The sequence below is a fragment of the Oncorhynchus clarkii genome, chromosome 14 (genome assembly GCF_045791955.1).
Source record: "Oncorhynchus clarkii lewisi isolate Uvic-CL-2024 chromosome 14, UVic_Ocla_1.0, whole genome shotgun sequence".
NCBI classification, from domain to species: domain Eukaryota; kingdom Metazoa; phylum Chordata; class Actinopteri; order Salmoniformes; family Salmonidae; genus Oncorhynchus; species Oncorhynchus clarkii.
Window position 1 is genome coordinate 6,113,356 of NC_092160.1, and position 281,645 is coordinate 6,395,000.

The 281,645-nt window shown below is 43.8% G+C and overlaps 14 protein-coding genes and 4 long non-coding RNA genes across 27 annotated transcripts; 15 read left to right on the plus strand and 3 right to left on the minus strand.

Moving 5' to 3' along the window:
- Nucleotides 1–14,205: 14,205 nt before the first annotated feature.
- Nucleotides 14,206–21,467, minus strand: LOC139365927 (fructose-bisphosphate aldolase B-like). Its single transcript, XM_071102987.1, has 9 exons — nt 21,368–21,467; nt 18,990–19,102; nt 18,548–18,753; nt 16,245–16,299; nt 15,924–16,084; nt 15,622–15,705; nt 15,214–15,388; nt 14,812–15,011; nt 14,206–14,603 (listed from the first exon to the last, which is right to left on the minus strand). The coding sequence occupies exons 2-9, from the start codon at nt 19,099–19,101 to the stop codon at nt 14,508–14,510; spliced, it is 1,089 nt and encodes a 362-aa protein (XP_070959088.1). The 5' UTR covers nt 19,102; nt 21,368–21,467; the 3' UTR covers nt 14,206–14,507.
- A 4,342-nt stretch (nt 21,468–25,809) lies between these two features.
- LOC139366175 (E3 ubiquitin-protein ligase BRE1A-like) lies at nt 25,810–42,183 on the plus strand. Of its 3 annotated transcripts, none has more exons than XM_071103356.1 (22): nt 25,810–25,898; nt 26,629–26,815; nt 26,971–27,039; nt 27,155–27,253; nt 27,366–27,513; nt 31,242–31,427; nt 31,745–31,860; nt 31,985–32,131; nt 32,332–32,406; nt 32,562–32,807; nt 33,820–33,999; nt 34,148–34,283; nt 34,417–34,538; nt 34,688–34,844; nt 34,931–35,195; nt 35,301–35,418; nt 37,335–37,484; nt 37,829–38,038; nt 38,231–38,356; nt 38,530–38,670; nt 38,839–38,943; nt 41,491–42,183. In XM_071103356.1, the coding sequence occupies exons 2-22, from the start codon at nt 26,639–26,641 to the stop codon at nt 41,665–41,667; spliced, it is 3,150 nt and encodes a 1,049-aa protein (XP_070959457.1). In that variant the 5' UTR covers nt 25,810–25,898; nt 26,629–26,638; the 3' UTR covers nt 41,668–42,183. The 3 variants fall into 3 exon arrangements, with proteins under 3 accessions (XP_070959457.1, XP_070959455.1, XP_070959456.1); XM_071103354.1 differs by having other exon boundaries at nt 37,826–38,038; nt 41,491–41,667; XM_071103355.1 differs by lacking the exon at nt 25,810–25,898 and adding an exon at nt 26,251–26,495 and having other exon boundaries at nt 37,826–38,038; nt 41,491–41,667.
- A 402-nt stretch (nt 42,184–42,585) lies between these two features.
- LOC139366176 (uncharacterized) lies at nt 42,586–48,064 on the plus strand. 2 transcript variants are annotated; one of them, XM_071103357.1, is made up of 4 exons: nt 42,586–45,448; nt 45,972–46,031; nt 47,135–47,237; nt 47,609–48,064. In XM_071103357.1, exons 1-4 carry the CDS (start codon nt 45,215–45,217, stop codon nt 47,965–47,967), a joined length of 756 nt encoding a protein of 251 aa, XP_070959458.1. In that variant the 5' UTR covers nt 42,586–45,214; the 3' UTR covers nt 47,968–48,064. The 2 variants fall into 2 exon arrangements, with proteins under 2 accessions (XP_070959458.1, XP_070959459.1); XM_071103358.1 differs by lacking the exon at nt 45,972–46,031.
- A 12,983-nt stretch (nt 48,065–61,047) lies between these two features.
- On the plus strand, nt 61,048–63,428 carry LOC139365928 (macrophage migration inhibitory factor-like). The gene is made up of 3 exons (XM_071102988.1): nt 61,048–61,255; nt 62,843–63,012; nt 63,129–63,428. Exons 1-3 carry the CDS (start codon nt 61,148–61,150, stop codon nt 63,193–63,195), a joined length of 345 nt encoding a protein of 114 aa, XP_070959089.1. The 5' UTR covers nt 61,048–61,147; the 3' UTR covers nt 63,196–63,428.
- Nucleotides 63,429–63,605: 177 nt separating this feature from the next.
- LOC139365789 (macrophage migration inhibitory factor-like) lies at nt 63,606–65,072 on the plus strand. Its single transcript, XM_071102862.1, has 5 exons — nt 63,606–63,613; nt 63,881–64,036; nt 64,339–64,342; nt 64,619–64,788; nt 64,976–65,072. Exons 1-5 carry the CDS (start codon nt 63,606–63,608, stop codon nt 65,070–65,072), a joined length of 435 nt encoding a protein of 144 aa, XP_070958963.1.
- Nucleotides 65,073–65,746: 674 nt separating this feature from the next.
- On the plus strand, nt 65,747–68,036 carry LOC139366177 (zinc finger and SCAN domain-containing protein 2-like). Of its 2 annotated transcripts, none has more exons than XM_071103360.1 (3): nt 65,747–65,880; nt 66,432–66,890; nt 66,973–68,036. In XM_071103360.1, exons 2-3 carry the CDS (start codon nt 66,575–66,577, stop codon nt 67,902–67,904), a joined length of 1,248 nt encoding a protein of 415 aa, XP_070959461.1. In that variant the 5' UTR covers nt 65,747–65,880; nt 66,432–66,574; the 3' UTR covers nt 67,905–68,036. The 2 variants fall into 2 exon arrangements, with proteins under 2 accessions (XP_070959461.1, XP_070959460.1); XM_071103359.1 differs by having other exon boundaries at nt 65,751–65,884.
- Nucleotides 68,037–68,285: 249 nt separating this feature from the next.
- Nucleotides 68,286–80,007, plus strand: LOC139366178 (uncharacterized). Of its 2 annotated transcripts, none has more exons than XM_071103363.1 (7): nt 68,286–69,201; nt 69,374–69,878; nt 69,987–70,104; nt 70,250–70,317; nt 71,027–71,121; nt 74,257–74,366; nt 79,680–80,007. In XM_071103363.1, the coding sequence occupies exons 1-7, from the start codon at nt 68,949–68,951 to the stop codon at nt 80,004–80,006; spliced, it is 1,476 nt and encodes a 491-aa protein (XP_070959464.1). In that variant the 5' UTR covers nt 68,286–68,948; the 3' UTR covers nt 80,007. The 2 variants fall into 2 exon arrangements, with proteins under 2 accessions (XP_070959464.1, XP_070959463.1); XM_071103362.1 differs by having other exon boundaries at nt 68,301–69,201; nt 69,371–69,878.
- A 622-nt stretch (nt 80,008–80,629) lies between these two features.
- LOC139366180 (zinc finger protein 723-like) lies at nt 80,630–84,170 on the plus strand. 2 transcript variants are annotated; one of them, XM_071103364.1, is made up of 5 exons: nt 80,630–80,813; nt 81,362–81,715; nt 81,859–81,998; nt 82,185–82,245; nt 82,338–84,170. In XM_071103364.1, the coding sequence occupies exons 2-5, from the start codon at nt 81,439–81,441 to the stop codon at nt 83,609–83,611; spliced, it is 1,752 nt and encodes a 583-aa protein (XP_070959465.1). In that variant the 5' UTR covers nt 80,630–80,813; nt 81,362–81,438; the 3' UTR covers nt 83,612–84,170. The 2 variants fall into 2 exon arrangements, with proteins under 2 accessions (XP_070959465.1, XP_070959466.1); XM_071103365.1 differs by having other exon boundaries at nt 80,638–80,813; nt 82,188–82,245.
- A 4,932-nt stretch (nt 84,171–89,102) lies between these two features.
- LOC139365929 (zinc finger protein 500-like) lies at nt 89,103–92,085 on the plus strand. 2 transcript variants are annotated; one of them, XM_071102990.1, is made up of 4 exons: nt 89,103–90,091; nt 90,180–90,304; nt 90,463–90,607; nt 90,783–92,085. In XM_071102990.1, the coding sequence occupies exons 1-4, from the start codon at nt 89,794–89,796 to the stop codon at nt 91,571–91,573; spliced, it is 1,359 nt and encodes a 452-aa protein (XP_070959091.1). In that variant the 5' UTR covers nt 89,103–89,793; the 3' UTR covers nt 91,574–92,085. The 2 variants fall into 2 exon arrangements, with proteins under 2 accessions (XP_070959091.1, XP_070959092.1); XM_071102991.1 differs by having other exon boundaries at nt 90,487–90,607.
- A 7,484-nt stretch (nt 92,086–99,569) lies between these two features.
- Nucleotides 99,570–124,792, plus strand: LOC139366182 (serine/threonine-protein phosphatase 2A 55 kDa regulatory subunit B gamma isoform). 2 transcript variants are annotated; one of them, XM_071103367.1, is made up of 10 exons: nt 99,570–100,098; nt 103,658–103,818; nt 107,155–107,252; nt 107,445–107,610; nt 108,035–108,147; nt 112,396–112,573; nt 114,450–114,614; nt 115,491–115,660; nt 122,643–122,734; nt 122,899–124,792. In XM_071103367.1, the coding sequence occupies exons 2-10, from the start codon at nt 103,737–103,739 to the stop codon at nt 123,176–123,178; spliced, it is 1,344 nt and encodes a 447-aa protein (XP_070959468.1). In that variant the 5' UTR covers nt 99,570–100,098; nt 103,658–103,736; the 3' UTR covers nt 123,179–124,792. The 2 variants fall into 2 exon arrangements, with proteins under 2 accessions (XP_070959468.1, XP_070959469.1); XM_071103368.1 differs by lacking the exon at nt 103,658–103,818 and having other exon boundaries at nt 99,908–100,098; nt 122,899–124,460.
- Nucleotides 124,793–125,173: 381 nt separating this feature from the next.
- On the minus strand, nt 125,174–136,634 carry LOC139366181 (wolframin-like). The gene is made up of 11 exons (XM_071103366.1): nt 136,455–136,634; nt 135,251–135,637; nt 132,665–132,741; nt 132,316–132,460; nt 130,695–130,868; nt 130,413–130,493; nt 130,163–130,320; nt 128,891–129,127; nt 127,743–128,618; nt 126,717–127,481; nt 125,174–125,390 (listed from the first exon to the last, which is right to left on the minus strand). Exons 2-11 carry the CDS (start codon nt 135,633–135,635, stop codon nt 125,343–125,345), a joined length of 2,946 nt encoding a protein of 981 aa, XP_070959467.1. The 5' UTR covers nt 135,636–135,637; nt 136,455–136,634; the 3' UTR covers nt 125,174–125,342.
- A 411-nt stretch (nt 136,635–137,045) lies between these two features.
- LOC139366183 (uncharacterized) lies at nt 137,046–139,239 on the plus strand. Its single transcript, XR_011626725.1, has 4 exons — nt 137,046–137,274; nt 137,491–137,555; nt 137,770–137,937; nt 139,062–139,239. It is a non-coding gene; the product is annotated as an uncharacterized lncRNA (long non-coding RNA).
- Nucleotides 139,240–149,258: 10,019 nt separating this feature from the next.
- On the plus strand, nt 149,259–184,078 carry LOC139365930 (janus kinase and microtubule-interacting protein 1-like). Its single transcript, XM_071102992.1, has 23 exons — nt 149,259–149,684; nt 166,389–166,692; nt 167,134–167,466; nt 167,745–167,906; nt 168,705–168,914; nt 169,112–169,228; nt 169,417–169,563; nt 170,420–170,572; nt 171,238–171,300; nt 173,636–173,764; nt 174,399–174,527; nt 174,751–174,834; nt 175,874–175,936; nt 176,060–176,158; nt 177,124–177,225; nt 177,304–177,357; nt 177,502–177,567; nt 177,681–177,749; nt 177,898–177,975; nt 181,526–181,732; nt 183,228–183,293; nt 183,455–183,530; nt 183,618–184,078. The coding sequence occupies exons 2-22, from the start codon at nt 166,537–166,539 to the stop codon at nt 183,503–183,505; spliced, it is 2,538 nt and encodes an 845-aa protein (XP_070959093.1). The 5' UTR covers nt 149,259–149,684; nt 166,389–166,536; the 3' UTR covers nt 183,506–183,530; nt 183,618–184,078.
- A 76-nt stretch (nt 184,079–184,154) lies between these two features.
- On the plus strand, nt 184,155–186,461 carry LOC139365932 (uncharacterized). The gene is made up of 3 exons (XR_011626708.1): nt 184,155–184,261; nt 185,808–185,939; nt 186,348–186,461. It is a non-coding gene; the product is annotated as an uncharacterized lncRNA (long non-coding RNA).
- A 631-nt stretch (nt 186,462–187,092) lies between these two features.
- Nucleotides 187,093–191,471, plus strand: LOC139365931 (uncharacterized). The gene is made up of 4 exons (XR_011626707.1): nt 187,093–189,673; nt 189,794–189,907; nt 190,884–191,251; nt 191,339–191,471. It is a non-coding gene; the product is annotated as an uncharacterized lncRNA (long non-coding RNA).
- A 988-nt stretch (nt 191,472–192,459) lies between these two features.
- Nucleotides 192,460–195,459, plus strand: LOC139365933 (uncharacterized). Its single transcript, XR_011626709.1, has 2 exons — nt 192,460–192,575; nt 194,277–195,459. It is a non-coding gene; the product is annotated as an uncharacterized lncRNA (long non-coding RNA).
- A 35,325-nt stretch (nt 195,460–230,784) lies between these two features.
- On the plus strand, nt 230,785–272,385 carry LOC139366185 (A-type potassium channel modulatory protein KCNIP1-like). Of its 2 annotated transcripts, none has more exons than XM_071103371.1 (7): nt 230,785–231,057; nt 264,591–264,715; nt 264,856–264,925; nt 265,047–265,117; nt 265,258–265,365; nt 266,955–267,122; nt 270,567–272,385. In XM_071103371.1, the coding sequence occupies exons 1-7, from the start codon at nt 230,970–230,972 to the stop codon at nt 270,612–270,614; spliced, it is 678 nt and encodes a 225-aa protein (XP_070959472.1). In that variant the 5' UTR covers nt 230,785–230,969; the 3' UTR covers nt 270,615–272,385. The 2 variants fall into 2 exon arrangements, with proteins under 2 accessions (XP_070959472.1, XP_070959473.1); XM_071103372.1 differs by lacking the exon at nt 230,785–231,057 and adding an exon at nt 241,555–242,129.
- Nucleotides 272,386–273,013: 628 nt separating this feature from the next.
- LOC139366184 (T-cell leukemia homeobox protein 3-like) lies at nt 273,014–277,042 on the minus strand. The gene is made up of 3 exons (XM_071103370.1): nt 276,444–277,042; nt 274,961–275,195; nt 273,014–273,711 (listed from the first exon to the last, which is right to left on the minus strand). Exons 1-3 carry the CDS (start codon nt 276,859–276,861, stop codon nt 273,528–273,530), a joined length of 837 nt encoding a protein of 278 aa, XP_070959471.1. The 5' UTR covers nt 276,862–277,042; the 3' UTR covers nt 273,014–273,527.
- Nucleotides 277,043–281,645: the final 4,603 nt, after the last annotated feature.

A 281,645-nucleotide genomic window follows, 5' to 3' on the forward strand; every position in this document is an offset into this window, starting at 1 on the left:
TGCAGCATAAATACTGGAGGCTGAGACGAGGGGTCAGGAGACACTGTGGCCCCGTCCGACGGTACCCCCGGACAGGGCCAAACAGGCAGGATATAACCCCACCCACTGTGCCAAAGCACAGCCCCCACACCACTAGAGGGACATCTTCAACCACCGTCGTACCATCCTGAGACGAGGCCGAGTATAGCCCACAAAGATCTCCGCCACGACACAACCCAAGGGGAGGGGGGGAGGGGCGCCCCTCCGGACAGGAAGATCACGTCAGTGACTCAACCCACTCAAGTGACGCACCCCTCCTAGGGATGGCATGGAAGAGCACCAGTAAGCCAGTGACTCAGCCCCTGTAATAGGGTTCGAGGCAGAGAATCCCAGTGGAGAGATGGGAATCGGCCAGGCAGAGACAGCAAGGGCGGTTCGTTGCTCCAGTGCCGTTTCTGTTCACCTTCACACTCCTGGGCCAGACTACCCTCAATTTTCAATAAAGACTTAAAGGTTGAGACCGAGTCTGCATCTCTCACATGGGTAGGCAGACCATTCCATGAAAAATGGAGCTCTACAGGAGAAAGCCCTGCCTCCAGTTGTTTGCTGAGAAATTCTAGGGACAGTGAGGAGGCCTGCGTCTTGTGACCGTAGTGTACGTGTAGGTATGTACGGCAGGACCAAATCGGAAAGATAGGTAGGAGCAAGCCCAGGTAATGCTTTGTAGGTAAGCAGTAAAACCTTGAAATCAGCCCATGCCTTAACAGGAAGCCAGTGTAGAGAGGCTAGCACTGGAGTAATATTAAATTTTTTGGTTCTCGTCAAGATTCTAGCAGCCGTGTTTAGCACTAACTGAACTTTATTTAGTGCTCTGTCCAGGGAGCCGGAGAGTAGAGCATTGCAGTACTCTAACCTAGAAGTGGCAAAAGCGTGGATACATTTTTCTGCATCATTTTTGGACAGAAAGTTTCTTGATTTTTTTCGTCAAAAGATAGATCAGGGTCCAGAGTAACGCCGAGGTACTTCACAGTATAATTTGAGACGACTGTACAACCATCAAGATTAATTGTCAGATTCAACAGAAGATCTCTTTTGTTTCTTGGGACCTAGAACAAGCATCTCTGTTTTGTTCGAGGTTAAAAGTAGAACATTTGCAGCCATCCACTTCCTTATGTCTGAAACACAGGCTTCCAGCGAGGGCAATTTTGGGGCTTCACCATGTTTCATCGAAATGTACAGCTGTGCGTCATCCGCATAGCAGTATATAGTGGTCCTAAAACGGAACCTTGAGTAACACCGACATTTACAGTTGATTTGTCAGAGGACAAACCATCCACAGAGACAAACGGATATCTTTCCGACAGATAAGATCTAAACCAGGCCAGAACTTTTCCGTGTAGACCAATTTAGGTTTCCAATCTCTCCAAAAGAATGTGGTGATTGATGGTATCAAAAGCAGCTCTAAGGTCTAGGAGCACGAGGACAGATGCAGAGCCTCGGTCTGACACCATTAAAAGGTAATTTACCACCTTCACAAGTGCAGTCTCAGTGCTATGATGGGGTCTAAGACCAGACTGAAGCGTTTCGTATACATTGTTTGTCTTCAGGAAGGCAGTGAGTTGCTGCGCAACAGCTTTTTCTAATGTTTTAAGAGGAATGGGAGATTCATTATAGGCCGATTCGTAAAAAAAAGAAATTGTGGTCAAGGTTTGGCTTTTTCAAGAGAGGCTTTATTACTACCACTTTTAGTGAGTTTGGTACACATCCGGTGGATAGAGAGCCATTTATAATGTTCAACATAGGAGGGCCAAGCACAGGAAGCAGCTCTTTCAGTAGTTTAGTTGGAATAAGGTCCAGTATGCAGCTTGAAGTTTTAGAGGCCATGATTATTTTCATCATTGTGTCAAGAGATATAGTACTAAAACACTTGAGTTGTCTCCCTTGATCCTAGGTCCTGGCAGAGTTCTGCAGACTCAGGACAACTGAGCTTTGAAGGAATACGCAGATTTAAAGAGGAGTCCGTAATTTTCTTTCTAATGATCGTGATCTTTTCCTCAAAGAAGTTCATGAATTTATCACTGCTGAAGTGAAAGCCATCCTCTCTTGGAAAAGCTGCTTTTTAGTTAGCTTTGCTACAGTATCAAAAATTTTTTTGGGATTGTTCTTCTTTTCCTCAATTAAGTTGGAAAAATAGGATGATTGAGCAGCAGTGAGGGCTCTTCGATACTGTACGGCACTGTCTTTCCAAGATAGTCGGAAGACTTCCAGTTTGGTGTGGAGCTATTTCCATTCCTCTGGAAGCTTGCTTCAGAGCTCGGGTATTTTCTTTATACCAGGGAGCTAGTTTCTTATGACAAATGTTTTTTGTTTTTAGGGGTGTGACTGCATCTAGGGTATTGTGCAAGGTTCAATTAAGTTCCTCAGTTAGGTGGTTAACATATTTTTGTACTCTGACGTCCTTGGGTAGGCGGTGGGAGTCTGGAATGGCATCTAGGAATCGTTGGGTTGTCCGAGAATTTATAGCACACATTTTTATGCTCCTTGGTTGGGGTCTGAGCAGATTATTTGTTGCGATTGCAAATGTAATGGAATGGTGGTCCGATAGTCCAGGATTATGAGGAAAAATATTAAGATCCACAACATGTATTCCACGGGACAAAACTAGGTCCGGAGACATGTTGGACAAAACCCACTGAGTCGATGATGGCTCCGAAAGCCTTTTGGAGTGGGTCTGTGGACTTTTTCATGTGAATATTAAAGTCACCAAAAATTAGAATATTATCTGCCATGACTACAAGGTCCGATGGGAATTCAGGGAACTCAGTGAGGAACACTGTATATGACCCAGGATGCCTGTAAACAGTCGCTATAAAAAGTGATTGAGTAAGCTCAAAAGACGAAAACGTCGAGGGTGGGGTTTGTTAATTGATATTTGCTATCATTGATTTCTAACTTAAGGGGAGGACCATCCTCGTTAAATGTAATTTCAAAAAAATGTTTTTAAACATTGTAACAGTTAACCTTTTGTGAGAATTGAGAATATGTTTTGTTTGCTATGCAGGCTTTTGTTTGAGCTGAAGCTATAATACACCAGCCTGTGTGCCAACGATAGGCTGAGCAAGTTTAAACCACACTCAGCCTCTACTCTGATAGGCCAGCTCAGAAGCTGGAACTATTTCTGTCAGAGTATTTCAGAAGAACCTTGTTAGGAACAGACCAGTTCTCTGCTTGCCCTGTGTGGTGTTGCATTGAGCCCGTGTACATGAAGATTGCATTTGTTATAATTCATAAAAAGCTTGTTACTGAGAACAGTGACTTAGTCTTACATTTTGTCCTTTTTCACCAGATTTGATTCACTCGACTTAACACTTTTTAGATACAACTATTCTAAATGTCACCAAATAATTGATTACAACACATTATTCTGCAAAGGTCTACAGTAGCCTCAACAGCACTCTGTAGGGTAGCACCATGGTGTAGCCAGAAGACAGCTAGCTTCCGTCCTCTTCTGTGTACATTGACTTCAATACAAAACCTTGGAGGCTCATGGTTCTCACCCCGTTCCATTGTCTTACACAGTAAATATGACAACTTCCGGAGGATGTCCTCCAACCTATCAGAGCTCTTGCAGCATGAACTGACATGTTTTCCATCCAATCAAAGATCAGTGAATGAATCTAGTACTGAAAGCATAAGCTATAGCTAGCTAGCACTGCAGTGCATACAATGTGGTGAGTACTTGACTCCGAGAGAGAGACAAACTCGGACAAACTCTTTTAAACTCGGTGCTTGTTCAGAGGTGCTTGTTCTAGGTCCCAAGAAACTAAGAGATCTTCTGCTGAATCTGACAAGTAATCTTAATGGTTGTACAGTCGTCTCAAATAAAACTGTGAAGGACATTGGCGTTACTCTGGACGCTGATTTTTCTTTTGATGAACATATCAAGACTGTTTCAAGGACAGCTTTTTTCCTTTTTTCCAACATTGCAAAAATCAGAAACTTTCTGTCCAAAAATGATGCAGAAAAAATCCATGCTTTTGTCACTTCTAGGTTAGACTACTGCAATGCTCTACTTTCCAGCTACCCGGATAAAGCACTAAATAAACTTCAGTTAGTGCTAAATACGGCTGCTAGAATCCTGACTAGAACCAAAAAATTGGATCATATTACTGACCTATACTGGCTTCCTGTCAAGGTAAGGGCTGATTTCAAGGTTTTACTGCTAACCTACAAAGCATTACATGGGCTTGCTCCTGCCTACCTCTCTGATTTGGTCCTGCCATACAAACCTACACGAAGGCTACGGTCACAAGACGCAGGCCTCCTAATTGTCCCTAGAATTTCTAAGCAAACAGCTGGAGGCAGTGCTTTCTCCTATAGAGGTCAATTTTTATGGAATGGTCTGCCAACCCATGTGAGAGACGGAGACTCTGTCTCAACCTTTAAGTCTTTATTGAAAATTGAGGGTAGTCTGGCCCAGGAGTGTGAAGGTGAACGGAAAGGCTCTGGAGCAACGAACCGCCCTTGCTGTCTCTGCCTGGCCGATTCCCATCTCTCCACTGGGATTCTCTGCCTCTAACCCTATTACAGGGGCTGAGTCACTGGCTTATTGGTGCTCTTCCATGCCATCCCTAGGAGGGGTGCGGGATCTTCCTGTCTGGAGTGCCCCCCCCCCCCCCCCCCTCCCCTTGGGTTGTGCCGTGGCGGAGATCTTTTTGGGCTATACTCGGCCTCGTCTCGGGATGGTACGTTGGTGGTTGAAGATATCCCTCTAGTGGTGTGGGTGCTGTGTTTGGCACAGTGGGTGGGGTTATATCCTTCCTGTTTGGCCCTGTCATCGGACGGGGCCACAGTGTCTCCTGACCCCTCTCGTCTCATTCTCCAGTTTTTATGCTGCAGTAGTTTATGTGTCGGGGGGCTAGGGTCAGTTTGTTATATCTGGAGTACTTCTCCTGTGTTATGCGATGTCCTGTGTGAATTTAAGTATGCTCTCTCTAATTCTCTCTTTCTCTCTTTCAGTCCACCTGGCCGTGCTGCTGCTCCAGTTTCAACTGTTCTGCCTGCGGCTAAGGAATCCTGACCTGTTCATCGGACGTGCTACCTGTCCCAGACCTATTATTTGACCATGCTGGTCATTTATGAACATTTGAACATCTTGGCCATGTTCTGTTATAATCTCCACCCGGGACAGCCAGAAGAGGACTGGCCACCCCTCATAGCCTGGTTCCTCTCTAGGTTTCTTCCTAGGTTTTGGCCTTTCTATGGAGTTTTTCCTAGCCACCATGCTTCAACACCTGCATTGCTTGCTGTTTGGGGTTTTAGGCTGGGTTTCTGTACAGCACTTTGAGATATCAGCTGATGTACGAAGGGCTATATCAATTAATTTGATTTGATTTGAACAGTTTTAAAAAAAATATTTCTTCCAAAATGAAGGCGATGCAAGAGAGAAATAGAGAGATTTTGTATTTTTTTCAGTTTCACTTAACAAACAAATGCAGCTACAGTAGCTAGTTCAGCCTACTGAAACACCCTCCTCAAACAGGGGGATACTATGTTAGCTAGCTGGCTATGACTATCCAACACAACACTGGAACTCTTCCAAGTCAAGGTAAGCTTCTGGTTTGACTAATGTATTGTCACCGGGCCATCCCGTGTAACTGACTATTGACTGTATACTGTAAATGTACTGCATGATTGTAGTGATTTACTGACATGTTAGTTCTATTAACTATGCTGACCATGACCTTACTTTAGCAAATATGGTGACAACGATGTAGGTTGTGTGTTGCTGTTTGGCTTGGAAAGGTTTTTCCATCTGGTCACATACAGCTGATGTGTTGTGCATTGAAGTCCACAAGCAAAGAGAAGAGGTGAGAGGAGAGCCAATGCGTGAAGGAATACAACGTGGCTGATATGAAATCGAACTATAAACTCGTGATCATGGGTGTATTCATTATTCGGTTGGTAAACTTTTCTGAAACGGAAGCAAACGGATTAAAAAGGGGATAAACATATATGTGTTTACCTACTTTGATTCATAGGCTAGGTTGCAACAACCTCATGATGGATATAGGGAAAATGTTAGTATCATGTAGTAGCCTAAACCTATCGCTGTTACATTGAACTGGGTTAAACAGTCATCCCTCATCTTAAATGGCACTGACCACCACTGATGGGTTCTAACAACTCTTATCACATCCTCATCCCCTTCTGACGGGGCACTGATACCCATCATAACCACCAGGGGGCATGGGAATGGAACGTAAATTGAGCTGCAGGGCATTCTGGTTTTTGTAGTTCAGCACTTATACTCACACAGTAAGAAGAGAATCATAACGTTTTGAGTAAATATGTTTTTATTCATGTAACAAATACAGCTAAATGCTTAACTAGTTGTGCAATGTCAAATGTGTGATTTATAAACTCAGCTTTATTTCTACCAGTTTCTCATTGCAGGAATCCTCTCAATCTACACGGTTGTGTAACCCTCCAAGAAAATTGTATTATTACACTGGTATTAGCTGTCTATAAAACAACCTTAATAGCCCTCTCACCAGTCGCAATGTTTCATCTCAATCTCCGACCTTTTGCAGGTGACTGTGTTTGGCCTCCAACATAGTCTCCCTGTTGTTTGTACTGGTCTCCATTGGCTACAGAATACGGTACATTGTACATATCAGATGAGGGATGGCGCGTGGAAAGATATGTGAGTTCTAATCCTGAAGTTAAAATAAAGAATATATGGCAATCTGTTGTTATGTACAGCAGGTCAGCCACCAGGGGGAGACTCATCGAGGCTTGGTGACAGACGGAGTATACATCACAAGGTGATGGCTTCATCTGCTGGATGTGCCAGGTCTCGACGGGCTCTCCGGACAGGATTAATTGGGGCTGATTTGGGATTGGTGAGTAATCAAGGGCTGATTGCTCATCCACCGAGCCTGATATCTCGGAAAGAATTGAGCCTGGGGACAATTAAAGTGAAACCTAAAAATGTGAAGGCAATACTATTCAACCTACTCCTGATAATCTTCACTTCAGCAGGCCTATACTCACTAACCAATCAAACGTGTTCATTTGGCTCGTTTTTGTATACTACTCCCCTTAGTGTAGGACGAATAGTTATAGTCAGAAATGGTCCTATATCTGATGAATGGAAATGGTCAATAATAACATATTAATTATACTGTACTGCAGCAACTGTGTGGTGTGAGTGTGTTTTTGTTTAACTATCCTTGTGGGTAGCCTCACAAGGATAGTAACACAAGGACATTTTGCCATCCCCATGAGGAAAAATGCTATTTTAGGGTTAGAGTTACAATTACGGTTAGGAGTTACAGTTAGGTAAAGTTTTAGAGTTAAGGGTTTGGGGTTAAGGTTAGATTTAGGGTTAAGGAAAATATGATTTTGGATGGGAATCAATTATTTGGTCCCAACAAGGATAACAATACAAAACTCTGTGTGTAATGGGGTGTTTTTAATTGCACTGTATTTGTGTAGCTTGCTTTTCTTGTACCAAATGCTTTAAAAAATAGTTTTTCACTCAATACACAGCTACTCATTTGAGTGTCATGTTATTGTTTTACCCTTTGACTACCAATCATTTCTAACATTGATAAGCCACTAGCTTTAGTGGTCAACCATCAAGTCTCGAGGAGCGCTCAGCTGCCGCAGGTGAATCACACTAGCAAGTGCAAGAATTACATTTACGTCCGATTCGAGTCTAAAATGTATATTTTAGTTCTTACTATACGTAAACACTGTACATTGACAATAATCTAGCTACTTAGTCTTACAAGGCTGGAAAGTGCTTTCAGAAACTTATTGCACATTTTGTTGCATTACAGCCTGAATGAAATGTTTTTTACACATCTATACACAATACCCCATAATGAAAGTGAAAACCTTTTTCAAAAATGTTGCTAATTTATTGCAAATGAAATACAGAAATATCTCATTTACATATGTATTCACACGTTAGAATTACCTTTGATCGTGAACACAGTTGTGAGTCTTTCTGGGTAAGTCTCTAAGAGCTTTGCACACCTGGATTGTACAATATTTGCTCATTATTCTTATAAAAAGTATTCAACCTCTATCAAGCAGGCTGTTGATCATTGCTAGACAGCAATTTGTCTTGCCATATATTTTCAAGCCGGTTTAAGTGTAAACTGTAACTAGGCCACTCAGAAACATTCAAAGTCATCCCATCTATATTTGGCCTTGTGTTTTAGGTTCTTGTCCTGCTGAAAAGTTAATTTGTCTCTGTGTCTTTTGGAAAGTAGACTGAAACAGGTTTTCCTCTAGGATTTTACCTGTGCTTATTAGCTCTATTCCAATAGTTTAAAAAGTTTTTATAAATGTTTTTATCTCTTGCCGATGACAAGCATATTCAAAACATGATGCAGCTACCACCATGCTTGAAAATGTGAAGAGTGGTACTCCGTGATCTGTTATGTTAGATTGGCCCCAAACATAATGCTTTAATTATATGACGTAGTTAATTTCTTTGCCACATATTTGTTATTCTGTACCAGCTTCCTTCTTTTCACTCTGTCATTTCGGTAAGTATTGTGAAGTAACTCCAATGTTGTTGATCCGTCCTCAGTTTTCTCCTATCACAGCCATTAAACTCTAACCGTTTTAGTCACCATTGGCCTCATGGTAAAATCCCTGAGCGGTTTGCTTCCTCTCCGGCAACTGAGTTAGACCGCTGCGCCACTCGGGAGCTTCCTAAGGCAGTGCATCTCAGTGCTAGAGGCGTCACTACAGACCCTGGTTTGATTCCAGTCTATATCACAACCGGCTGTGATTGGGAGTCTCATAGGGCGGCAGACAATTGGCCCAGCATCGTCCAAGTTAGGCCGTCATTATAAATAAGAATTTGTTCTTAACTGACTTGCCTACTTTAAAAAATATATAATGAAAGGATGACTATTTTTGTAGTGACTGGGTGTATTGATACACCATCCAAAGTGTAATTAATAACTTCACCATGCTCAAAGGGACATTCAATATCTGCTTTCTTTATATTGACCCATCTTCCAATAGGTGCCCTTCTTTGCGAGGCATTGGAAAATCTCCCTGGTCTTTGTGGGTGAATCTGTTTGATATTCACTGCTCGACTGAGGGACCTTACAGAAAATTGTATGGGTGGGGTACAGAGATGAGGTAGTCACTTAAGAGAGATCTTCCATAATATTTGGAACCAAGGACTGATCACCCCAATCCACAAAATGGGAGACAAATTTGAGCCCAATAATTGTGGGATATACATCAACAGCAGACGTGTACATTTCCTCAGTGAAAATTAATTGAGAAAATGTCAAATTGTGTTTTCACCAAATTACCGTATGACAGACAACGTATTCACCCTGCACACCCTAATTAACAAACAAAAAAAGTTAGTCTTCTCATGCTTCGTTGATTTCAAAAAAGCTTTTGACTCAATTTGCATTGTAGGATAAAATCCATGTACACAAATAAATGTGGTTAAAATTGGTAAAAAATAAATTTCTTTCCACAAAGCAGTGGGGTGAGACAGTGATGCAGCTTAAACCCCACCCTCTTCAACATGTACAGTACCAGTCAACAGTTGACACACAATATTCAAGGGTTTTTTATTTTTACTACATTGTAGAATAGTGACTACATCAACTATGAAATCATGTAGTAACCACAAATGTTAAACGAATCAAATTGTGTATTCTTCAAAGTAGCCATCCTTGGCATTCTCAACCAGCTTCATGAGGTAGTTACCTGGAATGCATTTGAATTAACAGGTGTGCCTTAAGTTAATTTGTGGAATTTCTTTCAATGCATTTGAGATAATCAGTTGTGACAAGGCAGGGCTATTTCATAAAAGACCAAGTACATCAAGAAAAACCCTTGAGTAGGTGTGTCCAAACTTTTGACTGGTACATATATATATATAGTGCCTTGCGAAAGTATTCGGCCCCCTTGACCTTTGCGACCTTTTGCCACATTTCAGGCTTCAAACAAAGATATAAAACTGTATTTTTTTGTGAAGAATCAACAACAAGTGGGACACAATCATGAAGTGGAACGACATTTATTGGATATTTCAAACTTTTTTTAACAATTCAAAAACTGAAACATTGGGCGTGCAAAATTATTCAGCCCCCTTAAGTTAATACTTTGTAGCACCACCTTTTGCTGCGATTACAGCTGTAAGTCGCTTGGGGTATGTCTCTATCAGTTTTGCACATCGAGAGACTGACATTTTTTCCCATTCCTCCTTGCAAAACAGCTCGAGCTCAGTGAGGTTGGATGGAGAGCATTTGTGAACAGCAGTTTTCAGTTCTTTCCACAGATTCTCGATTGGATTCAGGTCTAGACTTTGACTTGGCCATTCTAACACCTGGATATGTTTATTTTTGAACCATTCCATTGTAGATTTTGCTTTATGTTTTGGATCATTGTCTTGTTGGAAGACAAATCTCTGTCCCAGTCTCAGGTCTTTTGCAGACTCCATCAGGTTTTCTTCCAGAATGGTCCTGTATTTGGCTCCATCCATCTTCCCATCAATTTTAACCATCTTCCCTGTCCCTGCTGAAGAAAAGCAGGCCCAAACCATGATGCTGCCACCACCATGTTTGACAGTGGGGATGGTGTGTTCAGCTGTGTTGCTTTTAAGCCAAACATAACGTTTTGCATTGTTGCCAAAAAGTTCAATTTTGGTTTCATCTGACCAGAGCACCTTCTTCCACATGTTTGGTGTGTCTCCCAGGTGGCTTGTGGCAAACTTTAGACAACACTTTTTATGGATATCTTTAAGAAATGGCTTTCTTCTTGCCACTCTTCCATAAAGGCCAGATTTGTGCAATATACGACTGATTGTTGTCCTGCAGTTCATCCAGAGTGATCATGGGCCTCTTGGCTGCATCTCTGATCAGTCTTCTCCTTGTATGAGCTGAAAGTTTAGAGGGACGGCCAGGTCTTGGTAGATTTGCAGTGGTCTGATACTCCTTCCATTTCAATATTATCACTTGCACAGTGCTCCTTGGGATGTTTAAAGCTTGGGAAATCTTTTTGTATCCAAATCCGGCTTTAAACATCTTCACAACAGTATCTCGGACCTGCCTGGTGTGTTCCTTGTTCTTCATGATGCTCTCTGCGCTTTTAACGGACCTCTGAGACTATCACAGTGCAGGTGCATTTATATGGAGACTTGATTACACACAGGTGGATTGTATTTATCATCATTAGTCATTTAGGTCAACATTGGATCATTCAGAGATCCTCACTGAACTTCTGGAGAGAGTTTGCTGCACTGAAAGTAAAGGGGCTGAATAATTTTGCACGCCCAATTTTTCAGTTTTTGATTTGTAAAAAAAGTTAGAAATATCCAATAAATGTCGTTCCACTTCATGATTGTGTCCCACTTGTTGTTGATTCTTCACAAAAAAATACAGTTTTATATCTTTATGTTTGAAGTCTGAAATGTGGCAAAAGGTCGCAAAGTTCAAGGGGGCCGAATACTTTCGCAAGGCACTGTATATATATATTTTTTTTTTTTCTTCCATTTTTTCTTCAAATGGAATGGAGTAGAACAGCAAACACACCCATGGCTACTGCGTCTGCTACTCCTCTCCATTTCCATATGAAATAGCCATTGGGTGCTGTTGGGGGGAGGGCAGGCCCACAACAATGGCCAGAGTTGAATGGAACAGCACTTCACCTTAGTGACTGTTCCCTCTGCTCTATACATATCTGTTTATTTTATGTGATGATAAAAGGCTCATACAATACAAATATTATTTTTGTTTTCTTTCACAGTGATAGCGACTCTGACTGGGAGCCCCCGGTGCCAAGCTGCCCGCTCTACCTCTTCTCCTGCCTCCAGTGGTGTTCATATGCCACAGTTCATTACAGCAGGCATGACTGTGCCTCAGGGCCAAAAGGGCACAGCATGGAGGCGTCGTTGTGTTCTGTGTCGCATGAAGTCCCCCATCACCTGCACCACTTGTTCAGTTTGCCTCTGCTTTACATCAGAAAGAGATTGCTATGGGACATGGCACAGGCAGAAAAATATTGTGTAGAGGACTTCCAAAGGGTCTACCCCTTTTTTTTCTAATATTTAAAAAAACAAATGTATAAAAAAAAAATTGTGTGTTAGGTCATTTCGCCAATTCGGCCATTTGGGCAACTTGTGTGGGACACCTGGGTGACTTCATGCTAAATGTCATGTAGCTCACCCATTCCTGAAGTTATTCGTCTGAAACTTTGCACACCTACAGTTACCCTCTTGTGTTATCCATCAAAATGATCTCCCTGTGGCTATTCTAGTACATGTGAAAGATGCTACAACAATAAAAAACAGAAAACGTATGCTCTTTCTTTCTCTTTTCTTCCACCAGATCTGTGTTATGTTCTCCTACATTCAATTAACATTTCCACAAACTTCAGAATGTTTCCATTCAAATGATACCAAGAATATGCATATACAGTGGGGCAAAAAAGTATTTAGTCAGCCACCAATTGTGCAAGTTCTCCCACTTAAAAAGATGAGAGGCCTGTAATTTTCATCATAGGTACACTTCAACTATGACAGACAAAATTAGAAAAAAAATCCAGAAAATCACATTGTAGGATTTTTAATGAATTTATTTGCAAATTATGGTGAAAAATAAGTATTTGGTCAATAACAAAAGTTATCTCAATACTTTGTTATATACCCTTTGTTGGTAATGACAGAGGTCATTCACAAGGTTTTCACACACTGTTGCTGGTATTTTGGCCCATTCCTCCATGCATATCTCCTCTAGAGCAGTGATGTTTTGGGGTTGTTGCTGGGCAACACAGACTTTCAACTCCCTCCAAATATTCTCTATGGGGTTGAGATCTGGAGACAGGCTAGGCCACTCCAGGACCTTAATGCTTCTTACGAAGTCACCGCCCGGGCGGTGTGTTTGGGATCATTGTCATGCTGAAAGACCCAGCCTCTTCAATGCCCTTGCTGATGGAAGGAGGTTTTCACTCAAAATCTCACGATACATGGCCCCATTCATTCTTTCCTTTACACGGATCAGTCGTCCTGGTCCCTTTGCAGAAAAACAGCCCCAAAGCATGATGCTTAAAACGGGCACGTTTTTTTATCCATAAATTAAAAGAGCGCCCGTATATCCAAGAAGTTAAAGAAGCAATAAAACTGGCCTTCTTTTGACTTGAGTTGAGTATCTGGAGCATCAAAATGTGTGGGTTCGATTACAGGCTTAAAATGGCCAGAAACAAAGGACTTTCTTTTGCAACTCGTCAATCTATTCTTGTTCTGAGAAATAGCCAAGAAACTGAAGATCTCGTACAATGCTGTGTGCTGTACTTGTCCTCTTGCTCAGTTGTGCACTGGGGCATCCAACTCCTTCTGGTTAGAGCCAGTTCTGTTCTATGAAGGGAGTAGTACAGTGTTGTACAAAATCTTCAGTTTGTTGGCATTTTCTCACGTGGAATAACCTTCATTTCTCAGAACAAGAATAGACTGACAAGTTTCAGAAGTTCTGTTTCTGGCCATTTTGAGCCTATAATCAAACCCACAAATACTGATGCTCCAGATACTCAACTAGTTATCACGTCATTAAAGCAGGAGAACAGTTTAGCTGTGCTAACAAGGGTTTTCTAATGATCAAGTAGCCTTTTAAAATTATAAACTTGGAATAGCTAACATGCCATTGGAACACAGGAGTGGTGGTTGCTGATAATGGGCCTATGTTAATATATATATATATATATATATATATATATATATATTTTTAATCAGCTACATAGTCACTTACAACAATCAATTTGATGTTATTTTAAATGGACAAAAAAAAAAAACTTTAAAACATGGACATTTCTTAGTGGCCCTAAACTTTTGAATGGTAGTGTATGTATATATATATATATATATATATATATATATATATTTGTTTTAAGTACCCACCTCATGAAAGTCACCCTTTTTAATCCAGCCAACAATTGTAGCCATTACAGTTCAACATGTAGGTTCTATACATTGTTAATGTCACATTTTCAGCAAATGGCATTATTGTTAAATGCTTTGGCCATTTAATTCATTTACAGACAACCCCCTAACTGTATTCCCGCCCACACACAGCATGACACATTTACAACAGCTAGTTTTTTAAAAACCTTTATTTAAGTAGGCAAGTCAGTTAAGAACAAAATCTTATCTACAATGACGGCCTACCCCAGCCAAACCCAAACCTGGACGACGATGGACCAATTGTGTGTCGCACTATGAGACTCCCAATCACAGCCGATTGTGATACAGCCTGGACTCCAACCAGGGTCTGTAGTGACGCCTCTAGCATCGCCACTCTGGAGGCCCAAGTTTAAACATTTCACATTTATTTAATTTACTCAATCTGTTTATTAGTAGTAAAATAATAACTCGTACAACTGGATTGGTCATAGGGGAATGTTGTCATTGCAGGAATGAGAAGGGACGGGACGTGTACAGGTGACATTTTCTGCATTCTTTGGTCCTTGTCTGACATGTGGTCTAGTTAGTAGACGTAGTTAGCTGTGTGCAGGGACTGCATGGAGGCCTGGTCAGCGCTGCTCACCACTGTGTACTCTCCCTTGGAGGCAAGGCCATTGCTCTGAAAATGTACATTTGTGATTCAGTAATCAAGGTATGTGGTTCCAGAAGGAAGCATTGAGAGCGAGAAAGGAGACCGCAAATGGGACACTACTTCAGGATACAAGAAAACTACACCATACAATAGCATTCCAATGATATTCATGTAGCCTGCACCTCTAAGCAAGGTGTCAACCCTACCCTAAAATAGCATAGCCCCTCCATCTTACCTTGGCTCTGGAGGTGAATGCATCCTGTGCCGCTTTCTTGTTGGCGGCCTTGCCTTTCCAGGCGGCGAGGGCGGAGGCCTGGAGTGCACGGCCGTAGGAGAAGGAGAGCTTCCAGGGCCGGTGCAGGGCCGTCTGGTTCATGGCGTTCAGGTTCTGAGTGGCCTCTTCCTCGCTCTGGCCTCCAGACAGGAAGGTGATGCCTTGGGGTGGGGTAGAATGTTTAGCAATTTGGTGATGGTTTCATTTTGGCATCATCTATCAACCAAATATACAGTTTTTACTTCAAGTTTCAAGTCTACCTTTTCACCTAACCTCACCTGTTTGGGACAATCACTGTGTTGGATCACATCCCAATACTTACATTACCATCACCACCTCGACAAACCCCCAACCCAGTCTCACCAGGCACGGCGGCAGGGACAGTGCGCCTCAGGGCAGTGACGGTGGCCATGCCGACCTCCTGGGGGGTGAACTTCTTGGGGCAGGAGTGTCCGGCGGTGACCATGTTAGGCTTCAGCAGGGTACCCTCCAAGTAGACATGGTGATCGTTCAGGGCCTTGTACGTGGCAGCCAGAACCTGGTGAGGGGAGGGTTGGGTTGGGTTTAGAGAGGCGTTTGGTTCAGGTTCAGTGATGTGAACTTAAATTGGGGCATGACTAAGAGGAGAATGAGGGATGAGTTTAATTCCATGCTGGTAAACCAGTACAGCACTGGCTTTGTGGAAGTGAGAGAAAATGACAGAAATGTGATTCACAAGTGTTTAACTGAAGGCCAACAAAGTATTTGAGAGGACAGCAAGGTTATGATCACCTTCTCGGTGACGTACTGAGTGCACAGCAGGTCATGGTCTCCATCAGGCAGAATCTCTGGCTCCACAATGGGCACCAGGCCATTCTGAGGAGAGGACAGTTATCACATGTGGACACAGTATATGGACAAATCTTGCCTTTGAGGAATTTCTCAGTTCATTTGTTAGTTTTGTGCGTAAAGTCAGGTAGTGTATACAGTAGCAGTACTGTTTGTCTAAGACAATGTCCCCCTCTGAGACATTATATTTTATCCTACCCTAAACACTACAGTTTTAAAACTAAGTTCTCATGGCATGCACACACCTGTTGGCAGATACTGGCGTATCTGGCAAGTACGTTAGCGTTCTCTGCGATGGCGAGGGCTGAGGGGCAGGCGTCTGAAATCTTGAGCACACACCTCCACTTGGCGAAGTCACAACCGTCCTTCTTGTACTGAGCACAACGCCCCGAGAGTCCATCAAGACCTGATGAAAGAGGTTTATATAATACATTGCTTCCATGGTCATGCCACCATGTCAAACTGACTAAATGTGGGCTAGGGAGATTGGAGAAGCTGGTTGATTTTAATGTATAGCTTTAATGCATTTGTTACTTAGAGTTGCAAAAGAAATGAGCTATTCTTACCCTGTGTGGTCATCTCTCCATCTGTTCCATTCAGACCAGCTGTGCCATTGTCCACCTAGAAAACAAACGGTCAAACTATAACCCCTTTCCTAGGGTTGGGTGGTATCCAGATGTTCATACAGTGGTAGCGATTTTGTACCATACCGGGGTATGTATAACCAAAAGTGCACACAGGGGGCGCTATTTCCCCAAACTTTTTTATGGGGGGGGCACAATACAATTTTAAAAATCTCATTTTATTAGTCACATACACATGGTTAGCAGATGTTATTGTGAGTGTAGCGAAATGCTTGTGCTTCTAGTTCCGACAGTGCAGCAATAGCTAACAATTCCACATGTTGGGTTCCGAGAATTAAATATGCTTATTCAGGTCACTGAGGGAGTGCTGAGGTTTAGAGGGTCTAGTCCAGAAGTTAATGGTTATAGGAGGAAGGTATATAGTGTGGGCAATTAAGGTTGGAATGTGTTGAGTGCAGGGAAGCGATTACATGTGGCAGGCATTGATAAGGGGAGAAATCCATAGATCAGTGATGAGTGGGGTTGAGGTCAGGTCACCTTTAAGGGAAAAATACAAGTTTATGGCCCGTATCACTTAGTGTCCTGCCTAGCAGTAAAGAATGATGTGTAGGAGGAGACTCAGCCTATGAGGAACGGTTAAATATCAGTGCTTGTGTGAAAATGTTTTTGTCCGATGCAGCTGTATTGACCCTCTGGGAGAATAAACTTGGTTAAGCTTTCATAGTGTCCGTTTAGTTTTTACTCTGAGAATTAGAACCTCAACTACCTAATACACACATCTAAGTAAAGACATGGAATAAGAATATATACATATATGGATGAGCAATGACAGAGCGGCATGGCAAGATGCAATTGAGGGTACAAAATACAGTATATAAACATGAGATGCAAGATGTAAACATTATTAAAGTAGCATCATTACAGTGACTAGTGATCCATTTAAAAAAAAGTGGCCAATGATTTCAAGTCTGTATGTAGGCAGCAGCCTCTGTTCGTGATGGCTGTTTAACAGTCTGATGGCCTTGAGATAAAAGCAGTTTTTCCAGTCTCTCGGTCCCAGCTTTGATGCACCTGTGCTGACCTCGCCTTGTGGATGGTAGCGGAGCGAACAGTGGTGGTTATGGTCCTTGATCTTTTTAGTCTTCCTGTGACATCGGGTGCTGTAGGTGTCCTAGAAGGCAAGTAGTTTCCCCCCGGTGATACGTTGTGCTCTGCTTTTTCCTGAAGTCCACAATCATCTTTGTTTTGTTGACGTTGAGTGAGGTTGTTTTCCTGACACCACACTCCAAGGGCCCTCACCTCCTCCCTTTAGGCTGTCTCGTGGTTGTTGGCCATCAAGCCTACTACTGTTGTCTGCAAACTTGATGATTGAGTTAGAGGTGTGCATGGCCACACAGTCATGGGTGAACAGAGAGTACAGAAGGGGGCTGAGCACGGACCCTTGTGGGGCCCCAGTGTTGAGGATCAGCAAAGTGGAGATGTTTCCTACCTTCACCACCTGGGGTGGAACGTCGGGAAGTCCAGGACAAAATTGCACAGGTCGGGGTTGAAACCCAGGGCCTCAAGCTTAATGATGAGCTTGGAGGGTACTATGGTGTTGAATGCTGAGCTATAGTCAATGAACAGCATTCTTCGATAGGTATTCCTCTTGTCCAGATGGGATAGGGCAGTGTGATGGTGATTGCATCGTCTGTGGACCAATTGGGGCGGAAAGCTAATTGAAGCGGGTCTAGGGTGACAGGTAAGGTGGTGGTGATATGATCATTTAGGCAACAGGGATCTTGATCGAGGAAGGGATTGAATGTCTCGGCTGTAACCAAGAAGCTTGAGCTTGACATTTAGACACTTAGCAAACATAAATGCATAGCTTGAGCCCTGAGCTGGAAATAATTCATTTGACACATCATAGATTTCTTCGTTATACTTAACTTAGCAATAAGTGGTGGCATAGCACACACTTTCAAAATACCCTGATATATACAGTATAGAGCCCAAGCCTACCCTTTCCCAGTAGTGTTTGATTGTTATAATGCCATTATATTACATCACACACAATCTTGATAAGTGAAACCGGTATATACTCCAGTAGTGAGTTGTTGGGCATATGATTATAACTGCCTTCACCTAACCAATCTTATCAGTAGACTATGGGAAGAGTGTGGCCATGTCCAAATACCCATACTAGCCTACTACATAATTAAACTGCATACTAATTTCAGTGTTTGATCTAGTACAATTCACTTCCCTGATCAAGGATTGAAGGATGGTATTGCTGGTCCTCTCACCTTGATGCCGACCACAATGCCCTTGTCCTTGATGACCTGGGGGAAGAGGACACCCTTGTCAGACTTCTGATACAGTGTCTCGTGAAAAAAGATGATTCCACCAATGCAGTTCGGGTCAACTGCAGAGAACAGGAGGTCGCGGAAAGTCCTACGGTTCTCCTCAGTGTTCTCTACGTTAATCTTCTGCAGGCGGTTACTCATGGTGCCTGGACGGAGAAATTGGCAGGGAAGAACATTAGTGGCATTTCAGGGGGGAGAACAATGCCTGCAAGAATGACAGATTCCTGCAACTTCTCAAATTAAGGCTACCTCCAACTCTTACCCTTCAGATGCCAAACCCATACAGGCCACCACTACTTGCTGAGAAAATACAACACCCACTTCGCCAACACCCTCTCCACCCCACTCATCCAGTCCTCCATGGCCAGTTTGGCCTACTCACCTGTGGACTCATCTGCTGCCAGAATGCCCTTCCCTGGAGCCACGATCCTCTGGGCTATGTCAGAGAGTTCCTTCTTCTGCACCGGAGAGAGGGATGGGAACTGGGTAGTCATCCTGTGTAGGTGAGAAAAGTCAGTTAACAGAAAAAAAAGCAATTTAATAAATTCAATCCAGTAACCTATATTTAGTTACGTAGGCTAATTTGTCTTGATGGTGGTTCAAGTGTAGTTTATTCTCAGACACTGACAGTACCCACCCCCGTCTGTACAGGACCTTCACCCTCCTCCCTCAGCAACTGTCAATATATGGCTTGAAGTTTGAACTTTAGTCTGAAAGCTGGGGTGTATTAATTATGTCGATTCTGTTGAAAAAACGTTTAGCTCAGTTGGGTCTATAAAAAAATAAGTGGATGGATGAAGTTTGAAGGAACCGAAGACTTTACTCCACTTTAGAACATAGAAAAATCGATGATGTATATATGTGTAGCTTGTGACAAACACGTCACCGATTTTTCAGTTTGGAATGGCAACGTGTTTAAAACATTACATTTTAACTGATACAACTTTGTTTAATAATGCTTAGCGATTAACCGACATTTATTTTTTGTCGGTTTACTAAACAACTAATTGACCGAGTTCTGTTCAATCACTTGAATTCCATTTAGTTCGGGGTTTTTTTGTGAGCCCAACGTGCATTTTCTCTAGAGAAATCAAATAATTTACGAGAGAAATCAAGTCAAGAACTATGTGGGACGCTGGGCTGAAATTAGTTTTAGTTTTCATTAAGAAAATATTCAACCTAGTTCTGCGCAGAAGAGTGGTAATTAGCTACCATAATCAGCGCCTGTTTCCGGCTCGGACAGAGACTGATCAGAGATGTATATATAATGACGAGATGCTAATGTCTCCGCCCTAAAAATGGGAGTCGTTGTCCCAAAATAACCCATAAACGCATTTTGGCAAGAGTGAAACCTCTCGCTTCAGCTCTTCCCCTCTAGACATATACTATTACGCTTGTTTACGTTCGATAGACTGCATAGACAGCATGGGAGAGGAATGTACACAACTAAATGACAGGTTGAAAGTGTGCTATATCTACTTTGAAGAACTAGTAAAATTATTGTCAATGACAGCGCTGCAGCATAGGCAGGCTAGCTACACAGGTTGGCTAAAGACAGTAAACCTGGGGAGCACAGATTACGTTAGATTTGTCTGGTTGGCTGCCAGACACTACCTGAGCAGAAATGAGATGACTGCGGAAATAAAAAATAGTCAAATAAAAACGAATATACACAAATGACATTTGATTTAATTTCCTATTATTCTATTGATGTCTACCCAACGTGGACCTGGCAGACAATGTAATAGTTTCAATGTTTTGGCAGTAAAAAAATGTGTCTTATGTCTGTGCTTTGTCGCATTTGTTTTTATCCCAGCCCCCGTCCCCACACGAGGCATTTTGCCTTTTGGTAGGCCGTCATTGTAAATAAGAATTTGTTCTTAACTGACCTAGTTAAATAATGTTTACATAAAAACATTATTGACTTTGGAATTTCCATTAAAAGCGCCAAAAATAAGTTTGTCATTATTTTATAATCCATTTAATGTTTTAAAAATAATAATTGTAATCGAAAACAGTGATTATCCTAATAGAACTGAAAACGGCCTCGAAATGCATTAATCACTCAGCACTATCGTTTATGTACCCAACAGCTTTTACTTTACCTTTAGTGTTTGGTATAAAACGTTTTGCAACAGAATCTGCGTAATGAATACACCTCTGATAAATTACCCTCTCCCTGGGACAAATAGGTTTACAGTAACCGGGTGTCAGTCGTACCATTTAAAATATAATTCAAAGAGCATTCCGGAGGACCAGAAAGGTATATTTTGCCAACACATTCGCGATAACAAGATTACCCTACATAATTAACACAAGTTAAGCCAGCCAGAACATAAGCGCAGGTAGAACGCGGATGTAAATGTACATTTTGTGGGGCATTTCAGACTACCTAAACGCTGACAATCACGCGCTGTCGAGTTACATGATTTCAATTATATACGTGTATATCTACATTTGAGATAAGCAAAAAAAAGTTATAGGCTTACACTTGCACTACAACGAGTTAGCCTACACTGTTTTGACTAGACAGAAGAGGTATCTGACGCATGGGTTGCGGAGTTTCGCATACTTCATCGAGCCTAAAAAAAATGCAAACTTCCAAAGACTTTCTTGCAACATCGGACTGAAACATTGTAACCTACTACAAATCCATTGCAACATTTCAGAGCATCTACTTTCAGCGCTGCTGTCCACCGGCAACCTTTCCCAACGTTTTAGTACGTTTAGGCTAAGCTTGAAGCTGAAAGGAAAACTTACTTAAAAATATGACAAAGTCAACACCGACAGCTGCAGAAAATGAATAGAAAAGGGGTCTCCTACTTCCAAGCAACAATTATGACTAGTTGAGAAGGCCGATTCCGGCTTACAAAGCATTATTTATTGAACGGGATGACGGAGGCGGGAGGCTGCAATTGGTCGAGAAAGTCGGACGGGGGCTTGTTAGTGTATCAATGCATATTTTGTGGACTTTGAGTTTTATCAGAAGTTGATAGTATGACTTCCAAGATAAAAGGAAGGCCATGTATACTCAGGTAACCCTTTGTTATACATTACAGCACGCGTTGAGTGCATGATGATGGTGTGTGTGCGCCTTAAAATAAATCCAGATAATATTTATTATGTTGCTTTTCAGGTTTCATACTGTCTTGTCTATCCTGCTGTTGTGTGTGTGTGTGTCTGTGTCTGTAGGCTACATCTGTACATCTGTCTGTACGTCAAATCAAAGTTAATTGGTCGCTTACACAGTTTAACAGATGATATAGCGGGTGCAGTGAAATGCGTATGTAGCTAGCTCCTTACAAAGCAGTAAAATGTCAACAACAAATACACAAATAACAAAAAAAATAAATACAAGAAATATCTGAATGAATCCAATAAACAACACGAATAGCACTGTAACAGTAATTCAAACGCAATATATACCAGTGGCGGCTGGTGGCACTTTAAATGGGGAGGAGGCTCATAGTAATGGCTGGAATGGAATTTCTGCAGATCCAGTTTCTGCTGTTTTGCCTGTGGCCATTGAACCTCCCTGACCTGTTCACCAGACGTGCTACCTTGTCGTGCTGCTGCTCCAGTTTCAACTGTCCTGCCTGCGGCTATGGAACCCTGACCTGTTTACCGGATTTGCTGCATTGTCCCGGACTTGCTGTTTTCGACCCTTTCTCTCTCTACCTACCGCACCTGCTGTCTCGACCTCTGAATGCTCGGCTATGAAAAGACAACTGACATTTACTCCTGAGGTGCTGACCTGTTGCACCCTCTACAACCACGATTATTATTATTTGACCCTACTGGTCATCTATGAACGTTTGAACACCTGGTTTCCATCATAGGAGGTTGGTGGCACCTTAATTGGGGAGGACGAGCTCGTGGTAATGGCTGGAGCAGATTTTGTGGAATGGTATCAAATACATTTTTAAAAATTATCACATTTTGTCACATGCACAACATGTGCAGACCTTACAGTGAAATGCTTACTTACAAGCCCATAACCAACAATGCTTTAAGAAGTTTGAAGGGAAAAAAATTGTTCAGTAAAAAATAAATAAAATAAATGTTTAGGGCCGTCCTCTGACATTGCCTGGTGTAGAGGTCCTGGATGTCAGGAAGCTTGGCCCCAGTGATGTACTGGGCCATGGTTTCCATGTGTTTGATACCATTCCATTCACTCCATTCCAATCATTATTATGAGCCGTCCTCCCCTCACAAGATATACTAAGAAGGACATGTACAGCAGTACATATATTAGAGCGAGCTATGTCAAGAATCCAGTATATAAACAAATGTGCAGTGTGTGTGTATAAACAGTGTTAACTAAAATGCAATGTACAGTAGAATGAGCTATGTCGAGAACACAGCATTTAAATACACAATACAAAACCAATTGGCATCTGAGACACCTGTCTCTACTTCTAGGTTTGTCGGTTTTAGAATGGAGTTATCGTCTACAATGGATTGGTGTCGAAATGACAGAAACCCCTAAAACTCAACTAATAAGTAATTTATGTCTGCATAGGTCAGCAGTATCTGATATATTGCTCTGATAAGGTTCCTTTGGAATCATGCTATACCACTTTATAACAGTTCAGGAAGACAAAGGTCGACTGATGCGTGCCAACCAAGTAAGTCATGTTTGAAAAATACTTATTTGGTGGAAATTGAATTGTGTTATGTGGTGCACACATTGTAATCATTTACTTGGGACAGATAAGTAATTACTTTAATGGCCATGGGCAGGAACAACCTACAGTGCCTTCAGAAAGTATTCACCCCTTGACTTTTTCCACATTTTGTTGTGTTACAGGCTGAATTTAAAATGGTTTAAATTGAGATTATTTTTGTCACTGACCTACACACAATACTTTATAATATCAAAGTGGAATTGTGTTTTTCTAAATGTTTACAAATAATTAAAAAATTAAAAGCTGAAATGTATTGAGTCAATAAGTATTCAAGCCCTTTGTTATGGCAAGCCTAAATAAGTTCAAGATAAAAAAATGTGCTTAACAAGTCACATAATATGTTTCATGGACTCACCTTGTGGGCAATAACAATGTTAATAATAACAGGATTGGTTAATGACTACCTCATCTCTGACCTCACACATACAATTATCTGTAAGCTCCCTCTGTCGAGCAGTGAATTTCAAAAACAAATTCACCCACAAAGACCAAGGAGGTTATCCAGTGCTTCGCAATAAGGACACCTATTGGTAGATAAAGAATTCAAATTAAAATAGTAACCTGACATTGAATATCCCTATGAGCATGGTGCAGTTATTAATTACACTTTGGATGGTGTATCAATACACCCAGTCACTACAAAGATACAGGCGTCATTCCTAACTCAGTTGCCGGAGAGGAAGGAAACCGCTCAGGGACTTCCCCATGAGGCAGATGGTGACTTTGTTGCCGGAGAGGAAAGAAACCGCCCAGGGACTTGCCCATGAGGCCGATGGTGACTTTAAAACAGTTACAGAGTTTAATGGCTGTGATAGGACAAAACTGAGGATGGATCAAAAACATTGTAGTTACTCCCCTATACTAACCAAATTGGCTGCGTGAAAAAAAGGATGCGTGTACAGAGTACAAATATTCCAAAAATTGCATCCTGTTTGCAACTAGGCTCTAAAGTAATACTGCAAAAAAAATGTGGCAAAGCAATTTACTTTTTGTCCTGAATACAAACTGTTATGTTTGGGACAAATCCAATCCAATACATTATTGAGTACCACTCTACATATTTTCAAGCATAGGGGTGGTTGCATCGTGTTATGGGTATGCTTGTAATCGTTAAGGACTGGAGTGTTTTTCAGGATAAAAAAGAAACGTAATGGAGCTAAGCACAGGCAAAATTCCAGAAAAAACCTGGTTGTCTGCTTTCCACCAGACACCACCAGACATTAATTCACCTTTCAGCAAGACCATGACCTAAAACACAATGCCAAATCTACACTGAGGTTGCTTACCAAGAAAACAGTGAAGGTTCCTGAGTGGCCGAGTTTCAGGTTTGACTTAAATCTGATTGACAATCTATGGCAAGACCTGAAAATGGTTGAATAGCAATGATCAACAACCAATTTCACAAGAGCTTGAAGAATAAAACACATGTAATGGGCAAATATTGTACAATACAGAAAGAGACTTACCCAGAAAGACTCACAGCTGTAATCGCTGCCAAAAGTGATTCTAACATGTATTGACCCAGGGTTGTGAATACTTATCGAAATGAGATATTTTTGTATTTCATTATCAATCAATTTGACATTTCTAAAAACATGTTTTCACTTTGCCATTATGGGGTATTGTGTGGGGTATGGGGTCTTTTGAATTCATGCTATAACACAACAAAATGGAGTATGAATACTTTCTGAAGGCACTGTAAATCCCTGTTCCACTACAGATACCATTCATGAAAGAAATGCTCAGATTGATCGAGATAACAGGACAAAACAACAACGTGGTGTGAGAATGACATTGGGAAGGGGTGCTCTGCTACACAACAGGGGTTGTGTGAATGACTGCATCAGACAAACGTATTTGAACTCTGGGTATGAGGTAGGCAGGGTGGGAAGCTAACGCACAACCTCTTGCAAATCAAGCTTACACAAGATGGACCATGAACCCCTGAACAATGGTCTTACAAACACTCGCGGTCAGAGTACATTCCCATCAGACTCTCATTCACTTGCGAGAGGTGTGTGCGTGTGTTAGAATGAGAGAGCCACTTCTCCATCCCCATAAAACCAAGACTGTCTTCAGCTGCCCTCACTGACCTGGTCACATTCCAGGTAGCAATATGATCTCTCTCTAGTTCTCCAGTTGCAGTCTGGGGTCTAGTCTAGTCTACACTACACTATATCTATTGCAGCTTAGCCGCTCTGTCACTGCTCATCCATATATATATATATATATTTTTTTCTCATCCCATTCCTTTACTAGATTGTGTGTATTAGGTTTTGCTGTGGGAATTTGTTAGATATTACCTGTTAGATACTGCTGTACTGTCGGATCTGGAAGCATAAGCATTTCGCTACACTCGCAATAACATCTGCTAAGCATGTGTATGCGACCAATAAAATTTTATTTGATTTGATTAGTCTGCATGATTAGCATTTAATTGATCCCACCACGTGGTGGCGTCCTTTGAAATTATGAGAGGTTCAGCCAAAGATTTTTTTCTGGTTCGGCTTTCAGTGTCAGTGGCTACTTCCGTTTTTGGAAGACAGGCGGAACATCAACATTCACAGACAGAATCAGTAACTAACACTATTTTATCAAAATTGGTAAGGAGTTGAAATCAAACCACTGAATATACATAAATAACAGATCAAATGTATTGATTGAAAGTGCCCCAGTAAAGTTTCTGCCCAGAAAGGCTATTTTATAGCGTGTGGCTATTTGAATTAGCTAGCGTACTAGCTGGCTAACATTAGCTAAACGTTACTGCAATCTAAGTTACAAAGTATTTGTGAATTAGCCAATTATCTAGCTAAACGGGTTAATTGAACATGGCCAAATAGCCGCTATGGCTTTGGCATGAATTAAAACAAATGTCTGTTCTTTTGAAATTATATAGCTAGCTAATGACTAGCTAGCTAATGTACAGTTAATAACGGCGTTATGTAGCTATGTGGGGTTTCCGAAACTAATATTTTAAGGTAGACTCCGCGATATGACGTTGGTGCAAATAGTAAGCAGCATAGCGTGTAAATGTCCATAATAACTAAGAGCGTTGAAGCCAATGATGTGTATAAACCCATCGCCTACAAGTGTGATCGGGGATTTCTATTGGAGAAGCAGTTTTAGCCTTTAATCTTCATAGCGGACTGCCTTTGCTACCACGCTCTTAACAACTTCAAGCGAACCCATGCGCAGATACCGTGCGTGACTATTAGAACGTCCTGCATCTCCTCGTTGCAATATCTGCGGTGCTGCTCGTGGCAACTTCATTTCGCTGATTCAAGCCAGGATGTTAATGTACTAATATATAATCTCTCCCTTTATCTACTGCAGTGGTGTGAGGATGTCGGGACAGAAGCGTATGTGTGACTCCAACATCCCCTCTTCATCCTCCAGTGCGCCCCCCGAGAAACGGAGGGAGCGAGAGGGAGGAGAGGATGGGGGTCCAGGGGTCAGCGCTACTGCAGGAGGGAGCACTGCTGTGGAAACAGTCATCAAACTCGGGGGGGTTTCCAACTCGGTGAGAGAGCTGAAAAGTGCCTAGCCTGTATTTCTCCTACTGTGTCTGTTTGTCAGTATGTCTGTATTTACATCTGATAGTTGTTATGACTCATCAGCCGTGTCATTGATCGTGTTGTTTCCATCATTTGATTGGTCTCTTTCTCTTGTGCTCAGGAAGAACAGGATGTCAAAGCTCTCCAGGTGAAGAACAGGAAGTTGGGAGAATCCCTCGATCAGAGACAGGTATATATAGTCGGTCTGTTTCACTCACTCACTCACTCTCTCACACATACAAACACAATCCCTCTTTTCATCCCATACATCTATAATACTCAACAAGCGGATCGATGCTTTGCAGGTGATTGAGGATGAGCTGAGAGAGAGAATCGAAAGACTGGAGACTCGTCAAGCTACTGATGACGCAAGCCTACTGATCCTGAACAGATACTGGAATCAGGTAACTAGTCAAATAATGAGCAATATGCAATTAAAACATTGCACATGGGTCAACATTTTTAAGTAAAACTATTATCTGTGTTCTTAATACCATCTACTTCCCTTTCTCTTAGTTTGATGACAATGTGTGCCTGATTGGAAGGCGCTACGATGAGTCAGGGAGCGAGTCTGTGGAAACCCCGGCTGGAGAGGGGCGGAGCCTCAAGCCTGACACCCCAGAACCCGACGGCGACTCCAACCAGGAGAGAGCCAAAGACCGAGGTACAGCGGGAGAGATAAAGATATGTAGAGATTTAGAAAGGAGGGATGGAGAGAGGAGAACACTAAGAGGAGAGGACATGAGTTTGGTCAGGAGCAAGAGACCGAGGAAGAGGGTACTCTGATGAGTTTGTGACAGGGTACCTAACACAAGAGGTAGAGCAGAAGAGTACAATGTACAGAGATTTATTAAATTAAGCCCTTTTGGTTCAGAGTAGAGAGCTGTTATCTGTTGTATGCCTATTACAGGGATGCAAACTCATTACTTTTCGGTGAATATCGCCGTGTTGATTTCAAAATAAGTAATCCACGTGAATCGTGTAGATCTGAAGAAAAACGTAAAACATTTTTGGTGGGGGGGGGTATATATCTCATGTTGAAAATGATTGACTGAGCACAGAATGCCACCCTACTTGTTCTACAATGAGAATACCAGAATGAGTGCTTCATCCAATATCATGTGTGACAGCTGATATCAGCCAGCCACTTCCCTAACCAGTCATTAGCATTAGCCCTACATTAGCCTACTCAGCCACTTCCCTAACCAGTCATTAGCATTAGCCCTACATTAGCCTACTCAGCTGCTTCTCTCAACCAGTTATTAGCATTAGCCCTACATTAGCCTACTCAGCTGCTTCTCTCAACCAGTCATTAGCATTAGCCCTACATTAGCCTACTCAGCTGCTTCTCTCAACCAGTTTTAAGATGTAATTCAGCCGTGATGTCCATCTACGGTGTGCAGATAGTGATGAGGCCTCTGTTGTTACATTTGTTTAGTTATTGGAGAGTCAAAGTGGATGCAAAGTGGATGCATTGTATCTTTTAACTTTGCCTGTAAGAACAAGAGCCAGTCTGACTAGGCTTCACTTTCACGCAGCCTCTGAGTGCTACTACCATAGAGGAGAAACAGAGCACAGTGACAGTCATGCTTGTGCCTTTACATTGCTGAAAACCACATGTCTCTAGCCTAAACCACTCAAAGGTTATGCACCGTATTACCGGAGCTATATCTTCTCCCCTTTCTACCAGCATTGGCGTACATTTGATATAATTCCAGAAACCATGTAACTGTCCCCATTTTGTCACTGATCCAAAAAATTAAGGCCGGCACTGTTTATCTGAATTAGAAATCTCTTTCTCTGGTTTTCTTTCAATTCTGCTTGGTACATAACTTTTGTCTGAGAGTGGGAGAAAGAAAGAGAGAGAGTGTGTGTGTGTGTGAGTGAGAAACTGAGTGAGTGAGAAACTGAGTGAGTGAGAAACTGAGTGAGTGAGAAACTGAGTGAGTGAGAAACTGAGTGAGCGAGCTAGAGGGTGTGTGTGTTTGAGGCATGTAGAGGGGGAGGAAGGGGAGAGAGAGTGTGTAGGCTATATGTGTAAAGTTGTCTGAAGAGTATGCTAAAGATGGTTTCATAGTGTGTTTTCCTCCTTACTACCACAAGGAAAATGCAGATCATTATACATTTCTATTCCTTAATACATTCCTCCTGCTAAATCACAGGTAGGCCTTTGGATATGAGAACAGTAGCCTATTCTATTGAGCAGTAAGCAGTGTGAAGTTAAATTCAATGGTTTGTATTGGGTAGTGGTGTGAATATCAGGGACAGGTTTTTGTGCAGAACGTATTGAAAACGCTATATTGATACTTGACCTGGTATCACATCGTTAGTAAAATGTTGGTATCGTGACAACCCCACTCTGAAAATAAGCACATTTTCTTGCAATTGACTTGTGTTTGCGCCCTCGACAGTTTGCATCCCTGCTGTTAAAAGCACCTATTTGTCCCACTATTCACATAGGCTCACATAGGCTCATCCTTTGAGTTCAGTAGCCTACCTCTCCTCTCTTTTGTTGAGCATGCGAGATCATGTATTTAATATGTATTTTAATATGTATCATGTATAGCTAATATGTATTTTCTCAATTAAATAGCCTGTAGGCTATATGCATGGGCGGCAAAGCACGGTGCAGTTGTCTTTCCATGGACATGAACTTCCTAAATATGATAGGCTATTATACAGGACTACACAAGACTAACATTTTTCCCTGGTGGCAGTAACTTTTTCAGTTGGTCGCACCAGCTCATAATTTGGTGGCACCGAGAAAGAAAGAAAAAAATGTTTTAGCAGTGTCACACAATAGAATCAAAATGAGTCATCTTATAAAGTAGTTTACAATCTTTTATTAAAGAGATACTTCTCATGCTAGCAGATGCCCATGGACTTCTAGTCATTGCGCTAACGCTAGTTAGCATTGGTATGCAGAACTACCTCTAACTTCCTTCATAGTGGGCACAGACATAAAAATGGTATCCACAAGTTAGTTTGACTATGGGGAAGTAGATAAAGGGCCTCGTTGCCAAAATCCCGAAGTTTTCCTTTCAGAAGTGTAATAGACTGCTGAGATGGTAGTCAATAATGAAGTTGTTACATCTAACATGTCCAAGCAGGAATGCATGATTCGAAATATTTTGATATGCAACCTAATCCAGTGATTGGGTTGACAATTAGGCTATTTTTATATTAACCGTACCAGTCAAAAGTTTGGACATACATACTCATTGAAGGGTTTTTCTTTATTTTTACTGAATTATACATTGTATAATAATAGTGAAGACATCAAAACTGTGAAATAACATATGGAATCATGTAGTAACCAAAAAAAGTGTTAAACAAATTAAATTAAACAAGTTAAACATATAGTTTAGATTTTAGATTCTTCAAAGTAGCCAACCTTTGCCTTGATGACAGCTTTGCACATTCTTGGCATTCTCTCAACCAGCTTCACCTGGAATACTTTTTCAGTAGTCTTGAAGGAGTTCCCACATATGCTGAGCACTTGTTGGCTGCTTTTCCTTCACTCTGCAGTTTGTGCGCTCTGTATATATCTTATCAGATATCTTCATTGTAAAACAGTGTGCTTTGAACTCAATAACAATCCTTGCAAAATAAATATCATACCTGCATTTTGAAATGATATACAATCACAAGGGAGGAGAGAGAGTGTGAGAGGCTTGCTCATTACAGTAGCCGGCCCCAGCAAAACAGGTAGGCACAGCGGCAGGGCGGACACTTTTATTTCAGGAATCATGAGGATAATGCACTTAACTGTTTTAACGTGTTCATGTTTTTATCTGCCCCAAAAAATAGGTTGTTTTGATTGAGGCGACCAGGTAGAATGTGCAGCTCGCACCAGTACGGGAAAATCAAACATTTAACTCACACAGCCAAGTTAAAGGGACGCAAAATGTGACTAAATGGTCAGTCTGGAGCCCTGCTATAATTTAGGCTCTGACATTGACTAGGAATAAATATTAATAACACATTTATTTTACTCTGCCTGCAAATCGTCCCAACCATGAAAGTTATCCCAAACATATCTCAAGTCAAGTGAAAGTGTCCGCTATGCTATTCTATTTTGCCTCAACTCTGCTCTTTCAAACTACGTCTAGCCTATTGGCTGATATAGCCCAATAATACCCATAGTCTAATATAATGGGCCACGTGAGAATCGCTGGTCTTTAAACCCGATTTCTTAGGCAATATTATTTACATTTTGGGTGGATCTTGCCTGAGCTGCGTCACTTACACCTAAAAACAACATTGTGGGACTGCGGTCGGGTTCAGGACCAGTTCTTGCAGAAGCAGGTGGGAGTTGGACAAGAAGTCAGCAGGAGACCTTTTGTTCAGAGTAGTATTAACTCCTGTCTTCACCTTGTGGCTGTCCTCCAGGCCACCAGGGGGAGACGACCACATCTTTCCTGGCGACGCTGGCCAGCAGCAGCAGTGAGGAGATGGAGGCAGAGCTGCAAGAGAGGGTGGAGTCCAGCCAGAAGCAGGCCAACCGCGTGGTGGAGATCTACGACAGCCTGAAGACCACCGTGGAGCAGCTAAAGAAGGACCAGGACTCTGGAGCAGGTGACAGGGGAGAGAGGAGCTGGGGGGAAAGGGAGGCATGGAGGGGGGAGAGGGTTGAAGACTGATGTGCGGTAGGGGTTAGAGGAGTGAGGGAATGAGATGTGAAGGAGTGTAAGCAGTGAGGATTGTGGGTAGGTGTGGAGGGTAGGGTTTTCGGGATGGTGAGAGCAACAAGGGTGTTGAGTGTCTTGTCGTTTTGGGCAGAATGTAGTATTCTCAGTGAGTGAGTTCCTTGAGTGAGTGAATGAGTTCCTTGAGGCAGTTCCTTGTTGTCAGGAGTAGTAGTAATGTCATGACATCGAGTCTTGCACTTCCAGAGGGCTCCGTGTGGCAGGTCGCTGCCCAGCTCAACACCCTCCTGTCCAGTGAGAATGACCGGCTGCGTCAGCTGACTGAGGACCTTCAGCAGAAGCACAGTCACATGACTAGCGAGGTGATTTGATGTCTTGCATCCTGGCACGTCTGTTTTATTTATCTCCCGCTACACTATGTACATTACTAATGGATCACCACCGCGATCATATTAACAGTGATTCTGTGTCCCTGTCCATCTGTAGTCTCGTTCTCTGGGCAGGGCAGTGGCGAGGGCAGACACGCGGGTCAGTGAGCTGCAGGGCCTCATCGAGGAGCTCCAGTGGGACATGGAGAAGATCCGACGCAGAGAGAACCGCCTCAACACACACCTGGGAGAAATCCTGGAGAGGGTAAGACTGCGGCTGTATGTTTTTGTGAGTCCACGTCAGACTGAGTCTCTCTCTCTTTGCAGTAATGTGTGTTTGACATCTACGGTGGTCTACCATTTTGTAATGAAGTATTTCTGTGTCATTGTGTTCATATACCACAGAACTATATTTATGTGAATGTAAAAGTGTTTATTCCATGGCCACTGTGTAATTCCTCCCAGGTAAACAGTAAAGGCTACAAGGTGTGTGGGGAGGCCAGCAGTGTGTGTGGAACCATTACCATCAACAAGAGAAAGGTACAAAAATATCCTCTTTGTTCTGCTATTTGCACTTGTCAGAAACTGCACGGACCTGGAGTTATAACTCTTTCATTCTCCTTCCCTCTTCCTCTCCTTTCCCCTTTCTCTGCCCCCTCCCTCGTCACCCCTCTCTTCTCCTCTCTCCCTGTCAGTTTGAGGAGATGAATAGTGAGTTGGAGGAGAACAGGGAGCTGGCGGAGAACCGTCTGAGTGAGCTGCAGCGGCGGCAGCAGGACCTGCAGACGTTTAACCAGGAGAACAACAACATGAAGGTGAGCCTGCAGAGCCTGACCCAGGGCCTGGGCCGCCAGAATCCTATGGCTCTCTCCCCCAACCCAGCCATTGGATTAGCTGAGGTCCCACGTCCTTATTCAGCCATCCAAACCAGTCAAATGAAGGTAAATAGATAGATGGAGATTTTTACTGCTTTCTCTGTTACTTTACTCACTACCAATCTGTGTCTCCTCTCTCTCACCTCTCTCACTCTCTTTTATGTCTCTCACTTCTATCCCTCTCTTTGATCTGTCTCTTTCTCACTTCTCTCCATCTCTTTGATCTGTCTCTTTCTCACTTCTCTCCATCTCTTTGATCTGTCTCTCTCACTTCTCTCTTTGATCTGTCTCTCACTTCTCTCCCTCTCTTTGATCTGTCTCTTTCTCACCTCTCTCCATCTCTTTGATCTCTCTTTCTCACTTCTCTCCCTCTCTTTGATCTCTCTCTCTCACTTCTCTCCCTCTCTTTGATCTCTCTTTCTCACTTCTCTCCCTCTCTTTGATCTCTCTCTCTCACTTCTATCCCTCTCTTTGATCTGTCTCTCTCACTTCTATCCCTCTCTTTGATCTCTCTCTCTCACTTCTCTCCCTCTCTTTGATCTGTCTCTCACTTCTATCCCTCTCTTTGATCTCTCTCTCTCACTTCTCTCCCTCTCTTTGATCTGTCTCTCACTTCTATCCCTCTCTTTGATCTCTCTCTCTCACTTCTCTCCCTCTCTTTGATCTGTCTCTCACTTCTATCCCTCTCTTTGATCTCTCTCTCTCACTTCTCTCCCTCTCTTTGATCTGTCTCTCACTTCTATCCCTCTCTTTGATCTGTCTCTCTCACTTCACTCCCTCTCTTTGATCTGTCTCTCTCACTTCTCTCCCTCTCTTTGATCTGTCTCTTTCTCACTTCTCTCCCTCTCTTTGATCCGTCTCTCTCACTTCTCTCCCTCTCTTTGATCCGTCTCTCTCACTTCTCTCCCTCTCTTTGATCCGTCTCTCTCACTTCTCTCACTCTTTTCAATCCCTCTCTCACTTCTCTCCCTCTCTCATGCTGTCTGTATCTCTTCACCTCTCTCTCTCACTCCATTTCATTTTTCTCTTGTCTCCCTTTCTCTCTCCTTCTTTCTCTTTCTCTGCCTCTCTCTGTCAGGTGGAGTTGTTGAGTCGTGCTGAGGGGGTGGTGAGGGAGAGCTCAGAGTACCGCTGTCTCCAGTCCCAGTTCTCTGTCCTCTACAACGAGTCTGTGGGCCTCAAGTCTCAGCTGGACGAGACGCGCACACGCCTCAACACCACCAGGACGGCACGCCTCCGACAGCTAGAACACATGGAGGTGTGTTTGTGTGCTTGCGTTAGTGCCTGTAAGCGCGCGTGTCTTGACTTTTAACGTCTTTTTAATCGAGAGGGATGTGTGTGAATTTAGCCTCTTTATTCAACAACGACGAGGCTGTGTGTGTAACCGCCTCTCGTCTGTGTTCCAGAATGACGAGGTGTCTCTCCAGAGGAAGGTGCGTACTGAGGTGTTCCAGCTAGAGGACACTCTGGCCCAGGTCAGGAAGGAGTACGAGATGCTCCGGATCGAATTTGAACAGACCCTCGCTGCCAACGAACAAGCAGGTCAGCGTCTTCACCACAAATGAAAATACATTTGGCCTCACGCTCACCGGCCAGTGTTTAGGCACAGTTTTGAGATACTCCTCGAAAACGTAATCACTTTTTTATTTTCTCTCTCTCTCTATCCCTCTCTCAGGTCCTATCAACAGGGAGATGCGTCACCTGATCAGCACCCTGCAGACACACAACCAGCATATGAAGGGAGAGGTTGTGAAATACAAACTGACACTCAGAGAGGCACAGACTGACCTCAGCCAGGTAAGGGAAGGGGGGAGAGAGCGAGAGAAAGAGGGCAAGAGGGAGATGGAGAGCACGAGAGTGTAAGAGGCATGCAGGGAGGGAAGAAGAGAGACTGTAAGGGAGTGAAGACCATAAAGATTCATCTGTGCGATTCCCTCCTCTCATAGGCTCGTACTACGAAGGGCAGTGCTATCCTTCAATCACAATCCAGTACGGAGCTGGACCTGAAGGAAGAGACCACCTCCCCCCTGATGCCCGCTGCCTCTGCTGATGTCACCATCAAGATGGAGTCTGACAATGGTTCAGCCACGCCCACCAGCACTAGTACGTGTTATTAAGTGTTAATCATTCATTACCTCTTTATTAACTCCTTATTAACTGATATTCATCCTCTCTCTCTCTCTCTGTAGGTACCTCAGTGAAGACGGAGCCTGGGACAGAAACAGAGGGAGAAATCAAAGAGGAGGAGAAAGAAAAAGAGGTGAAGAAAGAGAAGGAAAAGGAACGAGAGAGGGAGAGAGAGAGGCCAACCCGTGGAGGGGGTGGGACCGAGGAGAAGGAGAAAGCTGGGACCAGCAACCAATTGGAAGAGGTTGTTCCGGAGCGCACGTTTGTGATTGGAGGACCGAAGAGGAAGGAGGTGGAGCAACTGAAAATTGTCCGGGCGGAGCTAAAGTAAGTTTGATTGTGGTGACAGTCATGATTGGTGATTGATAATTGGGGTGATGATGATAATGAGGAGGACAGTAGTAGTGGCTGACGAAGGCTATGTCCCTGTAGGAAAGCCCAGGAGTCTCAGAGGGAGATGAAGCTACTGCTTGATATGTACCGCTCCGCGCCCAAAGAGCAGAGGGACAAAGTCCAGCTCATGGCCGCTGAGAAGAAGGCCAAGTCAGAGGTACACACTTGGCTGATGCTACTGACGCTCCTTCGCCAGCAAGCATTGTGTGCTGTTTATGGGTTTAATTGATTGGTTAGTTGTATGATAGTGATGATGGTAATACTCTGTGTATTGGATGGTTAGTATTGAGTGGTAATTGATTGATGGTATAACAGTGATGTAACCACTATGTGCTCTGCATATTGAGCTACTATTGAGTGATAATAACCCAGTGAGCACAAGATGTTGGAAAGCCATATTTTCACTGTCTTTTCAACCAAAAATACGTATTTTCAACATACATTGCTCAAAAAAATAAAGGGAACACTAAAATGACACATCCTAGATCTGAATGAATGAAATATTCTTATTAAATACTTTTTTCTTTACATAGTTGAATGTGCTGACAACAAAATCACACAAAAATTATCAATGGAAATCAAATTTATCAACCCATGGAGGTCTGGATTTAGAGTCACACACAAAATTAAAGTGGAAAACCACACTACAGGCTGATCCAACTTTGATGTAATTTCCTTAAAACAAGTCAAAATGAGGCTCAGTAGTGTGTGTGGCCTCCACGTGCCTGTATGACCTCCCTACAACGCCTGGGCATGCTCCGGATGAGGTGGCGGATGGTCTCCTGAGGGATCTCCTCCCAGACCTGGACTAAAGCATCTGCCAACTCCTGGACAGTCTGTGGTGCAACAGTTTGTTGGTGGATGGAGCGAGACATGATGTCCCAGATGTGCTCAATTGGATTCAGGTCTGGGGAACGGGCGGGCCAGTCCATAGCATCAATGCCTTCCTCTTGCAGGAACTGCTGACACACTCCAGCCACATGAGGTCTAGCATTGTCTTGCATTAGGAGGAACCCAGGGCCAACCTCACCAGCATATGGTCTCACAAGGGGTCTGAGGATCTCATCTTGGTACCTAATGGCAGTCAGGCTACCTCTGGTGAGCACATGGAGGGCTGTGCGGCCCCCCAAAGAAATGCCACCCCACACCATGACTGACCCACCGCCAAACTGGCCATGCTGGAGGATGTTGCAGGCAGCAGAACGTTCTCCACAGCGTCTCCAGACTCTGTCACGTCTGTCACATGTGCTCAGTGTGAACCTGCTTTCATCTGTGAAGAGCACAGGGCGCCAGTGGCGAATTTGCCAATCTTGGTGTTCTCTGGCAAATGCCAAACGTCCTGCACGGTGTTGGGCTGTAAGCACAACCCCCACCTGTGGACGTCCGGCCCTCATGCCACCCTCATGGAGTCTGTTGCTGACCGTTTGAGCAGACACATGCACATTTGTGGCCTGCTGGAGGTCATTTTTCAGGGCTCTGGCAGTGCTCCTCCTGCTCCTCCTTGCACAAAGGCGGAGGTAGCGGTCCTGCTGCTGGGTTGTTGCCCTCCTACGGCCTCCTCCAAGTCTCCTGACGTCTCCACGTCTCCTGGTAGGGCCTCCATGCTCTGGACACTACGCTGACAGACACGGCAAACCTTCTTGCCACAGCTTGCATTGATGTGCCATCCTGGATGAGCTGCACTACCTGAGCCACTTGTGTGGGTTGTAGTCTCATGCTACCACTAGAGTGAAAGCACCGCCAGCATTCAAAAGTGACCAAAACATCAGCCAGGAAGCATTGGAACTGAGAAGTGATCTGTGGTTTTCACCTGCAGAACCACTCCTTTCTTGGGGGTGTCTTGCTAATTGCCTATAATTTCCACCTGTTGTCTATTCCATTTGTACAACAGCATGTGAAATGTATTGTCAATCAGTGTTGCTTCCTAAGTGGACAGTTTGATTTCACAGAAGTGTGATTGACTTGGAGTTACATTGTGTTGTTTAAGTGTTCCCTTTATTTTTTTGAGCAGTGTATTTTGCTCATAGGGAAGCGATTTATTGACGGCGATAACGGCTTTGTATTCACTGTCAGGCAGAGGAGCTGAAGCAGCGTCTAAGGGATCTGGAGGAGAGGGAGAGGAGGGAGGGGAAGAAGATGGCTGATGAGGAGGCACTCCGGAAGATCTGCTCTGTCGAGGAACAAATCAACATCCTCAACAAGAAGCTCTCCCTGGCCAAGCAGGTGTGTGTCTGGGTTGTGTGTGTGCGGGTTGTGTGTATGTGTGTGTGCATGTCTTTGTGTGCATTTGAGCATCATACTTTTGACTAATTTCTCTCACCGTCATTTCCCCCCCTCTTTGCTCCTCCCTCCTTCCATCGATCCATTCTTCAACCTACTTTTCTGTCAACCTACTTCACTCCCTCTTTACCACCCCTCCATTGCTCTTCTTCTCCACCCCTCCACTACCCTCTCCATACCTCCCTATATCCTTCCACCCCTCTGCTACCCTCCCCTCGCTCTTCCTACCCTCTCTCTCTCTCCTTCCCCTCTCCCTCCCCCCTGTCTCTCCCCCTTCTCCCCAGGAGGAGGATGCGTTGCTGAGTGAGATGGACGTGACGGGCCAGGCCTTTGAGGACATGCAGGAGCAGAACATCCGGCTGATGCAGCAGCTCAGGGAGAAGGACGACGCCAACTTCAAGCTGATGTCGGAACGCATCAAGTCCAACCAGATCCACAAGCTGCTCAAGGAAGAGAAGGAGGAGCTCGCCGACCAGCTGCTTACGCTCAAAACGCAGGTGAGAGCAGGTGATTGGAACAGTGCAGGAAAGGGATTTGAACGTCTAAATGGCAGGTGCACAGTTCAGGCTGACTTTTGTGTTAGGGAAAGACAGTAGCTTGACACTAGCAAACAATGGAGCCTATGTCTGGCCATCTCTCATTATTTCTCTATCGCTCTCTCTCTCCATCTCTCTATCTGTCTTCCTCAGGTGGATGCCCAGCTGCAGGTGGTGAGGAAGCTGGAGGAGAAGGAGCGCCTCCTCCAGGGCACCATCGGTACTGCAGAGAGAGAGCTGGCTCTGAGGACACAAGCTCTGGACATGAACAAACGCAAGGTAGCAAAAACACACCTGTGGAAACTGACACGAGCGCACACACACACCATGGACACACACACAACGAGTATAGATAAGTACTTAACACAAAGAACACAAACTTCCTTGGAAAAATGGCAATGTGCATTGTATCTGCTTTCTGCACCCCCCCCCCCCCCCCCCCCCCCCCCCAGACCCAGGAGTCAACGGTGCTGTCGGAGGAGGTGCGTAGTCAGCTGGACCAGGTGCAGCAGAGACTGGGCACCGTCAGGGAGGAGGTCATTGAGAACAGCATCTCCAAAGAGAAGCAGTCCTTCAATGCACGCCGCGCACAGGTCAGGCCACAAACACATGCCACATTTTGGTAACTGTCCATGTGCATGTGTAACCACGCACACACACACAGACAATTCAAATCCACTTGAACAAAATAACAATTCAGTTTATTTACTGATTGGAGAACCCTGCCGAACTATTTTCTTCTTTCCCCTGCTGTGTTTTAGGAGGACATCTCCAAACTGCGGAGGAAGATCGAGAAGGCCAAGAAACCCGCAGAGACCGTCCGCAACGGCGATGACATCCTCAATGAGGAAATCAACGATTACAAGGTAGTCTGGATGAACACGCTTTTTACACCAGGTGTAATACAGGTCTTTAAAAGTGCCACTATACAGTTAAACTGGGCGTACACTACACGGTTTTAGCCTGATCTACATGTCCCGATCAGCTCTCAACGCTTTTTTCCAAATATGGAAGCAAATCGAAGCAAACCCGAAGTAAAACATAACACTACAGCCCGTAAAGTGAAACTCATACCCGATTTGCAGTTGATGCCTGCCACACTTTCTCGAAAATGTTAAATATATTTGGCCTCATCTGCCATTATCGCCAAGTGTGAGGAGTGCTCAAAGCAGGCATGTCCCAAGGTCAGCCAAAGAGCTACTCAGAAGTATAACGTTTCTCTTCACCTAACCCACAAGTTCATCACACACACACACACATACAGTGCCTTCGGGAAAGTATTCAGACCCCTTGCCTTATTCCACATTTTGTTACGTTACAGCCTTATTCTAAAATGGATTAAGTAAAACATTTTCCACAGCAATCTACACACAATACCCAATCTCTTCAGCACTCCACCAATCAGGCCTTTATGGTAGAGTGGCCAGATGGAAGCCACTCCTCAGTAAAAGGCACATGACAGCCCGCTTGGAGTTTGCCAAAAGGCACCTAAAAACAGACCTTTATAAACAAGATTCTCTGGTCTGACCAAGATTGAACTCTTTGGCCTGAATGCCATGCATTACATCTGGAGGAAACCTGACACCATCCCTATGGTGAAGCATGGTGGTGGCAGCATCATGTTGTGGGGATGTTTTTCAGCAGCAGGGACTGGGAGACTAGTCAGGATCGAGGCAAAGATAAACTGAGCAATGTACAGAGAGATCCTTGATGAAAACTGGCTCCAGAGCACTCAGGACCTCAGACTGGGGCGAAGGTTCACCTTCCAACGGGACACCGATCCTAAGCACACAGCCAAGACAGCTCAGAAGTGGCTTTGGGAAAAGTCTCTGAATGTCCTTGGGTGGCCCAGCCAGAGTCCGGACTTGAACCTGATTGAACATCTCTGGAGAGACCTGGAAATAGTTGTTCAGCGACGCTCCCCATCCAACCTGACAGAGCTTGAGAGGATCTGCAGAGAAGAATGGTATAAACTCCCCAAATACAGGTGTGCCAAGCTTGTAGAATCATACCCAAGAAGACTCGAGGCTGTAACCCCTGCCAAGGGTGCTTCAACGATGTACTGAGTGAAGGGTCTTAATATTTATGTAAATGTAATATTACAGTGTTTTTAGCTAAATTTGCACACAAAAAAAATCTGTTTTTCTTTGTAGTTATGCAGTATTGTGTGTAGATTGAGGGGGGAAAACTATTTAATCCATTTTAGAATAAGGCTGTAATGTAACAAAATGTGAGAAAAGTCAAGGATTCTGAATACTTTCCAAAGGCACTGTACACACAAATCAAATCAAATCAAATTGATTTATATAGCCCTTCGTACATCAGCTGATATCTCAAAGTGCTGTACAGAAACCCAGCCTAAAACCCCAAACAGCAAGCAATGCAGGTGTAGAAGCACGGTGGCTAGGAAAAACTCCCTAGAAAGGCCAAAACCTAGGAAGAAACCTAGAGAGGAACCAGGCACACACACACACACACACACACACACACACACACACACACACGAGTTAGCTGGTCTGCTGGGCTATGTTACAAGTTGCATTTAAGCCTGTTCTTTTCTCAAGCTCTTTTTGCAAAATCGACAATCCATATTGTCTTCTTCACGTTTTATGGATGAAGCGTCCATGCAGCATCTGCATGCCAACCATTAGATCCCAATCAGTTTCATGGGAATATGCATTTGTAATCTTGAATCTTCTTGAATTATGTAGGCTAAGTAACCTAACTACTGTTTAATCGGATTTTAGAGCAGAGTGAGTTAAGAAGCTACACTTCCACTTCTATATATATTTTTTCAAATCAAAGCAAATTAAGCCTAGTGGCACGCGCTGTTGAGCTCTGGCCGCATGTGATGTTTTATTTTTTTACCATTTCATCACAATCATACAAATTAAATGTCGTAAGTAGCCTAATTACGTGGTGTTTTTGGGTCTAACGTTAGAGCCTAGCATACTAATGAATCATTAAGAGATCTTGCGAGATATTGATTTGGAAAAAATCAAACCTTTTTATAAACGAGCACCATTCTGAGAAGTGGAGGAGCGTCGCGCACTAGACCCCTGTAACAATGTACATAAAGGAACGCAGCATTTTCCTCCGTTGCCATGATGTTTTCCTTACTACACATGCGTAAACCTGTCCAGCAAATACAGCCAATTCTGTCCCAATTGTCCAACCGTACTGCCGCGGCGGCGCCTTTACAGATTACTAGTTAATTTAGGATTTGGCTTGACTGAGTCGTTAAATGTGAGATGTTTTCTGATGTGTAGTGCCCGTAGACCCAGCAAAAAATAATGTGGTGTATTTTAGCCCTAACTCACCTGTTCTCTCTCGCTGCTCTCTTTCTTTCTGGCCTCCCTTTCTCTCTTTCCCCCTCTCTTTCTCCCCCCCCCCTCTCTTTCTCCCTCCCCCAGGCTCGTCTGACCTGCCCGTGCTGTAACTCCCGGGTAAAGGACGCCGTCCTGACCAAGTGTTTCCACGTCTTCTGCTTCGAGTGCGTCAAGACACGCTACGACACGCGCCAGAGGAAGTGCCCCAAGTGCAACGCCGCCTTCGGCGCCAACGACTTCCACCGCATCTACATCGAATAGAGAGGGGGGGGGGGGGGGGGGGGCTAAATGCAGGGAGCGTAGGGGGTAGGATAGTAGTGCCTGGAGGTCAGCAGTGTCCACACAGGCTTTCTCTCCAGCCGAACAAAACTGTCTTTTATCACCCCCGCTACTAGCGTGTGAGATGGAATGAGACTGGACACGTGTGGAAATCTGTGAATATCGGCTGGACATGTAATAAATATGGACACCTTGCGCTCTGATTGGCTAGGTGGAATTTCTGCCATGTTGCTGGGGGGGGGGGGGGGGGGGGGGGGGGCTGCTTAGGGTTGTTTCTGGACTGGTCCTACATTACATTGTCTTATAGAGATCATGATCATGGTTATATTTGTTGGCTGTGCTCTGCCTGGCTGGCTGGAAGGAAAGCCTTTAGGAGACACTGTGCCTGTGGTTCAGGGTTACAGTACATAGGGCCTTGTGTGGGGGGGAAGTGAAGTTTGACTTGAAGCTTTTCCATAGTTGACTGTAGCTATTGGTGTTTATAAAAAATTTAAAAAATACTATCGCCCTCTCCCTTCTTTTTGGATGGACTAGATCATTACAGACCTTTCACTGAATTCTAGTCCTGAAGGGCTGCAGTGATGCACTGAAGACCCTAATAACCTTTTTATAATAACTGATATTTTCAGCTTCTCTCTCCTCAGTACTCCTACGACTCCTGCCCCATGGAACTATACACCAGATAACCTTCTGGGGGCCCCTCTGGCTCTAGTTTTAGACTGGTGTGGTGTCTGTCCGTCGGCATGTCTGCTTACACGTGTGTGTGTGTGTGAGGGAGAAAGAAAAACGGACTAACCATTTGCTTAGATGGTTAGAAAATCAACGGTGAGTCCCTTGATCAGCATGCACCCTTGTGTGACCAGTCAATGTTTTCCTTGCATTTGTATGCTTGTATTTTTATTTGATTTGAAAGCTGCCTCTTCAGGGACACACTGACGGGCTACAAATACCATGAATTGATGCTAATGTGTAATGTTGCTGCTCCACAAGTTATTAAACTCTCATCAAAACGAGATACTTGTCTTGCGATTAGTTCTTTATCAGTCTAGTTTGTACATTTTATAAGCTACATAGCCTATTCATTATCATCAAAATCATATTTCTGTTTTAACCTTTAACATGTGTTGAGACCACAAATCTCAAAACCTTTCTTATTATACAGTGCCTTCTGAAAGTAATCACACCCCTTAACCTTTTCCACATTTTGTTGTTACAAAGTGGGATTATAATTTATTTAATTGTCATTTTTGTTGGAAAAATCTACACCAAATACTCTGAAATGTCATAGTGGGAGAAAAATTCAAACTTTTATGAAAGATTTATGAAATATTAAACTAATATATCTTGATTAGATAAGTATTCACCCCCTGAGACAATACGTTAGAAACACCTTTGGCAGCGATAACAGCTGTTTAAGTCTTGCCATGCATAGTCAAGCCGATTTAACTCAAAACAGTAACTAGGCCACTCGGGAACATTCAATGTTGTCTTGGTAAGCAACTCCAGTGTAGATTTGGCCTTGTTTTATGTTATTGTCCTGCTGAAAGGTGAATTAATGAGTGTCCCAGTGACTGTTGGAAAGAAGCCTAAACCAGGTTTTCTTCTAGTATTTTGCTAGTGCTTAGCTGTATTTTGTTTATTTTCATCCACCCAAAAAAAACTCCTTAGTCCTTGCCAAAGACAAGCATACCCATAACATGATGCAGCCACCCCTATGCTTGAAAATAAGACATGGTACTCAGTGATGTGCTTTGTATTCAAGACTAAAAGTGAATTTCTTGGCTACATTTTTGTAGTGTTACTTAAGTGTGTTGTAAGAAACAGGATGCATGTTTTGGAACATTTTTATTCAGTACAGGATTCCATCTAGGTTAGTATTGTGGAGTAGCTTATATGTTGTTGAACCATCCTCAGTTTTCTCATATCACAACCATTAAACTCAATCTGTTTTAAAATCATCATTGGCCTTATGGTAATCTCAGTTGCCCAGAAGTAAAATTCTTGCAAAGTTGTCACTTCACTTGCCGTTTACATGTGAATCTGTCCACGAGAGATTAGCCTCATGGTGAAATCCCTGAGCAGTTTCCTTCCTCTCCGGCAACTGAGTTAGGAAGGACGCCTGTATCTTTGTAGACTGGTTGTATTGATACACCATCCAAAGCCTAATTAATAAACACCATACTTAAAGGGATATTCAGCGTATGCTTTTTTATTTGTACACATCTACCAATCAGTGCCATTTGAGGCATTGAAAAACCTCCCTGGTCTTTGTGGTTGAATCCGTGCTTGAAATTCACTGCAAGATTGAGGGACCTTACAGATAATTGTAAGAGATGGGGTTAAACATTAATGTTAACCACTTATTTGTATACAAAATGAGTCCATGCAACTTGTGATTTGTTAACCACATTTTTACTCCTGAACAGAGTATTGGGCTTGTCATAACGAGGTTGAATAAATTTGACAAGACATTTAAGCTTATTTTTAATTAATTTGAAGAAAATTCGAAAAGCATTATTCCAATTTAACATTATGGGGTAACACTAAAATCAAAATGTAATCAATTTTAAATTCGGGCTGTAACAACAACATGTGGGGAAAATCTAGGGGTGTGAATACTTTCTGAAGGCACCAAAACGTCCCCTCCCCCTGTCTCCCAGACCGGTTTGAAGGAAGAGCTGTCGCATTGTACTAAACCAGAAGCCAGCATCGCTTGACGGAAAGGAGCGCCTATAGGGCAGCAGCATCTACGGCGTAGTATACCTATAAAAACAAGCTTTTATGCAAGACAATCCATCGTGGTGTTGAACTTGACGCAAACCCTGGAACAAAGGAATATATACCAACATCCGTGTGGAATACTGAAGCCCAACACGAAAAATTGAGGACCCGCGCATGGTCAAGACAACGTCATCGCGCCTGCAAAAACGTAGCTTTTTTTTTTTTTTTCGCAAACAGAAAAAGAAACTTGTAAAGTAAATCAATAACCTTGACGTTAAAATATACTGTATTCACCGCAGGGAAAGGATACATTTCTAGAAATTAACGTCACTCTATTCTTAACCCGTTCAATACCAAATATAGGCATTGTGTTAATATTAAATGTCCCTGAACGGTGCCCTGGTTTGTGGTAACATTGACAAAGTTTATAATTTAAAAAAAATTAGCCGCTGAGCTGATATTAAGTGATTTAATAACGTGCATGTTTGATCATACCACCAACGAGTAGCCTACTAGACTATAGGGCCCAGCTAATTATGTTTTCTCAAGAAGTTTGCAATATTTTAATACCCCTGCAGAGCAAGCCAATAATAGGTCTAACTAGCTACAGCTCGGTCGCTTTGTTTGAACGACTGACTGACAACAGAAGCCATTTTTAAACCTGCTTTTTAATACGCCGTTTGAAACATTTGCACATACATCGATCTGGGCTCTATAGATCAAGGCGCTGATCCTCAAGAAACCGTTTTTTAAATATAATTTCCTCTTCTATTATCACTTGAATGAGCGTACATTTTGATTTCCCAACATGACTTCCTACAACCGTGCAGATTCATCCTCAATACCCGTTTTATTATCCACGCTTGTTTTGATGCTTGGCTTGGCAGCGCGATGCGTCGTGCAGGCCATGCCTTCAGAGGAAAGCCCTCAAGCGGCCCAGGCATCAGTCAGCCTCCGGTCCCTGGTCACGGGGACCTGCAAAGATGTCCACAAATACGTGGAGTCCGTGGTGGGAACCAATGTAATCGAATCGACTGTTGAGGTAAGGAGGATAGGAAAATATGCCATAAAATGTATTATGCTACCTAATAGTTGACTATTTGAGTAAATCTAACCAGCACTTAATCCCGGGGCGTATTTATTACGCCGTTTCTTTTCTTAACGGTACGAGACGGGGAGGGACCTACCAGAATTTGTGTAATTAAAAACCCTCGTTTGGACTAATGATTACACCCCTGTTTCCTGTGTTATTCTATTCATTAATCAATTAACTATCTTCCTTTTAAGGGTGACATTTGCTACATTTAAAAGCATTGCTTAATTGTGGTTTTTTGTCAACTAAAATTATTTCTCAAATCTTACTGTATTTCTTGCTTCCTCACCACCTCCACTCACCTCCCCTCCCCATCTCCTTTTCTTCTCTGACCCATATCTCCCTCTCTTCCCTTGCCCCACTACCCGATAATCTCTCCTCTAATCTCCCCTCTACTCTGCCCTAATTTCATGTATGCTTATATCCATGCACCCTCTCCCTTGCTGCCACTACTCTGTGCGCCCTACCCCAGAGTGTGCTGTTGTATCTAGAGTCAGTACTTGGTCAAGAGAACGTCTATACCATGGCCATGGTAAGAAACCACCAGGTTCCTCATCTAACTAACCTCTCCTCTGACAATAGGCCCAAAACAAAGCTCCTTATAGCTCTGTTTGCAGGGCACATGTCAGTCACTTCATATAGCATGTGTGTTATACAGATAGGCAAATGACTGCATCACTCTTTCATTTGATGCCAATTGTGGGTATGGTTTGTGTAACTGTACATAGCCACATTAATGGCCATGTTTTAGATTTTCAGTTGGCCTTTTTAAATGTTCCATGCGGACACATTACAAGGTGACCGTGATGGACAGTTGTCTCTGGCCTGCTCTGACACACTAAACAGTGCTGCTTGTGTAGGGTAGTAACAGGTGCAGCGGAGTTAGGCTGTCCTACTATGACTACCCTTGACCTCAGCTAAGCCGTCACTGTGTGTGTGTGTGTGTGTGGGGGGTTATCGGTCCAGCCGTCAGCTGTCTTTTTTATTTTTTTAAATAACAGGACAGCTTCGATCTCACACACCACACACACACATACACGTGTTACGTCATCAACAACACCCCCATGATGCCAGCTGGGAACGCCATTTGAGCATAGGGACTCAATAATTTCGCTCAGTACAAGTGGATTGCACTTGTATGGTGACCGACTGGCCATTGGGTTTAACTAAACTAACTAACGGCATGATCAAAGACAACCTGTATTGTAGGAATCAAACATGCCTGCCTCTCGTAAAAAAGATCTAGGTCAGTGTTGAGTGGGACGATTGAATCAGTGACCCACACCTGCAGACGCCACCTGTTTTATACTGATTGACAGCTGACCTTGTAGAAACAGCTGTGGTCGTTCTAATTGGTATTACTTGTCACTGTCAGTTGTGCTGCTCTATCACTCACTACAGGATCATGGTAAGAAATACATTTTACTGTACATAAAGTAAGCTATACAGGCAGGGGAATAGTGGGCTGACTTCGTTGGCCACTTTAAAGTGAATGTATGGCCCTCTACTCTAGAATAGGACTAGAATATTTCTTTCACCGGAGTAACCGTTTTAATTCTCCCCTTACAGTACAAATATGTAAGCTGTACTGTAAGCCATGTCAAAATTCTTCTCACCCTCCCCTCCCCCTCTTAGTTCTTTGAGATGTTGATCCGGTTTCTGGCTGAAGGAGCTGCCAGCGGCCTGAATGTCATCGCGGTTTACGTCACAGAGATCCTCAGGGTCACAGGGGTTGATGGTGGGTGACCGCATGTGTGTGTAGGTTCATTCTTTCTACATCACATCTACTTTGGGTTTAGAGAGCTAAAATCATCATGTATTGCTCTCACTTGCACACATTAAATGCTCACTTTTAGTCCGTCAAACCTGTATCTGAGAAGAACTTGCATTTCCTCTCTGTAATATGGGAACTGGGAAGTGTGGGTTTGAATTCTTCCTCGTGTCTGTGATTTGATCTCTCTAATATGATCTAAACCGCACACAGGCTATTGGTTTTCAAAGAGATTGCTCTTCGAATTCACTCAAGTTCAAGAGTAAAGATAGACAAAATAATTGAATTACCCCCGGCAATATATAAACACGTGTCCTCTCTCTCCCTCCATCTCTCAGTCCAGCTGCCGTTCCCTCACTTCACACCAGAGGGCGTGGCCTCGGTAGGTCAATGGGCTCTGCTGGCTCTGATTGGCTACTGGGTGCTGTCCATTGTCCTGCGCCTATTGGTGGGCGTGGTGAGGAGGGTGTTCTGGATGCTGAAGGCGGGCACAGCGCTGTGGCTCTTCGGCCTGATCGTCAGCGACGTCAAGGCTGGTTCAGACACCACAGCTGTCCGGTTGGCAGGCCTGGTGCTCGGGTGTGCTCTTCTGGGGCTTGCCAGCTACGGATCAGAAAAGACAATCCACATGGAAGACCGCCTGAGCATCCTGGAGGGAAGGGTGAAGGCGGTGGAGAGGAGGAAGGGTGATGAGTGATGGGATGGGAGGATAGTTGGAAGGATGATGGTCTCTGTTTCTCAAGTGAAAATAAAGCAACCTCTGGGATTTTATGATTGGAAATGCATGTAAGAAAGTGGTTTCTCATTTCTTATCCCTTTAGGTGTGTTTGTTACATATAATAACATCTGAAATCTATGATACATGGAGAATACAGTTTTTTGGTTTTTTTTTAACTAAAAAACGGAACGGACAAGTATTCAAGTTGTTTAATACGTTTGTTTTACTCCAAGATATGTCACACAGTGGTTTTAAATGGTTTATATTCTCTCTTGCAAGGCTGTCAGTGTGCATTTACAGTATCTTGCCTAGATTGATTCTAAATTACTCACAGAAGACATTAAAACAGTGCAATACATGAAATCACAAAGCCAAGATACACAAGGAAAAAGTACATCTCTACAGTACATAGTATTTGTCAAATGTAAGGACACTTCCACACTGGTCTGCTCATCAGTTTTAAAGCAACATGACATGTTGGTCTTTCAGCCTGCCACAGCAAGCATACATACAGCGTGGTGCATTTTGCTGAGGTAATGCACCATAGAACATTTGCACCATTGGAACATTTAACATAATACAAATAGACAACTTTTTTAAATAGTGTATATAAATATATACACTATTAGAAACCTAGTTTGTCAAAAGGAACCTGATAACAGGTTTAATTCATGTTGAAAACAGACAAGTTCGACCTGTGTTTCGTTGTGAATTTTGAGTGGTGGTGATGAGATAATTGGGGGAGGAGTTGCCCCGAACCTCAGATCTAGGATCAGTTGGCTGAAGCATCTCTGTTACAAGTGCTTCTTTAGTCCTAGTCAAGACAATGTACAGAGTGGTAGCAGGCCTAATAAGTGTCATAGTGACATCCACTCAACCTTGCTGGTAGAGAATACACTCAGCGGGATGTTGGAAATGTATATTTTTTTCTTTACTGTATTTTTTTTTATTCTTGAAGTGCCATTTCAACTTAACAGAGAGCAAGATATAAAATATAATTTGCCTCAATACAGGAGGGCTCTACAAATTTGTAGCTTAATTTAAAACCACTGTATACTGTACCGTTTCAAACTTTCAGGGTACAGTTGAAGTCGTAAGTTTACATACACTTAGGTTAGAGTCATTAAAACCTATTTTTCAACCACTCCACAAATTTCTTGTTAACAAACTATAGTTTTGGCAAGTCGGTTAGGACATCTATTTTGTGGATGACACAAGTCATTTTTCCAACAATTGTTTACAGACAGATTATTTCACCTATAATTCACTATATCACAATTCCAGTGGGTCAGAAGTTCATACACTAAATTGACTGCCTTTAAACAGCCGGAAAATGATGTCATGGCTTTAGAAGCTTCTGATAGGCTAATTGACATCATTTGAGTCATTTGGAGGTGTACCTGTGGATGTATTTCAAGGCCTACATTCAAACTCAGTGCCTCTTTGCTTGACATCATGGGGAAATCAAAAGAAATCAGTCAAGACCTCAGAAAAAAAATATAGACCTCCACAAGTCTGGTTCATCCTTGGGAGCAATTTACAAACGCCTGAAGGTACCACGTTCATCTGTACAAACAATAGTATGCAAGTATAAACACCATGGGACCACGCAGCCGTCATACGTTCTTATTTTTCAAAGTAAATAACTCACGGACACTGGAGAAGCTTTAACCAAGTTTAATTCTTCCCAAAAGGTTCTGTACAGCTGTATTCAGACAACACAACATTTGTCCCATTCAGATATACAGTGGGGCAAAAAAGTATTTAGTCAGCCACCAATTGTGCAAGTTCTCCCACTTAAAAAGATAAGAGAGGCCTGTAATTTTCATCATAGGTACACTTCAACTATGACAGACAAAATTAGAAAAAAAATCCAGAAAATCACATTGTAGGATTTTTAATTAATTTATTTGCAAATTATGGTGGAAAATAAGAATTTGGTCACCTACAAAAAAGCAAGATTTCTGGCTCTCACAGACCTGTAACAACTTCTTTAAGAGGCTCCTCTGTCCTCCACTCGTTACCTGTATTAATGGCACCTGTTTGAACTTGTTATCAGTATAAAAGACATGTCCACAACCTCAAACAGTCACACTCCAAACTACACTATGGCCAAGACCAAAGAGCTGTCAAAGGACACCAGAAACAAAATTGTAGACCTGCACCAGGCTGGGAAGACTGAATCTGCAATAGGTAAGCAGCTTGGTTTGAAGAAATCAACTGTGGGAGCAATTATTAGGAAATGGAAGACATACAAGACCACTGATAATCTCCCTCGATCTGGGGCTCCACGCAAGATCTCACCTCGTGGGGTCAAAATTATCACAAGAACGGTGAGCAAAAATCCCAGAACCACACGGGGGGACCTAGTGAATGGCCTGCAGAGAGTTGGGACCAAAGTAACAAAGCCTACCATCAGTAACACACTATGCCGCCAGGGACTCAAATCCTGCAGTGCCAGACGTGTCCCCCTGCTTGATCCAGTACATGTCCAGGCCCGTCTGAAGTTTGCTAGAGAGCATTTGGATGATCCAGAAGAAGATTGGGAGAATGTCATATGGTCAGATGAAACCAAAATAGAACTTTTTGGTAAAAACTCAACTCGTCGTGTTTGGAGGACAAAGAATGCTGAGTTGCATCCAAAGAACACCATACCTACTGTGAAGCATGGGGGTGGAAACATCATGCTTTGGGGCTGTTTTTCTGCAAAGGGACCAGGACGACTGATTCGTGTAAAGGAAAGAATGATGTATTGTATTGTGAGATTTTGAGTGAAAACCTCCTTCCATCTGCAAGGGCATTGAAGATGAAACGGGTGGCTGGGTCTTTCAGCATGACAATGATCCCAAACACACCGCCCGGGCAACGAAGGAGTGGCTTCGTAAGAAGCATTTCAAGGTCCTGGAGTGGACTGGTCAGTCTCCAGATCTAAACCCCATAGAAAATCTTTGGAGGGAGTTGAAAGTCCGTGTTGCCCAGCAACAGCCCCAAAACATCACTGCTCTAGAGGAGATCTGCATGGAGGAATGGGCCAAAATACCAGCAACAGTGTGTGAAAACCTTGTGAAGACTTACAGAAAACATTTGACCTCTGTCATTGCCAACAAAGGGTATATAACAAAGTATTGAGATAACTTTTGTTATTGACCAAATACTTATTTTCCACCATCATTTGCAAATAAATAAATTTAAAATCCTACAATGTGATTTTCTGGATTTTTTTTCTCATTTTATCTGTCATAGTTGAAGTGTACCTATGATGAAAATTACAGGCCTCTCATCTTTTTAAGTGGGAGAACTTGCACAATTGGTGGCTGACTAAATACTTTTTTGCCCCACTGTATTTATATATCCCACTTAAGACCCTCCTCCTTCTCTCCAATGGTTACATCTTATGGTTTCACAGGAAGAGAATAAAGAGGGTAACAGGATACCAAACCTTTATTACTCCCAGATGATAATCTGTCCTCACCTCCTGACCTCAACCCTTCCTTCATCTAATCCACAGATGTCCATCTGTCTCCCCTGTATCAACACGTTGCTCTCCTCGTCATCCAACACATTCCACAGCTATCTGTCTTTCTACAGAGACCCAGTCTCTTTCATCCCTTAATATACTATGCGTCTGATCTGTCATGTCTTTAATATCTCAATGTTTAAAATGTCGAATCCAACACCGCTCAGGAAGGAGACGCGTTCTGTCTCCTAGAGACGAACGTACTTTCGTGCGAAAAGTGCAAATCAATCCCAGAACAACAGCAAAGGACCATGTTAAGATCCTGGAGGAAACGGGTACAAAATTATCTATATCCACAGTAAAACTAGTCCTTTATCGACATAACCTGAAAGGCCGCTCAGCAAGGAAGAAGCCACTGCTCCAAAACCGCCATAAAAAAGCCAGACTATGGTTTGCAACTGCACATGGAGACAAAGATTGTACTTTTTAGAGAAATGTACTCTGGTCTGATGAAACAAAAATAGAACTGTTTGGCCATAATGACCATTGTTATGTTTAGAGGAAAAAGGTTGGGGCTTGCAAGCCGAAGAACACCATCCCAACCGTGAAGCACGGGGGTGGCAGTATCATGTTGTGGGGGTGCTTTGCTGCAAGAGGTATTTGTGCGCTTCACAAAACAGATGGCATCATGAGGAAGGACAATTCTGTGGATATATTGAAGCAACATCTCAAGACATCAGTCAGGAAGTTAAAGCTTGGTCGCAAATGGGTATACCAAATGGACAATGACCCCAAGCATACTTCAAAGTTTTTGCAAAATGGCTTAAGGACAACAAAGTCAAGGTTTTGGAGTGGCCATCACAAAGCCCTGACCTCAATCCTATAGACAATTTGTGGGCAGAACTGAAAAGCATGTGCGAGCAAGGAGGCCTACAAAACTGACTCAGTTACACCAGCTCTGTCAGGAGGAATGGGCCAAAATTCACCCAATGTCACGACTCCCACCGAAGGTAGCTCCCCTGCCTGTTCGGGCGGTGCTCGGCAGTCTCTACAAGCCGCCACCGATCCCTTTTTCCTTTTCTGTTAGTTTAGTCTTATTAGTTGCACCTGTTCCTTTTGTGTTTCTTGATTTTGGTCTATTTAAGCCTTTTCGGCCCGCCTAGGTTTGTGTGGGACTATTTTGTGTTCTCTGTCGATTGTGGATGTGTTTTGTTCTCTGGGTCGTTTGCCCTGTGTTTTGGGTTGGTCAGTGTGTATGCGCCCTGTGTTTGGCGTGACCGTTTTCTCCGGAGAATTAAATCATTGAACTCTCTACGCCTGACTCCTATCTTCCACTCCTAGTAACCCGTGACACCCAACTTATTGTGGGAAGCTTGTGGAAGGCTACCCAAAACGTTTGACCCAAGTTAAACAATTTAAAGGCAACGCTAGCAAATACTAATTGAGTGTATGTAAACTTCTGACCCACTGGGAATGTGATGAAATAAATAAAAGCTGAAATAATAATAGTAGAGAGAATGATTTCTGACATTTCACATTCTTAAAATAAAGTGGTGATCCTAACTGACCTAATAGAGGGAATTTTTACTAGAATTAAATGTCAGGAGTTGTGAAAAACTGAGTTTAAATGTATTTGGCTAAGGTGTATGTAAACTTCTGACTTCAACTGTAGCTAGGACATTCAGACCAGGAAGAAATAGAAATACGTCCTGCTCTGATCTAGCTGAAGAACACTCAACTCCATTCTATCAAGGCATCTATAAGACAATTAAGCAATAAGGCATGAGGGGGTGTGGTATATGGCCAATATACCACAGCTAAGGGCTGTTCTTAGGCACAATGCAACGCAGAGGTCCTTGGTACAGCCCTTTGCTGTGGTATATTGGCCATATACCACAAACCCGAGATGCCTTATTGCTATCTTAAACTGGTTACCAACGTAATAAGAGCAGTAAAAATAAATGTTTTGTCATAACTGTAGTATACAGTCTGCTATACCATGGCTGTCAGGCAATCAGCATTCAGGGCTCAAACCACCCAGTTTATAAATAGAAGATATACACTGAGTATACCAAACATTAATAACACCTTCCTAATATTGAGTTACACCCCCTTTTGCCCTCAGAACAGGTTCAATTTGTCAAGGCCTAGACTCTACAAGGTGTCGAATGCTTTCCATAGTATTTCTGGCCTATGTTGACTCCAATGCTTCCCACAGTTGTGTCAAATTGTCTGGATGTGCTTTAGGTGGTTGACCATTCTTGATACACACTGGAAACGGTTGAGGGTGAAAAACCCAGCAGCGTTGCAGTTCTCGACACAAACTGGTGCGCCTAGCATCTACTACTACCATACCCTCTTAAAAGGCACTGAAATATTTTGTCTTGCCCAATCACCCTCTGAATGGCACACATACAAAATCCATGTCTCAATTGTCTCAAGGCTAAAAAATCCTTTAACCTGTATCCTCCACTTCATCGACACTGATTTAAGTGGATTTAACAAATTACATCAATATCATAGCTTTCACCTGAATTCACCTGGTCAGTCTATGTCAATGTTTTGTATACATACAGGTATATAAGTTTATTCGGTACACCCATCTAGTACCATGTTGGACCCCCTTTGCCTCTAGAACAGCCTGGTGTTTAAGCCAAATCCTGACTATGCCATCAGCATGAGGCAAAAGGAACCAATATTTTGTATTTATTATTATCACAAAAATGTTTCGATCCTACAGCAGGCAGATGGGCATCGTGGCATTCAGTTACTGTTCGATTGAACATTAGAATGGGCAAAATTAGTGATCTACGCCAGGGGTTCCCAAACTTTCACTCGGGCCCCTCTTCCAGCATTGGGGAACATCCCGCGCCCATCTTGTGCGCAAGCACACACCATGTCTATATCTATGGGCACAAGCACTGTTCATGACAAACTGTTCATTCCCCTCTTGTTGGTGGAGAAAAGTTTTAAAGCAAATGTTATTGCAATTCTATACATTTGGCCATGTCTAATGTGTATTCATGTGATATTTGAGTGCCCAAAAAAATTACAACAATATCTATGGGTTAAAAAACCTAAATAAATAAAAAGTTAGTGAACATAGGCTAGTTGATCGGGGCATTTCTGACAAGATATAAATAGCTCTCTAAGGTATGCAATCACTAACATGACAAGAGGAACTGATGATGCACTACCCAATTTCGAAATCGCACCTTGTGCATTCTACGATTACAACTTTCAAGAGTAAGTTTAAAGCAGGACTGAGTTCCTTTAAAAAAAATAAGAGAATGGAGGTGAGCATTCCTCAACTAGCTCCAATCAGGCGTAGCCTATCTAACTGTAAACAAAACGTTAGTACATTATGTGATTGAATATTCCAATCAACTCCAGACCAACACACAAATACAATAGATTCTGGCTCTTTGATTGGACCTTCAATGTCCCATTTATTTCCTACATTCCGTAACCAAGACCCAGTACAGAACAGATGTGCTGTAGCCTGAACAGCCACTAGTGGTTGCTGTTTACCTGTATCTTTTGAAGGTCGTACCAAAAACAGTACAGTATGAAGATAGGCCTTATTTTACTTTTACATCATAATGTAAACAACGTGTTGCATTCTGCAATCGATAGGGGGGTACATTCTGTCAAATTCAAAAGGACCCACTGTACCTGTGTGGCTGGGGCAGGTGAGAAGTGCAGTCATGTGGCTGAATTTCTGTTTGGCCTTCTGGATCCAATCAGCACCGGCATCAAACCTGCACCCCCAAGCTGCTGTTCCCAGGAGCAGAGATAGCACCAGCCCTCCAGAAAGGCCAATACAAAATTCTTAGACCTGTAAGAATAGGTAAGTGTCCTGACCTGTGTCAGTGATTTTCCTATACAGTAAATATAGTAATATTGAACACTCTTGGCATTCTCTCAACCAGCTTCACGAGGTAGTCACCTGGAATGCATTTTACTTAACAGGTGTGCCTTGTTAAAAGTTAATTTGTGGAATTTATTTCCTTCTTAATGTGTTTGAGCCAATCAGTTGTGTTGTGACAAGGTAGCGGTGGTATACAGAAGATAGCCTTATTTGGTAAAAGACCAAGTTCATATTATGGTAAGAACAGCTCAAATAAGCAAAGATAAATGGCAGTCCATCATTACTTTCAGACATGAAGGGCAGTCAATACGGAAGATGTCAGGAACTTTGAAAGTATCTTCAAGTGGAGTCCCAAAAACCATCAAGCGCTTTGATGAAACTGGCTCTCATGAGGACCGCCACAAGAAAGGAAGACCCAGTTATCTCTGCTGCAGAGGATAAGTACATGAGAGTTACCATCCTCAGAAATTGCATCCCAAATAAATGCTTCACAGAGTTCAAGTAACAGACACATCTCAACATCAACTGTTCAGAGGATATTGCGGGAATCAGACCTTCATGGTCGAATTTCTGCAAAGAAACCACTACTAAAGGACATCAATAAGAAGAAAAGACTTTCTTGGGCCAAGAAACACGAACAATGGACATTAGACCGGTGGAAATCTGTTCTTTAGTCTGACGAGTCCAAATGTGAGATTTTTGGTTCCAACTGCAGTGTCTTTGTGAAACGCAGAGTAGGTGAATGGATGATCTCAGCATGTGTGGTTCCCACCGTGAAGCATGCTGTGGGGGTGCTTTGCTGGTGACACTCTCAGTGATTCATTTAAATTTCAAGGCACACTTAACCAGCATGGCTACCACAAGATTCTGCAATGATACGCCATCCCATCTGATTTGCGCTTAGTGGGATTATAATTTATTTTTCAACAGGACAATCACCCAACACACCTTTAGGCTGTGTAAGGGATTTTTGACCAAGAAGGAGAGTGATTGAGTGCTGCATCAGATGACCTGGTCTCCACAATCACCCGACCTCAACCCAATTGAAATGATTTGGGATGAGTAGGACCGCAAAGTGAAGGAAAAGCAGCCAACAAGTGCTCAGCATATGTGGGAACTCCTTCAAAACTGTTGGAAAAGCATTCCAGGTTAAGCTGGTAGCGAGAATGCCAAGAGTGTGCAAAGCTGTCATCAAGGCAAAGGGTAGCTATTTTGAAGAATCTCAAATATAAAATATATTTTGAGGGTTACTACATGATTCTATATGTGTTATTTCATAGTTTTGATGTATTCACTATTATTCTACAATGTAGAAAGTAATAAAAATAAAAACCCTGGAATGAGTAGGTGTGTCCAAACTTTTAACTGGTACTGTATAAATGTATATAGTGTACAGAATGTTTCAGTCAATATCCAAATGTTACATTTTACATCTTCACAAGCAATATCACAGCTTTGTGAAAACAGTTAACCCTATCTGAGCAGAATAGATGCATGTATCTGTAACCTATCCTACGATAGCCGGGGAGATCCTGCATTTAAGTAAGGTTTTGATCCCCTCATCTACCACCAGGTTACTGTCTCTCCGACAACAATGATGAATTAAACTGTTCGCAGCAAAATATTGATAAACACGATTGCATGGGAGACCTTAGAGATGTGAAATCATTGTGTTTGGTTATAGCTACCTTGGGTAGGGGTATATCCAGACATGCCAGAGACTGTAGTACTGAATGACGTGAAATCATGCACACCACACCTTCAGTCTACAAAAGGAGTCCAGAATAGTATTAGCAGAGCACACAGTTAAAAGATGATGTGCTTCCAGTAAGTGAGTGGTATATGCCACCGCTTAAGCCTACCCATTAAACTGCGTACCCTTGCAATGGCCACGGACTCTACCAACTCTGGTATGCCCATTTTGCCACTGGGGTGCAGAAAATGAGATATCACAAGGCAAATGTTCTGCTTTGCAAGAACCTCCCTCACACTGAAATTTCTATCTGCCATGATGACATCATTTGCCTCAGTTTTTCTTACCAGCCCACTTTCAAACACTATTTGGTTGTCTGAGATGCTACCCTCGAAGAGGTCAGAGATTAATGTGGGTATACTGTTTGGACTCATACCAATGAGACCTTTCATTGTATTGCAGCCTTTCATAGTTTGATTATGTGGCTGTTTGAACCTGAAAGTATGAGGGTCTCTCCAGGGCTGTTTATGTACACTCAATTAGCACTCTCGCATCCTTATATAGCTGTTAAAAGACCTGAGGGCTATGTTAACTTTACCCTTGAGACATCGAAATGTATATGCTACTTAAAACACTGTTCCTGAAGTTTACCCAGGTGACAAATATCCTGGTAACTTGGGTATTGCTTATTCCAAACCTATCATAGAGGTATTGGTTTGCTGTGAACCCTGCTTCGATTTAACAAGAGTCAGAAACATCTCATCAACTCGGGGGAAACAGCGTTTTCCCCACACTTCAGTGAATCCTCTGATTTGTCCTCCTGACAGTTTTTAGATCGCCAGTAGACCGAGTTGGAAGCTTCAGACTAACATATGTGTAGAAGGTTTTCAGTGCCCCATAGCTGTAAAAGCCTGTCCAAAATCTAATATCATCAGGTCCCTGAAATCTGTCTAAAGAAAACCTGCTATCCAAGTTAAGCTCCATGACAGTGTCAAGCTGTTCTTCTACCCCCGTTAATAGCTTGGTTACCACCATCAACAGTTCTTTCGGTTTCGTAATGTCATTTAGACACTGTGGCATTCAAGGAGGTCATGATGCTGTTCAGCAGCTGGTGTTGGTCGTTGTCGACCCGTGGCTTTGTGGAGGGGTAGTAGTGTACATCAGCCTGAGAAAAAGAGCACAGATTAAGGGCCTTGATTCAACTTATTAGACCCCTTATGTGAATGTTTTTAAAACTTAAGTTTGATCCTGTCCATTTTGCATTGTATTGTCAGAAAACAATGATTAACTGCTGTTACATCGTTCTGTCAACACAGTGCTTGCGGTGCCTTCTCCCACTGTGTACAAGGATCCTGGATGAGCCTGAAAGCGACAGAAGGTATTACACTTCTTCTCCTCTCAGAAACAATAACACCAATTCTCAGTTTCTCTCTCTCTCTCACACACACACACACACACACACACACCAGTTCTGAGTGAGAACAGAAGATATTTACTTTACTTTACCGCAATTAGGGAAATACAGCCTGCAGCATACTTGTAGTATAGTACAATAATGTTTAACTGATCTTACATCATTCACTGTCTCCACAGCGCTTGAGGAGCCTTCTCCCCCTGCCTGCATGGGCCCAGGAGGAACCTGAGATATAATATTCTTGCCTCTGAGTCAATAACACTGTCACTAATATAATAAAAAACAGATGCATCTTTACACAAATGGCCCACACAGCAAGGTGTTATTATAGAGGTAAGTTATTTGGCCAATAGAAGTCTACAAGGTTTGGGCATTTTCCTATTTCTCTTTTAACGACTGTGGTAAGAATGAATGAATGAATGTGAAAGACAAGAATCTTGTCCTTGTCCCAAACCTGAGACCTGCATATCAACTCCAAACTCATGAAAGTCACATTGTCCAGCATGCTTTTTGCGGTGCGATAGGTAGCATGACTTCATGAATGCGTAGCAAAACATTTTAGTGCCCCCCTTGATAGCGGAGATGCATTTTTTTACGTTGAGTTAATTTTGTGCAATTCTCCTAATTTTACTGTGGGGCGGAGAGGAAAAATGGTTGTTTTACAGCTTATTTCCTGCAATTTTACACATTTTGCAATAGACCAGAACTAAATGTTTGCAGTTTTTAATGTGATAGCAGACTAACCCCAGGACGGTAATTCAACCATGATGTCAAGATTATATAGCTGGCCGATAAACTAATTTAGCTATCTAAAAAAATGTTAGCTGATAAAGGCTAATTGACCGACTTTCTGTGCCTGATATAACAAGAAAACTGCTAATGCACTAACTCGCAACAGTAAGTTAACCTAGAATGAACCGAGGGCCTCATCCCTCCATAGACAATGTTCTATATGGCACTATATATGACAGCCTCTCTTCGCTCACCAACTACTCTAAAAGCAAGTCACAATATTGTAACGTGTGGACTAGAATAGCCGAGTTATGCATAAATCTGTGATTTTCAGAGTATCTGGATAGTTACCTAATCATTCTCTTGCAGTTCTTGGTCATTACTCAACACCTGAGAGAAAAAAATGTGGTTTTGAACAGTCTCTCTGCTCTCTCCATTTTTCTTTTGTCGGATAGCCCAATGCTTGTTGTTTGGAGTCAGTCGGTTAAATGTAAAGTTGTGTCGTCTGGAGTCTGATCGGGAGTACGTTACACAACAATAAAACGAACATATATGCAATCTAAGCATACTTCAGTCCAACATCAAAAACATTTGGATCATTTTTAATTGACATTACATCTTTCGGACTTCAGCACATTTCTTCAGATTGTATTGAAGAAAGCTCAGGGCCCCTTTGAGAAATATGTTTTATTTAACTCTCTGTATCTCCTACCATGACATGACAAGTGGGTCCAATTGTATGAAATCAAATACTTCTTCTCAGAGGCTATTATGAGGATTCTGTGTTATGCACTATAGCCCGCTACCATATATGTGATTGAATATTATCTGCTGTTGGCTTGTGTGGATGTATGTATGTGTTTTGCAACATAGCTGACTTGAAACATTGTTAACCATTTCAGGGCCATGGGCCTTTCTCATGATGGAAAAATACAGAATAACATGAAGACAGGAACTGTGCAATGAGTTGGGGGGGCATATTCAGAACGTAGTGTTGCGAGAACAAATGGTATTTTGTTAGATAACAGGAGCCAGGTGCGAGATAACGGTATCGAGCATGAGCGCATAGATATTCTTCACAGCAAGTTACATCTATCAACTGGAGCGCCCCGGGGGCTGGTACCAGCTCGTACGACAACAATCAACGATAGGCTGGGTGAGTCTAAACCACGCCCAGTCTCTACTCTGACAGGCCGGCTCGGAAGCAGGAACTACTACTGTCATCAGGCTATATTATAATATCTTTGTCAGGAACAAGTCAGTTCTCTGTTTTGCCCTGCGAGGTGGGACAGAGAGCCCGTATATACGAAAATTGCATTTACCACTTATTGCTTAGCTAATAAAAAATACATAGCATACAATCGGTGACTCATTGTCATATTTATCCTGATACCAGATTCGAATTGACGCAACTCTAAAACTATCAAATAATTTATCCACAGCAATTATGTAAAAATGTACATCAACCAAAATGCTTCTGTTTTTCGATCAATTATTTTTATTAAAAAAACAACAACAATCATGCATGGAAACGTGTCATCGGGTCTAACTGTCGTCTCGTGCTAAACTACGCCTGTGCATGCTGTCAAATCAAAGGCATGCCTTCAGTTTGTCACCTTCACGAGGTTGAAATAATAACATGTTAAACTACTTAAGACATTTGCTAGGTTGTGCCTTTACACTTGGAGAAAATTAAGAACTATGGAAGAATATTTCACTTCTCGAACAGCAAATCACGGACTGATTCGCAAGCGCTCTTGGAAGTCCTGCGATGTTGCGCCTCTGGGTTTAGAAACTGTGGTCGTACGTTTTCACCCTTCCTTAAAGTTTCTCAGTTTTCACCCCACCCAATAGGTGGCGGCACACATTTTGTTATTGTAGTCAGTAAAATACAAACTTACAGAAGAAGAAGCTGCACTCAAGCTTGCTCCAGAGCTGTGTTGATCACGGTTATTTCCCTGCGACAGAGAGAACGTTAGCGAAGCAATCATCATGCCTATGTTTTTGGTGAATACTAATGTGGCTAAGAGTGACATTCCTCCTGCTCTGTTGTCTGAGGCAACAGATGAACTGGCCAAGGCGATGGGCAAACCTGTGCAGGTGAGTCTTCCAAAGTTGGCACAGCAAAGCCCCCCGCCCCTGTTGTAGAGAGCTAATTTTCGTTCATTTGATGCTGATGCGTTTTTCTGCGGTGAAGATTAAATTGTAGGGAACCTTTCTTGCAGTTGAGACCCATTTGGCATCCCAATACAAAACTGTTATAAAATCGGCCATCGGCCATGCGCAGATCTTATTCCTAAAATGGAACACGAGATTCTGCAGGTTGCTGCAGGTCAAATCAAATGTTATTGGTCACGTACATGGTTAGCAGATGTAATTGCGAGTGTAGCGAAACGCTTGTGCATCTAGTTCCGACAGTGCAGCAATATCTAACATGTAATCTAACAATTCCACAACAACTACCGAATACATACAAATGTAAGTAAAGGAATAAGAATACATAAATATAAATATATGGATGAGCAATGACAGAGAGGCATAGGCTAAGATGCAATAGATGGTATAAAATACAGTATATACAGTTGAGATGGGTGATGTAAGATATGTAAACATTAATAAAGTGGCATTATTAAAGTGACTAGTGATCCATTTATTAAAGTGGCCAATGATTTCAAGTCTGTATGTAGGCAGCAGCCTCTCTGTGTTAGTGATGGCTGTTTAACAGTCTGATGGCCTTGAGAGAAGCTGTTTTTCAGTCTCTCGTCCCAGCTTTGATTCACCTGTACTGACCTCGCCTTCTGGATGATAGCGGGGTGAACAGGCAGTGGCTCGGGTGGTTGTTGTCCTTGATGATCTTTTTGGCCTTCCTGTGACATCATGTGCTATTGGTGTCCTGGAGGGCAAGTAGTTTGCCCCTGATGATGCTTTGTGCAGACCACCCCACCCTCTGGAGAGCCTTGCCGTTGTGGGTGGTTGCAGTTGCCGTATCAGGCGATGATACAACCCGACAAAATGCTCTCAATTGTGGTGTTGATGTACTATGGTGTTGAATGCTGAGCTATAGTCAATGAACAGCATTCTTATATAGGTATTCCTCTTGTCCAGATGGGATAGGGCAGTGCGCAGTGTGATGGTGATCGCGTCGTCTGTGGACCTTTTGGGGCGGTAAGCAAATTGAAGTGGGTCTGGGGTATCAGGTAGGGTGGAGGTGATATGACCCTTGACTAGTCTCTCAAAGCACTTCATGATGACAGAAGTGAGTACTACGGGGCGATAGTCATTTAGTTCAATTACTTTTTCCTTCTTGAGTACAGGAACAATGGTGGCCATCTTGAAGCATGTGGGGACAGCAGACTGGGATAGGGAGAGATTGAATATGTCCGTAAACACACGAGCCAGCTGGTCTGCGCATGCTCTGAGGATGCGGCTAGGGATGCCGTCTGGGCCGGCAGCCTTGCGAGGGTTAACACGTTTTAAATGTCTTACTCACTGTGCTTGTAATAGGTCCAGGACAGGAATACTGTAAATCAAACAACTAGTTCTTATTTACTAAAGGTTTACTTGTGCAATTTCACTGTCATGGTTGGAATTTTTATCGTGCCTTTAATCACGTGATTTTTCACATGATTGTTCCAGCTCCCACTCATTGTATGCTCTGTTTTCTCTTTGTGTGTGTCTCTCTCTCAGTACCTTGCTGTGCACATCGTCCCAGACCAGTTGATGATGTTTGGGGGGAAAGGAGACCCTTGTGCCCTCTGCTCCCTTCACAGCATTGGGAAGATTGAAGGAGCTCAGAAACAGTATTCTAAACTACTGTGTGGACTGCTCAACAAACACCTGGGCATCTCCCCTGACAGGTAATGGACACACACACACACACACACACACACACACACACACACACACACACACACACACAGAGAGTAAAATCCACATGAAACGTTCATACACTAACACTCCTCTTGTGTCTCAGGATTTACGTGAACTTCTTTGACATGGAGGCAGCGAACGTGGCCTGGAACAACTCTACTTTTGGTTGAGCAAGGGATCTAAATTTCAATGGGAGCTGACCCCTCTTTTCCCCTACACCTTAATGGTATTATAGCACTAGAGTAGGCTATGGAGAGATGAGCAGAGATGCCTTGTTGCTGGGCTGATGTAGAGCGGTATTGATAAATGCACTTAAAATGGACCCTTGCTTTATAACAGACCCTTGATTTGCACTGGACCCTTGGCTTTGATATTACAATAAAGTGATTCCCCTTGATCACAACTTGTTCTGTTTTCCCGGTGTTTTTGACATTTTTTACAGACCGGATGCTTTTCACTGCCATTAATTGAGAACATGCCATAAAGCAGTCCAATTTGACCTCACACAGACAATCTATTGTGTTCAATTGCTAGGTAAAGATTGGTGTATTCACACTCCAAGTGCACTATACAAACAACCATGAACAGGCGAAGACCGCTAGCTGGGAATTTACTTTTGACACGTTTTGTCATATCTGTGATGCCATGCATCTGTTCTAGGGTTCAATCAGAGTCAATAGATACGTATCAAAATACATTGGATACTGTTCTGAATTGAGAAGCTAGTACTGATATTACACGCATAACTCCCGCTTGTGGTAGGAAGTATGTTGCCATTGGTGGATAAAAATAACTTCATCAGCCACACGCATTTCTAATGGCCACAGTTGTCTATCGTCGAGTATCATTGTGAAGGTCAACCGCCTGTGCTGAAGACCAATCGTATACCTCAGTGGGACCAATACGTCTTGCTTCAAGTAAACTTACAACCATACCGGTTTTCATGGTGAACACAAATTATGCCAAAGCTTCCGTACCAGCTGCACTTCTATCTGAAGCTACGGTGGAACTGTCCTAAACTATGGGAAAACCAGGACCTGAGGTGAGTTTCAAAATCCATTGGCGATAATTGTTACTGTAAAGAACCCATTTCAAGTACAGGGTTGCATACTGTGTCTCAACTTTTCCATAACTCACAAACATGTAATAGGGATTAATAAACTAAATGGAACTAAAATATATAGCTATAATCTGTACCTAAAACATGTAGGACCAACGCCAGCTCTTAGAATTGAGGGACATTTGAGAAAAATGCTGTGACTGAGGCCACACCCCACTCACATGCACACATAATCAAACTGTTTTAAGTGTAGCACTGTAAAGCTACATTAAATGTTTTAAGGAGTAAAATTGAAGTAACCATCCATTCCTATTTTCTTGGTGAACACAAATATAGCCAAGACTGCTGTCCCAGTGGCCCTTCTTTCAGAAGAAACAGAAGAACTGGCCAAAGCCATGGGGGAAAATGGCAGAGTTAACTTTGAAACATATAGAGAAATGACATTATAATACAACATTGCAGGGTTATACTCACAATTATCATATTAAATTACTAATATGTAATTCTATGGTTATATTGTTGTTTTATTGCAGTTCTTTGTTGCTCCCATCGTGCTAGATCAGCTGATGACATTAGGGCGAAAGACCGCCCCCTGTACATACTGCTCCCTCCACAGTATTGGAGCTATAAGTGAGGAACAAAACCTGCAGTACTCCACACTACTCTGTGGACTGCTCAACAAACACCTTGAAATTTCCCCCCTGTACAGACCAACACACTCACTCTACAGAAGTCAGCCGCTCTCTCTCTCTCTCACACTCTCACACTCACTCACTCACTCACTCACTCACTCACTCACTCACTCACTCACTCACTCACTCACTCACTCACTCACACACACACACACACACACACACACACACACCCAAGCTGATCAATCTCTGTTTCAGGATCTACATGAACTTTTTTGAAATGGTGGTGCAAAACCTGGCCTGGGACAACACAATGTTCAAAGTTTTCATTGAGGCTTATCATGCCAAGAAATGAAAGAAGAACTGAAGACGTTTGGTCAATGAATGACATAGCAAAACTGCACACAAATTAACTTTGCTTTAATGTTACAATAAATAGTAGAACCTCTATCTGAAGCCACGGAAGAACTGTCCAAGGCTATGGAAGTACCAGCTAAGGTGAGTCTGAGAATCTCTATTTCAATTCTATGTTGAGAATCTAGAAGGTCTTTGCTACAGTAAAAGCCTGTTTTATACTGTCTTAGATCTCTGTCTCTCATAGCTCTTCAGCATAGGTAGTTCATTGAAATATGAACTAGAGGGAATTAACTTTCATGGAACAATCTAGATAATAGGTCATTATTGATTATAGATGCTGCATCCAATAAAAAATAGTGTAGCTATTTGTTTTATTGCCCTACGTTGTGCGTCAACACGAGTTGATAATGATAATTTTAGAACAAAGACATAATATATGATGGATATAGTGTCAAGTCTCCCATTTTTTCTGCAATCAGTTCTGCGCAATCACCTAAGCATGATGATCCTCTTGACGGCATGTCCCATTTCTACAATTTATCTTCTTAAAATGTGATTTTAAACCTAACCCTAAAAACACAGCTAAACGTATGGCTAATCCTAACCTTAAACAAAGACCAAAGCTAATTTTTGTTTTCATAAATGTTTACGATATAGCCATTTGTAATTTGTGGCTGTGGTAAGTAGTGGAAACCAATGTAAACACTAGCTAGCTGCTACTTTGAATACAGTCAGCAAATATTACACAATTTGTGGCACTGGGATGAGAGATTGAACGTTTCCGGCTAGCATTTTGACAACGTTTGGCAAGTAATAAAATCATTTTTCTTCGAGTCAAATTAAGACGCTATCGTTATACCCCTGTGTTATAGCTATGTAGCTAGCTAGCCAAGTTAGTTGAACATTAGCTAATGCTAGCAAGGCAAGCTGGACAAAATTCACAATTTGTGGCACTGGTATGAGAGATTGAACGTTTCTGACTAGTCAATTGACAACGTTTGGCAAGTAATAAAATAAATTTTCTTCGAGTCAAATTAAGACGCTATCGTTATACCCCTGTGTTATAGCTATGCAGCTAGCTAGCTAAATTAGTTCAACATTAGCTAATGCTAGCAAGGCAAGCTGGACAAAATTCAGCCATCTAGCTAGTTAAGTACCTAACGCCAGTATCTCTGGTAGTACTTTTGGTCTACATGAAAGAGTAATAACTAACAATTACAACAATTTCCAGCGAGCTATTTAGCTGGCCTGAATGGCTATTCGTCGCTGATATTCCCTGTTTCTCTGGCAAGATGACAGTCCACACTGCAGGGTCACCCTTATCATAATGTATTTGACAGTTTGTCCCTGTTTCCAGGTGTACTCCCTGGGTACTGGTGTAATCTGGAAGCTACGCGCCAGTTTCCCAGCTTGTTGAACTCACTGGGAGGCAAGGCAACTGTGACGTTTGGAAGGGAAGTGGGGTTTATTTTCCAGTGTTGAGCTGATGCTGTTGCAGCTATGTCAGAAGCCATCCTCACCTTCCAGTACCAACTCAGTGGCGTTATGGAAACAGTCCTCAAAACCGCCATGCATGAGATCACTCGGCTGGTGAAGGAAGGCTTCCTGGAGGAAGTGACACGGAGCAAGCAGGAAGCGGACATCTTGAGGATGAAGCTGCAGCAGTGGGAGCAGAAATGGAGGGACAGAGAGGAGGAGAGGAAGAGGGAAGTTGAAGAGAAAGAGCAGAGAAAGAAGAGGGAAGCGAGAGAGCAGATGGGCATGTGTGTGAGTTGCAGTTGTACTGGAGACACTGAGAAAGGAGAGGCTCTGTCAGGTAAGTGAGGAGAGATGCACGCACACACACACACACACACCCCTGATATAGGATCTCTTACTTTGTTCTGTTCCATCCTCAGGAGCAGAGGAAGGTTGTGTTATCAAACAGGAGGAGATGTTCCAGTCAGAGGGACCCAACACTCTCCCAGAGAGAGAGGGTCCACAGGAAACGGACATGTCCAGCTCTTCCTGTGTCTCTGAAAGGATGGAAGAGAGGGAAGCCCATGTGGTCCACATCAAACAGGAGCCCAATGACTGGGGGGATCTAGTATCCCAGATGGTCACATCCACAGATACTACCATAATGAGCCTGAGTCGTCTGCAGAGATTGAGTGCCCATGCTGGGGCATGGACCAGTGAGCCTCAGCCTCAACTTCCAGCACCATGGACCAGAGAGCCTCTACCTCCAGCACCATGGGCCAGGGAGCCACCACCGCTACCTCCAGAACCAACACCATGGACCAGGGAGAAGCAGCACGTACTCCCAGGGTCAGGTATACCCACCCAGGCAACAGAGTGTGCTGTGGGAGCCCTGGAGTCCAGTCCCTATGGTCTCAGCAACAACACAACGGCACAGCTGGGGGTCAAACCCTACAGCTGCCCACACTGTGAAAAGAGCTTCCCTCAGCTACGAAACCTGAAAGACCACCAGAAGTACCACCACACAGGGAAAAAGGCCTTCACCTGCTCCCAGTGTGGTAAGGGCTTTGTGTACATGTGCCACCTCAGGGTACACATGCAGTGCCACACAGGGGAGAGGCCTTTCAGCTGCTCTCAGTGCGGTAAGAGCTTTGTCTACCTGTGCAACCTGAAGTCCCACCAGCAGTATCACACAGGAGAGAAACCGTACAGCTGCTCTCAATGTGGGAAGAGCTTCAGCCTTCAGAGTGGCTTGAAGAAACACAGGGTCATTCACTCAACAGAGAGGCCTTACCACTGCACGAACTGTGGGAATAGATTCTATTCTAGAGCAGACCTGAAAAGACACGAACATATTCATGCAGCAAGGTAGAACTTTGAGATGAAGCTGGTTGATTTAGAAAATCTGAGTGAAGAAAATAACAGCACACGTGTACTATGTTCAATGTATTTGTAGTTACTGATGCATTTCATGTTGAGAGGAATAAAACCCTTAATGAAGAAATTATTCTCATCCTTAAATGATTTGTCAAACGTGTCATTAACTGTTACATACAAAAACAGATACATTAAAAGTAAAATAGCCATGTCTGACCCAGAACGGCCCATAGATATCATACTCAGGCAAATAAATACATTTGGTACAGCGCTTCAGACAGTTGTCTCAGAGAATATGTTGAATTCCAAAGATTCTAGACGAGATTTCAACAACAAAAAATTAGGAGTTCTGCGCAATTGTATTGGCAGTATGATCACCTCGATGCCACAGATCGGGAGGTGGAGCCGCAGGACCTCTCCTCAGCTAGTTAGCTGTTAGCTTATTATGTTAGCTAGTACCTGGCTTTGTTACGTCTGTACTACAGGCTATGAGAGATTTGACGTTTGTAACTAGCTGATTTGTTGACGCACAACATTAACAACCAACGTCTAGGAAGTGGTAATAATATTTTAGATTTGAGTCAAATGGTTGGAAAGTTGTTACTACACTGTTCATATACAGTCATTGGTTATTAAGTTAGCTTAGCTAAGCAGCTAGCAAGCTTGAGAAATGCATTATTTGGTACGCCTAATCACAGGCAAAAATTGATGTATGGGTTCATTAATTTGTTAGTTACACGCATGTTGCTGGGCTAAATCATTGGTAAGTGAGCTTCCTATACTGGAAAGGTATTTGGGACATATCAAGACCACATTTGGTGTATTTGACAGCTTGCCCTTGTTTCCTGGAGGAAGATTCCTGACTCTGGGCAGTGGTGTGATCTGGAGGAGGCTAAATCCAAGTCTTTCCAGTGTAGTGACCCAAACTGGGAAACAACGGTAGGAAGCTCAGCCAAAGAAGACTGTCTGTACTCTGGGACTTATACCAATAAGGGAAGTGGGATTGATTTGCCAGTGTTGAGTTGATGTTGTTGCAGCTATGTCTGAGGCCATCCTCAACTTCCAGTACCAGCTCAGTGGCGTCATGGAAACAGTCCTCAAAACTGCCATGCATGAAATCACTCTATTGGTGAAGGATGGCTTCCTGGAGGAACTGATACGGAGCAAACAGGAAGTGGACGTCTTGAAGGAGAGGCTGCAGAGATGGAGGGACAGAGAGGAGGAGTGGAGGGGGATGTGTGTGAGATGTGGTTGTGCTGGAGACACTGAGGAGAAAGTAGAGGCTTTGTCAGGTGAGTTTTTTCACAACTGAATTTCGCCTCTGGGATTGATTAGGTATTCATCTGTCTAATTACCATGGTTATACCACGTTGATAGTTTAGACAGAGGTAACAGAGCTGTAACCTGTATAGTCTGACATGCACATCATGAATACTATCACTGGTTCTGGTATTTCCTCAGCAGCAGAGGGTTATGGTATTAAACAAGAGGAGATTCTCCAGTCAGAGGGGCTCGTTGCTCTGAGGGAGGCCCATGAGGTCCACGTCAAAGAGGAGGCCGATGCACAGGGAGACTGGGGGGATATGGTAAGCCTAACAATCCCATACACCGATGCCCCCCATAGTGACCTTGGTTTGTCTGCACCATGGGCCAGTGAGCCCCAGCCTCTATCAACACCATGGACCACTGAGGAGCAGCCTTCACACCCAGGGTCAGTAATACCAGCCCAGGGGATAGAGAGCTCTATGGGCCCCCCTGAGTCCATGTGCCACCTGAGAATCCATATGCAGTGCCACACGAGGGAGAGGCCGTACAGCTGCTCTCAGTGTGGGAAGAGCTTCAGCCATCAGAGTGTCTTGAAGAGACACAGGGCCTATCACACCGGAGAGAGGCCTTACCAGTGCACGGACTGTGGGAAAAGATTTATCGCTAGAGCGGACCTGAAAAAACATGAACAAATCCATTCAAGGTAACATTGGACAACATGTTTTGGAGTACTCGTGTACCAGGGATAATTAGTTTGCTTGCTAGTTAGCAAAGGTTAACTCACACTGTTCCTGTTTTTTATATTTTCCAGGGGCATCTGTACCATTTCCAAGGCAAAACTGACGAAGGGAGTCCAAGATAATGAAGATTACGCTGCGCCAGTTCCTGTTACATCAAGAACTGGAAGGATTATTCCACTGGCATTATTAGTGAGTTTGAAATTAGCTGAAACTTCTTACACATCGGCCAGGGTTTGTTGTAAAGCAAAGTAGCTAGCTATACACTTAGGTTTGTTAGCCTCTCCAATCTCCACTTGGTCAGTTAACTTACTGTGCATTTCTTTATTCCTAATAGGCATCAGTAAGACAGGCCCATAAGCAGCTTGGGGAGGACCTAAAATGGAGATTCGGCCAAAATGACTGGTATGCACTTTATTAACAAGGCTGTAGTGATACTGCTCTTTGAAAAGCTCCTTGGTTTCTTAGTTTGATTTATACTTACAGGGATATTTCATTCAATTTACAAAATTACATTGGTTTCCTCACCCTGTAAGCAGTCTATGGACAAGGTATGACAGCAATACATGCTTTGGTTTAGTTTCCCTGGCACTGCCTCCCATGCTAACATTTTAGCATTTGTGGCACAAATCCCATACAAGTCATGGGACCGGTATTAGTATTTTTCACGCATCATGTTCACAAACAATTTTAGATACTTTCATATGATTGGACATGTGTGAAATATGCTAATATCGTCCCATGACTTGAATGGGATTTGTGCCACAAATGCTAAAACATTAGCATGTGGAACAGTTCCAGGGAAACTTAACCAAAGCATGGATTGCTGTCATACCTTGTCTATAGACTGCTTACAGGGTAAGGAAACCAATATGTAATTTTGTATTTTGGGTGAACTATCCCTTTAAATATTCCATGGGTTGTTTTCAGTTGGTTGCACCATTGCAGACGTGGGTTCAAATTCAATTTGAAACTTTGCTTATCCTGCCTAGAGTGTCAAGTGGGTGGGGTTTGCACTTTTGGGATGTTTTGATTTCATATAGTATAGTCAAGTTTATTACATGATCATCACACTCGTATTTCTTTCAATAATCATAACATTATGGTTTTTCAGCTTCAGGTCCCCTCACAACGAGGAGGTGACCAAAGCAGTGATGCAGATTGTAAAGGATGGAGGCAAAAACTGGGGTCCCGACAGCCTCATCAGAAGTGAGTCTTAGCTTTAGTAGCAACCGTATGGTATACATTTACAGAATGTAACAATGTAAAGAATCCAAATCTCTTCAAAAATATATTGTTAGTATGTAATGTCGTCTCCTGCTGCAGCAGCCTTCCAGGCATTTCATGATTTGAAACTGAATTAATTGAATATTGCATTCCGTTTAAAATGTCAATTTAATTCAATATTCAAATTCAATAATTACACTGAACAAAAAAATATACGCAACAATTTCTAATATTTTACTGAGTTAGTTCATATAAGGAAATTAGTCAATTGAAAAATGCATTAGGCCCTCATCTATGGATCTCACAAGACTGGGGTGCAGCCATGGGTGGGCCTGGGAGGGCATAGGCCCACCCACTTGGCAGGGAGCCTGGCCCAGCCAATCAGAATTACTTTTTTCCCCACAAAGGAGCTTTATTAGAGAAAGAAATACTCCTTAGCACCCCCCCACTCAGACGATCCCACAGGGGAAAAAGCCGACTGTTGAGGTCCTGGGCTGGCGTGGTTGTGGTTGTGAGGCCGGTTGGACGTATTGCCAAATTCTGTAAAACGACGTTGGAGGCCGCTTATGGTAGAGAAATAAACATACAATTCTCAGGCAACAGCTCTGGTGGACATCCCTGCAGTCAGCATGCCAATTACACGCTCTATGAAAACTTGAGACATCCGTGGCATTGTGTTGTGGGACAAAACTGCACATTTTTAAGTGGCCTTTTTGTTGTCCCCAGCGCAAGGTGCACCTGTGTAATCATCATGCTGTTTAATCAGCTTCAGGTGGATGGATTGTATTGGCAAAGGAGAAATGCTCACCAACAGGGATATACACAAATTGTGCCCAACATTTTTGAGAAATACGCTTTTTGTTAGTATGGAACATTTCTGGTATTTTCTTTATTTCAGCTCATGAAACATGGGACAAACACTTTACATGTTGTGTTTATATTTCTGTTCAGTGTATATGTTTCAATATGATAGATTTGTAAACTTGATACACAGACAATGATTGCAAACTCTCATTTCAAGTTTATCAAAGTTTCATATATTCAACTGCATCCAAATTCAGTTATTTTTAAATTCAGATTCAAAACCAGAGACAACATCCTGGTTCTTTGCAAGGCAGGAAAAGTAGAGGAGAAAAGATAGAATGAAATGCTCACTGTGGTAAACAGAAGAGTCTGGCAGTTTCTGAAGTCAATGTGGCATGTTGAATTTATTTTCTTCCTATGAATTTGGCTCTAGTATTTGAACCGTTTTCCTGAAAGTTAAGACTCTGAAATATGGTTGTGCCTTCTGTTCCCATCTATGATGATCACATGAGTTAGAAGCGAGTGCCACAAAAACACAATTTGGTCCACATAAAAATACATTTGAATTGCCCTGTCATAGCCCTTCTAAGGATAGCCGTTCCATTCCCTGTTTAATCTTGCTCTTGTGACTGACTGGGATCGAACCAGATCTCCTTCATGTCACAAGACTGTTAGCCCACTTAACTAAACGCCTATAGGGATAAGTTTAGGAAGTTGATGTAAAGGACGACATGTTGCTTAACGAGTACTGCTTCCCCCCCGGTTCAACTCGAACTCAGGACTTCTGTCTCGCAAGCACACGTGACTTCCTACCTGAAGTGTTCCAACCCACCATATTATTGTAGAGGTCCTGAGTCATCGGATGCCACCTTTTCAACGAGTTAGTTCGTCAAATTTCTTCCCCGCTAGAACTGCCCCGGTCAACTCAAGTGCTGTTATTGTGAAATGGAAACATCTAGGAGAAACAATGGCTAGGCCGCGAAGTGGCAGACCACACAAGCTCACAGAACGGGGCAGCCGAGTGCTGAAGCTCGTAGCGCTTAAATATTGTCTGGGCTCAGTTGCAACACTCATTACCGAGTTCCAAGGTCAGCACAAAAACTGTTTGTTGGAGCTTCAAGAAATGAGTTTCCATGGCTGACCAGCCGCACACAAGCCTAACATCACCATGCACAATGCTAAGCATCGGCTGGAGTGGTGTAAAGCTTGCCGCCAGTGGAAATGCATTCTCTGGGGTGATCACGCTTCACCATCTGGCAGTCCAACGGATGAATCATGGTTTGGCGGATACCAGGAGAACACCACCTGCCCGACTGCATAGTGCCAACTGTAAAGTTTGGTGGAGGAGGAATAATGGTCTGGGGCTGTTTTACATTGTTCTAGTGAAGGGAAATCTTAACGCTACAGCATACAATAACATTCCAGACAGTTCTGTGCTTCTAACTTTGTGGCAACAGTTTGGGGAAGGCCCTTTCCTGTTTCAGCATGACAATGTCCTCGTGCAGAAAGCGAGGTCCATACAGAAATGGTTTGTCGAAATCGATGTGGAAGAACTTGACTAGCCAGCACAGAGCTCTGATCTCAACCCCATCAAACACCTTTGGGATGAATTGGAACGCTGACTGCAATGTGTTCCAACATCTAGTGGAAAGCTTTCCCAGAAGAGTGGAGGCTGTTATAGCAGCAAAGGAGGGACTAACTCCATATTAATGCCCATGATTTTGGAATGAGATGTTTGACGAGCAGATGTCCACATACATTTGGTCATGTAGTATATATCCGAAACAATTTGAGCGCTCGAGCCAAATTCATAGGACCAAAATAAATTCAACATGCCACATTGGCTTCAGAAACCGGCAGAAGCTTCCGTTTACCACAGTGAGTGTTTAATTATTTCTGTTCTCCCCTGCTTATACTGGCTGGCAAAGTACCAGGATGTTGTCTCTGGTTTTAAATCTGAATTAAAGAACCAAATTTGAAAACTGAATCTGAATGCATCTGTGAAGTTGAATATATGAAACTTTGAAATTATTGTACCATATTTAAACAAATATAAATATTGAATTTGAATACTGAATTAAGTTGAATTTGAAAACTGAACGCAATATTCACTCAATTCAGTTTCAAATCAGGAGGAAATACAAGTTCAATTTATGAATGCAATTATTGAATTTGTGCATTACAAATATTAAATTCAATTTGCAATTCAAATACAATTTATGTTGGCACTGAAATCGCTCCATAACATACAACAACTTATCACGTTGTATCACATCCACACTATTTTAATATAACCATTTTCCCTTTCCATAGAGGCGTGCAACAGGGCTTATGAGTATTGGAAGGCTCAAGGTAAGATTGAACTGGAGGGCAGTGTGGCGGTCATCAAGAAGAAGAAAATCCTCACCAGCAGGCGGAGCAGGGTATGTTATCAGTAACACACAAAACCACTCAATATCACTCAGACATAAGAACATTTTATTGTGCATTTAACTGGAATTTGAATTTTTCATGCAGGATATTATTCACGTTGAAAGCTTATATATACACAATGTCTGTACTCACAATTTCACCAATAAGTTATGTATTGTTAGTCTGAGTACCAGTCTCTTTAGCTAACTGTTGCCAGAAGCTCAGTTACAGTCACTAACACTGTAGATAACATAAAAACAGCCTAAGCAGGCTCTGCCAGGGCGAGTCAAATGGTCAGAGTGCGGTGTTCTCTCATTTGTGTCTGGAAGTAGCTAGCAAACTTTAGCCAGTTAGCTTGGGTGCTGGAATGTAAATTCAGAGTGTTGTCAGATTGTCCTAAATTCTAAATGCCACTCATTCCTTTTTTATTTTACCTTTATTTAACCAGGCAAGTCAGTTAAGAACAAATTCTTATTTTCAATGACGGCCTAGGAACAGTGGGTTAACTGCCTTGTTCAGGGGCAGAACGACAGATTTTTACCTTGTCAGTTCGGGGATTCGATCTTGCAACCTTTCGGTTACAAGTCCAACGCTCTAACCACTAGGATACCTGCCGCCCCATGTAGTGTTAAATAACACTTATGTTAACAATATTTTTTGTGAACAAATGTATCATTTTGACGCAATAATAAGGTTGGGAGCAATATGGAAAATCGTTTCAGCTCAAGTCAACTACAAAATCCACAATGCATTGCTCTCTTTGGGCTGGCTAGCTAGCTAGCTAGCTATCAAAACGTAGCTACACACAATAATACCAAAGACATATCAGCATGTGACATAGCTAGCTGTAAAATCACCTAAACAAACTGCACTATCAATTTAGAAGTCTATCATCGCACCATGTTCAACCTGCAGATCGATGAGTCTAACATTTGCAACACCGGATATTCTTTTGAGGAGATGGGAAACGTTGCCCATGCTACGTCAATGGGTGATTCTGGGACAAGGAGCGCTCTCCTTCAAGGAGTGAATGGGAATCTATTGTGCGCTAGCTCCAAAACCCAACATTAGCACGAATTTCATCAACAAGAATTACAACATTACAAATCTTTTCTGAGATTTGAGATAATTAACTTGCGACCTGTAGTACCATATAGCTTTGAAGTCGTGACATTACGTACTTTCGAGGAAAATAGGCACGTTTCTCGACATTTACACTGACTTTGAGAAGGGATTGCGTGACGCAGAATAACAACTTGAACGTGATTGGTCTGCTGGATGGGGCGTTATACGTTCCTTCATTCATTGGATTCCTATCTACTTTCTATAATATTTCTGACAATGGCACCATGCATTGCACTCTGGACTGTACATGCCTTATATACCTCCTTTGTCCCACCTCCCACACATGCGGTGACCTCACCCAGTATAACCAGCATGTCCAGAGATGCAACCTCTCTTATCATCACTCAATGCCTGGGCTTATCTCCACTGTACCCGCACTTACCATACCCCTGTCTGCACATTAAGCCCTGAATCTATTCTATCACGCCCAGAAATCTGCTCCTTTTATTCTCTGTCCCCAACGCATCAGACGACCAGTTTTGCTAGTCTTTAGCCGTACCCCATCCTACTACTCCTCTGTTTCTCGGGTGATGTGGAGGCTATCCCAGGCCCTGCGTGTCCAAAAGGCACTCTCATTTGTTGACTTCTGTAATCGAAAAAGCCTTGGTTTCATGCATGTTAAAGTTTGTTTTACTCACTGCTTTAGCACACTCCCCCAACCCCGATGTCCTTGCCGTGTCTGAATCCTGGCTTAGGAAGGCCACCAAAGATTCTGAGATTTCCATACCCAACTACAACATTTTCCGTCAAGATAGAACTGCCAAAAGGGGAGGAGTTGCAATCTACTGCAGAGAGAGCTTGCAAAGTTCTGTCATACTTTCCAGGTCTATGCCCAAACAGTTCGAGCTTCTAATTTTAAAAACTAATCTCTCCAGAAATAAGTCTCTCACTGTTGCCGCATGTTATAGACCCCCCCCCAGCTCCCAGCTGTGCCCTGGACACCATATGTGAATTGATTGCCCCCCATCTATATTCATAGTTCGTTCTGTTAGGTGACCTAAACTGGGATATGCTTAACACCCCAGCAGTCCTACAATCTAAACTAGATGCCCTCAATCTCACACAAATTATCAAGGAAACCACCAGGTACAACCCTAAATCCGTAAACATGGGCACCCTCATAGATATTATCCTGACCAACTTGCCTTCCAAATACGCCTCTGCTGTTTTCAATCAGGATCTCAGCGATCACTGCCTCATTGCCTACGTCCGCTATGGGTCCGCTATGGGTCAAACGCTCCCTAAGACACTTCTGCGAGCAGGCCTTTCTAATCGCCCTGGCCCAGGTATCCTGGAAGGATATTGACCTCATCCCGTCAGTCGAGGATGCCTGGTCGTTCTTTAAAGGTAATTTCCTCACCATCTTAAATAAGCATGCCCCTTTCAAAAAATGTAGAACTAATAACAGATATAGCCCTTGGTTCACTCCAGACCTGACTGCCCTTGACCAGCACAAAAACATCCTGTGGCGGACTGCAATAGCATCGAATAGTCCCTGCGATATGCAACTGTTCAGGAAAGCCAGGAACCAACACACAATCAGTCAGGAAAGCAACGGCTAGCTTTTTTAAACAGAAATTTGCATCCTGTAGCTCTAACTCCAAAAAGTTTTGGGACACTAAAGTCCATGGAAAAAAAGAGCACCTCCTCCCAGATGCTCACTGCACTGAGGCTAGGCGACACGGTCACCACCGATAAATCCATGATAATCGAACATTTCAATAAGCATTTCTCTACGGCTGGCCATCCTTTCCTCCTGGCTACCCCAACCCCGGCCAACAGCTCCGCACCCCTCGCAGCTACTTGCCCGAGTCTCCCCAGATTCTCCTTCACCCAAATCCAGATCACAGATGTTCTGAAAGAGCTGCAAAACCTGGACCCGTACAAATCAGCTGGGCTAGACAATCTGGACCCTCTCTTTCTAAAATGTTCCGCCGCCATTGTTGCAACCCCTATTACCAGTCTGTTCAACCTCTCATTTCGTCTGAGATCCCTAAAGTTTGGAAAGCTGCCGCGGTCATCCTCCTCTTCAAAGGGGGTGACACTCTAGACCCAAACTGTTACAGACCTATATCCATCCTGCCCTGCCTTTCTAAAGTCTTTGAAAGCCAAGTTAACATATCACTGACCATTTCGAATACCACCGTACCTTCTCCGCTGTGCAATTCGGTTTCCGAGCTGGTCACGGGTGCACCTCAGCCACGCTCAAGGTACTAAACGATATCATAACCGCCATCGATAAAAGACAGTACTGTGCAGCCGTCTTCATCGACATGGCCAAGGCTTTCGACTCTGTCAATCACTGTATTCTTATTGGCAGACTCAACAGCCTTGGTTTCTCAAATGACTGCCTCGCCTGGTTCACCAACTACTTCGCAGATAGAGTTCAATGTGTAAAATCGGAGGGCCTGTTGTCCGGACCTCTGGCAGTCTCTATGTGGGTACCACAGGGTTCAATTCTCGGGCGACTCTTTTCTCTGTATATATCAACGATGTCGCTCTTGCTGCGGGTGATTCCCTGATCCACCTTTACACAGACGACACCATTCTGTATACATCTGACCCTTCTTTGGACACTGTGTTAACTAACCTCCAAACAAGCTTCAATGCCATACAACACTCCTCCCGTGGCCTCCAACTGCTGTTAAACGCTAGCGAAACCAAATGCATGCTTTTCAAACGTTCGCTGCCCGCACTCGCCCGCCCGACTAGCATCACTAGTCTGGACGGTTCTGACCTAGAATACGTGGACAACTACAAATACCTAGGTGTCTGGCTAGACTGTAAACTCTCCTTCCAGACTCATATCAAACATTTCCAATCCAAAATCAAATCTAGAATCGGCTTTCTATTTCGCAACAAAGCCTCCTTCACTCACGTCGCCAAACTTACCCTAGTAAAACTGATCCTCGACTTCCGCGATGTCATCTACAAAATAGCTTCCAATACTCAGCAAATTGGATGCAGTCTATCACAGTGCCATCCGTTTTCTTACCAAAGCGCCTTATACCACCCACCACTGCGACCTGTATGCTCTAGTCGGCTGGCCCTCGCTACATATTCGTCGCCAGACCCACTGGCTCCAGGTCATCTACAAGTCTATGCTAGGTAAAGCTTGGCCTTATCTCAGCTCACTGGTCACGATAACAACACTCACCCGTAGCACGAGCTCCAGCAGGTATATCTCACTGGTCATCCCCAAAGCCAACACCTATGAGTATCACTCGGACTGCAAGTAGTATCACTACTTACACACCATCATCTGCTTATTTATCACTCCAGTGTTTATCTGCTAAATTGTCATTACTTTGCTACTATGGCCTATTTATTGCCATACCTCCTCATGCCATTTGCACACACTGTATATAGACGTACTTTTTTTTCCTATTGTGTTGACTCAAAAATGTGTTTATTCCATGTAACTCTGTGTTGTTGTTTCTGTCGCACTGCTTTACTTTATCTTGGCCAGGTCGCAACTAGCTTACCTGGTTAAATAAAGGTGGGGGGAAAAAAGGAGAAAAAAAAGAGGCAGACAAATAGGAAACATGTGGTAGACCCTCTGTTAAATTACAAATGTATCTTGGTATTAATATTGCAAAAATATGATCAATGCCTCATTTGAGAGAAGACATAATCCCAAGTTATGACCAGTGCATGCGGAGGAGTATTTCTGTGGGGGAAAATCTCATTCTGATTGGCTAGGCGTGGCTCCACTGTGGGTCGGCCTGGCTGCCATGGCTGCACCCCTACCCAGTCATGTAAAATCCATAGATTAGGGCCTAATTAATTTATTTCAATTGACTGATTTCCTTATATGAACTGTAACTCAGCAAAATCATTTAAATTGTTGCTCAGTATAGTTTAAGAATTTAGAGTGAGCTAGCAAACTGGTTTCTTCTGGACAAATAACTGTTGCTTCTCAACCGGATACTAAAGTGTTCTTTGAAGAAAAAAAGTTTTAGTTCCATAATTTGTATAGTCATTGTGATTGGAGGATAGCTGTGTGGGTGCTTGAGTCAGGATCAAATCCTATGTTCTTTTAGAGCTCATTAATGATAGAATGTTCATATTTGAAGATGGCGGAAAAGCCAGGCTCTTTGGCACATGACATGGAGTACAGGGAGTGGATTATCTAAAGAGACTGGTACCCAGGCAAATGTATTGCTGCTTATTCAAGTCCTTTCTCTGTAAAATTTCAGCTCTTCCAGAAGAGAGTAAAGGTGGGAGGAGAGCTCCTCGCCCCAGAAGATCTGGACTTCCTGGTTGGAGCAGACCCCAACTTCATGTCGGACGAGGAAAGTGATGCTGAAGACAAGTTCACCTATCATGTGCTCCCTCCCAGGTGGCGTTGCTCGAGGTTGACCCAGATCGTCCGACTCTGTCAGATAACCTTAGATGACAATCGCTTTAAGGGCGTTGAGCCAAAGTCGGCTCGCTCCAGAAAATTACAGGGGGGTAGATTTACCTCCCGCCATCCCCCAAAAGGAGAGGCTAAACAAGTGTATGTGAATAAAAATGATAAATGAACTGAATTGTCATTATTTCTTAAATGGATTAAGTGAATGGTCAAACATTGTTGTTGACTGTTACAAACGCACTATGAATCAAGACTTCTTACTGTTCACATTCTGGTAAATACATTTTGAAATTTCCTTCTGTTTTGTGGAGAGTCTCTAGATTTAAGTTGCCTCTATCCAGTGATTTAGGATAAACTAAACCTAACCACATCCTGAGCAGTGATTATAGGAAGTGAAAAGCAAAACTGACCCTAGATCTGTGTCACACAGGTAAAGGGCTGTCCATTTTTGGTTGTGCCAGAGCTAGGACCTATTTAGCAGGATTAATGGTTTAATGCAGACCACAATGTTGATACCTGCCATTGGACAGTGCTGGTGTTATGAGACTGATGGTTTCTTGACACAGAGGATTTGTTTACATAACGGGTTAGGATAATTCACACGGCAGGTTAGGAAAATGGTTAGGCTTAGACACAACGCTACAGTTGTCAACAACCATTATCCCCGGCAAACAAGCCACAGACCAATGGCGAGCATCAATGGGTGTCAACTTGATAACAAGAAACGCCTATATCAGAAAACGCCCCTAATTGCGGTCTGCCAACGCAACATCGAAATCCCTAGGTAAAATCGCGAGGATAGGTCGCCGACTGGAGAAAGTCCACATGGAAAAATGGTGGCTACTCGAGTAGGTTTTGCATTACAGCGGACAGTTCAACAACAGTAAATATTGATATTGCAGTCTACATACGTTGAAGATACACACAACGACAAAGTCAACGGAGTCCGTTGTTTTAGGGACCGCTGTTTTTGCAGGTTTGTGTTGTCCGTTATAGCCATCAATGTGACGAAGTCTTCGCTGCCATGTTTACTTTTCGCGCGATGATCCTCCTCTAACTGCATATACCAGCATGTTGTGTTGAACTTGCTCGTCTGTAAGCAATGCATAAAGCTTTGTGAATGATGGCAACCTTATAAACCGTATACCATGCAAGTATAGAGGTATTCTATACAGTTAACTAGATAGCTAGCGATTGTGACATGGCATCTTACATCGTTTATGCTAGTTAGCCCACTGTCTTTATCGGGGTCGAGTAAGTTACTTGAATGTTACATAAAAAGTATTAAGTTTGTAGCAAGATGACAAAACATCCCATTACTAACACCTGCTGCAAGACCGCTTTGATCACTAGTCGACTATTACTCAGCATCTGTCTTTTTTAGTTTGAAACAGCTTTATCTACCGATTTTATTTGGTTAAATAAACAACCCAAATACTTTCCCTTACCTTGGATACATTACAGTGTTGGTCTACTGCATGTAACTAACTATACCGCCTTGACATGATTCTTCTTTATTGACAGTTGAGCTTCCAGCTGGTGCAGCTGGGTGACTTCACACGGACCTGAGTCAGGTGGAGGCGGAGCCACTTAAACCAGAAATGTCGGAGAAGGTGCAGAAGGCCTTCAGGGTGCAGCTGTCCTCTGTCATGGAATCCCTGCTCACAGCTGCCGTGTGTGAGATTGCCAAGATCTTTGAGGGCAGTCTGAATGAGCAGCAGGAGGAGTTGACACAGAAAGGAGACGAGATCTCTGCATTGATGGAGAAGCTGAAGCAGACAGAGAGGAGGTTGAAGGAGGGAGCAAAAGGAGGAGAGGACCCGGACAATACCTCTGGACAAACAGCCTCTTCCGTGACGGCAATTTCTGAGATGGAAGGTAAGTTGATAATGCATAGACAAATATCAACATCATTTCAGGGCTTGTGGACTGTGTAGATATGCATGTTTTCTCTCCCAGTTGGTGTCAGCTGAGCTCTATTATGTTTCTCATTCAATTTTTACCTTTGGGTTTCTATGCAGTATCCGATTGGTGCGAGCCTCTTCAGTCAGAAGATAACTTAATTCCGCCCTCAAAGATCAAAAAGGAAAATGAGTGGTCATGTGTGGACCTGCGGCCACTGAGTGTGTCTCTATGGCGCATCCCTAACATCAAAATAGAGGTCAGTGACCGGTCCGGTGTAGGAAACCTGAATCAGTCAGAATGTAGCCAATGGGCTGAACACAATAAGTGGCTTCTGTTTAGAATTAGGTTAAATGTCTGCTTTATTAGTAGTTTGGTGGTGTAATTGGTTGCGTTCAGAGACTGATGATATTCTTATCATATTCATTATGAGTCTGTGTTTTAGCAGGCTGAAGATTTTGATAACCACCTGCTGACGGCCCTAGCCAGGAGTCCTCCACGAAAAGGTAAGAGTAAATCATCCTTGGCCCTCGTAATTGTAATTCGGCTCCTGGTGCAGGGCATCACTGACTCCACTCTTTTTGCTCCTCTTTTGCAGGGTTGGCTGCAGAGTGGTTGTTAAACAGACGGCTAAGAGACTTACCTGAACTGAGTGCGACCGGGTCAGGGTACGGTCATGTTTCAGTGGGACGCGGTCGGGGCCAGGGGCTGAGGAAGACCCATGGTCGTCTGCAGCACATGTTCGAACAAGAAAACCCGGAACCCCAGAGCAACAACGTATCAAACAACAATGTCTTAAGACAAGGAAAAGATAGTGACTTACAAAACAAACACGGTGAGGGGAGTCATGGGAAAATGAGTGACATAGTGAAGAAGGTAGGAAGGAGAAGAAAGCATTTCAAAATGGAACCCGATGCGGATGGACAAGCGGTAATCAGTGGAACTGACAAGAGTTTCAGATGCAAATACTGTGGGAAGGGCTTTGGCCGTGAGTTTGGTCTTTCTGTGCACATGAGGTCTCATAAAAAGGTGAAAATCAAGGGGACATATAAATGCCCTAAGTGTCCCAAAAAGTTTCAGTACCCAAGTGCTCTTAGTGTGCACACGCGGGACATCCACGAGAAGAGCATACCTTGCTCCAGCGTCAAAGAAATTACAGACTCAGTCCAGCACAAAGTGAAACCCCTCTCCCCCAGCAGAGCCACGCCTACTTCCTGTGACAACAAACCTCTCTCTGCCAGCAAGGATAAACCTCTCTCCCCGAAAGACAAACCTGTGTCCCCAAACAATAAAGCTGACACACCCAAAGAAAGCGGCACACATCCAAAAGTGTTTTCTTGTTACGTTTGCCAAAAGAAATACACTTCTGCACATTCCCTGCGGGACCATGTGCGTATTCACACAGGTGAGAGGCCATACCCTTGTAACCAGTGTGGACAGAGGTTCCGTGTAAAGCAGTTCCTGATATTACACTTGCGTAAAGCCCATGTGGATGTGTACGGGGGTGAGGAGAGCAGCGGAGACCTCTCCTGGACTGCACCTATTGAGGAACCCATGGCAAACGGTGCAGAGCAGCAACCTGCCATCAAGTCAAAAGGCAAAGATGATCGACAAGTAAACCTCAAACGGAAACAAATGACAGAAACAGACGGCCTGTTCCAATGCACAGTGTGTAAAATGCTGCTAAATTCACAGATTAGCCTCGTTCAACACTTCCGCATCCATACAGTTGAGAAACCACTGAGCTGCGAAGTGTGGCAAAACATTCCGCTACCATCCCGTCTTGATCAGCCACTGGAGGTCCACCCACCCGGGAAAGAAGTACTGGTGCCTGAAGTGTGTGAAGCAATTAGAGACAATGGCAGAACTTAAGACATTTGCAACAAGTTCACCAGTTCAACTTTCCACAACAGTAATTACCTTTTAGGATCAACTATGAAACTGTCCATGCCTGAGTATTCAGTAGGGCCGGGGGTCAACTCCAATTACATTCAGGAGATACATTTGTTACATTTTTGTAATCATTGACTGAGGGAAAAAGGAATTGACCCCAACCCTGGTGCCCCGTGAACTAACATGATGCTGAGAGAGGATGAAGAAAGAGAACTCAACTTGATATGGTGATCAGTCAGTTGTCTTGTGCGCAGCAGGTTCTCAGCTGATCACTTTTTTTTTTTTAAGTCCATGCTAGACGTTTATGACGATTTTTATTTTAAAAGTCTTGGGGGTTTTTGTTTTCTGTTTTTGTTCCATGTAAATGTATGTCTTGATTTATATTCTGTATTATGACAAATGTAACATTAATTGTACTGTATATTCCCCCTGTTAAGAAAGTCACAGGGCAGAGAAGACTCATGTTTATCTCTTCTGATAATATACATTTGCTCCAACTGCTTTTTTTAAAAACAAATAAAATCGGAGATTACCGGAAGTTGGCATCTTTTTAATAAGGCATTCAAAATGCATACTCCAATTACGTTTGTCAATGATTATCAAGATTCTTAGTGACCTTTTTATGAATTACAATGATTTTTTTAAAGTGGTGATTTACTTTATTTAAGTAGGCAAGTCAGTTAAGAACACATTCTTATTGACGGCCTGGCAAAAGGCCTATGGGGATGGAGGCTGGGATTCAGAATAAAAATGAATTCAATAATAAATATAGTACAAAACACACATCACGGCAGGAGTGTCCACAGTGGACTTCATCACCTTTAGAGTATATCTTACAATCAGGTTGATTGTGTGGGCAAGACATGGATGATGGGTCCATTTTAACATTTCCATGTCTTTGGTTATGTTAGCTGCATTGTTGCTAACACAACAGACCACTTTTCCATCTACTTGCCATTCTCTGACCACTCTCAACAGTTCTTCTGACAAGTTCTCTGAGGTGTGTCTGTCGCTGAACTCAAAGCAGTCCAGAAGATAACTAGAAAAATCTTCAATGAAGTGACATGTAACCAACATGTAAGAAGTGGTTGCCCTTGATGTCCAGCAGTCAGTGGTAAGGCAAACTGCAGTAGCTTTTTGGACTCTTTCCCACACTAAAGCCTGTGTGCTCTCATACAGTTGTGGAATAAGTGATTTTGAAATGGTTTTCCTGCTTGGAATTGTGTACATTGGATTTAGACTATTGCTATAATTTCTAAAACCTCTGTCCTCCACGATCGAAAATGGCTGGAAATTGGTGGCAATCATTTTAGCCAATGCAATATCAATGTGGCCTTGTTTTTCTACAGACATAGACTTTGGCATAAACTAGTCCATAAGAAGCCTGCGTTGCTGTGGGTCACGGAGGTGGCCTACTTGACTGAGTGGATACATCTCCACGTGTGGAGGTGCTGGCTCCACCACTATCACTAGCAGGCCTGCTAGTTTCTGGAAGCTCCGCTACAGCTACCTTCACAGTTGAGTGCATAGTTCGAATATGCCGGAGTAGCTTGTGAGTAGAACCAGCTTTATATGAGATTTTGTTCTGGCAAATTCTACACTGCTCTAACATTGTCTACATTATTAAAATGCATCCAAATGCTACTGTGCTTCTTACTCATTTTCCAGCTGTTGTTTTCACAGTTGTCCTTCCTCTCTCCTCGACTGCTAAGTGTGTGACTGTGAAGGGGTTGTCCTCCCTCACGCATCTTTGGTTAATTGGTTGACACTGCGTGTTGTGGTGGTTAATTTCTTTACTATCAAACTTATCACACCAGTCAGAGTTATACTTAAACAAAATCTTTAATAAGAGCTTTGCAAGAGCAATGACTTTCAACGATTCACCATTTCTAATGATCTGTTGAGAGTGATAAAACAAAAGTACAAAGGTCTTTTATAGCCAAGATACACCCCTTTCAATCTTCATGACGAACAACAGATACATAGAATGTTCACAAGGTTAAGACTCCAAACTGGAACCATCTCTTCCTGGTACGGTATAGAGCAGAAGCATTACTCATGTTCTCTGGAATGCTCTTTAGGTTTTACCACCCAAATACATCGTAAATCTCCTCTGTCAGTGTTATCTCATAGAGGCCCATCCTCAGTAGAACACACACACAATAGTTAACTCTATTCTGTTGAATAAAACAACCATTATAATGCAATACAGGCATTATAACATAATCTTGCAATTTCCCTGACAGTGTCTGATTGACAGGAACAACAGGTGAGGCTGTTAGTCTGAGCAGACAGTCTAAACGAATGTGTGAGCTTGAGCATTTAGGCCTATATTATTTTATTTATTTTTTTGTTCTTTGAATTAGTTAATTCTAGTCATTTAAATCTTTTGGTTATTCATATCTTAATTTTTTATTTATTTTAATAAATAGATTTGGCTCTTCTGATATGCGAGCCGGCTCCTAACGTTCACCTACAAGAGCTGGCTCTTAGAGCCGACTCGTTCGCAACCGACCCATCACTAGGACAGACTGTGTTTGTTCCCACACTCTCTGTTGGTTACATGGACTTTTGGACTCCCATCCTATTCTAACCACCTCTTGCTGGCTTTGTATTCATGTTACCTGATGAAATTGCTGTACAATATGATCTTGTTGTCATCTGATGCACATTCAGATGTCATAAATCAGCACTGCAGAGCTCTCCCTATCCCCTGTCGTGCCTTGATTGTATTACTGTTGATGATATCTGGAAATGTGCATGTACACCCTGGCCCATCTACTGTAGCTAGCCCCAATTCTGACTTGTGCTCTGATATCTGTTTCACTGATTTCCGCTCTTATAAAAGCCTGGGTGTTCTGCACGTTAACACTAGAAGTTTATTACCTAAAATGGATCAATTGAAAGTGTGGGTTCACAGCTTCAATCCAGATGTGTTGGTCATTACTGAGACGTGGTTAAGAAAGACTTTCTGGCTATAACCTTTTTCGTCAAGACAGATCTTCCGAAAGTGGGGGAGTGGCAGTCTTTACCAAGGATCACCTTCAGTGCTCGGTTGTCTCCACAAAGTCTGTCCCCAAACAATTTAATTTGCTGGTTTTAAGCATTAAACTTTCAAATAGATTTTCATTGACTATTGCTGGGTGTTATCGTCCTCCATCAGCACCAGCCTGTACCCTACCTGCCCTAAGCTCTCTCCTGGCTCCTTACACTATGTCTGAATTTGTCCTGCTAGGTGACCTGAATTGGGACATGTTTAAACCACCTGACCAAGTCCTAAAGCAATGGGACTCCCTAAATCTTTCTCAGATGATTACCAATTCCACAAGGTATGACTCCAAACACGCAGAAAGGACTACTCTCCTTGATGTTATCCTCATAAATAATCCTGATAGGTATCAGTCTGGTGTTTTCTTTAATGACCTTAGTGATCACTGTTTTACAGCTTATGTTCATAGTGGCTGCTCAATGAAATTACCTGTCCTGATTTGTCATAGACACTTGCTAAAAAAAACTTGAATGAGCGAGCCTTCCCTCTTGACCTGGCCTCTGTAAATTGGTACAGCATCAGCTTGATCCCATCTGTCGAAGATGTTTGAACCTTCTTTTTGATATTTTCAGTGGTATTGTTAACATGTCCCCATAAATAAAATGTAAATTAAAACAGGTTCAGCCCCTGGTTTGACCGTAATCTTGCAGAGTTACTCCATCTCAAGAATTGCATTTGGTCGAAATGCTCAGCACACGCATACTCAGGCTGACTAGCTCTCGTTCAGGCAAATGAGAAATAAGTGCACTCAGGCTATCCGGAAGGCCAAAGTTAGTTACTTTAAGGAGCAGTTCTCTCTCTGTGGGTCTAAATGTTGAAGCGGTTTCTTGAGTCAACGGATGCCATCATCTCTACCATGGCCATTGTCAATGCACCTGTTGATGTTCTGACCCAAGATTAATGGGAGGTGGTGGAGGAGGTGTGCAGAGTCCTGGAACCCTTTGAGCAGGTCACTGTGGAGATTAGTGGAGAGAGGTACAGTAAGCAGTTATTACTACATCATTATTTAATCCAGTATTATATATGTGTATGAGCAGTAGATGAGAATGTAGTATCAGTAGACAAAACATGAACCTGAACTAATAAGTTACTGTTCTCTCTTTTCAGCTATGTGACAGCCTCAAAAATGATACTCCTGTGTAAGGGCCTGCAGCGAATCACAGCCAGCCGCTAGAGAAAAGCAAATGTGACCACAGGACATGTGACAGAGTTGATGGACACCTTATGTTCATCAATGGACAGAAAGTTCCACAGAATGGAATATAATCACGTGCTATCAGAAACCGCTGCACTTGACCCCAGGTTTAAGAAGTTAGCCTTCAGTGATGCCAGAGCGATTGATGAGGCTCTTCAAAGAATAACCTCTGTCTGCAGCAGGGAGGGACAGCCCCGGCAGTCAGCTGGCTCAGGCACCAGGGCAACATGAAGAAGAGGGATCAGATGGAGCAGAAGCACCAGCAGTAGTGCCACAAAAGTCTGCTGTTTGGATGCTGTTTGACGAGCGAGCAACTGGGGATGCAGCACGAAGGAACCCCTCAGCAGATGCCATAATGGAGGTCCGATCCTATTTGGAGGTGGAAGAGCTGGTGGAAGAACAAGGCCTCTGTCTACCCACGGCTTACTAAAGTCATGACAGGGAGACTGCATAGTGGCCACATCCATTCCCTCTGAGAGGGTCTTCTCGAAAACGGGACAAATAATTACTGAGAGAAGAAACTGCATCAGCCCCTCAAGTCAGGCAGCTTGCATTTCTGAATGCAAATCTCTCATAAAAGCAAAATATGATCAGCATTGCTGTGTGCTGCTGGTTAAAACATGGCAATAAAGAAGAGAGAGAAAAGAGGGATCAGTTTAATGTTTTAAGTGAGATGCTGCAGATTTGCACATTGTTATGTTTTTGTTGTTGATATGTTGCAATATTCTATTATGTTCAGATTGTATTCGTTTTGAATTGTTAGATATATATGCACTTTGTTTATATACATTCAAAAGTTATACTTTTATAATTTTATTCGCTTTATTTAATGTAATAATTTAATTAGAATTTAACACCAATCATAGTCAAACAAATTGTTTGATTTGAAAAATACACTTTTTTTTTTAAAGAGCCGTTTGGAAGCCAAAAGAGCCGGATCTTTTTGGTGAGCTGATCCGGAATGCTCATCTGTAGTCCCACGGTTGGGTAAACAAGAAGGTTTGTGATTGCACAAACATTGACAGTAAAAACCTCAATAACAAATATGAAATGTTCCCCGTTTGCTTGGACATGAACTTTATTTTAAGCCATTGGATCTTCAGGTTGATGAGTCGTTTCTGTTTTGTCAATGTGCAGTATCGCTCCACGCTCTGGTCACATCTGGTTCCACTGCTATCCATCTCCCATCACTCGTTTAATGAACTGCGAGAAACGGAAGTCACGCTATCGCGATACTGAGAATCAACATGGCTTGCTTCCATAGATTTCGCTAGCCATTTTAGTCAATAGAAAAATTCTAAATTCTGCAAATTTGAGTTGTCCACTCAAATTCCAAATGACTCGGCTACTACAGCAAGCACTGTAGCTACATGCAGACGTTGCTCTTACATGTTTAAGACATCTCTGTTAACAAGCTAGCTAGATAACGTTAGCTGACCCTCACATCCAGAGCTTGCCTTGTTTAGCCATCCTACGTTAGCTTGATTCGCCTGGTTGCAGTCTTCACAGTGCTTGTTTTGTGGTTAGTGTCATCTTTTATTATTAGCATGTAGGCTGGATGTTAGTGGTCTAAGTTAGCTGTCTAAGGAGAAGAGATTCTGGACGGGTGTTGGCTACTTGGCTATGTAGCTAACGTTGGCTAGTTGGTTATGCTTCAGACTGGCTCAGAACGAGATTATCGTGGCGGAGAAGAGAGACAGACGCAGGTTGACTCCCACATCACTGTATGTCAGAGGGTCAAATCTTTCTAAAATACTGCTGCGTGACCACCTCTTAACCACCCGCCTGGGTAACACACCCCACCTGATTGACAGCACAGAAGTCCTCCTCTCATTGAGTCTCGGTGTAACCATCTGCCCTATCTATCTACCCCTGGCTCCTCCAGAGCAGGGGGTAAGGGACGCCACTGTCGCCACGATGCTGGACTCTGTGAGGAATGCTTTCCACGCCCAGCTAGCCACCGTCATGGACTCTCTTCTGGCGGCGGCGGTGTGTGAGATCGCCAAGATCTTCGAGAGCAGTCTGTGTGAGCAGCAGGAAGAGCTGATGCAGAGAGGAGAGGAGATCACAGCCCTGAGGGGGAGGCTGGAACGGGCAGAGAGGAGGCTGAAGAAGGAAGGAGATGGAGAAGATGGCCTACTGGATGTGATAGAAGGACCAGCAAGGAAAATAGGAGGAGATGACAGCCCAAGGGAGCAGTCTGAACCTAGACCTGGTAAGAGAATCAGATGTGTCTCTTGTACTGATTTTAGGAACATTTCTTTTGAAACTAAACTACTGTCTGTCCTGCTCCGTCTGTGTAGGTTCAAGCTGGGAGTCGGATGCCGCCTCTGAGACCCCCCCACTGGTCCAAGACAGGGGGTGTAAGGAGCCGCCCAGGATGAAAAAGGAGGAGACAGAGCTGGAGGGGACTTCCGTCAAAGAAGAGGTCAGTCACAGTCATTCTCTAACATGATAAGAATGTCTGCCTTGCAGTCTTGTTACTGAGATTGTTGAGTTGTATTTTTAAAGATGAACTAATTCAAATGCTTTTAACACTGCAATGATGCTAACCCCCACATTCACTTTTTTACTTTCTTCCTTCAGCTTAAACATTGCCCTCTTCCACAGTTTGGGGAGTCCCACCCTGCCCCTGTGGAGGGGAAGGGACAAGGGCCAGGGGGGAGCTCTGCTGCTGGGAGCCAGAGGCTGGGAGACCCCCTGTCTGACACACCAGGGACCAAGGCAAAGTGTAAGGACTTTTAACCTTTAACCTATCAATCCGCACATTTGTGCTTTAGATCAAGTGAACCTCTGTTGCATTGGGCTTGTGTCTGCAAACATAGAGTAATTATTGATTTGGTTTGTATGTTTTGTCTTCCGTTCTTGATGTTTCTCTAAATATTTCTGTTCCTATCTCTTGCTAGTATCCCATTGGGAGGGAGACCATAGACCTCTTCAAATCCAGAGCTCCACTTCCTTCTTTCAAGAACCCCGGGTTGGACATTTTTCCCCCAGACCTGACCACAGGTCTCCTGGGCTTGACCCCTGGGCGAGTGGGGTTCCTCTAGACCTTCAGGATCCTAGCTTCCTGGACCACAGCCCAGACCAGGTACTAGAGCAGAGAGAGCCCCGACAGTCACAGGACCAAACCAACCAATCCCAGAGAGGCCTGAGACCAAGAGACGACAGAGGGAGGGGCCTAGTTAATCAGAACCGCTGGTCATTGGCTTCCAAGGACCCAATCAGACCACACCCCAACACACACACACACGCTCACAAACATGCACACGGTCACGCACACACACTTGGCGGGGCAAGACCCTACACCTGCCCGTACTGCGGTAAGAGCTTCAGCTACCCATCCCACCAGCGCAGGCACCTGCTGCGCCACACAGGTGTGCGGATGTACCCCTGCTTGGTATGCGACAAGAGCTTCCTGACTCCATCGGAGCTCACAGTGCACACCCGCGTCCACACAGGAGAGAGGCCGTTTGGCTGCACCCAGTGTGGGAAGCGTTTTGCCCGCAGCGGGAATCTCCGGGCCCACCAGAGAGATGTCCACCTGGGGAAGAGACCCTTCGTCTGCCAGGAGTGTGGCAAGCGGTTCGCCCACAGGGGCAACCTGAGGGTGCACCACCAGAGGGTACACCCGGGCCTGCCATACCATGAGGATGAGTATGACCAGGATGGCATCGCTCTCCCCTCTACTGGGTAAAGGGTCAGGATTACAGGGTCAAATTCAGTAGGAGATAATGGGAGAATATATTTTAAGATGGAAAATGAGTGTTCCTATTTGGCGTTTTTGTCTTACGTGAATTAAGCCTGCCCTGGAACTCTCTTTGCATTTTGAACGAATGTGCCGTAGGAATGACTTTACCTGTCAAGAGACAATGTTGAAGAGACAGGAAATTGAGAGGCAGAGAAAGAAAAGCAGCACTCCCTACAAAGAGGAAGAGGGGGTATTTCTAAGTGTTACATCATTTCAAGGATGGCTTACCGGGGGTTGTTTTTTCCTTAGAGAAACGGTGCTTCGTTTTCCTTTTACCCTTTAGTTACTGTACATGGTTGTGTATGTTAGCAACAGTGATGCAAGTACACGCTGATTATGTATCATATGATAGCATACATAACGTTCCCTATTTTGTCTCAATGTTCATCCTCTGTGTACTGTTCATATAAAGTAATTAACCATAATAAAACAAGGTGTATTTATGGTCAATCTTAAAATGATGATACAGTATCTTATTTCTGAGTATGCTTTCTTTGGTCCTTTAAGGTCAGGATATTTGTCAAAGGGAGAGAGGAAAAGCAGGAAGAAGATACAGTATTGTTTTCTGGGTACGTGCAGTACCATTGATTGCCACCAGAGAGCATTCTTACTGCTGTATTCTCCATTGTAAATGCATAGAAATCGAATCAAAATGTATTTGTCACATGCGCTGAATACAACAGACCTTACCATGAAATGCTTACTTACGAGCCCCCAACAATGTGTTTTAAAAAAGTAAGTAAGAACAATTTGCTCAACTAAAGGAAAAATAGTAATAATAAAATAACATTAACTAGGCTGTATACAACGTGTACTGGTACTGAGTCAATGTGCAGGGGTACCGGTTAGTCAAGGCAATATGTCATATGTATGTAGGTAAGGGTAAAGTGACTATATACAAATACTGATCAGAGCGTAGCAGCAGCGTGTGTGAATGTACAGTAAAAGTCAAAAGTTTGGACACACCTTTTCATTCCAGGGTTTTTCTTTATTTTTACTTTTGTCTACATTGTAGAATTAAAGGGAAGACATCAAAACTATGAAATGACACATGGAATCATGTAGTAACCAAAAAAGTGTTAAACAAATAAAAGTAGATTTTCAATTTGAGATTCTTCAAAGTAGCCACCCTTTGCCTTGATGACAGCTTTGTCATGCACATTCTTGGCATTCTCTCAACCAGCTCCATGAGGCATTCACCAGGAATGCATTTCAATTAACAGGTATGCCTTGTTAAAAGTTAATTTGTGGAATTTCTTTCCTCCTTAATGCGTTTGAGCCAATCAGTTGTGTTGTCACAAGGTAGTAGTGGCATACAGAAGATAGCCCTATTTGGTAAAAGACCAAGTCCATATTATGGGTAGAACAGCTCAAATAAGCAAAGAGAAATGACAGTTCGTCATTACCTTCAGACATGGTCAGTCAATACGGAAGATGTCAGGAACTTTGAAAGTTTCTTCAAATGCAGTTGCAAAAACCATCAAGCGCTGTGATGAAACTGTCTCATGAGGACTGCCACAGGAAAGGAAGACCCAGAGTTACCTCTGCTGCAGAGGATAAGTTCATTAGAGTTACCAGCCTCAGAAATTGCAGCCCAAATAAATGCGTCACAGAGTTCAAGTAACAGACACATCTTAACATCAACTGTTCAGAGGAGACTGTGTTAATCAGGCCTTCATGGTCGAATTGCTGCAAAGAAACCACTACCAAAGGACACCAATAATAAGAAGAGACTTGCTTGGGCCAAGAAACACGAGCAATGGACTTTAGACCGGTGGAAATCTATCCTTTGGTCTGATGAGTCGAAATGTACGATTTTTCGTTCCAACCGCCATGTCTTTTTGAGACGGAAGTAGGTGAATGGATGATCTCCACATGTGTGATTCCCACCAGTGGTGGAAAAAGTACCCAATTTTACACTTGAGTAAAAGTAAAGATACCTTAAAAGAAAATGACTCAAGTAGAAGTCACCTAAATGTACTTAAGTATCAAAAGTTAAAGTATAAATCATTTAAAATGTATTATATTAAGCAAACCAGACAACACCATTTTCCATTTTTTTTTTTTTTTACAGATAGTCAGGGGCACAAAATTCCCAAACGAAGCATTTGTGTTTCGTGAGTCTTCCAGATCAGAGGCAGTAAGGATGACCAGGGAGGTTCTCTTGATAAGTACGTCAATTAGACCGTTTTCCTGTCTTGCTAAGCATCCAAAATGCAAAGAAAAATGTAAGGAGTAAAAAGTACATTATTTTCTTTAGGAATGTAGTGAAGTAAAAGTAGTCAAAAATATAAATAGTAAAGTACACATACACCAAAAAACAACCTAAGTAGTACTTCAAAGTATTTTTTACTTAAGTACTTTACACCACTGGTTACCACCGTGAAGCATGGAGCAGGATGTGTGATAGGATGGGGGTGCTTTGCTGCTGACACGGTCTGTGATGTATTTAAGCCTTGATTTGTTCATTGCATAGAGATCGAGGACTCTAGTGCCCAAGAGACCGTTTTTAGCATGGCCAGCACCATTGAGCACTTTCACCATTTTGAAGTAGTCAACTAGGTGGGACTTCCTATGGGTTAGGTAGGATCACATAATTCTATCCAGTTCACCAGGAGGGATCAGCCAATTAATTATACTCATGAGCAAACATTCCATATCGACAGGTGGCAGTAAATCGCCAACCTTGACTTTATACTTTTACAAACAAAACACTTCAGGTGGCAGTATGCACCCTTTCAGTTTGTTTGCCAACTTATACAAATATTAGAAGAAAATGTACTACTTTAAAATGGAGATGGCCTCAATGGTGCTATCCGTGCTCTCACAGATGCCCTAATGTCCCAGATACAATGATGCAATGTCTATCTAAGTCTATGGTTCATTGAAACATTACATTATCTGACTCCCCCGTGGAGCTCTCCCCTCGCCAAGGTCACCAGGCTCTCTCTGGGGTTGAACTTTTCCATTACAGACCTCCGACCCACTGCAATGTGTTCCATTAAAGACCACTGACCCAAGGCTTTAGTGTTGTAGTGTTATACCAATCTCAGCCCCCCAAATAGACCACATAGAGAGAAAGGGAGAGGGAACATGTAACAGGAAGCACTATCTATGGTGTGTGTATCAATGGAACGCTATCAATGAGTGTTGGATATTTGTGTACACTGGGTGTAAGTTAGGTCCACAGGTGATGTGTGTGTACACTGAGAGGGGGGATCATCTTGTCATCCGTGTTTGTGTTTGTGGGGACTAGAAAGAGTGGAATCAGACAGACACAGATAGATTTAGGGCATAAAATGTGTTAAGGGGAGGGTCGCAAAGGCTTTGCTGTGTTTTTCTGTTTGTATATTTTGGTGTATTCAATCCCCTTTCAGCCCCTGTGAGCATAAGCAGCTTTGCACCCAGGGAGAGGAAACAAATGAACATTTAATCAGACAGATTGTGTGGTTGTGTGTGTGTGTTGGGAATGACATCACCCAAGTATTATCAGACGTTTGTATGACCTAAATGTGGTGGCTCTCAGTGTCAATGAACTTCAGAATCTGGGAATGTCCTTAATTGTAAATGTAATGTCAATTTCCGTTGTTATTGATATATTTCGACGAGGAATCTAACTATAATGCCATGTTGATGTTGCATTTCATTTTCGGCCTCGGCTGCTTGTTAAATATTCCGTTGCCTCTCCTCTGCACAAGGTTCCATTCCATCACAATCTCCACTTAGGAGTAAAATGATCCACCCCTCAAAAATGTCAGATGGAAGCAATAAAAAATAAAAAAAGTTTTTCCACAAATTTATGGAATCAATCTAATTATCGCTCCTCTGATGTGTATGTGTTTGTTGGGTGTCTGTGTACCGTACACACGTTCCTGTGTGTGTGTGTGTGTGTGTGTGTCTGTACGTGCACACGTGTGGGTAATTGTACATGTGTGTGTGACTTAACAGTGGGGGTTAGGGGTTTAGTGTCGCGTAAGGCTGCTCATAATCTACTCTAACGTCTGGTCCCCAGGGGCCATATTTTCATTTAGGTTGCCATTACTGACGGTACTGAGTCCTGCTTTAGGAGATTACAGTGCTGTCTGTAGCTGAAGGCAGCGGCGTTTTCCCATCTACCAGACTATACTCAAGCACTCACTTGATGTGCTAACAGTGTTAGCGGAGGCTGGTTTAAAACGTTCATCTCTGGCCTTTATCTTGTAAGCCCCTTTGTGTCTGTGGAAATGTGGATTTTGACACTGTTTTTGAATCCCGAACCATTGGAGATCATTTGCTATCACTGCATTGTACATAGAGCATTCTAGATCTGGTCACACTTTATTTGGGTAGTCCGGGCAGTCCCCTAAAGGTGCTCTACAAATGGTGCTACGATCAACAAACTATCTGTTGATAAAGTAACTGCTTTAGGGAAGGATGGGGAGCCTGGAGGGATTAGAGGAAGAGTCAGTGAACAGACTGGTGTTGGAACCAGTCCAGAGGAACACTGGCAAAGTTCAAACCTCCACTGTCAGATGTAAACCTCAACATGAATCCACTGTTCTTACGAAATAAATAGAAGATGTGATGGGATGGGATGACTTGATGGTGAACTGTTGTTTCATGAATCACTGACGATTCATTAGAATCTCACATGGCAAAAAAAAACATTTATTTATAGACACTTAGTCTACAGATTCTGATGAACCCCAATTTGTATTATTTACAGTGCTTGCTCGACAAATTAACTTAGTCACAGAAAGCACACAGCATGATGATAGGGCTAGCACTATTATCATGGATACCAAACGATCCAATCAGAGAGCCTGATGGTTGTGAGCGACTGTCTGTTCCCGGTGACCCCGGTGCTCTTCCCTTTCCCCTCCTCCAACCCCCACTCTGGAACACTCTGCTCTGCTCAGACACATAGTTGCCTAGCAACCCGCAGAGGGAGGAGCCACTCTGAAAACATAGAAACTCGAGAACACCGGGAGAATAAACTCCCACTCCATCCCGGCATCCCTCTCCCAAAACGAAAATTGGATGCAAATTCATTGTAATTCCATCTATGTTTTTCTCAAAGGGGGAATACCAACCTCGTCAGTCCGGTCTCACCCCTTTCATACACACTGGGTCCATGTTAGACATTTTTCTAAATCGCATAGACATTCTGTAATTTATTCTATATGCAATTATATGACAAATCCACAGTTGTTTGCAGATAGTGCTAGAATGCTCAAGATATTTAGATTATAGATCTAGGGTAACATTTTATTTGGATAGTCTGTAGAGCATCTACCTATAACCTATCTAGAAACTATTAGTACAATTTCAATTAACTATCTTCTAACCCTAACCTTAACCTGTATCATAACCTTAGACTTACCCCTTACCCTAAACTTAACCCTTATTCTAAACCTAACCCTAACCTTAACCTTCGGGAGGATGTGCCCCGTAGTTTGGGACACCGTGGCTGCATCTCAATGGTCTTGCTCGGTAGGTCTATGTCCTCCTTGTGGTTTTACAGAAGTGTTTTGATACGTCTTATTTACACACTTTATTCAAATATTTATGAAATGCATATTGTTATATTTGGCGGCACTTATTTGTTTTTCCTTCTCCGCCAACCCCTTTCCATGCGTGGAACGGATGTGGGCGGGGCTAGGTCTACATGAGGGTGCTAACTTTTAAAAACTCACAAAAGCTCTGACGAAGAAGGACGTGAGGCCGATACGTTAAGCTTATTAAAGATCAGTGATACTATCAAGAGCAGTGTGAGGTTTCCTTTTCCCGTCATGGTCTAAAATGTCTGCCTAGCCCTTGTCTCCTTCCCTTAATCTGTACTAACATGAACAAACTGGACAGGTGGAAGTGAATTCCCAGTAGGTGTAGTCCCACCGTGGTGCTGTCACCTTCTCTGCCTTTGCAGATCAGTGCAGATGAAGGGGAGAGGAGGCTTGGAGAGGAAGACACATTAGACTATTGAGATACGCCCGGTGCCTTGGGTCCAACCTAGTGGCTCTGCGTTCCAGCATCGCCAAGGCAACAGGCTCAGTCTGTGGCCAAGCCTTCACGGCTGAGTGGTCGGCGGCACCGCGGGATACGAGCCCAGGGTCTGTCCCTCTCATCTGCACACATGCAGGGCCAGGGTCAGGGATGGCAGCCCGTGAAGGACACTGCGCTGGAGCGGATGATGATGGAGCAGATGATGATGGCGCTGGACTGTGGTGTGTGGGTAAGATGTAAAAAGGTGTGTTTGTGTATATGTACAATACCAGTCAAAAGTTTGGACACAGCTACTCATTCAAGGGCTTTTGTTTATTTTACTATTTTCTACAATAATAGTGAAGACATCAAAACTATGAAATAACACATATGGAATAATGTAGTAACCAAAAAAGTGTCAAACAAATCAAAATATATTTTATATTTGAGATGCTTTAAAGAAAACACCCTTTGCCTTGATGGCAGCTTTGCACACTCTTGAAATTATTTCAACCAGCTTTCCCTGGAATGCTTTTCCAACCTTTTTGAAGGAGTTCCCACATATGCTGAGCACTTGTTTTTTAAAAATAAAGAAAAATCCATGAATGAGTAGGTGTCTCCAAACTTTTGACTGGTATTGTATGTGTGTGTGTATGTTTGAGATGATAGATTATATTTTTAGGGATATGTTGAGGATGTTTAAGTGGGATGGCAAGACTATACGGTAGTGGGTTAACGCAAGATAATAGTTTCATGGGATTTGTAGGGAGCTGTGGGCGGTATTGGTTGTGGGGGTTGTAGCTGTGTTTATTGGTTGTGAAAGCTGATGAATGGGGGTTAGAGCTGATAAACAGGCCTTATATTCTCCACTGGGGATTAAAACCTGATGGCAGTCGTCCAGAAGCAGAGATGGCACCAACTGTCTCTGGCACTTTCATGCTCTCTGCCCCCTCCTCCTCTTGTCTTTCGCCCTACATCCCCATCTCACTCCCCATTTCCTCTCCTTGATCCCCATCTCTGTCTCTCACACCCCAATGAAAAAAATATATATATTGCAAGATTCTTGTTTGTAATATTGATGCATTTTGACTTGGGATCTAACTATAATGCCATGTTTTCATTGATGTTGCTTGTTAAATTTTCCAGATAACTATTCCGTTGCCTCTCCCCTGCCCAAGGTTCCATTCCATCACAATCTCCAATTAGGAGTAAAATTACCCCCCCTCTTGTCTTTCACCCTCCATCCTCATCTCACTCCCTCTTTCTTCTCCTCGATCCCCATTTCTGTCTCACACCCCAATGAAAAATATTGTCTTTTGCAAGATTTATGTGTGTTTTAGTTTGTAATATTGTGTGTGTTTGTTCATGGAAAATAGTGTAGTCAAGGCTCCAGGTGAATCCTCCAGTCACTGTTATGCTTCACTTCTGCCGTATTTCATTCACTGCTAGCTGAACTGGTACACCATACCTTCCTCTTTTCTCCTCTCTCTTCCTCCATCCCCCTCTTTTCCCCTCTGCCTCTCTCTCTCTTTCTCTCTCTCTCTCTCTCTCTCTCTCTCTCTCTCTCTCTCTCTCTCTCATCCATCCCCCACTATCTATTTTTCATCCTCTCTCTGTCTCTGTCTCTCTCTCTCCCTCTTGTCTCTAATCACCTGCAGTCAGTGGTCATGCATATCGCAGCTCGTCTCTGATTGGCTGAGCTGGTAGGAGTCTATTCTGATGTGTCACACACGTACCACAACAGCAGGATAGAACCTCCCTCTCTCCCTCCCTCCCTCCCTCCCTCTCTCTCTCTCTCTCTCTTTCTCTCTTTCTACCTCTCTTTCTCCTGCACACACACACACTCTCACACTCACACATACGCCAAAGCTGACACTGCAGCAGAAAAACAGGCCGGCAGGATTTCTCCCCGGCTGTAGCGTAGCGTCAGAGAGGGACTCTATTGGCTGAGAGAGAGAAGGACGGTCTTCGTGGTTGCTCTGTCGAGGAGTACCCGACCAGAGGCAACGGGCTGTGTGTGTGTGTGTGTTAATGTGTTAGGTCCGTGTGTGTGTGAGCACCGCAGCAGGAGCAGCAGCACTGCAGATGCTGACTGAGTCCGGGGCTCGGCTCAACGCCTCATTCTCCCCTCCCCCCTTGGAGCATCGACGTGGAAAAGAGGATCCATCGCTCTCAACCTCTGTGTGTGTGTGTCAGTGAACGTGTGTGTGTGTGTCAGTGAACGTGTGTGTGGGTGTCAGTGTAAAAGCAGAGCTGGTCTGTCATCCACTGCTCTGCCAGCGTATCCGTGTCGTCGGCCCTCTCCCTGTCCCAGAATGCTTCGCTCTGCGCTCCTGTGCTGAGGCGGCGTTGGGCAGTATGGGCGCTGCGCTGGCCGGGACCCCCCCCACGGATCTAAGCTGCCCCCCCGGGACGGGCGCACACCGCACCACTGCTGATGGGCGAGGACACTGACACCACCCGAACGCTCAACCACGGCTTCCTCCGAGACCACAACTATGTGACTGAAGGTAATTGCATTTTTTATTTTTTTTATTTATTTATTAAATTAGGCAAGTCAGTTAAGAACAAATTCTTATTTACAATGACGGCCTACCGGGGAACAGTGGGTTAACTGCCTTGTTCAGGTGCAGAACGACATATTTTTACCATGTCAGCTCAGAGATTCGATCCATTAACCTTTCGGTTACTGGCCCAACGCTCTAAGCACTAGGTTACCTGCCGTCCCAGGTAAGAGAGAGGGGAAGGGTTCAGTACGCGCGTGTATGTGTATGTATGCGTGTGATCTAAATGTTGTATGTTTTGTGTGTGTGTCTGTTTTACGACTGTTTATGTAAGTTTATGTGTGTGTGAGAGAATTATTTCTTTTTTGTTATTATAGGATGGATCTCTAATCTTTTATAAGAGGATTTATGATATTTCATACAAGTGAATGTCACTTATAGTTACTATAGTAGACCTAAACAGGGCCTGGAGCACTTCTCTCTCTGCTCTTTTCTTTTGTACTAATCTCTTTAAAATACAATATTTTCCCTCTATTCTCTCCTCCCTCTCTCCTGTCATCCCTCTCCATCCTTCAGCTCGGCTCTCTCCTTTATTTATCGTTCTCTCTCTCTCTCTCTCTCTCTCTCTCTCTCTCTCTCTCTCTCTCTCTCTCTCTCTCTCTTTCTCTCTCTCTCTCTCTATCTCTCTCTCTATCTCTCTCTCTCACTCTCTCTCTCTCGTCCCTCTGTGGCTGTGTCAGTATGTGATACTGTTCAAGGCCACACCTTTACCATCAGAGCTCTGAGTCTGTCTATGTGTGTGTGTACAGTATGTGTGTGTGCAGGTTGGTGACTATTTGTATCTGTGCATTGTACATAGAGTACATGCATATCTGCAAGTGACTCATTTGTTTTTTTGGTCAAAAATCAAAGCACACCAGACGTTTTTACTGAAATCTAACATTATTGTATTACATGCATCCAAGTCCCCTCTGACACATTTAGCTCTAAACCCCCACGCCCTCTCTCTCTCTCTCTCTCTCTCTCTCTCTCTCTCTCTCTCTCTCTCTCTCTCTCTCTCTCTTTCTCTCTTTCTCTCTTTCTCTCTCTCTCTCTCTCTCTCTCTCCCTCTCTCTCTCTCTCTCGGTCTGTCTCTCTCTCTCTCTCTCTCTCTCTCTCTTGCTCTCTCTGTCTCTCTTTCTCTCTCTCTCTTTCTCTCTCTCTCTCTCTCTCTCTCTCTCTCTCTCTCGTTGTTGTTGAGTGTGCGTGGGCGCGCGGGCACCTGACCGTCGAGTGACGTGCGTCAGAACAGAGGAGGAAGTTGTCTGTGTTTCATCATGGTATCAGAGTTCAGGATTAATCTTCCAATATCCCTCTGTACTCCTGTTAATCTGAACTATACACTGCTAATCTGGCGGGAACACTGGGCTGTTTTCACACAGCAACATTGTTCAGCAGCATGACTCTGAGAGGCAGAGATTATAATTCCAGACTGTTAAGGGGTCGTGAGCCTTGCATGTCCCCGTCTAGATAATCCCATTACATCCTGCGTTTCTTTCTGTTGCTTATATAATTTCGTTTACACAGGACTGTGTGTGTGTTAGTGTGTATGAATGAACAATGTCTCATACAGGAGTGTGTGTAATACTACTGCTTCTGAAATACTTATTTCTCTGTGTGTGAATGGATACTGAATACGGTACCTTGTCTTTAACGAGGGTGTGTGTGGAACGTGTTTTCCATTGAATGCACTCTGTCTTCCATACATCATCCATCCATCACCATGGAAACTGAACAGGAAGATAAACACGGTGGGTTTGGAGTGGCCTTGGGTGATTGACAGGTTAGCCCCGCCCTCTAATAATAGCCAAATTAATTAATCAAATCACAGCCAGTCACTGATTATTCACAGAGAATCGCTGATGAGCAGAAATACAGGCCTACGTGACTCCTATCCAGACAAAGAGGTGTAATGTATTAGCGGGACCATTCACCTAGTCCTCAAGCATACATCATAGTATTTGCGTACTATGATGGTAATATGGTATGTCTCTGAAAATCTTCAAGAGAAGAGAGTTTAATATATTATGACGTATTATATATTATGGCGTTTTAGTATCTTTGGAGTGTAGAAATGAGTGTAGAAACACAGGAATAAACAGATCCCGTAGTCCCAGGAGGATTAGGATGTTGAATGTCCCGGTATACAATATGCTTCAGCATCATCCCCCTCCTCATCCACCCGACTCCATCTCTCCACTTCCCCCGGTCTTCCTCCCATCTCACCCTCTTTCGTCTATCCCTCCACCCCCTCTCTATTCTTCTCCTAACGTTACTCATTACATAGGCTCGTGATGAACAATTAACAGAACTATATTCGTCCCTATTCAATAACTTTTTGTCTGTGTCTGTGTTTATGTGCGTGTGTGCGTGCGTGTTTGCGTGCGTGTGTGTGTGTGTGTGCAGGGCTCTACATTTTTATTGTAGTAGTGTTTGTGTTTTTCTGTCTGTCACTGTATATACAGTATGTGTTTGTGTGTATGTCTATCTTTTAGTGTGTGTGTTTGCTGTACGTGTGTGTGTATGTATGTGTGCACACACAGCAGTGTATCTGTAGCAATGTCAGGATCGAGGCCTCTCCAGTCTCCAGGGGTTTTCTGCCCTAGGCGCAAAGAGGGGAGGATATTTCACCCCCTCACACTTTCCCCCTGTCCCACTATCCCTCTCCCCCTCCTCCTGCCCTATAGTTTTTTTCTCTCCCTGTACAGCACTCTCCTCTCCTCTCCTCTCCTTTCCTTTCCTCTCCTCTCCTCTCCTCTCCTCTCCTCTCCTCTCCTCTCCTCTCCTCTCCTCTCCTCTCCTGTCCTGTCCTGTCCTCTCCTGTCCTGTCCTCTCATGTCCTCTCCTCTCCTCTCCTCTCCTCTCCTGTCCTGTCCTGTCCTGTCCTCTCATGTCCTCTCCTCTCCTCTCCTGTCCTGTCCTGTCCTGTCCTCTCATGTCCTGTCCTGTCCTCTCCTGTCCTGTCCTCTCATGTCCTCTCCTCTCCTCTCCTCTCCTCTCCTCTCCTCTCCTCTCCTCTCCTCTCCTCTCCTCTCCTCTCCTGTCCTCTCCTCTCCTGTCCTCTCCTCTCCTCTCCTCTCCTCTCCTCTCCTCTCCTCTCCTCTCCTCTCCTCTCCTCTCCTGTCCTGTCCTGCCCTGTCCTATCCTGTCCTCTCCTCTCTTCTTCTGTCCATTGGCTGTGGGTGCCAGGACAGTGGCGGTAGGATGGTGAAAAAGACATGTTAATGATAATAAAATCACCAATGATCACAAAACCATGACAACGTGCTTGATTTGTTTGAATCAGTCACTACAGTACTAACAATGTCACCATTACTTTCATAGTAGTGCAGATGAAGGAAAGTAGACACTTTAGACATTTGAGATGCACCACAAGTCAACCTCCCTCCCTCCCTCCCTCCCTCCCTCCCTCCCTCCCTCCCTCCCTCCCTCCCTCCCTCCCTCCCTCCCTCCCTCCCTCCCTTTGTAATCCCTTTGGATGGTTCTGATGCAGTGTAATGGAGACCCTACTGCCCCCCTCTTGCAGGGCTGCTCGTGGCTTTTGCCTGAAGAGCCCCGCCCCACCAGGCCCCGCCTCCTCCCCTCTCCCGGACTCCTCCCCCAGGATGTTGAACCCCATCCAGGTCCTGTGCTCCGACATCACTTCCCTCTCCCTGGAGCCCGAGCCGTTTGCCTCTTACACTGAAGGTGTGTTTATACTGTATACCGTATAAATGAATGACCAATGAATCACTTATTCAGATACATCGAGACCCAGAGCACTGTGTGTGTGTGCGTGCTTGTGTGAGTAAGTCTATATGTCCGTCTGTGTGTGTCTTTGTGTGAGTGCGTTTACGAGGGACTGTCTATTTGTCCATCTGTGTGAATATATGTGGGACTGTTTGTGTCGAGTGTGTGACTGTGTGTCTGTCTCTGTGTGCATCTGTCTCTGTGAGTGTATGTATCTCAGCGTGTGTGTGTGTGTGTGTGTGTGTGTGCGTGCGTGCGTGTCATTGATTTCCTGAAATAGAGTTTGACCAGACGAACTCCAGTCCCACAGAGGACGTGTCTTTTCCTACACTCATTATCGCTGGAGTCAGTGCTGTAGGGCAGAGGACTGTCCCTGCACACACCTATCCATCCATTCCTCATGGGGATATTAGACAATAGACAGTATATGATGGATTATGAGATGCGTATCTATGGATAATATGGATTCGGTATAGATACGGTATAGTTTTGACATAGAATCTAATCCTTGACATGTATAGGGGCTATATGAGTATATACTGTAGATATATGACATATCAGAGCTCTCCTCTCTCTCTCTCGTGCTAATAGATCGTTTCCATAACCAAGCATCTCACTCTTTATTTTGGAGGGTGATGGAGTGCATGTGGACAGACACGTACAAACACACAGCCCCGCCCACACACACATGTCCCCTGCTGGGTGTCGGGTTTGGTATTATTAGTTTGACCATGCTGTTAAGAGAGTGGTATTGGCAGTAATGTTTACCCAGACCAGAGATTGCTATAATTGGAACAGTAGGACGCCCCATCCTCCCCTCGTTCCCCCCCCCCTAAAAACGGACTACCTACCCTCCTTATCGACCCTTCAGCACTTTGTGTCCATGTTGGTGTGTGAGTCACAGTGTGTGCATTTGTGCTTATGTGTTGTTGTGTGAAAAGTATCTCATGATTTGTTTCTGGGGGCTGAGATTAGTGTGTGAAGGACACGTGTGTGCTTATGTGTTACTTTTGTGAAGGACATGTCCATTAGAGTGCGCGTTTGGATGTAACAGAGGAGGCTGGTGGGAGGAGCTTCACCACCGTTCCAATCATTCCAGCCATTACAATGACCCTGTCCTCCGACACCTCTTCCCACCAGCCCCCACTGGTATGTCTGTGTGTGTACGGGGACAATGCGTGCTTGTGTATGTGCTCAGAGTGTAGTTAGGCGACGAGTCGGTCAGCACGGCCACTGTACCAGTGTTCTGGATCTCTGGGTCGGTGGGTCCTGATGGTAATTGAATGGGAGACCAGGCCTGCTATGACACCACAGGACACATCCACTCAGCTTCCCACTGCGCCACAGAGCTGTGATATGGACTCTGCACGGGGAGGGAATCTCTGCTTGGACCAACAGTGCTGCTGCGGTGCACTTCCGTAGGGTCGGTGATGTGTGTCGCAGTGGTGAGAGAGAGAGAAAGTGCTCCATACTCCATCTAGCTACTGTATGTCTGCTCTCTGGCGATGCCTAGACGAGCTCGATGTGCGTGTGCTTGGAGAAACTGCGTGTGTGCGCGCGTGCGCGTGCCTTGATGTGTGTGCTCTGAGATATATGGGTGTGAGACCTACTGCGCATGTTCTGTGAGGTCTGGGTGTCCTGTGCGTTGTGTGTGTTTGTGTGTGTGTGTGTGTGTGTGTGTGTGTGGCGGCCCGTGCAGTGAGTTGCTGCGACGGGGCTCCAGATTTAATTTGGGCTGTTTGTGGGCTAGGTACGGCAGGCCCATTATGTCCCCCAGATTGATGATTCCTGCTTCCCCTGCTACTGTCTTCCTCTCCTACCGGGCTGCTGCTGCTAGAGCCAGAACACTTCAGCCTGTTGCCATGGCAACCCCATGCACGAGCAAACCCCCCCCCCCCCAAACCCCCACTCCTCCAGTCCTACACTCCCCTGTGCGCACACACACAAACACGCACGCACATTGCCTGACAAACAGTGGAGCAGAGAGAGAGAGGGAGCGAGCGAGAGAGACAGAGAGAGAGAGAGACAGAGAGAGAGAGGGAGGGAGCGAGAGAGACAGAGAGAGAGAGAGCGAGACAGAGAGAGGGAGAGACAGCGAGAGAGAGAGAGAGCGAGCGAGAGAGAGAGACAGAGAGAGAGGGAGGGAGCGAGAGAGAGAGACAGAGAGAGAGAGACAGAGAGAGAGAGGGAGGGAGCGAGAGAGACAGAGAGACAGAGAGAGAGAGAGCGAGAGAGAGAGACAGAGGGAGACAGAGAGAGAGAGGGAGGGAGCGAGAGAGATAGAGAGAGAGGGAGGAAGCGAGAGAGACACAGAGAGAGAGGGAGGGAGCGAGAGAGACAGAGAGAGACAGAGAGAGACAGAGAGAGAGAGACAGAGAGAGATAATTATTTTCATAACAGCAGTTCTGTTATTATTATCAGTACTGTGATTTATAGACACTTTACTAATGGTGAATGGTTTATACACCGTTTATAAGCAGACCTCCTAATTCAAAAAAATGACCTAAATCAATAGAACCAGTTAGGCTGTGTGCACCCTCAGTGGGGTCGGCTCCATCCGGATGCATCCATTTTTTTAGGGGAAATGGAACGCGAGCCTGTGACGCGACTTCCGCTTCTGGGCGTTAACAAGGCGACACTCCGTCTTAACTCCTCCTCCACATCCACTGGATTGGTTGAACAGTGTAGAAGACAACCTCTACCGACAGTTTTCTTTTCTTTCTCTCGTCAGGCCATTCAAACTGAATCAGGCTTTCCACTAACTGTGAATACCACTGTAATCTAATGTCCGATTGAATCAGTCAGCGGTAAGTAAGAGATGCTTTCTGACAGGAAGGTCCCTGTCTGCTACAGCAGGCCTTCTCAGACTGGCCTGTAGTGTCTCTGAAAGACACTGGGACGGTTAGTGGAGTTCGGAGGGTTAGGAGAGTTCACGTAGCAACATTCGCTGTTCACTGTTCAGTTTGTAGCTGGGCATCAGTGTTGTCGACAGTATGTCAGAAGCAAGCTTGGATAATAACACCTGTGTCTGATGTGAGATTGTCTGTGTGTGGGTGTGTATTTGTGTGTGGGTGGGTTTAGTTCAATTTTCATTTTTATTAATTTATGTCGCTACTTGCTGCACTGTTGGATGATGCTGCTTTACAGTGCCAGCTGATAATGAACAATTCATTATGGTGAATGTTTATCTTCGTTCCGTTTGCTTATAGCTACTCTTTCTCTCCCTTCTCCATTCTCTCTCCCTCCCATCTCTCCCCATCTCTTTCTCCCTCTCTCTCTCGTTCCCGTCTGCAGCTGATATCATCTCCACTGTAGAGTTCAACCACACTGGAGAACTCCTGGCCACAGGGGATAAGGGGGGGCGAGTGGTCATCTTCCAGAGGGAACCTGAGGTAGGTGCACACACACATACAGCCACCCACGCAGACCTGGCACTGGGTGTGTTCATTCGGGGTTCGGGTCAGTTTTAAGCAACTTTGTGAAATAACTACAGTTCAGATTGAATTGACTCCAGCACTACGCTACACACACGTGTGTGTGTGTGTTGGATCTAACTCTCTCTTTCTCTCTCTGTCTCGCTGCAGTGTAAGACAGAGCCGTACTCCCAGGGAGAGTATAATGTCTACAGCACATTCCAGAGCCACGAGCCGGAGTTTGATTACCTTAAGAGTCTGGAGATCGAGGAGAAGATCAACAAGATACGATGGCTGCCTCAGCAGAACGCCGCCCACTTCCTCCTTTCCACCAATGGTGAGGGACCTCTGCCTTAGCACCAGGAAGCTATTAGAATGTTAGTGTAACAGCATGGCAATATCATCCATACATTGTCAATGTAATTCCCATATGACCTGCTTCATACACTGGTAGAGGGTCATAGTCTACATTGAATCCGCCTATCCCTCTAGCTTTTTAACTGACTACAGATGAGATGATTTGAAACATGTAATAGTTGATTGCCGTGTCTGTCTCTCAGATGAGATGGTTTGAGGCATATGATTGGTGAATTATCCTGTGTCAGACAAGGCTGTTTGAGGCATATGCTAGGTTCATTGTGCTGTCGGTCCCTCAGATAAGACGTCTGAGGCATATGATTGGCTGATTGCCCTGTCTGTCTCTTAGATAAGGCTATTGAAGTTGTAAGATTGGTGTATTGTGCTGTCTGTCTGTCTATCAGATAAGACCATTAAGCTATGGAAGGTGAGTGAGCGGGACAAGAGGCCTGAAGGCTACAACCTGAAGGATGAGGAGGGCAGGATAAAGGACCTCTCCACTGTCACCTCACTACAGGTAGACTCATCTTATTTATCTATCCATCTATCTATCTATCTATCTATCTATCTATCTATCTATCTATCTATCTATCTATCTATCTATCTATCTATCTATCTATCTATCCATCCATCCATCCATCCATCCATCCATCCATCCATCCATCCATCCATCCAGCCATCCATCCATCCATCCATCCATCCATCCATCCATCCATCCATCCGTCTATCCGTCTGTCTGTCTATCTATCTATCTATCTATCTATCTATCTATCTATCTATCTATCTATCTATCTATCTATCTATCTATCTATCTATCTATCTATCTATCTTATCGTTATCATGTCACCATGGACCTTTCTTTCTTTCTTTCTTTCTTTCTTTCTTTCTTTCTTTCTTTCTTTCTTTCTCTTCACGTTGTATCTACAGTGCCTTGCAAAAATATTCACCCCGTTGGTGTTTTTCCTATTTTGTTGCATTACAACCTGTAATTTAAATAGATTTTTATTTTTATTTCATGTAATGGACATACACAAAATAGTCCAAATTGGTGAAGTAAAATGAACAAATGTACTTGTTTCAAAAAAATAAAATACAAATATTTAAACGGAAAAGTGGTAAGTGCATATCTATTCACCCCCTTTCCTATGAAGCCCCTAAATAAGATCTGGTGCAACCAATTACCTTCAGAAGTCACATAATTAGTTAAATGAAGTCCACCTGTGTGCAATCTAAGTGTCACATGATCTAAGTATGTACAGTGAGGGAAAAAAGTATTTGATCCCTTGCTGATTTTGTACGTTTGCCCACTGACAAAGAAATTATCAGTCTATAATTTTAATGGTAGGTTTATTTGAATAATGAAAGACAGAATAACAACAACAAAATCCAGAAAAATCCATGTAAAAAAAGTTATAAATTGATTTCCATTTAATGAGGGAAATAAATATTTAACCCCTCTCAATCCGAAAGATTTCTGGCTAGCAGGTGTCTTTTATACAGGTAACGAGCTGAGATTAGGAGCACACTCTTAAAGGGAGTGCTCCTAATCTCAGCTTGTTACCTGTATAAAAGTCACCTGTCTACAGAAGCAATCAATCAATCAGATTCCAAACTCTCCACCATGGCCAAGACCAAAGAGCTCTCCAAGGATGTCAGGGACAAGATTGTAGACCTACACAAGGCTGGAATGGGCTACAAGACCATCGCCAAGCAGCTTGGTGAGAAGGTGACAACAGTTGGTGCGATTATTCGCAAATGGAAGGAACACAAAATAACTGTCAATCTCCCTTGGCCTGGGGCTCCATGCAAGATCTCACCTTGTGGAGTTGCATTGATCATGAGAACGGTGAGGAATCAGCCCAGAACTACACGGGACAATATTGTCAATGATCTCAAGGCAGCTGGGACAATAGTCGCCAAGAAAACATTTGGTAACACACTACGCCGTGAAGGACTGAAATCCCGCAGCGCCCGCAAGGTCCACCTGCTCAAGAAAGCACATATACATGCCCGTCTGAAGTTTGCCAATGAACATCTGAATGATTCAGAGGACAACTGGGTGAAAGTGTTGTGGTCAGATGAGACCAAAATGGAGCTCTTTGGCATCAACTCAACTCGCTGTGTTTGGAGGAGGAGGAATGCTGCCTATGACCCCAAGAACACCATCCCTACCGTCAAACAAGGAAGTGGAAACATTATGCTTTGGGGGTGTTTTTCTGCTAAGGGGACAGGACAACTTCACCGCATCAAAGGGACGATGGACGGGGCCATGTACCGTCAAATCTTGGGTGAGAACCTCCTTCCCTCAGCCAGAGCATTGAAAATGGGTCATGGATGGGTATTCCAGCATGGCAATGACCCAAAACACACGGCCAAGCCAACAAAGGAGTGGCTTAAGAAGAAGCACATTAAGGTCCTGGAGTGGCCTAGTCTTCAGACCTTAATCCCATAGAAAATTTGTGGAGGGGGCTGAAAGTTCGAGTTGCCAAACGTCAGCCTCGAAACCTTAATGACTTGGAGAAGATCTGCAAAGAGGAGTGGGACAAAATCCCTCCTGAGATGTGTGCAAACCTGGGGGCCAACTACAAGAAATGTCTGACCTCTGTGATTGCCAACAAGGGTTTTGCCACCAAGTAATAAGTCATGTTTTGAATAGGGGTGAAATACTTATTTCCCACATTAAAATGAAAATCAATTTATAACATTTTTGACATTAGTTTTTCTGGATGTTGTTGTTGTTATTCTGTCTCTCACTGTTCAAATAAACCTACCATTAAAATGATAGACTGATAATTTCTTTGTCAGTGAGCAAATACTTTTTTCCCTCACTGTATACACCTGTTCTGAAAGGCCCCAGAGTTTGCAACACCGCTAAGCAAGGATCACTATGAAGACCAAGCTCTCCAAACAGATCAGGGACAAAGTTGTGGAGAAGGACAGATTAGGGTCGGGTTAAAAAAAAATATCTGAAACTTCCCACAGAGCCCCATTAAATACATTATTAAAAGATGGAAAGAATATGGCACCGCAACAAACCTGCCAAGAGAGGGCCTCCCACCAAAACTCACAGACCAGGCAAAGAGGGCATTAATCAGAGGCAACAAAGAGACCAAAGACTACCCAGAAGGAGTTGCAAAGCTCCACAGCGGAGATTGGAGTATCTGTCCATAGGACCACTTTAAGCCGCACACTCCACAGAGCTGGGTTTTACAGAAGAGTGTCCAGAAAAAAAGGCATGTGGGAGACTCTCCAAAAGGCATGTGGGAGACTCTCCAAACATATGGAAGAAGGTACTCTGGTCAGATGAGACTAAAATGTAGCTTTTTGGCCATAAAGGAAAACGCTATGTCTGGCGCGAACCCAACAACTCTCATCACCCTGAGAACACCATCCATGATGCTGCCACCACCATGCTGTGTGGATGTTTTTCATCGTCAGGGACTGGGAAACTGGTCAGAATTGAAGGAATGATGGATGGCGCTAAATACAGGGAAAATCTTGAGGGAAACCTGTTTCCAGAGATTTGAGACTGGGACGAAGGGTCACCTTTCAGCAGGACAATGACCCTAAGCATACTGCTAAAGCAACACTGAAAGTGGTTTAAGGGGAAACATTTAAATGTCTTGGAATGGCCTAGTCAAAACTCAGACCTCAATCCAATTGAGAATCTGTGGTATGACTTAAAGATTGCTGTACACCAGCAGAACCCATCCAACTTGAAGGAGCTGGAGCAGTTTTGCCTTGAAGAATGGGTAAAAATCCCAGTGGCTAGATGTGCCAAGCTTATAAAGACATACCCCAAGAGACTTGCAGCTGTAATTGCTGCAAAAGGTAGCTCTACAAACTATTGACTGGGAGATTGAATAGTTATGCATGCTCAGGCGTTCTATATTTTGTATCTTCAAAGTGGTAGACTTGTTGTGTAAATCAAATGATTCACCCCCCCAAAATCTATTTTAATTCCCGGTTGTAAGGCAACAAAATAGGAAAAAGGCCAAGGGGGTGAATACTTTCGCAAGCCACTGTATGTTCTGTATCTATGTTATGTCTGTGTTACATGCACACACACATACACACACAAACACAGACATGTATGCACACACACACACTCACTCACACACGCACGCGTTCTAGGTTGGACAGCATAAGTAGGTCAGTGGTGTGTTTATAAAAGTGGGTCATTGGCACAAGGTTTATGTATGTTTGTCTGCTTGGCAACAGTAAATACTGCCAGCTGTTATGGCCAGAGAAAATAACAGACTATCGTTTTCTCCACAAGTGATAATATTACATTTTTACAGGTATTCCTAATGGTTATATCTCTGTGGTTTTCCATTTGTGCTCTCTTTAAAGATACAATTATTTCAAAGCTCCCATTTTGGACAAATCTTGATTCTATGAATGTAAAACCTTATTTGATCTCATAATTTGAGTCTACTCACCACATAGTACATTTCTCTGTGTTTTCAGACTGTATCTTCTGTGTTGTGTTTTCTGACTGTATCTTCTGTGTTTTGTTTTCAGGCTGTATCTTCTGTGTTGTGTTTTCAGGCTGTATCTTCTGTGTTGTGTTTTCTGACTGTATCTTCTGTTTTGTGTTTTCAGACTGTATCTTCTGTGTTGTGTTTTCTGACTGTATCTTCTGTGCTGTGTTTTCAGACTGTATCTTCTGTGTTGTGTTTTCAGACTGTATCTTCTGTGTTGTGTTTTCAGACTGAATCTTCTGTGTTGTGTTTTCTGACTGTATCTTCTGTGCTCTGTCTAGGTGCCGGTGTTGAAGCCTATGGATCTGATGGTGGAGGTGAGTCCTCGGCGTGTGTTTGCCAACGCCCACACCTACCACGTCAACTCCATCTCCGTCAACTCCGACCACGAGACCTACATGTCAGCTGACGACCTGAGGATCAACCTCTGGCATCTGGGCATCACTGACCGCAGCTTCAGTATCCTTTAGATCAGACAATTGGTCAAAAAACACACACACACACACACACACACACACACACACACACACAGATTCCAACCGAACACACACAGTGATGTGGGGGAGGGGAACGGTTGCCGAGGAGTGAAAATGCAGCTTAATGAATTATTAAAACTGTTCCATGAATATTTCACTCCTTTTCTGGATTATAGTGCGGCTGAATAGAACACACACACACACACTCCTCGCCCCAGACAGGATTTGCGTTGGTACAATTCAGATACATTTGAGATTATCCTCCCACTACCTCTAGAGGTGTGTATGTGTTTAATAGTATATACATTGATATCAGTGTGTTTACGCATATCATTTTGAATATGTACTGCATGTACAGTACCAGTCTAAAGTTTTAGAACACCTACTCATTCAAGGGTTTTTCTTTATTCTTACTCTTTTCTACATTGTAGAATAATAGTGAAGACATCAAAACTATGAAATAACACATAAGGAATCATGTAGTAACCAAAGAACATGTTAAACAAATCAAAATATATTTTAGATGTTAAATTCTTCAAAGTAACCACCATTTGCCTTGATGACATCTTTGCACACTCTTGGCATTCTCTCAACCACCTTCACCTGGAATGCTTTTCCAACAACAGTCTTGAAGGAGTTCCCACATATGCTGAGCACTTGTTGGCTGCTTTTCCTTCACTCTGCAGTCTAACTCATCCCAAACCATCTCATTTGGGTTGAGGTCGGGTGATTGTGGAGGCCAGGTCATCTGATGCAGCACTCCGTCACTCTTTTTCTTGGTCAAGTAGCCCTTACACAGTCTGGAGGTGTGTTGGGTCATTGTCCTGTTGATAAACAAATTATAGTCCCACTAAGCGCAAACCAGATGGGATGGCATATCGGCGTATCGCTGCAGAATGCTGTGTAGCCATGCTGGTTAAGTGTGCCTTGATGTTTTTTACGACTGCACTTGAAGAAACTTGAAGAAAGTTCTTGAAATTTTCCGGATTGATTGACCTTCATGTCTTAAAGTAATGATGGACTGTCGTTTCTCTTTGCTTATTTGAGCTGTTCTTGCCATAATATGAACTTGGTCTTGTACCAAATAGGGCTATCTTCTGTATACCACCCCTACCTTGTCACAGCACAACAGATTGGCTCAAAAAAAAATCTGCAAATGAACTTTTAACAAGGCAGACCTGTTAATTGCAGGTGACTACCTCATTCCAGGTGACTACCTCATGAAGCTGGTTGAGAGAATGCCAAGAGTGTGCAAAGCTTTCATCAAGGCAAAGGCTGGCTACATTGAAGAATCTCAAATATAAAATATATTTAGATTTGTTGAACAATTTTTTGGTTACTTTATGATTCCATATGTGATATTTGTAGAAAAAAGTTGAAAAAAAAAAAAAAAAAAAAAACCTTGAATGATGTGTCCAAACTTTTGACGGGTACTGTATGTGTACTATGTTTTTAATCAAACACAAACACACAAAATCAAATTAGTATGTATGCTGTATTATATTGTATATTATAAACTGGGTGTTTCGAGCCCTGAATGCTGATTGGCTGACAGCCGTGGTATATCAGAACATATACCACGGGTATGACAAATCATTTATTTTACAGCTCTAAGTTGGTAGCCAGTTTATAATAGCAATAAGGCACCTTGGGGTTTTGTGGTATACGGCTAATATACCACGGCTAAGGGCCTGTATCCAGGCGAGCCACATTGCGGCATGCATAAGAACAGCCCTTAGCCGTGGTATATTGGCCATATACCACACCCCCTCATGCCTTATTGCTTAATTGTTTAATTATTATCACAATGTGTGTGTATACAGTACTCTCTGCTGTAGTCCTGAGCCCCTGTGCCCCAGACATTGTGGACATTAAGCCAGTGAACATGGAGGATCTGACAGAGGTGATAACAGCAGCAGAGTTCCACCCTCACCACTGTAACCTGTTGGTCTATAGCAGCAGTAAGGGAACTCTACGGCTCTGTGACATGAGAGAGGCCGCACTGTGTGACAAACACTCCAAACGTGAGTACTCACACACACAGACATAGACATACAGACATGGCCTACCATCAGACACACACACACACATTTTGTTTTTCTATCCTTGTGGGGACCTAAAATTGATTTCCATTCAAAATTAACTCTAACCCTAGCCCTAAACCTAACCACTAACCACTTACCCTAATTCTAACCCTAATTGTAACCCTAAACCTAACCCCTAAGCTTAAAATAGACGTTGACCTCATGGGAACATGGGAAATGTCCCCACTAGGGACAACAAGGATAGTGAATTATTTTACTATCCTTGTTGGGGCTTTTAGGTCCCCACAAAGATAGAAGAACCAACCAACACACACACACACACACACACACACACACACACACACACACACACACACACACACACACACACACACACACACACACACACACACACACACACACACACACACACACACACACACACTTCAACTACTTTATTTGAATCCACCAATCAAATTTACATTAAAAAAGGATCCAAACATTTAAAAGAATGTATGTAGTTCTGTCCTTGAGCTGTTAATGTTCTGTATTATGTCATGTTTCATGTTTTGTGTGGACCCCAGGAAGAGTACCTGCTGCTTTTGCAACAGCTAATGGGGATCCTAATAAAATACTGTACATTAAAAAAAGGTCTCGGTATGCAATGCACTCAAGAGTACAGAAAGCACCTCTTTCTCCAAACAGCTAGGCTGCCCACGACAGCTGTAACAGAGCCCTACCTAGCCAACTGCTTCGCCTTAGTTTTTGGCAGACCCGCAATCTGGAGGCCGCACGCACGCCTGCCCGCACGCACACGCACACACTACCCCCACCTCTACCCCCAAACACTCACCCCCCTCTCCTCTCCTCCTCTAGTGTTTGAGGAGCCAGAGGACCCCAGTAACCGCTCCTTCTTCTCGGAAATCATCTCGTCTGTATCGGACGTGAAGTTCAGCCACAGCGGGCGCTACCTGCTGACCAGAGACTACCTCACCGCCAAGGTGTGGGACCTCAACATGGAGAACAAGCCCCTGGAGATATATCAAGTGAGGAGCCCAACTTCACTATCAGCACAGAGACAATGACAGTATAGTATTACTATCACAGAAACAATATACTATTACTATCACAGAGATATAGACAGTATACTATTACTATCACAGAGACAGTATAATATTACTATCACAGAGACATAGACAGTATACTATTACTATCACAGAGAGAGTATACTATTACTATCACAGAGACAGTATACTATTACTATCACAGAGACAGTATACTATTACTATCACAGAGACAGAGACAGTATACTATTACTATCACAGAGACAGTATACTATTACTATCACAGAGACAGTATAATATTACTATCACAGAGACATAGACAGTATACTATTACTATCACAGAGATATAGACAGTATACTCTTACTATCACAGAGACAGTATGCTATTACTATCACAGAGATATAGACAGTATACTATTACTATCACAGAGATATAGACAGTATACTATTACTATCACAGAGACAGTATAATATTACTATCACAGAGACATAGACAGTATACTATTACTATCACAGAGAGCGTATACTATTACTATCACAGAGACAGTATACTATTACTATCACAGAGACAGTATACTATTACTATCACAGAGACAGAGACAGTATACTATTACTATCACAGAGACAGTATACTATTACTATCACAGAGACAGTATAATATTACTATCACAGAGACAGAGACAGTATACTATTACTATCACAGAGACAGTATACTATTACTATCACAGAGACAGTATAATATTACTATCACAGAGACATAGACAGTATACTATTACTATCACAGAGACAGTATACTATTACTATCACAGAGACAGTATACTATTACTATCACAGAGACATAGACAGTACACTATTACTATCACAGAGACAGTATACTATTACTATCACAGAGACATAGACAGTATACTATTACTATCACAGAGACAGTATAATATTACTATCACAGAGATATAGACAGTATACTCTTACTATCACAGAGACAGTATGCTATTACTATCACAGAGATATAGACAGTATACTATTACTATCACAGAGACATAGACAGTATACTATTACTATCACAGAGACAGTATACTATTACTATCACAGAGACATAGACAGTATACTATTACTATCACAGAGACAGTATGCTATTACTATCACAGAGATATAGACAGTATACTATTACTATCACAGAGACATAGACAGTATACTATTACTATCACAGAGACAGTATAATATTACTATCACAGAGACATAGACAGTATAATATTACTATCAGAGAGACAGTATACTATTACTATCACAGAGATATAGACAGTATGCTATTACTATCACAGAGATATAGACAGTATACTATTACTATCACAGAGACAGTATGCTATTACTATCACAGAGACATAGACAGTATACTATTACTATCACAGAGACATAGACAGTATACTATTACTATCAGAGACAGTATGCTATTACTATCACAGAGACAGTATAGTATTACTATCACAGAGATAAAGACAGTATACTATTACTATCACAGAGACATATGCAGAATACTATTACTATCACATAGACAGTATAATATTACTATCACAGAGACATAGACAGTATAATATTACTATCAGAAACAGTATACTATTACTATCACAGAGACATAGATAGTATACTATTACTATCACAGAGACAGTATGCTATTACTATCACAGAGACATAGACAGTATACTATTACTATCACAGAGACATAGACAGTATACTATTACTATCAGAGACAGTATGCTATTACTATCACAGAGACAGTATAGTATTACTATCACAGAGATATAGACAGTATACTATTACTATCACAGAGACATATGCAGTATACTATTACTATCACATAGACAGTATAATATTACTATCACAGAGACATAGACAGTATACTATTTCTATCAGAGACAGTATGCTATTACTATCACAGCGACAGTATAGTATTACTATCACAGAGATATAGACAGTATACTATTACTATCACAGAGACAGTATAGTATTACTATCACAGAGATATAGACAGTATACTATTACTATCACAGAGACATAGACAGTATACTATTACTATCACAGAGACAGTAAAATATTACTATCACAGAGACATAGACAGTATACTATTACTATCACAGAGACAGTATAATATTACTATCACAGAGATATAGACAGTATACTATTACTATCACAGAGACAGTATACTATTACTAGCACAGAGACATAGACAGTATACTATTACTATCACAGAGACAGTATAATATTACTATCACAGAGACATAGACAGTATACTATTACTATCACAGAGACAGTATAATATTACTATCACAGAGATATAGACAGTACACTATTACTATCACAGAGACAGTATAATATTACTATCACAGAGACATAGACAGTATACTATTACTATCACAGGGACAGTATAATATTACTATCACAGAGATATAGACAGTACACTATTACTATCACAGAGACAGTATAATATTACTATCACAGAGACATAGACAGTATACTATTACTATCACAGAGACAGTATAATATTACTATCACAGAGATATAGACAGTATACTATTACTATCACAGGGACAGTATAATATTACGATCACAGAGATATAGACAGTATACTATTACTATCACAGAGACCGTATACTATTACTATCACAGAGACAGTATAGTATTACTATCACAGAGACAGTATGCTATTACACTATTACTATCACAGAGACAGTATGCTATTACACTATTACTATCACAGAGACAGTATACTATTACTATCACAGAGACCGTATACTATTACTATCACAGAGACAGTATAGTATTACTATCACAGAGACAGTATAATATTACTATCACAGAGACATAGACAGTATACTATTACTATCACAGAGACATAGACAGTATACTATTACTATCACAGAGACATAGACAGTATACTATTACTATCACAGAGACAGTATAATATTACTATCACAGAGACATAGACAGTATACTATTACTATCACAGAGACAGTATACTATTACTATCACAGAGACATAGACAGTATACTATTACTATCACAGAGACAGTATGCTATTACTATCACAGAGATATAGACAGTATACTATTACTATCACAGAGACATAGACAGTATACTATTACTATCACAGAGACAGTATAATATTACTATCACAGAGACATAGACAGTATAATATCACTATCAGAGAGACAGTATACTATTACTATCACAGAGATATAGACAGTATGCTATTACTATCACAGAGATATAGACAGTATACTATTACTATCACAGAGACAGTATGCTATTACTATCACAGAGACATAGACAGTATACTATTACTATCACAGAGACATAGACAGTATACTATTACTATCAGAGACAGTATGCTATTACTATCACAGAGACAGTATAGTATTACTATCACAGAGATAAAGACAGTATACTATTACTATCACAGAGACATATGCAGAATACTATTACTATCACATAGACAGTATAATATTACTATCACAGAGACATAGACAGTATAATATTACTATCAGAAACAGTATACTATTACTATCACAGAGACATAGATAGTATACTATTACTATCACAGAGACAGTATGCTATTACTATCACAGAGACATAGACAGTATACTATTACTATCACAGAGACATAGACAGTATACTATTACTATCAGAGACAGTATGCTATTACTATCACAGAGACAGTATAGTATTACTATCACAGAGATATAGACAGTATACTATTACTATCACAGAGACATATGCAGTATACTATTACTATCACATAGACAGTATAATATTACTATCACAGAGACATAGACAGTATACTATTACTATCAGAGACAGTATGCTATTACTATCACAGCGACAGTATAGTATTACTATCACAGAGATATAGACAGTATACTATTACTATCACAGAGACAGTATAGTATTACTATCACAGAGATATAGACAGTATACTATTACTATCACAGAGACATAGACAGTATACTATTACTATCACAGAGACAGTAAAATATTACTATCACAGAGACATAGACAGTATACTATTACTATCACAGAGACAGTATAATATTACTATCACAGAGATATAGACAGTATACTATTACTATCACAGAGACAGTATACTATTACTAGCACAGAGACATAGACAGTATACTATTACTATCACAGAGACAGTATAATATTACTATCACAGAGACATAGACAGTATACTATTACTATCACAGAGACAGTATAATATTACTATCACAGAGATATAGACAGTACACTATTACTATCACAGAGACAGTATAATATTACTATCACAGAGACATAGACAGTATACTATTACTATCACAGGGACAGTATAATATTACTATCACAGAGATATAGACAGTACACTATTACTATCACAGAGACAGTATAATATTACTATCACAGAGACATAGACAGTATACTATTACTATCACAGAGACAGTATAATATTACTATCACAGAGATATAGACAGTATACTATTACTATCACAGGGACAGTATAATATTACGATCACAGAGATATAGACAGTATACTATTACTATCACAGAGACCGTATACTATTACTATCACAGAGACAGTATAGTATTACTATCACAGAGACAGTATGCTATTACACTATTACTATCACAGAGACAGTATGCTATTACACTATTACTATCACAGAGACAGTATACTATTACTATCACAGAGACCGTATACTATTACTATCACAGAGACAGTATAGTATTACTATCACAGAGACAGTATGCTATTACACTATTCCTATCACAGAGACAGTATGCTATTACACTATTACTATCACAGAGACAGTATACTATTACTATCACAGAGACCGTATACTATTACTATCACAGAGACAGTATAGTATTACTATCACAGAGACAGTATAATATTACTATCACAGAGACATAGACAGTATACTATTACTATCACAGAGACATAGACAATATACTATTACTATCACAGAGACATAGACAGTATACTATTACTATCACAGAGACAGTATAATATTACTATCACAGAGACATAGACAGTATACTATTACTATCACAGGGACAGTATAATATTACTATCACAGAGATAGACAGTACACTATTACTATCACAGAGACAGTATACTATTACTATCACAGAGACCGTGTACTATTACTATCAGAGAGACAGTATAGTATTACTATCACAGAGATATAGACAGAATACTATTACTATCACAGAGACAGTATAGTATTACTATCACAGAGATATAGACAGTATACTATTACTATCAGCACAGATACATTAACCTAACGTAGCAGGCGTAAAATAAACGGCTGAAACTAGATCCCCTACATACTAGTCTTGACGAGAAGACCAAAAACTGAGCCTGAGGGGGAGGTTCTTTTCTGACCTGTTCAACCAATCAAGTAAATGTGGAGGAGGAGTTAAGATGGAGTGCCGCCTTGTTAACGTCCAAAAGCAGAAATCACGTCACAGGCTCTCTTTCCAGAGACGTAGACAGTGTGTGTGTGTACTGTTACTATTAGCATATACAGTAAAGCTATGCGAGTGCATTGTGCGAAGCAGACGTGGGTCAAATATGTATTGACATATTATTAGGAGTGTGGAAACTGTCGAATAAGCCACGCATTGATGTCTGTCGGGGAGATCTGTCTGAAAATGGAATTGGATGTTTTCGGAAGCTCAAGTTGCTGGGCTCTCATATGCATGTGTTTCGCATGTGTGTGTAGCGTGTGCTACACATGTTTAGCCTCTGGGCCTGCATGTCAATGCCTCTATACATACATAGGGTCTACTACCACTCACGTTGCTGATTAGCAACTTCATTGAGGAAAAGTTGTACTTACTATGACTGTGATATGTGGTTGTCTCGCCTAGTTCCCTTAAGATGAATGCACTAGCTGTAGGTCAACCTGAATAAGAGTGTCTACTAAATGACTAACATTGGAAATACACTGTGTATGTAACATCTGTACATGTTGTGTATGATACACGTGTTCCTGTATGTTCAGTGTGTGTTTAGCATGATTAAGGAAATAATGAGTGCACATGATACGTGTGTAGTGTGTCTATAGGTGTGGGCGTGTTGTGTGCCCGCGTAGTGTGTGTGTGCGTGCGGGTGAGGCATGCTCTGCTGTGCAGTCAGGAGTGGGTGGTTAAGATGTGCTGGTGCTATTTATAGCCAGGAGCTCCACTCATAAACTGCACTGGGAGAGGAGGAGGGGGGGGGGTACCTTACTGAGACCTTCCCATATCTGCAATGCAGCAAGGAGACAGAGAGAGAGGTGGGAGATGGGTGGGAATGAGGGACTCTCAAACCCTGTATTTCCTAATTTGGCTGTGTTTGCTCAGGTATTCCCTCCATTGAAATTAATTGGGAAAGGGAGGGGAGGGAGAGAGAATGAGGGGGAGACAAAAATTCTAAAAGGTCCAAAAGGAAAGAAATGGGGGAGTGGAGAGGGGTGGGTTGTCAGGGGAGAGAACAGGCAATGTTCACTTTAACACAACATATTTTCATCGGTCAGCGAGAACGGTATGGAAACAAACATGTCAATATGGTTTGATTTACAACCAAACTGTGACCATGGTTTGGTCGTAGAGGGATTGACCATGAATTGACCATTGACCCTATGCAGAGAATCCATTAAGCTTAGTATGTATAAAGATATCGTTGTACATTTCAGGCCCTTGCATCACCATGCACAGAGAGACAGAGAGAGACAGAGAGAGAGTGTGTGTGTCCGTGTCCCCTAAATGGATTCGATTACAACGTGGTTCAGTAGTTCTCCACATTCTCAGAATGAATATCCTGTGTTAACATTAGTTGACAGAGCTATGTCTGTGTGAGTACTATGCCGTGGATTCTGTGTCCGGTCTGTGTGTGTGTGTCTGTGTTGGCTGTGAGCCGTGTGTTGATTAAATCTTGGCGTGTGTTCCTGCAGGTGCATGATTACCTCCGCAGCAAGCTGTGCTCCCTTTATGAGAACGACTGCATCTTCGACAAGTTTGAGTGTGCCTGGAACGGCTCAGACAGGTAGGCGAAGAGTGTGTGTGTGTGTGTTTTTATGTTTGTTGCCCTTGCCGTTTTTACTACCCCTTTAATTGTTCAGGGAGTGAATGTGTGTGCACTTTGTGTTCAGAGTGCATGAGGGCAGAATTGGGCTTCTAGAGTCTTTTCTATCCGTCCCCCTCTCCCAGTGTGATCATGACGGGGGCCTACAACAACTTCTTCCGGATGTTTGACCGGAATACCAAACGCGACGTGACCCTGGAGGCGTCCAGGGAGAGCAGTAAGCCCCGGGCCGTTCTCAAGCCTCGCCGCGTCTGCCAGGGTGGGAAACGTCGCAAGGATGACATCAGCGTGGACAGCCTGGACTTCACCAAGAAGATCCTGCACACGGCCTGGCACCCTACGGAGAACATCATCGCCATCGCTGCCACCAACAACCTGTACATCTTCCAGGACAAATTCAACTAGGAGATGCACGGCCGAGAGAGGGAAAGCGCAGGAGGCTGGAGACAGACACACACACACTCCAGACGACAGGGCGATACTGTGGAGACACACTCCAGAGTGCTCAGTCCCTGCCTCCCACACTTCCAACTAATGAAGTCCCCCCCCCCCCCCCTGAAATACTGGATGGACCCACCTCGCCCTAGGGCCAAACAGGGGGAGCTGAATTACCCAATAAGAATGATGTTGGTTTATGGTTTCTCTTAGTCTTAATCATGGATGTGTTGACCTCTGGATTGTGGCTGATCTGATTGTGTTTGTTTCGCTATTGGTCGTTTTTTCATTCCGAGGAATTGACCTCTCGACAGGAGGAGCTTTTACATGTTGTCTGTCTTTTTCTGTTCATCTGCCTCATCCTCTTCTTCTCTCCATCTGTTTCTGTACGTTTGTGCTCAGTTCAACCCCCCAGTCCCTCTCCTACACTCTTAGAAAAAAGGATTGGTTCCATGTAGAACCCTCTGTGGAAATGGTTCTGCACAAAAGCCAAAATGGCTATACCCGGAACCAAAAAAAAGGTTATTCAAAGGATTGTCCTATGGGGACAGCCAAAGAACCATTTCAGGTTCTAGAGTGTTTCTAAGAGTGTAGTCGGATTTGATCCTTGACGTTGGTGTAAAAAACCCTTTGTGGTTCCTGGTGGTGACTATCGTGGAAACAGAACGTTTGCATAACGTTGGCTGGATGTTTCAAGTTTTATTATAGTTTTTCACAGTTAAAAATCACCAATTCACATATTTTTGTAAATTCTCGTTAATGATGGTGGTAATATGGATGGTGATGATAATGACCGTTATTGGTATACGTATAACAGTGACATGTCACAGTTGGACTTGGGTTCCACTAGGCTGTCTGTCACAGGTTGGTGACATTTACTCCTTACGTTTCTGTTGATTGTGGACACTGCTGGGGATCTCGGCGGTGTCGTGTGCCACTTTGCAATGAAACCCAATCAATAAAGCAAAAACAAAGTCCAACAATCAAGCAAAAAAAAAAAATAATATGCTGCATGATGAACAAAAATGATGTGTTTATATACATTTACTGGCTGCCTTTCTAATCATAAACAGGCTGTAAAAAGGCTTCTGGAGCTCTGCCTCTACACAGCACTAGTTACCATAAACAACAACGAGCTCCTTTTGTTTGTGTTTACAAGACACAAAAAAAGCATGTTTAACAGTGTTCGGGTTTTTACGGTGTACATTTGAAATGAAGCCGAAATAAAAATCAGTTAAAAATTAAAAAGAAACTGAACCAGAGGAATTGGGATTGTTTTATCAGCGTTGTTATCTAGAGGCTGATCGGTTTGTTTCGTATCAATATGTCCCAGAGCCAATCATCTGTAATGATGATGCTGTCCATGACAATGTGAGAGAGAGATTGCACTCTTCTCTCCAGCAATTGCATTTATATATTTTTGGAAACATCACTTGTGTTTGATTCCATGTCCCGCTGCCCTGGCATTGATTCACATCTTTTTTTTTTGTTCACGTATTTTCAAGAAGAGAAAATCAAATGAACAATTATAAATATGTTAATATGCCCCCCCCCCCGAATAAAGATTTCAACAAAATTGCATCCTATGAGTTAGGGTTAGGCTGTGGTGTGTCTGTTAAACGTCTGTCACTGCAGCCAAATCAATTCTAATATGACCACTATTCAAATCGGTTTTCATTCATGTAGTGCTTAAAGTATTAACTGCTGTCTGTGTACTTCGTAGATCCAACAGTCTTCATATGGCTCAATAGATTTGAAATACATCACTAAGGATTACATGATATCACTAAAACAAATCTCTGTGCTGTAGCCTGGGGAACCACCTAGTGTTAATACACTGTCATTACATACACTAATGACGCAGAATCATGTGTGTGTGTGTGACCTCTTCTGCTGGACAAGCTGTCCATAGCCCTGGAGAGAGTAAAGATCCAGACTAAATGACAAGATCATGCTCATTAAGGTATACGGACTCTGTGTGCGCGCATGCGCGCGAGGGAAAGAGAGAGGGAGTGAGAGATTGCAATAACCTTTCAGGAAGCAGAGATTTCCATTTCCATGATTGGTTTATTAGTCACAGTAGCGTAGAGGGTTACAGTGGTGACGTCACAACCTACAAACAGTGACATCATCATTAGAGGCCTGCAGACTGGAACTGTGGGATCAGAACAGGTCCAAACCCCTGCACAGCAGGGAGAAGGAGGGAGGCGAGGGACAACAAGGCAGACAAGTTAAAGAGGAGCAAAGATCAAGTTGGATACAAGTGCACTTTGATACATGTGAACTAATGGTGTGTGGCGTCACAACGAGGAAGGTATGAAAAAGACACACAATGAGTAAAAGCATAATATTTAAAGGAGACATCAGAAACAGTTTAAGTCCATTTGTTTCTCCGACTATTCAATAACTGTAGAATACAAGTAACTAAATAGTTAAACTGAAATAAGGCCTCAAATTGTAAAAATAACAAAAGTTATGAAATTGTGGTCAACTTACAGTCTACAAATGATTTATAACTACGCTCCGACCCCCCAACCATCCACTCAAGGAATCGTCCCACAGCAGAATGTAAGTGGAGACACCTTATCTACAGTTTGCGAGGGTGCAAACAGTAGACCTATATGGTTGAATAGCATGCAAAATGTTAATAAACTTAGTAATCACATTGTTGATTGGCATTATCCCACACTTCTCTGAAATGTTGACGGACTAAAAACACTCGTCTGTGAATTAGGAGTTTGAGGCCGTGTGTGTATTTGTGTGTGTGTGTGTGTGTGTTTGCATGTATGAAAGTGGTAAGTCTGTGTAAACGGTTTCCCTCCTTTGTAATTAAGTGGTTTAGTTTAGATTCTCCATTATATTATCCTCGCACACTTTGGCTCAGCAGTTATGAAAACACTCACACACACACTTATGCCTTGTTTAGCAATACACACAATACTGCTATGTGTCTATGCTGGCTTTACTACGGTAGGGTGTAAAGAACACACAGCACTACAAGCAGTTCAATCCCAGTACTGGAACTACAGTAAAGTGGAAAAAATCATGCAGATTCATAGATTTGGGCTCTATTTAATATGCAACGCTGAATCATTACAGATTTCGCAATAGAATTTTAAAAGGTCATTTCCGATTGAGCCGACATATGCAGCGTTTACCGTGAATGCAGTCTCCCCTACAGCGGGACATTGCCTTTAATTTCAATCACGCCGGAAAGCTGAACTTCAGCGATGCGGATTGAATAGAGCCCTTACTGTAGATAGACAGAACGCATGTCTTACTGACAAAACGATTGTGTGTACATTCAGTTCTCCTAGTGTACTTGCTTCCTCCCCATAGTGTACACTCAGCCACTCCTAACAGTGGTCGACATAAGGCATTACTTACAATCCGTAGTGAAATCACTTCTCCTAGTGTACACTTATTGACTCCACAAAGTGTACACTTATTCACTTCTCTACATTGATCCATTGCTCTTGCACCACACTCATCCACAACTACCCCTCACCAGTGTTTCAGCGTCCTGCTCCAGCTGTGCAGTGAGGAAGGGGTTAAAGAAGAAGTCGAACCCAAACTGCAGAGCCCCCTGGGCCGAGCGCCTCCAGTCATGTTCTATCTTATACTGCCTGCCGCTGGGCACGCGGGCGTCTGCACACGTCAGACAGTGAATGGCCTTCAGCTCAAACACAGGCCACTTAGAGCCCAGGCGTCCCTCCAGAACCGTACTGAACTCTACCAGGCTCCCAGCGCTCAGGTGCAGCAACATGGGGCCAAACTCATTACTGGCCCTCAGGACGATGTCCTTGGTGGCGTCTTCGTCCTCTATAATGGTCCCGTTCTTACTCTTCCTCTCCAGGGGCATGCCCAAGGTCACCTCGAACTTGTAGCGGTCGAAGCGCTTCACGTGGCACTCGTGCTTCGCCAGCTTTTTCAGTTTGCATAAGGGGTCTTCTGGAGGGGGCTGGGGTGCAGGTAGGGGCTGGGGAGGGGCAGTGGGAGTGGAGGGGTCGGTGGTGTTGTCACAGAGTGGATAGGCCTCACCGTAGAGGCATCTCATCCAGTCCCCTACAAACACAGGGAGTAGGCCAATAACGGACTGGACTCCGTTCTCGATGTTGGTGACGCGGACATATTTGAAGCGTCCTGTCCAGGTGACCCGGTGGCCCTCCAGGTGAGAACACAGGATCTGGGTTTGGGCCATATTGTATTCCTTCCAGGCTTTCGGCCCACACAGGTTACTGTACTCCGGCCACGTGAGGGTGGAGTTATACACCTGTTCAAGACACTTGGTTAAACTTAAATTTGGATGTTTATTATACAGTTCATGCATTGAACACTTATCATACATTTAGGGAATCCCTTATTTAGTTACATTTGAATACTGTAAATAGTACTCTGCTGACTGCAATTTGAGCTTGTTCTGTCATTCGGTTATTTTCTATTAGGTTCCTACCTGTATTTTGTGTTAATTAGCGCTTTTGGCATAATGTAGCATAATGTAGCATAATGTAGCATAACTAGTTATTGTGATTACCTTCATGCCCTCGGAGCGGTAGACGTACATCCAGCAGAACAGCACCACAGCACTCAACCACACCAGGATGAGCTTGACTATGCTGCTCCGCGACAGAGACCTCGCCACCCCCAGCGGGTTCAGGCTGAACCGCGTCCACAACCGCAACACCACCGGGACCGCGCACACGGTCAGAGTCACCAGCATCTTGGTGATCTCCAGAGCCATGAACCACTGAAGGACCTGGAAGAGCAACATGGCCGCCAAGCCCAAGGTGAGAACAGGCAGGGCGAACAGGAAGAGGAGGTAGCCCACACAGGTCCGAATCAGACCGATGGTGGAGGAGGAGTGGAGCAGGGCCAGGCACAACTCACACCAGACGAAGCAGACCATGTAGGGTACGAGGCAGAGGTAGGTGCCCCTGAAGCCCCTCAGCTGGGCCATGCGGAACAGCAGGTAGAACAGGTGCCCGTAGAGAAGACAGGGCACGCCCACGTTCAGAGCCACCATCTCCCCTAGCGGCACCGTCACAAACGTTGTGCCTAACACCCGCAGGAACCAGGCGCTCTCCGGTAACAGTTGTGTCAGGGCACAGACCCCCGATAACACCTCTGTGAGCAGGGCGCGGCGGGCGAAGAGCTCAGCGGAGGCATGGAGGCTGAGGAAGGAGGTGACGGTGAAGAACAGAGCCACGGTGGCCAGCTCGGAGCAGGGGATCCAGGCCTTGTCAGCCACGGGGAAGGAGAAGACCACGAAGACCACCGACAGCAGGAAGTAGAGGTAGGGCTCCAGGTGGGTCCAGACAAAGTTAGTCTCAGCTTGCTCCAGGTCCAGGCCCGGCTCGAAGCGAGACAGCAGGTCTGTCAGTGCTCGGAAGTTCTCCCACGCCTTGGAGTTCTGGAAGAACACCAACAGCTCACATACTGAACAGACATTATTCTATAGCTAACTGTCATGGAATAACTTTAACATAGTAACTGTAGTTGCATAGTACTAACCATTTCCATTCGGTTTTCCAAGAAAATACCAAATGTTAGGTGGTAAGCACTCCCTAAATGAGTGTTCTTGCTAGTTTATTACAGGATAATGTAACACCTCTGTGAGCAGGGCGCGGCGACATAGGTTATCCTCTTTCAGTTCCTCTGTGAAGTGTGTGAAGTGAATCCTACCTGGAAGACGCGCAGTGTGCAGATGACCATGGAGAAGAAGGAGAGGTAGAAGACGAGTAGGGGGATGAGGAAGATGAAGAAGTCGATGGTGAGGTTGCTGATGATGAAGAAGAAGATGAGGGCATTGACGTGGTGAGTGGGGATGAGGGCGCTGAGCCACTGCATGCCCGCCCGGGATGCCCAGTCTATCAGGTGCTCCTTGATCTCCAACAGGGCGTGTAAGGGAAACTTCAACACCTAGGGAAGGAGAGGAGGGGGAGCGAAAGGGTGCAAGAGAGATTACACATATTTCAATGTACACTCAGTGGACAGTTTATTAGGTACACCACCCGGTTCGCTCCTCCAGATAGTGAGTCACATGGCCGTGGCTTGCTATATAAAGGCAGACATTGAGGAACTCAGTTACTGTTCGATTGAACGTTAGAATGGGCAAAACAACTAACCTAAGTGACTTTGAGCGCGGTATGAGGCGCGCCAGTTCCAGTATCTCAGAAACGGCCGGCCTCTTGGGCTTTTCACTCACAACCGTGTCTAGGGTTTACAGAGAATGGTGCAACAAACAAGAAACATCCAGTCAGCGGGGAAAACAGCTCGTTGAGAGGGATCGAAGGGGAATGGTAAGAATCGCGCAAGCTAACAGGCGGTCCACAAACAGGCAGATAACGTGATCCTTATCACAGATGGGCTATTGCAACAGACTGGGCTCCACTCCAATCAGTTAAAAACAAGAACAATCGGCTCAAGTGGGCACGCAATCACCAACACTGGACTATTGCGGAGTGGAGAAACATTGCGTGGTCCAATGAATCCTGATTCCTGTTGCGTCATGCTGATGGCAGAGTCAGGATTTGGCGTAAGCAGCATGAGTCCATGGCCCCATCCTGCCTGGTGTCAACGGTACAGGCTGGTGGCGGTGGTGTAATGGTGTGGGGAATGTTTTCCTGGCACACGTTAGGTCCCTTGATACCGACACCTTGTATAATCCATGCCTTGAAGAATTCAGGCTGTTCTGGAGGCAAAGGGGGGTGCGAACCGGTACTAGATGGGTGTACCTAATAAACTGGCCATTGTATATGTGTGTATGACTAAATGCAGTTGTAACATTGATGGTTTGCAAACATTTACTCAATGTTTGTCATGCCAATAAAGCAATTTGAATTTGAGAGAGCGAGAGAAAATCCATGAGCAAGATAACAAATATAAAATTGTGAATATGTGTGAAGATGTCATGAACACACGCATTCCCAGAGAGAGAAAAAAAAAAGTTGAGACCTTCTGATGAAGGGGCAAGTCATCTGGGTTCTTCACAACTTCGTCATCATCATCATCGTCACCTCCGGCCCCAGCCATAGTGGGACTAGGTGGGAAGCCCTGAGCGTACTTCTTCGTGATATCGACAAAGTCATCCAGACCCACGTCGTAGCAACTGACTGCAGAGACACAGAGAAAGAAGGAGGTAGTCTTAACTCAACAATACAATGCCTTTTCCATTTGATTCTATTTGACATAAACATACACTGACCTTTGCTGGTGACGAGACTCTCCAGAACTCTCCTCTGTTTCTGCGTGGAGCTGGATATGGGGCTCTGGGAGGCAGCGTCACCTTGGGGTGGAGGAATTACAGAGGAACAAACCGTTTAGAAACTAGCTAAATAACAACTAGGCCTCTCAGGTCTCGTCGGTGTTCATGAACACATAATACTACATTATTGTGTGACTGTTGTGTGGCCATATATGTAATGCATGAGAGTGTGTGTGTGTGTGTGTGTGTGTGTGTGTGTGTGTGAGAGACTGTTCCCTGTACCTGGTTCTGTGTTGACATGTTCCACGTTCTCCAGCAGCTCAGACACCGCCACCCTTCTCTTCTTCTCTGGGTTGAGCTTCCAATACATGACCAGGGCAGCCCTCCTCACTCCTCTCTCAAACCTCGTCTCCATACACAGCTTCTTCACCTCCTCAAAGTTCTCCGACGTGATGCCTGATGACAAAACACAACCTTGACGCATCATACTGAACACCATGCACTGAGACAGCCAATCAGTTCAACTGGTTCCACAATCCCAATGACAGTTGACTCCTGATAAGTACATATCATTTAACGGCACACTCCATTTAACTGCACGCTGTACTTTTTAAGTCCCAATTCAAAGAAGATTCTATTGAATTACTCTGGATCTCTCCATTTATACACATACTTGAAGTCAGATGTTTACATACACCTTAGCAAAATACATTTAAACTCAGTTTTTCACAATTCCTGACATTTAATCCCAGTAAAAACTCCCTGTTTTAGGTCAGTTAGGATCACCACTCTATGTTAAGAATGTGAAATGTCAGAGAATGATTTATATCAGCTTTTATTTCTTTAATCACATTCCCAGTGGGTCAGAAGTTTACATGCACTCAATTGGTATTTGCTAGCATTGCCTTTAAAATGGTTCAACTTGGGTCAAATGTTTCAGGTAGCCTTCCACAAGCTTCCCACAATAAGTTGGGTGAATTTTGGCCCATTCCTCCTGACAGAGCTGGTGTAACGGAGTCAGTTTTGTAGGCCTCCTTGCTCATACACACTTTTTCAGTTCTGCCCACAAATTGTCTATGGGATTGAGGTCAGAGCTTTGTGATGGCCAATCCAATACCTTGAATTTGTTGTCCTTAAGCCATTTTTCCACATCTTTGGAAGTATGCTTGGGGTCATTGTCCATTTGGAAGACCCATTTGCAACCAAGCTTTAACTTCCTGACTGTCTTGAGATGTTGCTTCAATATATATCCATATCATTTTCCTCCCTCATGATGCCATCTCTTTTGTGAAGTGCACCAGTCACTCCTGCAGCAAAGCACCCCCACAACATGATGCTGCCACCCCCGTGCTTCACAGTTGGGATGGTGCTCTTCGGCTTGCAAGCCTCCCCCTTTTTCCTCCAAACATAACGATGGTCATTATGGCCAAACAGTTCTATTTTTGTTTCATCAGACCAGAGGACATTTCTCCAAAAAGCACGATATTTGTCCCCATGTGCAGTTGCAAACCGTAGTCTGGCTTTTTTATGGTGGTTTTGGAGCAGTGGCTTCTTCCTTGCTGAGCGGCCTTTCAGGTTATGTCGATATAGGACTCGTTTTACTGTTTTTTCCAAACTGTTTAAAGGCACAGTCAACTTAGTGTATGTAAAATTCTGACCCACTGGAATTGTGAAACAGTGAATTATAAGTGAAATAATCTGTCTGTAAACAGTTTTTGGAAAAATGACTTGTGTCATGCACAAAGTAGATGTCCTAAACGACTTGCCAAAACTATAGTTTGTTAACAGAAATGTGCGGAGTGGATGAAAAACTAGTTTTAATGACTCCAACCTAAGTGGATGTAAACTTCCGACTTCAACTGTATATACTTCCTGTTTAGTGGATAAGGCCGTGCCCCCTCACCTTTCCTGGTTGATAGGCAGTGCTGTAGCATCTTGACGGCGTCCTTACGACCCTGTTTGGTGGCCTCTACCAGCCAGCTCACCGCTGTACAGTTATTCAGCTCCTCATCTCTCTCCTCGGCCAGGGCCAAGTAGTAACGGGCCACCTACACACAGATACAGCATATCATGTCAAATATGTGCTCATTCTTGTCAGACGCATGAAGACCCATTGTAGCTCATATATAGGACTCAGAGATCTTATTCAATTCTGAGTTCTAATATTTGATTCTATGGTAGGACTTTAAGTTTGCTATGGTGGTCAAACCAGGGTGGACCATGGGAGATGGCTAAGAGAGGTTAGTACTCACCCTAGACTGGGCTTTGGCGTCTCCAGACTTGGCGCTCTCCTCCAGCTCCTCCACACTCAGCTCCTCCTCTGGCTCCTCTACGTAGAGACAACAGTCATCTGATTGATGTATTCATTTCTTAGGAAGGTTACTGCCAAAGGGGATATTACATGGTGACTGGCAGCATTGATACACACAGACACATGTGCCGCATAGCATTTGGGAACAAGCATACACCTAATGAACTGTAGTGTTATTCATTATGAACAGGATGTTCCATCCTGTAGACAGGTGGTAACCTCTCACAACAACTGTCCATGTTCACCCCCCCCCCCCCCCCCACCAAACAGAGGGACCACTTCAGCACACAGACCAACAGTCATTCTTTCTGACCCCCACCCACCGGTCCCTCTACCCATGAGGACCACTATCTGTAAATAAAGCTATAAGTGGTATACTGTATCTGTACATCTGTAATACCTATGTAATAACCCTCTCTGTCATTTGTAATTGGTCGAGCCCTTAGTATTACTGCGTAAGTGAGGTAGTGCGCTTCATGCAGTGGCTGGCAGAGGTGGTAAATCTGTGTCACTAAAGGAGCAGGGGGAACCGTCCGTATGTGCTATGCTGATGCTTTACGTATCCCGTTTCTTTCCTCGCATGCCAGTGATTCCTGCCAGCATGGTGGACATATCCCAGCCCTGTGCCTCAGCCCTAAAAAAACAACAGTTTATTTAGCTCAGTCAACAGCGACTCCTTACCCCCATGAATCTACACACTCACGCTCCAACAAACACATTGCATGCACACACATTTATACTGAATCTACATACACATGCAATCTTCATTTATGCTGCTGCTACTCTGTCTATCATATATCCTGATGCCTAGTCACCTTATCCCTGTACATATCTACCTCTATCACTCCAGTATCCCTGCACATTGTAAATACGGTATACCTAACTGAGGAACTCAATTTAACCTTGCGCAATACCCTAGATGCAGTCGCACCCCTAAAAACAAAAAAACATTTGTCCCTCTAGTGGTGTGGGGGCTGTGCTTTGGCAAAGTAGGTGGGGTTATATCCTGCCTGTTTGGCCCTGTCCGGGAGTATCGTCGGACAGGGCCATAGTGTCTCCCGACCCCTCCCTTCTCAGCCTCCAGTATTTATGCTGCAGTAGTTTATATGTCGGGGGTTAGGGTCAGTCTGTTATATCTGGAGTATTTCTCCTGTCTTAGCCGGTGTCCTGCGTGAATGTAAGTATGTTCTCTCCAATTCTCTCGCGGAGGAGGAGGACCTGAGCCCTAGGACCATGTCTCAGGACTACCTGGCCTGATGACTCCTTGCTGTCCCCAGTCCACCTGGCCATGCTGCTGCTCCAGTTTCAACTGTTCTGCCTGCGGCTATGGAACCCTGCCCTGTTCATCGGACTTGCTACCTGTCCCAGACCTGCGGTTTTCAACCTTCTACAGACAGCAGGAGCGGGAGAGATACTCTGAATGATCGGCTATGAAAAGCCAACTGACATTTACTCCTGAGGTGCTGACCTGTTGCACCCTCGACAACCACTGTGATTATTATTATTTGACCCTGCTGGTCATCTATGAACATTTGAACATCTTGGCCATGTTCTGTTATAATCTCCACCTGGCACTTCCAGAAGAGGACTGGCCACCCCTCATAGCTTGGTTCCTCTCTAGGTTTCTTCCTAGGTTCTGGCCTTTCTAGGGATTCTTTCCTAGCCACCGTGCTTCTACACCTGCATTGCTTGCTGTTTGGGGATTCATGCTGAGTTTCTGTACAGCACTTTGTGACATCAGCTGATGTAAGAAGGGCTTTATAAATACATTTGATTGATTTGATTATTGGAACGGACCCTGTAAATCGCTTCTTACTTTCTCGTATTCTTCTTACCTTTTATTTCTTGTGTTTTTGTTCTACCTCATGTTATTTGTAATATTACATTGATATCTGCACTGTTGGGTTTAGAGCTTGCAAGAAAGTCATTTCACTGTACTTGTGCGCGTGACATAAAAATGTGAAACTTGGTCTACTCTGCTTGGTAAATTCTGTACCTTATGTGTTGTATCAGAGATACAGTACACCTGAATCAGCCATACCAAGCATTGAGAAAGGAATTAGCTTTCCATTCAGGCTTTTCCCAGTAGTACCAGAATAGCTTGGAGAGAAGTAGATGGATAGGAGGATAGGGGTAGGAGAGATGTTTTTCTGCCTTACACAGCAATCCCGGACTGACTACTTTACATGATCTGGTCAACGTCTGCTATTGTCATGGAGATTGTGGCACGTTCCACAGAGGGAGGCGCTCTGATTGGTGGGTAAGGGTGGGGCGGAGAGGATGAGGCAGGAAGTGAAATACAGAGTCACCCTTAGAGCCGTGTGCCCTACCCCAAAAGCCTTAACATAATAGGCAAACAGACAAAGCAAAGGGGTTAGATTAGGGATGTGGTATGTTTCTTTATTGTTATGTGAACTTTTGTGCGCGAAAGGAGGATGTCCTTGATTGCACTTAGTTTTAGGGTTGGAGTGATTGTGTTGGGTTGGTCAATGTGTGTGTGTGTGTGTGTGTCTTTGACTGTACTCACGTGGCTCAGCTATTGAAGTCTGTCGTACAGGGGTAGTAGGGTGCATGCCCGGGGTATCTCCAGCAGCACCAGCCCCCCTCCTCTCATCCGGAGGCCTGCTGGCTGCATTGAGCTGGGATCGTCCCGCCTGGGAGACAGGTCTGACTGGCTGCCGCAGGGGGGAGGCAGGAGGGATGGAGAGGGAGGACGCAGGGGGAGAGAGAGGGGGGCCAGGACAAAAAGGTCTGGAAGGTGAGTCCGGAGAGGTCGGGGGCGATTTAGGTAGGGGCACAGTGGGTCTAGTGCCCGGGGTAGATTTAGGGGTAGGTGGGGAAAGAGAGGAGGGTGGCGGGGAGGAAGGGGCAGGTTTCGGGGTGGTTGGGGTGTTGGCGGGTGATGGTTCCATGCCTGAAAAACAGAGGAAGATAAAACAATTTGCCGCTGTCTGGATAAATTAGTTTTAACCTTTATAGACAGAACTTTTCAGAATCATAAAAAAAAAAATCATGCCAGTACTCAATCATGGAAGCAATAGCCCGTGCATGAGGGTCACACCAGCTGCGTGGAAGCACTTGTCTGTTCACACAGCTACAGCAGAGTATGGCCAGGGGGCAGAGAGAGTGAGGAGGACGCAACAGCTGCATGGCACAATCCTCTACTGCTCCAATCACTCAACTGTCACTGCCAAAGGGAGCCCATAGCTTCCCTTCTGGACAAAGTGTTAAAAAGTGTCTCTCGACCAAACAACATGCCGCTGTGTCACTTTCAGTGCTTTTCTTGACCCCCCCCCCCCCCCCCCCAAATATGGTCCAAGTTCTTTTATCCCGAACTAACAAATGAAGAGCCTAAACCAATTCGACTTTAGGCACCAAAATAAGAAGCTACTACCACTATTATGAACAGGGTGACAGGTTGGCATGCAAGAGATGGAGGCACCATCACGTGTTCTGCTGCAATGCAGGGGATTTCCCCAAGCCAATGACTTTGATTTGACCGGTGGAAAGTATAATAAGCGAATGGACTCATTGTTTTAGACTACATTTAAAACATTTAAAAGTTGGTGACCAGTTTAAAATATAATGCGAAACACGCGCCTGACGCTTTAAAAATGACTAGCTATTCTTTAATCAATGCTAAATTGTGATATGACAGTCAACTGGCAGTTCTTCCTACGGACAGCATGTCCAAAACAAACAAAACAAACATGTCAGCGTCATTCTCTCACCTTCGCAGTCAAAGACTCGATCTGTGTTTCATCTAGTCGACAAGAAGCTATTAGAAATGTCCCCGATGAAGTTGTTCAGGGTCTCCTCTCATTCATCCCTTTCACTTTTTACAGTTCGGTGCCACAAGCGCATCTGTGATCAAACTCCACTTACAGCGAGGAGAGAACTCTTCCAGCTGTCATAATAAACGCCCACTTTATGTGTTATGATTGGACGTTTGTTTGTGACGCCTTCATCTTCTCTTAATATGATTGGCTACTGATACAGGAAGTCGACATTTCCCTAGCTTTCTCTTTCAGGCATCACCAGTATACCGTCGAAATGTTGTCGCGCAGAGAATAGGTTGATAGGATGACGTCTTTATATATTTTCATGACATGATTTATGTGCCATAGACTACATGCATCGATAAGAACTATACATCATACGTTCATGCACGCATAAAATGTAAATGCGTTAGTCACACCATGCCATAAGAATTACGCTGTAAAAACATGTCCAGAGATTCTTCCTGTGTAAACATTCCACTGAAGTTTACATAGCTTCATGCTCGATTGCTCTTCCTGGCTACTTCATCATGTGGCTGTCTCCTTGTTGGCAGGGAATTGCCAATGTCCGAGCCTTGAGCTGATGCTGAGCCCGGCGACAATCACCGAGGTCTCTCGTATCGTCTACCCCGGGTTCGCTTTCGTCCCGGTGCCCACCTCGGCCGCCGCGACATTGCACCTGGCGCTGGGCTAGCAGGTGATTCCGGGAACACCTCTACGTGTCGCCTTCGCCTGTCACCTTGTCCTTCCAGAATGTGGACAGTCAGTAGAGGTGGATCGGGGAGTGAGTGCCAACTTAAAAAAAATTAAAATATCAGTTACTGCAATGCACGTTTTAAAACAGCGTAAGGCATTCGAGTGTTGTTATTTCATTTTGCAGATTATTTATTAATGTGTTAACAGTCAGCATACGGAGCTTAGTTGTGTCAGTTCTCAGAACCGTTTAGTTGTGTCAGTTCTCAGCATGTTATTTTGTTTTGCTTCTCAGAATTGTATGCGTGTCCTACCTGGGTCAGTTCACCTCAGAGGCAGGGATTGAACTGCAGTCAGATGGTAAGAGCAACCTGTGTCACATCATATTGATGACAATGATGATGAGAATAATATTGTGTGTATTTTGTATTTTATTAGGATCCCCATTAACTGTTGCAAAAGCAGCAGCTACACTTCCTGGGGTCCACATGAAGCATGACATAATACAGAACATCAATAGACAACAGCTCAAGTACAGAACTACATAAACTGTTAATCTGCATATTCACAACAGCACATCCACAACCCCTTCTGCTGGAGAATGACACGTCATCCCTACATGCCAATGTGGAGCTCCCCTGTCTCCCCTCCCTCCCCAGGGCCTGAGGGTGCCCCTGCCCCCTGTCTGCTACTGGAGGAGGACCAGGAACCACTGGAGTCTCATACACAGATTGAGCCAAAGGTGGAGAGAAAGCAATAACACTCTTCTCCATTCACACAGGCAAATCATACTCACAAAAGCTGATGCAATTCAAATCAAGTCAAATTTTATTTGTCACATACACATGTTTAGCAGATGTTATTGCAGATGTAGCGAAATGCTTGTGTTTCTATCTCCAACAGTGCAGTAATATCTAACACTTCACAACAATACAAACAACAATTCAAGTCTATGTATATGGGGCAGCAGCCTCAAAGGTGCAGGGATACATAACAGGGTGGAAGCCGCCTAGTGATGGCTATATAACAGTCTGATGGCCTTGAGATAGAAGCTGTTTTTCAGTCTCTTGGGCCCAGCTTTGATGCACCTATATTGACCTCGCCTTCTGGATGATAGTGGGGTGAACAGGCAGTGGCTTGGGTGGTTGTTGTCCTTGATGATCTTCCTGTGATATCGGGTGCTGTAGGTGTCCTGGGGGGCAGGTAGTTTGCCCCCAATGATGCGTTGGATAGACTGCACCACCCTCTGGAGAGCCCTACGGTTGCTGGCGGTGCAGTTGCCGTACCAGGCAGTGATACAGCTCGACAGAATGCTCTCAGTTGTGCATCTGTAAAAGTGTGTGATGGTTTTAGGTGCCAAGCCAAATTTCCTCAGGATCCTGAGGTTGAAGAGGTGCTGTTGCGCCTTCTTCATCATACTGTCTGTGTGGGTGGACCATTTCAGATCGTCAGTGATGTGTTCGGCGAGGAACTTGAAGCTTTCCAACTGCTCCACCGCGGTCCCATAGGGGCGTGCTCCCTCCATGATGTGATCCTTTGTTTTGTCTACATTGAGTGAGAGGTTATTTTCCTGGCACCACACTCCCAGGGCTCTCATTTCCTGTCTGTAGGCTGTCTCGTCATTGTTGGTAATCGGGCCTACTATTGTTGTGTCTTGATTGATTTGGAGGCGTGCGTGGCAACGCAGTCATGGGTGAACAGGGAGTACAGGAGGGGGCTGAGCACGCACCCTTGTGGGGCCCCTGTGTTGAGGATCAGCGAAGTGGAGGTGTTGTTTCCTACCTTCACCACCTGGGGGCGGCCTGTCAGGAAGTTCAGGACTACTGCAACAACGTTTTTTTTTATGGATGTTGTTTTTTGCCATAGAAACGTAAAGGTGGATGGCCAAAGGGAAAGAAGAGGCAACCTCCGAGAGAGTTAACTGCCCCCAGAGTTCCAACAACAGGGTGAGAGATGCACACACACACATCCACACATAAACACACTTGTTTATTGGGAGAGTAGATGTTACTCTCAATGCGAAGAGCACTATTATGTGTGTGTGTGTGTGTGCAATGCCCGTGTAGTGTGTTACATAGTGTCTAGACTCTAGGGTGTAGTAGTTATGTCATTAGACGTGCTCTAAAATGATTGCTGTTGGTGGTTGTTGTTGTCAGGAGGACTCATGGGAGGCTCTTGGGAGGCCCTCACAGGTCTGTATGTGTGTACGTGCCTGCGTGTGTGTACGTATGTTCCTGTGTGTGTGCACATGTGCATGCGAAGGGGTGGTACATATGCAATATTGTTCTCTGCAAGTGTTTTTTTTTTGTAAGCTGATGCAATAGCAGTGTTTCACCAGTAAGTGGCTGTATAGGGTTCAAGTCAGTTGTGTTCTCTTTTCAAAGTGCTGTTGAGAATGCTTATTGTGTTCTATGTTTTTTTGAAAGCTTTGTGTGTGTTTCTGCTCAGAGGAGTTTGAGAAGGACAGAGGCAGCCGGCAGCAGGCTCCAGGGATGGAGAGAAGCCCTGTGGGTGAGGAAGAGGAGGCAGAGTTGGCTCGTACGTTGGGTCTGTCCTCGCTGGACATCAGTGTGCTGCAGGAGCTGCTGCTCAGACACATACTGACCAACACTGACCACTATTTGCCATGACCACATTTATGACTTGGACAAAGCCAATTTCTAAAATGGCTGAAGCTGCGGATCTATAGCTAACCTCCCCGTCCCGCCTGCCTGGATCCGTTTTCCCCAGAGCTGAAGAGCCGAATCACGTTCTGCGCATGTTTCCTTACCTAAATTTAGATCTTCTTGAGTTATACAGTGTTGTTTTGAATTATGGACAGTGAGCGAACTTTAGAGCAGTTGGTGGAAACAATCTGTCGCATAGTCTACCTGTGTTTAGTTTCTATCACAGCACATATTTTGCCTAGTGGCGCGGGCTATTGAGTTTTTGCCAAAAATGTGACCATTTGCACAAACATCCTAAAGTTCTTAAGAAATGTGATTGTTTTCTGTCTTACAGTAACCTTATACTATGCTATTATGTTTGCTTATGTTACATGGAATCAATAAGTGAGTACGGCCCATTACATCACTGGGGCAAAGCTTCCTGCCATCCAGGACTTCTATACCAGGAGGTGTTACAGGAAGGCCCCAAAAAATTGTCAAAGACTCCAGCCACCCTAGTCATAGACTGTTCTCTCTGCTACAGCACAGCAAGCGGTAACGGAGCATCAAGTCTAGGTCCAAGAGGCTTCTAAACAGCTTCTACCACCAAGCCATAAGACTCCTGAACATCTAATCAAATGGCTACCTAGACTATTTGCATTGCCCCCCCCCCCACCCCCTCTTTTACGCCGCTGCTACTCTTTGTTGTTATCATCTATGCATAGTCACTTTAATAACTCTACCTACATGTACATATTACCTCAATTACCTCGATTAACCGGTGCCTCTGCACATTGACTCTATACCGGTACCCATCTGTATATAGTCTTGCTTTTGTTATTTTACTGCTGCTCTTTAATTACTTGTTAATTTTATTTCTTATTCTTATTTTTGTATTATTATATATATATTTATTTTTTAACTGCATTGTTGGTTAGGAGCTTGTAAGTAAGCATTTCACTGTAAGGTCTACCTACACCTGTTGTATTTGGCTGATGTGACGAATACAATTTGATTTGAAGCTTCAGGAACTTTAGTGTTGGAAAGAGGGGTCCAGGAAAGTTGGATCTGCAGCCACTCCGTTCTAACAACCACACTGAAACACTGTCTTTATTTCTACACCTCTCTCTCAGTGAGGGACTTTGAGTTGCAGCTCTTGGGAGTGTTTCTGGCCCAGGAGAGGCGGAGCCAAGATCAGCTGAGGGCGGAGCTAAACAACCTGCAGCTGGGGTTGTGCTCAGGTCACGGACCAGCTTTCCCATGACTCCTCACCACTCAAACAACAGTGAATTAAAGTGTTACTGTGTACTGTCTCCCATTGTAGAATCCTTATGCTCAGCAGGCAGTGTTCAAATTCATTTTAGGTTGGCCTTTTTTCTCTCACTTTCCTCCTCTCTCTCGCCATCTGTAGGAGTGTTTTGAGTTTGAGCTCCAGGTTCTCAGGGCCTCCAGGGAGAGCCTGGACTCTCAGCTCCCCACCCTCACCATCGAACTATTACTTTTTCACACAGTTAAAAACAAATTCTTATTTTCAATGATGGCCTAGGAACAGTGCCTTGTTCAGGGGCAGATCTACAGATTTGTACCTTGTCAGCTCAGGGATTCGATCTTGCAACCTTTTGGTTACTAGTCCAACGCTCTAACCACTAGGCTACACTGCCGCACCAAATGTGGACGAATGAGAGAGATGGAAAAAGAGAGTCAGAAAGAAGGGAAGATAGGGGGATTCATTTCTTAACAGTTCTATTGAGGTAGTTATAAATTAAACCTTATTACTAGATTAGTGCAATCTAGTTGGAGGGGATGAGGGTATTTCCTGCTGTGGCACTTTCCATTCAAACTGTTAAACACACCCACATACACATTTTTCCATGTATTGGGTAATAATCTCAAGCCCGAGGTTTAGAATAATTTGCTTCTTATGAGGCCAATCCCTTTCATTGTGCTAATCTCCATCAGGGTGTTATTTGCGGGACAGCAGTGCTGGAGTTGGCATCAAGTTAATGGCTCATGGTAGAGATCACAGTCGTGTTTAAGGCCAGACAAAAGAGCTCATAGAAGGGTAAGAGAGTCTCATCCTTTCCTTATCCCTGTCGGGTGGTGACTGATTTAAGATGATAGGACAGGATCAAGCCTCATGTTAGGCAATCACCGTATTGATGTCATCTATTATAGAGTTCATTAAGTTCAGTGGTCAGGGAGGACTGGAGGTGAAGAAAAAGATCAGACTATGATAACAGAAATATTACCTTTTTGTTTATATATACAGTACCAGTCAAAAGTTTGGGGACACTTACTCATACAAGGGTTTTTCTTTATTTGTACTATTTTCTACATTGTAGAATAATAGTGAATAGATCAAAACTATGAAATAACACATTAAATAATGTAGTAACCAAAAAGGTGTTAAACAAATCAAAATATATTTTACATTTGAAATTCTTCAAAGTAGCCTTGATGATAGTTTTGCACACTCTTGGCATTCTCTCAACCAGCTTCATGAGGAATACTTTTCCAATATTCTTGAAGGAGTTCCCACATATGCTGAGTACTTGTTGGCTGCTTTTCCTTCACACATACCATCTCAATTGGGTTGAGGTCAGGTGATTGTGGAGGCCAGGTCATCAGATACAGTACCACCACTCTGCTTATTGATCAAACTACCCAGCCTGAAGGTGTGTTTTACCTTTATTTAACTAGGCAAGTCAGTTCAGAACAAATTCTTACTTTACAATGATTACCTACCCCGGCCAAACCCTCCGCTAACCCGGACAACACTGGGCCAATTGTGCACCGCTCTATGGGACTATGATGCAGCCCGGAATAAAACCAGGGTCTGTAGGGTCTAGCACTGAGATGCAGTGCCTTAGACCACTGCGCCACTCGGGAGGTCATTGTCCTGTTCGGGGAAAAAATGATAGTCCCACTAAGCGCAAACCAGACGGGATGGCATATCCCTGAAGAATGCTGTGGTAGCCATGCTGGTGCCTTGAATTCCAAATAAATAACTGACAGTATCACCAGCAAAGCACCATCACACCTCTTCCTCCATGCTTCACGGTGGGAACCACACATGCGGAGTTCATCCGTTCACCTACTCTGCTTCTCACAGAAACACAGCGGTTGGAACCACAAATCTCACATTTAGACATATTTCCAACAGTCTAATGTCTATTTCCAATGTTTCTTGGCCCAAGCAAGTCTCTTCTTCTTATTGGTGTCCTTTAGTAGTGGGTTCTTTGCAGCAATTTGACCATGAAGGCCTGATTCACGCAGCCTCCTCTGAACAGTTGATGTTGAGATGTGTCTGTTACTTGAACTCTGAAGCATTTATTTGGGCTGCAATTTCTGAGGTGCAGTTAACCCTAATGAACTTATCTTCAGCAGCAGAGATAACTCTGGGTCTTCCTTTCCTGTGGCAGTCCTCATGCGAGCCAGTTTCATCATAGCGCTTGATGGTTTTGCGACTGCACTTGAGGAAACTTCATGTCTTAAAGTAATGATGGACTGTCATTTCTCTTTGCTTATTTGAGCTGTTCTTCCCATAATATGGACTTGATCTTTTACCAAATAGGGCTATCTTCTGTATACCACTCCTACCTTGTCACAATACAACTGATTGGCTCAAACACATTAAGAAGGAAATAAATTCCACAAATGAACTATGAACAAGGCAGAACTGTTAATTGAAATGCATTCCAGGTGACTACCTCGTGAAGCTGGCTGAGAGAATGCCAAGAGTGTGCAAACCTTTCATCAGGGCAAAGGGTGGATACTTTGAAGAATCTCAAATATAAAATATATTTAGATTGCTTTAACATGTTTTTGGTTACTACATGAATCCATATGTGCTATGTCATAGTTTTGATGTCTTCACTACTATTCTGACTGGTACTGTAAATATATAAAGTTAGTTACAGTATTTACTGTACTGATCTACCAGTACTGACCTTCTCTAGGTAACGCGCCTCTACAGAAACAAGCTCCATCCATTGTTGCCTTGACAAAGTGATGATAAGGAGAGACGCACAGGGGGAAGCAACCAACCAGGGTTTGTGTTAGAGCGGACAGTGACGGGGTAGTTAAATATATGTATCCATTACCAACATTCTAGGGAATGCGCCCCTAGTGTCCACTACCCACCCTTTGAAGTTCCCTTTGTAAGGAAGTGAGCTGTTTTTCAGAATGGAACAAAGCCTGGGTACCACAGCAGCAGTGGTAACTTGTGACTGAGATGCTGCCTTGATAAAGATGGATAGGATTTACATAGTGCTATTCCAAGTGCTCAGAGAGCTTTATATTGTAACCGGACACCCAGCTGAGGCTGTGCTCCAACGTGAGATGTTGCTTGCTGTTAGATCGCCGATGCGGCGAGCAGCCTCACTTCTCCATATTGATCTGCTTCTATTTTTAGGCTCTGGGAGATGTGAGGATGATGATGAAGACGAGAATAAAAGATGAAGCCAGGGAAACAGAAGGGCCACACTAAACAAGGACCCCAAGGGGCCGTCGGTTGGCAGCTTTTCATGTCTGTTTTTTGTTCCGTTTGTAGATTTGAGTGTTTCTTTGTTTCTGGGGCGATTTTGTTTGTTTTGTGCAATGAGTCAGTTCTTTCAGCCAGGGGTCTTTTGTAAACTGTTGCTACGCACAAGCTATGTTTGTTGCTAGTGAGTGTGTGCTTTAGAGTGTAGCTTCGTTAGCAGCTTTTCTAAAAAAAAAAACATTATTTCCCTGACATAGACTGACCAGGTGAAACCGGGTGAAAGCTATGATCCCTTATTCATGTCACTTGTTAAATCCACTTCAATCGGTGTAGATGAAGGGGAGGATATAGATTAAAGAAGGATTTTCAAGCCTTGGCACAAATTGAGACATGGATTGTGTATGTGTGCCATTGAGAGGGTAAATGGACAAGACAAAAAAAATAAGCGGTGTGGTTTACTTAATATAAGACATTTTAAATTATTTATACTTTTGATACTTAAGTATATTTAGCAATTACACTTACTTTTGATACTTAAGTATATTTAAAAGCAAATACTTTTACTCAAGTAGTATTTTACTGCGTGACTCACTTTTACTTTAGTCATTTTCTATTAAGTTATCTTTACTTTTACTCAAGTATGACAATTGGGTACTTTTTACATCACTGGTAGGTGCCAGGAACTGAAACTCTGCTGGGTTTTTCACACTCAACAGTTTCCCATGTGTATCAAGAATGGTCCACCACCCAAAGGACATCCAGCCAACTTGACACAACTTTGGGAGGCATTGGAGTCAGTGGTAATTTTAGCATATAAATCTTGGTGGGGCAAACTCCCAAAATGTTTTTTAGATGCATGCCAGCAAATCCACAACACAACACTAAACAGTGCATTAATTGCACTATAACAGTGACAAACGGTTCCCACAAACTGTTAGGGTCTACATAAAGCTGTCCCAACAGCAGGGCTTTCTTTTCAGCACCATGGAGGGAATCCTTACAACTGCTACACCTGGCTGTCAGCAGTCTGGCAGTGAAACAGTTCATTCAGCCTCATTTACTGCCTTTTCAAAAAACATAGCTGATATGGCTGACTTGCTTAAAAAAGTGTAGTTTCTATTGACAATTGAGATCTACTGTACAAACTATGGCATAAGGGAATGATGAGCGGATGAGGAAATCCGTCATTTCAATTAAGACATTTATGAGCGAGCTTGGACGGGCGTAGTCAATATAACTATTTGTTCAGCAATTTTGAAATGTACAGCACATAATTCAGAACCTGGCCCGGCCTTACAGTATTATCCTTGTACACCAAGTCAGAACCGTAGAATAAATAAAGGGGGCATATAAACAAAATGAAAGCTCTTACAATATTTGATGATTACATTTCTCTAAAACAGGCAACAGCCTACATGTGCACCACCAAGTCAGAACAGTACACTAAGTTATGAAGGTGAAAAGGACCAAATTATTAGGGTGAGGCACATGGGCTACTAACAGCTTAGTACACAACATATACTTAGTATAACTTTGTTAGCTACAGTATAAATTTATCCCTGGTATATTACATAATTTATGCAGCAGCATACAATACATTTTTTGGACTCACCTTGTTGTGCTGTGCTCACTTGAAAGAGAAGGTGGCACGGCGGTCCTTGTGGGCAGATTTTGTCATCAAACTTTGTCGTCAAAGTCAGACATTCTCTGGAATTATGCTGCTTTCAAGACAACTGTTAACTCGGGAAAAAAAACAAGGTTGAATCATGACGTCAGGGATCTTCAGGTCGGAGCTCTAGAAAGAGGCCAGAGTTCCTGACTTGGAATTCCAAGTTGGATGACCGCTCACAGCGTTTTTTCCCAGTCGGAGCTAGTTTTTTTCCAGAGTTCCCAGTTGTCTTCAACTCACTGAAGTCTGAGATTTCCCATTTCCGAGTTTTCAGTTGTTTTGAACGCGTCAGAAGTCATGCTGGATTGACAGCATGGCCAATGTATTCAACCTTTTCTGGACCATGGTGTGTTGCGAGTGACTGTTTATCGTTTTAAGCTTGGAAAAGAGACCCTTAAACCCAGACTTGGACCACACACACTCTCCACTGAATAGCAGGCTAGTGATTGCTTTACAAAGCTTGCCGTTAGCCACTGATTCCTTCCAAACCACTCATTGTTGAATTTGCGATTTCCAACTTGTTGTGTAATGTTTATGTCCAATGGCCGATGAGCACCGATAAGTTTAATCTATAATTTCTCTTCATATGATTAGGATTGTAATGATTTGCCAGTATATTATCGACTCGATTCATGATGATAACTGCTTGTCTAGCTTGCTAGCTAAGATTTTGAAAGTATGATGCTGACATGATTAGGCCAATCAAAGCTACGGTAGATATAACGTGATTTGACGTCATTTTATCTCTGGCCAATGACCTTGAGCCTTCTTTTGGATGGGCACTTCTAATGTAAATCTATGGCAGCACCCAAGGGGCCTGAATTTTCGAGCTCTCCCCATAGATTTTGCGGCGACGTAGTGTCCCCATGAGTGACAGAACACTGAGCCAATCACGGCGCAATTAGAGAACATTACCAACCCCTACGCTCCGTATTTTCCGCTGGCTGCCCCACCACCACAGAAAGCACTGAGCTAGGCTGAAACATCTGCATTTTTGGAGCTGCCTTATTCAAGAAAGCAACTCTATATTCGGACGGTGTTCTCAATGTTTTGTACACACAGTGTATAGTCTACATAACACAATGTACAGGCTGTGTTAAATGTTTGCCTAGTATGCTAATAAACGCACTGCAGCGGTTGTTTACTTTCCTACAGCTGAAGCAAATATACCCTTTCCATCCTGAGCCCACATTTAGTTCCTTCCTTGCACTGGCCACACAGCAGCTTTTCATCTTTATATTCTGAGTCTGTGTTATGACGCTGGCTGAGGAAGGTATACAAGTGTATTTGTAAAGTAAAGAACAGTACTGGAATGTGTAATGGAACAGTTCTGTTACCATGGTTCTGTTCTCATACACCGTTCCTCACAGACAGATATGTTTACATTCCGTCCGGTCTTTCAATGGACAGGAACAAATAAATAAATGGCACCCCAACCACTTTCTATACCAATATGTAGTCTGTGCAGTGTGTTTGAGTTATGTTCTGTGTGTGTTTTGGCTGCTGCTTTGGGTAAGGATGTGGAACATCAGACTCATGTAGTCTGTGTAATAGAGGGTGAGTCATGCCTACGAAGGCTCATTTACTACACATGAAGCATTACATCACTACTGGCAGGCTGTGACAGTGTGGGACTAGGATCAACATTGGGAAAAGGCGACATTTCGGAGCCTGTACTGTACTGCCTGAGAACATGGACATGGGGGAGAGAGGGGGATCCAAGGGATGTTTGATGTGTGTGTAGGAAAGGGAGAGAGAGAGAGAGAGAGAGAGAGAGAGAGAGTGGTGGGAAGGGAGGATCACTATCAGTAGCTTAATTTGATGATCTAAATCTCCATACAACTCAATCTCTCGCAGGTCCCATCTGAGCCCTTCAGACTGTCACTAAAGAAGCTGTTTCATAATTAGTTTAAATTGTTAATCCTCATGAATATATTTAAGCTCATACTGTCACACACATGAATTCTTAAGCTGGTTATGTAAAGTTTATTAAGACAGAGGCTTGTTTCTACACTCCACTCCTTTCAGTACAGCCATAAGAAAATAGAATAGCTATAGCATCCATCACCACTATTTCTACACTGAGTACGGCCTCAAACTCCCATCCCATCCCACAGCACACAAATAAAGTTTTAAAAAATTGGGAGACCGATTCATAAAATGATGAAAAGCAACACTCGCTATTAGTCAGTCTCTCTCTGCCTGCCCCGCATTCAAACCATCCCTCCAAAGCCCCTTCCCTTCCTTATCAGTCTGTTATGCAGCTTTCACCCAGACAGCCCAATTCTGATATTTTTCACTAAATGGTCTTATATACCAATCAGATCAGCTCTGAAAAAGATCTGATGTGAAAAGATCTGATGTAACTATTCAAAAGAACAATTAGTGGGAAAAAAAAGATCAGAATTGGTCTGTCTGTGTAAACGCAGCCTCATTGTGCTGTTCTCAGCATCAGGCCTAGCCTACCAACCACACTCACCCTCCCAACATCCTATGGCCCTGCAGCGATGGACTACATATGCTGCCACTAACGTGTGCAGTGGAGTCTGTTAGTGTGTGTCTGTGCTTGTGTATGTCTGTGTGTTGAATGCCACTCAGACAGACCACAGCAGTAGGCAGAGAGAGAGAGAGAGAGAGAGACAGGCAGCTGGGCGTGAGTAATGCATCCATCCATCCAGGCCCAGGGAATCTGGGTCACAGTCACACTACTGTGGGACTTCAGGCAGACACTCTTATTTACTCTCACTAGATACTTACACTGCTGGGTGATGTTCACTAATGCAAACACTCCTATACAAATATACCGATAGTCAGCCCGGTTACTCTGTGGGATGGGTAGTCTATAGCTGCATTGACTGCCCACTCCTGATTGACATTGGAATGAGCATTCACCAGATGGAGGAGCAAAGAATGGACTAGGGAAGAAAGTGGAACAGTGCCTAAGCAAAAACGTTTTTTTCCTCTCACATTTCTCACATTCAGTCCACTTCAAAGGGTCAGAGGTTAATTGGGTATCATCATTATTCAATAGCCTATTATTAGGATAGAGGACTGGTTGTGTGCATTATTAGGCACATCTTAAAGACAAGGGGGATAGCATCATATATGTGTAATTGCATAGCTTATTGCCAGACCACCAGGCGTCCTGCTATGACGGTGCACGCTTCTCCCGCACGCTCTTCCCGTGCGGTGTCATTCCTGAACACGCAGTCAGGTGTCGCGTGTCTTTTGCGTTACCGGCGACGTCCATGATTTTCCCACGTCCACGTAGCGTTGGTTTTTTATCTCCCATTTTATCACCGGGAGAGCTGAGCTGCTGGATGAAATGTTTTGAGAGAAAACTGACGTCGTGTAGGCGTGGTGGGTGCCAGCGTGCAGAGAGAAGCCCACCGCAGAACCGTTAATCCAGTCCGGACACCACGTTTTAGTGGAATTTAGCCTACATTTGGCCAAACTTTACCATCCGCTGCTATTTATAAAGGGATTCATTCATATCAGACTATTTGAGAGGATAAGTTTGTAACTCGCCTGCTCGATGGAAAAAAGAGAACGCCCAGCACAGCATCTCAAATCGAGGTGAGAGTGCGCTTTATAAACCGACGCCGAGGCACCGCTGCCATAGTGAATGAGAACCAGCAACGTTTAACCAGACCGACAAGAATACTTCTCACTTGATGACTGACACCATTTAAGTAAGTTTATGTTGGCCAGCCCGATAGCTCTGTAGGCAAATGTGTGAATGTGTGTGACGTGCGCAAACTGACAGGCAGGCTGCGGCTTCTGCAACGGGCGACATCCTCTGATATCCGGGTAGCGCTGCCAGTCATCACCTAACTCTATACTTCCGTCTTTAAATTGTATCTTCTTTACACGGAGTCCGTGTAACATTGTAATATTGTGTCTAGCCGGCTGATGTTACAACATGGCCATGACAGATTGCTGATCTTCAGCTTTTTAGAGCCATCTTGGCCATGCATATGGATGTTGTGGTCTACGGCAGGGCTGGCCATAGACATTTGGGGGGGGCCCTAGACGAAATTTGGTGGTGGTTAAATAGCTGATGTGCTAGGGACATGTCCATCTCCAATATTACATGTCCATCTGACATGGCCATCTACTCTAGCCTACGGTACTGTAATATTGCCTGAATACTGTAAAATTGCTTGAAACAACTGGACGCATGTACATCATTTCTCCAAGTGGACACAACATATGTGTCCCGCTTACATCACTAATGATGGTGATTAGAAGGGGTGATCCGCAGGTGCTTTGGGCACCTAAACCCAGATTTGTCATCAAATGTGACTCTTTGCTAATTGGATCTTTAGAGCAACAGCTGCCTGGAGCATTGGCTCTCTTCACTGCCTCTCCTCCAACCCTCAAACTCCTGACCCCCAACCTCTGCCCTTTTATCCCTGCCCTTCTAATACATGTGGTATGGAGTCTAATGTGTGTCCCACTCCGCTTTGCCTTGCTCACTTTATCTCTCCTTGCTTTCAATGCTGGATCTGTATCCCTCTCCCTTTCTCACCCCTCACCTCTTACCCATCTCACCCCATACCCCAGCCTTGAGTAGGGTAAGAGTGTTGGAGAAAACAAGAGGGAGGCAGGTTTAATGAGGTTACTGGATGCATTGTCATGTGTGTGAGGGGATGAGAGGCTGCTACTGCTATCGCTTCTGCTGCTACACACACACTCGGGCCAGGGCGATACCGGTATCGCAATTCTCGTTAGTAGCTCAGCAAGGAAACTAAACATGAAGTGGGTTTAACTTTAGGAAAACAGCCTGAATGTTGGAGACAAACATCCCTATGTTGTCATCCATAGTCACATTTGATTTGTTTTCCCAAGCTAAAGCACACAACCTTTTACATACAACAGATTTTTAAAGAACCAAAGAGTTTGGTCTGCTTCGTGTTTTCACTTTGGGGAAAAAGCATTGGCACAGTGTTATCGTCCTGGCCCTGAACACACACACACACACACACACACACTGCTGTTTAAATCCCACACATTGCTCTATTAAAATTCAGCATAGTACCATCATCACAGACAGTAGGTAGCAAGCAGTCCTTTTAATAGACTGCAATAGTATACTGTTGAGCCTTCTGTTCCCTCTCTTTACACAACACTGCAGCTCCCATCATGACTTGGACTGTTGTGAATATAGAGTTGTTTGTACTCACTAAAAACAAATGGTTCATTATAGCATGTACCTCACGTTGGGTTATTTTAACCCAATGCATTGAGTAGATTCTTCAAAACCCAGCGCATTGGGTTATCTAATCAACCCACAGTTGGGTTAACTATAACCCAATGTCACTGTGATTATTATGTTAAATCGTTGTATTTAATAACTTTATTTTAAACACATTCACATTGATACCCCAAGGCAGTCAACCCTTAACAACAACTGATCCCTGTGTGCCAACGATGTGGACGCCGATTTAAGGCAGCACCCCCGCACCTCTGATTCAGAGGGGTTGGGTTAAATGCGGAAGACACATTTCGGTTGAATGCATTGTTGTGCAACTGACTAGGGTTCCCCTTTCCCTTCCCTTTCCACTCACCACCCTCCCTATCAGTGGTGTAAAGTAACTAAGTAAAAAATACTTTGAAATCAAACTACTTCAGTAGTTTTTTCTTCTTCTGTACTTTACTATATCTATTTTTGACAACTTTTACTCCAGAACATTCCTGAGGAAAATATGTACTTTTTACTCAAATATGTTTTCCCTGACACCCAAAAGTACTCATTACATTTCAAATGCTCAGGCAGGACGGCAATATTGGTACAGTTCATGCACCTATTAATATAACGTGTTGTCATCCCTACTGCCTCTGCTCTGGTGGACTCACTAAACACAAATCATGTGTTAGTAAATTGTGTTGGAGTGTGACCCTGACTGTTCGTAAATAGAAAAACAAGGGAATTGTGCCATCTGGTTTGATGTGTAGCGTTTACTTTGACTTTTTACTTTGGCTCAAGTATGACAATTGAGTACTTTTTCCACCATTGTAAAACTAGTGCATTTAAAAACACATACTTTTAGACTTTTACTCAAGTAGTAATTTACTGGGTGACTTTTACTTGAGTCATTTTCTGTTAAGGTATCTTTACTTTTACTCAAGTATGACAATTGAGTACCTTTTCCAACACTGCTCCCTATCCCTAATGCATACGATGTAAAATAAGTGTTCAAACAAGACCAATACACAGAGTTTCAAATGTCCAGCAAGTGTCCACTATATGCAATTACATTGAACCTTACACAGGTCTGTGAGCAGTGTAGCGTTCCCCCTGAGCTGGCGGACAAATGGTTCTTGGCTCTGCCTTCCGGAGGTAGGCTATTGCTTGTTGACTCCAACCTTAAAAGTAACAACAAAGAAAGTTTAGCAGGTCTGTTAGAAATGCCTTTGTCACACCATCTGGATAAGGGAAGTATTTCTATGCTCTACTCACAGTACAGGTGGACTGCATTGTAGAAATGATCATATTACAGTATGTGTACAGGTTGTGTTAAGGGTGTATCATTTCCCCATCCATTTTGTATGACCATGGAGGCATCATGCCAGGAACCACCTTCAGGTCCACTTTGTTAAATGGGTCTGTAGGGGAAAACGACATCAAACACATCTCAAATGAGTAAATATGCCTAGTTTTGGGTTGGCACATGCGCTCCAGCCAACATGCTGCAGATAGTGTTGAGTAGGTTCGTTTACATGATGAGATTATTATGGATTAGAGCGAGAATATTTTGGTCAAGCATCGATCATCATGTCATCAGAATAAGACCCTTGACATCTATTGGGAACGAGCATCAAGTGCATACCCTGCACTTTCACCACCCTGTGAAGTTGATCATAACTTATTTCATCTGTAGCATAATAAACTGCATGGTTTCCTGAGTCGTAGTGGGAGGAGCACATGCCATCGCGTGACTCCAAGTTTACTTCAATTTGATGGTTATTATATCAATATTTGCGACTTAAAGGTGTTTTTACTGCCATTTCTTCCATAATTAATTTTACTGACACGTCAAACAAACACATTTTGTCAGAATTTATAAAATTGTACCGAAACATCCTGTTTCCGTCACAGTTGTTGTGATATTTGTTTCTACTGCATAACTTTTCTCGTATTAAAAACTGTGGATGGAAACGTGGTTAATGTCCAAGAGTGAAGAGATGTGTCAAAAACATTATTATTTTTATAGTTCTAGTATATTTGTCACATTGTCTTACCATTAGAAGGGTTTCAGCATCCTCTGCCAGGTCACTTTTCCTCTTCTCCCCCTATGGAAGACATTGACACATGTCCAATGACCCTCCGTCACACAAGTCAGTCAGTCAGACCAAGCCAGGTCCAATCCTGGGCCTGGAGGCTGGCCAGACCTGTTCTGTAAGTCCACAATCTGCTCTCTCTCCCTCCCTCTCTGCTGCAGCTTTTATCACAGCACAGTGTGTGTGTGTGAATCCTGTAGTGAATGAATGTACAGTATGTGAGGAGTGTGCCCCTCTGTGTGTGTGTGTGTGTGTGTGTGTGTGTGTGTCTCTCCCATCCTTTCAGTGATGGCAAAAGTATCAAATTGTCATACTTGAGTAAAAGTAAGATCTTTTCAAATAGAAAATGACTCAAGTAAAAGTGAAAGTCACCCAGTAAAATACTACTTGAGTAAAAGTCTCAAAAGTATTTGGTTTTGAATATACTTAAGTTTAAAAAGTACATGTAATTGCTCAAATATACTTAAGTATCAAAGTGAAAGTATAAATAATTTCAAATTCCTTATATTAAACAAACCAGAAGGCACCATTTTTCTTGTTTCATTTTTTTTTTTTTACAGATAGCCAGGTGCACACTCCAACACTCAGACATCATTTACAAATGAAACATGTGTTTAGTGAGTGCCAGATCAGAGGCTTTTCCTGTTCTGCTAAGCACTCAAAATGTTCCGAGTACTTTTGTGATGGAGTAAAAAGTACATAATTGTCTTTAGGAATGTAGTGAAGTAAAAGTACTCAAATATAAATAGTAAAGTACAGATACCCCAAAAAACGACTTAAGTCGTACTGTTGAGTATTTTTTACTTAATTACTTTACACCACTGAACCTTTTTATAGGTACATTTTAAACCCAGTCAGTGCGTAGTTAGTGGGTGTTCTGTCTCACTTCAGTCACTTTGGCTATATTGATATTTAACCCGGCCGTGTATGTTCATGCGTGTGTGTGGGCTCTGTTGTGCAGACTGGCCTAGAGGTGGTCCATCTGTGTTTGGCTAATGAGCTCTGGACCAGTCTAAAGGCATCTGCCTTTATTGTCACGCTACTTTTGCACTGTTAAGCTGGTACTGCTGCCATATCTGTTCTCTGGCAACGACACCTTTACTACAAAGCAGTGCAGTACACTGTCAATCATGATGGTACATCGTATGGTACCACAACTAAAGCGCCCTCAGTACAATGTAGTGTGTAAAACACAGTAAAGTCCTCAGGGACAGGAAACTCCGGAAGGAAACTGTGTTTGTAATAATTTGACATTTTTTGGCTTAGGTTCAGGTTGGTAATTTGGCTGTTCGGAAGGGATTTTTTTGATGACATATCACCTTAGGCTGCTAATGTATTGTACTGTATGGTGGTGAGTGTTGGTGAGAGATTGTTTGGATAGCGATTCTGCTGTTTGGTAGTATTGGATATTTGGTTCTGTCTGTTCCAAGTGTTTGCGATATTGCTACTGAGTGAATCTTCAGGGGAGTTTTAAAGTGGAAGTCTGCCTCTCTTAGTTGGTTGGTTATGAATCTCCTCAGAAGTATTTCCTCACCATGTCCCATTCTCCTGCTCTGTTGTGTTAATAAACTCTTTGTTGTTTTTGTTAAGCAGATTGTCTCAGTGCCACATTTGACTAGCTAGGCCTCTGAGGAGCGGGTTCGTCCTTCACTCTGTTTCCCTTTCATACGACTTGACTGTTCAAACATGGAACTTTGAGCAATATTTCCCAATAGAGAGTGTATACATTTAATTGGGTGTATGAATTGGTTGTGCAGACTAGCGTGATAGTCATGTTAAATATACATTACCAGTCAAATGTTTGGACACACCTACTCATTCAAGGGATTCTTCTTTTATTTTTACTATTTTCTACATTGTAGAATAATAGTGAAGACAAACTATGGAATCACTTAGTAACCAAAAAAAAACAGAATATATTTGAGATTCTTCAAAGTAGTCACCCTTTTCCTTGATGACAGCTTTGCATACTCTTGGCATTCTCTCAACCAGCTTCATGAGGTAGTCACCTGGAATGCATTTCAATTAACAGGTGTGCCTTGTTAAAAGTACATTTGTGGAATTTCTTTCCTTCTTAATGTGTTTGAGCCAGTCAGTTGTGTTGTGACAAGGTAGGGGTGGTATACAGAAGATGACCATATTTGGTAAAAGACCAGGTACATATTATGGCAAGAACAGCTCAAATAAGCAAAGCGAAACGACAGTCCATTACTTTATCTGCAGTCGCAAAAACTATCAAGCGCTATGATGAATCTGGCTCTTATGAGGACCGCCACAGGAAAGGAAGACCCAGAGTTACCTCTGCTGCAGAGGATAACTTTATTAGAGTTAACTGCACCTCAAATTGCAGCCCAAATGAATGCTTCACAGAGTTGAAGTAACAGACACATCTCAGCAGTTTGAGCCGCCTGGCTCATTGCAAACTGTGTGAAGACAAACTTCGCCAAACGGGGGACGACTTATCAAAAGCGCATTTACGAAAAAAGCTCAATCGTTGCACGAATGTAACTAACCATAAACATCAATGCCTTTCTTAAAATCAATACAGAGGTATATTTTTTAAAACCTGCATATTTATTTAAAAGAGATCCAGGTTAGCAGGCAATATTAAACTAGGGAAATTGTGTCACTTCTCTTGCGTTAATTGCACGCAGAGTCAGGGTATATGCAACAGTTTGGGCCGCCTGGCTCGTTGCGAACTAATTTGGCAGAATTTTACGTAATTATGACATAACATTGAAGGTTGTGCAATGTAACAAGAATATTTAGACTTATGGATTCCACCCGTTAGATAAAATACGGAACGGTTCCGTATTTCACTGAAAGAATAAACGTTTTATTTTCAAAATTATCGTTTCCGGATTTGACCATATTAATGACCTAAGGCTCGTATTTCTGAGTGTTATTATGTTATAATTAAGTCTATGATTTGATAGAGCAGTCTGACTGAACGGTGGTAGGCAGCAGCAGGCTTGTAAGCATTCATTCAAACAGCACTTTCGTGCGTTTGCCAGCAGCTCTTCCCTGTGCTTCATGCATTGAGCTGTTTATGACTTCAAGCCTATCAACTCCCGAGATTAGGCTGGTGTAAACGATGTGAAATGGCTAGCTAGTTAGCGGGGTGCGTGCTAATAGCGTTTCAATCGGTGACGTAACTCACTCTGAGACCTTGAAGTAGTTGTTTCCCTTGCCCTGCAAGGGCCGCGTTTTGTGGAGCGATGGGTAGCGATGCTTCGAGGGTGGCTGTTGTCGATGTTTTCCTGGTTCGAGCCCAGGTAGGGGTGAGGAGAGGGACGGAAGCTATACTGTTACACTGGCAATACTAAAGTGCCTATAAGAGCATCCAATAGTCAAAGGTTAATGAAATACAAATGGTATAGATAGAAATAGTCCTATAATAACTACAACCTAAAACTTCTTACCTGGGAATATTGAAGACCCATATTAAAAGAAACCACCAGCTTTCATTTTATTTTTTTATTTTTTATTTCACCTTTATTTAACCAGGTAGGCTAGTTGAGAACAAGTTCTCATTTGCAACTGCGACCTGGCCAAGATAAGGCATAGCAGTGTGAACAGACAACACAGAGTTACACATGGAGTAAACAATTAACAAGTCAATAACACAGTAGAAAAAAGGGGAGTCTATATATACACATTGTGTGCAAAAGGCATGAGAAGGTAGGCAAATAATTACAATTATGCAGATTAACACTGGAGTGATAAATGATCAGATGGTTATGTACAGGTAGAGATATTGGTGTGCAAAAGAGCAGAAAAATAAATAAATAAAAACAGTATGGGGATGAGGTAGGTGAAAATGGGTGGGCTATTTACCAATAGACTATGTACAGCTGCAGCGATCGGTTAGCTGCTCAGATAGCAGATGTTTGAAGTTGGTGAGGGAGATAAAAGTCTCCAACTTCAGCGATTTTTGCAATTCGTTCCAGTCACAGGCAGCAGAGAACTGGAACGAAAGGCGGCCAAATGAGGTGTTGGCTTTAGGGATGATCAGTGAGATACACCTGCTGGAGCGCGTGCTACGGATGGGTGTTGCCATCGTAACCAGTGAACTGAGATAAGGCGGAGCTTTACCTAGCATGGACTTGTAGATGACCTGGAGCCAGTGGGTCTGGTGACGAATATGTAGCGAGGGCCAGCCGACTAGAGCATACAAGTCGCAGTGGTGGGTGGTATAAGGTGCTTTAGTGACAAAACGGATGGCACTGTGATAAACTGCATCCAGTTTGCTGAGTAGAGTGTTGGAAGCAATTTTGTAGATGACATCGCCGAAGTCGAGGATCGGTAGGATAGTCAGTTTTACTAGGGTAAGTTTGGCGGCGTGAGTGAAGGAGGCTTTGTTGCGGAATAGAAAGCCAACTCTTGATTTGATTTTCGATTGGAGATGTTTGATATGGGTCTGGAAGGAGAGTTTAGAGTCTAGCCAGACACCTAGGTACTTCATATGTTCTCCTGTTCTGAGCAAGGAACTTAAACGTCTTACATGGCACATATTGCACTTTTACTTTCTTCTCCAACACTTTGTTTTTGCATTATTTCAACCAAATTGACCATGTTTCATTATTTATTTGAGACTAAATTGATTTTATTTATGTATTATATTGAGTTAAAATAAGTGTTTCATTCAGTATTGTTGTAATTGTCATTATTACAAATGAAAATAAAATTGGCCGATTTTTAATCGGTATCGGCTTTTTTGGTCCCCCAATAATCGGTATCGGCGTTGAAAAATCATAATCGCTCGACCTCTAATCTGGTTTCCGCTTAGTCCCACTATCATTTAGTTTTATATGACCCAAAACACACCTCCAGGCTGTGTAAGGGCTATTTAACCAAGAAGGAGAGTTATGGAGTGCTGCATCAGATGACCTGGCCTCCACAATCACCTGACCTCAACCTAATTGAGAGGGTTTGGGATGAGTTGGACTGCAGAGTGAAGTAAAAGCAGCCAACAAGTGCTCAACATATGTTAGTTTCTTCCCTTGTAAAACAACACAGCTTCCCGTTAATACATTCCTGCTTTTCCCTGGACCAATAACTTCCCCAGACACACGGTGGTAGACGTGGACATCTGTTCCAGGGATGGCAGATGTGAAGTGGTTGTGTTTGATGCGCTACTGGGCTGGAAGACTAGGGGGGTCATGCCGTTCACATTCCAAAACACAGATTGCAAAATGCATGGAGTTCATATCGACAAATTCACTCAGCAATTGAGCGCTAATTCAAAACTACACCCACAAACACGTATTTGAGCTACAAGCTGAGCCATGCTTCTCATCCTGTTGGTATTGATTGCACAATTTAATTATTCTCCAAACATGGTATAACCCTTCATTGATCGCTCGACACACAACATTTTGAGCATAGATTGTTGGCAGACTCTGGTTAGGAATGAATGGGTCGGTGTGTGTTTGTAAATAGATGTTAGTAAGAATACAGATGTGGTTTTCTTTGTGTGTGTGTGTGGCTGTGTGCAATGTCCTCTCCTTTCTCTCACTCACTCTGTGTCTCTCCCTCTGTGTGTGTGTGTGTGTGTGGGAGAATGAGAACAGCTTTCCTCTCCACTCTGCTGCGTGACATCATAGCAACGGAAAGGATGGAGGTGGGAAAGTAGGGCAGAGTGGGGGGAGGAGGCAGAGGGGGGGTTCAGTGTGATTGCCCCTCCACCTCTCTCTCTCCATCTCTTCCTGTCTTCCTGTTTTCACCCAGTGCCTGCCTGTTCATTCTGTCTGTCGGTGCGGTAGAGCGCTCCCCTGCCCCTCAGCAATGCATTTTTGACTCAGTCATCCTCGTCTGAGAGAGATGGTCTCTAGATAAAGAAATAAGGTAGTCTGTGTGTGTTTGGTGTGAGTGCAACACAGGTGTGTGTGTGTGTGACGAGATGTCTGAAATCCTCCGGGAGACACTTCCCTCTTTCACAGGGTCCTTTAATGTGGGAGGAGTGAAGTTTAAGAGCACGAGTTGCCTTGGTAACAATTGCTGCCATCTGTGTGAGTGGTGTGCGGGCGGGAAAGGATGTAGCCTCCGGTCTTAATGCTTCATCTCCATTTTGAATGATTTATTTATTACTCAGCAGAACGGGAAGGTTACTGGGTTACGCTGGAACACTTTCTTAGCCTTATGAATCTAGAATGAGACCAAGTCCATTCTCAATGAGGGTACTGTTTATATATTCTGTCATGCTGTCTCTTAAACTAACTTCTCACATCTGCAGCACAACATGGCTACCAACCGCATTATAACTGCAAAGCGGAGGGCAGAAGGTATCTAAGGAGTGGGGATGGATCTGGGGAGGACCGACACAAATGTGGGAGGTTTGAGATGAGGAGAGGAAAGAGGCCAGCAGGGGTCTGAGGATTAGATGTGGACTCCCTCGGATGGCTGAAGAGGGCTTTATTTCTTTATTTTTATTGAACGTTTATTTAACTAGGCTTGGGGAGAGGAGCGACTGAATCATTTGTAGTAGTCCCAGACCATTCAATAGTAGTCCCAGGCCATTTAATAGTAGTCCCAGGCCATTTAATAGTAGTCCCAGACCATTCAATAGTAGTCCCAGGCCATCCAATAGTAGTCCCAGACCATTTAATAGTAGTCCCAGGCCATCCAATAGTAGTCCCAGACCATCCAATAGTAGTCCCAGACCATTTAATAGTAGTCCCAGACCATTCAATAGTAGTCCCAGACCATCCAATAGTAGTCCCAGACCATCCAATAGTAGTCCCAGACCATCCAATAGTAGTCCCAGACCATTTAATAGTAGTCCCAGGCCATCCAATAGTAGTCCCAGACCATCCAATAGTAGTCCCAGACCATCCAATAGTAGTCCCAGACCATTTAATAGTAGTCCCAGACCATTTAATAGTAGTCCCAGACCATTTAATAGTAGTCCCAGACCATCCAATAGTAGTCCCAGACCATTCAATAGTAGTCCCAGGCCATCCAATAGTAGTCCCAGACCATCCAATAGTAGTCCCAGACCATCCAATAGTAGTCCCAGACCATTCAATAGTAGTCCCAGACCATTCAATAGTAGTCCCAGACCATTCAATAGTAGTCCCAGACCATCCAATAGTAGTCCCAGACCATTTAATAGTAGTCCCAGACCATTTAATAGTAGTCCCAGACCATTTAATAGTAGTCCCAGACCATTCAATAGTAGTCCCAGACCACCCAATAGTAGTCCCAGACCATTTAATAGTAGTCCCAGACCATTCAATAGTAGTCCCAGACCATTCAATAGAGGGTTCTCTTGGCTGCAGTAGTAGATGGTTCTCGGCTGCAGTAGTAGATGGTTCTCGGCTGCAGTAGTAGATGGTTCTCTTGGCTGCAGTAGTAGATGGTTCTCTTGGCTGCAGTAGTAGATGGTTCTCTCGGCTGCAGTAGTAGATGGTTCTCTTGGCTGCAGTAGTAGATGGTTCTCGGCTGCAGTAGTAGATGGTTCTCGGCTGCAGTAGTAGATGGTTCTCGGCTGCAGTAGTAGATGGTTCTCTTGGCTGCAGTAGTAGATGGTTCTCTTGGCTGCAGTAGTAGATGGTTCTCTCGGCTGCAGTAGTAGATGGTTCTCTCGGCTGCAGTAGGGGATGGTTCTCGGCTGCAGTAGTAGATGGTTCTCTCGGCTGCAGTAGTAGATGGTTCTCTTGGCTGCAGTAGTAGATGGTTCTCTTGGCTGCAGTAGTAGATGGTTCTCTCGGCTGCAGTAGTAGATGGTTCTCGGCTGCAGTAGTAGATGGTTCTCGGCTGCAGTAGTAGATGGTTCTCGGCTGCAGTAGTGGATGGTTCTCGGCTGCAGTAGTAGATGGTTCTCTTGGCTGCAGTAGTAGATGGTTCTCGGCTGCAGTAGTGGATGGTTCTCGGCTGCAGTAGTAGATGGTTCTCGGCTGCAGTAGTAGATGGTTCTCTTGGCTGCAGTAGTAGATGGTTCTCTTGGCTGCAGTAGTAGATGGTTCTCTTGGCTGCAGTAGTAGATGGTTCTCTTGGCTGCAGTAGTAGATGGTTCTCTCGGCTGCAGTAGTAGATGGTTCTCTCGGCTGCAGTAGTAGATGGTTCTCTCGGCTGCAGTAGTAGATGGTTATCTCGGCTGCAGTAGTAGATGGTTCTCTCGGCTGCAGTAGTAGATGGTTCTCTCGGCTGCAGTAGTAGATGGTTCTCTCGGCTGCAGTAGTAGATGGTTCTCTTGGCTGCAGTAGTAGATGGTTCTCTTGGCTGCAGTAGTAGATGGTTCTCTTGGCTGCAGTAGTAGATGGTTCTCTTGGCTGCAGTAGTAGATGGTTCTCTTGGCTGCAGTAGTAGATGGTTCTCTTGGCTGCAGTAGTAGATGGTTCTCTCGGCTGCAGTAGTAGATGGTTCTCTCGGCTGCAGTAGTAGATGGTTCTCTCGGCTGCAGTAGTGGATGGTTCTCTCGGCTGCAGTAGTAGATGGTTCTCTCGGCTGCGGTGGTAGTAGTGGTAGAGGGTTCTCTCGGCTGCGGTAGTAGTAGTAGTAGTGGTAGAGGGTTCTCTCGGCTGCGGTAGTAGTAGTAGAGGGTTCTCTCGGCTAGAGGTTGACCGATTTATGATTTTTCAACGCTGATGCCGATTATTGGAGGACCAAAAAAGCCGATACCGATTAATCGGTCAATATAAAAAATGTATTTGTAATAATGACAATTACAACAATACTGAATTAACACTTATTTTAACTTAATATAATACATCAATAAAATCAATTTAGCCTCAAATAGATAATGAAACATGTTCAATTTGGTTTAAATAATGCAAAAACAAAGTGTTGGAGAAGAACGTAAAAGTGCAATATGTGCTATGTAATAAAGCTAACGTTTCAGTTCCTTGCTCAGAACATGAGAACATATGAAAGCTGGTGGTTCCTTTTAATATGAGTCTTCAACATTCCCAGGTAAGAAGTTCTAGGTTGTAGTTATTATAGGACTATTTCCCTCTATACCATTTGCATTTCATTAACCTTTGACTATTGGATGTTCTTATCGGCACTTTAGTATTGCCAGTGTAACAGTATAGCTTCCGTCCCTCTCCTCGCTCCTCCCTGGGCTCGAACCAGCAACACAACGACAACAGCCACCACATCGAAGCAGCGTTACCCATGCAGAGCAAGGGAAACATCCACCCCAAGGCTCAGAGCGAGTGATGTTTATTAGTGCGCGCTAACTAGCTAGCCACTTCACTTCGGTTACACCAGCTTCATCTCGGGAGATGATAGGTTTGAAGTCATAAACAGCGCAATGCTTGACGCACAACGAAGAACTGCTGGCAAAACACACGAAAGTGCTGTTTGAATGAATGTTTACGTGCCTGCTTCTGCCTACCACCGCTCAGTCAGATACTTAGATACTTGTATGCTCAGTCAGATTATATGCAACGCAGGACACGCTAGTTAATATCTAGTAAAATTATCAACCATGTGTAGTTAACTAGTGATTATGATTGTTTTTTTATAAGATAAGTTTAATGCTAGCTAGCAACTTACCTTGGCTTACTGCATTTGCGTAACAGGCAGTCTCCTTGTAGAGGGCTCTCTCGGCTGCGGCAGTGGTAGTAGAGGGCTCTCTTGGCTGCGGCAGTGGTAGTAGAGGGCTCTCTCGGCTGCGGCAGTAGAGGGTTCTCTCGGCTGCGTCAGTGGTAGTAGAGGCTTCTCTCGGCTGCGGCAGTGGTAGTAGAGGCTTCTCGCGGCTGCGGCAGTGGTAGTAGAGGGTTCTCTCGGCTGCGGCAGTGGTAGTAGAGGCTTCTCTCGGCTGCGGCAGTGGTAGTAGAGGCTTCTCTCGGCTGCGGCAGTGGTAGTAGAGGCTTCTCTCGGCTGCGGCAGTGGTAGTAGAGGGTTCTCTCGGCTGCGGCAGTGGTAGTAGAGGGCTCTCTCGGCTGCGGCAGTAGAGGGTTCTCTCGGATGCGGCAGTGGTAGTAGAGGGTTCTCTCGGCTGTGGCAGTGGTAGTAGAGGGTCCTCTCGGCTGCGGCAGTGGTAGTAGAGGGTCCTCTCGGCTGCGGCAGTGGTAGTAGAGGCTTCTCTCGGCTGCGGCAGTGGTAGTAGAGGGCTCTCTCGGCTGTAGTAGTAGTAGTAGTTGTAGAGGGTTCTCTTGGCTGTAGTAGTAGTAGTAGTAGAGGGTTCTCTTGGCTGTAGTAGTAGAGGGTTCTCTTGGCTGTAGTAGTAGAGGGTTCTCTTGGCTGTAGTAGTAGTAGTAGTAGTAGTAGTAGTAGTAGTAGTAGTAGAGGGTTCTCTTGGCTGTAGTAGTAGAGGGTTCTCTTGGCTGTAGTAGTAGTAGTAGAGGGTTCTCTCGGCTGCGGCAGTGGTAGTAGAGGCTTCTCGCGGCTGCGGCAGTGGTAGTAGAGGGTTCTCTCGGCTGCGGCAGTGGTAGTAGAGGCTTCTCTCGGCTGCGGCAGTGGTAGTAGAGGCTTCTCTCGGCTGCGGCAGTGGTAGTAGAGGCTTCTCTCGGCTGCGGCAGTTGTAGTAGAGGGTTCTCTCGGCTGCGGCAGTGGTAGTAGAGGGCTCTCTCGGCTGCGGCAGTGGTAGTAGAGGCTTCTCTCGGCTGCGGCAGTGGTAGTAGAGGGCTCTCTCGGCTGTAGTAGTAGTAGTAGTTGTAGAGGGTTCTCTTGGCTGTAGTAGTAGTAGTAGTAGAGGGTTCTCTTGGCTGTAGTAGTAGAGGGTTCTCTTGGCTGTAGTAGTAGAGGGTTCTCTTGGCTTTAGTAGTAGTAGTAGTAGTAGTAGTAGTAGTAGTAGAGGGTTCTGTTGGCTGTAGTAGTAGTAGTAGAGGGTTCTCTTGGCTGTAGTAGTAGTAGTAGTAGAGGGTCCTCTCGGCTGCGGCAGTGGTAGTAGAGGGTCCTCTCGGCTGCGGCAGTGGTAGTAGAGGGTCCTCTCGGCTGCGGTTGTGGTAGTAGAGGGTCCTCTCGGCTGCGGCAGTGGTAGTAGAGGCTTCTCTCGGCTGCGGCAGTGGTAGTAGAGGCTTCTCTCGGCTGCGGCAGTTGTAGTAGAGGGTTCTCTCGGCTGCGGCAGTGGTAGTAGAGGGCTCTCTCGGCTGCGGCAGTGGTAGTAGAGGCTTCTCTCGGCTGCGGCAGTGGTAGTAGAGGGCTCTCTCGGCTGTAGTAGTAGTAGTAGTTGTAGAGGGTTCTCTTGGCTGTAGTAGTAGTAGTAGTAGAGGGTTCTCTTGGCTGTAGTAGTAGAGGGTTCTCTTGGCTTTAGTAGTAGTAGTAGTAGTAGTAGTAGTAGTAGAGGGTTCTGTTGGCTGTAGTAGTAGTAGTAGAGGGTTCTCTTGGCTGTAGTAGTAGTAGTAGTAGTAGAGGGTCCTCTCGGCTGCGGCAGTGGTAGTAGAGGGTCCTCTCGGCTGCGGCAGTGGTAGTAGAGGGTCCTCTCGGCTGCGGTTGTGGTAGTAGAGGGTCCTCTCGGCTGCGGCAGTGGTAGTAGAGGCTTCTCTCGGCTGCGGCAGTGGTAGTAGAGGCTTCTCTCGGCTGCGGCAGTGGTAGTAGAGGGCTCTCTCGGCTGCGGCAGTAGAGGGTTCTCTCGGCTGCGGCAGTGGTAGTAGAGGCTTCTCTCGGCTGCGGCAGTGGTAGTAGAGGGTTCTCTCGGCTGTAGTAGTAGTAGTAGAGGCTTCTCTCGGCTGCGGCAGTGGTAGTAGAGGGTTCTCTCGGCTGCGGCAGTAGTAGTAGAGGGTTCTCTCGGCTGTGGCAGTGGTAGTAGAGGGTTCTCTCGGCTGTAGTAGTAGTAGTAGTAGAGGGTTCTCTCGGCTGTGGCAGTGGTAGTAGAGGGTTCTCTCGGCTGTAGTAGTAGAGGGTTCTCTCGGCTGCGGCAGTGGTAGTAGAGGGTCCTCTCGGCTGCGGCAGTGGTAGTAGAGGCTTCTCTCGGCTGCGGCAGTGGTAGTAGAGGGTTCTGTTGGCTGTAGTAGTAGTAGTAGAGGGTTCTCTCGGCTGCGGCAGTGGTAGTAGAGGCTTCTCTCGGCTGCGGCAGTGGTAGTAGAGGGCTCTCTCGGCTGCGGCAGTAGAGGGTTCTCTCGGCTGCGGCAGTGGTAGTAGAGGCTTCTCTCGGCTGCGGCAGTGGTAGTAGAGGGCTCTCTCGGCTGCGGCAGTAGAGGGTTCTCTCGGCTGCGGCAGTGGTAGTAGAGGCTTCTCTCGGCTGCGGCAGTGGTAGTAGAGGGTCCTCTCGGCTGCGGCAGTAGTAGTAGTAGAGGGTCCTCTCGGCTGCGGCAGTAGTAGTAGTAGAGGGTCCTCTCGGCTGCGGCAGTGGTAGTAGAGGCTCCTCTCGGCTGCAGTAGTAGTAGTAGTAGTAGTAGTAGAGGGTCCTCTCGGCTGCGGCAGAAGTAGTAGTAGAGGGTCCTCTCGGCTGCGGCAGTAGTAGTAGTAGAGGGTTATCTTGGCTGCGGCAGTAGTAGTAGAGGCTCCTCTCGGCTGCAGTAGTAGTAGAGGCTCCTCGGGTGCGGTAGTTGTAGTAGTAGTAGTAGAGTTCTGTTGGCAGTAGTAGTAGTAGTAGTAGAGGGTTCTCTTGGCTGTAGTAGTAGTTGTAGAGGGTTCTCTTGGCTGTAGTAGTAGTAGTAGTAGAGGGTTCTCTTGGCTGTAGTAGTAGAGGGTTCTCTTGGCTGTAGTAGTAGAGGGTTCTCTTGGCTGTAGTAGTAGTAGTAGTAGTAGTAGTAGTAGAGGGTTCTGTTGGCTGTAGTAGTAGTAGTAGAGGGTTCTCTTGGCTGTAGTAGTAGTAGTAGTAGAGGGTTCTCTTGGCTGTAGTAGCCCCACTCCCACCCTGCCCTGGCCAGACAGAATTTCATGCACGATAGAGCCTCTAAGCGGATCCCATGGAGAGGAATTGGATTATGATAAATGGCCGGGGAGCTGCCAGTGTGTTCTCTGTGGGTGTTGAAATAGTGTGTGTATCTGTGTGAGCTCTGTGGATGTTGAAATGGTGCGCGTGTGTCTGTGTGAGCTCTGTGGATGTTGAAATGGTGTGTGTGTGTCTGTGTGAGCTCTGTGGATGTTGAAAGTGTCTGTGTGAGCATGTGTGGGTGTTTCCAGGTCTCATAATAGAATGTTTTCCTCAAGCTCCACTCTGCTGGCCTATGATTTTTGTTTTCACTTTACTTACCTGTTGTTCTTATCGCTCTCTGCAGGACAGACGGGGATCTTCAGCCAGTGATGTAGACAAGGATGATGAAGTTACATAGGGAAGGCTGTGTGGGGAGGAAGCGCATCGCCTGATTCTCCTCCACTTCCTCATCCCCTCTGAGTCGTGTCCTCTGATTGGGTGGGCGGAGCACAATGTCATCGACCACACCCACCTCAGCCCCGTCTTCCAAGAAGACGCGTGGGAAGGAGAGGACGGAGGTCATGGGCGACTTGCCGCAGACAGCCAATGAGGAGCTGAGGAGCAAGCTGATGGATTTCCAGATAGAACTGCAGCAGGAGAAGGGCAAGGTAGGCCCGCCCCCTCTATACAATGATCCACTGTTAATTATAAACTGGGTGGTTCGAGCCCAGAATGTTGATTGGCTGACAGCCATGGTATATTAGATCATATGCCACTGGTATGACAAAACATGTATTTTTACTGCTCTAATTACATTGGTATCCAGTTTATAATAACAATAAGGCACCTCGGGGGTTTGTGCTATATGGCCAATATACCTCGGCTAAGGTCTGTATCCAGTCACGCTGCGTTACGTTGTGCTTAAGAACAGCCCTTATCCGTGGTATGTTGGCCATATACCACACCTCCTTGGGCCTTATTGCTTAATGATACTATTAGGAAATCATTAACACTCTCTCTTTTTCCTATTTCCCCTGCAAACCTCTCCTCCCCTTTGCCTCTCTCCTCCCCTGTCCTCTATCCCACCGTCCTCTCCTTCCGCTGGGTAGGTCTCTAAGCTGAGAGAGCGTCTCCAGGAGCAGAGGCAAGCCAGGGAGCTGGAACAACACAAACACACAGTGGTCCTCACCGACCTCCGCGCCAAACTGCACGAGGAGAAGCTCCGCGAGCTGGCTTCCGCTCGTGAGTCATTGGCACGGCAACACGAGTTGGAGCTATCACGTACCATTAAGATCCGCGACGGGGAGGTGCAGCGGCTCCAGGGGCTGGTCCATGCGCTAAGGGACGGGGCGGCTGACAAGCTGAAGAGCGCCCTGCTAGGAGAGGCCCGGGAGGAGGCCAGGAGGGCCTTCGATGGGGAGAGACTCAAACTGCAGCAGGAGGTAGGTTGACCTTGGGAATCAACTTGCATTGTTGTATTAGATTTAGTCATTTTTTCCCCCATGGTCAATCAGAATCACAGGTTTTCAGTAAAAGAAGTTTGACTGTTTTGTCTGGTTTTGAAAGTTCTTATTTAAAGAAACATAGCGTCTTCTTTGTTTCTGGACTAACAGAGTCATATGACATTACTATCTCCTGAATCATCTTAATTGCTTCAGGGTCCCAGTACTTGGAAGTGTATATACACTCTAATTGTGTCTGTTTGTGTGTGGTCCCTCAGGTCATGAAGCAGGAGACGGCACGGAAGCAGGTTGAGGAGGCTCTGGCTAACGCACTGCAGGCAGACAAGGCCAAAGCAGCCGACCTCAGAACAGCCTACCAGCAGCACCAGGATGAGATCAACCGCATCAAGAGAGACTGCGAGAGAGACATCCGAAGGGTGGTGAGTCGACCGTAACATGGCCGCCACGCCTTAGCCCGATCACATAACCCCTGATTGATCCTAACCCACATCAAACAAGACCATGTGAGAGACGACATGGTTGTCTGGTGCTGAGTGACCTGAAAGTTAACCAAATTCCAAACCAACATAAACCATAGTTAAGTGAAACTGGAATTACCCTCAAGCAATAGACTGATTCCTCAGATCCTGTACTGCTGAGTTCCCTGCATGCACTTCCCTGTATGCACTCGATCTGATCAGTAGCTTGAATTGCACTGTGTCCTATGTTGATCTCCAGTTCTATTTCACACTGTGTAGTTTTGCTTTTCAGAGACCCAGGGTAGCACAGGTAACACACACTAACTGTTGACGACAAGACAGAAGAACACAGCATGCTAGCACAGGGCCATAAAAGAGGTATCTCTAACCGGTTTTACAGCCAGGCCATTTGACTAATATCATTTTACTGGGATAAGGAGAGGGAAAGGAGGCGAGAGTGAGCTGGGCAGTGAGATGAAGACCGGAAGAGAGAAGGGAGAGTGTGAACTAGGATTCATAAATGAATTACACTCAACGGCGTTGGTGTCGCATACTTGTTCATTCACTCGTCTGTGGTTGGAAAAGGATGAGCCGTTGGTGGAGGAAGGGAACAATGGGGTAGAAAGAGAGTGCAGGTCGGGTTAAGGCGGGCGAGTTCCAGAGCGAACTATCACTCTCTCTCTCTCCCCTTCTTTCTTTCTCTCTCATATTGCTATTTGTCTCCCTCTCTCCCCCTCTCCATCCTCCCATCTTTCTTAGATGGATGAGCTGAAGGGGAAGGACCGTGTGGTGTCTGCGTTGGAGAGGGAGCTGGGGTTGCAGGCAGGTTATGCTCAGAAGCTCCAGCTGCAGAAGGAGGCTCTGGACGAGCAGCTGGGCCAAGTCAGGGAGGCAGAGAGGCACCACGGCAGTCCCAAGAGAGAGGTAGTCCCTACCCTGGGGGAAACCCAAGACTATATCAACAACCAGGTGAGGACAGCCCCATTTTTAAAATACACACACACCTGTGCACAAACACATTTTACTGACATGGTATTTTTCAAAAACTTGGTGGTCAACTCATTCACACATTGTCTTTGTCTCTAATCATCTCCCCAATTTCTGTCTCTCTCTCTCTCTGTCTCTCTCTTTCTGTGTCTCTCTCTCTCTGTGTCTGTCTCTCTCAGGAGGTGGAAGATCTTCGGGATGCGAGGAGGTTCCAGCTGAAGATAGCTGAGCTCCACTCTGTTACCAGGAAGCTGGAGGACAGGAACGCACTGCTGGCAGATGAGAGGAATGAACTGGTGAGGAACACACACGTACACAAACACACACAGACAATAACTTGGTGGATAGCTGAACATTGTAGGGACATTATGGGGACTTATGGGAACATTGAAGGGATGTTATGGAAATGTGCAGGTATATAAAAATAGGTCTACACATCTCATATGTCACTATTTATCTTGTTTTCTCCCTCCATCTCTGTCAGTTGAAGAGGGTGCGTGAGGCAGAGAGTCAGATGAAGCCCCTGTTGGATAAGTATAAGAGGATGTCGAAGAAGAATGATGACCTCCTGCAGACTCTGCAGCGCATGGAGGAGAAACTCAAGAACCTCAGCAGAGAGAACGCAGAGATGGTGAGAGAACCAGAAATATCCTCTTTTGTCTACTTTCCTTGTCATGTCTCCTTCATGATGGGAAGAGGACACCATTTGGAAGTATTTGGATACCATTTGGAAGCCTGATATTGAGGGTCCTGGGCTGGCGTGGTTACAAGTGATCTGGGGTTGTGAGGCCGGTTGGACGTACTGCCAAATTCTCTAAAATGACGCTGGTGGCGGATTATGGTAGAGAAATTAACATTAAATTCTCTGGCAACAGCTCTGGTGGACATTCTAGCAGTCAGCATGTCAACTGCAGACATCTGTGGCATTGTGCTTTGTGACAAGACTGCACATTTTAGAGTGGCCTTTTATTATCCCCAGCATGAGGTGCTCCTATGTAATGATTATTTTTAATCAGCTTCTTGATATGTCACACCTGTCAGGTGGATGGATTATATTGGCAAATTAGAAATGCTCCCTAACAGGAATGTAAACTAATTTGTGCACAACATTTGAGAGAAATAAGCTTTTTGTGCATATGGAACATTTCTGGGATCTTTTATTTCAGCTCATGAAACATGAGCATTTTTATATTTTTGAACAGTATACATTGTACAGTAGGTACCATGTGAGATTTGTAATTGCTCTGTGAAATGGAGGGAAAGGGAGACCTCCAGTGGACATTGAGAAAAAGCATCAAGATGATTAGGTAGCAGCATCTGTGTGACTGCAGTATTTGCAATTCTCCTTGATTACAAAGTCACCTTGCACAACTTAAAGTTACGTTATGTTTCAGGAAATCCTGTCTCTCTTGACCTCACTGCTCGAGTTGTCTAACCCTGAGAATGTCTCTCCTCCCTCCCTCCCTCCCTCCCTCCCTCCCTCTCAGAAGGAGAAGGCGCACTCTCGTTCCCAGCAGCCCCAGCAGCTGAAGAGGCCTACCTCCCTGACAGACCTAAGCCACGCCCACGAGGAACAGGAAGTGGAGTTCCTCAAGCTGCAGGTTGCCGAGCAACGAGGCATCATCGACGAACTCACGCAGGTTAGGGAGACGGACACACAGACATTCACACTGCAGTTTATCTGATCTTTAAATCACCCGAGCTTCCAAATAATAGGGCATTGACAGATCCTTATTGTAGTGAGATTAGTGAATCAGGCAGCTGACTAGCTCATACGCTCATAAACAGAGGGGGCCGGTTTGTTGAATTTTACCAGAGTACATTGAAACAGTAGGATAAAATGGGTGCCGTTAGGGTCAGTGAACTGTTGGGTAACATGTTGGTCCTCTGTACACCTGGGCTGCCCTCCAGACCCTCACCAACCACCCTCTCTCTCCTTTCTAATCACCTTAAATCAGAGCCTTGCTGAAAATTCACTCATTTGCATGATGTTCTGCTGGCTCCTTGCCTCTGATTTAAGGTGTTGTACACAACTCTGTCATAATCTCTTGACCCTGCTTCTGTTGAGAATCATACTCGTCTCACTTTTTAACATGGGTGCATTTTGACAAGCCTAAATCACACCGTATTCCGATTCTGTCTCCAGTAATTCACACGCAGGGGATGATAGATGGCCTAGATTAGTACAATTAGTTTGTCAGGTTAAGGATCAGTCCCACATCAAACAAAGCATTCTCATACATACACAATGCATGTGGTGTGGAGTCGAAATCCTAAACTGTCCTCTGCTCCTTTTTGGCCACAGGAACGTGACAGACTGATGCTCTGCAAAAATAACCGAAGAAAAACCCTCAAACTACCACCTAAAGTAGGACTACTGCTCCCTTTGTCCTTCTGTCTGTGTGTTTGTGTTTGTATACGTGGGTTTTTTGTTTTCTAGCACTAGGCGTTTCTTTGTTGTGTTCTCCATCTCTGGTCACACACTGTTGATCCTGTGGTGTTGTCACTTAGCAACTGTCTCTTCCCATGATGCCGATGCACTGGTTCTGTGTAATTGGGCTCAATGGAGAACTATGTGTGTTTTTGATTTGTCTTTGTGTAGTTTGTGCGACTGTGTGTTTTATAATTGGGCTCATAGGGGAACGATGACACCTGTTGTTCAACTCAGAATGATAGGTAGATAAGGTGTTGATGAGGAGGCACGATTAGCGCAATTGGGCTGGGGTTCTCAGTAGAGTTTGCAGAGTCAGTGATGTATGTTAAGCGAGAAGGTGACGGAAGATTCAACACACTCCCTGCATCTATAACTGGAGCTAGCTGTTGGGACTGGAACACTCCACTCTCAAACTGGGAGGGTTATCGAGACTATTAACCTCAAACCGAAAACGTCAATTAGGACTCTCAAACTGGGAATGGAACAGAACACACTTATGGAAAGAGTTTGACTGGAATGGAGAAGTATTCCACTGCTACCTCGCGGGCCTGGAGACGATCTTAAAGATCATCCACTTTTTTTTCTTCTCCCTTTGGGAGGAGTGAATAACACTCCTCTCTCGCTCCGTCTTTGTCTGCGGAGTGCGCGACTGAGACACGGTTGTGCGTCAGAGCTCAGTGCTCGAGGACTGGCACGTACAGTGTAGATTGCCGTGGAAGATACTAGATTTGTCGGGGGGGGGGGGTTCTAATATAACAGCAGTATGTATGAGTACTTCCAGCTCATCCTCTACTTCTCCTTCTTTATCGGCCTGTGTGCTATGGTCTGTCTCTACTTCTCTGGTTGTCAGGAGATGACCTACAAACACGATGGTAAGGACTTTATTGTAGTATAGTAACCATTTTGAGTTGACTGAGTGGATTGGACCTGAACATAATGGGAAAGATACGGTGGTTTTAGAGAATGTTGTTGAGTCTATAAAACCAATGGGAAGGACGAGATTAGCCTTTCTTTTTAGAGAATATTGTGAGGAGAGTTTTGGTTTCTTAATCCGATGGTAAGGAATATGGAAGTGATTGTTTCGAGGTTTTTTTGCTACCGATCTTCACAACCTACTCCACACTTTCAAAGTGAAAGAAAATTATTAGAACAAATGTGTTTCCAAATGTAATAGAAAAAATATATTAATAATAATTGGTGGAAGCACCTTTGCCAGCTGTGAATAATTTTAAATACGATTCTACCAACTCTTAGGGAAACATACTGTATATCCATTGTTTTTGACAAAATTGCTCAAGTTCAATACATTTGGTTGGAAATCATTGATGGACAGCAATATTTAAACCTTGTCTCTGATTTTTCCAGCAGATCTAAGTCCAGACTGAGATTGGACCATTCTGGAACACTCAACACCTCTTGAAAAGCCATTATGGTGTGTCTGGCATTAAAACTTGTGTGATTTTATAGCTGAAACATGTCATTATCTCAGGGTTAGGTTTTCAAAGTTCTACAATGGGTTTTCCTCATTCTTTTTACCTGGGCTTTGCTCCTTTCATATTTATTTTTATCCTGATAAATTCCTCAGTCCCTGCCGGCGACAAGCATACATGATGCTGCCACCACAATACTAGACAATACAGAGGGTTTCACTCTATATTGGATTTGAATACCTAATCCTGGGATATAGTTTTTATAGTTTTTAAGGTGAACAATTACACAAAAGTTAATGCCAATGCCATAGTTTTCCAAGAGGTGTTGAGTGGTCCAGTCTCAGTCCTGACTTAAATTTGCTTGAAAGTCAGAGACAAGCTTTGAATATTGCTGTCCGTCAATGATTCCCAACCAAAATTTCCTGAGCTTGAGCATTTTTGACAAAAACAATTGATATACTGTATGTTGTCCTCAGAGTTGTGCAAGGCTGGTAGGATCTTATTCAAAAATGATTCACAGCTGTAACGGTTCTTCCACCAAGTATTCACTCTTGCATTGATTGCATTTCTTCACACTCATCTCCATTTTGTATCAATAAAACAAAATGTCTAACTTTAAAGTATGGAGTATGTTGTGTAGATCTGTAGGAAAATGTCATCCTTTTTAGATTTAATTTTAAGGCAACCGCATCTGATTAAGGGATGGGTAGACTTTCAGTAGGCACTATGTGAGTGTTCTATATAAGAATGGATGTGTGTTTTTTTTGTGAGTGTGCAAGTCAATATGTTACAGATCCTCTTGCCCCCCCCCCCCCCATCTTCTCTCTCTCTCTCTCCAGAGGCATGTTGTGGAGACGTATTTTGGATTTGACGAGGAGTCTGTGGACTCTGAAACGTCCTCTCTGACCTCTTACATCACTGACCTCACGGACCGTACCCCCGCTACACCCGAGGAGGACCTGGAAGACGTAAGTGTGTGTCTGTGGCCTTTACTCAATTGGATTTGCTCAACTCCTGCATCCTCCCTCCTCCGTCCTTTCTGGGATCCTTTTGAAATTAAATAACTCTCCTTCTCCAATCGTGAGTCATCAGGCAAATAATTTTTACAGGGTGGAATCCCAAAATACATTTCTAAAGTGATTAATAAATGTAGCTGGTTGTGCAAGACATTTTGTAGATAAAAAGGATAAGTAGCACATTGTTTTTAAATGTTTGCATGCTTTACTCATTCATGAAAGCAATAGCTGATTTTAAAGGGGGTGTGGCAGATTTCAAAACTCGGGAAGGATACACTTGTGCTTCCTCACGAAAAGGAGGCTATTGAGGAGGTGAGGACCGTCTTCCGTTAGCCTATTAAAGAATTGACACTCCTTGACCACTCATTGGTTTCCAGGTCACGGAAGAGCGATGTGTGTGTGTGTATTTGCTGTTTAGCAGTGGTGTATTGGTAAAATAAATTGGTGCGTAAATGCTGATGGTCCTTCACTGAATAAATTAACACTCCCTATATTTTCAATGCATTTTTCAGCTGTAAGTGGGTAAACGCTTGCGCAAATTTAATGGTGTTCAGGTGTGTGTTTGACCCTGTCTCTGTTCCTCCAGGGTGTATCTCGTGAAGAGGCAGAACTGAGGTTCAGACAGCTGACCAGAGAGTACCAGGCTCTCCAGCGGGCCTACGCCCTCCTGCAGGAACAGGCTGGGGGGTCGCACGACGCTGAGAGAGAAGCCAGGGTTAGTAGCTTTAACCTTTGGCCCTACCCCTTTATGACCCCTAACACCTTCCCCTAAAATCTATCCATAAACTCCTGATGTGACCATCACTGTCTCAAAACACGAGTACAATATTTAATGTTCTTTGTTCTTGAAGGGCTGCAGGATGTACAGGCTTTTGTTCCAGCCCAGCACTAACTCTATTCAACTAATTTGACTCTGGCCTCTGTTCCTGTTCCCGCAGAACCGTGAGCAGTTGCAGGCGGATCTAATAGGCTGCAAGGCAAAGATTGGCGACCTGGAGAAGGCATTAGCCGAGAGGGGGCAGGTAAAGGAGAAAAAGGGCGGGGAGAAGACTGGGAGGTCTCTTGGCTGCTCCGCTCTCATTGACCCTGCTGCTTGTCTGTCTGGGGGCTTTGCTTTTGGCCTGGTGCTACGCCGACCGGATCTGCTGCAGAATCCTGTGATGTCGCTCTGATGTCACAACTCTGCCCTATTTGCATGCTCCAACCATTGTTGACACTGGAAAAGAGCCAATCGGCATTAGATCTACTCATGATCAACTTGATGGAATGTTACGTCATGCCAAACAAATCCACCAATCATACCAAATTATACCATTTACAGACATGACTATGACAGACACAAGGTTGATAAAAAAAAATATATATATATATATAATAATCACATTATGTGGAAATCATCTTACTACATTCCTCTGTAAAGATATGTCAATTTGATTATTTCCATGTTTTAAGCAATCACATTTGTAAAATCACAGAGTGAAATATATATATATAGTGAAGACTATCTGGATTTGGGGTCAAAACCAATGGAATGCTCAGAATGATTTCATTCGATTGAACAGATCTAAGACTGGGCAGCGTTTCACAGAGGTCAGAACTCCTAGCTACCTCCTGTCATTCTCTATTACCTGTTGCATGCGTCACATTGGTTTACTGCGTGTTACCGTTTTGTGCCACTGTGGCCTTGTTGCACTGCTCGCACATCTGAGGGGGGGGGGGCTCAATATTCCTGTTCCTCTGATCTGCATGTTGTTCACTGTAATACTGGTGGTGTTCTTCCTCTCTGTTTTCATTTTTTGTTCAATAAAGCCATGCTACACCACTTTCCTCTGTTTGTCTTATGCTGTTCACGGTTTGAAATCATTATTTCACTTATTTTGGGCTCGTGAGTCTTTGTTGTAAAGCAGCTCAGGTAGGGGCTGGATCTGTTAGGGTTTTGGTGCTTGATGTATGTTCAGTATCCCTTCTGGGTGGCATGGTTCTATTTTTGTCCCCTGTGATTCTGTGTTGTGATGCTTTTGTTTTCTTCTGAGACGTGTGTGACTGTGTATGTTTCTCCAGGACTCTAAGTGGGTGGAGGAGAAGCAGTACCTCATCAGGGCCAATCAGGAACTCCACGACAAGGTAAGACGCCTCCTACTTCCTCTGTCACTCAACACTGTCCTGTGAGCCATCTGGAAGGAAAGGACATGAGGATGTGGCACATTTTGAGTGTATACTTTAATGTGTGTGTGTGTGTGTTTGTAGATGTGTGTGTTACAGCAGGCTGAGTCGAAGCTGCAGGCAGAGGTGCAGGACTCGAGGGACCAGAATGAGCTGCTGGAATTCAGAGTGCTAGAGCTGGAAGTAAGAGAGTGTACGACCATCAAACTGTCCCCAGGGGGTGACACCGGCCTGCACACCCGACGCAGGACCTACATACAGTGACCAGAATACAAACACACACACACACACACACACTACTGTGCTTCGACCCATTGTATGTACCCTGTATTTCCTCGTTTTGCTTTCTGACTGCCTTACCATCCCCACTGAACTGGAAACTTGTATTTTTGAAGTTGAAAGATGTACAAGAATGTTGTCTTAAGTGAGATGAATATAAATTTGTATGGAATAAAATGTATTTAAGTTCACCATCCACCCCATCTTTGTTCATTTGTCTCCCCTCCCTGCATGTAGTTCTTAAGTTTTATTTACTTTCATAAACAAATGTGTGTTTATTTCAGTTTTTATACATGACTTTCAAACCATTAGTCACACATGTCCTGGATTTTATTTTTAAATGTTCTCAACAGAAGATTGACTGCATAGCTTTCCACCTTTCCGGTTTCACTTGTTTCAATCACACTGCCTCCAACAACTGACATAGGATCTGTGTCTTTTGTTATGACATCATAGAATATATACTCTATCACTTCGAGATGAGATCAAATCAACTCATAATACACAGACTCCTAAGGAAGGGTGGACCCATAACGGACCCAAAGATCTTCAGTCACTTACACACTCGTACATTTTGAATATGTTTTAAAACCCCATTTGCTTTGGTTTGAGTCGCCTTCAAAAACCTGTTTCTCCACCCACTTTATTTGGACAGATTCTGAGCATGCTATCCTCATCATGTAAGTACTGTACATCATTCAGTTCCCAACCATGATCCATTCACTTAACACTCACCAACCTACCCAATCAGGATGTTAGTTGGATTGTGCTGTCTCTTTAGGGGGCTGACTTTTTGTGGCACATGAAGTGGATGGGGAGGATTGTGTGTGTGTACGAGGGTGGGGTTAACTGTCTGTGTTGTCCAATAGGAGAGGGAACGCAGGTCTCCTGCCATGGGCTTCCACATGACCACCTTCCCAGAGAACACCAACAGCGCTCTGCAGATATACTGTCATCAGGAGGGCATCAAGGTATCTCTCTCTGTCTGTCTCGCTCTTTCCCTCTCTCTCTCTCTCCTTATATGAACTGGATGTGTGAACCCTCTTTAGGATGTGGTTATTCCAGATCTGATGAAGAAGCTGGATATCCTGGGAGATAATGGGGTGAGTTCACATTAGTCTCCACTCTTCCTAATGCTCTTAGTAAAACTCACACGGCTAATTTTACTTCTCAATTAAAACCTTAAATACTTTCATTCTTTCCTCCCCCCGTCCTCTATCCCTTTCTTTTCTCCTCTTCCGCTCCAGAACTTGCGTAACGAGGAGCAGGTTGTCGTCATTCAGGCGAGGACGGTTCTCTCAATGTGTGAGAAGGTCAGTCTCTCTCCTCCTCATCGACACTCAGCCTGCCTTTACTGACACCTACTGGTCATATTCATTATCTACTGTGGAATTCATTCTCTCTCTCTCTCTCTCTCTCTCCATAGTGGTTAAAGCAGATAGACAGCACAGAGGCAGCCCTGACGCAGAAGATGATTGACCTGGAGAATGAGAAGGTGAGAGGAAAAAGACAAACTGAACACGCATCAGTGGTTCTTCTACAACTTCCACATACGGTACACGACACCGTTGTCTTGATGTGAAATCATATCTTGTGATGTCAAATCCTGGGATGTCATATCCTCTGTGCTGTGGCTGTTCCAGGACCTGTTCAGTAAGCAGAAGGGCTTCCTGGAGGAGGAGCTGGACTACAGGAAGCAGGCCCTGGATCAGGCCTACATGGTACGACACAGCAGCACGATGGGACAGGAGGGTTTACTCTACAGCTGTCTCCTGCTTGTAGGAACATGGGTGCTTGTCCTCTGTAGCTCAGTTGGTAGAACATGGTGCCTTTAATGTTACGATAGTGGGTTCGATTCCTGGGACCGCCCGTACGTAAAAATGTATCCACACATGACTAAGTCGCTTTAGATAAAAGCATCTGCTGGATGGCATTTATTGTTCTAATATTATAAAAACCCAATGGTCATTATATTATCGAGCACCAGTTCTAATCAAGATCACATTTAGTTTCGTAAAGTGCGAGCATGTTGTAGGCCTTCATCTAGACACACTGTCAGCCCTCTAGCTGATGTAAACCCATCAAACATCACGAACCCAGAGACCAAACCCTGTTTGAGTTTGTGTTGTCGGGATACTGCATCTTTTACCTCAATGAATCCCTGTTTGCACTGGGTACTAAAGGACAGAAAGAGACATGCCCTACTGAGTGGGGAAGTATGGCTGAGCGTTCACTGTTCAGACATATCCCTAGTACTTTAAGACTCAATGCCTGAGGGAAATGTGTGATTCTAATGAGAAGGTGTTTTGGAGGGAACAAACGTAGGCTATAGATGTGTGAATGCCCGAGTACGGAGTAAAGGCATATAAACAGCCCGTATGTTTTATGTTCTTCAAATCCCTAACTGGATTCAAGACTCACTGCCACCATATACAGTGGGGCAAAAAAAGTATTTAGTCAGCCACCAATTGTGCAAGTTCTCCCACTTAAAAAGATGAGAGGCCTGTAATTTTCATCATAGGTACACTTCAACTATGACAGACAAAATTAGAAAAAAATTCCAGAAAATCACATTGTAGGATTTTTTATGAATTTATTTGAAAAGTATGGTGGAAAATAAGTATTTGGTCACCTACAAACAAGCAAGATTTCTGGCTCTCACAGACCTGTAACTTCTTCTTTAAGAGGCTCCTCTGTCCTCCACTCGTTACCTGTATTAATGGCACCTGTTTGAACTTGTTATCAGTATAAAAGACACCTGTCACAACCTCAAACAGTCACACTCCAAACTCCACTATGGCCAAGACCAAAGAGCTGTCAAAGGACACCAGAAACAAAATTTTAGACCTGCACCAGGCTGGGAAGACTGAATCTGCAATAGGTAAGCAGCTTGGTTTGAAGAAATCAACTGTGGGAGCAATTATTAGGAAATGGAAGACATACAAGACCACTGATAATCTCCCTCGATCTGGGGCTCCACGCAAGATCTCACCCCGTGGAGTCAAAATTATCACAAGAACGGTGAGCAAAAATCCCAGAACGACGCGGGGGGACCTAGTGAATGACCTGCAGAGAGCTGGGACCAAAGTAACAAAGCCTACCATCAGTAACACACTACGCCGCCAGGGACTCAAATCCTGCAGTGCCAGACGTGTCCCCCTGCTTAAGCCAGTACATGTCCAGGCCCGTCTGAAGTTTGCTAGAGAGCATGTGGATGATCCAGAAGAAGATTGGGAGAATGTCATATGGTCAGATGAAACCAAAATATAACTTTTTGGTAAAAACTCAACTCGTCGTGTTTGGAGGACAAAGAATGCTGAGTTGCATCCAAAGAACACCATACCTACTGTGAATCATGGGGGTGGAAACATCATGCTTTGGGGCTGTTTTTCTGCAAAGGGACCAGGACGACTGATCCGTGTAAAGGAAAGAATGAATGGGGCCATGTATCGTGAGATTTTGAGTGAAAACCTCCTTCCATCAGCAAGGGCATTGAAGATGAAACGTGGCTGGGTCTTTCAGCATGACAATGATCCCAAACACACCGCCCGGGCAACGAAGAAGTGGCTTCGTAAGAATTATTTCAAGGTCCTGGAGTGGCCTAGCCAGTCTCCAGATTCCACCCCATTGAAAATTTGGAGGGAGTTGAAAGTCTGTGTTGCCCAGCAACAGCCCCAAAACATCACTGCTCTAGAGGAGATCTGCATGGAATGGGCCAAAATACCAGCAACAGTGTGTGAAAACCTTGTGAAGACTTACAGAAAACATTTGACCTCTGTCATTGCCAACAAAGGGTATATAACAAAGTATTTAGATTAACTTTTGTTATTGACTAAATACTTATTTTCCACCATAATTTGCAAATAAATTCATTAAAAATCCTACAATGTGATTTTCTGGATTTTTTTTCTCATTTTGTCTGTCATAGTTGAAGTGTACCTATGATGAAAATTACCGGCCTCATCTTTTTAAGTGGGAGAACTTGCACAATTGGTGGCTGACTAAATACTTTTTTGCCCCACTGTAAGTCAAATCAAATTGTTTTGGTCACATACACATGGTTCGCGGATTTTAATGCGAGTGTAGCAAAATGCTTGTGCTTCTAGTTCCGACAATGCTCCCTCTGCTGTTTCCTGAAGTCCACGATCATCTCCTTTGTTTTGTTGACGTTGAGTGAGAGGTTATTTTCCTGACACCACACTCCGAGGGCCCTCACCTCCTCCCTGTAGACCGTCTCGTTGTTGTTGGTAATCAAGCCTAAAACTGTAGAGTCTTGAAACGTGATGATTTAGTTGGAACCGTGCTTGGCCATGCAGTCATGGGTGAACAAGGAGTACAGGAGAGGGCTGAGAACGCACCCTTGTAGGGCCCCAGTTTTGAGGATCAGCGGGGTGGATATGTTTCCTACCTTCACCACCTGGGGGGGCTGTCAAGAAAGTCCAGGACCCAGTTGTACAGGGTGGGGTCGAGACCCTGGGTCTCGAGCTTAATGACGAGTTTGGAGGGTACCATGGTATTAAATGCTGAGCTGTTGTCAATGAACAGCATTCTTACATAGGTAGTCCTCTTGTCCAGATGGGATAGGGCAGTGTGCAGTGTCATGGCGATTGCATCGTCAGTGGACCTATTGGGGTGGTAAGCAAATTGAACTGGGTCTAGAGTATCAGGTCGGGTGGAGGTGATATGCTCCTTGACTAGTCTCTCAAAGCACTTCATGATGACAGAAGTGACTGCAAAGGGACGATAGTCATTTAGTTCAGGTACCTGAGCTTTCTTGCGAACAAGAACAATGGTGTCCATCTTGAAGCATGTGGGGACAACCGACTGGGATAGGGAGCGATTGAATATGTCCGCAAACACACCAGCCAGCTGGTCTGCGTATTCTCTGAGGACGCGGCTAGGGATGCTGTCTGGGCCAGCAGCCCTGCGAGTGTTAACACTTTTAAAGTCAGGCAACAGTAAGAGTATGTAGCATTCACTTCCATTTATACATTTTATTCAGTGTTTTTTTTGGTGTGTATTTGTGTTTTTAGTTCCACTTTATATTGTGTCAGTAGAAGCATGTATTTACATGGTAACTACACTGGCGTAATAAGACATAGTTGTAAGTACTATGTAACAAAGTGTACTTAGCACCTACACTTTAGTTACTATGCAATTGCCATGAACAACACATCATTATAGCAACACTAGATATAAAGTGGAACAGTGTTTTCCATCTATGCCATGATCACAGTGGCATGCCTGTGTGTGTGTGTGGCTGTATGACAGAGGATCGCGGAGCTGGAGGCTACGCTGTATAACGCTCTGCAGCAGGAGCCCGGGGGGCGTGCGGTGGCAGAGTCTCTGTCCGACAGGCAGAGGGAGGAGCTGGGGCTAGCCGTGGACAAACTGCGGAGGCAGATACTCAGGCAGAGCCGCCAGTATGACAGTCAGATCTTACAGGAGCGCATGGAGCTCCTACAGCAGGCCCAGCAGGTAAGGAAAGGCCTTAACCTGCAGCCGCCACAGAGAAAAGATGCAGTATCCCTCCCTCCCTCTACATGTATGAGTGTTGGTGTATTTGTTTAAAGATGCAGTATCCCTCCTGCTTTTGTGTGTGTGTGTGTGTGAGTGGTTATGTTTTGTGTATCCCTCCAAATGTCAGCATTTCACAGAAGCCCTATCCTTAATTCTAAACGTCTTCATACGTCTCACCTCGCAACTAAAAGTCTTACACTCAACGTAACACGTCTTATCTTAAACCTTTTTTGTTATTTATTTATTTAAACCTTTATTTAACTAGGCAAGTCAGTTTACAATGACGGCCTACCCGGGGAACAGTGGGTTTAACTGCCTTGTTCAGGGGCAGAACCAAGGATTTATACCTTGTCAGCTCGGGGATTCGATCCAGCAACCTTTCGGGTTACTGGCCCAACGCTCTAACCACTAGGCTACCTGCCGCCCTAATCTTAACCTTATGCTATGCCATTGCTTCAGAAACGAACCGTCGTCTTTCTAATCTATAACACCATAACAGTTTACTAAAAACATCAATTCTAAAAAACATTCTCTGTAACTGACCTGTAGTTGAGCGATTCTTCCCAGTCAGTGGTCTCCTCCACCAGCTGTGCTGGTTGCAATTTTGGGATCTCACACTAATCACAACCCTTAAAACAGCTCTTTTCCAGGCCCCGCCTCCTCTCTGGCTGACTCAGCTGTCTTGTGGTTTTGACCTAAGCAGCTTTTAGCATTCAGGTCAGCCACGCAAATGTGATCAGTGTGCTTCCAGTGTTTCATAACTCTATCAGTAGCATAGAAATGGTATTAAATGACTCTTCGTATTCCTAATTCTATGATCAGGAGTACCTACCAGTGGATTGGGACTGTTATGGGACCAGTGAAGGCTCTTGGATTCCACACGGAGTGTGTTCGTCTCAAATGCCAGTTCTTTCTCATCAGCCTGTAGTGTTTAAAGGGGCAATCTGCAGTTGCTACAAACATTTTTAGGCTTTTAGTCCCTGTAATCGTAGCTCTGTCCATGAGTTTGAGAGTGGCACATTTCTCCAGCACAATCCCTCCCCTGTTATTGTTCGAACTGCAGATTCCCCCCTTTTGAAGGACGGGGAAGTTGTAGAGGGAAGCAGGGCCAGTGTAGCCAATACCAAAGGTTCTAGGTTTTTACCTCTAATCTTCTTTCAGTCAACAAATCAGATCCTGGTCTTACAGGACAAAAGTTCCACTCGCTCGTTGTCACGGCAGTGGGATTTTATGACTCAGCTGCCATGGTAACATGGTAGGAGCACAGGTTTCTGGGAATATGTGGAAACAGACTCTGTTTAGCAACCATAACCATTTCATTTTCGACTTCAACTGTGAAGATAATGACAGACCGTAAAGGCCACACATTACCCATGTGAACTATCGTATGCTGCCTGTCATACGTATGACGTTGACCTCCTGAACTCTCGGTTCTGTGTTGTTTGCGTTGCAGAGAATAAGGCAGTTGGAAGACATGATTGAGATGCAAAAGAGACAAGTAAAGGAAATAGAAGAAAAGGTAGATATATGTCATGTAGAGTTTCTACGTTTCAATGTGGTGGGGCATGGGAGCATGAAGACCGACTTCATTTTTTTGTTTGAATTATTCAAGATAACAATAACACTTGTCTTCTTCTCTCTCCTTTTATCACCATTTAAAATTCTTCTTTTCTTTTGTAGTTTTTGTTCCTCTTTTTGTTTTTCTCTCTAGCTTTTATTCTTTGGCCTTAATGACACTGACATGGACCGACAACAGGTAAATGGTACACACCTACACAACCGTCATAATACTGTGTATGTAATAACATGTGTGATTTTGAGGGCCATTCGTCTGTTTTCACAGGTGCTAAGGCGCTCAGGTGGAGAGTGAGGAAGAGAAACACAACATATTATTATTATTTTTTTTCATGCATTTATAGACGGTTCACAAACCTTATATGGCCTTTTTGATACACGTGCACTTTTGTGGAAGACACTTACCTGGAATGCAAAACAAAACCATGACGTTGAAAAGTGAACAAATATCAGAGACAGGTAAAAGAGGTATATCAGAGATATTTTTGTTTTTATAACGGAAATGTCCCCTACCATTTTTGGAAGTGGAGCATTTAGCCAAACTCTCACGTGAGTTCTAAAAAGAATGAACATTGTAACTGGAACTCTGAAGCAGGTCAATAAAGGAACAGAGGAACTGAGATGGAGACAGTGCCTCAGATGGATTTAGAGCCAGACAACGAAAGAGTGCAATCGTAGAGGAGGAAGGAGAAAGAGTTGATTCAAAAAAAGCAGGACGATTTCCAAACAGACGAGTCCTGGGCATTCCCAGAAAGCTCAGTGCAGGAGGGTCTCCATGGAAACAGCTGGCTGTCATGGCCAAAGTTCAATGAGCAAGAAGTGAAAGCTCTGTACTCCGGAATAGAGCGACACCAGAGGACTACGGGGACAGAATGTGTCACCGGTCTGTGAAACACAAAGAATCCTCAATAGGTAAGTGACTTTATAAACTCAGCAAAAAAAGAAACCTCCTCTCACTGTCAACTGCGTTTATTTTCAGCAAACTTAACATGTGTAAATATTTGGATGAACATAACACGATTCAACAACTGAGACATAAACTGAACAAGTTCCACAGACATGTGACTAACAGAAATGAAATAATGTGTCCCTGAACAAAGGGGTGTCAAAATCAAAAGTAACAGTCAGTATCCGGTGTGGCCACCAGCTGTGTTAAGTACTGCAGTGCCTCTCCTCCTCATGGACTGCACCAGATGTGCCAGTTCTTGCTGTGAGATGTTACCCCACTCTTCCACCAAGGCACCTGCAAGTTCCCGGACATTTCTGGGGGGAATGTCCCTAGCCCTCACCCTCCGATCCAACAGGTTCCAGACGTGGTTGGGCTCTTCGCTGGCCATGGCAGAACACTGACATTATGTCTTGCAGGAAATCACGCACAGAACGAGCAGTATGGCAGGTGGCATTGTCTTGCTGGAGGGTCATGTCAGGATGAGCCTGTAGGAAGGGTACCACATGAGGGAGCAGCTGTCTTCCCTGTAACGCACAGTGTTGAGATTACCTGCACTGACAACAAGCTCAGTCCGATGATGCTGTGACACACCACCCCAGACCATGACGGACCCTCCACATCCAAATCGATCCCACTCCAGAGTACAGGCCTCGGTGTAACGCTCATTCCTTCGACGATAAACGCAAATCCGACCATCACCCTTGGTGAGACAAAACCCAACTCATCAGTGAAGAGCACTTTTTGCCAGTCCTGTCTGCTCCAGCGATGGTGGGTTTGTGCCCACCGGTTGTTGCCGGTGAGGACCTGCCTTATAACATGCCTACAAGCCCTCAGTCCAGCCTCTCTCAGCCTTTTGCAGACAGTCTGAGCACTGATGGAGGGATTGTGCATTCCTGGTGTAACTCGGGCAGGTGTTGTTGCCATCCTGTACCTGTCCCGCAGGTGTGATGTTCAGATGTACCGATCCTGTGCAGGTGTTGTTACGCGTGGTCTGCCACTGTAAGGACAATCAGCTGTCCGTCCTGTCTCCCTGTCTTAGGCGTCTCACAGTACGGACATTGCAATGTATTGCTCTGGCCACATCTGCAGTCCTCATGCCTCCTTGCAGCATGCCAAAGGCACGTTCACGCAGATGAGCAGGGACCCTGGGGCATCTTTCTTTTTGTGTTTTTCAGAGTCAATAGAAAGGCCTCTTTAGTGTCCTAAGTTTTTATAACTGTGACCTTAATTGCCTACCGTCTGTAAGCAGTTAGTGTCTTAACGACCGTTCCACATGTGCATGTTCATTAATTGTTTATGGTTCATTGAACAAGCATGGGAAACAGTGTTTAAACCCTTTACAATAAAGATCTGTGTAGTTATTTAGATTTTTATGAATTATCTTTGAAAGACAGGGTCCTGAAAAAGAGACGTTTTCATTTTTGACTGAGTTTATTATCACACGACTGTATTTGTCTAACTTCAGTTACCCTGACAAAACAAACCCAACACAAAGACTTCCTTCTCCAGCTGTGTTGTGCAGTTCTGTGCAGCTGGCACCCCAGACCTCCAGGTTTTGACCCATAGAGTGAACCTACTAGAGCACAGCCTGAGAGACGACGTCAGCTCCTTTACTGAGTCTGAGAGCTTGCTGCACAACAGGTGAGGAGCAGGATCTCACATCACACAGCTACAACATATGGTCACAACCATATCACATTGCACACACTGTTGTGCTAACATGCAGTTTACCACACGGAATGCTGACACAGTAAGACTGTAACTTGCCTCTTAGCATGGTATCACTGTTTGTGGGGTTTATTTCTAACATTGCCGTTAGTAAGGTATGTGTGCACACTTCTACTTTCTCTTGGACAGATAACTGGCAAAAATAATTTGACAGTAAGAGGTCTCATCTCTGTTTAATGCTAATGTTATGCTATGCTAATCGTGCGATGCTATGCTAATCGTGCGATGCGATGCTAATCGTGCGATGCGATGCTAATCGTGTAATGGCATGACAATGTCATGTGATCTAATGAGTCATGTTATCATCCTGTGCTGGAGCAGAGCCTGCTACAGAAGGTGAAGGACCTCACAGCACACTCAGTCCTCCACTGTCCCAGCATGCAGCGACGCCAGAGGCTGGACGAGCGGCTCCACGCGCTCAGGGAGGAGGTGCGCTTCATGGTGAGTAGAGACTGTACTGAGCTTTACATTAGCTTCAATGAGGCTTATAGAGTGAGAAGTACTCAAATGTACATGTCCTGTAAGCTGTACTGTAAATTGTAGCCTGTAATTATTGTGTAAGTGTAATTATTGTGTGAGTGTGGTTTAAATCTAGCATTTCTCAGGTGTAGTGCTATTGTGACTGTAGTCTCCCTCTCTATTGCATTATATGAGATGTGTATGACATTACTCAGACGTGAGGAGTAACTGTGTCATAGTTCTATCATGACCGGTCCTTCCCAGTACCAGGAGAAGGAGCATAGGAATCATGTGTGTGGAGGGAGAGGCTACAGTGCTGCCAGGCCCAGCTCCGGGCTAAAGAGGAGGAGATGGGTTGCCAGTCTCAGTACTTTGAGCACTTTAAGAGCCAGCTGCAGCTCAAGTTCGGCCTGGCCAGAGAAGAGGAGCAGGGCCTGCAGACCAGAGTCCACCATCTGGAGAGACATGTTCTGGAGATGTCTGTATCTTCATCCACCAACATAGCCACTGTCAACGCAGCTAGTGTCAACTACCCTGTCATGGTGCCAACGGTACACAGAATCCCAAAGACTGGCCCACCCAAGGGAGGAAAGAGAGGAAGAGGATGGGGAGGGTGAGGAGGAAAATACACAGTGGAGACGCTACGGACAGCACCTCCAGCAGAAGCAGGGAGAGGATGAAATAGAAATAGAGGAAGAAAGAGAGGGGGGGAGAGAGAGCGTGAGGGAGAGGGGGGTGAGGACAGACGGAGAGGCTTCATCCTCAGCCTCCAGGAGGACCTCAGGGGGCTGTTGGAGAAGGAGGAGCAGGGGCTGGAGGAGCGGAGGGGGCTGTTGGAACAGCTGCAGAATGCGCAGCAGAATGGCCACTTCCTGTCGTGTAAGGTGGAGGAAATGAGGACGGTGGTCCACAGGCTCAAGCTGAATGAGAGCTCCATGACGGAGGAGGTGGAGGAACTGCAAGAGGAGAACCAGAGACTGTAAGAGGCTCAGCCACACCCTGAGACAGATCAACCACAGCCCGGGCTCTACTGACCCCCGTCTCTACCCCCAGCCCTAGCTCTGGTGCCAGCCCAGGGACTCCAGCCCCAGCCTGGCTACCGCCCTGCCAAACACCCCTGCCCTGGCTCAACCAGTCCCCTGCCACGTGGACAACACTGACCCGGTGAGTGATGACATTGAAGCTAATGTGGAGTTGACTCTTAATCAGTAGTAGATCTTAAGTCTAAATTGTTGAAGAGTTCGGCCTCAAGAATGTAAATGAGTACAATTACAAGCAAATTGTACAATGGATTATAATGTGGGATTGTCATGGGTTTAGCTGCACAGTGGAATGTTGATCTGATTAACTACAGAGGAAATAAAGAGTGTGGCTGGCTTGTGTGTTTGAGACTGGGAGCCTGGGGGACTGGTGTCTTGGTCCTGGGGGCTTCCCCTCTCTCAACCTGAGAGAGGAGACTGAAGCACTGAGAGAGGCTTACTGGAGCATGGGGGCGACGTGGACTCACTCCGGGACCACAGGGACCAGCTGGAGAGCACGCTCTGACACACACAGGACCAGCTGCACAGGGTGACCGAGGAGAACGCCTGACTGAAATGTAAACTCAGGGAGCAGGGAGAAACGGGGGGCCTGTGAGGTGGAGCGGGGGTGCTAGCTAGGAGGAAAAAGCATGACAGGAAATGCCCAGGAAAACAGGGTGCCAATTCATAACCTAATTCCCCAGGTTAGCAGAAAGCTTACCACAACTCCAACCCAGAATAATACTACCCTAGTCTTAGCCGATAATGACCTAACCCTGTATGCCTTAGCCCTGGATGACCTAGCTCTAGCTTTGAACCAGGAGAACCAAGGCACAGGGCAGGCGTATCAAGGAGCTCCTGCCCCACATAGAGAGCCGGGATAGTAAGGATAGTGAGAGGAAGCTAGAGAGGGAGAGCTGGAGCAGGAGAACCAGGAGCAGGGACGTCTTATAACCGAGCTAACCAGGAAGACCGAGGATGACCTCAACACTATCATGGAGCTGCAGCAGAGACTGACTGAGAGCGGTCAGCTTGGTCTACAACAGGGTGACCATGGTTTGACCACTGAGTCAGAGTGTGGTCAAAAGGGTGAGCATGCGGTTGGGTCAGTGTTCGCCCAACAGGGTCAACCCCCGGTAGGGTTCGTGACCAGTCTACAAGGTGATCACAAGCCGGGGTCGGTGAATAGTGGTGAACTACAGGTTGACCACACGACCGAGTCAGTTAGGGATCAAAAGGACAGCCATTTGACCACAGAGTTAGTGTCCATGCTGAGAGAGGAGAGGGGCGAGCTAATTGGGTCTCAGTGATCTCAAAGGGGAAAGGGAACAGGTTTCCCCTCTCACTCAGGTGTCAGACAGGGAAACACCGGCTAACACGCTCCGTGTGGGTTCTGGAAGAAAAACGCGACCGGGTCAATCAGGAACTCTGCGGTTTAAAAGAAGAGCAAGTACAGTTTACAAGGTCTGAAAGATAAGAGACAAGGTGGTATGGTCAATGTGTGGTTTAAAGGAGGAGAGTGACCAGCTAGTTCCGTCAAGGTCTGGACTCCAGGAGGAGAGAGACCAGCTAGTTCAGTCAATGTCTGTTTTCTACAAGGAGAGAGACCAGCTAGTTCCGTCCAATGTCTGGTTTCTACAAGGAGAGAGACCTTCTAGTTCAGTCCAATGTCTCTTCAGTCAAGAAGATGAGAGACCAACCTAACGAGTCACTCCACAATCTAGAAGAGGAGCGAGACCAGTTGATGCAATCAATGTGTGGTTTAAAGGGACAGAGAGACTAGCTAACACAGACACTCAGCCTTCTAGAGCAGGAGAGAGACAAACTGCCTTCAAACAGAAGACAGAGACCCTGTCAACCAGTTTAAAGAAGAGCGAGAGCAGTTGGTTCAGTCAATGGCTGTTCTGTGCGAACAGAGAGAGCATCTCACAGCGGAGAGAGAGACCAGTTGCAGATGGACGTCACTCCTTTACGGAATCAGCTACTGTCACAGGGGCGGAGTCACAACCAGCGGGTACTCTGAGAGCCACGTTGGCATGGCAACACACATAGAGGGTGTGGCTACAGAGAGCGGGGTCGCTGCGCCAAAATACGGATGATGATGTCGTTCAGAGAAGTCTGGCCACGGTCTACTCCTACAAGACCATCCGTCTGGGGCAGTCTGCACAGGTATGAGCAAATCTTTTTACTTGTGTGAGTTGTGCGGTTATGTATGTTGGCACTGATGAGTTTCTGTCAGTAGTAATTGTAGTAGTAGTAGTAGCATGGCTAACTTATCCCTGTATCCAGGGAACACTTGGAAGAGGTTGACAGGTGGAGCAGAGTGAACTGATGGAGGAGATCAAGTCGTTGGGGGAAGAACACAGAAGGTCACGAGACAAACTGGAGAAGAACCAATCGGAGGTGAGCTCTGTTTACTTCCTGTGTCCTCTTGGCCCGTCAGAGGTCAGAACAGAATCTGTGTGTGCCGGCTCAGAGGTGGCACCGTGAGCTGAGTGTGTCTGAGGTCAGGCGAGAGGAGGCTGATAGGAGGGTAGCACACGCAGCCAACAAAGTGAAGAGGAGGTGGAGGAGACGAAGAGGGAGAACCACACACTGAGAGCAGAAGTACCAATAGAGAAAGTATCCTTCTCTCACTAACCACAGTAATAATGTCATGTGATAACCCACTTTTGTTAGGTGAGGGAGGTGAAGAGGAAACCTGAAAGTCTGGAGAGTTAATAATTTAGGTAGAAGTCATCCTTTTGTACAGATCTAGGATCAGCTTAATACCTTCCCCGAATTCCAAGCCTTACCAATACAAAACTGACCAATGTCAAGGAGAAACTTCATTCTACTCTGATAAGACCACAGCTCCCTGGTTAGAGCGTTAGTGACGTTTGTTCAAAGACATGAGGAAAAGTTTTTTATTAGAAGAGAGCTTTTATTACAATCTCTAAAGAGCTGTATTTGTGGTCAGTGCATATCTTTTGTATTGTAATGTGAGCTGTATTTGTGGTGAGTGTGTATCTTTTTGATGGTAATGTGTTTGTTATTTCCAGTCAGTGTATTTTGTCTAATGGCTTTGTCTCCTCCTCTCCAGTACAATGTTCTTCTGAGAAAGAAGAACCAGAGAGGGTGAATGGAGAATTGTGGGTGTCTGTTGGTTGTTTAGAGCTAATAGAGGATTTATTGTTGGATTTGTTTTGACTGACAGCTGTTGTGTCCAATGACAGGCCAAGTTGTCATGATTTGGTTTTGATTGACTGATGTTCTGTTCAATGACAAGCGAAGGTTTCATGATTTTACATTTAATATTTGTATTCACAAAGTCCCAATGTAGTCTCCTTACAGATACTGTACAACCATGACACCCCCCTTTTCCCCCTTTTCTCCCCAGGATCTCCCTTCCAAGACCAGACACCCGGTTTACTCCAGTCCCCCACCAGGTCAGGGAAACTATCCAGGTTACCCCAAACCTTGCTGCCCTCAACCGACCCAAGCATACCCCCATAACAGCTACCCCTTCTACTACTACTACTGCCCCCGCTCGGACTGTTAAAGCACGAAGTACCACTACCTCGTTGAAAACTGCCCCTCCAACAATTACCCTTAAAACTACAGCCCTCACTAAAGCTGCCCCCTCCACCTCTGCTCTGCCCCCCACTGAGAGGACATGACTGCCTGATGAGGACCATTGTGTCAAGAAGCTCCTCTCCAACTGCCAACCTGAACAAGCTAAAGCAACCAAACCCAGAGCTAAGCCAGGTAGAGTAGCCCAGACAACATACACTGTCTACTGTACACTTGATGGAAAGCATGGGTGTCTGATTGTTTTTTGTCCCGCCCCTTTAGAACCTCCAGCTGAGGTGGGCTCTGTTGAGGTCATCAGGACGGTGGGACAGAGAAGCCTCATGATTTGCTGGATGAGCTGGGCTGCAGCAACGAAACCTTTATGTATGGATACTGCCTCTCACCTGGGATACAGTAGAATGTAAATAAATTGATTTTGGTGTTGTCCATTCTATACAGTCCAATGTCTCCGTATGCTGTGCTCATCTCGCGCTTTCTCTCTCTTTCTGTCTTTCTCTCTCTTTGTCTTTCTCTCACCCTCTCTTCCACCCATTTTTCTCTCTCTCTCGCTCGCTTGCTCGCTCGCTCTCTCTCTCCCCCTCCCCTCTCTCTCTCTTTCTGTCTTTCTCTCTCTTTGTCTTTCTCTCACCCTATCTTCCTCCCCATTTTTCTCTCTCTCTCTCTGTCTTTCTGTCTCTCTGTCTCTCTGTCTCTCTGTTTCTCTGTCTCTCTGTCTCTCTCTCGCTCTCTCTCTGACTATATATACTGGACTCCGCCCACACACCGAAACAGTGGCTCCACCCAACCAGTGAGTTCTACAGACATGCATGTGTACTTACTGTTTTGTACACTCAGTTTACCACCCTGGTGAGAGCAGAGGTCGGACTAGCTGGCCAATCAGAGGCTAGAAGCAGTGCATGCACAAGGGTGAGGGTGCATGGCTATCACCCGATTGGCCAGGGCCGCTGCCTGGTGACCTCTCACATGAGTGGGGAGAAAAGGTGAAAATGGGTTAGAACGGGTGAGACCAAGCAACAGGTAATCAAGTTGCAATGTCTGTGACGTCTAGGAGGAGTAATTCTGTACAGCAACCCTACCCTGACCCAACCATTTCATTTTTCAATGTTTTACTGCAGATTTTCATCCGCACTGTCCAGTTGAAACCTTTCTCACCAGATTCAGAAGCTCAAACGGTAATGGTGTGTGCCTTTTTCAGTTACTGTGTTTCATTGAAATTTGCATGACAAAATAATGAAATGTGATGCATTTGTGATTTTCTATATTAACAGTCGCCTCTTCTAAGCTTCTGTATTAATGTGTGTGTGTGTGTGTGTGTTTGTGTTTGCTGGCTTGTGACCTGTGTGTTCTCTCTGTGTATACATATGTGCATGATTGGCGTGCAGCTACAGTCCTTTGGTGGACAGCCCTAACCTCCACCCTAAGAGAGCTGGCCCTGAGAGAGGGAGATACTGTCACGTTGCTAGGCAACCCCCGCGACGATGGCTTCTGTGAGGCCGAGGTGAGCCAATCCCAGCCAGCCGTCATTTACCAATGAACATGCAGCAATCAGCTTATAGCTTGCACCTTTTTTTATACCAGCTGTTTTGGTTGTACAGCCGTGGCCAAAAGTTTGAGAATGACACAAATATTAATTTCCACAAAGTCTGCTGCTTCAGTGTCTTTAGATATTTTTGTCAGATGTTACTATGGAATACTGAAGTATAATTACAAGCATTTCATAAGTGTCAAAGGCTTTTATTGACAATTACATGAAGCTGAATCAACGAGTCAATATTTGCAGTGTTGACCCTTCTTTTTCAAGACCTCTGCAATCTGTCCTGGCATGCCGTCAATTAACTTCTTGCATAATCAATGCTTGGAGTTTGTCAGAAATTGTGGGATTTTGTTTGTCCACCCGCCTCTTGAGGATTGACCACAAGTTCTCAATGGGCTTAAGGTCTGGGGAGTTTCCTGGCCATGGACCCAAAATATCTATGTTTTGTTCCCCGAGCCACTTAGTTATTACTTTTGCCTTATGGCAAGGTGCTCCATCATGCTGGAAAAGGCATTGTTCGTCACCAAACTGTTTCTGGATGGTTGGGAGAAGTTGCTCTCGGAGGATGTGTTGGTACCATTCTTTATTCATGGCTGTGTTCTTAGGCAAAATTGTGAGTGAGCCCACTCCCTTGGCTGAGAAGCAACCCCACACATGAATGGTCTCAGGATGCTTTACTGTTGGCATGACACAGGACTGATGGTAGCACTCACCTTGTCTTCTCCGGACAAGCTTTTTTTCAGATGCCCCAAACAATCGGAAAGAGGATTCATCAGAGAAAATGACTTTACCCCAGTCCTCAGCAGTCCAATCCCTGTACCTTTTGCAGAATATCAGTCTGTCCCTGATGTTTTTCCTGGAGAGAAGTGGCTTCTTTGCTGCTCTTCTTGACACCAGTCCATCCTCAAAGTCTTCGCCTCACTGTGCTTGCAGATGCACTCACACCTGCCTGCTGCCATTCTTGAGCAAGCTCTGCACTGGTGGTGCCCCGATCTCGCAAATTGAATCAACTTTAGGAGATGGTCCTTTCGCTTGCTGGACTTTCTTGGGCGCCCTGAAGCCTTCATAACAATTGAACCGCTCTCCTTGAAGTTCTTGATGATCCGATAAGTGGCTGATTTAGGTGCAATCTTACTGGCATCAATATCCTTGCCTGTGAAGCCCTTTTTGTGCAAAGCAATGATGATGGCATCCGTTTCCTTGCAGGTAACCATGTTTGACAGACGAAGAACGATGATTCCAAGCACAACCCTCCTTTTGAAGCTTCCAGTCTGTTATTCAAACTCAATCAGCATGACAGAGTGATCTAACGAGAGAATCACTGACATGATGTCAGCTGGTCCTTTTGTGGCAGGGCTGAAATGCAGTGGAAATGTTTTTTGAGGATTCAGTTCATTTGCATGGCAAAGAGGGACTTTGCAATGAATTGCAATTCATCTGATCACTCTTCATAACATTCTGGAGTATATGCAAATTGCCATCATACAAACTGAGGCAGCAGACTTTGTGAAAATTTATATTTGTGTCATTCTCAAAACCTTTGGACACGATTGTAGATACTTTGAGTGGATCTGTGTCCCATGTATCTAAATGAGACTACAACAGTGTGTTTCAAGTGAGGGCAGGTGTACTGTAGATAACGTACTGAGTGACTGTGTGTTTCAGGTGAATGGCAGACTAGGTCTGGCTCCTGTTGCCTTCCTAGAGGAAGTTCTTCATCCAGACAGACATGTAAGCCCCGAAGGAACAGATGATAGGCCACTGTGACTGCCAATCAGAGAGAGGGCAAGATGATAGGCCACTGTGACTGCCAATCAGAGAGAGGACAAGATGATGAGCCACTGTGACTGCCAATCAAATGATGCTTCCCTACAGAGAGATTATAGTGGCCAACATTAATGACGTCATCAAACGCTGCCTGCCCGTGACAAAAACATTCATAAGTGCTCACAGCCTAAAGTCATTTGAAATGGAAAGCTACACTAAAGCACTAGCCGAAATGTGGGTGTGTTTGTTGTGTATGGCCCAGTTTGACATTGTGCTTCTCTAAACAGATGCTTTTAACCTACTGTTCTTCAAAATCCCCCGCTTTCTGTGTCTAATCTCTCGTGGACAGACGCACTTAACTGGTATCCTAGTGTCTGTCAGCAGACTGGGATGCGACGACTAACGAGGAACTTTGTTTCCGGTGCACAGATTTTTCGTCGCTGATTATTTTGGACAAATCACGATTTTGCCGCCTTCCATTTTCGGAAGAGGAGGGGACATTTGGACCATGGACTTGCCTGTAAATTGCAACTGGAGAGGAGTTAACGGCCTGCGGCCCCTCCACGTTCTAGGGTTTTTCTAACACATCTGTCCGCAGAACGTAATCAAGCATCTGACACAAATACACAAGATTTTAGTTTTGGGTTTCCGAGATTATTCTGTATGTGACAAATGTCAAAAACAAAGGTGGGCCTGAGTGATGTGACAACCTGTCTAACAATCTGTATGAAAGCCTCTCTAACATGTTGGTGATATCAAGTGATAATGTTTTACGTGATGATAAAGCGAAGTCGTTTTCACAAGGCCATTTTACTTGATCTTTAGGCATCGAGCCAAATATGAAAACAAGCTCCATCCCAAAGACTTTGATATTTCTGTTCCTCGTCGTGACGTTTACAGAAAATGTTTTTTTTTTTGTTGATCCAAGTCAAATCATGAAGTCAATTGTCTGAGCTGTTCTTCCACTGTAGAATCGACTCAATCTATGAAGTCATGCCATTCAGATGGATGGACATTTGTGACTGATACATTTTGTAGAGATTATTAAATAACCTGAGGTATGCACAGGCTGAGTACTTTATGTGTGGTTTTCATCTCCTCATTCTCTGTCTACAGGTCTAACTGACGTTCAGCTTTTACATTCTGACCTGATTCTCTAAAGGCTTCTCAAATGAAATGGAGATAATACACACATTCTGTTTACTGCATACTTGTCTTTAACTGATTATGATGTACGGTTGGGGGAATGGCCATGCTGCCACAAATATATTTTATATATCATTCTGTGTTAGATGAAATTTGATTTCCTAATGATTCCTTAGGCTGTATAAAGAGCATAAATGTTGATAGGACACATCACATACAATGGTATGTAATTGTGTCTCGAGGATTACACTGTCATATGCAACCTTGGTTTTACCACTAGGTGGCAGTCATCGCAACGCCTGTCAGCCTGTTACTCTCAGTAGACAAATACATCCCACTGGGCACAGACGTCAATTCAACGTCTATTCCACACTGGTTTAATGTAATTTCATTGAAATTTACGTGGGAACAACGTTGACTCAAACAGTGTGTGCCCAGTGGGGTACTACACATCATAGAAATTCTGTACTTTATATTTGTCTGTGCTTTTGACAGGTTTATTGTGATAGATGCCGTTAAGATGCATGGGATGCAGATCATTGTGTTTGGACTCAAAACTCCTACTGTGTGGTGTGTATAAACACCTAAATGTAGATTTGTTTGGTAATAACACACACACACACGCATGCATGCGGGTGTAGGAGCGAACACACACACACACCCACACACACACACACACAGAGGGATAGAAGCATTGAAGGCAAAGGTTGCTTAATAATCACCTACTGTGGTCTGCTGCGGTGTAAAACCCCTCGGCTCAGCAGAAAGGAAGTGTGTGTGTGTGTGTGTGTGTGTGTTAGACAGAGAGTTTGTGTGTGTGTCTGCGTGTGTCTATGGGGAAGATATGGCGAGGGGCTCAATCGTTCCTAAACAGAGAAGAGATAAGAACACGTGTACCATCATCCTCGCACACACACACACACGCACGAAGAGTTGGACAACCACATAGAAAAGAGAAAACCTTGGTGAATGTGGTCATGGTGTTGGTCATACTAAGGAGTCCTACGAGGTCCTGCTGCACCAGTACTAGCAGGCCTTAAATGGGCAAGTCACAGTTGCTGACATACATTTTTGGACTTGTGAATTAATGATATATACCCATTTGATTCTAGAAGAATATAATTTATAAATGCCTCATGAGCTTAGTTCAAGCTGCCACTCCACTGTTGCAGCCCATCGAGAGACCACAGTCCCCGGAGACACTTATCAGAAACACATTGCTTGGACAGGAATTTGACTCTGTGAAATGGTGCAGTTAGACAGACAATAATCAGACAGACAAACAGAACATATGGACATATTATATCGACAGAGAATGTACAGTGCATTCGGAAAGTATTCAGACCCCTTGACCTTTTCCACATTTTGTTACGTTACAGCCTTATTCTAAAATGTATTAAATGTTTTTCCCTCTCATCAATCTACACATAATACCTCATAATAACAAAGAAAAAAACTGTTTAGAAATGTTTGCTAATTTATGAAATAAAAAGAAATACGGAAATATTGCTTTCACATAAGTATTCAGACCCTTTCCTCAGTACTTTGTTGAAGCACCTTTGGCAGCGATTACAGCCTCGAGTCTTCTCGGGTATGATTCTACAAGCTTGGCACACCTGTATTTGTGGAGTTTCTCCCATTCTTCTCTGCAGATCCTCTCAAGCTCTGTCAGGTTGGATGGGGAGCGCCGCTGCACAGCTATTTTCAGGTCTCTCTAGGGATGTTCGATCCGATTCAAGTCCGGGCTCTGGCTGGGTCACTCCAGGACTTTCAGACACATGTCCCGAAGGCACTCCTGCGTTGTCTTGGCTGTGTTCTTAGGGCTGTTGGTCTGTTGGAAGATGAACCTTTGCCCCAGTCTGAGGTCCTGAGTGCTCTGGAGCAGAATTTCATAAAAAATCTCTCTGGACTTAGCTCCATTCATCTTTCCCCCGATCCAGACTAGTCTCCCAGTCCTTGCCGCTGAAAAACATCACCACAGCATGATGCTGCCACCACCATGCTTCACCGTTGGGATGGTGCCAGGTTTCCTCCAGACGTGATGCTTGGCATTCAGGCCAAAGAGTTCAATCTTGGTTTCATCAGACCAGATAATCTTGTTTCTCATGGTCTGCATCCTTTAGTTGCCTTTTTGCAAACTCAAAGTGGGCTCTCATGTGCCTTTTACTGAGGAGTGGCTTCCGCCTGGCAACTCTACCGTAAAGGCCTGATTGGTGGATTGCTGCAGAGATGGTTTTCCTTCTGGAAGGTTCTCCCATCTCCACAGAGGAACACAGGAGCTCTATCAGAGTGACCATCAGCTTCTTGGTCACCTCCCTGACCAAGGCCCTTATCCCCCGATTGCTCAGTTTGGCCGGGTAGCCAGCTTTAGGAAGAGTCTAGGTGGTTCCAAACTTCTTTCATTTAAGAATGATGGAGGCCACTGTGTTCTGGGGGACTTTCAAGGCAGCAGCCATTTTTTGGTACCCTTCCCCAGATCTGTGCCTCGACACAATCCTGTCTCGGAGCTCTACGGACAATTCCTTCGACCTCGTGGCTTGGTTTTTGCTCTGACATGCATTGTCAACTGTAGGACCTTATATAGACAGGTGTGTGTGCTTTTCCAAAAATAAATGTCTCAAGGATGATCAATTTCAAGTCTCATAGCAAAGCGTCTGAATACTTATGTAAATACAGTGGGGCAAAATAGTATTTAGTCAGCCACCAATTGTGCAAGTTCTCCCACTTAAAAAGATGAGAGAGGCCTGTAATTTTCATCATAGGTACACTTCAACTATGAAAGACAAAATGAGAAAAAGAAATCCAGAAAATCATTAATTTATTTGCAAATTATGGTGGAAAATAAGTATTTGGTCACCTACAAACAAGCAAGATTTCTGGCTCTCTCAGACCTGTAACTTCTTCTGTAAGAGGCTCCTCTGTCCTCCACTCGTTACCTGTATTAATGGCACCTGTTTGAACTTGTTATCAGTATAAAATACACCTGTCCACAACCTCAAACAGTCACACTCCAAACTCCACTATAGCCAAGACCAAAGAGCTGTCAAAGGACACCAGAAACAAAATTGTAGACCTGCACCAGGCTGGGAAGACTGAATCTGCAATAGGTAAGCAGCTTGGTTTGAAGAAATCAACTGTGGGAGCAATTATTAGGAAATGGAAGACATACAAGACCACTGATAATCTCCCTCGATCTGGGGCTCCACGCAAGATCTCACCCCGTGGGGTCAAAATGATCACAAGAACGGTGAGCAAAAATCCCAGAACCACACAGGGGGACCTAGTGAATGACCTGCAGAGAGCTGGGACCAAAATAACAAAGCCTACCATCAGTAACATACTACGCCGCCAGGGACTCAAATCCTGCAGTGCCAGACGTGTCCCCCTGCTTAAGCCAGTACATGTCCAGGCCCGTCTGAAGTTTGCTAGAGAGCATTTGGATGATCCAGAAGAAGATTGGGAGAATGTCATATGGTCAGATGAAACCAAAATATAACTTTGTGGTAAAAACTCAACTCGTCGTGTTTGGAGGACAAAGAATGCTGAGTTGCATCCAAAGAACATCATACCTACTGTGAAGCATGGGGGTGGAAACATCATGCTTTGGGGCTGTTTTTCTGCAAAGGGACCAGGACGACTGATCCGTGTAAAGAAAATAATGATTGGGGCCATGTATCGTGAGATTTTGAGTGAAAACCTCCTTCCATCAGCAAGGGCATTGAAGATGAAACGTGGCTGGGTCTTTCAGCATGACAATGATCCCAAACACACCGCCCGGGCAACGAAGGAGTGGCTTCGTAAGAAGCATTTCAAGGTCCTGGAGTGGCCTAGCCAGTCTCCAGATCTCAACCCCATAGAAAATCTTTGGAGGGAGTTGAAAGTCCGTGTTGCCCAGTAACAGCCCCAAACATCTCTGCTCTAGAGGAGATCTGCATGGAGGAATGGGCCAAAATACCAGCAACAGTGTGTGAAAACCTTTTGAAGACTTACAGAAAATGTTTGACCTCTGTCATTGCCAACAAAGGGTATTTAACAAAGTATTGAGATAAACTTTTGTTATTGACCAAATACTTATTTTCCACCATAATTTGCAAATAAATTCATAAAAAATCCTACAATGTGACTTTCTGGATTTTCTTCTCATTTTGTCTGTCATAGTTGAAGTGTACCTATGATGAAAATGACAGGCCTCTCATCTTTTTAAGTGGGAGAACTTGCACAAAGGGTGGCTGACTAAATACTTTTTTGCCCCACTGTAAGATATTTCTGTTTTTAATTTTAATAAATTAGCAAAAATGTCCGAACCTGTTTTCACTTTGTCGTTATGGGGTATTGTGAGTAGATTGATTAACTTTTTTTTATTTAATCCATTTTAGAAAAAAGCTTTAATGTACCAAAATGTGGAAAAATGAAAGGGGTCTGAATACTTTCCAATACAATCCACATACTGTATGTTCTGTTAACAATGGGTACTGAAGCTAAAAACTACAGACTACACTATAAACACTGTAAGCTACATCATAACTATACGTGTAGAGATAAACTAATAAAACACATTGAAAAGAAACACTTTAACAGGATGATGTGCCGTGGGGGAAATGTGCGGTATATGTGGGAGTCAGTCTGGGGCAGTGTGAAGAGCAATGTGCAGATGAAGTGCAGGATGCATAGTCCGATGCTGAATAGTCTATGATCTGGAATATCATCGTGGAACAGGTGGCTGGTTGGTAAGGGCCACGGCGTGGGGGGAAAAGCTGTTCAGGTGGCAGGAGTTTTTGGTCGTGATTGGCCTCAACTGTTTCTCAGAGGGCGTGAAAGGGGTAAGCGAGGATCTTTCCTGCACGCTACCAGCTCAGCGTTCAACACCATAGCGTCCACGAAGCTCATCACTAAGGTAAGGACTCTGGGACTAAACACCTCCCTCTACAACTTGATCCTGGACTTCCTGATGGGCTGCCCCCAGGTGGTAAGAGTAGGCATCAACACGTCTGCCACGCTGATCCTCAACACTGGGGACTCTCAGGGGTGTGTACTTAGTCCCCTTCTGTACTCCCTGTTCACCCATGACTGTGTGGCCAAAAAACAACTCCAAAACCAGCTTTAAGTTTGCTGACGACACAACAATGGTAGGCTTGATCACCGACAATGATGAGACGGCCTATAGGGAGGAGGTCAGAGAACTGGCAGTGTGGTGCCTGGACAACAACCTCTCCCTCAATGTGAGCAAGATAAAGGAGCTGATCGTGGACTACAGGAAAAGAAGGGCCGAACAGGCCCCCATTTAACATCGACGGGGCTGTAGTGGAGCGGGTCAAGAGTTTCAAGTTTCTTGGTGTCCACATCAACAACGAACTATCATGGTCCAAACACACCAAGACAGTCGTGAAGAGGGCACGACAAAACCTTTTCCCATCAGGAGACTGAAAAGATTTGGCCAAATGTCCCCGGTTCCTCAAGAAGTTCTACAGCTGCACCATCGAGAGGATCCTGACCGGTTGCATCCCCACCTGGTATGGCATCTGCTTGGCATCTGACCATAAGGCACTACAGAGGGTAGTGTGTACGGCCCAGTACATCACTGGTGCCAAGCTTCCTGCCATCCAGGACCTATATAATAGGCGGTGTCAGAGACTCCAGTCACCCAAGTCATAGACTGTTTTCTCTGCTACCGCACAGCAAGCGGTACTGGAGAGCCAAGTCTAGGACCAAAAGGCTCCTTAACAGCTTCTACCTCCAAGCCATAAGACTGCTGAACAATTAATCAAATGGCCACCGGACTATTTACATTGAACCCCCCCCCCCCCCCCCCCCCCCATTTGATTTGTACACTGCTGCTACTGGCTGTTTTATCTATGCATAGTCACTTCACCCCTACCTACATGTACAAATTACCTCAACTAACCTGTACCCCCGCACACTGACTCGCTACTGGTACCCCCTGTATATAGCCTCGTTATTTTATTGTGTTACTTTTATTTTTTACTTTAGTTTATTTGGTAAATATTTTCTTCTTGAACTGCACTGTTGGTTAAGGGCTTGTAAGTAAGCATTCACAGTAAGGTCTACTACACCTGTTGTATTCGGCACGTGACAAATAGTTAGATTTTATTTGCCCTCGAGTCGTGCATGACTTTAATGAAGGGCAGGTTACAGATGATGATCTTCTCAGCAGACCGGACAATCCATTGCAGTTTGCCCTTAGACCATGTAGACGCATTCCCGAACTAGACAGTGATCGAGGAGGTGAGGATGGACTTGATGATGGCCGGGTAGAACCGGATCAGTATTGTCTGTGAGAGTCTGAATTTCTTCAGCTGGCACAAGAAGTACATCTGCTGGTGTGCCTTCTTCGTGACTGCTATTATGTTGTCCTCCCACTTGGGAGATTATGGTCCCCAGGAATTTGAATGACTCTGTCGTTCTTACAGCTGAGCCATTGATTTCAAGGGGAAGAGGTGGTGAGGGATGCTTCCTGAAGTCAGCTCCAGGTTATTGTGACCGCACCAGGCCACCATCCGGTCAACCTCTCTCCGGTACATGGACTCATAACCGTTGGAGATGAGACTGACCAGGGTGACGTCATCAGCAAATCATTTGAAATTCCCTATATTAAGCAAACCAGATGGCACAATTTAATTACATTTGTATTTACAGATAGCCGAGGGCACACTTCAACACTCAGACATAATTTACAAGTGAAGCATCACTGTTCAGCGAGTCCACCAGATCAGAGCATCTCTAGATGACCAAGGATGTTCTCTTGAAAAGTGTATGAATTGGACCATTTTCCTGTCCTGCTAAGTATTAGCAGTACTTTTGGGTGTCAGGGAAAATGTATGGAGTAAAAAGTACATTATATAGTAATGTACAGATACCCCAAAAAACTACTTAAGTAGTACTTTCAAGTATTTTTACTTAAGTACTTTACTGTTTGACAGATACATTGTTGGAGGTGCAGTCATTGGTGTAGAGTTAGTAGAGGACGGTGGCGAGTACGCAAACCTGCGGCATCCTGTGCTGAGGGACAAAGAGTCAGAGAGGTGTTGGTCAGGAAGTCGGTGTTCCACAGACAGATGGAGTCAGATATGTTCAGCTGGGTACGTTTGTCTTGCAGCAGCTCTGGGATGAGGGTATCCACAAACAGTATCCTTACGTATGTTCTTGGGTTGTCGGTGCGAAACGATATAGTGGAGGCTGCTGAAGGGAGGACGGCTCATAATGATGGCTGGAATGGTAAAGGGAATAGTATCAAACACGTGGTTTCCAACTGACCTGACATCCCACACTCCTAGCACTCAACCTGGTCTCAGAGCATTTTGTATTATTCTGTACGTAAATCCAAGACACTCCATTGAATGTGATATGTTACGTTTTGTGTGGTTAGATAAGACAGATGGTTACTTAACGCAAAAACAAATGTAGGATGGTTGGATGGTGGGGCGTATACCGCGAATGTCTAGCAACCCAAAGGTTGCAAGTTCGAGTCTCATCAGGGACAACTTTCACATTTGAGCTACTTAGCAACTTAGCAACTTTTCAACTACTTATTACTTTTTAGCTACTTTGCAACTACTTAGCATGTTGGCTAACCCTAACCCAGTGGTCGAGACCTCACGTGCCTGATATGAAAATGGGGTCGCGGTAGAATTTCCCATATCCTGAAGAAAAAAAATATACAAAAAAATATATATATAAAATGTATGATAAATGTATGATAAACCGAGAGCAAGTAACGGCAAAAGAGCTGAGCACAGAACTACATTAAACCACATCCGGAAAATGTCAAGAACTTTGAAAGTTTCTTCAAGTGCAGTCGCAAAAACCATCAAGCGCTATGAAACTGGCTCCCATGAGGACCGCGACAGGATAGGAAGACCCAGAGTTACCTCTGCTGCAGAGGATCAGTTCATTAGAATAACTGCACCTCAAATAAATGCTTCACAGAGTTCAAGTAACGGACACATCTTAACATCAACTGTTCAGAGGAAACTTTGTGAATCAGGCCTTCATGGCTGAATTGTTGCAAAGAAACCACTATTGAAGGACACCAATAATAAGAAGAGACTTGCTTGGGCCAAGAAACATGAGCAATGGCCATTAGACCAGTGAAAATCTGTCCTTTGGTCTGATGAGTTCAAATTTGAGCTTGTGAGACCGAGTAGGTGTACGGATGATCTCCGCATTTGTGGTTCCCACCGTGAAACATGGAGGAGGAGGTGTGATGGTGTGGAAGTGCTTTGTTGGTGACACTGTCTGTCATTTATTTAGAATTCTTAACCAGCTTGGCTACCACAGCATTCTGCAGAGATACGCCATCCCATCTGGTTTGAGCTTAGTGGGACTATCTTTTGTATTTCAACAGGACAATGACCAATAACAACCCTCCAGGCTGTGTAAGGGCAAATGGTTTGGGATGAGTTGGACTGCAGAGTGAAGGAAAATCAGCCAACAAGTGCTCAGCATATGTGGGAACTCCTTCAAGACTGCAGGAAAAGCATTCCAGGTGAAGCTGGTTGAGAGAATGCCATGAGTGTGCAAAGCTGTCATCAAGGCAAAGGGTGGCCATTTTGAAGAATCTCAAATATAAAATGTATTTTGATTTGTTTAACACTTTTGTTTACTACATGTTTCCTTATGTTATTTCATGGTTTTGATGTCTTCACTATTATTATACAATGTAGAAAATAGTTAAAATAAAGAAAAACCCTTTAACGAGTAGGTGTGTCCAAAAGTTTGACTGGTACTGTATATATATATATATATATTTGATGGGATGTGTAGACATTATGGACAGTATGTGGATAGAATATGTCCAGTTGAAGTCAGAAATTTACATACACCTTAGCCAAATACATTTACTCAGTTTTTCACAATTTAATCCTAGTAAAAATTCCCTGTCTTAGGTCAGTAAGGATCACCACCTTATTTTAAGAATGTGAAATGTCAAAATAATAGTAGAGTGATTTATTAGCTAACAATAACCCTATCATTAACAATTCACCCTAACTCCTAAACGTAACCCTAACTTTAACCCCTAGCCTAGTTAATGTTAGCGAGCTAACTAATGTTAGCCACCTAGCTAGAATTTGTAACGTATATTTTTTGCAAATACGTAACAAATTGTATGTTCGCAAATTCGTAACATATTGCACATTTAGAAAATGTGCAACATATCATTGGAATTGGAATTCATAACATATCATACTAAATTGGGTGAATTGGATTTACGTACAGAATAAGACAAAATGCTCTGAGACCAGGTTGTAGCACAGCATGTGTTTGTTGTCTGTTTGAAGAGTGTATCTTCTCTGTATGGAGAGCTGGTGAAGACTTGTGGGTTGTAATGTTATCTTTATAAAACACACCAGGCACCATAGAGCAGTGTAGAACTCTCCTCTACAGGAGATAATTACCTCCATATTACTGTAATTAAGATTAGTTTGATTAATGAAGCTATTCTTGTTATTCAGTCTCCATGTGGGTCAGTTGATCTTGACTGTTCTAGAGATAAAGTTACAGGAAGGTAGAGACAGATATAAGATTGCTATGGAAAAATTGGTGGTGATATGAATGAATTGATTTTTGTATGCTTCCCTACTCTTGCAAAACATTGTGTGTTTGTGTGTTTCTGCTTGTCAGTGACGGCAACATATGGGCCCCGGCCCCACTACGGATTCTGGGACACTGTATGACGCAAACAGACACCTCTGGACCCTTCCTCACAGCGTGTGTGTTTATCTGCACATGTGTGATTGTATGAGAGAGAGCATATCTTTGTCAATTACAGTGTGTGTAGCAGTGCAGACAGACAGCTGTCAGCAGGGTGCCCTTGGGAGGGCAGGAGAAGGAAGAAGAGGGAGATGAGGAGGAGGGGGGTATAGGAGAAGAGTAGATACAGTTGAAGCCGGAAGATTACATACACCTTAGCCAAATACATTTATACTCAGTTTTTCACAATTCCTGACATTTAATCCTAGTAAAAATTCCCTGTCTTAGGTCAGTTAGGATCACCACTTTATTTTGAGAATGTGAAAAGTCAGAATAATAGTAGAGAGGGATTTATTTCAGCTTTAATTTCTTTCATCAGATTCCCAGTGGGTCAGAAGTTTACATACACTCAATTAGTATTTGCTAGCATTGCCTTTAAATTGTTTAACTTGGGTCAAATGTTTCGGGTAGCCTTCCACAAGCTTCCCACAATAAGTTGGGTGAATTTTGGCCCATTCCTTCTGACAGAGCTGGTGTAACTGAGTCAGGTTTGTAGGCCTCCTAGCACACACACGCTTTTTCAGTTCTGCCCACAAATTGTCTACAGGATTGAGGTAAGGGCTTTGTGAGGGCCACTCCAATATCTTGACTTTGTTGTCCTTAAGCCATTTTGCCACAGCATTGGAAGTATGCTTGGGGTCATTGTCCATTTGCGACCAAGCTTTAACTTCCTGACGGATGTCTTGAGATATTGCTTCAATATATCCACATAATTTTCCCTCCCTCATGATGCCATCTATTTTGTGAAGTGCACCAGTCCCTCCTGCAGCAAAGCACCACCACAACATGATGCTGCCACCCCCGTGTTTCACGGTTGGGATGGTGTTCTTCGGCTTGCAAGCCTCCCCTTTCCCTCCAAACATAACGATGGTCATTATGGCCAAACAGTTCTATTTTTGTTTCATCAGACCAAAAAGTACGATCTTTGTCCCCATGTGCAGTTGCAAACCGTAGTCTGGCTTTTTTTATGGCGGTTTTGGAGCAGTGTCTTCTTCCTTGCTGAGCAGCCTTTCAGGTTATGTCGACATAGGATTCTTTTTACTGTGGATTTACAGTGCCTTGCGAAAGTATTCGCCCCCCTTGAACTTTGCGAACTTTTGCCACATTTCAGGCTTCAAACATAAAGATATAAAACTGTATTTTTTTGTGAAGAATCAACAACAAGTGGGACACAATCATGAAGTGGAACGACATTTATTGGATATTTCAAACTTTTTTAACAAATCAAAAACTGAAAAATTGGGCGTGCAAAATTATTCAGCCCCTTTACTTTCAGTGCAGCAAACTCTCTCCAGAAGTTCAGTGAGGATCTCTGTATGATCCAATGTTGACCTAAATGACTAATGATGATAAATACAATCCACCTGTGTGTAATCAAGTCTCCATATAAATGCACCTGCACTGTGATAGTCTCAGAGGTCCGTTAAAAGCGCAGAGAGCATCATGAAGAACAAGGAACACACCAGGCAGGTCCGAGATACTGTTGTGAAGAAGTTTAAAGCCGGATTTGGATACAAAAAGATTTCCCAAGCTTTAAACATCCCAAGGAGCACTGTGCAAGCGATACTATTGAAATGGAAGGAGTATCAGACCACTGCAAATCTACCAAGACCTGGCCGTCCCTCTAAACTTTCAGCTCATACAAGGAGAAGACTGATCAGAGATGCAGCCAAGAGGCCCATGATCACTATGGATGAACTGCAGAGATCTACAGCTTAGGTGGGAGACTCTGTCCATAGGACAACAATCAGTTGTATATTGCACAAATCTGGCCTTTATGGAAGAGTGGCAAGAAGAAAGCCATTTCTTAAAGATATCCATAAAAAGTGTTGTTTAAAGTTTGCCACAAGCCACCTGGGAGACACACCAAACATGTGGAAGAAGGTGCTCTGGTCAGATGAAACCAAAATTGAACTTTTTGGCAACAATGCAAAACATTATGTTTGGCGTAAAAGCAACACAGCTGAACACACCATCCCCACTGTCAAACATGGTGGTGGCAGCATCATGGTTTGGGCCTGCTTTTCTTCAGCAGGGACAGGGAAGATGGTTAAAATTGATGGGAAGATGGATGGAGCCAAATACAGGACCATTCTGGAAGAAAACCTGATGGAGTCTGCAAAAGACCTGAGACTGGGACGGAGATTTATCTTCAAAAAGACAATGATCCAAAACATAAAGCAAAATCTACAATGGAATGGTTCAAAAATAAACATATCCAGGTGTTAGAATGGCCAAGTCAAAGTCCAGACCTGAATCCAATCGAGAATCTGTGGAAAGAACTGAAAACTGCTGTTCACAAATGCTCTCCATCCAATCTCACTGAGCTCGAGCTGTTTTGCAAGGAGGAATGGGAAAAAATGTCAGTCTCTCGATGTGCAAAACTGATAGAGACATACCCCAAGCGACTTACAGCTGTAATCGCAGCAACAGGTGGCGCTACAAAGTATTAACTTAAGGGGGCTGAATAATTTTGCACACCCAATTTTTCAGTTTTTGATTTGTTAAAAAAGTTTGAAATATCCAATAAATGTCGTTCCACTTCATGATTGTGTCCCACTTGTTGTTGATTCTTCACAAAAAAATACAGTTTTATATCTTTATGTTTGAAGCCTGAAATGTGGCAAAAGGTCGCAAAGTTCAAGGGGGCCGAATACTTTTGCAAGGCACTGTAGATACTTTTGGACCTGTTTCCTCCAGCATCTTCACAATGTCCTTTGCTGTTGTTCTGGGATTGATTTGCACTTTTTGCACTTTTCTCTAGGAGACAGAACGCGTCTCCTTCCTGAGCGGTATGACGGCTGCGTGGTCCCATGGTGTTTATGCTGGAGTACTATTGTAAACAATTGTAAACAATTGTTGGAAAAATTACTTGTGTCATGCACAAAGTAGATGTCCTAACCAATTTGCCAAAACTATAGTTTGATAACAAGAAGTTTGAGGAGTGGTTGAAAAACTAGTTTTAATGACCCCAACCTAAGTGGATGTAAACTTCTGACTTCAACTGTATGTTTTTTAGGGGATAGATCAGCTATGAAATTTGAATAGATTTGGAGTTTATCAAATAACGTTAGTTGAAAAATGTATTATGCCCCATGTATATGATAAATATATACATGGAGTGTTTAACACATTGTGAACACTTTCCTAATATTGAGTTGCACCTCCTCAGAACAGCCTCAATTAACCGGGGCATGGATTCTACAAGGTGTCGAAAGCGTTCCACAGGGATGCTGACCCCTGTTGACTCCAATGCTTCCCACAGTTGTGTCAAGTTGGCTGGATGTCCTTTGGGTGGTAGACCATTCTGGATACACACAGGAAACTGTTGAGCGTGAAAAACCCAGCAGCGTTGCAGTTCTTGACACTCAAACCAGTACTACCATACCCCGTTCAAAGGCACTTCACTATTTTGTCTTGCATATTCACCCTCTGAATGGCACACATACACAATCCATGTCTCAATTGTCTCAAGGCTTAAAAATCCTTCTTAACCTGTCTCCTCCCCTTCATCCATACAGATTGAAGTGGATTTAGGTGACATCAACAAGGGATCACAATTTATACTATATGTAATTGACAAATACTGTATTTAAAGTATATTTCCAAATCGCACTGGACTCCAAGTGTATTGGCCAATAAACCAATCATTCCTATCTTAATTCTAACCCTCAATGTCCACAGACTAACCTATTTCCTTTTGCAATACATCCTTCTATTTTTCTATTCAGGTTGCCCTAAAAAATAAATACTTTAACTAAGAGTATAATGATATTACCCATTGATTGACCGTGGTTTTTCAGTTCTCCTATAACAGTGCTGTTTATAGGTCCATCTGAACACAGCCAATATGACTTAACAACAACTCCTGGACCTGACTCTCAATGTGAGCCACTGAAGGACATGGTATTGGGACATCAAAAAATCTGTTCCCAACTATCTTGAATTGTATGCTGCATGGTTGTCAAACCTCTTGACCTTAAGTGACAATTTACTGTATACTAGTCATTTTAAGCCATGTACTGTATGTTTTGTTTATTGGAGTTAGACAAACCAATTTATTCCTTTCTCTTTTGAGTGATTTGCCTCTTCCATTTCTGTGGCAGAGCTGTGATGTTTGCTATGGTGTTTTAATTGTGGAGGTCCCACAGGGACACTGTCACTCCATCAAACCCACAGTGATGCGTCCCGAGGGGGATATGGAGACTCGGTGTCTGGAGTAGCAGTTCCAACCCTTCAGGCAGATCTCGCTGCTCACACCCCACTGTCGAGCTCCAAAAATGGGCTTCCCCCTCCAGCATGTCTGGGCCACCCAGCTGGAGAGATGTTGGAGTCTTTTATGACAGAACCTGTTAATGAACATGATGTTTCATGTTACTGATGTATTGTGCTCCATGTAGGGGGTCAAAATCAAAGGCAAATGGGTTTTCTGATGTTGTTTTCACTGAAGCAATCATTTATTTGTGTGTGTGTGTGTGTGTGTGTGTGTGTGTGTGTGTGTGTGTGTGTGTTCGCATGTGTGTCCGTGTACTTGTCAACGATGGCAACATCTGGGCCTCGACCCCACCACGGATTCTGGAACATACTGTATGACGCAGACAGACACCTCTGGAACTTTCCTCACTGTGTTTGTATGAGAGAGAGCATATCTTTGTCAGATACAGTATAGTGTGTGTGTGTGTGTGGCAGTGCACACAGGCATCTGCCAACTGGGTGCTCTAGTAGGGCAGGAGAAGGAAGAAGAGGGGGATGAGTAGGAGGGAGGGATATAATCTGAGTCCATCAAATAACATTAATTGCATAATTTCTAATACACTTTCTATACTGATAGATACAGTCTGGTGTTTTCTGTAATTACCTTAATGATCACTGTTTTACAGCCTGTGTTCGTAATGGCTGCTCAGTGAAACGACCTGTCCTGATTTGTTATAGACGCTTGCTAAAACACCTTAATGAGCAAGCCTTCCTTCATGAACTGGCCTCTGTAAAATTGTATAGAATCAGCTTGGTCCTCCCCTCTGTCGAAGACGCTTGGACCTTCTTTTTTAAATATTTTCAGTGGTATTGTCAACAAACACGCCCCATAAAGAAAATTAGACTTGAAAACAGGTTCAGCCCCTGGTTCGACCATGATCTGGCAGAGTTACTCCACCTCAAGTATTGCATTTAGCGAAAGGCTCGGCACACGCGTATTCAGGCTGACTGGTTCTCATTTAGGCAAATGAGAAAAAAGTTCACTCAGGCTATCCTGGAGAATAAACCATCCTCCTCGCAGCTGCCCATGTCACTTAATGTTGATGATGGGGTTGTTACTGATACATGTCTGAGATCTTTAATCACAACTTCATTAAGTCAGGATTCTTATTTGACACAGCCATGCCTCCTTGCCCGTCCAACATTTCCTCATCTCCCACCCCTTCTAATGCAACTATCCCTGATGCTTCTCCCTCTTTTCCCCCTGCCCCGCTACAAAATTTCTCCCTGCAGGCAGTCCGAGGTGCTGAAGGATCTCCTGAAACTTGACCCCAAAAAACGATCTGGGTCAGATGGTTTAGACCCTCTCTTCTTTAAGGTTGCTGCCCCTATCATCGCCAGGCCTATCTCCGACCTTTTTAATCTGTCTCCCCTTTCTGGGGAGGTTCCCATTTCTTTGAAGGCAGCCACGGTTCGTCCTGTATTTAAAGAGGGAGATCAAGCTGATCCTGTTATAGGCCTATTTCTATTTTGCCCTGTTTATCAAAAGTGTTGGAAAAACTTGTCAGTAATCAACTGACTGGCTTTCTTGATGTCTACAGTATTTTCTCCGGTATGCAATCTGGTTTCCGCTCAGGTTATGGATGTGTCACTGCAACCTTAAACGTCCTCAATGATGTCATCATTGCGCTAAGCAATGTTATGCTGCTATTTTTATTGACTTGGCCAAAGCTTTTGATACGGTAGACCATTCCATTCTTGTGGGCCGGTCAAGGAGTATTGGTGTCTTTGAGGGGTCTTTCAAATCAAAATCAAATCAAATGTTTTTATATAGCCCTTCGTACATCAGCTGATATCTCAAAGTGCTGTACAGAAACCCAGCCTAAAACCCCAAACAGCAAGCAATGCAGGTGTAGAAGCACGGTGGCTAGGAAAAACTCCCTAGAAAGGCCAAAACCTAGGAAGAAACCTAGAGAGGAACCAGGCTATGTGGGGTGGCCAGTCCTCTTCTGGCTGTGCCGGGTGGAGATTATAACAGAACATGGCCAAGATGTTCAAATGTTCATAAATGGCCAGCATGGTCCAATAATAATAAGGTAGAACAGTTGAAACTGGAGCAGCAGCATGGCCAGGTGGACTGGGGACAGCAAGGAGTCATCATGTCAGGTAGTCCTGAGGCATGGTCCTAGGGCTCAGGTCCTCAGAGAGAGAAAGAAAGAGAGAATTAGAGAGAGCACACTTAAATTCACACAGGACACCGAATAGGACAGGAGAAGTACTCCAGATATAACAAACTGACCCTAGCCCCCGACACATAAACTACTGCAGCATAAATACTGGAGGCTGAGACGGGAGGGGTCAGGAGACACTGTGGCCCCATCCGAGGACACCCCCGGACAGGGCCAAACAGGAAGGATATAACCCCACCCACTTTGCCAAAGCACAGCCCCCACACCACTAGAGGGATATCTTCAACCACCAACTTACCATCCTGAGACAAGGCCGAGTATAGCCCACAAAGATCTCCGCCACGGCACAACCCAAGGGGGGGCGCCAACCCAGACTGGAAGATCACATCAGTGACTCAACCCACTCAAGTGACGCACCCCTCCTAGGGACGGTATGAAAGAGCCCCAGTAAAGCCAGTGACTCAGCCCCTGTAATAGGGTAGGAGGCAGAGAATCCCAGTGGAAAGAGGGGAACCGGCCAGGCAGAGACAGCAAGGGCGGTTCGTTGCTCCAGAGCCTTTCCGTTCACCTTCCCACTCCCACTTTCTCTCTTTGGCCTGGTTTGCTAACTACCTCAAATAGCGCAGTATATAAAGTCAGAAAATGTGCTCTCAGCCACTGCCTGTCACCAAGGGAGTACCCCAAGGCTCAATCCTAGGCCCCACGCTCTTCTCAATTTACCTCAACAACATAGCTCAGGCAGTAGGAAACTGGTCCTATGGACAGATACTCCAATCTTTGCTGTGGAGTTTTTCAGCTCCTTCAGGGTTATATTTGGTCTCTTTGTTGCCTTTGATTAATGCCCTCCTTGCCTGGTCCATGAGTTTGGTGGGCGGTCGTCTCTTGGCAGGTTTGTTGTGGTGCCATATTCTTTCCATTTTTAATAATGGATTTAATGGTGCTCTGTGGGATGTTCAAAGTTTCAAATATTTTTTTATAACCCAAGCCTGATCTGTACTTCTCCACAACTTTGTCCCTGACCTGTTTGGAGAGCTCCTTGGTCTTTCATGGTGCCGCTTGCTTGGTGGTGCCCCTTGCTTAGTGGTGTTGCAGACATTAACTTTGTCTACACTGTATTTCTGATCAATTTGATGTTATTTTAATGGACAAAAAATGTGATTTTCTTTCATCAACAATGGCATTTCTAAGTGACCCCAAACTTTTGAACGGTAGTCTATATATATATATATATATATATATATATATACACGTTTCTTTCCTAATCGCACTGGACTCCAAGTGTATCGGCCAATCAACCGATGACTTCCTTCTTAATTCCAACCCTCAGATGTCCACAGATGAACCCATCTTTCCCAGTACACTACCATTTTACTATTTCCATTTGCAATACATCCTTCTCTTTTACTGTGATGTCTTATGAGGGTCTTGCACCTTTCTCTGTGTACCATTTCTACTGAGACTTCCCTAAAACGAAATACTTTACCTAAGAGTACAATCATATTTTTAATTGATTGATTGTGGTATTTCAGTTCACCTAACAGTACTGTTTGTAGGTCTATCTGAACACTGACATTACGACTTAAACACTCCTGGACCTGATTCCAAAAGCAAGCCTCCGAAGGACAGATTATATATTTATTATGTTTCCTCGTGGCTGCACAGGGCTTGACTGTTCAATGCCCAATATATTGAGCATTCTTTTTATGGTGAGAATTGTATATAATAGTTTAAATTGAAATAAAGGGATTGATGCCTTGGTATATCAGTTCATAAAACCGATTCCATGGTATTGGCGCGTGATGTCTAATATGACTGTAAAGAAGTCTCGAGGTATTGCTTGCATGAGGTAGAGTACCTTATAATAAGTTGTAGACCACACTATCTACCAAGAGAGTTCTCATTTGAATTATTCGTAGCCATCTATTTACCACCACAAAACAAAGCTGGCACTAAGACCGAACTCAACCAACCTTATAAATAAGGCCATAAGCAAAGAAGAAAATGCTCACCCAGAAGCGTCACTCCTAGTGGCCGGGTTTTACCACTTTTTTACCAGCATGTCACATTTGCAACCAGGTGGAAAAAATCCTAGACCACCTTTACTCCACTCACAGAAATGCATACAAAGCTCTCCCCTGCCCTCCATTTGGCAAATCTGACCATAATTCTATGCTCCTGATTCCTGCTTACAATCAAAAACTAAAGCAGGAAGTACCAGTGACTCACTCAATACGGAAGTGGTCAGAAGACGCGGATGCTCATCTACAGGACTGTTTTGCTAGCACAGACTGGAAAATGTTCCGGGATTTATCCAATGGCATTGAGGAATACACCACCTCATTCATCGGCTTCATCGATAAGTGCATCAATGACGTCGTCCCCACAGTGACTGTATGTACATATCCCAACCAAAAGCAATGGATTACAGGCAAAATCCACAACGAGCTAATGGCTAGAGCTGCTGCTTTCAAGGAGCGGGAGACAAATACGGAAGCTTATAAGAAATCCCGCTATGCCCTCAGACCGACCATCAAACAAGCAAAGCGTCAATACAGGATTAAGATTGAATCCTACTACACCGGCTCTGATGCTCGTCGGAGCTTGAAAACTATTATGGACTACAAAGGGAAACCCAGGTGCGAGCTTCCCAGAGCCTACCAGACGAGCCAAATGCCTTCTATGCTTGTTTCGAGGCAAGCAACACTGAAGCACGCACGAGAGCACCAGCTGTTCTGGATGACTATGTGATAATGCTCTCAGTAGCCGATGTGAACAAAACCTTTAACTTGTTATGGCTGCAATCCCAATACCGGGATCGATATGACAACTAACAATTTGAACTTCTTTTAAAAATCCACCTCTCTAAAAACAAGTCTCACACCGTTGCCGCCTGCTATAGACCACCCTCTGCCCCCAGCTGTGCTCTGGACACCATATGTGAACTGATTGCCCCCAATCTATCTTCAGAGCTCGTGCTGCTAGGCGACCTAAACTGGAACATGCTTAATGATCAATGAACCTACCAGATACCTCCCCAAAGCCTTAAACACGGGCACCCTCATAGATATCATCCTAACCAATTTGCCCTCTAAATACACCTCTGCTGTCTTCAACCAAGATCTCAGCGATCACTGCCTCATTGCCTGCATCCGTAATGGGTCAGCGGTCAAACAATCTCCACTCATCACTGTCAAACGCTCCCTGAAACACTTCAGCGAGCAGGCCTTTCTAATCGACCTGGCCGGGGTATCCTGGAAGGATATTGATCTCATCCCATCAGTAGAGGACGCCTGGTTATTTTTTTAAATGCCTTCCTAACCATCTTAAATACGCATGCCCCATTTAGAACCAGGAACAGATATAGCCCTTGGTTCTCCCCAGACCTGACTGCCCTTAACCAACACAAAAACATCCTATGGCGTTCTGCATTAGCATAGAATAGCCCCCATGATTTGCAGCTGTTCAGGGTAGCTAGAAGCCATTATACATAGGCAGTTAGAAAAGCCAAGGCTAGCTTTTTCAAGCAGAAATTAACTTCCTGCAACACTAACTCAAAAAAGTTCTGGGACACTAAAGTCCATGGAGAATAAGAACACCTCCTCCCAGCTGCCCACTGCACTGAAGATAGGAAATACTGTCACCACTGATAAATCCACTATAATTGAGAATTTCAATAAGCATTTTTCTACGGCTGGCCATGCTTTCCACCTACCCCTACCCCGGTCAACAGCACTGCACCCGCCACAGCAACTCGCCCAAGCCTTCCCCATTTCTCCTTCTCCCAAATCCAGTCAGCTGATGTTTTGGACCCGTTATTTCTAAAATTATCTGCTGAAATTGTTGCCACCCCTATTACTAGCCTGTTCAACCTCTCTTTCGTGTCGTCTGAGATTCCCAAAAATTGGAAAGCAGCTGCGGTCATCCCCCTCTTCAAAGGGGGGGACACTCTTGACCCAAACTGCTACAGATCTATATCTATCCTACCCTGCCTTTCTAAGGTCTTCTAATGCCAAGTCAACAAACAGATTACCGACCATTTCGAATCTCACCACACCTTCTCTGCTATGCAATCTGGTTTCAGAGCTGGTCATGGGTGCACCTCGGCCACGCTCAAGGTCCTAAACGATATCTTAACCGCCATCGATAAGAAATATTACTGTGCAGCCGTATTCATTGATCTGGCCAAGGCTTTCGACTCTGTCAATCACCACATCCTCATCGGCAGACTCGACAGCCTTGGTTTCTCAAATGATTGCCTCTCCTGGTTCACCAACTACTTCTCTGATAGAGCTCAGTGTGTCAAATCAGAGGGTCTGCTGTCCGGACCTCTGGCAGTCTCTATGGGGGTGCCCCAGGGTTCAATTGTTGGACCGACTCTCTTCTCTGTGTACATCAATAATGTCGCTCTTGCTGCTGGTGAGTCTCTGATCCATCTCTACGCAGACGACACCGTTCTGTATACTTCTGGCCCTTCTTTGGACACTGTGTTAACAACCCTCCAGGCAAGCTTCAATGCCATACCTCTCCTTCCGTGGCCTCCAATTACTCTTAAATACAAGTAAAACTAAATGCATGCTCTTCAACCGATCGCTGCCTGCACCTGCCCGCCTGTCCAACATCACTACTCTGGACGGCTCTGACTTAGAATACGTGGATAACTACAAATACCTAGGTGTCTGGTTAGACTGTATACTCTCATTCCAGACCCACATCAAACATCTCCAATCCAAAGTTAAATCTAGAATTGGCTTCCTATTTCGCAACAAAGCATCCTTCACTCATGCTGCCAAACACACCCTTGTATAACTGACCATCCTACCAATCCTCGACTTTGGCAATGTCATTTACAAAATAACCTCCAATACCCTACTCAACAAATTGGATGCAGTCTATCACAGTCCAATCCGTTTGTCATCAAAGCCCCATATACTACCCACCATTGCGACCTGTACGCTCTCGTTGGCTGGCCCTCGCTTCATACTCGTCGCCAAATCCACTGGCTCCATGTCATCTACAAGACCCTGCTAGGTAAAGTCCCCCCTTATCTCATCTCGCTGGTCACCATAGCATCACCCACCTGTAGCACGCGCTCCAGCAGTTATATCTCTCTGGTCACCCCCAAAACCAATTATTTCTTTGGCCGCCTCTCCTTCCAGTTCTCTGCTGCCAATGACTGGAACGAACTATAAAATCTCTGAAACTGGAAACACTTATCTCCCTCACTAGCTTTAAGCACCAACTGTCAGAGCAGCTCACAGATTACTGCACCTGTACATAGCCCACCTATAATTTAGCCCAAACAACTACCTCTTTCCCTACGGTATTTATTTATTTTATTTATTTATTTATTTATTTATTTTGCTCCTTTGACCCCATTATTTGTATTTCTTCTTTGCACATTCTTCCACTGCAAATCTACCATTCCAGTGTTTTACTTGCTATAATGTATTTACTTTGCCACCATGGCCTTTTTTTTGTGCCTTTACCTCCCTTATCTCACCTCATTTGTGGCCTCCAACTGCTCTTAAACGCTAGTAAAACCAAATGCATGCTTTTCAACCGTTCGCTGCCTGCACCCGCACGCCCGACTAGCATCACCACCCTGGATGGTTCCGACCTAGAATATGTGGACATCTATAAGTACCTAGGTGTCTGGCTAGACTGTAAACTCTCCTTCCAGACTCATATCAAACATCTCCAATCTAAAATCAAATCTAGAGTAGGCTTTCTATTTCGCAACAAAGCCTCCTTCACTCACGCCGCCAACTTACCCTAGTAAAACTGACTATCCTACCGATCCTCGAATTCGGCGATGTCATCTACAAAATAGCTTCCAACACTCTACTCAGCAAACTGGATGCAGTTTATCACAGTGCCATCCGTTTTGTTACTAAAGCACCTTATACCACCCACCACTGCGACCTGTATGCTCTAGTCGGCTGGCCCTCGCTACATATTCGTCGCCAGACCCACTGGCTCCAGGTCATCTACAAGTCCATGCTAGGTAAAGCTCCGCCTTATCTCAGTTCACTGGTCACGATGGCAACACCCACCCGTAGCACGTGCTCCAGCAGGTGTATCTCACTGATCATCCCTAAAGCCAACACCTCATTTGGCCGCCTTTCGTTCCAGTTCTCTGCTGCCTGTGACTGGAACGAATTGCAAAAATCGCTGAAGTTGGAGACTTTTATCTCCCTCACCAACTTCAAACATCTGCTATCTGAGCAGCTAACCGATCGCTGCAGCTGTACATAGTCTATCGGTAAATAGCCAACCCAATTTTACCTACCTCATCCCCATACTGTTCGATCATCGAGCACAAGTACTTCCGGCGCCGACAGAGATGGCCGCCTCGCTTCGCGTTCCTAGGAAACTATGCAGTTTTTTGTTTTTTTACGTGTTATTTCTTACATTAGTACCCCAGGTCATCTTAGGTTTCATCACATACAGTCGAGAAGAACTACTGAATATAAGATCAGCGTCAACTCACCATCAGTACGACCAAGAATACGCTTTTCGCGACGCGGATCCTGTGCTCTGCCTTACAAACAGGACAACGGAGTGGATCCCATGCAGCGACCCAAAAAAACGACTCTGAAAAAGAGGGAAACGAGGCGGTCTTCTGGTCAGACTCCGGAGACGGGCACACCGTGCACCATTCCCTAGCATTCTTCTTGCCAATGTCCAGTCTCTTGACAACAAGGTTGATGAAATCCGAGCAAGGGTAGCATTCCAGAGGGACATCAGAGACTGTAACGTTCTTTGCTTCACGGAAACGTGGCTTACTGGAGAGACGCTATCCGAAGCGGTGCAGCCAACAGGTTTCTCCACGCATCGCGCAGACAGGAAAAAACATATTTCTGGTAAAAAGAGGGGCGGGGGCGTATGCCTTATGACTAACGTGACATGGTGTGATGAAAGAAACATACAGGAACTCAAATCCTTCTGTTCACCTGATTTAGAATTCCTCACAATCAAATGTAGACCACATTATCTACCAAGAGAATTCTCTTCGATTATAATCACAGCCGTATATATCCCCCCCCAAGCAGACACATCGTTGGCTCTGAATGAACTTTATTTGACTCTTTGCAAACTGGAAACCATTTATCCGGAGGCTGCATTCATTGTAGCTGGGGATTTTAACAAGGCTAATCTGAAAACAAGACTCCCCAAATTTTATCAGCATATCGATTGCGCAACCAGGGGTGGAAAGACCTTGGATCATTGTTACTCTAACTTCCGCGACGCATATAAGGCCCTGCCCCGCCCCCCTTTCAGGAAAAGCTGACCACGACTCCATTTTGTTGATCCCTGCCTACAGACAGAAACTAAAACAAGAGGCTCCCACGCTGAGGTCTGTCCAACGCTGGTCCGACCAAGCTGACTCCACACTCCAAGACTGCTTCCATCACGTGGACTGGGACATGTTTCGTATTGCGTCAGACAACAACATTGACGAATACGCTGATTCGGTGTGCGAGTTCATTAGAACGTGCGTTGAAGATGTCGTTCCCATAGCAACGATTAAAACATTCCCAAACCAGAAACCGTGGATTGATGGCAGCATTCGTGTGAAACTGAAAGCATGAACCACTGCTTTTAATCAGGGCAAGGTGTCTGGTAACATGACCGAAAACAAACAGTGCAGCTATTCCCTCCGCAAGGCTATCAAACAAGCTAAGCGTCAGTACAGAGACAAAGTAGAATCTCAATTCAACGGCTCAGACACAAGAGGCATGTGGCAGGGTCTACAGTCAATCACGGACTACAGGAAGAAATCCAGCCCAGTCACGGACCAGGATGTCCTGCTCCCAGGCAGACTAAATAACTTTTTTGCCCGCTTTGAGGACAATACAGTGCCACTGACACGGCCTGCAACGAAAACTTGCGGTCTCTCCTTCACTGCAGCCGAGGTGAGTAAGACATTTAAACGTGTTAACCCTCGCAAGGCTGCAGGCCCAGACGGCATCCCCAGCCGCGCCCTCAGAGCATGCGCAGACCAGCTGGCCGGTGTGTTTACGGACATATTCAATCAATCCCTATACCAGTCTGCTGTTCCCACATGCTTCAAGAGGGCCACCATTGTTCCTGTTCCCAAGAAAGCTAAGGTAACTGAGCTAAACGACTACCGCCCCGTAGCACTCACTTCCGTCATCATGAAGTGCTTTGAGAGACTAGTCAAGGACCATATCACCTCCACCCTACCTGACACCCTAGACCCACTCCAATTTGCTTACCGCCCAAATAGGTCCACAGACGATGCAATCTCAACCACACTGCACACTGCCCTAACCCATCTGGACAAGAGGAATACCTATGTGAGAATGCTGTTCATTGACTACAGCTCGGCATTCAACACCATAGTACCCTCCAAGCTCGTCATCAAGCTCGAGACCCTGGGTCTCGACCCCGCCCTGTGCAACTGGGTACTGGACTTCCTGACGGGCCGCCCCCAGGTGGTGAGGGTAGGCAACAACATCTCCTCCCCGCTGATCCTCAACACTGGGGCCCCACAAGGGTGCGTTCTGAGCCCTCTCCTGTACTCCCTGTTCACCCACGACTGCGTGGCCACGCACGCCTCCAACTCAATCATCAAGTTTGCGGACGACACAACAGTGGTAGGCTTGATTACCAACAACGACGAGACGGCCTACAGGGAGGAGGTGAGGGCCCTCGGAGTGTGGTGTAAGGAAAATAACCTCACACTCAACGTCAACAAAACTAAGGAGATGATTGTGGACTTCAGGAAACAGCAGAGGGAACACCCCCCTATCCACATCGATGGAACAGTAGTGGAGAGGGTAGCAAGTTTTAAGTTCCTCGGCATACACATCACAGACAAACTGAATTGGTCCACTCACACAGACAGCATTGTGAAGAAGGCGCAGCAGCGCCTCTTCAACCTCAGGAGGCTGAAGAAATTCGGCTTGTCACCAAAAGCACTCACAAACTTCTACAGATGCACAATCGAGAGCATCCTGGCGGGCTGTATCACCGCCTGGTACGGCAACTGCTCCGCCCTCAACCGTAAGGCTCTCCAGAGGGTAGTGAGGTCTGCACAACGCATCACCGGGGGCAAACTACCTGCCCTCCAGGACACCTACACCACCCGATGTCACAGGAAGGCCATAAATATCATCAAGGACATCAACCACCCGAGCCACTGCCTGTTCACCCCGCTATCATCCAGAAGGCGAGGTCAGTACAGGTGCATCAAAGCTGGGACCGAGAGACTGTTAAACAGCTTCTATCTCAAGGCTATCAGACTGTTAAACAGCCACCACTAACATTGAGTGGCTGCTGCCAACACACTGACACTGACTCAACTCCAGCCACTTTAATAATGGGAATTGATGGGAAATTATGTAAATATATCACTAGCCACTTTAAACAATGCTACCTTATATAATGTTACTTACCCTACATTATTCATCTCATATGCATACGTATATACTGTACTCTATATCATTGACTGTATCCTTATGTAATACATGTATCACTAGCCACTTTAACTATGCCACTTTGTTTACATACTCATCTCATATGTATATACTGTACTCGATACAATCTACTGTATCTGCCTATGCTGCTCTGTACCATCACTCATTCATATATCCTTATGTACATATTCTTTATCCCCTCACACTGTGTACAAGACAGTAGTTTTGGAATTGTTAGTTAGATTACTTGTTGGTTATTACTGCATTGTCGGAACTAGAAGCACAAGCATTTCGCTACACTCGCATTAACATCTGCTAACCATGTGTATGTGACAAATAAAATTTGATTTGATTTGATTTGATTTATTTATTTACTTTTCTGCTCTTTTGCACACCAATATCTCTACCTGTACATGACCATCTGATCATTTATCACTCCAGTGTTAATCGGCAAAATTGTAATTATTCGCCTACCTCCTCATGCCTTTTGCACACAAAGTATATAGACTCTCTTTTTTTTCTACTGTGTTATTGACTTGTTAATTGTTCACTCCATGTGTAACTCTGTGTTGTCTGTTCACACTGCTTTGCTTTATCTTGGCCAGGTCGCAATTGTAAATGAGAACTTGTTCTCAACTTGCCTACCTGGTTAAATAAAGGTGAAATAAAAATAAATAAATAAATAAAAATACCAGTGAAAATAGAGGGTGCCAAATTCAAACCACAAAAATCTCATAATTACAATTCCTACAAACGATTATGTTAGGACTCCACCAAACCACAATATGCACAGCCATTTTCCAGCGAAATATAGCCTTCACAAAAAACAGAAATAAAGATAAAATTAATCACTAACCTTAAATGATCTTTATCAGATGACCCTCACAGGACTTCATGTTACACAATACATGCATGTTTTGTTTGATAAAGTTCATATTTATATTTAAAAAATCTGAGTTTACATTGGCTTATTAGATTCACTTGTTCCAAAAACATCAAGTGATTTTGCATAGCCACATCGTTTCAACAGAAATACTCTTAATAAATGTAGATGATAATACAAGTTATACACATGGAATTATAGATATACCATATCCATATCACGCTTAATGCAACCGCTGTGTCAGATTTCAAAAAGAGTTTATGGAAAAAGCAACACATGCAATAATCTGAGACGGCGCTCAGAACAGAAGCCAAATTATCCTCCATGTTGGAGTCAACAGAAACCAGAAAATACATGATAAATGTTTCCTTACCTTTGATGAACTTCATCAGAATGCAGTTCTAGGAATCCCAGGTCCACAATAAATGCTTGATTTGTTCGAAAATGTACGTTATTTATGTCCAATTAGCTACTTTGGTTAGCGCGTTTGGTAAACAATTCCAAAGTCAAAAAGCGCGTCCACTATAACGTGACGAAATGTCCAAAGGTTCCCTAACAGTCAGTAGAAACATGTCAAACGATGTACTGAATCAATCTTTAGAATGTTGTTTACATATATCTTGAATAACGTTCCAACCGGAGAATTAGAATGACTTCAGATGAGCGATGGAACGCAGGCATAGTGAATAGATGGTCAACTCGTGGCAGTTGTGACTATTTCCTGTGTCATTCGACCCCCCTTCACAAGAGAGTCATCAGACAAAGTTCTATTGACTGTTGACATCTAGTGGAAGGCGTAGGAAGTGAAAACTCATCCATATCACGCTGTAATTTCAATGAGAGCTTGGTTGAAATTCTGCCACCCCCAGAAAATAAAAAAAACGGAGTGGAGTTTCTCAGGTTTTTGCCTGCTATATGAGTTCTGTTATACTCACAGACATAATTCAAACAGTTTTAGAAACTTCAAAGTGTTTTCTATACAATACTAATAATATGCATATATTAGCAACTGAGATTGAGGAACTGGCCGTTTACAATGGGCACCTTCTCATCCAAGCTACTCAATACTGTCCCTGCAGCCATAAAAAGTTAAACAGGTCAACATTCACAAAGCGCTGGGCCAAAAGGATTACCAGGACGTGTACTCAAAGCTTGTGCGGACCAACTGTCAAGTGTCTTCACTGACATTTTCAACCTCTCCCTGACTGAGTCTGTAATACCTACATGTTTCAAGCAGACCACCATAGTCCCTGTGCCCAAGGAAGTGAAGGTAACCTGCCTACATGATTACTACCCTGTGGCACTCACGTCTGTAGCCATGAAGTGCTTTGAAAGACTGGTCATGGCATACATCAACAGCATCCTCCTGGACACCCTAGACCCATTCCAATTCGCATACTGTCCCAGCAGATCCACAGATGACTCAATCGCACTCCACACTGCCCTTTCACGCCTGGACAAAAGGAACACCTATGTGAGAATGCTGTTCATTGACTACAGCTCAGCGTTCACCATAGTGCCCACGAAGCTCATCACTAAGGTAAGGACTCTGGGACTAAACACCTCCCTCTGCACCTGGATCCTGGACTTCCTGACAGGCCGCCCCCCAGGTGGTAAGAGTAGGCAGCAACACGTCTGCCACGCTGATCCTTACCACTGGGGCCCTCAGGGGTGTGTACTTAGTCCCCTCCTGTATTCCCTGTTCACCCACGACTGCGTGGCCAAACAAGACTCCATCCATGAAGTTTTCTGACGACACAACAATGGTAGGCCTGATCACCGACAATGATGAGACGGCCTATAGGGAGGAGGTCAGAGAACTGGCAGTGTGGTGCCAGGACAACAACCTCTCCCTCAATGTGAGCAAGATAAAGGAGCTGATCGTGGACTACAGGAAAAGAAGGGCCGAACAGGCCCCCATTAACATCGACGGGGCTGTAGTGGAGCGGGTAAAGTTTCAAGTTTCTTGGTGTCCACATCACCAATGAACTATCATGGTCCAAACACACCAAGACAGTCGTGAAGAGGGCACGACAAAACCTTTTCCCATCAGGAGACTGAAAAGATTTGGCATGGGTCTCCAGATCCTCAAAAGGTTCCACAGCTGCACCATCGAGAGCATCCTGACCAGTTGCATCACTGCCTGGTATGGCAACTGCTCGGCATCTGACCGTAAGGCGCTACAGAGGGTAGTGTGAACGGCCCAGTACATTACTGGGGCCAAGCTTACTGTAATCCAGGATGTGTATAATAGGAGATGTCAGAGGAAACCCCATAATCTTGTCAGAGACTCCAGTCACCCAAGTTATAGGACCAAAAGGCTCCTCAACAGTTTCTAGCCCCAAGCCATAAGACTGCTGAACAATTCATAAAAATGTTTGTACACTCACTGTTTGTTTGTTACCTATGCATAGTCACTTCGCCCCGAGCTACACGTACAGATTACTGCAACTAGCCTGTATCCCCACACACTGATTCGGCTATACCCCCTGTGTATAGCTTCGTTATTCTTATTGTGTTACTTTTATTATTACTTTTTATTTTAGTCTTCTTGGTAAATATTTTCTTCTTCTTGAACTGCACTGTTGGTAAGGGCTTTTTACTAAGCATTTCACGGTAAAGTCTACACTTGTTGTATTCGGCGCATGTGACAAATAAAGTTTGATTTGAAACATCAAAAATCTGTTCCCAACTATCTTGAATTGTTGTCAACCCTCTCGAATTTAAGTGAAACTTACACATTTTACGTTTTATACTAGTCATTTTAAGCCATGTACTGCATGATTTTTCATTGGAGTTAGACAAACCAATTTATTCCTTTCTCTTTTGAGTGATTTGCCTCTTCCATTTTTGTGGCAGAGCTGCGATGTTAGCTTTGGTGTTTTAATTTTGGAGGTCCCACAGGGACACTGTCACTCCATCAAACCCACAGTGATGCGTCCCGAGGGGGATATGGAGACTGGGTGTCTGGGTGGCAGGTGAGTGTTTTTCGCCATGAATCTTGTTCTGAAGGCAGCTCTGCAGAATGATCTGATTTTAAATCTTAACCACACTGTTAACCCTAATGCCTAACCCTAACCTTAAATTAAGACCAAAAAGCAATTTTTTTGCTTTCATAAAAGTTTACAATATAGTCAATTTTGACTTTGCAGCTGCCCTATCTAAACGTCAACCTGCATCTGCATCTGGAGCACCAGTTCCAACCCTCCAAACAGAGCTCGATGCTCACACCCCCACTGTTGAGCTCCCAAAATGGGCTTCCCCCTCCAGCATGTCTGGGACACCCTGCTGGATGGAAATTGGATTTTGAGTCTTTTTCTGACAGAAACTGTAAATTAACATGATGTTTCATGTTACTGACATTATTGTTTTCCATTTAGGCGGTCAAAATCAAATGCTAATTGTTTTATGTTTTCGCTCAAGCAATAATTTATTTTAGTGCCAATATTTATGCGTGCAGTATGTTTGTGTGTGCAACTTCTTTGTGTGTGTGTGCTTGTGTGTTATGTGTGTTCTGAGTATGTAAATAAGCTGTTCTGTGGTGTGGCTTCTTTTGCACGTTTATGTGTTAGCATTAAACTTCCTACTCTCTGTCACACCACCATCTCCCCCCCCCCCTCTGTTTTGTTTTGGTCTTATCTGTCCATCTTAGGGTGTGCTATATTTAGAGAGAGGACGCTATCTGAGTTTACAGCTGTGTGTGTAATGCTCTGACAGATCGACTGCATTCAAAGCAATCCCTTCTCCCTCTCTCTCCCTCTTTCCTCCTATCTCCTTCCCATCCATATACTGTATCCCGATTCCCCTCTTCCTCTCTCTATCCCTTTGCACCACCCTCCTCTCTATTCATATCTCCTCCCCCTCCCCCTCAATCTCTTAATCTACAATCTCTTTATTTTAGCCTTCAATCTCTTTATTCCCTTCCCTTCCACCCTTTCCTTTGCCAATTCCCACCCCCCCTCTCTTCCACGCCCTCACCCCCTTTCTTTTCTTTCTCTCTCCATTCAATTCAATAAGCTTTATTGGCATTAAAAGGGAAGAAACTCTATCTCTACATTATATTATGTCATGTTTCGTGTGGACACCAGGAAGAGTAGCTGATGCTTTTGCAGAGGCTCAGGGGGATACTAATAAATACCAAATACCAATTGGTCTTCCACTCCCCTCTCTCTCTCCATCCCCTTACTACTTTCTTCCCTCTCTTCCTCCATCTTAATTAGACGTAGTGCCAATCAGGTAAGCTGCTCTTTTCTCTCTCCCGCCAGGCAAGAGATGGAAACACTAGTTAATCCCTGCATAAACAAACATCAAACAAAAACACTTCAAATTTGGGAAGAGACAAGCAATTATCTCATATTACAGCCTTGAATCGATACGTAAACGTAACCTTAATCGTATTAATGAATAACAATGAAGGTGGTATAACAATGAAGGCTGAATTAAGAAAACATGTTTATGCAAATTCACCCTCTCAACAGTCTCCACAGTTATTAACCGCAAACAGAGAAGCTGTATGGAAACATTCTACTCTACTCGTCAGTTCTCGTCCACTCATCCACTTACTGCTCCCCCACATATCTCTCTTTTTCTACCCTCCTCTCCTCTAATTCATACATTATGACATCTCTGCTTAAATGGTCACTACTACTTTATCTCCTTTCATTCTTTTCTCCCCCATCTTATGTTCCAATCTTTCCAATTTTGTTCTGTTGTATCTGTCTGACCATAAGCCCCTCCAAACACCTTCCCTCGTCCTTTCTCCCCCCTGTCATTCTCTCCTCTCCTCTCCTCTCCTCTCCTCTCCTCTCCTCTCCTCTCCTCTCCTCTCCTCTTCCTCTTCTCCTCCAGGAGTCAGTGGTAGTAAACTAGTGTAGGTGAGTCTCAGGGCTAGTTCTGTCTATATGCAGATGTTGATCTTGTGTTCTTGGCGAGCCCCACAGCCTGAGCATGTATAAACTATGGGAGTTTATGGCGCATTGGACACATTATACAGCACCACCGGCATCGACGCATCTACTCTCCTGAGCTCTTTCTCTCAACCAATAGTCACTCGCTTTTTAACTTGCTATTCCTGTATATTTATTTTTCGTTCCCCCCTCTTCTCCCTTCCTTCATGCCGCTGTGTATCTGCTTTTCCACCATTTTCTAATGTGCTAATGCTATTAGACCCAGCCTGTGTTTTATGAATAAATGCATTTAAATGCTTCATGTTTTATTTCCCTTTGGGGATTAATAAAGAAGTATCTGTACATAGTACAGGCATGGAAGCTCTCCAGTTTACAAGATTACTGCTCCATCCTTTCTTCTATGCTCTCTAACTCTCTCACTTTCTTTCTCTCCCCCTCTTCTTCTCTCTCTCAGCCCTCTCCCTGTCCCTTGCTTTTTCCTCACCTATAGCTGAAGTGTGTTTGTTTAGGAAGGAAAGCTTCCGGCTCTCAACGGAGAGATTGAGAAGGAGGCGGAGCCTACGCTTTATGGTCACTCATATCTGACCTGTGAAAAAAGGCTACATTTGTCACTATAAATGATTGGCTGACAGAAAAATTGACAGTGGAACTGGTATGGATGTGATTGGTGGCTTGATTGATCAGACAGGGCAGATTGAAAGTGAAATGAGATGTTAGGCTTGGTGTGTATGACATTTGTTGCTTATGTACAGACTTGAGAATTTGAGAATGCCCTGGATGGAATATATATACAGTACCAGTCAAAGTTTGGACACACCTAATCATTCCAGGGTTTTTCTTTATTTTTACAATTTTCAACATTGCAGAATAACAGAATAAAACTATGAAATAACATAACATCATGTAGTAACCAAAACAGTGTTCAACAAATCAAAATGTATTTAGATTTTAGATTCTTCAAAGAAACCACCCTTTGCCTTGATGACAGCTTTGCACAATCTTGGCATTCTCTCAACCAGCTTCATGAGGTAGTCACCTGGAATGCGTTTCAGTTAAAAGGTGTGCCTGTTAAAAGTTAATTTGTGGAATTTCTTTCCTTCTTAATGCGTTTGAGCCTATCAGTTGTGTTGTGACAAGGATGGGGTGGTATACAGAAGATGGCCCTATTTGGAAAAAGACCAAGTCCATATCATGACAAGAACAGCTCAAATAAGCAAAGAGAAACGACAGTCCATCTTTACTTTTAGACATGAAGGTCAGTCAATCTGGAAAATGTTAGGAACTTTTAAAGTTTCTTCAAGTGCAGTCACAAAAACCATCAAGCACTATGATGAAACTGGCTCTCATGAGGACCGCCACAGGAAAGGAAGACCCAGAGTTACCTCTGCTGCAGAGGATAAGTTCCAGCCTCAGAAGTTGCAGCCCAAATAAATGCTTCACAGAGTTCAAGTAACAGACACATCTCAATATCAACTGTTCAGAGGAGACTGAATCAGGCCTTCGTGGTTGAATTGCTGCAAAGATGATGAGTCCAAATTTGAGATTTTTGGTTCCAACCGCTGTGTCTTTGTGAGACGCAGAGTAGGTGAACGGATGATCTCTGCATGTGTGGTTCCCACTGTGAAGCATGGAGGAGGAGGTGTGATGGTGTGGGGGTGCTTTGCTGGTGACACTGTCAGTGATTTATTTAGAATTCAAGGCACACTTGATTCTTCAAACGATGGTAATTTGATTTACACAACATGCCTACCACTTTGAAGATGCAAAATATGTTTTTATTGTGAAACAAAAATAAGACATAAAAACATTGAACTTGAGCGTGCATAACTTATTCAACCCCCCAAAGTCAATACTTTGTAGAGACATCTTTTGCAGCAATTACAGCTGCCAGTCTCTTGGGGTATGTCTCAAGGCAAAACTGCTCCAGCTCCTTCAAGTTGGATGTGTTCTGCTAGTGTACAGCAATCTTTAAGTCACATCACAGATTCTCAATTGGATTGAGGTCTGGGCTTTGACTAGGCCATTCCAAGACATTTAAATGTTTCCCCTTAAACCACTCGGGTGTTGCTTTAGCAGTATGCTTAGGGTCATTGTCCTGCTGGAAGGTGAACCTCCATCCCAGACTCAAATCTCTGGAAGACTGAAACAGGTTTCCCTCAAGAATTTCCCTGTATTTAGTGCCATCTATCATTCCTTCAATTCTGACCAGTTTCCCAGTCCCTGCCGATGAAAAACATCCCACAGCATGATGCTGCCACCATCAATCTTCACTGTGGGGATGGTGATCTCGGGGTGATGAGACGTGTTGGGTTTGCATCAGACAAAGCGTTTTCCTTGATGGCCAAAAAGCTACATTTTAGTCTCATCTGACCAGAGTACTTTCTTCTATATTGTTTGGGGAGTCTCCCACATGCCTTTTGGTGAACACCAAACGTGTTTACTTATTATTTTCTTTAAGCAATGGCTCATTTCTGGCAACTCTTCCGTAAAGCCCAGCTCTGTGGAGTGTACGGCTTAAAGTGGTCCTATGGACAGATACTCCAATCTCCGCTGTGGAGCTTTGCAACTCCTTCAGGGTTATCTTTGGTCTGTTTGATGCCTCTCTGATTAACGCCCTCCTTGCCTGGTCTGTGAGTTTTGGTGTGCAGCCTTCTCTTGGCAGGTTTGTTGTGGTACTATATTCTCAATTTTTTAATAATGGATTTAATGGTGCTCTGTGGGATTTTCAAAGTTTCTGATATTTTTTTATAACCCAACCCTGATCTGTAATTCTCCACAACTTTGTCTCTAACCTGTTTGGAGAGCTCCTTGGTCTTCATTGTGCCGCTTGCTTAGTGGTGTTGCAGACTCTGGGGCCTTTCAAAACAGGTATATATATATATATATGTATATTGAGATCATGTGACAGATCATGAGATTGCACACAGGTGAATATTATTTAACTAATTATGCAACTTCTGGAGGCAATTGGTTGCACCAAATCTTATTTAGGGCCTGCATAGCAAAGGGGGTGAATAGATAAGCACCCACCACTTCTCAGTTTGACATTTTCTTGAATTTTTTGAGACAAGTAATTTTTTTAATTTAACTTTACCAATTTGGGCTATTTTGTGTATGTCCATTACATGAAATTACAGGTTGTAATGCAACAAAATAGGAAAAATGTGTGAATACTTTTGGGAGTGAATACTTTTGCAAGGCACTGTAATAGTTTTAGATGTCTTCACTATTATTCTACAGTGTAGAAAATCATGTAAAACCCTTGAATGAGTAGGTGTGTCCAAACTTTTGACCGGTACTATACATTATATGAGACTATATGGAGGGGCTGTTAGTGAGGTCGTGTACTGGAATTATACAGAGACGCATAAAGCATATGTGAGCGCAGTGCAGGGGGTTTGTGTGTGTATGTGCAAGGGGTAGGGAAAGAGGGAGGGGAGGGAGAGCGAGAGAGAGAGAGAGAGAGCGAGCAAGTGTTAGATCTCAGTATGTGTGCGTTGCCCTGCATTGTTAGAAGCTGTCCACCGGTAGTGGTGCTGAAAGTGGAGTATGGAAGAAAGAGACAAGAAAGAGGACTAAACTAAAGCAGGATCATTTCTGGCACTCGGAGCACACTGGATTGTCTATACAGGTTTTCTTTTTGAAGTTTGGAGTAATTTGTAAGGGAACATAACCAGATGTATGATTTTCAAAAGTTGGATTCAGACATCAGACTTCTCTTACCAATCATGTCTGTTCCTTTCTGACTCTCTCACTCTCTCCCCCATTCACTCTCTCTCTTTCTCTCAGAGACAGAGAATTGGAAAGATTCAGTGGGAAAGAGGAGGGGTATGTGTCGGAGGGAGGGACGGAGGGAGAGATCAGGAAACAGAGGGTGAGATCACTGTTTTTTTCAGCCCAGGAAGAGAGATTCAGAAGAGGTCCTCCTCTGAACTGCGTATCTTCTTGAATAAATATCTATAAACTCCTTCGCCATTAAACATAGACTGTACCTCCTGCTGCAGACCACATTGGCACCCTTTGCCCATTCTTGGCCTGCTTTGGCCCAACTTGGAGTCGGAATGGCAGGCTGTGCCAAGCGCTGTAAACAGGGACTGGTGAAGTTTGTCCTGTCCCTGCACAAACTCATCACAGGGACTCTCAAAAAAGGTATGTCACTGGTGTGTGTGTGTGTGTGTGTGTGTTTGTAAGCCTGCATCCAAGGACAAGTTTGAGCATGGTCACGTGAATATACTGTTTGTACAGTATGGGAGTTTATAGGGTTTAAGTTGCTGTACCTGGTTGTGAGTGTCTGTTGTGGGGTTGTATGTACTGTATGTAAGTGCACGAGATTGTGTGGGGGTTTGTATACAGCTGAGTACATGTGTTTGTGTGTCAGTCCGTATAGAGTTTGTATGGCTTCTCTTGGATAGCTCCATCTATCCTATAGAGCAGGGATGGGGGCCTGACTGGGGGCCTGACCGGTGTCACACTTTTGCCCCAGGCCCAGCTAACACACCTGACTCCAATAATCAGGATCTTCAGTTTAGAATGCAATTACTTTAATCAGCTGAGATGGGGGAAAAAGTCTGACACCACTCTGGCCCCCGAGGACTGGAGTTGCCCATCCCTGCTATCGATATATCTCCCCTTCCCCAACTCTCCTTAACCATTTATCTTTATTCGTGTCACTATCTTACTCTATCACTCTCTCTTTCACCCTTCTCTCCCTCCCTCCCTCGCTCCCTCTCTCCTCCCCCTATCTCTGTCAGAATGATGTTCATTCTTGTATAAACAAGAGGTGGGGGGAGTGAGTGCTAACGGAGGAGTGATAAACATGATAGAGAGCAACGTGTGTGTGTGTGTGTGTGTGTGTGATGAATGTGTGTAATAACATGTCGGCGTGGCAACGCAAGAGCGGGGCGGGGGAACACAGTGATGCTCTCACTATAGGATGAAAAGGAAGGGGTTTATTGTTGTGATTCATTGGATTATTGTGTGCGTGTTCATGTTATTGTGATTCATTATCTCATTCCTCTATTGTTGAAGGAAAGCAGGGCAAGAAGAAGAACAAAGAGCTCAATCTCAAATACAGTACTGTACAGTACATTATGAGCCTGGAGGACATACAGCACAAGCATCCCTACACACACACACACACACACACACACATGCACACCAACCTGGACTCAGAGGTATGATATTTTACAAATACCAATTTGTTGTGGCTAACGTTAGCTAGGTGGCTAACGCTAACATTAGCTAGGTGGCTAACGTTAGCTAGGTTAGGGGTTAAGGTTAGTGTTAGGGGAAGGGTTAGCTAACATACTAAGAAGTTGTAAGTAGTAACAAAGTTGCTAAAATGCTAATGTTGTCCGTGATGTCCGTTCAAGCAAAAAACCTCGGGGTTGCTAGACGTTCGCCTACCCAACCACCCTATATACCAAATGTGACATATCGTACTAGTTTGAGTGTCCCGGATTTACATTTTCTATGTTACGTCTAGTCTATGAGACCCGGCTGTGCGCACAGGCGTACTGCAATTTACTTTGTACTTGGAGGGTGCAACAAACTTGACAGCACACACTGGTGGTAAAGCTGGCTCTGTACTCTGAGAGAGCGGGTAAAACTGGCCTCCAGGTCACACTGAGATGATGTCATTAGGGGCCCTGCAGAGGTTATGTTGTGTAACAAATGGCTCCTTAAAAGCTGAAAGCACACACGCACACACATACACACACAAGCACGGCATGCACAACCGCGCACACTCACACACAGTGATTAGGAAAAGAAAGAGACCAGGGTCTGCATAACGTCACACACACACATACACACACACTATCTCACTGGGCTGTCTCTGCACAATCTCAGTGCTCCACAGGGAACAAGAGCTATATCTGTATCTTTGAACATTGGATTACACAATGGTCATAAAGGCAATGGGTGAGACAAAACACCACACATTTTGTCTTTGGTAGGTATATCGATTTTCTTTTGTGCACATTGCTTATCAATTGCTTCTTATTTCAGTTCAAACAGAGGACAAAAAGCACTAAGTCCATTGTATAATCATTAGTACAGACAGTTGCAAACCGTTGCAATTTGCAAATAAAACTAGAGTTTATATTGGACAAATTCATGTAGGTCCTTCCCCGTTCGTTCAGTTTGCATCTGTTTAAGAAACGTTTGAAAAATAATCGCCTTAATGATTAAGGCCCCAGGTCTGTCTGGGCTTTGGCTCACTGAGCAGTCACTGACAGAGTAACACTGACCTCTGCTGGTAGCTGTGTAGCTCTGCTATATGTCAGTTCCTTTCATGACAACTAGAGGTCCTGCTTCTCTCATTGGTTTACTACTGTGATGAGGTGCAGACTGCATGCTCATCATTGCTTACAATCATTGTCTCAAAAGACAAGTTAACAATTAAAAGATATGTAGATCACATAAATGCACTCATTCACACACTAATAGCCTACTGTAAGTCAATTTAAAATCCAAGATGGCGTAGCAGTCAGGCGTCTTTGTCTTCGTCGTGTCCTGTGTATATATCTATCTTTTTATATATGTTTTCTTCGCATATATTTTTATATTTTTCTTAACCCCAACTTCAACATACTCTCCTGCAGCCCGCCTCACCCAATGTGGAATGGATCTGCTATTTTCTTTACTTTAGAACCTGAACCCCCAAAAGTAGCTAGCCAGCTAACTAGCTAGTAGTCAGCTAGTCACTGCTAGAGGTCATCAGCTAACCTTTAGCCCGGACAACTCCTGCCAGTCTGCACAGCGTGATTCAACCCAGAGCTTATCGGACTTATTTTTCTCCATATCTTCGGATTCCTACCGCAAGCTCAGAACCTCTTCATCTGGATCATCGCAGCTAGCTAGCTGCTATCCGATTGGCTTCTCCTGGCTAACGTCTCTCTCCCGAAGCAAGCACCAATTAGTCTGGAGCTAGCCTATGCTAGGCCCATCTCCCGGCTAGCTGAAGAGGTCCATCAACCACTCCTTGGGCTACAATACCTATTTTGCTAATTGGCCTGGACCCCTTTTATTGCCGATACGGAGCCCCACCGATCCATCATGACTGGACTACCGAGGTAATCCGCCCGAGGGTTTTTTTCAAGAGGCTCCTCTGTCGCGACGTCCCCTGAATGCCCATCTGCTAGTCTGATAGCCACGACCCGCTAGCTGTCTAGAGCGTACCGGACTGTTAGCTGAAGAGGTACATCAACCAATTTCTTGGGCTACTATAGCTATTTTGCCAATTGGCCTGGATCTTTTTACTACACGGACCCCTGCTGATCCATCACGACTGGTCTGCCGACGTAACCGCACGAGGGGGTTACAACAGACTTCTTCCGTTGCGACGTCCCTCTAGTGATTATTAGTGATTATTGTCTTATTTCACTGTAGAGCCTACAGCCCTGCTCAATATGCCTCAGCTAACCCTCTTGTCCCACCTCCCACACATGCGGTGACCGGAGCTGGTTTAATTGATACCTCTCTCATCATCACTCAATGCCTAGGTTTACCTCCACTGTATTCACATCCTACCATATCTTTGTCTGTACATTTTTCATTGAATCTATTCCACCACGCCCAGAAACCTGCAACTTTTACTCTCTGTTCCGAACGTACTAGAAGACCAGTTCTCATAGCCTTTAGCCGTACCCTTATCCTATTCTATTCCTATTCTGCTCCTCTGGTGATGTAGAGGTTAATCCAGGCCGTGCAGTGCCTAGCTCCACTCCCATTCCCAGGTACTCTCATTTGTTGACTTCTGTAACCATAAAGCCTTGGTTTCATGCATGTTAACATTAGAAGCCTCCTCCCTAAGTTTGTTTTATTCACTGCTTTAGCACACTCTGCCAACCCGGATGTCCTAGCCGTGTCTGAATCCTGGCTTAGGAAGGCCACCAAAAACCCTGAAATTTCCATCCCTAACTATAACATTTTCCGACAAGATAGAACTGCCAAAGGGGGCGGAGTTGCAATCTACTGCAGAGATGGTCTGCAGAGTTCTGTATTGCTATCCAGGTCTGTGCCCAAACAATTTGAGCTTCTACTTTTCAGAAACAAGTCTCTCAACATTGCCACTTGCTATAGACCATCTTCTGCCCCCAGCTGTGCCCTGGACACCATATGTGAATTGATTGCCCCCATCTATCTTCAGAGCTCGTGCTGTTAGGTGACCTAAACTGGGACATGCTTAACACCCCAGCCTACAATCTAAGCTTGATGCCCTCAATCTCACACAAATGATCAACCCCAAATCCATAAACACAGGCACCCTCATAGATATCATCCTACCCAAACCTGCCCTCCAAATACACCTCTTCTGTCTTCAATCAGGATCTCAGCGATCACTGCCTCATTGCTTGCGTCCGTAATGGGTCTGCGGTCAAACAACCACCCCTCATCACTGTTAAACGCTCCCTAAAACACTTCAGAGAGCAGGCCTTTCTAATCGACCTGGCCCGGGTATCCTGGAAAGACATTGACCTCATTCCGTCAGTAGAGGATGCCTGGTTACTCTTTAAAAGTGCTTTCCTCACAATCGTAAATAAGCATGCCACATTCAAAAAAATGTAGAACCAGGAACAGATATAGCCCGTGGTTCACTCCAGACCTGACTGCCCTTAACCAGCACAAAAACATCCTGTGGCGTTCTGCATTAGCATCAAATAGCCCTCCACGATATGCAACTTTTCAGGGAAGTTAGGAATCAGTATACACAGGCAGTTAGGAAAGCAAAGGCTAGCTTTTTCAAACAGAAATTTGCATCCTGCAGCGCAAACTCCCAAAAGTTCTGGGACACTGTAAAGTCCATGGAGAATAAAAGCACCTCCTCCCAGCTGCCCACTGCACTGAGGCTAGGAAACACTGTCACCACCGATAAATCCACAATAATTGAGAATTTCAATAAGCATTTTTCTACGGCTGGCCATGCAACAGCCCTGCACCCCCCACAGCAACTTGCCCAAGCCTCCCACATTTCTCCTTCAACCAAATCCAGATAGCTGATGTTCTGAGAGAGCTGCAAAATCTGGACCCCGACAAACGATATCTTAACCTCCATCCATAAGAGACAATACTGTGCAGCTGTATTCATAGACCTGGCCAAGGCTTTCGACTCTGTCAATCATCACATTCTTATTTGAAGACTCAACAGCCTTGTTTTCTCAAATGACTGCCTCGCCTGGTTCACCAACTACTTCTCAGACAGAGTTCAGTGTGTCAAATTGGAGAGTCGGCCCAAGAATTGAACCCTGGCAGTCTCTATGGGGGTACCACAGGGTTCAATTCTCGGGCCTACTCTTTTCTCTGTATACATCAATGATGTCGCTCTTGCTGCTGGTGATTCTCTGATCCACCTCTACGCAGACGATACCATTCTGTATACTTCTGGCCCTTCTTTGGACACTGTGTTATCTAACCTCCAGACTAGCTTCAATGCCATACAACTCTCCTTCCGTGGCCTACAACTGCTCTTAATTGCAAGTAAAACTAAATGGATGCTCTTCAACCGATCGCTACCAGCACCTGCCCGCCAGTCCAAAATCACTACTCTGGACGATTCTGACTTAGAATATGTGGACATCTACAGATACCTAGGTGTCTGGTTAGACTGTAAACTCTCCTTCCAGACTCACATCAAACATCTCCAATCCAAAATTAAATCTAGAATCGGCTTCCTATTTCGCAACAAAGCGTCCTTCACTCATGCTGCCAAACATACCCTCGTAAAACTGACCATTTTGTTGGAAAAGAAAATGTGCTGAATTGTGTATATAATATAATTTTGAAAATAAATATGTTGATGTTTATAGAAACCCCATTTTGTTTTGGTTATGATGACACCTTCTGGACATTTAGGTTCACCATTTAGAGCAGCATTTAATGGCAACATGACGCTAGTCAGAGGGTGGGAAGATGGCAGAAACGAATGTTCTGTTTGAAACTGATGGCGAGTCGGCTGAAGATGAGAGCACAGAGAGTGAGAATGAGTGGACTACAGCGGCTAAAAAGAAAGGAAACAAAAGAAGCCAAGTTGTATTTTTAGTCGGAGTGAGGATTTAGATCAGTGTTACCTGGGAGATCCAGATGAAGTCTCTCCCTTCTCATGTAAAGCTAGGCTTAATGAGATACCCTGTAAGAGCTTGGTGCACAAGCCCCTGCAGTTTTATAAATGCAAAAGATTTGGACATGTGTCACGTCTATGCAAGAGGGAAGAATATCGTGGGCCAGCTGAGGTTACAGTGCCTTCGGAAAGTATTCAGAACCCTTGACTTTTTATACATGTTTTTACTGTACAGCCTTCTTCAATGAAATTTACTGAAAAAAAACATTTCCTCAGCAATCTGATACCCTATAATGACAAAGCGATAACAGCTTTTTAGAATTATTTGCAAATATATTACAAACAAAAAACATAAATACTTTAAGTATTCAGACAATTTGCTATGAAACTCGAAATTGAGCTCCAGTGCATCCTGTTTCCATTGATCATCCTTGAGATGTTTCCACAAAGTCCCACGAGTCCCACCTGTGGTAAATTCAATTGATTGGACATGATTTGGAAAGGCGCACACTCCTGTCTATCTATATAAGGTCCCACAGCTGACAGTGCACGTCAGAGCAAAAACCAAGCGTGAGGTCGAAGGAATTGTCCGTAGAGCTCTGAGACAGGATTATGTCGAGGCATAGATCTGGCGAAGGGTGCCAAAAAAAGTCTGCAGCATTGAAGGTCCCCAAGAACACAGTGGCCCCCATCATTCTTAAATGGAAGAAGTTTGGAACCACCAAGACTCTTCCTAGAGCTAGCCGCCCGACCAAGCTGAGCAATCGGGGGAGAAGGGCCTTGGTCAAGGAGGTGACCAAGAACCCGATAATCACTCTCACAGAGCTCCAGAGGTCCTCTGTGGAGATGGGAGAACCTTCCTGAAGGACAACCATCTCTGAAGCACTCCACCAATCAGGTCTTTATGGTAGAGTGGCCAGACGGAAGCCACTCCTCAGTAAAAGGCACATACCATCCTGCTTGGAGTTTGCCAAAAGGCACCTAAAGGACTCTCAGACTATGAGAAACAAGATTTTTTGGTCTGATGAAACCAAGATTGAACTCTTTGGCCTGCCAAGCGTCACGTCTGGAGGAAACCTGGCACCATTCCTACGGTGAAGCATGGTGGTGGCAGCATCATGCCGTGGGGATGTTTTTGAGCGACAGGGACTGGGAGACTAGTCAGGATCGAGGGAAAAATGAGCGGAGCAAAGTAATGGTTGGGAGCTGCGCAGTTGAATGGCTTTGCTAACATGTCCCATATGTAAAGGAATAAGGTGATAGAATACCCCCCCCCCCTCCCCCCATACGCACACACTCAAACAAGGTGCATGGCAGGTGGACTCCTGAGGTAGGGTAATGGTGTGTGTAAAATATTCATATGGCATATGGAAAAGAAAAGATTTAATCCCAGTCTGTCTGCAAGGTGGCTCTCTGTCTATTTTGATTCCAGGACCAGGCTGTGACATTCAGTGGAACTATGTGACAGTACCTCCAAACTCAACAGAAGCTTGGAGAACTGTGTATTTTACTCTGTTCATCAGTACCAGAGCCACAGTATTCCTTAGAGGAATGCCAAAGAAGAGAGTTTTTATGTGTTGGGTTGTTTACTCTGTCTATTTTAGGAAGTAACAAAGAGATCAACAAAACCAACACCAGCTGGCTAGCACTGCTTTATCTTTCCACTTCAGTATGTTACAAGCTCAGTGTTGTGGCTGGTGCTGCATTGCCGCCTGAATGTTGCTGCCCTGCCTGACACATCTGATCAGACACACTGTTTTGTATTCCTTGCCACCCTCCTGTGCATTCCATGGAGATGGAGAGAGAGAGAAGTGAGAGAAAAAGTGTGTGTGCTTCTCCTCTATGTGAGGGTGGATCTAAAGTGCTGTCATATCACTTTCACGGAGCCAGAGAGACAGGGGGCAGAGGGAATGGGAAGGAACGACGGGGGGGGGGGGGTGGATGACTCTTGCATATCCCAAAAATTTCACTTATCATTACCTTCCTCTTTCTATCTTCGCCTCCTTCCTCCCATCCCAGCCCCCCCCCCCCCCCCCCCCCTTATATTGTGACATGCCAGGACATAATCTGCAGTAAGATCTACTGTTCCCAACGTTTTCTGCGAACCAAATGCAGATTTTCTCCTCAACAAGGCAGTTCAAGATATCCTACAATTCTTTATTTCAATTTTACACACGCAGCCACATTAGAACACTGGCCTGAAATACCTCTGATTGAGTCGGTTTTGTCCGCCGTAGAGTAGGAAGTGCTGCTCATTCTCTCGTTCACCCGACCCACGGTGCCTACATAGTCTTTCTTCTCTGACCTTCCACGTTTCTCCCTCCTCTTGCTCTCGCTCTCCCTCAATGTCCTTTAACGCTCTGGTCCTTTGTCAACCTTTGCTGTTCATGTTTGTATCATCCTAGAGACCTCGACACATTTTAGGATGAGGAAGAGGAACGGCCGTTTTGAAATATTTTTGGAATGATTCCACGGTGTGGAAACACTGAATATGTAAGGCCCCACCACACTAACCTAATGGCTCTCCACTTAACGTGCCTAGAGTGGTTTAGCGTTTCACTGTGCTAAACCGCTTTCATACTGAATTTAATTGTACTTTATTTCTCCCCAAGTACGAATACAAACACGGATACAACGCTTTCAACATTTTCATGTACACACTTAGCACATATTTTTCTATCTAAAACTTAAAAGGGTTCTTTGGCTGTGCTCGTAGGAGAACCGATTGAAGAACCCTTCTTGGTTTCTGGTAAAAAAAAAAACTTTGGGGTTCCATGTAGAACCCTATCCACAGAGGGTTTTACCTGGAACCAAAAAGGGTTCTCATATACGGACAGCCGAAGAACAGTTTTGGAACCCTTTTTTACACCGAATAGCAGGGGAAGAAGATCGTTTGAATGTGTCTGGCTGTCTATTCTGTCTATTTCAGGAAGCAACAAAGAGATCAACAAAACCAACACCAGCTGGCTAGCATTGCTTTATCTTTCCACTTCAGTATGTTACAAGCTCAGTGTTGTGGCCCTGTTGTCGTGTGCTAGAGTAGCTGGTGCTGCATGGCCGCCTGCATGTTGCTGCCCTGCCTGACACGTCTGATCAGACACACACTGTTTTGTATTCCTTGCAAACCTCCTGTGCATTCCAGGGAGATGGGGAGAGAGAAAGAGAGTGTGTGCTTCTCTTCTATGTGAGGGTGGATCTAAAGTGCTGTCATATCACTTTCACTGAGCGGGAGAGACAGGGGGCAGAGGGAATGGGAAGGAACGACAGGGATGGATGACTCTTGCATATCCCGAAAACGTCACTTATCATTACCTTCCTGTTTCTATCTTCACCTCCTTCCTCCCCTCCCAGCTCCTCTGCCTCTTCCTCCCCTCCCCCCCCTCCCCCTCTCTCTCTCTCGCTCTCTCTCTCTCCTGTTCTGATTGATTACCGTTGCTGAGGGAGCAGTGTGTTTAATGAGAGTGCTGCCCTAATGACTGTTATTGGCATTTATGCTTGTTGGCCTTAGAGAAGTCCTCGCTGCTGTAAATAGTTTTCTTTAGTAAAGTCATGCCGGGAATTTCAATGAGCTCTAGTCGATACACAGGGCTCCATACCGTAGCAGTCCTGCCAGTACAGGACAGGAAGTCTAATAGGGATCACAGAGGTGTGTATGCTATGACGCTAATGGTCCTTTGGGATTTCAGGTCATTTTGTGTGGTTTCACTTCCTCATTTCTGTCGCTCATTTGGTAGGGCATGCATGGCGCTTGCAACGCCAGGATAGTGTGTGTGATTCCTGGGAACACCTGTACATAAATGTACACAGGTATCACTGAGTCGCTTTAAATCAGAGGCGGATGCTAAATGAAATCTATTTGGATTATATTATTACAATGCCAAAGTAGTGGCATGGGTATGTGGGTACTAGTGATCCCATGGGGTCTCCTGTAAATCAGAATGCCAGTGTTCTAATGTGTGTGAAAGCACTCCTGGTCTAATATCCATTTCTGTGTTTGAGAGCACTCCCTGGTGGTCCCATGTGGTTTTGTGTGTGTGATAACACAGGAGGTTTATTGTGGTCCCAGGCAGTCCCTTGTGTATCAGGTCAGTGGTGACAGAACGATGAGCACCACTCCAGACATGTATGGCTCAGTGTATCTGTACATGTATCAGCACTCTGCGCACACACACGATAGCACATACCCACTTGAAATACGAGTACACAGACACTATGCACATGTATACGCACACTGCATACGCACAGACACAAGCAACACACACACACACACGAGCGTGCGCCAAGCCAGTCATGTGTGAGATAATCCCAAAACCACTCACAACAGGCAGACGGTGTGTCTGCAGAATAGCAAGAGGGGCTGAGAAGAGCCCCCTCCCCTTTCTCACTTCATATCTCTTTCTCTCTCTTCGTTTCTCACTCAGCTGCTTCTTGCATTACCTGGAGTCAAATTCTCATATGATCTTTTCATCAAACTGAATATATATCTTTCTCTCCTCCATTCCTTCTGCACCCCTCTTCCCTCTCTCCTCGAGGGTTTCTTCCCTCTCTCCTCCCGGGCTTTCAGCTTTCCCCTGTGAGGTAGAGGGAGATTGTGTCTGGCTTCTTGTTCCTCTGCAAGCAACAGTGTGTTCATCTCCCCACGAGGCAGACAAAGAGAGGAAGAGACGGAGAGGGAAAAAGAGGGGGAGAATCAGGCGTATGTAAAAAGAAAATGGGGAGAGTGTGAAAGGAATTGATAGAATGACATGAAGCCAGTGACAGAGAGAGAGAGTAAGAGAGATCGGGAGGGATAGTGTGTGAGAGAAAGAGAGAGAGAACGAGAAAGAGAGAGCGACAGATGGCTGTAAACCCAGGGGTGTCAGTGTTGCCATACAGACAAAGGTAGCTCCGTAGTGCATTTGCTCTCTCTCTCTCTCTCTCTCATTCACGCACACACTTACACACACAGGCATTACAACTGCGTAGGTGTCAGACGGAAGAGGAATGACACTGGCTTGCACACAGAGTAGCCTCATGTTCATATCTTAACGGAATCAGTTGTACCACACTCACACACTCAATCAATCGCACACACACACCCCGTGTGCGGCCGTAAACATGGGTCTCGTCATGGGGACCTTTTCCATGCAATCCAATAAGCAGGATCGGACCTATCGGAAAGGTAAGACCTCCGTTGTTTATTCTCAGAGTTGTAAGCGGATCCAGTTCACTGTGGGTGTGAGAGACTTGGTCGTAGGTGTAGGTACTCCACTTACCTGAGTGTGTGTGGGCTACATTACGCACGTGAGTTTGCCTGCATATGTACTGGTATCCATTAGTGTCTGTATCCATTTGTGATGGGTTGTTTATGCGTATGGCGTTACATGTACATTGTGCGAGTGAATATGCAAATAAACATTGGATACCGGAGGAGAGCAAAGTTACAGTGAGGAAAACCAACTTAGTTCTCAAGTGCTAGTGTGTGTGTGTGTGTGTGTGTGTGTGTGTGTGTGTGTGTGTGTGTGTGTGTGTGTGTACACAGCACTCTGCTAAGGTAAATAGAGGTTCCCAATGTCTATAAAAGGTGATGCTATTCACTAGCCTCAACGTCTCTCCTTCTGTTCATTAAAGCAGCACCTGTGTACTGTCTGACAAGGATAGGAAACTGTGTTTGTGCGAGCACACGCGTGTCTGTGTGTCTGTCTGTCTGTGTGTCTGTCTGTGTGTGCTTGAGTGTGTATTAGTCTGTCTGTTTGTCTTTAGGTTATAGGGGCGCCTTTCTAGTCCTCAGAGGGGGGCCGGACAAGAAGAATCCTTTGAGATGCTGTGTTGAGGAAATCACTGTAATCGGTCAGCCATTGCCTGTGGTGTGTCTACTGATGTCCAGACTGACTCTGTCACACACCAGTGGACCCAGAACTAAAGAGCATAGAACTCCCAGACGTAGAGCTATAAAATACTAGAGCAACAGGAACTAGGTCTACAAGGGCATTATCCATTACAATAAAGACACTGTCCATGATCTATTCCTCTATTTAATCAACACAGCTGAAACGGTACAGTTTCTACAGAGTTGGACTAGCAGTACAGAACATGCTTACAGAACCTCCGCTTCAACTTCCAAGACGTCGCGTCAGTGTGGGAGTCCCAAAAGGCAGGAGAGATAGAGGTGAACAGAGGTTTGTAATGAGAGGGGGATAGAAAGAGAGGTAGAGTAAGAGGGAGGTGACAGAGTATAGGTAAAAGGGGAAGAAGAGTGATTAAGATGGAGAGAGGTAAAGAAAGGAAAGAGGTTAACAGGTAGATAGAGGTGGAGAAAGAGAGGTGGTTAACATGGGTAGATGGACAGAGAGGTGGAGAAAGAGAGGAGGTTAACATGGGTAGATAGAGGAGGGTAACATGGGTAGACGGACAGAGAGGTGGAGAAAGAGAGGAGGGTAACATGGGTAGACAGACAGAGAGGTGGAGAAAGAGAGGAGGTTAACATGAGTAGACGGACAGAGAGGTGGAGAAAGAGAGGAGGTTAACATGGGTAGACGGACAGAGAGGTGGAGAAAGAGAGGAGGTTAACATGGGTAGACGGACAGAGAGGTGGAGAAAGAGAGGAGGTTAACATGGGTAGACGGACAGAGAGGTGGAGAAAGAGAGGAGGTTAACATGGGTAGACGGACAGAGAGGTGGAGAAAGAGAGCAAGTTAACATGGGTAGACGGACAGAGAGGTGGAGAAAGAGAGGAGGGTAACATGGGTAGACGGACAGAGAGGTGGAGAAAGAGAGGAGGTTAACATGGGTAGATAGAGGAGGGTAACATGGGTAGACGGACAGAGAGGTGGAGAAAGAGAGGAGGTTAACATGGGTAGACGGACAGAGAGGTGGAGAAAGAGAGGAGGGTAACATGGGTAGACGGACAGAGAGGTGGAGAAAGAGAGGTTAACATGGGTAGACAGACAGAGAGGTGGAGAAAGAGAGGAGGTTAACATGGGTAGACGGACAGAGAGGTGGAGAAAGAGAGGAGGTTAACATGGGTAGACGGACAGAGAGGTGGAGAAAGAGAGGAGGGTAACATGGGTAGACGGACAGAGAGGTGGAGAAAGAGAGGAGGTTAACATGGGTAGACGGACAGAGAGGTGGAGAAAGAGAGGAGGGTAACATGGGTAGACGGACAGAGAGGTGGAGAAAGAGAGGTTAACATGGGTAGACGGACAGAGAGGTGGAGAAAAAGAGATGTCAATCCAATTGAGCATTTGTAGGATGAGACGGAACAAACTATTCAGAGTAGAGATCCACTACCAGCCAACTTGACACAACTGTGGGAGGAATTGGAGTCAACATGGGTCAATACTGTGAAATTGTGAAAATGTAAGAGCTGTTTGAAAAGACTGCCTGAAGTTTAAGCCTGTTTTGGTGGGGTGGAGTTTTGGCCTGCGATAGACCAATAAGAAAGAGAGTTCTAAACCTCTTCGCCAATAATTTAGATCTAATCTAGATTTCAGTTTCCCCTCCCCATTAAGACGACTTCCAGGCAGTCGTAGCAAAATTCTATCTTGAGAAATTGCTCTTTGCTAAGAAGCAATTTCTTTGGTGTGTTTGTGTGTGTGTGTGTGTGTGTGTGTGTGGGGGGGGGGGGGGGGGGTTGTTGTTGAAAGTGATCATGAGATAAAAAAGGCTGCATTGAACCTTTAACGGAGGGAGAGAGGGAGAGAGAGGGAGAGAGGTGGAGAAAGAGGAGATTAGCAAAGGTCAGGCTGAGAGATGAAAAGACATTATTCAGTACAGCAGGAGAACATAGCTCTGCCGTTGCTTCTGTGGAGCCTCTGGGAACGATGATCCTTTGTCTTCTGTCACCTCACAACACACTACTTCCAATAAGAATTATTTCCCCAGAGATGATAATAACAAAAATCCATAACATCAGCTAGGTTGTGACAGATTTCCATGCGAATATTCAAAAATACCAGAGTGGGCACACTATATTTCTTGTGGGAAAACCATCAGTAGAGTTGAAAATACGATGGAAACCCATTTTAAATGAACTTGTATTTTTTATTCGACACATGGGAATTCAACCACAAAAGGTATTTTCACGTGCGCTCCATCGTCACGCACAGCCTTTCATCTGCAAGTCAACTTGATGGAAACACATCTCTGGTGGAAAAAAATGTGTATATTATATTAATGCGGCATATAGAATATTCACATTAACATTTTTCCCCCAATTGGATGGAAACCGAGCTATAAAGAAATTATTCCACCCGTCCACCCCTCTCTTACTCTATCAAAAATGTCCTCATCCCCCTTCTCTCTTTCTCTCACCCCATCTTACTCTGTATTCAATCTCTCTCTCTCTCTCCGCCCCTTCTCTCTGCCTCGCTCTGTCTTTGAGGTCTGATAGGGACGTCCACGCTGCGTGCTCCCCTAAAGCTGATCTCAGGCTTTGAAGCGTTTGGGCTAATCAGGTAGAGTGAATGTGGGTCTATCTAGGGTAGAGTTTGTGGGTGTGTCTTTGGGTTAATATCCCCCTCAGACACAGACTGAAGAGGCTACAGCAGCAGCATTAGAGGAGCAACCCATCTCCTCTGTGCTTCTAGAGCTTAATCAGTTACGCCCTCACCAACACACCCCCCCCCCCCACATCAAAAGACACCCACCAAAAGGAGCAATTAGAACTGCCAAATAGCTTTACTAGACACATGGCTCTATCCAGGGGTGATCATCCATTGCCCACAGCACTGTGCCTGTGTGTGTCTTTGTGTGTGTATGTGTATTTGCCGGTGTCTGTGCTTAATGAAGTTTTTAGTATTTAATTAGCTTGATGTGCGATTGTTTGAGTGGTTGCCAAGTTTAAATTCACTCTCTTCCACGATATTTGCCACGGTTTACGTTTTCAGTTTCCTTTCCTTTCATATCCAATCCCAGAGGAGGCTGAGTGCCCAGAGTCTGACATAGAGCCAGGCTTGTTCAATGATGTAAGAAGCACCCTGATTAAAGCTGGTGTGCTGAAACATGTTGGGGTTTAATGATAAAGAAACACTTTCTATTAAAATGTCATTATAGATATCACTTGTGGTGTTCCGCAAGGTTTGATTTTGGGTCCGGTACGGTTGAGTTTATATATGTTACCCCTTGGGCCGTTATCGGAAAGCACTGCATTGATTTTCACTGCTACGTCGACGATACACACCTTCCCATTTCTGTGTCACCAGAGGATTTTATCTCCATGGATAAATTATTACACTGTATTAGTCATTTATATACTTGGACGGCTCACAACTTCCTCCAGATAAATAAAGACAAGACCGAAGTAATTATTATTGGAGCCAAAGCACAGAGAGAGAATCTGGCCGCACATTTTAATTCACGGTAAATAACGATAAAACACCAGGTAAAAAAAACCTAGGTGTCATTTTAGATTCTGAACTCAATTTCGAATCACACATCAGGAATGTGACCAAAATAGCTTTTTACAACCTGAGTTTTTCTCTCAGGCTGTTTCTCTCGCAGGCTGATACAGAGAGACTCATCCATGTTTTTATTACAAGCAGGCCTGACTACTGTAATGCTCTCCAGTCTGGTCTACCCAAGAAATCCATTGGTCAACTGCAAAACATACAGAATGCTGCAGCACGGGTACTGACCAAGACCAGATGGAAAGTACACTGGTTTTAAGGTCTCTGCACTGGCTGCCTGTGAGTTTTAAGATTATTTGATTGGTTTTAAAATCAATGCTTGATTGTGCACCCTAATACATATCAGATATGCTTTAAGTTATGTGCCCAGTAGGTCCCTCAGGTCCTCAGGTACTGGCCTTTTAACTATTCCAAAGCCTAGGACTAAGAGGCATGGAGAGGCAGCCTTTAGTTGTTATGCCCCCTGCCTCTGGAATAGCCTGCCAGAGACTCTGAGGGGAGACAAAACTGTGGACATGTTTAAAATAATTCTTAAAACACGCCTTTTTAGCTTTGCTTTTCCTCGGGGTACTTTTTTAGTCGTTCAATTTTTATTCTTCTTCTTCTGTTTGTTTTATGTTTTTATTTTCATCGTTTTTTATTTCAGTTTTTTTCCCCTGTGAAGCGCATCGCGTTGCATTCATGGCTGAAATGTGCTACGTAAAGAAAGCTCGATTTGATTCGGTGGTCCCCGGGGAGAGTGGCTAAACACAGTATCTCCGACATGCCCGGGGAAGATGACCGGCAGACATTTTAGATTTCGAAAAATGACGCTGATTTGCTTTAATAATAACAGATTAGGGACACCCTGAATTATTCAAACACCCTAAATTTCAAGACGGAACTTCTAAGAGCGACGTCCCCAGCCCGGTGTTATTGTAATGAGCTGTGTGCTATAACATAGGTGTGGTGATTGATAGATGGCTTCATTGAAATGACAGAAGTGATACATGACATTGTATGGTTCTGACACATACCATAACACTCATATTAATACTTCATGATTTAAAACATGCCTGTGGTGTTTTTCACCCCCGTTGTGCCGCTATACGTTTATCTTGTATGTGTTTCTGTATGCTTGAGTGATTATAGCTGTGTGTTTTAGTAGCTGGGGGGGATATATGACGATATATGACGTGTCACTGTAAATGGCTGTGGCCATGACGATTATGATGTGAAGAGAGGCTTACGTGACTGCCCTAAACAGCAGGAGGTCAATGAGTCATGGTGTAGCTCAAACTGAGTTTTGCCCGTCAACTGAAGTGTGTGTGTGTGTGTGTGTGTGTGTGTGTGTGTGTGTGTGTGTGTGTGTGTGTGTGTGTGTGTGTGTGTGTGTGCGTGTGCTGTCATCTCTAAGTTATGTGTGTGGTATCTCTTCATATGTGCCCTTATCCCCAACAGACCCATAGATTGACTGTCAGAATTGCTTTCCTCCCTGCTCCCAACCCCACAAACAAATGAGAGAGCAAATCAGAATGGGAGGAGATGCTGTTCTGAAACCGAGTCCCCAGTCTGTCACAGCAGCGGGAGCAGAGAAAACACATCAGCCCCAGTTAGCCGAGAATATAAGCAAAGCGTGTCAAAGTATGGTGGCTCCCTTTCTCTCTGTCTCCCTCTCTGTCTTTCTCAGGGCGTTGGTGACAGATAAATGGGACTGGGATTCTTAATCAACCTGTGTTCAGCTACCTCTGCATTGCTTGCTCGTCGGGGTTTCAGGCTGCGTATCTGTCAAGCAACTACTGATGTGAAAAGGGGTTTTGTAAAATACATTTGATTAATTGACTGAATGAGATTTGAGATGGAAGGAAGGTTGATCATCTCTATGCTGGTAGAGACAAAGCCAGGTCTGAGACTCTGAGAGATACAGCTATCTCTGTCTGAGCAGCAAGACTCGTCTTTTGGACTGTGAGTCAAAGGAAGAGATATTGATGTGAAATTGGTATTCTGAAGATAATGTTGAGGGCTCATGACGTCTGTGCTGGGAGAGATTAAAAAAACAAAGAGGGTTGGAAAGGAATGCATAACATGAAATTGATAGTCTGAAGAGATGTGTTCATGACTGAAAGCTTTTGAAGTATATCCTGCTAAATATATACTGAGTCCATTTTTGAAGACCGTGAACGAAATTAATTGATATTGATGCAGAATAGATTTTCTGAGGATATAATGTACGATATCTACCCAGATGGAGATGCATATCTGAGGACTGATATCTACCCAGGTGGAGATACATATCTGAGGACTGATATCTACCCAGATGGAGATACATATCTGAGGACTGATATCTACCCAGGTGGAGATACATATCTGAGGACTGATATCTACCCAGGTGGAGATACATATCTGAGGACTGATATCTACCCAGGTGGAGATACATATCTGAGGACTGATATCTACCCAGATGGAGATACATATCTGAGGACTGATATCTACCCAGGTGGAGATACATATCTGAGGACTGATATCTACCCAGGTGGAGATACATATCTGAGGACTGATATCTACCCAGGTGGAGATACATATCTGAGAACTGATATCTACCCAGGTGGAGATACATATCTGAGGACTGATATCTACCCAGATGGAGATACATATCTGAGGACTGATATCTACCCAGGTGGAGATACATATCTGAGGACTGATATCTACCCAGGTGGAGATACATATCTGAGGACTGATATCTACCCAGGTGGAGATACATATCTGAGGACTGATATCTACCCAGATGGAGATACATATCTGAGGACTGATATCTACCCAGGTGGAGATACATATCTGAGGACTGATATCTACCCAGGTGGAGATGCATATCTGAGGACTGATATCTTCCCAGGTGGAGATACATATCTGAGAACTGATATCTACCCAGGTGGAGATACATATCTGAGGACTGATATCTTCCCAGGTGGAGATACATATCTGAGAACTGATATCTACCCAGGTGGAGATACATATCTGAGGACTGATATCTACCCAGGTGGAGATACATATCTGAGGACCGATATCTACCCAGATGGAGATACATATCTGAGGACTGATATCTACCCAGATGGAGATACATATCTGAGGACTGATATCTACCCAGGTGGAGATACATATCTGAGGACTGATATCTACCCAGGTGGAGATACATATCTGAGGACTGATATCTACCCAGGTGGAGATACATATCTGAGGACTGATATCTACCCAGATGGAGATGCATATCTGAGGACTGATATCTACCCAGGTGGAGATACATATCTGAGGACTGATATCTACCCAGGTGGAGATACATATCTGAGGACTGATATCTACCCAGGTGGAGATACATATCTGAGGACTGATATCTACCCAGGTGGAGATACATATCTGAGGACTGATATCTACCCAGGTGGAGATACATATCTGAGGACTGATATCTACCCAGGTGGATATACATATCTGAGGACTGATATCTACCCAGGTGGAGATACATATCTGAGGACTGATATCTACCCAGGTGGAGATACATATCTGAGGACTGATATCTACCCAGATGGAGATACATATCTGAGAACTGATATCTACCCAGGTGGAGATACATATCTGAGGACTGATATCTTCCCAGGTGGAGATACATATCTGAGGACTGATATCTTCCCAGGTGGAGATACATATCTGAGGACTGATATCTACCCAGGTGGAGATACATATCTGAGGACTGATATCTACCCAGGTGGAGATACATATCTGAGGACCGATATCTACCCAGACGGATATCTACCCGAAAGGAATGGAATGGATTCATTTGAAATGTGTTTTTTTTGTGAAGAGAAGTCTCAAGGCTCACAAAATCTATCTTGATAAAGGGAAGAGATGCACGTAGATGTGAAATCATTGGTCTTAAGGGGAAATTAGTGTTTCTGGGGTTTGAGGGATGAGTTTGACTGACTTCATCTTCATTGAGATCGGTATGTTTGTCCCCTACTGTCCCCCTTTTCTTGCCATTCCCAGTTTCTCTCTCCTAAGTCACGTGTTTCCATACCTCCTCTGTCTCTCTGTCTTCTCCGTTCTTTCTCATCTCCTATTCTGCCTGATTCTTCTTCCTCGCTCTCACTCTCTTTCGCTCTCTCTCTCTCTCTTGCTCTTTCTTCTTCCTCAGTCTTTTTCTTTCATCTCGACAGGGACCTTAATAAACAGTGTAGCTGTTTCTCAATCTGCCCGCAGGGATTCAACAAGCTTTTCAGAGGCACATACAATAACACACACACACACACACACACACAATTTGGCACTCCCATTACGACAGACACACACACACACATTACGACACACACGCACATTACGACACACACGCACACAATATGACACACACACACAATACGACACACACACTCTTTATGGGTGTTCCTCCTCCTTTCAGTAAAATGGTTACTAGCAAGAAAAACTATTACGTGTACCTCAGGGAAATGACTTTCCCTGTCATTGTTGAGTTAGAGAGATGGAGCAGGAGATAACAACTTGCCCAGGAGTGTTAAGTTAGGCTACACCTTGAGGAAGTAGTGTGGAGTGGGAGTTACTGTAGAGAGAGAGAGATTTCTAGATAAAGGAATATAATGAAAGATAGAGGTGGAGACGGTTTCCTTGGAGGGATGAAGAGAGAGAGAACGGTAGAGGGAAAGACAGACTTGACAGAGAAGAGCAGAGCCCACTAAAGTATTTGTGTTTTAGCGCTGAACCTCTTTCTATTTTCTGAACATGATGAGTGGTAGTGGACATGGGTCATGATGCATACCGTACGGGGTCGCAGAGGACACATGCTGCTGTACTCCTCAGAGACCTGGCTGCACTGTGATCATACATTCCTTTCTGTTCACACCTGGGGACAGAACGCACAGTACAGAAGGCATAGAGCGCACGCACACGTGTGTGACACTGCACAGGATATCACACAATAAATCACACGTTACAGTTTTTTTGCAACCCATAGGACCCATTTCTCGATACTTAGGTCACTGTTTCAAAACTCTTCTCACAGTGTGCACAACAGCAGTCTATGTGGGCTAAACTGTGGATCATTTTTTCATTGCTTTGGTACAAAATGCATTCAATGGCTACATCTTTCAAATTTCATGAATTCTTTTCTCACTCGGACACGACCACCAGCACAAACTCTATGTACCTACAGGCCAATTAGCACATGTTTACATACTCTTTTCAAAACTGTTAAACTTAAGTTCAAAATCTAACATAACACAAAACTGATTAAGACAGCAATTTGCTACATTTCTACAGTAATACTGTATTGAAATATATTCCACATCTAAAACATGAAATGCTATCAAAACAATTAGACCAACCACAGCTGATTCCCATTGTAGCTGAACACCCAGGTGTTAGTCTTTCAATTTCATTACCATCTATACAAAAGGGGACATCTTAGGAATAATGCTGAACTGTAATGTAAACATGGTACCCAGCCAGCGATAGAGAAGTGGCTGACAGAGGAAGAAGAGTGGCTGGGAGAGGGAGAGGAGTATGTATGCGTGGTGGAAGAGGACTTGAGAGGAAGATCAAGAGCTGTAGTCTCAGATGAGATTAGGGCTACTATAATTGATCATGTAATAAATCATGGTCCATCAATGAGAGAGGCTGGTCTGAGAGTGCAGCCACATCTGCAACGCTCAACAGTGGCATCTATTGTGAGACATGGATGGCAAAACAACAGGTACGATGTGCATTCTGCAAGGGCATCTGACTGAACTGTACATTACAGATGTCAATTGAGCAAAGCCTTCAAACCCACTTGTGTGTAATTGTTTTTGTATTTCTGCTTAGGACCCAACGGTTGCTTCCCACAGGCGGGAGAGGTAGGATTTTCACTGCTGTGCAGGAAACCGCAATCGTTGATATTGTCGTCAGAAACAATGGCATAGAACTCACAGAGATTCGGGACAGAGTGTTGGCAGACAACGATACATATGGAAATATTCACAATGTAAGCACAACTATTTCTAGAGTCCAGAAACAACATCAAGTCAGGATGAAGCAGTTGTACACTGTCCCCTTTGAGAGGAACTCTGAACGAGTCAAGCAACTCAGGAACCAATAAGTCCAGGTAAGATGACTATAAAATACAGAACTGGTTTTGAACAAAACCAAACAGGGCAGAGACACACAATGGCGTGTTTTTAGGTATAATGTAAACTACCGTGATAGCCTAACTCTTATGTTGCCACGTGGATTTATTTTAGAGAGTCATGGAGATTGAAGCCAGGCAAACACCCCACGTATTCATCTTTGTGGATGAGGCTGGTTTCAACTTGGCCAAAACACGGCGGCGAGGAAGGAATGTGATTGGGAAAAGAGCCGCAGTTCATGTCCAGGGCCAGAGGGGTGACAACATCACAATGTGTGCAGCAATATCCTCTGATGGATGGCTGTTACACAAACCACTAATTGGGCCATACAACACCGAGCGTCTCATTACATTCCTGGATGACCTCTATGGAAGGGTTGTGCCAGGTGAGGAAAGGGTCGCAATGAGGCGAAATCAGCCAACGTTTGTAATCGTAAGGGACAATATGACATTTCACCACTCCCATGCAGTCACAGAGTGGTTTGCAGCCCATCCTAGGATTGTGACACTTCTACTCCTTCCTTACTCTCCATTCTTTAAACCCATAGAGGAATTATTTTCCTCATGGAGGTGGAAGGTTTATGACCACCATCCACATGATCAAATGTCCCTCCTGGACGCAATGAATGCTGGATGCCTGGACAAATCTGCAGAAGACTGCCAGGGGTGGACCAGGCCAATAGATTAGTTCCTAGGTGTGTTGCCCAAGATGACATAAGATGTGATGTGGATGAGAACCTGTGGCCAAATGCAGAAGACAGGGTTGACTAGCACTGCTACTGTATCTGTATTGGTAGATGGTGTATATACAAATTATTGTATTTTGGAATCACTCAATGCCATAAAACATATTGAAGCATATTGCATCATGTCTGATTCATTCCTGTAACATAAACTGCAGTGAATTCTAAACAGTAGACAGCTGTCATTCTTGTTTTGTAAAGACATTTTACAAAAGAAAATGTTGAGCAATGCTAACTGTTGTTAGTGTTTTTTAGGTCATTGTTTTGTGAGTGTCAAGGTGTGCACGTTGGGTGACGGAAGAATGAGTTGATTTGAGACATGTATGAAGTGTTTTGGTCGTTTTAGTGCATTTGGGATGTGAAATTAACTGCTGTGCCAAGCTGAAAGTTGATTAGGAGAACTGTGTGAAGAGTTTGGAAAAAGTGACGTACAGTAAGTATTGAGAAATGGGTCCTAGCGATTATTTAATAAAAAAACTGTAACATATCATGATCCCCCCCCCCCTTCTCTCCACCTTGCTCCCTAACGCCTGTCTATTACACTTTTCTTTCTCTACATCCTCTCTCCCCTTCTCTTCCTGTTTCTCTTCCCTTTAATTTAAGTCTATCACCTCCTCATCCTCCTCCTTTTCCTCTCCCACCCTTTCCTCACACTCCTTCTCCCCCTCCACCTCCCTTCCTCTCGCTCTCCTCCTTTCTGTCTCTCTCTTCTCTCTCCTAGTGTGCGTTTTATAGATTAATGTATGTACTGGGGGATGTGATGATGCATGAACTGGGTGATAAGTGAGATGGTTGATGGATTGGAGGGCTGTGTGTGCTTCATGTACAAGCTATGAGGGCTGGGGGTGGGGGAGAAAGAGGCAGGAGAAGATGTGACACAGGTCTCTGTTCACTTGAGAATTATTTGTGTGTGTCTGTGAAGGTGTTTGTGTGGCAGTATGATTATGTATGAAATCAATTTCGTTAACTTAAATAATTGGTGTGTGTGTGTGTGTGTGTGTGTGTGAGATTCTATCTGTGTGTTTGAGTGTCATAACAGTAGTGAAATCCGAATCATGATCTATGATTCAATGAATCAACCTCTTACTGATTCACGGATTTACTGATTCAATGATTCACTGATTCACTGATTCACGGATTGTTTGCCAGGGGATGGGGGAAAAGTGTGACACCAATCAGGCCCCCGAGGACTGGAGTTGCCCAGGCCTGCTCTAGAGTATTTTGGGGGTAGGAGCACAGCAGCAACTACTAATGTGTAACAGGTGAGGGAGAGGAGCTAAGCACCTCCACAGAGATTGAGAGGGTAGAAGAAAGGAAGAGGGGGTCGGTTCATGAGAGGGATGAGTGGAGAGAGGGAAGGAGTGGGGGGGGCAGTGGAAGTGAAAACTGTCAGACGTGACGAAACCTCTTCAGACAGAACGTAGACAAGGCTGTTACCATGACGACAACATGGGCGCAGTGGTGGGCACGTTAACCATGGGGGAGAGGAGGGGAGGCCGTCCAGAGGAGAGACACATGGGCATGTACACACACAACTTAAAAAAGAATGTTAGCACTCACATTCTCATTTATGAAAACAACACAACCTACACCTAGCAAAAACACACGCAACTAATATAAAGTCAAACACACACACACACACACTAATAATCAGGTAACTGTGTCACTACACCATGGAAGCATCTGTTGAATGTTTGTGTGAGAGAGAGACTGAGGTAACAGGTGTGTAAAAACTAAAGAGCGAGAGAGAGTTTCATCAGGAAAGAGATAATGTATAGCTAGTGTTCATGTCTAGGTGCATGCCCAGGTGGTGTCTGTGTGTTTGCATGTCCATGTGTTGGAGGTGGAAGGAAGTGACATTGTGTGTGTGTGTGCGCACAGCAGTGGAGGGGCGACACACACATGCACAAGGTATTTATCACTCTGCTCACACACTCTTTTCTTGCCTGTTACCTTGGAAGCACGGGCGTCATGGCAACAAAAGATGTCCATTTTCGGGAGGGACAGGTCAGCGCAGTATTCTAAGACATGTGGGTCCAAAGTTAACCAAGGCCATATAGGGCATGTACTCACAAGTTAAGAGAGAGAAAGAAGTAGAGGGGGGGGGGAAGGGGGGGTTGTGGAAAGGGAGAGGGGAGAGAAGGGGGTGTTGAGGACCTGTTGCTCTCCATTTTTAGCCAGAAGAAAATGTGCTTATTGCTTATTCTTTTGCATATTACTTATTGCTAATTTGCATACTTTTACATATTACTCTGTCATTCTAGGATATTTCCATATGGGCTATTGCCATATTGTAACATTATAACATTAAACTGAACAAAAATATAAATATGTAAAGTGTTGGTCCCATTTTCACAAGCTGAAATAAAAGATCCCAGGGGCCTCCCGGATGGCAGAGTGGTCTAAGGCAAGAAGCAGTGCAGCTTGGTTGGGTTGTGTTTCGGAGGACGCATGGGTCTCGACATTAGCCTCTCCCAAGTCCGTACGGGAGTTGAAGCGATGAGACAAGACTGCAACTACTACCAATTGGATACCATGAAAAAAGGGGTAAAATAATAATAATAATAATAAAAGCTCACAGAAATGTTCCATGCGCAGAAAATGCTTATTTCTTTCAAATTTTGTGCACAAATTTATTTACATCCCTGTTAGTGAGCATTTCTCCTTTGCCAAGACAACCAATGTTTTGGAGAATTTGGCAGTACGTCCAACCGGCCTCACAAACGCAGATCATGTGTAACCACATCCGGCTTCTTCACCTGCAGGATCGTATGAGGCGAGCCACCCAGACAGCTGATGAAACTGAAGTATTTCTCCACAAACTGTCAGAAACCGTCTCAGGGAAGCTCATGTGTGTGCTCTTTGTCCTCACCAGGGTCTTGACCTGACTGCAGTTCGGCATCATTATCGACTTCAGTGGGCAAATACTCACCTTCGATGGCCACTGGCAGGCTGGAGAAGTGTTCTCTTCACGGAATAATCCCGGTTTCAACTGTACCTGGCAGATGGCAGACAGCGTATATGGAGTCGTGTGGGCGAGCAGTTTTCTGATGTCAACTTTGAGAACAGAGTGCCCCATGGTGGCGGTGGGCTTCAAGTTTGGGCCGGCATAAGCTATGAACAACGAACACAATTGCATTTTGTCGATGGCAATTTGAATATACAGAGAAAACGTGACGCGATCCTGAGGCCCATTGCCGTGCCATTTGTCCGCTGCCATCACCTCATGTTTCACCTATTGAGCATGTTTGGGATGCTCTGGACCGACGTGTACGAAAGCGTGTTCCAGTTCCCGCCAATATCCAGCAACTTCGCACAGCCATTGAAGAGGAGTGGGACAAAATTCCCAAATTTCATGAGGCAAATGGTGATCACACCAGATACTGACTGGCTTTCTGATCCACACCCCTACCTTTTTTGTTAAACGTATCTGTGACCAACAGATGCATATCTGTATTCACAGTCCTGTGAAACCTAACGAATAGATTTCCATTGACTGATTTCAATATATGAACTGTAAATTGTTGCATGTTGGGTTTCTTATTTTAGTTTAGTGTAAATCCCATTGGCTAACATATCACGTTTTATATTATGAAATACTGACATACTGTACATGAACACGTACATGATTAAATATCGTTTTTGTGTCTTGACATATCAATGGTGTGTGCTAGGCCTACTCTGTGTTCAATACAAGGCCGTGAGAACGTCAGATATCCCTTGTGACATGTTGCAGATAATGTGATATGTTTAAGGTGATTCTAGTCCTATTCTGGCAATGCATCGTCATGTCATGGCTTTATCATGACAACGCTGTGCTCTGGACGTGCATTATCCTGTTCTGTTTCTGGGTTTTATCTCCCTGATGTTCTCTGCTGCTTGTTGTCTCTGTGACAGTGTCTGTTTGTGTGTCTTCTGGGACAGTCAGTCTGACTGAGTCTCAACAGAGGCTTTTTGATGGCTTTTTCTCTCTGGTGAATTGTTCATTCCTTCTCTTCCGCCTCCATCGTTCCCTCCCTCACCTGGCCCCCTGAAGCAATGTTGTCTTCATCTTCTCTCTCCCTGCCACTCTCGCTCTCATACTTTCTGTCTTTTCCGCCATCTCTCTCTCGTTACCCTTTCCTCGTCATCTCTCTCTCTCTCTCTCTCTCCACATCTCTTCCTCCCTTGCTCTGTCAACCTCTTCTTTTTTTTGCCCCCAATCTGTCTCCTTCCTCCCTCTTCAGTTGTGCTCTCGTATCTCTCTTGCTCATTCCACTCTTCTTTTTCTCTTTCCTTCCGTCTTTCTCTCCCACACACTTCAGACTGTATCATCTGCATCTTTCTCCTCGCTCTCATCCCAACCCTTCCACATCCCTCTTTTTTTTTCTCTCATCCACCTCTCCCATTCAATCCCCTTTCCCTCCCTCCCGTTCCTTCTCTCACCCACACTGTGGTGTAGACTTTGTATTGCAGGGTGTGAGAGTGCTTATTAACCAAGACATCCTGTGACGACACCCTCAGTTGACTATCTAGTAGTGTATGTGTGTCTTCATCTGCGGACACCATATATGCAGAAGCCTGTCTTCTTGTCCATGGGGATGAGCGGACGGATGAACTCTTAATGCCTTTCACACTGACTGTCTCGTGGCATTAGCGTAATAATTAGTGCAGTGGTGTGTGTGTGTGTTTGCTGAATCTTTGTTTTTTAATGGGTGTGTTGCTTTTGCACTCTCTAAGAATGTGTGGAGATGCCACTCTCTGTGTGTCCTTTTGGACATAGTGAGCCATTCAAAAGGCTGGTGATTACATACATTGGCAGTAGGGCTGCCTCAAATTTGACTGTGATTTATTGGCGTGTGTATGTTGGAGGTATGCTAATTTGCCAACCTGAAGTCGATAAAGATGCTTTAGTCAAAAGGGATTTAAAAACGAGTATCTTATTTCCACTGGCTGTGAGTGTATGAGGTAAGGCTGTGGTAATACATTTGTGTGTGTGTAAAAGTGTGTAATATGTCTATGTTAGGGATCCATATATAGTGCGTTCAGAAAGTATTCACGCCCCTTGACTTTTGCTCACATTTTTTTTTGTTACAAAGTTGGATTACAATGGACTTATTGTTTTTTTGTCAACGATCTACACAAAATACTCTGTCGTGTCAAAGTGGAAGAAACACTCCATCATCCTGGGTAAGTCTAAGGTCCCGATCCCGACTCAGGAATTTATGCCCTACCTATACACGCCTTTCCTATGCACTTCTCAGTATTTGGCGATTCAGACTTGCCTTATTGAGTTGCCAACAGAATATTCTCATGGAGTTTTCATTCAATGGGGTTTAAAAGTACATTTGTCTTCAGCCATCCCTTTAAATAAGGTGTGCTTTTAATTAGAATTTGGTCGACAGACTCATTAGAACACATTGAGAGAACAGGGTCAGAATATAGGCTGCCAAGAAAGAAAGCCATCTATGCATATTCGTCTCTGTTTCAGCACCAACTGGTAGATACATTCATGTAGATTATTCAGTCACGTTTTAGGGTTAGGAAAGTACAAAAATGAATCTTTGCACACAAAATATAACGGTGACTAAAAAGTACAGTGGTTGGATTCACCCTGAAAGTTGCCATATTCAAGTTCAACCCACGAAATATCGGAAGGGGGGGGAGCGCACGATAGGGGTTGAACAACAGTCCTATAAATCTACCCTGATCCTCACTGATCATACGACTATGATCCAGTCGTTATGAACTGTGCGCCAGGCTCCAGGTTTAACCTGCTACGCGTGGTCTGAGTTCCATAATGATTCAAATAGGCTACATGTCCCAAACGATTGTACAACGTTAGCCTAATGTGATCCACTAATGCCAGCGACCCTCAGCAACAACTACAAGGATGTGACAGAGGGAAGAGAGGTAAACAGAATGGAATGATGCAAAAATACATGCGCGTGGGTATTACTAACGGTGGCTCCCGATAGTGGCTAATATTTAACATGTTACAAACGGTCAAATAAAATGGAGAAAAGCCCGGGCACAGAATCAAAACAAAGCGCATAGATCAACTCATCAGCCCTACTGATGTCTGTAGCATTAGTCTCCTCATTTCATCCGTGCAAATTACGAGGGCACACAATTCAAATTCAGAATAACGGCAAAACGGTTTATTTCCAATTTGACCATGGAAAAGATGTCATGTTGATATGACTTTCAGTTTGCTTCCGTATGGCTAGTTTCACATTAATCCCCAGAGATCATAAGGAAAAATCATCTAAAACAATTACAATTTGTAATTACAATCCCCTTCTACAAACAGATTACTCATTTACCCAGCTCTTATCAATAGCACTTGCCAATTTATAAATACAATTATAAATGTGCACGGGGAATTCTGTTATTTCCATTAGGAAAAAGAAAGTAGATGCTTTTCCACTTGGAACCGGCAGGTTCGCTTGACCTTATTCATGGTTTCCTCACGTGTAAAGGTGGTGGAATTATGAGGGAATGAAGTCAAGGTCAGAATACGGTGTATCTGTAGACACATCTCCACCCAAAACGAATAGTGGGTGAATAGCATGCTCTTCTAATGCTACGTTCCCTTTAGACACTCTTAACTCGGGTCGGAATTGGGGCCTAAGAGTTTTGCACACCTGGATTGAACAATATTTGCCCATTATTCTTTCAAAAAGTCTTCCAAGCTCTGTCAAATTGGTTGTTGATAATTTCTAAGAACATAATTCCACTTTGACATAACGGGGTATTGTGTGTGGATCAGTGACACAACATCTCAATGTAATCCATTTCAAATTCAGGCTGTAACACGACAAAATGTGGAAAAGGGGTGCGAATTCATTCTGAAGGCACTGTACCTGCTCAGTGTTGTGATGTCAGAGTAGTGGTTATGCTTCTTAGCGAGTGCTCCTCCATGTTAAATGGCCAATGAGAAGCAGCTGTAGCCCTTGCCGGATTCAGATTATGCAAACGAGCGTCTAGTACAGAAGGATTACCGGGATCAGTTTGAATAGGACGACAGAGGAGAATAATAGGGATGCATACACTTATTTACATCACACGCTTATCCAGCGAGACTTACAGAAGCAATTAGGATTAAGTGCCAAGCTCAAGGGCACATTGACAAAAATAAAATCACCTAGTCAGTTTGGGGATTCAAACCAGAGACCTTTTGGTTAATGGCCCAACTTGCTTAACTGCTAGGCTACCTGCCGCCCATTCCATTGTAAGGAAACCGTGACAAGACATGTTCAAAGTGCTGAACAGGTTCTGGAATAATACCATTAGACCAATATGAAAGGAGGAAGTGGACAATGACAGTCAGGGATCTAAACTTGCAAGAGAGTCTGCCTCCCTCTGCTGGTAAATTTTAATTACTGCAAGTTGATTTTACTTTATTAATTTGTATTTTAGATTTTTATGTAACCTTTATTTAACTAGGCAAGTCAGTTAAGAACAAATTATTATTTACAATGACGGCCTACACATACAGTGGAATGTATTTTCTAGGTAAAAATAAAAGCTCTTGGCGTCACTGGTTGGTTTACATGGGGGACAATAACTTGTGTCTATTGTAATTGTGTGTCATTTAAAGGATATAACGTCAATTTAGCAAAGTTACCTTCAAGCAAGTTAAGCACAGCTCAGTGATGTACAGTACACACACACACACACACACACACACAGCTGGCAGGTTGAAGGTGAGTGTATCATTGTTCTGGTAGGTTCAGTGGTTCATCTCTCGCCCTGGAGGTGGTGTCCATCCTGAGAGTGAAGGACATTCTATTACTAAACAGAGAGAAAGGGGGAGGGAATGAGAGAGTGGGAAACTGGGTATAGGGGGAGTGAGGGTCACAGGCATGGTGCGAAGGTAAGAGGGAGAGAAAGAGATGGGCGAGGGGGATAAGGAGGGAAGAGGTGGAGAGAGAGCGAGGCAGGTAGAATGATAGTGGTTGCAGTCAGTGAGAGGAGACAGAAGTAGAGAGAGAATGGAAGGGGAGAGAGGGGTGGGATACGTCCTGTAGAAAGTTTACATACGTACCGCCAGAGCAGGGGAAGATAGAACAGGAAGAAAGCGAAAACCCAACAGTAGACCTGATAGATGTAGAGATAAAGGATGGATAATGAGGGAGAACATGAGGCGAGCAGTCTCCATATCATAGCTATTATGCTTCTGATCTGCGGGGCGGTTAAACTACTGCACCTTGTGGGGGTCATCCATGTTGAGGGTGAGTAGTTACCACTGGCACCACTACTATGCTGAATATCAACCCGGATAGTGTGTCTCTTGACCGTGTTAGCCTGCTGAGCAAATAGAGTTAAAAGGTTGTAAATGTGTACTGTGTAAAACTCTGATATTACTTCCTTATGAATGGAAGATAGTATTGGTGTCTATGACTATTGCTCTATTATTATGGGCTAATAGTTGGACAATGGAGTAATTGTGTGTGTGTGTGTATGACAGAGAGAGAAAGAGAGAACACTTTTTTGGTTACTACATGATTCCATATGTGTTATAGTAGCTGTGTCCACACTTTTGACTGGTACTGTACATAAATGCCTTATATCATATGGTGCTGTACTTACTATAAAGTCAGACCCGTTTGGTCATTACTAACATACACATAAATGTCTTATATCATATGATGCTGTGCTTACTAAAAAGTCAGATACCTTTGGTCATTAATAACACATACATAAAGGCTTAATGCCGTAAACACCAATGTATCAACACTTAGGAAATGATCACCAACAGCTAAAACGTATCGTCTTTCTTCTTGCTGGAGTTACTACTGCATGTTGGTTCCAACCTTAAAGGTAACAACAAAGAAAGTTGGCAGGTGTGTTAGGAAATGCCTTTGTCCCACCATCTGGATAAGACCATTTCTGTGCTGCGCCAGAAATGGGAAGATGGGGAAACTCCATTCAATTCCTATTATTATATTTCTCTTTAATTTACAAATGTCATAACGTGACTATGAGACATGGCTGTATCTAGGGTGAATTGTATTTAGCCGAGCCTGCTAGCAAGCTACATTTAGGTGAAGTCACCGAAATGATTTAAAATAACAATTGAGGTAGCTACTGTATGTGATCTAACTCAACACTTAACTACAACAAAATCATTTAGATTATAATACATAAAGCTTAATTAACTTCTTTTTTTTTACTGTCCGGTGGCAGCACAAGTTGGCATTTGACGTTCATTCATGTTCAGCGTCTCGTCCGCAACACTAAAAAAGTACTTCCGGGTCACGGAATTTACGAAATGTTCTAATTAAAAGTCTCCCACGTAATAGTATAAAATATTATATTCGATAACCATTCATGATATTTGAACAATTATTGTTGAAACATAAAATGATTCATATTTGTTCATATTTAAGTGACATTTGCATTACATTTGGGTTTTAAATAAATAAATGCCGCCAAAGCGAATCGCTGTATATGGGATACATATTGGCTTACAGCAATAACTATCCTGGGTGCCGCAGTAAAAGTATGTTAGGGAATGCTCCGTGGGATCTCTAGGATGTATACTGTATATCGTGTCCTTTCGTGGGGCTCTGAATAATACGTAGTGTTCCTGGCTTTTTACTCGAAGCACAGCCACAATGCTAATATTTTACCATGAACACTGCAGCAGAAGCGAACTCCTTCCTCCGCTACTCTTTCCTTCACGTGAAGCTCCAGTAAGTAGAGTATGCCCATTCCGGTGTCATCCGAATCATATCACATGTGAGCATAACGCACTACAGAAAACCCGCTAATCGAACAACAATGCAGGGCATGCTCAATGAATTAAAGGGAAATTACACTCAATTACAAATCTATGTTTCATTGATTTCCTCCATAACTCAAAAGTCACCCCCTGATGTGGTTTGAGCATTGTTGTGAAGACAGAAAATCAAACGTTTTAGTTTTTCTGTGAAAAAAAAACGTTGGAAAAAAATAGGTTAAACCAGAAAAACTGGGGGAAATCCGAAACCTTGGAAAACAAAACTAAGAAAACAGAATTTAGGGAAAAAAGAAGTAGGCAAAAAAATGTAATGGATGCCCTAACAATGATGTTTGATGCGAGAGACTGCACTTTAGAGTGTGTGTCATCTTGCAGCACAGCATTTTGGGGGGAGTTGAGGTCAGGTCCAATATTGACTATGCACCGAAGAGGGAAAGAGGTTGAGCCATCCTAAAAATGTCTTAGTGAAATATAATATAACATTTTGCAGACACTTTTATCCAAAGTGACCTACAGCCATGCGTGAATACATTTGTACTTATGGGTGGTCCCGAGAATCGAACCCAATATCCTGGCGTTGCAATGCTCTACCAAGATGCATGACGGGGTTAGAAATGCTTCGTGAAGCCTCAATTAAATATGATTTATAAGGCCTTTATTAAGTGGCGCTTATGTCACCCTTTATAAAGCACAGGTTTATGTCACATTTGACATAGTGGGTTATGCCACATTTGACATTGGGAATCATGTCCCACAGTTATGCCACATTTATGAACCCTTTATAAAGAATGACATATAGACACATATAGACACATAGACACATAGATGATTTGTCACACATTTAAGTAGTGTTTATGAAGGCTTTTTGAGGCCGTTATAAGCCGCACATATTTTATAGCAGGCCCAAAAAAGGAATACTGCACATGAATAAATGTTTTAAGTTAAAAAAAAGTAGTATAGTTAGTATAAATTATCAAAGTTACGATAGATGGCCATAGATTTGCTGTTAATTACCAAAATTACTGCAGATTCCAGTTGCTTTGGTAAAATACCAGTAGCTTTGGTAAAATACCAGTAGCTTTGGTAAAATACCAGTAGCTTTGCAACCCTAGCTCTGTGTGAGGCTGGTTTTGTGTGTCAGTGCATGTGTGACAGTACAGTACCATTGAACAGTGCATCTGTCAGAGCGCCTGTAACGTAAGTGTCACTTGGCTTCCCAGGTGAGTTGTGTCTGAATTACCTCACCTCGGGCTGCAGTCAGCACTCTCCACCCCCTCACTAATGAGACACTGACAGAGACAGCTCTGCCACCAGGATGAAACCAAATGGCCTGGAGGAGTGTGTGTGCCCGTGTGCCCGTCTGTCCGTCCTCTGGTCCCCTCCCCTCTGGCAGAGGCAGTAATGAATTGTTAATGATCAGGTCACTGAGGTCACTCTCTCTACCCTCCTGTCTCTCTTTTTCTCTCTGCTCCATCTCTCCCACTGTCCTATTGTGCCCTATCTTACCTGAACCACTCTATACTTCACCTCTCTCTCTCTCTCTTCCTATTTCTATTTGCCATGGCTGATAAAAATGCAACCTTTTGCGAAAATCTCATATCTACGGTATGTATGTCTCTCTCTCCAGATAAAATTGATGATGATTTTGAGATGAGCATTGTGTGTCATCGGCCAGAAGGGCTGGATAAACTGGAGGCTCAGAGCAACTTCAGCAAGAGAGAGCTACAAGTCCTTTACCGTGGCTTCAAAAACGTATGTAGTCAGTCTATACTTATCATTCCATTTCTCCATCACGTCATCACTCTGTCCATCACCGATGTCTCTCTGTAGCTGATCTCTCTCTCTCTTTTTGTCTCTTCGTCTTTCTTTCTCTCTTTCTATTTCCACCGTAGGAGTGCCCTAGTGGGGTGGTGAACGAGGACACCTTCAAACAGATATACGCCCAGTTCTTTCCCCATGGAGGTAAGAAATGAGTTTGTGTATGTGCCTCCATAACTTGTAAAGGTGTTGAGTTGTGTAGTGGGTGTGTTGTGTAAGCCCATAAAGAGTGAAATGAATCTCTCTTCTCTCCAATGCTCTTCAGATGCCAGTTCCTACGCACACTACCTGTTCGACGCCTTTGACTCAGCACACAGCGGATCCATCAAGTTTGAGGTTAACATTCCTCTACCGCGTCTCAAATCCCCCCCCCCCCCCCCCCTCTCACGATCCTCTGATCTGTTACCCTTCGTGCATTCCATGCTGGATCACTCTTATTCTCCTTGTGACCGTGTCTCGTTCTCTCCCTCCTCCAGGACTTTGTCATGGCTCTGTCCATCTTACTGAGGGGATCAGTGAGGGAGAAATTGACGTGGACTTTCAACCTGTATGACATAAACAGAGATGGCTACATCAACAAGGAGGTGTGTGTGTGTGTGTGTGTGTGTGTGTGTGTGTGTGTGTGTGTGTGTGTGTGTGTGTGTGTGTGTGTGTGGTGTGTGTGGTGCACATGCAAGTGGGTACAGCATACAGTTTATGACTGGCTTTCTTGATGTCTACAGTATTCTCTCTGGTATGCAATCTGGTTTCCGCTCAGGTTATGGATGTGTCACTGCAACCTTGAAGGTCCTCAGTGATGTCACCATTGTTCTTGATTCTAAGCAATGTTGTGCTGCTATTTTTATTGACTTGACCAAAGCTTTTGATACGGTAGACCATTCCCTTCTTGTGGGCTGGCTAAGGAGTATTGGTGTCTCTGAGGGATCTTTGGCCTGGTTCGCTAACTACCTTTCTTAAAGAGTGCGGTGTACAAAGTCAGAAAATCTGCTGTCTCAGCCATTGCTTGTCACCAAGGGAGTACATAGCTAAGGCAGTAAGAAGCTCTCTCATCCATTTGTATGTAGATGATACAGTCTTTACTCAGCTGGAGGTAGTCACCTCATACAAGTACTCATACAAGTACTTGGGAGTATGGCTAGACAGCACACTGTCCTTCTCTCAGCACATATCAAAGCTGCAGGCTAAAGTTAAATCTAGACATGGTTTCCGCTATAGTAATCGCTCCTCTTTCACCCCAGCTGGCAAACTAACCCAGATTCAGATGACCATCCTACCCATGCTAGATTACGGAGACGTAATTTATAGATCGGCAGGTAAGGGTGCTCTCGAGCGGCTAGATGTTCTTTACCATTCGGCCATCAGATGTGCCACCAATGCTCCTTATAGGACACATCACTGCATTCTATGCTCCTCTGTAAACTGGTCATCTCTGTATACCCGTCGCAAGACCCACTGGTTGATGCTTATTTATAAAACCCTCTTCGGCCTCACTCACCCCTATCTGAGATATCTACTGCAGCGCTCATCCTCCAAAAAAACACCCGTTCTGCCAGTCACATTCTGTTAAAGGTCCCCAAAGCACACACATCCCTGGGTCGCTCATATTTTCAGTTTGCTGCAGCTAGCAACTGGAACGAGCTGCAACAAACACTCAAACTGGACCGTTTTATCTCAATCTCTTCATTCAAAGACTCAATCATAGACTCTCTTACTGACAGTTGAGACTGATTTGCGTGATGTATTGTTGTCTCTACCTTCTTGCCCTTGGTGCTGTTGTCTGTGTCCAATAATGTTTGTACTATGTTTTGTGTTGCTACCATGTTGTTGTCATGTTGTTTTGCTACCATGCTGTGTTGTCATGTGTTGCTGCCTTGCTATGTTGTTGTCTTAGGTCTCACATTATGCAATGTTGTGTTGTCTCTCTTGTCATGATGTGTGTTTTGTCCTATATTTATATATTTTAATTTTCATTTTAAATCCCAGCCCCGTCCCCGCATAAGGCCTTTTGACCTTCATTGTAAATAAGAATTTGTTCTTAGCTGACTTGCCTAGTTAAATAAAGGTTAAATGAAATAAAATAAATACATGTGTAGTACATTTCTAAATAATTGTGTGTTTTGTTTCACATTCGAAATCCACTGACAGACAAACTGTGCTTTTGTGTGTGTTGCAGGAGATGACAGACATCGTCAGAGCGATATATGACATGATGGGGAAGTACACCTACCCTGCCCTGAAGACAGACACTCCCAAACAACATGTGGATGCTTTCTTCCAGAAGATGGACAAGAACAGAGATGGAGTAGTCACTCTGGATGAGTTCATTCTGTCCTGCCAGGAGGTAAACTGGAGTTCTCTGGACTTCTATGACTATCAATGGCTCTATGCACACACTCACACACACTGCCATGGACACTCCAACACACACACACACACACACACACACACACACACACACACACACACACACACACACGTGCTGCTGCTACTCTGTTTATTATCTATCCTGATTGCCTAGTCACGTTTACCAAATAAAATCTGATTTGATCATTAAACATCCCTCCCACTTAATCCTGTATAATACTATTGTAGTTTGAGGGTTTTAGATGGTGGGTTGATCACTCTCTATGTAGACGAACCCTGGATGGAGACTGACTACTCTTATGCAAATGTGATGATCAACTGACCCTTTTCACGGCCATTAGGCCAGCACTCTTCAACTCAACTATTTCCTGTACTCTTCTAACCATCAACAAACATCTGACCAATCAGAATAGAGTAAGGTAGTCGATAATCAATTATCATTACAATTCCAAACACTTTTGTGTAGTTAGTTATTTTAGAACTACACAACAGTGACTTAGAAAATAATATAACTTCTATAATAATCCTACACTATCATTTCTCCCTGCTGTTGGTCTTTACTCTTTACCAGAGACCGCAGAGAAAGTGAGACACCCCATTCCCTCATTTTTTAAGCTCGGGCAGGGCGGGTGGAGAGAGCAGGGAGGGGACAGTAAGTAGACCAGAGCCATTGGTCTCACACCACTGCCATAATGCAGTTTCTCTGGATCCCTGCAAGGTTGGATCCCCCCCCCCCCCCCCCCACAAAAAAAATGTTTAACGCATCAGCCGGACAGGAACTCACAAACTATAGACTACCGATCACTGTCCATGGTGCTGAAATCGCTACATGTCTGTGCGGCTGCCTATTGAATCGATGACATGCTTTCTCTGGTGCCAGGGCATATGAGCCTATAGCTGTGCTTTAGCTAATGGATAAATGTTTATTGGTAGGCCTATTTGGTTGTAATTTTCTCATGTTAAGCCTAACATTTCATTAAAGTTGTACATGGTGTTGAAATGCTGCCGTTTACAGTAGACTGCTGGCTGGTGGCAATAATGTAATTGCTTGTTCAGTAATTAAAGTTGGACATTTTAACATTGCAGATGGTAAAATAAGTGTTTGATGCGACAGCTACCAATTGATAAAAAAAAAAATCTATTGTCCTGTATAGCCTGCCGGAACCTGCATGACATGAGCCTTCCTCGGGCTCTCTCCCAGCTTGGATAGAAAGTTGTTATGCTTAAAGCCAGTCTTTTAATTCCAAATAATACAGTCAGTCCACCTTCAAAACACTAGCTTACTAGGGACGCTATGCAGTGTACTGTCTATAGCTAGATACCGCGTTTAATTGCTATTTAGATACACTTTTTAAAATCAAAATTACACATCAAACAGCCTTACAATTAAGAAAAAAGTACTTGGCTTGAGGATAAATTCAACCATTGTTTGTTGTTGAGCTCAGTGGGTTCTGTCTGGCTAATAGCCTACACAAATGGGCTGCGGTATTCAAGGTAAATTAAATTGAATCTAATTCAATGAAATTAAAGCCAATTTGAGAGACTCCCCTGGTCCGCTGAAGTCCTCCTTGCTTTCTCTCTCTCTGTGTCTTTCTTTTTCTCTCTGTTTCTCTTAGAATAAAGTCTATTTGTGTCTGTGCTTGTCTCTCTTTTTCACGTAGAGGCCTATAGTAGCTACAGCATGTGACTGCGTTGCCTTGCATTTTTGTGAGCAAATGTATTCGCCACGGCCTGTAGGTCCAGGTTGCAGGCCCGGACATTGAGACATTGTGCATTGTATGTTCTTGGCGCTGCACACAATGTAAACGTATTCTTGAATAATGCACGCCAAGATATACCAGTGATAAGGGACGGTTGCGAAAGTGCTGTATTTGAAGCACCACTCCCTTCAACCCAGTTTTCCTGATGTTGTTATGATTTTCAAGCTGTTTTTTTTTTTACCATCCCTGTAACTGTTGCTTCTGCGGAGAGATTATTTTGTAAACTAAAACTCATAAAGAACTACCCAAGAAGCATTAGGCTTTCGGTCTGATATGCTCTTTTGAAGAACTGAGTAAGCGCCACTCATTGCACTATTTTTCAAGACCTAGGGCACTTTTTCAGTCACATACCCGAAGCCCAAGAAACAAACATTTCGCTTCCGAGTACATATGTCAGTTAAAACAAGGTTTATGAATGAATTTTTGGAAGGTTACTGTCAAAATGATTTATTCAATGAAAATGTGGACATTGATGTCAGGCGCATGGGCCCCCACAGCTCATCATTTGTAGTTTTTTATGATTGCCACATTAACAGCTAATTACTGTTTGATTTTGGGGGGGTAAATACAGGCAAATGTGTTGATAGAAGTTACCTTGTCCTAGAGAAATGTACACGGTTATCACAACTTCACACCCGGGTGTGCCTACACGAAACACAGCCCTTATTTTAAGTGTTTCTAAAATGAAACACAGCCCTTATTTTAAGTGTTTCTAAAATGAAACACAGCCCTTATTTTAAGTGTTTCTAAAATGAAACACAGCCCTTATTTTAAGTGTTTCTAAAATGAAACACAGCCCTTATTTTAAGTGTTTCTATGGGAAAAATGAATGGTGGAAATATTATTGGAACCATTTCCTTGTTTGACCACTAGGCTTTTGGGGTATTATGACTCATAATGTGGTACTCTATTTTAAACTGCCTGAGTAAGACATTTTCATTTATAACCTCTTCTCAGTCTTCGTTGCCACCTAGTGGTACTTATGTGATACAGTCAGAGTACTACACTGAGCACTGTACAGTATGTGCAGTAGTGTAAAGATAGTTTAAAGTTAAGTTGTTTTTTGTGTTATCTGTAATTTACTTAACTATTTATATTTTTGACTACTTTTACTTTTACTTCACTACATCCCTTAAGAAAATATTGTACTTTTTACTCTATACATTTTCCTTGACACACGAAAGTACACGTTACATTTTGAATGCTTATTAGGACAGAAAAATAGTCAAATTCAAGCACTTATCAACTGAACATCCCTGGTCCTCCCTACTGCCTCTGATCTGGTGGACTCACTAAACACACATGCTTCATTTGTAAATTATGTCTGAATGTTGAAGTGTGCCCGTGGCTTTCCATAAATTAAAAAACAAGAAAATGGTGTCATCAGGTTTGTTTAATATAAGGAATTTGAAATGATTTATACTTTTACTTTTGATACTTAAGTATATTTTAAAACAACTATTTTTAGACTTTTACTCATGTAGAATTTTACTGGGTGACTTTTACTTGAGTCTTTTTCTATGAAGATATTTTTTAATTTTACTCAAGTAGGAGAGTTGGGAACTTGTTCCACCACTGTGTATGTGAAAGTTCAGAGGTGTTACTGTTTTTTTTCCTCATGATCAGCTTTCTCCTTTTTTTTTTCATACTTTCTTCCCCAGGATGAAAACATCATGAGGTCCCTGCAGCTTTTCGAAAACGTCATATAAATGAAACAGACAAAAGAGACACAGTGGGAAAATGAAAGAGAGATAGGAAAGACCTTTGAACTGTGAGAAGAAAGAGCAGCCCACCATTTAATGGCAAAAAGGGACACACATAAACTTTGCTGTCAGCATGGTTATGAGAGGTACTCAACACTGGCCGCCCAGCAACAGCTATATGCATCTGCCGTGTGGCACAGTGTCTCACCATCACGTTACAATGGCAGTGACCAATCAACGGGCTGGGTTATGACCCCTCCCACTGACCTCTGACCCCTTGTACCTGTTTTTGATCTTCCTGTGACCCTGTAATCTTTCACCCTTGGTCCGAACTCTCTCAGTCTTGTTCTGTTGATGTTGTTATGGTTACTGTTCTCCCAGAGAGTGTATATAACACCTGTTAATAAGACATACTGACATTATAGAGACATACACACACATATTAAGACATACACACATACCTACACTGTGTCAGGCCGGGATTCAATCCGAGGTGCACTATAGAGTGAGCTCTTTGAACGTCGGGGAAGTTGCCCTTAAAAGTTGCACTGTCGACAGTCAGTGCGCTGCTCTATAACACTCCTTGGATTGAATCCTGGCCTCAATTTCGCCACAAATTCAGTTTACAGATACAAATTGAGGACATTTCCTGTACATTTTCATTTGTAGAATTCATGTGATCTGTATTTGACCGCAACATATTAAGAAATGTACATTTAAAACAAGTCATTCCTAACCCCGCTAAATGCAGCATTCCTACTGTATGTGTGTTAGTGTTAGTCAATGTTTTTCGTGTTGTGGTGCCTTGTGTCATTGTGTTTTTGGCTTCTATCTTTCTGTCTGCACTGAGCTCCGTTCATCTGCCTCTTTGTCTGTCAATCTGTCCAGATGATATTTTGAAGTAGTGCTGAGTGAATAACCGAAATGTTGGTTTATTTTACGTTTGTAAATAACTAATTGACTGACATTGGTTCCATTATTTGAATTCCATTTAGTTGTGCACCATTTGTGCCATTTCTCTAGAGAGATTTCTCTCTGAGACATGTTGTCCAGCTCATCAGAGTTAAGCGCCGAAACCGTGGTAATGAACTACATTGACCAGAATCCATTGCCTACAGCTAGCTGCCTCCTGTTCTCATTGGTTCTTTGCCGGGCAAGCCTGTGTGGCCCGACAGACAGACACAGAGAGATAGGAGAGGGCTAGAATCCGGTTGCTTACGTATCTCTACCCGACAATGCATCTAATTGATTGATAGTTGTCATTTAGCAGTGTTAAAAGTATGCCTTATCTACTTTATAGAACTACTTCAAATGTGATTTCATCAGACAGCTAACCAGCTATGTAAGCCTGCTATCTGGAAGGATGACTCTGGGAGAACAGAGATGGATGGCTGGCTGGCAGCTACAGCCTAAGCAGAGATGAGATGATGACTTGTAATAAAATACTAAGTCATCAAATGAAATAAAAAAAAATATACACAACAACTGAAATATTTTATTAAAGTAATGTGAACAAGGGATGGTTTGTTAATAAGTGATATGCAGTAATTGCATGTCTTAGTGTCACCATACTAAAAACAAATATGTAATATACATAACCAAAATATTTAATTTACTGTAAGTAAAGTCATGTGAATAAATGATGGTTTAGAGCCTAATAACTGATAGTAATAGGCTGTCACTCACTACCATCAATTATTTTATTCATTGTTGTTACAGCATTGAACATTGAACATTGAACAATGCATTTATTGTAAAAAAGAAAAAAATAAGAAAACCGAGATTTATTTTTCAAAAACCAAAACTGAGCCGACCTCAAAAAACGCTATTCGCTCAGCACTGTTTTGAAGTGTATTCTTATGCTTGTTTTGTGCCAATATGGATGTGTGCATGGTATCCTGTGGGACATTACAACTGTGCAGTAACAACTCTCAAGGGGAGGGAGAGGGAGAGAGAGAGAGACAGAGAGAGAGAGAGAGAGAGAGAGACCTTGTCACTGAGAATACAGGAATGAAAGCCATGACATGGGTGGTGATGACAATAGCCTAATCAATGTGAAGACTTACTGACAACAAAACACAGAATCCCTTATTTCACAGTCCCCTATTACCTTACCTTCCCCTATACTTTTATACAATATCAAGATTCATGATCAGCAAAGCACAGAGAGGTGAGACTAACAGACCGAGAATGACAGACAGAAAGGGGAAGAAAAAAATCACATCAGTGTATATTGAAATGTTGTACAAAATGATATTTAACAATAAACTTTTCAAAGAAAGTAGTGACCTTTTTGAAGTGTCTTCTTTAGCAAGGGGGAGAGGCTGTGAGCAATTAAAGCTTTCCATTCATGTCTCTATGTCACAAAAAAAAAATAAACAAAATGATCTCAAGTGAAGAGTTTATATCGTTATTTACATATGTATACATCCTAAGTACAAATTATGAAACATTTACATCCTATTAGGAAATGTGTCACAAATGAAACTTTAGAGGATGTTTTAGTTTCATTACCAACATGACATGCATCCTTCTGCCCCCCTGTCCAATTCCTCCCTCTATATATCCCTCTACCTTACACACACTCCTCCTCCTATCCTTCCCTGTCAATTTTAGTCTACAACCTCAGTCTTTAGCCATAGAGTCACAGTGTGGAATGTGACATAAGGCCAGATAGGGGTAAAAACACTTGCGGAAACTGGTAACGGTGCTTGTGTAATGTCGACAGTGCAGTCATTCATTCAGGTTGAGGGTGTGGTCCTATCAGACGCCTAGTCTCTACACAATCTCAAAGGGGCATCACACTGTCCATACCCTCCATTTTGGCACCAACAAATAATCTAGGATCAGATCAGATCACCCCAATTGGACGGATGAACAAATGTGTGACCCTGAACAGCGGTTTGGGGAGACTTCCTCCTACTCCCTCTCCTCGGCCCAGGGCTGCATGTTCTGCAGGGCGTACAGGGAGGAGTTATGTGAGCACAGTGGGTCGGAGCCTGCTGATTCGCCGAGGGACTTGTGGAGGGCGTCGGCCTGCAGTTGCAGGATCAGCCGATTGGCCTGTTGACGCTCAGCCTCCCTTTCCTCCGCTGTCTGTCTCCTGAGAGAGCAAAAAGAGAGAGAGAGATTAATTGCATAAAATTGAATTATGAAGAAAGAATACTTTGACATGTTGATATGTTGACATTCAGCGATGGTCAAACTTAGGTAGCCTATAGTGGTCATTTATAAACCCCCTCAACTTTCCATATGAATCTACAGCTTATTTTGTCTTATAACACAAGTGTAAAAAATTGGCTTCACAGTGCATAGATCATAGCGACTCTCCTGAACAAGCCCATAATAAGCACACTAGGCAACTGGAACCAGCTGGTAGATCCCAAATGTTTCTTCCCAAAAGACGATGGGAATATCCTGTAGGCCTACCACCAGCAGAACCAGGAATAGAAATCAGTGGCAGGAACAAACATGATGGTAAGAACATCCTGCGTCTGTTTGCCTTTAGTTTAAAATCCTCTGCAATGACACATTCACACAACCCAAAAATGATTAGTCCCCCATTAAGGCCTAGCTAAAACGAACCTCCTCCCCAGACCAATTGCACATGAGCGGAAGTGACTGGTGAATGAGATTTGAAAACATGTCAAACGAAGAGGTAAAACATAGATTTAGATATACATCACATCGTTGCACCTGTCCTATTTATGGTGTCTGTGAGAGCATGGGCAGCGCCATTGAGGCCATGTCTATTTTGAAGTAGACCATTTTCATCTTCTACTACTTCTATGACTTGGCAAAGAAACTGAAAGGGTGCATACTGTCAGCTGTAGTGTGCTGTTTGAAAAGGTATAAAGTCAAGTTTGGCGATTTAGTGCCATCTGCAGTTGTGGAATGTTTGCCCACTAGTGTAATTCATTGGCTGATCCCTCCCGGTGACCCGGATGGAATCAATCATGTGATCATTCCTGAACCCATAGGAAGTCCCACCCAGTTGACTACTTCAAAACGGGGAAAGTCATCAATGGCCTGCCCATGCTAAAACGGGCTTTTGGGCACTAGAGCCCTGTATCCATCTCCATGGGCGCAACTTCACTGGTGACGGGGGACATTGCATTTTTGGTCCCCCCAATTTTATGTGTGATACAAAACGAGGCAACGGTGTGTTTTGGGACCATGCGGATGCCTCCGAGCGGTCGGGTAGGCTGTTTGGAGTGTTTATCCAACTGAATTAAAAAATATATTATAATTATGCCTCCCCCCCACTTCTGAAACCAAAGTTGCGCCTCTGTCCCTCTATATGAGGTCAACTCAAGGTTTGAGTAAACAGTTAAGCTCATGGATCAACTGACCTCCATTTTGTCCGTCGGTTCTGGAACCAGGTCTTGACTTGCGCGTCCGTCATCTTCAGGCTCTTGGCAAGGGTGGCCCGCTCGGCGCTCGCGAGGTACTTCTGCCGGTGGAAGCGCTTCTCCAACTCACAAATCTGCACACGGGAGAACGATGTCCGAGGCTTTTTCCGTTTGGGCGGCGTGCGGTTCTGGTATGGATGACCTATTCGCCTGGTCACCGTAAATGGCACGAGAGCTGATGGAGGGAGCAGAAAGACAGACAGATTGGAGGTTGAGTTTACGCAGTGGAAAAGTGAGGAGAGCCTCCAACTTTGTTGTACAGTTGATAAGGTTTGGTAGTAGGCCTACATAATCCTCACCCGAAAACAAAGGTTCGGCTATAAATGTTTAGAATATTTATTATATAGGATAATTTGGCGTCTGAATAAAACCGAGCAGTTCTGTTTTATCCGGTTATTTTCTGTGGATAAAGATATCATTGCTGTCTGGCTATTGAAGTTAGGCTTGCCTCCTCTAGCGTGAACAAACAATCACATGAAATAGCCTAGTAAATACAGGGAGTGAATCATTTTGGCTTCAGTTCTGGGTGCCGAATTGGAACATAACAAATGTTTATAAATCAATAGTATTATGGCCAAACATTCAAACTATGTGAGACCACTCTTGGCGAGAATGTTTTCGAGTTTTTCATATATCTTTGTCTAAACTGTTGGGTGTGAATTATGGCGAAAAAAAAATCGTTGTGGAAAATAATGACTCCCAACATAATTGCTACAATGTTATTGTTTATTATGTTTTCCTATTTCACGTGGTATGTTAATAGCTTTTTAATTTGTAGCATATAATTGATTGAAATTGCATTGTAAGAATCCACCAAAATAGCATGTTTATATTTTATTTTATCTCTCTGTAAATGCCTCCATTTTCATTGACTTCCAATTAGGGTTTAGGGTCTTCTAGCACCAAATTATTTGTTTGAGATTTTTCTCACTCATTTCGTTTTGAAAGGCCAATTTGATAGACCAATTCAATATTTGTGTGATTTTCGTTGCTATAGTATAGGCTAAGTATTGCAATATTCACATTGGCTAAATGATTAAGAGAAATAATGAAACAGGCTACAATTTCAGTAATATTGCGTGGGCCGAGTCTGCTAAATGACTACATTAATAAAAAATGTAAATATACATTTTTCTTTTGTATGCATAAAAGGTTGAAGATTGAATTAATGTGCCTTGTTATTTTATTGATCACATCATCTTTATTATTTAAATGTTTATTGCTGTATCTTTCTCGTTGTTATTAGTCTTTTCACGTTTTCTAAGCTTATTGCGCGCTTATTGTAAGCTAAGCTGTTTTGAACACATTGAAAGTAAAATTGCCATTACGGGAAACATAGATAACCGAAATCACTGCGCATGAAATTGTGTATTTCGTTTTTCAATAACATTATTTGATGCTAAGGGTTCTATCGGAAAGTTACCTGATAACCTTTCCTTGGCGAACCTATTCCCGACCCACGGGTAACACAGGCCTCCATACCCGGGTACAGCGCTCATCAAGTGCGGCGGCCCGGAGGTAGTCAACGGTCTGTGAGCAGGCACCCGGATCACTCCTCTGCTACCCAGGCTACAGTTCACTCCGTACAAACCAGGGTCCTCTAACTGTGGTACCATGCCGGAGAGGGAGATGGACAGCGCAGTGTAGGAGGCAGCGCTCCCTCCAGTTGGGCTTCCCAAACGGTAACCGTCTCCACTGCTTGTATCCGAACCGTATCTGCTGCTGGTCCGTCCGGTCTCTGAGTCAGCACCGCTACTGAGTATCTGGTCGATACCGAAGCTGATGGGTTCGTGCTGGGCCGCTTTGGGAGGAGGACTTGGGGCGCTGGGTGCGCGCTCCATCCTCACCTTTCAATAGACTGTGGGATGGCTGGACTGGATGGAAATTAAATTACGAGGTTAAACGGCCGGTTTGTGCCAAAGAGAAGATGCCGTTGGCTCCAATGTCATCTTCCTTTCAAAATCCGACCGTCTGCAACTTCGGAAAGGCCTCCTTCAGATCATCCTCGGGAGCGCCAGTGGAAGTTTGATGTGCGTTTGGAGACGTCTATGACGCTCTACTCCCTGCGTCAAAACATCTTGGTCTTGCTGTTTCCCCCCAAAAGCCCCATTCCCGTGCTTCTATTGGTTGATGCTGTCAACGCCTTGACTGTTCATTGGTTGTCATTTTAATGACTGATTGAAGCATGGTGGGTATCACTTGGCACCATACTCCTTCCTAGCTCTCAGAGTTGGTCAATTTAGTGCCATATCAGAGCATCGATTTCTTAACCTTTTAATTTGACCTGTTTGGACAATCCTTCACTTGACATTGTGGGTTTACAGGTTTTCAAAGGGTGATCCGAGTCCATGTTTTCTAATCTCTATTTTGCAACCATTGTCCCGGTCTCCATGGAAATGCAGTATACTGCAATATAATATTTCCATTGAACTGAAATAATAGACAAATGTTGCAACACTTAGGCCTACCCATATTTATATTTCCTATTGCCTTTCCTATTTGTATAATATTCCGTTTTATCGTTGATTATCTCAATAGCTCTTGTCTCTTTATTGTGTATGCCTTTTTTTTCTCTCTCTGTGATCGGCAAAACAGTTCATAACGCTTCGTGTGTTGTGGGCTGTGCGTCTCTCTCCGGACCAGTATGGAGTAGTGGAGATTAATGCAGGCAGTTCAGTCGTATTATAGATTTTTTTCTATGAGAAACACGAGAGGGCCTTTATTAACACAAGAGTTTCTCTCTATTCGTCATGGATTGAAGTGGTCCTTGGTTAGGGCCATTGGTTTAAGGTATAGAATAAGCGAGGCATCACCTCTCAGTTATGATTACGAGCATCTGTTCACAGCTACAGTTTACTCCTCCTCTGTAAGTAAACCAGTGGGTTATGTCATACACACGCCAGGATTAATAATTATAATAGGAATAATGCTTTAAGTCCTTAGAAGGCCTAAACTATACCACCGCTGTGCCACATCAAATGTTAATAAAAGGGAATTGTGTGACGAGGCCACGGGCTAGTACAGATGAAGTGGAGGGTCGGCATGGTCGCTTGAACCTGCTGCCCATCAGACGCAATGAAAAGACGGACACAATGAACTGTTTCTCGAACCCTGGCTAGAGCCTTGCTGAAATGGGTTCCTGTCCTCATCTCTAGTGCTGATATAGGCCTAGTCTTTCACCTATTTAACATTTTCACCTAACTTATTTACAATAGCCAAGGTTTTCAACACAGGTTTCACTTTTTTTATTTTATTATTAATTAGCTTATAATTGAACCCTACATTTTGGGTTGCAATACGTTTACATTTCGACACGCATAGATAACTGTCACTATAATGAATAAGACTGTTTTCATGATTAATTTCAACTCGATCAAATTTGTTCCACGAATAAATTGAGGTTATCTTGTTGTTTGTTTCTTGACCAATGCACATTAGGCTGTTCTGTTCCATCGCAACATTAAACGTTTTTGTTTTCTTATTAAACGTGCTTTAAGGATTTCAGATTCATCCTGTGGAAATTTCTCTATGAATAATAATGATTTCGTAGTAATTCTTTTGAAGTAGTTTACAATACATATGTTATCTGTAAACGAATAAACGAGGTATCAAAAAACTCAAACTTGAGGTGGTTATTTAGCAGTACGGACTGGCAGAATTGGCTAGTTTCCCACGCCATATGTGACCCCGCTGGTGGCCATATTTCCATGGGGAAGAATTGGACTCTAGTAACTCTCATTTGACCGTACACATTTAGGCTACTGTCTATATAGTTATCAGGCTATGTCATATTAAAATCATAAACACTTTTCCTTGTGTATGTTGTTCATAGGTTTATAAAATGATATGTTTGATATATATTTATTTTTTAGATTGCATACATTCGATTTAGATTTATATGACAATCTGTACGCATATACCATTGACTTTTTTCTATATATTTTTCGTATTTTTTGCTACACTGTGGATTCTGGAACGCGGCGGAAACCGTGTTATAGGCTAGGCGCCACTGGAAATGGAATGAGCGGACTGGGACCGGGAAGCGGTGGTCCAGGGGTCGTGGGTGTAAATGAGTTTGTGTAATCCTCAGATTTTTCGAGATTATGTCACATTAGCCCCGATGTACCCCGGAAAACCACCCATGATGTCACTAATTGCGGAAAAAGCTTTTGGTATTTTATTAGGATCCCAATTAGCTGTTGCAAAAGCAGCAGCTACTCTTCCTGGGGTCCTCACAAAACATGAAACATAATACAGAATGACATAATACAGAACATCAATAGACAAGAACAGCTCAAAGACAGAACTACATACAAGCAACTACATATAAGCATCATATGTATGGATTCTATAATCACAATTAGGTTTATAAAATAACAATAGCCGTAGTAAATCATACAAATACTAGAAATAAATAAATACGCAAATGGATACAAAACATATTAACTTTATAAAAAATAGAGTGTGCTTGATTGACAATGACACCAATGGAGTTGGCAAGAGCACAGACAGATCAGGGAACAAGACTCCATGTAGATATACCTACTTTCGAACAAAAATGTTAAAGCCTTTAACAACAATTATATAATAGTGGTTACAAAAGACAACAATGCCAATACTATAGTAGGCTAAAATAATTGTAACACTTATAATTATTAGTCGAGTAATTGGCATAACACTTGACTTTGGCGAGCTCTCTTCATCTAAATGACCCTCTGCTAGAACGTCAATTCTCGTGCAAAATTGCAAAGCCAATTTATTCAGCTGGCATTCTGGTTCTCTGGAGAGATTTGCTCCAGTCCAAAGAAAAGGGAACAAAAGACTGAAAGCGTGCGATTTGTTTGAGAAATTACCACTTGATCTGCATAATCGAGGTTCGGGCTCGTGGCACCCGCGGGCTCCATTTTTATTGCACGAGTCTCCACTGTTATCAATTTCACGAGCGGGCTTCTGTCTCTCTTAGGGACGTGATCGTCTTCTTTTGAATAATGAATGACGCGTTTTTCTGTCGTCACTAAAGTGCCCGTGATGTTAGAATATGAAAAGGCAGCCGTAAGTAATAGTGCATTTAAAGAGGATCTACAAATGTTTTATTATGATATGTAGAAAGAGAGGGAAAACGGGGAGATGAGTGTGGGATAGGAAGGAGAGAGGGGACTAGAGAGATGTGTTTTATTGCAATAGAACCGACAGTGGTAGAGGACGAGATTGCCTCGCAGCCAAATGGAGTTGCTAATGAAACCTTACCGCTCCTAACGATTCTTTTCCTGCCGTCCTCATGAAATATTTAAAGTGTTTAATATACATATTAAGCTCCAAGACATTGGCGCTGGCTACTGGGCAACAGGCAGCTATAGCAATCAATGAAGCTTCAGTCATACAACATTTATTGGGGCTATTTCACATTAGCCTACACTGCTTGACAGAATAAATCTCTGTTTACAACGAAAGAGAAAGATAATGTTTGCTCTTTTCCATGCTCAGTGTATGGTGTTCCCAGTGTGGGAATTGTGTTGCATGCTGACATGCTCAGTGGGATGATTCAATAGGTCGGAGATGGTGGAACGGGATCTCCAGTCCCTTTGGGGACGAGGATAACCCTGCCTGTGTTAGAGCATGAAACACAGGACTATGGGGTGGTAGGGCTTTGCCCTTGTGGGTACAGGGCATGCACAAAGTCCTTAGTAGGCAGGCTACTATTGGCTAAAATAGGTTTGGAAGACAAAGCCAATCACAGAAAATGATTGTTTTATTGTATATATTTTGAGCATTTATTTTGAGATATTTGTTGAGTGTTGTGCTCTTGGTTTGTAAAAACAAAGGGAAGGATGGGGTTTGGCTGAGATCAAGTGTGTGAGTGTGTGTGTTTGTGCGTGGAACATTTGTCTGATGGTTGAATGCACGTCTGCCTCTTCATGCTGGTTAGACAGAGACAGCGAGAAAGAAAGAGAAAGGGGGGAGAGGAGGAGGGGGGCAGGAAGGTAACCACACGATCTTGAATTAAAGGGATGGATGGAGAGGAAAAGGATGGACCAGATTGAGATGTAAGAGAATCGGCATTAACACATTAATGAGTATCACATGGCTTTGGTTAGTGTCTGTCTGTCTGTCTGTCTGTCTGTCTGTCTGTCTGTCTGTCTGTCTGTCTGTCTGTCATAGTTTTTAGACCCAGACACCCCAATGTTTCAAAAAGCATCACATTTCAAAATGCATTTGGCTGTCCTTGACAAATGACTAATGAAATTAATTAGTGAGCACGTTAGCGAGTGTGTAGATGTGTCAGACTTGATTTGTGTGTGTGTGTGTGTTTGTGTGTGAGCAGCTGAGGCGACCTGCAGGCCCCTTGGTCCTGTGTTAATGTGTTAATTCATTAGTGTTCATCTCAGTATCATTGTGTCAGAGCAGCGCTTACCAGCCCTCTCTGTTCTCTGCGCTTCATAAAAGCCGATTATCCTGCGTGTCGCCGTTCTGCCCATTCTTCTGCCTTTTGACCTCCTCACCCCTCCTGTTGCCTACCCGCGGGGTGCTGGTGAAGGGGAGAAGGGGGGAGGGAGAGGGACCAGCTGCCACCAGCCGTAGTGCTCCCCTCCCTGATAGAGGAGATACTCCAGTCCCCTGCTTCGCC

Bases quoted from the DNA above. Each gene is read 5' to 3' on its own strand.
- LOC139365927 (XM_071102987.1), bottom strand. From the start codon at position 19,101: ATGACTACCCAGTTCCCATCCCTCTCTCCGGTGCAGAAGAAGGAACTC. The intron at 15,706-15,923 runs GTGTGTGCATGC...TCCTCTCCTCAG, and splicing joins ACGCCAGTATCTGCCAACAG to AATGGCCTGGTGCCCATTGT. The intron at 14,604-14,811 runs GTAAGATGGAGG...GTACATTTTCAG, and splicing joins CATTCACCTCCAGAGCCAAG to AGCAATGGCCTTGCCTCCAA.
- LOC139366175 (XM_071103354.1), top strand. From the start codon at position 26,639: ATGTCGGGACAGAAGCGTATGTGTGACTCCAACATCCCCTCTTCATCC. The intron at 31,861-31,984 runs GTGATTTGATGT...GTCCATCTGTAG, and splicing joins ACAGTCACATGACTAGCGAG to TCTCGTTCTCTGGGCAGGGC. The intron at 35,196-35,300 runs GTAAGTTTGATT...ATGTCCCTGTAG, and splicing joins ATTGTCCGGGCGGAGCTAAA to GAAAGCCCAGGAGTCTCAGA.
- LOC139366176 (XM_071103357.1), top strand. From the start codon at position 45,215: ATGACTTCCTACAACCGTGCAGATTCATCCTCAATACCCGTTTTATTA. The intron at 46,032-47,134 runs GTAAGAAACCAC...TCCCCCTCTTAG, and splicing joins ACGTCTATACCATGGCCATG to TTCTTTGAGATGTTGATCCG. The intron at 47,238-47,608 runs GTGGGTGACCGC...TCCATCTCTCAG, and splicing joins CAGGGTCACAGGGGTTGATG to TCCAGCTGCCGTTCCCTCAC.
- LOC139365928 (XM_071102988.1), top strand. From the start codon at position 61,148: ATGCCTATGTTTTTGGTGAATACTAATGTGGCTAAGAGTGACATTCCT. The intron at 61,256-62,842 runs GTGAGTCTTCCA...TCTCTCTCTCAG, and splicing joins CGATGGGCAAACCTGTGCAG to TACCTTGCTGTGCACATCGT. The intron at 63,013-63,128 runs GTAATGGACACA...CTTGTGTCTCAG, and splicing joins CTGGGCATCTCCCCTGACAG to GATTTACGTGAACTTCTTTG.
- LOC139365789 (XM_071102862.1), top strand. The intron at 64,789-64,975 runs GTACAGACCAAC...TCTCTGTTTCAG, and splicing joins CACCTTGAAATTTCCCCCCT to GATCTACATGAACTTTTTTG.
- LOC139366177 (XM_071103360.1), top strand. From the start codon at position 66,575: ATGTCAGAAGCCATCCTCACCTTCCAGTACCAACTCAGTGGCGTTATG. The intron at 66,891-66,972 runs GTAAGTGAGGAG...TTCCATCCTCAG, and splicing joins GAAAGGAGAGGCTCTGTCAG to GAGCAGAGGAAGGTTGTGTT.
- LOC139366178 (XM_071103362.1), top strand. From the start codon at position 68,949: ATGTCTGAGGCCATCCTCAACTTCCAGTACCAGCTCAGTGGCGTCATG. The intron at 69,879-69,986 runs GTAACATTGGAC...TATATTTTCCAG, and splicing joins CATGAACAAATCCATTCAAG to GGGCATCTGTACCATTTCCA. The intron at 71,122-74,256 runs GTGAGTCTTAGC...CCCTTTCCATAG, and splicing joins TCCCGACAGCCTCATCAGAA to AGGCGTGCAACAGGGCTTAT.
- LOC139366180 (XM_071103364.1), top strand. From the start codon at position 81,439: ATGTCGGAGAAGGTGCAGAAGGCCTTCAGGGTGCAGCTGTCCTCTGTC. The intron at 81,716-81,858 runs GTAAGTTGATAA...GTTTCTATGCAG, and splicing joins GGCAATTTCTGAGATGGAAG to TATCCGATTGGTGCGAGCCT. The intron at 81,999-82,184 runs GTCAGTGACCGG...TCTGTGTTTTAG, and splicing joins TCCCTAACATCAAAATAGAG to CAGGCTGAAGATTTTGATAA.
- LOC139365929 (XM_071102990.1), top strand. From the start codon at position 89,794: ATGCTGGACTCTGTGAGGAATGCTTTCCACGCCCAGCTAGCCACCGTC. The intron at 90,092-90,179 runs GTAAGAGAATCA...CCGTCTGTGTAG, and splicing joins GCAGTCTGAACCTAGACCTG to GTTCAAGCTGGGAGTCGGAT. The intron at 90,608-90,782 runs GTAAGGACTTTT...ATCTCTTGCTAG, and splicing joins ACCAGGGACCAAGGCAAAGT to TATCCCATTGGGAGGGAGAC.
- LOC139366182 (XM_071103367.1), top strand. From the start codon at position 103,737: ATGTTGAACCCCATCCAGGTCCTGTGCTCCGACATCACTTCCCTCTCC. The intron at 108,148-112,395 runs GTAGACTCATCT...TGCTCTGTCTAG, and splicing joins CCACTGTCACCTCACTACAG to GTGCCGGTGTTGAAGCCTAT. The intron at 114,615-115,490 runs GTGAGTACTCAC...CTCCTCCTCTAG, and splicing joins GTGTGACAAACACTCCAAAC to TGTTTGAGGAGCCAGAGGAC.
- LOC139366181 (XM_071103366.1), bottom strand. From the start codon at position 135,635: ATGGAACCATCACCCGCCAACACCCCAACCACCCCGAAACCTGCCCCT. The intron at 132,742-135,250 runs GTGAGTACAGTC...GTCTCTACGTAG, and splicing joins GACTTCAATAGCTGAGCCAC to AGGAGCCAGAGGAGGAGCTG. The intron at 132,461-132,664 runs GTGAGTACTAAC...ATCTGTGTGTAG, and splicing joins ACGCCAAAGCCCAGTCTAGG to GTGGCCCGTTACTACTTGGC.
- LOC139365930 (XM_071102992.1), top strand. From the start codon at position 166,537: ATGTCATCGACCACACCCACCTCAGCCCCGTCTTCCAAGAAGACGCGT. The intron at 174,835-175,873 runs GTAAAGGAGAAA...ATGTTTCTCCAG, and splicing joins CATTAGCCGAGAGGGGGCAG to GACTCTAAGTGGGTGGAGGA. The intron at 177,358-177,501 runs GTGAGTTCACAT...CTTCCGCTCCAG, and splicing joins ATATCCTGGGAGATAATGGG to AACTTGCGTAACGAGGAGCA.
- LOC139366185 (XM_071103371.1), top strand. From the start codon at position 230,970: ATGGCAGGCTGTGCCAAGCGCTGTAAACAGGGACTGGTGAAGTTTGTC. The intron at 264,926-265,046 runs GTAAGAAATGAG...AATGCTCTTCAG, and splicing joins CCAGTTCTTTCCCCATGGAG to ATGCCAGTTCCTACGCACAC. The intron at 265,366-266,954 runs GTGTGTGTGTGT...TGTGTGTTGCAG, and splicing joins ATGGCTACATCAACAAGGAG to GAGATGACAGACATCGTCAG.
- LOC139366184 (XM_071103370.1), bottom strand. From the start codon at position 276,861: ATGGAGCGCGCACCCAGCGCCCCAAGTCCTCCTCCCAAAGCGGCCCAG. The intron at 275,196-276,443 runs GTAACTTTCCGA...TCCCTCCATCAG, and splicing joins CGCCAAGGAAAGGTTATCAG to CTCTCGTGCCATTTACGGTG. The intron at 273,712-274,960 runs GTCAGTTGATCC...TTGCTCTCTCAG, and splicing joins AACCGACGGACAAAATGGAG to GAGACAGACAGCGGAGGAAA.